This window comes from Silurus aristotelis (genome assembly GCF_946808225.1).
Source record: "Silurus aristotelis genome assembly, chromosome: 25".
In the NCBI taxonomy this organism is placed as follows: Eukaryota; Metazoa; Chordata; class Actinopteri; order Siluriformes; family Siluridae; genus Silurus; species Silurus aristotelis.
The window spans coordinates 3,616,259-3,897,135 of NC_139598.1; the positions used below are offsets into that span (position 1 = coordinate 3,616,259).

General features: G+C 40.2%; 4 protein-coding genes across 11 annotated transcripts; 1 reads left to right on the plus strand and 3 right to left on the minus strand.

Moving 5' to 3' along the window:
- Positions 1–43,764: 43,764 nt before the first annotated feature.
- Positions 43,765–56,137, plus strand: csrnp1b (cysteine-serine-rich nuclear protein 1b). 4 transcript variants are annotated; one of them, XR_014531612.1, is made up of 6 exons: positions 43,810–43,943; positions 49,120–49,320; positions 51,085–51,344; positions 51,426–51,722; positions 52,719–54,784; positions 54,825–56,137. XR_014531612.1 is itself a non-coding variant. In XM_083530175.1 (5 exons), exons 2-5 carry the CDS (start codon positions 49,137–49,139, stop codon positions 53,694–53,696), a joined length of 1,719 nt encoding a protein of 572 aa, XP_083386301.1. In that variant the 5' UTR covers positions 43,765–43,943; positions 49,120–49,136; the 3' UTR covers positions 53,697–56,137. The 4 variants fall into 4 exon arrangements, 2 of the variants coding, with proteins under 2 accessions (XP_083386301.1, XP_083386300.1); XR_014531613.1 differs by having other exon boundaries at positions 52,719–54,781; XM_083530175.1 differs by having other exon boundaries at positions 43,765–43,943; positions 52,719–56,137.
- Positions 56,138–61,315: 5,178 nt separating this feature from the next.
- On the minus strand, positions 61,316–101,559 carry slco5a1 (solute carrier organic anion transporter family member 5A1). Its single transcript, XM_083530162.1, has 10 exons — positions 101,420–101,559; positions 99,525–100,928; positions 76,956–77,088; positions 76,653–76,867; positions 74,203–74,367; positions 71,132–71,330; positions 67,006–67,165; positions 64,473–64,714; positions 64,001–64,065; positions 61,316–61,930 (listed from the first exon to the last, which is right to left on the minus strand). The coding sequence occupies exons 2-10, from the start codon at positions 100,471–100,473 to the stop codon at positions 61,497–61,499; spliced, it is 2,562 nt and encodes an 853-aa protein (XP_083386288.1). The 5' UTR covers positions 100,474–100,928; positions 101,420–101,559; the 3' UTR covers positions 61,316–61,496.
- A 4,498-nt stretch (positions 101,560–106,057) lies between these two features.
- sulf1 (sulfatase 1) lies at positions 106,058–197,791 on the minus strand (the record flags this gene model as incomplete). Of its 5 annotated transcripts, none has more annotated exons than XM_083530156.1 (19): positions 197,744–197,767; positions 150,056–150,457; positions 135,022–135,253; positions 133,408–133,647; positions 131,635–131,786; positions 129,217–129,386; positions 126,239–126,389; positions 125,491–125,666; positions 125,269–125,397; positions 124,995–125,051; positions 123,725–123,860; positions 120,166–120,376; positions 118,929–119,187; positions 117,735–117,831; positions 117,079–117,173; positions 115,014–115,186; positions 114,764–114,906; positions 111,884–112,007; positions 106,058–107,805 (listed from the first exon to the last, which is right to left on the minus strand). In XM_083530156.1, the coding sequence occupies exons 3-19, from the start codon at positions 135,191–135,193 to the stop codon at positions 107,030–107,032; spliced, it is 3,261 nt and encodes a 1,086-aa protein (XP_083386282.1). In that variant the 5' UTR covers positions 135,194–135,253; positions 150,056–150,457; positions 197,744–197,767. The 5 variants fall into 5 exon arrangements, with proteins under 5 accessions (XP_083386282.1, XP_083386284.1, XP_083386283.1 ...); XM_083530158.1 differs by lacking the exon at positions 197,744–197,767 and adding an exon at positions 109,820–109,853 and having other exon boundaries at positions 150,056–150,476; XM_083530157.1 differs by lacking the exon at positions 150,056–150,457 and having other exon boundaries at positions 197,744–197,791.
- An 8,824-nt stretch (positions 197,792–206,615) lies between these two features.
- On the minus strand, positions 206,616–280,576 carry cUnh8orf34 (chromosome Un C8orf34 homolog). The gene is made up of 15 exons (XM_083530173.1): positions 280,104–280,576; positions 266,989–267,136; positions 266,739–266,873; positions 262,909–263,037; positions 262,800–262,828; positions 261,373–261,536; positions 252,320–252,486; positions 237,210–237,345; positions 232,101–232,186; positions 231,688–231,764; positions 221,534–221,663; positions 213,723–214,159; positions 211,857–211,953; positions 208,262–208,309; positions 206,616–207,610 (listed from the first exon to the last, which is right to left on the minus strand). Exons 1-15 carry the CDS (start codon positions 280,170–280,172, stop codon positions 207,603–207,605), a joined length of 1,860 nt encoding a protein of 619 aa, XP_083386299.1. The 5' UTR covers positions 280,173–280,576; the 3' UTR covers positions 206,616–207,602.
- Positions 280,577–280,877: the final 301 nt, after the last annotated feature.

The following is a 280,877-nucleotide window of genomic DNA, read 5'->3' on the forward strand; positions in this document are numbered from 1 at the left end:
CAAGTTTTTTGCCTTATGTTCGCTTAGATGTGCAAAGACACCTTCGCTTTGTAAGACATGTCACTTGTGTCATGTTTAAAGATCATTCGCTTCGTCTTGCTCTTTCTAACACTTTCTTGAGCTTGGAAGTGGTAGCTCAGTGGTTAAGATGTTGGACTTCTGATTGGTAGGTCAGGAGTTCAAATACACCCACCACTCAGGGGCCAAGCACCAACAAGCATAGATCTTCAACACAGCCCCTTAACCCTCACCTGCTAAGTTGTATAAAATGGACTCAGTTGCTCTGGATTGGGGGTGTCCTCGACTAAGGGTTTACATAGTCGTATCTGATTTGTCAAGTCCTGCCTATACTCAATTAATAGTTTGATAGTGTGTGTTTGTGTGTGCTGGTCAGGAGAGTCTGTAGGGCGTATAGGGCGAGGGCGAGCACGCTCCAAATACATGTGGATACACTAAAAAACGTCCTTTTGGCTTCTCCCATCAGGGGTCGCCACAGCGGATCCTCCGCATGTTTGATTTGGCACATGTTTTTATGCTGGATGCCCTTCCTAACGCAACCCTCACCAATTTATCCATGCTTGGGACCGGCACTGAAAGTGGCTGGGATTGGTTCCCTGACCGGGGATCGAACCCGGGCTGTAGCGGTGAGAGCACCGCATCCTAACCACTAGACCACCAGGGAACCTTAACACATGTTGATACACTAAAAAACATTACAAAATGTATTTACAGAATTCAATTAAAATTGAAAATACCTTTACAGAACCTCACAGACATTGTTAAATATTTAAATCCCTCCCACCAAGATGCTCCCATGTCGGTCACAGGTCATGGAAATTAAAGCTTCTTTCTCTTTACATTTTTTACAACATTGTCATATAATAAGCTGTACATTTACTAAATGGGAGAAAAACTGTAGTTCTATGTAAAATCAGACATTGAGCACCCCCAAATAACCAAAAATGGCACGATTTCTCTTTTCATAACATCTCAGCGAAGATTCGACTGTGAGATTGGTAGTTAAATCAGGTTACTCCGATCGAAAGCGTTGAATCTCCGACTATTTGACTATTTCACCGCTACTCTGGATAAGAACGTCTGCCCAATTCCATCCATTTTTCGATGGAATATGCTAATTAGCTCATTTTCATTAATCGTCTCTTTTTTCATGCAAATCGCCGAAACGATTGTGTTTTGTCGCCACGCTAATACGAGTCGGATCCTCTGAGATTATTCCACCATTAATTGCCGTAAAGAGGGCGTTTTAAAACCTGATGAATTTTCTTAATTGTTTCCTCAGGCTTCAATACAGGTAGACGTATAATCATTTCCCTTTTCTTTATTTAGGTTGATTTAACGCCTCCCAGTTGCACTAATTTGGAGTGAGGACAATAAGGATTTTTGGATTGATTTGCTTGAATCATTGATTGACCCCCAAAAGCCAGAAAGGTAGTCGTTTCCTGAAGATCTCTGTCTCTTGGTCTCTGTCTCAAATAGCAGTTTATAAACATCTTTATTAAGGATTAAAAAGCCCGTATTTCATTCCCCATACACGATACGTCCTTGCACCGTCAGCCGAACGTCTCTGGCTTTGGATAACGCGATGAAAAATCTCCTTCGTGTGCAAGTCCTGAACCTCGTAGATTTATGACCCAATTCCCCCGTGTGCTGATCAGATGACTGAAAGGGCTCTTAAACATACTCTATCGATCAGAACCATAGCGAAGTCATACCGCTGTAAATTACTCAGAATTGATGGCCGGAATGGCAGGGACCGCTGTCGGTCTCGTCTCTGCTTTCCGCATGGACGACTGTATCCATGCCGGAGGGAAGCGGGAGAGGTCACAGTGTAACACTTCTGCTCCTATGCTGCTCCCAGCACCCTACTGACCCCCAAGGGCACCGACATGCCCAGTGCTCACCCTGGTGCCGAGCCAAATCTCCAACTCCATCTGCCACAACACTGAATCTGTCTAAAAAAAACACCTCTGTGGCAGAAGCGGATCAAGAAAATTATTTATGGGGTGGCAAGGAGGTGGCATGAGAATTCTGAGGGGTGGCAACACTAAAGCAAGCATCCTTATGGATTCAACGAATGATATACATATTCCGTGTATACACTGGGGTGCAGATTTTTATTTTGGTCTATTAAAATTACTGATAAAAAGATGACTGACTTTACCTGAACCTGTTATATGGATTGTAAAGACAAATTAAATGAGATGGTATGGTGTATTTAACTTCTGGAGGTTTTTTGTGCTACACCAACCTGTAGAGAGTTTAAGTCTATTGCCAAGTTAAATTTATTAAGCATGACAAACAATAAAGATTATTTATAGATACAAAGCCTCAATAATAAATGTAAAGAACACGCACATACACATCTGTATTACCCAAATGAGTTCTAACTGATGTAGAAATTCTTTTAATTTTTTTAATTCAATTTAATCAATTTATTTTTTGCTTACTTAATCGATTGTTAAATATAATCAATATAATAAAAGTGTGTACAATTGTAAACTGTCGTTCACAAATGTTAAAAATAATAAACTAAATAAAATAATAATAATCTAAAATTACAAGCAATTTTACATTTTGCATTTCTTCTTTCCAACTGTACCAAAATTGGAGTAGGTACCGATTCGTCAATTTTGTGTACCGTTACACCCCTATTGTCATATGATGTCATTTGTCAAAAGTTTGGACAATCCTGAAGACACAAGCTACTGAATAACATACTTTTGAAAATATTTAGAGTTGCCATTAACACACATGAATATATCATCAAAATTTGCTATAATAATATATAATATAATGAAATGTTTATTTCTAAAAATGCTTTGATTCATTAAAAGAGCTGGATGGAGTTATTTGTTCGTAATCAGTGATCAGGCGGGTTGCATTGAATGTGTTTGATTTACTAATACGAAGCAATCCGATTAAAATTCTATTCATATTTTTATTTGTGTATTGCTTTTAACAATAAACATTTAATTGTTATAGAATTCTTCCATTATTTTACGAGTGTGGGTTTTGTTTTTTATGTCATCAATTTGAAGCGCCGCTGCTGTTAATCGGTCGATGAAACTGATTAAATTTATATTTTATACATTGGAATACCAGTGCTGGGGTGGCAGATGGGGTGGTAATGCTTTTTCTTAGGGTGGCATTTGCCAGTCCGTGCCACCCCATGCCGCCCCGGTAGGCCCACCCTGCTCTGTGGCAGTTTGTGGTCTGGCGTATGATTTGGCATGAACTCGTAAATAACTGTGTAGTTACTGTATATGTTGCCACTTCTAAAGGTTTAATGGCAGTGACTCAGAGGTTTGGAGTTCAAATCCCAAATAGAAAACATGGCTTAAATCGAATTTGGTGGAGCTACTAACTGCCCTCTTGCGTATACACGAGTTCACAAACACCCACGATCAGTTACGACAGGGGAGAGATTAATGTCATCCCTCCCACCCGGTTACACTGTCCCAGACTCTCAAGCACAGATGGCTATGGCTTGGTCAGGATTTGAACTCCTGATATTAGTGTGAGTACTTGTACCAATTACAACCCTGTGGTATTTTTTCTTTTTTTCGATTAAACAATGCCTCATTTTCCAGCTCTTCATCATTAGACATGTATTAAACACAAATTATTGCAGTTTCATTATTTCTTTAAGTAATATAAACTCTAGGCATCAGGATTCAAGATTCAGGAGTTATTGTCATTGTCGTCCATCACATTTCACAGCCAAAGGTGTCATAGAGAAAGCGGTACCACTTTGGACTCGACACCTTGGTGTTGCAAAGTTCAATCAAATTTTGACTTCTATAATCCTTGTGACTCACTAACAGCGATGGACATTAAGGAGGTAAATGTAATTCGTTATGATATCAAGTGGAAGTGTGATATCCGAAAATGGCTTGAACTGTACAAGTCCTTAGCTGCATACAGTATAAAGTGTCACAACTCCTTTGTTTCAATCCAGATTTAAGTAATGCACAGAAATAGAATGTTCATACAATCAATTGATACTTATCTGGTGTCTGGAATCTAAATATGTTGAATTTCATAATTAAATATAAATAAGTGTAAATACATTATGTGGACAAAAGTTTGCGCAAATCTGAGCCATTTGTATTTGCTTCTTAAACATCTCATTCCACACCTGTTGCACTAGATTATGGAGTGTGCTTGTAGAAATTTGTGAGATTCATTTAGACACAAGGGTGTTAGTAAAGTCAGTTACTAATGTAGGTGAGGTGAGAAGGCCTGTGGTGCAGTCAGTGTTCACATTCATCCCAAAGGTGTTCAAAAGGGTTGATCTTCTACTCCAAACATGTATAACAAATCTTTACGAAGCTGGCTTTGTTCACAGTACTAGTTCGAGTGAATGGAATGACGCATCCAAAGACATACATTCCAAGACGTCCTATACAAATTTGTGACTCCTACTGTGGGAAAGAACCACATATGGATAGAAAAGGCAGGTGTCCCAAAACCTTTGTCTATATAATGTGCCAAGGCATGTAGAGGTGAAAAAAACTGCATTATGGCCAGTCCTGTCTGTAGATCTCCTGTTAAATTGAAATGTAAAATACATTAATAAATGATAAAAATCACATTGTTATGTTTCTTTTATCCATACAAGAAAGGTTGGTTTAAAAAAAATTATTATACCATAAATAATCTTTTTTAATCAAATCATTGTGAACTGTAAAGTTTCATGATTTTCTGTATAAGCTTTTAATTCAGTATCATCTGAGAAGCTTTAACAGATCTGATCCAGTCCTGTATTTACTCAAATCCAAAACAAAGCCTTTTGTGTAGAAATCAAATGAAAGAAAAAGAGACCATGAGCAGATGTTAGCTGTAATATAACAGCAGCAACTGATAGAATCTGATACACCGTTAGTAAATATATAAAAAGGTAATGGAGGGTTACGTTGCCCACTCGGGAGCAGCGATGCGGTACGCGACTCGACAAAGAGCACTAATCCTGCATTCGCATTGTGTCAGAAGCTCCACAATGCCCACCAGGGAGTCCCTGGTGATTGTTCATTAGCAAACTCGGTGGGTGTTAGCATTCGCAAAAGCTCTTCAAGATCTCCAACACCCATTTAGCTGGGAAAAGCAAAATGGGCTGATTCATATTCATGAGAGATTTAATCAAAACAACATCTCACTGACCCGGGTAACACTGTCAGAAAAAAAAAAAAGAAAAAACGATGTGTTTAGTGTCAGTGTGCAGGAATGCATCGTGCTTTTATATATTTGCAGTTTTGATATGCATTTGAGAGTCGAATTACACATCACGGCTGAGCGGAGACCAACCCTGAGCCATTTAAAGTGTGTGTGTGTGTGTGTGTGTGTGTGTGTGTACATCTCACAGAAGTCCCACAGAGCCTCTATATATAGGCCTGCAATGATAGCTAGCTGTAGGAGATAAGGAAAAAGAATTAATAAAGTACAGAGGGACGATATCGCTGCCAGCTCGCTATGGATAAACATTTTTATGAACTCTTAGATTCAGCTTGCTAGAAGGCATTATTTACAATTCATTGTGTATATTTCAACATCTGGAGTACACTGGAATTATGGGCTAGGTAGTAAAAAATCTCCATGTTTCCCCATTAGAATGTTCCAGGTTCAGCTGTGGTCAGGATGAAACAGCTCACAAAGGGAAAGCACAAATGGAGTTGCCCCCCCATGGTTTCTGTGTGTGTGGTCGTTGGCGCGTATGCATGTGTGCGTGCCGTTTTCAGATAGACGGTTTTGGGACTTTTGGGTCGAGGCTGGTTGTGTAAGCCAAATTCCTGAGAGATGGCCTGAGCTGCATTGTAGCTGCCGAGCTCTGACTCAACATTCAGGTGAAACTGGGACATGAGGCTCCGCTCTGATCGCGGGGAGGAAACTGTGAAGCAGGTCCAATTGTGCACGGACGCAGCACGAATACCACGTGCGAACCAAGTTCATGCAAGGTTACGTCCTACTGAAAGATATGGTGCAAGGCTTAACTCAGACCGTGAGTCAGCTTGCAGCGGGGTGCCAAATGTTTTGCCTCCCCACCAGAAATATTTTTTGTTTCACATTACACGGAGGAATTGTTTTTAAGCAAGTGCTCTTTCTGCCAGCTGTGTTCTTGGTTAATTATTTGAGAGCACTGCGAATGCCAGTGACCCTGTTTGCTTTACAGACCTTATTGGTTCTGCATGGTTAAGAAACCTGCTCTGTCCGGATTGAGCATTCGTAAGAGCGGGTTAAAGGTTGAGGATTGCACAAGAGTTTGACAAGATCGCTCCGTCCGTAGCTACTGGAGGACTTGCGACGCAAATGCCGCCCCTGAGCCTATCGCATTTCAATCCTCTTCCTTGTACCTCTGGCTTGGACATGTTTTTCTTTGCAAAAGGTCATGACCCCTTACAAATCCTGTGCAGTCACAAATCATGTCACAAGGACTGTCCTAAAGACTGTCCTTCTGAAGGCCCCCATATCTTTGGGCATCCACTAACAGTCCGGTGAGAATTTCCTTACAAATCGGTCAGTCAGCACCGAGAGTCTCGTGTTACACTGTTTCTCATACTTTTTTTTTACGGAAAATATTCCACAGCTTTAACACCCACATCATGTGAAAAAATTTGCAATTTCTCACATTGTCGCTGTGGCTGGCACACCATTTCAGCTTTCTTCTAGTAATGTACTTAGCGATCTTTCCCAGATGTGAAAGTGCATGAGAAGCGCTACAACTTATGCCATGTCAGCTGCGTTATAAACGCACCAAAAGGAATTTTTCCATGACACACCTGACCATCTTTTTGGCAGACACTTTTACTACTCCTACAGTGTGCTTGTTATAATATGGTTGTAGTAGTCAGATGTTTACTGAGGAACGATCCTTCTTTATTGTACCAGCAAACAACCTTCCCACATGGTCAGTGCTGAAGATTTTTCTGGGAAACTTGTTTGCTAGTCATCTAGCAACTATGTCCAAAAACTAAATATTTGGGTGTGTAGTGTGGTATGTGGTCCTTACCATCTGCATTAGCACACTTTTTTGTTGGTCGAATGAAATGTGGAGTAACTTAAGTGCACGGTTCGACTGCAATGGTTATGGCGATATGTTTTTATATGAAATCTTTATAATAAATCCGTATACATTAATTCATTGATCTATATCCTGGTCAGTGAATAAAGAGCAAATCCCAGATAATCTAGGCGTCCATTGTTGCACTCGTCGCAATTAACCGCGCATAAACCTCATGAGGGAAATCTGAGAATCTGCAGGAAGTCGGCGAGAACATGTGAAACTCACACAGACAGTAACCTGAGCTCAGGATCGAAATTTGGAGCTGTGACGTAGCAATGCAACGTTCTGCATCACCATGCTGCTTTTACATATTTTTTTAGTGCGGTAGGATGTGGTTTTGGACCGATCAAAACAAACCGATCCTTCTACAGTTTTCACACCATCTGTGTAGTTGCTGAGCTCAGGCTTCTCACGTAAAAGTGTAGCTAGATAAATAGACAAACTGAAATTGATAAATGACACGTTATTTGGTTTTGCTCTCCTTAATAACGTAGATTTCTTGTTTCTGTACACTTTCTTTCCTTCTCTCTGACAAGCGCTCATAAGTGCAAGGCCCTTAAAAAGTATAATTCAAAAAATGGAATATTTGTGTGTTCTCGAACACTTTCATATTTCTATATATATCCTATGGACAGAGAGATTCGATTCTTTCTCGATATATTTAGTGAGAAGGCCTGGAGTGCAGTCAGAATTCCAATTCATCTCAAAGGTGTTTAGTAGGGTTGAGGTCAGAGCTCTATAGCAGGAGATCTTTCACTCCAACCCATGTAATATATCAGTAATATCTCCATGGAGCTGGCTTTATGTACAGGGGCTTGTCATGGTCATTTAAATGAAAATTAAATGCTACTGCATCCAGAATCATAAAATTGTGGGCTTAAACTTTGTGGTAATAGTTTGGGGAACAACCACATATGGTTGCAAAAGTCAGGTGTCCCAATACTTTTGTCTATATAGTGTAGTATATAGGAAATAGTTATCGTATATACATTAAAATTGAAGTGAAACAACTTTCTATTAGCTCAAAATTGTAATAACAATCTGTGAAATACTATTAAAACTCTAAATATCAATGTAGGCAAATATGCAGACAAAAAAATTATTTTGTCTAAGAATTTGTAAACAAAACTTTTTATTTATTTATTTATTTATTTATTTATTTATTTATTTTCTTTTTTTTGTTTTTTTTTTTTTTGCAAAAAAATGGCTTTGGATATTTTGCAAATAAAAGCAATCATGTCATACATAGTTTGACTGACTGACCAGATGCACTGATTAATTAAAAAAATAATTGCCAAGCCATTTTAAAGTACATATTAATTTTTTTCAAAAATATTAACTCTAAGATCTTCTAGATAAAGGCACACAAAGTGAACACTATTTTTAGTGCATGTAAGCACACAGCACCTTGTAAAACACTACCTATCTTGTAAATCTGTTACTCTAGGGTTTTTGAACTAGTCAAACTTCTTTGGAATGGTTTCATGCTGTAGCAAGCCATGTAGGTTTGTCCATCTGCATTTTTTATTTTTTATTTTTGGTATTTGTCCCTCACTCTGATGTAACTTATAAACTGCCTTAATCACTGATCACTCCAAACGTCCTGCTGAGCGACGCTCCTCCCTGCCCCACTCTCCCCTACGGCTTCAGAAGCTGCTTAATCATTTTAATATGAAAGCTGTTAAGTGCCTCTAATAATTATTTTGATGAAACCGAGGGCATTTAAAGAGACTTCCACCCGAGCAGCTTTTCACCCATTCTTTTCATCATCCTTTCATCACTTTTGATCTTTTGCTCATTCCCCTTCGCGCTTGCTCTCTGCTTCCGTCTGTTATCAATCTCGTCTTATTTTGAATCTGTCCCTGTCTGTCTCTGCTTTCCAGATACATTTTAGTCTCTTAAATGAAACCTTTCCTGGTGGTTAAAAAAAACTGTATTATTCCTGTACTATCAAGTAGTCCACAGGTTGAGACTAAACTATAAATGGATCAGGACACAAATAACAAGTTACATGAGTGGGAGGTTTTTAGTTTCATGAAGGAAAGTGTGGGTGGTCAGAAAGATCATCAGATCTTGTTTAGTATGAATAAATATTTCAACTGAAAACTTCAGCTCAGAATTTCTGACATCTGACAAAGAAAAAACTAAAAAATCTGAAGTCTCCTAATCCTAATCCTACTCCTAACTCCTAATCCTACTTGTAGTGACAGGCCATGTATTTTACACCTAGGCCCTTAGCGGTGCCTTTATACGTCTTCCCACCTCATTTCTGTATAATCCTGATGGTTTCTATAGCAGTGGTGTCATAATGAAGGCAAATTGTGTGTTCATAAAAAAGCTTGAGATCTGTTTTTGTTAAACTTTTCTCACAATGTCCATCTTTTCTTGAATTTTCCATTTTTGTAAATGGCCTTGTAAGTGTATCTGCGACCAAATCAATTTCTTGTTCTCGGTCAGACAATGCGGAATTAAAAAACACAGCTATTAAATCCACACAGATAAATTTAACCTTGTGCAATTTTCTACAGATGCCTAGTGCACTCTCTAACCATCCAAACAAGGGACGTAAGAATGCAGACGTTATTGTACGCCTGCTAGATGGCCCCAGTGCCATCAACTCACAATCTGATTGGTTAAAGGAACATCTTCAGGCTACGTGCAAATTATGCTAAAGGATCCCGCAGTTATGATTTTGAAGGTCTAAAGGCAGATAGAAAGTCCAGATAGAAAGTCCAATGGAAACAGACAATACTTGAAGCAGTGCACCTGAGAGAAGTGAAGAAACGCATCCTATGAAATGAAGAGAATCGATTATTGGGAATAATTTACTATGTATTCATAAGGAAAATAAATAGATCTACTTATTAACTGTACTATAGATTCTAAATATTTATTATATTTTATATTTGTTTTTTTATTATGCATTATGTAGTTCTTGTAATATATTAGTAACTATATGAATAAATTATTCTTATTCTTAAATTCAAAGATTTAAATGTTTCTAGATAAATATTAAGCAATATTTATTATTTTATACAAAAGCATGTAAAGTATTTTACTTATTAGAAATACTTTTTTTTTATAATTTAATCATCCTCTTCTTCTTCTTCTTCTTCTTCTTCTTCTTCTTCTTCTTCTTCTTCTTCTTCTTCTTCTTCTTTTTAGTAGCAACAACAACTTACTGGTTTATTTCTAGATAAATAGATAGACAGATATAAGAACAAATATATGACTATTGTAAATAATTGAATACATATTTATGGAAAAAACATTATATATAATATAATATAATATAATATAATATAATATAATATAATATAATATAATATAATATAATATAATATAATATAATATAATAGGGTTAGGGTTAAGGGCATAAAAGTATTCTCTACAGTGAATCCATATACAGAACTACAGTAAACACACATTATTTTGCAGCATTATGCAGACAGTGTCATTGTTGGAAGCATCATGACAGATTGTCGTGAAATCATTTCTACACCCGATGTGTTGCCAAAGACTTTATAACACAGATTAGTATTTACAGAGTCACCATAAAAAAGCTTATCAATCTGCCTGATTTCCAAACCGTCAGCTGCCAAAAGAAATTCAGCTAATATGAATGGGGAGGGGAAAATGAGGTCAGCGTCATTGTGACACACTTTCAACAAACACTCACTCGTATAGTTGGCAGTAGGAATGTAGGCCAGGTTAAGTGGCTAACTAGAGACGACAGAAGTGTAGGAACAACTGCTGGCGAAATGCAGGTTAATATCACATGACACAACCCGGTCAGTTCACCAGACGCGGATCAAAAACCTAGGAGCTTCTTATCCATAGAGATTGACAGGACAGCAGAAACCGCAGGTGAGAGACTGTGAAATTGATGTTGTGATGTTGTGCTATTTGGTCGATGTTGTTTTTCCACCTCTGTATATCTTGTCAGTTACGCGCCATCCTGATGGATCACCCGTGGCTAGATGATACAGGAGATACCAAGAATAGAGCACAACGCTCTGAACATGATGCATCCCCAGTCTGCTCAGGAAAGGTCACTTTTTTTTTCCTAATTTTGGACTGGCACATCTCGCAGTGTTATCTAGTAGCTTATTAAAATGTTCCTTCGCTTTCATTTGTGATGTCGCCACATCTCTGGCATAGCTTGAAAAGGCAGGCTGCCCTTTTCTGACTCCCGCTGAAATAATTACATTTTACGAGCGCCACAGTGGCCACTTTGAAGTCATACATACTTACATACATACATACTTACATACATACACGTAATGACTTTTCAGCTTGGTTTAGTGTAGTACCAGATTTTTCCACCAGTTTACATGATTTAGCATTTTTTTTCTTTTTGAGAGCACGTTCAGGAACATATCCATGTTGAAAGCTAAATCATTTAGATCTTATACACATTTTTGGTCATATTTATTAGTATATTAAATACAAACAATACAGCATTAATGTCAAACTGTTTGCTCTGGGTGTGATGATTCATAAATGCATTTACATTTACATTTGTGGCATTTCGCACATGCCTTTATGCAGAGCGACGTACAAAAGTGCTTTGAGTCTCTAGCAACGAATAAATCTACACTGGTACGCTAGATTACAACTTAAGATAAATTATACTAAGATAAATGCAGGATGCTAAATTAGTAGCAGTTCAGGATGCTAAGGATGCTAAACTAGTAGCAATTAGCTTTACTTAAGTGTTAGATATACAGTATATGACAGAAATGTAGAATTGGGTGTTCAAAAAGCACATACAAATCTAATGTAAGTGTAAAATCTTTCTATATAGTGTATTAAAAAAATAATAAATCAGACAATAAGAGCTCAACAGATGTTCTTACTAGGAATGCTATTTTAAAAGAGCAGTTGCTAAAGCGTTTCTTTAAAGGTGCTAGCTGGAACCCTGTTTGATTGATCAGCAAGGGAAAGCCGGTCGATTCTTTGCCCCCCGGATCTTTCCGACTCACTTGTGTGTCTGAGGAGCTGCTCAACACAGCACTTCAACGAACCCTGAAACTCCAGCAAGTGCAAATGAGTCACTGTTTACTTATTTATCTCCCTTCCAGTGCACGTAACCTTGATACTGAGTGGGCCTTCGCCAGGAGCCTAGCCTCGTGTGTTATTTATAACCGTCGTCTCATCATTTATTAAAAAGTCAGTCAGTGGGCCAGGCGCAGGCGCAGACACTGCTGCGTTTCATCCTCCCCCGTGCCAAGCAGGGCTCCCCTTCGCCCGGGGAGGCATGCGCCGAGGGGAGGGTGGTGTCGAGGAGTGCCAGCGAGTGCCAGGCTTCAAAAAGAACCTCCCCAGAAAACAGTAGAGCCTGGTGGAGGCACTCGGCAGACCTGCCGCATCTCCCGTTCATAAGCTTTTTGTTTTCCTTTTAGGACACGTTCACAGATTTGGACTTGTAGAAGAAATAAAAAAAAACAGGTCTAAAAACTGAATCAATAAAACCAGATTCAAAATAAGCATTTGTGTTGAACAAGCGGTTTTTCCTGCCAAAATACATTATCTCCATAAGCAGTTTTAACGCATACATCATGCTTGCTTGGGTTTCTTCTCGAGTTCGCCGAGACTTTCCCAGGACACCTGCGAGTACAATAGCGTCCCGAGACAAGCCAGTCAAAAGGCAGACCTATACATAACCCCTCTCAGGAATGTCACGGAGCTGTGTGACAGCGACGCAGCAGTCAAGAGGACCACCCAGTCTCAGCACAGCCACTCTGACTGCACACTCTGTCTCTTCCAAGCGAAGACCTGCGGTGGGAAGGCAGTCACAGAGAGGCATGATAAATCACACACAATACTCCGATAGAGTTCACACAAGAGCTGTTTACTACACCAAAGGGACAGCTGGGGCCTCTCGGTGTGCACTTTCTTCTACACCTCATTTCTTTCCTACTTTGTTTAGAGTCCGTGGTATCTGACGAGACAACATGCGGGGCAGCATTCGTGTATTTATAGACCGTGTGGAGACATTCCTCTCGATTTTTTTTCCAGAGTTTGTTGCATAAGCAGTAGAGCAAGATTGTGTCATTTCTAAACATTGGACTTTGCTCTTTTTCTTGCTTGGAACCTTCTGAACTGAACACAGGGATTTTTTTTGAGGGTATGTTATTTAACAGAGATATAGAACTCTTATCAAATAAAAATAAAATCATGCACTTAATGAATAATCTAAATCAGACCACTGTATGGATTTTAACTTAATGTACAATAGATTCGGATTTTTTGTTTGTTTTCATTTAAAAACACTTGATCCGACAGCTTGCTTTTGTCGATGTGTTTGATTTGGGGTTTTCATAACAGTCAAACCCGAATAGATTTTTGTGTACATAAAGCTGTAACTTGGTCAAATCAGGATTTATGACATTAGACATTCTCTCACCCGTAATTAGACCATGTCTAGTTTTGTAGTGTAGTTTCATCTGTACGTCACTTTACACAAAAGTGCTCCCAAAATTGGACAGACAGACAAGACAGACAAAGGGGGATTTTTTTTTTCCCATAACAGCAGCCATGACAGTAAGGCTTCTATGAACAAACTCAATCGATTCAATTATTGTTTCTATATCAACAGCTTTTATACTGTATACATACACTCCAAATGAACAGATTGAAATTGTGTGTATGGAAGATGTCTGTATGGAAGGAGTCTCCAGTGTCAGTGACATGACAAGCTGCCGAACCAGTGCATACAGCGTGTGTTAACTATTGAGGACAGGAATAAATTTGGTCACGGTGAAACGCTAAAAAAGTACACCATGTTGTTATTCTCCAGCTATTATTGGTTCTTTCCCTTACTTGAACTAGAAGACCTAAACATATTCCAACATAATTATGTTCCTGTGCACAAAACCAGCTCCATGAAGATATGCTTTACATGCGTTCGAGTGGAAGATCTCCTGTTATAGAGCTCTGATCTCAACCCTAATGAACACTTTTTGGGATTAAATGAAATGCTGACTGAACCCCAGGCCTCGTTCCACACCCTATTGTGTATAATAGAAATAGAAAATTGTAATTGTTGCCAATTTGCTGCCGTATATGAGGAAATTAAATGCTGCAGGATATGCATTTATAGGGAAATAATCAACAGTAATTATTGCTTTATTTCATTGTGCTTTATTGTAAAAAAAAAAAAAAAATCACACACATATATATATATATATATATATATATATATATATATATATATATATATATATATATATATATATATATATATATATATATATATATATATACATAAGTACTTACATAATCCTGTATTTATATTACCGTTTGTTTATATATTACCGAGTTGCCATGAAGACCTTATGCAGGTGTCATATACTTCTATGACACCACGGCTGAGTAAAATGTTAGTGAAACACTTGCTATCTCAAAGAACCGCATGTCATTTAACAGGACGTGTGTAGGTTAATATCTGCTGAGAGGCAGAACATAGGCTTCGTGCCTCGTCTGCTGTAAGAGGATAAATCTGCACCATAGCTTTGATCAGGCAAATCGCAGAGCATCACAAGAGCCAGAACGTGAGGTGCGATTTTTCTTTCTTAAAAAAAAAAATGAGGTTTTTGCATATTAAAGATTCAAGGCTCCAGCACCAAGAGTGTGTGACTTTCTGTACATGTGAAACCTGAGCGTTCATATTTGTTTTTAAAGTGCTTTTTATCATTACCATAGAGTGAAGGTCAAACTATTTGAATACACATCGATGTTCGCTTGCATCAGACAATATCACAGAACTGAGTGCAGATTTGCATATTAGGAAACAGTGGAGTTTTTTTTTTACATGTACTTTCCATGAGCTGAATTTCTTCCCTCTTTTCTCACGAGCTGTCGCATTGTGTTGTGGGATTCATTGTGTTCGTATGTTCTATGTGTGTTCTCTTTGTGTGAGTGAAGTACGAGGCACTGTAAAGCATCCGATCGGCTCGAAAGGATGCAGTAAATCTCGCTGGAACGGTGGAATAATGGAGCAAATGAGTTATTTTACTCTCTGTACTTTGGACTAAAGGATTTGGCAGGAGAAAAAAAATCCAACCCCTAGCACCCCCATCCTCCCCTCACTACCTCCCTCCTTTTTTTTTCGAGTTCAGAGTGTGTGACACAATGCCAGGAGGCTCTGCCAGAGGAAAGAACTCTTAGTAAGATGACAGGTTTTCTCCTCGTTCCGCGTCTATGATATACGACGGCGATAATCCCCTCCTTCGGTCTCTGGGCTTGTGTGGCTGCAGCTGTTAGTGAATAAGCTTATCTCAGCTCGGACCTGGCTAGGTGTCACATCAATGTAAAGCACGAGTAGTGAGAAAGCACAACCTTGGCTGAACCGATGGATTCTGTCTCCTCGTGACTGACGCAGGGGGTTGGCCTCTGACTGAGCTGGTCGCGTAGTAGCAGGAGGGGAGGAGGGAGAAAAAACAAGACAGATTTCTTCTCCCCCCTACTCCATTCAAGGAATTCTTTGAAGTTTCCAAAAAAAAGCATGTGAGCGTTCCTGGGGTAGCCCCACCCTGCAAACGTTCTGATCTTTACTATGCTCACATTTTCCGTTCTTGAGTGTTTGCTGTGTTTTGCTGTTCACGTGCGGATATAAACACCTCTGACTGTAAAATTCCTCAACCAGAAGTATCCAACAAGTGGCCATCTAGCAAAAAATCTTCTAGCAAAAAACCCTTGATTGGTTATGAATTCAAGCACTGTAAATGGCTTAAAGGAAACATTCACACGTAGGATTCATTTACAAAACAGTTCATGTCATTTGCATAGCAGCTCTTATCAAGAGGCATGTCAATCCATAAGAAGTGATAGTGGTGAGAACAAAAAAAACAACTCCCAGGGGAAAAATTATTGAGAGGAACCATGGGCTTTTTGCTAATTACAATATACAGTGATGTATAGGAAGCAGTTTTTTTTTTTGGAAAGTTATCTAAATCTTCACAAGGGTGATGACATCTACAAAAGTGTGTGTGTGTGTGTGTGTGTGTGTGTGTGTGTGTGTGTGTGGGCAGGGCCTTCATGTCCTGGAAGCATCAGGGTCTCGACTACACAGAAATCGAATTAGAGTCCCTGATGTCTGCGCATTTCCTCTCTGGATCTGTCTACATGGTGAAGAGAAGATTTCTACACAAATAATCAAGTCAGTGTGGTTAATACAGAAAAATAACAAGAGATTGGAGGCAGATTGAGGTTAAATCCCATTTCCCTTTTTTTTTTTTTTAGATAAGTGAGAAGGGACTTTTTGGAGGATGCTTGGGAACTTTCTGTACATCTGTGAGACCATGTATAGAAGTCTGAGGGTTTTCAACAAAGGGTTTTCCCTGGGTTTTATTAGAAATACAAAGAAATCCATGGCGATTCATTTCTATTGGTAAAGCGCTATCAACAATGCACATTGTCTCAAAGCAGTTGTACAGAGATGAAGTCGTGATAAAAGAGTGTATAAGTTTGTTCCTTGTAAATTTGTCCTAAATGAGCGATCCAGTTGCGACTGTGGCGAAAAAACAACCCCCTGAGATGGCATGAGGAAGAAACCTTGAGAGGATCCAGACTCATAAGGGAACTCATCCTCATCCCTAACATCGAATGTACATTCACTACAGTTCCATCATTGTTTAGGTGTGAAATGATGGGCGATTGAATGAAACCTGTAGTCCTGAGCTACTGTAGTAGACTGTTGACCCTAACTACAGTTCAAATCCATCCTCAAAGATCATGTGTTGCTCTCATAGATCCCCAGGCCATTGATGCGAAACCATCCTCAGCTGCACAGAGTTGCCTCCAATTCGGAGAGAACAACATCCAGACGTAGGGCACCGGGATGAACGAAGCAGATCTGATTAGAGGAAAAGGACAGAAACACTGGTCGTGGAACAACCTCAACATAGTTAAGCTGTAATAAATGGACATTTGGTGCAACCCAGATGAGGATGGGTTTCACCTTGAGTCTGGTTCCTCTCAAGGTTTCTTCCGTATGCCATCTCAGGGAGTTTTTCCTTCACCACAGTCGCCACAGACTCAATCATTAGGGACAAACTTACACTTATAAAGAACATCTTATGCCTCTATTTTCACCACATTATCTGTGTAACGCTGCTTTGAGACAATCTTCATTGTTAAAAGCGCAATATAAATAAAAATGAATTGAATTGAAATTGAATGTTTAATTCCTATAACAGAAAGTAAAAGCTAATAATTCAATCCTGAGGGGAAAACAATGTTAGACAATATTCTGAAGTTAACATCCCATTGTGACAGGTGGGTTTAACTCCAGCACGGATCACAGTGTTTAAAGTAATACGTCTATCTCGAACACTGTCATTGGCGAAATCGATTAAATAAGGCCAAGCCATGAACCCTCTGTTCATTTCGTCCGTGAGGTGACTGTAATCATACACGTTCGGTGATCATTTGAGCAGTAATTAGAGAGCTCTGACAGCTTCTCCTGACAGATGCGGCTGGTTTCAGGAGAGAATTGGAGGTGTGCGAGTGTGTCACTCCTGTAGCAGCGGGGGTCTGGACGGGGCTCCACCATTACTGTCAGTGCTCCCTAAGCAGAGCACAGTGAAAAGAACACACCTACACAGCACCTTAATCACACTGATGCAACCCGGCGCTATGGCGCCATTGTTCTCTCCCCGAACACGAGCATTATATTGAGCTTATTGTATCAAGAGATTAAAAATACACGCAGGTGGATTCGGGTGAACGCGTCGATTCAGGGCTGACTGAGGCGAAAAATGAATGCAAATCCAAAAGCTGGGGGAGAGAAATTTAAAAAAAAATAAATAAATAAAAATGATTTCTAGCAAAGTGTTTTAGTTGCATCAGGTTGCGTTTTGCTATTAGGACGAGTTAATTGTGTTGGTGAGTTAGCAGAGACAAAGAGATTTACTCTATGTGGGTGGGAGTGACACTGTGTAGTTTTTTTTCTTTTTAATTTGTTTATTATCCTTTTTTTTAAAAAAATAAAAAAAATAAAAACAAATTGCACTAAAATAGTATGCAAAATTGAGCTCGTCAATTAAAAGAGCGTGCCCACTCATCAAAATGTGCTAAATATGTCATGCTAATCACCAGTCTGTGAATACACATTCCCCCCTGCTTTTCTCTCTCTCTCTCTCTCTCTCTCTCTCTCTCTCTCTCTCTCTCTCTCTCTCTCCCTCTCCCTCTCTCTGGTTCCTCTGTGCTTTCTCTCCAGGATGACTGACAGTCTGTGTCACGCTTTCTTTTCACTTCTTAAGTCTGAAGAATGTCTCCACTCAGAGTCATTTCCATAACTCATCTCATAAAACCTTCCTGCACATTTTCCAAGCTTTTGAAATCCTTCAGCCAAGCAAAGGATGTTCGGCATACAGGCATGTCAGGTGTTAGGTACTTCCTTAGACTTAACAGGCTTCCTTTCGAAAACAAAAGGCAGCACCGTTAGCTGGGAATGTGTACGTTGAATGGAATACACACCCTCTCAGACTTTTACTCGGCTCTGGTTTAATCAAATGCAAGGCAGCATTCCTTTGTTTCAAACAGTCAAATTCTGATTGGAGCCTCTCGGCTCCATCTTGCTATTGGACGATGGAAGACCAATAGCACACCGCAGCCCGTCTTGGTTGCTACATCTCTTTGCACAGATTTGAAAGACTTCGTTGTTCTGTGATAATGTTCATGAATTAACCTTGTCCTCTTTGTGCTAGTGGTGAGGAGAGAAATAAAGGGCTTGAGATGTTGGACATGGGTGGTCTGGACTGGCCTGTTCTTGTCATTTGCATAGGTTACAGACAGAGCTGTACAAATCACACCCCCTTTTCCCCTAATCATCTCTTGAAGCTTATGAGCCTGCCTGTTGCACTGCTATTCCTGAGGCTCTGCGGATATATATATATAAACCTGGACCAGACCTATTTAACATAGGGTTATACAAGTCTGGAACCCGACTGATCTACATATAACAAAGTACTGTCCATGAGTCATGTGGCTCGAGCTCAGGACATAATAGGATGTTACATGAGTCTGGAGTCTCGTTGACCTACATGAGGAAACATTGTTAAAGCAGTGCCACGATCGAGTGTGAGTGTGAGCCGTGTGTCCTTAGTCCTCTGGCCTCACTCTCCAATTTGCAGCACATTTCTTCATTTTGGAGCTCGTATTACTGACCGCTCCCTCTCGGTGGAATTAGGAGAAGGTTATTCCATGTTTCTGTTTCCAACCTGCCAGCTGTGTATCTGGGCAACTTGTGGATTGTTTCCCAGCAACCTAAATTTACCAAGGGTTACTGGCCTTAAGAAGAAGAAGCCCTGGAAAAAAAAAGCTAGCAAAACTTGTGTAAACTATTTTTTTTTTGCTCTTGTTTGTTTGCTTATTTTTTACAGCTTTATTGATGTATTATTTGTCCTATAAAAAAAAAAAAAACGGCAAAAAGATGACTAACCAAGAATCAAATTTATTTGAATTCGTATTACAAGATGGAATATTTTTGCCCAGCCTGTAGGTGTCAAAGGCATCCCCGGGGCACAGTGTTTCCCCTTTGCTCCTTTGGCACCGTGCCCACCAAATTGTCTCTGGCGGAGAGAGTAGTTAAAGGAGAGAGCCCCCTTCGTTTTGTTAACACAGAGAGAGTTGAACTGGATGACACTCTCGCAGGCGCTCCATGGTTTTAACGCAGCACTTCAGTTGCCTGGGGATGGACAGATAATGGCTTGTTTAGGTTCCTGTTTGTTTCTGAGGCAATTACCAGCCTGTCGTCTTCCTCGTAGCCCCTGATGAGCTCAGGCACCGATGACACAGGTTCGGATTTGTCCATTTGATTAAAATTTGATGGGTCTATAAGGCCTCAGTATAGTTTTTACAGTGTATGTGTGGGTCCTCTTGTATGAGAGTACATTCTCTCGCTCCCTCGATAAGATCTCGGATTTGTCGACAGGGGTGGCGATAGCATCTAAAATGGCAATGGATTTTCGAAAATGAGGGCTGAATGATGGCTTAACTAGCTAGAACGCCTCTTCAGACAAGCAAAAAAAAAAAACCCTGCCAAGAACTTTCTGGTGAAATTCAAGTTGATAATAGGCGAGATAAAACTCCTTGGAAAAAGACTGAGATGTTGCTGATGAAGATGAAGAATCGCTGAGCATTACTTTATCCCTTTATTTCTTACTCAGGTTTTTACGTTTAAGGAGGAAATATTTATAGCAGGGGATCTAATTGAGCTTGACGGATAGACTTCCTTTAGATGTTCCTAGTTCCCCATTGAAAGCTTCTCAGGGTGGGATTGATTTACAACTTCCTCTTCCTTGCAAATAACTGCAAACCAGGTAGAGGCTTCTCTCTCTCTCTCTCTCTCTCTCTCTTTCTATTTCTCTCTCTCTCTTTCTCTCTCTCTATCGCTCTCTCCCCATCCCTGCTCCCAAGAGAGGCTTTAGTTACATACCTTCTGCAGTTGGACCATCTGTGTAGCACTTCTGAAGTTTGTTAAACTAAAGTTTAAAAATTGAACGCATATTTTGTGCGTTATAATGAATATATGTCGGCTTGGCATTGGAAAACAATCATAAAGAACCAAGTGTAGATCCTTCATCAGCTGTTAACTTCAGATAAATGTCATTGTAAAGCAAAGTTTCTCACCTGATACCCAAACAGAGATGTCCTGGTCTTGTGTATTTGTAAATTACATCACAAAGTCCACAGGAAAATAGTCCTAGAGAAGCGTTTAAAGGTTAACATGAGCATGATGTTCCTGTATTGTGTGACACTGTAACTAAGGTTTCGCGGAAATCCAGAAAGTGACTCTCGAGGGGGCACCTGGTTTCTACAAGGTTTTGAGTAGACAATGTTTTAAATGAACACACACAAAGACTTTGGCCAGAAGGAGATGTTCTACATCTTGCTAAACAAGTAACATCTAGTCCCACCCTCCCCGTCCCCCCTCCTTCCTCCCTTCTCTGTTAACGTTTCAGAGCGCAGAGCAAAAGGGTGGCCCACGCTTTGTTCCTCAGTTCCTTTTAACACCTGATAAGATCTCTGGTTTAAAACCTTGTTTGATGGAGTGCTCAGAGCTCTTTTTGTGTTTTCGAAGAATTGCTGTCGTGCTTCCTCATTTACAGCTCCATTACGCTTCTACATTCTCAGCCAATCGAACAGATTTTTCAGTGCAGTCGTTTCATGCAAGATCATCCACTAAAGTTTAGTTTCAACTGAAGTTTCCTTTTTATTTTATTGTTCAACATGCTTTTAATTGTTTTTTTTCCCTGAATAATCTACACAGCTTTGCACAGTCCTATGCTACTGTAATGGTTTACTCCTAAAATATACAGGAAATAATTACTAGTGTTTTGTTGAATGTGAGGATATGACAGGGAGCAGCTTGAGTAGTGCAAGACGATAGTGAGAGGTCATTTATATTCAAATATAGATAGTGATAAAAGGTGGGTGGGTTTTTGAATAAGCTAATGTTTGGAAGAAGGAGAGAAAGCTACATTCGTGGTGAAGACGAAACTTGTATTATCCAGTTAATGCCAAAAAAATCCCCCCGAACTTGGGGTAGTCTTCTTAACTACCAGTTCCTTTTGTTTACTGTACAGAGTGCTGTTAAATCAACATGGCTGCTCATAATGTGAACAATGCACTTGGCAAAATGTACAACTCTGACTGTATTAATCTGTGATTTGAAAAGATCATCAGCAACATTAGGATCTATCAATAACTCTAGCAGGCTAGCTTTCTTTGCTAAGCTACTTGCAATTGACCGCTAGTTTTGGTTAGCTAGATGCTAGTTTCAGTCTGTATTGTTGCACGGTCGAATGTTTAAAGTACACTACATCAGAACAGAACCAGCTTTTAAGTGAAGCTTGCGAATAAGTTTTGAGCGTCGTTTTGCTCCGCCACCTAGTTTTAAATAAGATGTTTCAGTAATGAATTCTTCCCCTCTTGTCATCTTGTTGCAATTTTGCTAGTAAATATCCTCCATATTATCCACCAACTGTCATGGGCATGCAAGTGGGATTTAGAAGTGAGAGAAAACATATTTAAACACATTTCAGGTGCAGATCAAGTGCAGACTCGGGGCTGTATGTATTTCCGTGGTGAGAAACCCCACTACTTACTGAATTACTCACAGTACACCAAAGACCAGAGTCAAAGGCGTATTTCATATCCTCAATTTTGCGCCGTCTAAAACCGCTCTGTCTAATGTCCAAATGAGAGCCACACGCTCGAATTCAAAGTCCCTGATCAAAGCTCAGGGGAAAGATCAAAGTCCGACTTATACCTCATCTGACAGGAGAGCATAACTGTTTTAAATTGCCCTATGCTCTTGAGGAACCCGATATGAGACCCCGAGTCGAGCTTAAGTAACCCCCTTTCTAGCCTGGTTGCAGCTTTGTCCTGAGCCTCGGCACCTTTGGCCAGTGTTGCTGGAAAAGGCACTGTGTTTCTTCTGCATGTTTAATGAGCCGTGCCACCAAGAGCTTTCCTTTTAAATCATTTAGCTTGACACTCTGGATGATGTTCCTTATCTTGATGTGTGTTTCCTCTTGTGAAACATACCAGGGAATTTTTTTTGTTTATTTATTTTGCTGTCTTTATAAACCTTATATTTGAATTCTTTTAGAAAACGTTTTTATTACACACTCAGACAGACTTAACCTAGCAGGGAGATGATAGTTCAGTGGTGAAGATGTTGCATTGCTGATTAGAAGGTCATGAGTTCAAATACCAGCACCACCTTCAACTCCTCCGTTGTATAAACGAGGTAATTGTAAGTTGCTCTGAATAAGAACCGTAAATGTGTGTGTTTAGCTATAATTCCAGCACATTTCAATATTGTGTAGCATGCGTTTGATGGTTCTAATTAGATTATCATTTCAAAATGCCCTTTTTTTGGGCTTCTGTAGGCAAAATACTACTCAAGATCTCAGTGGTTAAGGCTCTGCGTTACTGAACGGAAGGTCAGGTATTCAAGCCCTGTTATCGCCAAGCTGCCATTCTTGGGGCCCTTGAGCAAGGCCCTTGACCCTCTGTGCTCCAGGGGGCACTGTCTCATGGCTGACCCTACGCTCTGACCCCAGCTTTCCTAACATCACAGGTATATGTATAGAAAGGATTTTACTGTGCTGTATAGTACAACACTGGCGGATGAATTAATAGATTTTAAAGACAGTATTACTTTCTTGTTATCGATATTCATCTTGTATTCAGCTTCGATTAGTATAAACACCACCGCTTTTTATTTCACTGTTTGCACAGTACAAAAAGAAAAACCATGAGTTGTAGAACGCTGTTTGACATTCAAGCAAGCAACAGAAACGAGTGATAATGATTGATGATGCTTTAATCATGCATTACTCAGGTAGAGTAACTGACAGTTCAGTTTAGATAGGTGCACTGTGCAGGTAAACTTGATTATCAGCATCAAGTCAGAAATTATGAGCTTAAAAAGCTGTGTTAATTGTTTTATGTCTCTGACAAACACCCATTACATTAAGTTTGTATTGCAGGTTTGTCTTCTCAGACTATCTGGGGCGGTGCTTTAACAATAAGCATGGCTTATATGGTTTTTCTTCTCTGTCTAATGGAAATAGGCTTAGCGCAGCAAAAAACGACATTGTAGGGAACATCGGTCATCTCACCAAAACACACGGCGATCCTTTGTTGCTTTACCAGGTAATGGTATTGCACGGGAAACAGACACAACAGACACTTAAACAGGATATTAATAATTCAAGGTTCTGGCTGTGTAGTGAAAAAGTACTATAATGGTAGTATTATACGGTACCATACTCAAGTGTATCAATGTATTTGTTTCTGGAACGGTCATACTTGTTTTTTAATCCTAATTACTTTCAGTTGTCCAAGATTGTCTTCTCCCCTCACTGCAGGATGCAATAGAAGTCTTACCGGGATTTATATCAAGGCTTGGGAATGTACAGTGCGAGGCACGAGGTGCATGCTGAGCAAATCTGCTATTAAATACTACACAGCCTTATTAGTTTGCCGATAATGAATCGAAGTAATCTTACTCAGACACATGTGTCCAACTCCAGCTGTTTCGGGCCCCTCTGTATTGTATAAGTGGTGGATTGGGGGCTGCATTGGGAAAGCTTTGGAAGTGCTCCTGCACCGCAGAGCTCCTTTATCCTCATCAGTGTTGTGTAAAGAAAGGGAGGTTAATCCCATGAGGCTCACAAATCCTTGTCAGGGGCCGGGTCTCTCCAGAGCACAGGGTACTGCATCTCAGGGGTTGACGCCAAGTACAGGCTTGGCAGAGCGCCATGCCTGCTCTGATTGCAGGTGAGGACGAAGGTTCACTGAAAACAAAGCAAGGGTTTGTCTCGAGCACATGGTGTCCTTGTGACGACATGACAATAAATATATATATATATATATATATATATATATATATATATATATATATATATATATATATATATATATATATAATATCACTTACTGCCCCCTACCCGAGAGCACTTTTCGAGTAGATAAAGTGTGCATTATAGACATAAATATTTAGACTTCATTGACAAGAGGACATTAAACTGGCTTTGTTTAATGGTTTGTAGTGAAATCAGTCCAAAGCCACTTTTTCACTGCCTTCAGGCTGGCTCCGATCATTAAGCAGCTCTATTCCTAAATTGCAGCCTGGGAAGGAAGTGTTATTTTAGGTGATCTCTTTACCTCCGCGGTCATTTTTTAAATAAACAAAGGGTGTCTAACGGGGGACTCGGCGAACATGTCTCACTCCAGAAATATTCCACACGGTCATGTGCTGTGACTACTGATGCAGCATGCAGTCTGAAATACAACACAACACCGCACAACTGCGCCGCTTCTTATCGTTGTGGCTGCGGTTGTACAGTAGCGTGGGGACAGTGCACCTCTTGGTGAAAGCAATGAAATGGAGAACTGAGGTCTTCAAACCCCAAACAGGTCAAGTGAGCCTACACCCTGACACACGATCTGTTTCAACTCTCGCACTCTGGAACAGATGATGAAATCATACACTCTTTCAGCAGTGTCTTTTTTGTGTGTGTGTTAATCTGATGACAAAGCAGTTTTTCAGCCACTTGCAGTTTTCACACTTGTCTTTTGTGTCAAAAAGCTTTTTTTTGATTTATGAGTTATTTTCCTGCCAGAAGTAATTTTGTGTAAATGCATTGAGGTCATCATTATATATATATTGTAACGTTTTGTAAGGAGTGGATGGCTGAAGGGACAACGGAGGCGAGGTAGTCGAAGTAAATGCAATTCCTTACTGTACTTAATTTGCTTTTTTGCGTATCTGTACTTTACTGAAGTATGTCTATTTGGGGAGACTTTTACTTTAACTTCACTACATTTCAAAGTCAAATCTCTTAATTTCTAGTCGTTCCTTTTTATTTATGAGTGAATAAAACTGATTAAAATTGACTTAACCGGTCAATCCTCCAATCAGTGTAGAGCGTACGCTCTGTTTTAAACTTGTTTTGATTGGCGCTTGGCAGAATCTACTTGGCAACATACATTTCATCATCAGTTCAACAGCAAGCAGAACATTTGGAGAGGAATTAATGATAAAAGAAACTCCTCACTCGAACCCGCCACAACAACTCAACCCAACTGGCCTTATTTGCATGATTTTGTTTTTAAAAGTAGGTTCTAATTTAATCATTGTATTAGATATCAATCAGTTTTTGAGTCATTAATATCATTCTTTTAATAGATTAATGTGCCAAGAGTAACATTAGAGTCTTTTCACATAAACAGAGTTGATTAAGTCATGTGACAAAAATGATAATAGGAACATTTAGACATAAATCATAGTAATTTCAATACTTACGTTTATTTGAAGGTTTATTTTGTACTTCTGCTCAAGTGAAAGTTTAAAGGAAGCACTTTTACTTTTATTGAAATAATATTTTACCAAGTGTATCTCTCCTTTAACTCAAGTACATTGTTTGTGTACTTGGTCCACGACTGGTCCATGCTAGTGTCGCACGATTATATATACACGATACCGAGACACTATTTCACTGACAACAGCATTTAGTGTATGATTTCTTTAAATTTTATGCAAAATAAAACTAATTTACTCAAAAGACCAAATAGCATGTGTAGTCCTGCGATTCCTAAGTTCCCATTTACAACATTATTTCTTACCAGCAGTAACTTCCTGTTAATGCATTAATGTAGAAAAATCATAGAATTTCTAAGTTGATATGAATTTTTTTTTATACTTTCATGATACAAATAACCCCTTTCATTGTATAGAGTCATTAGAGCAAGAAAAATAAACTTTGGAAGGTTTGTACAACTCAAACACGAATGTATTTTGAGCAAATGCAATGTACATTCATGCAAATTATACACATTTTTTTCTACTACCATTTCTAATCTGAAACCGAACAACAAAAAAAAAAACTGCACAGGAAATTGCAGCTCCATAATTGACAACAATATTGCTACAGGTCCATGCTAGCAATAACTTGCTAGCATGAACAAAATGTAATGATGTAAAGTGACGTAAAGGCCGAACTGAGCCTGGAAAATTGCTGCATTGCACCAAACATTGTGTATTTTGACAAGAAATGAATGTGGTAGTCCATTAGGTAGTTCTTTTATAGCAGCTATAAATACACGCCCGCCAAACTAAGCCTCGTGTGTATTGCTTTACCCCTGTCGGTGTTATTTCACTACTCCTGAATATCACTTCTCCTGCAATAGATATTTTATCTCATCATCCTGCTTCATTTACATATCGCCACGTCGCACCTGCCTCGATATTCAAACGACTCATAAATCTTCAGCTGGTGTAAACGTTTGGCAGAAGCCACTCACATGGCTGAAGGAAATGAAACCACCTTCAGGATCCTGGAAACATTACGGTCTGATTATTAGCATTTGTTTGATCAATCCAGAACGGGGTAATCAGATAGGAAATTTGCCTAGTGCAGTTTTTTTGTTGTGAGGATTTTTTCAGTGCAGTGCTCCTAAAATCTTACGAATGCAGGGAGTTTGCAGGAAGATGCTGCAGTTTGAGAAATAGATGCTTTTAATCTGCCAATGTTATCTGTCTGCCCTGAGAATGCACATCTGTTTCAGCGGGTGGTTTCCAAAAACAGACTTATTGCATTGGCAGTTATTAGTAGACACACACACACACACACACACACACACACACACACACACACACACACACACACACACACAGAGCAATGCCTGCTGACCACACTTAAGCCTAAATTAGCACATCTCATATCCACTGTGAGGGAGAAAAACAGCTTAATCTTTTCCTTTTTTATCTCTTCATCTCTGGCTGCAGTTCTGTTGTATTTTCAACTGATTTCTCGTGTATTTGTAACAGCCATTTTGAAAATCAAGGTTCATGAAAAAGACAAATGCAGAATTGTTTGTTTCAGCATTGTTTTTAAAAGTAAGTAAACAGTTACAGTTTCCCAACTGGGGGTTTGTGGTTGTTTTACAGGTATTTCATCAGTGGGGTTAAATTATATTTGATATATTAAATCACATTTAAAATATAAAAAATTATATTTTAATGTGTGCTATATGGCCAAAGATTTGTTCTCAAAAATAAGCTTCACTCTTATAGGTTTTAAAGTGTGTTTGTGGAGATTTGTGTGAGAGTTAGATATTGATGAAGGTGAGGTCGAGAGGCCTGGGGTGCAGTCAGCATTCCATTTCATCCCAAAGATGTTTAATAGCAAGAGTTCTACTCCAACCCATGTAAAGCATATCTTTATAGAGCTGGCTTTGTGCACAGGGGCATCGTCATGCTGAAACAGGTTTGGGTCTCCTAGTTCAAGTAAATGAAAAAAGAACGATACATGGCTGGAATAAAGCAGGTGTCCCAATACTTTTGTTCACACAGTGCCTTGTTTATTGTATCTTTACTGCAATTAAAAAAAAGAAGAAACAGTCCTAAGCGATCGGAGGCATTTAGGCTAAGTGGAATCTCATGTAAATGTGAGTGAGTGCACTTTTCTGGTGTCTCAGAAGGACAGATGGACTTTCTGGTCAATGCTGGATCTCAGCCAGCGTAGCACTAATTGATAGGGGCTAATTAAAATAATGAAAATACGGCTTCAGCATTCGGAGAGGGGTCGAGTGTGAATAATTCATCACCTGCTGCATTTCCAAACTGAACATTCTTGTCCAAGGAAGCTCAGCGCTCAGCGTAATCTCGTAATCCCGATGATGAAATCGCATATTTTGCTGCAACGAGACGAACGCTCTTGTGCGCTGAAAGAGAAACGCTAACTGTAAACATGTTGATGAAGCCTTGTAACCTTGGTGTGTGTGTGTGTGTGTGTGTGTGTGTGTGTGTGTGTGTGTGTGTGTGTGTGTGTGTGTGTGTGTGTTTCATGAAAGAGTCCAGGCTGTTGGCTGCTGGATTGGAATAGGAATGGAGGAAAACAGAGTCAGAAGAAAAGGACACTAATCTAACCCTAATCCTCACAGCATCTGTCAGTGATGCATTAATCAGATGAAAAGGAAACGTGTTATTTGCTTACAGCCCACTTCAGATGCAGCTCATGGGATTTCTGTGTGCGAGAGTAAAAACAGTTTATTTTAATACCAGTCAAGTGCTTTATGTCTCGGTTTTGTGTCTTAACATATCGTGTGGTTAATATGCGTAAAATGCATTGTATGGACAAGAATATTTGGATGCCTGACTTTTTTCCAGGCGTATGTTCCACAAAACTTTTAGCCACACAATTATAGCCACACAATTGAAGATATGCATTCCGTAGCTTGGAGTGGAAGATCTCCTGCTATAGAGCTCTGACCTCGAGCCTATTGAACACCTTTGGGATGAATGTGAACGCTGACTACACCCCAGGCCTCCTCACCTCACCCCATCAGTGCCTCACTTTACTAACACTCTTGTATCTAAAAGAATCTCACACAAATCTCCACAAAATCTATTGGCACGAAGGTGTATTACAACAGCACATTGGCCCCTCAACGGGTAGGTTTCAAAAAGCACATAGGAATCTCTGGTGTCCGCAAACTTTTGACCATACGTTGTAGCACGTGCGTCTCTCATAATAATATGCGAGCTAACAATAATAACAGATATTTTCATGCCCTCGATGTGCTAAACTTTACACACTGGAGTACCTACTGTAAAACTGAAGCACCAGGCACTGAGTGGCTTTTAACTCGATCACATTGGAAATAAACGCGCACCTCTCAGGTGTCGAGATCAATCGACACGCTCTGTTTCCGCACTTCCAGCGCAATACGGCGTGTCCCGACGAGGCTCTCGCAAGATCGCCATTAGAATGGAATCCAGGCGCTCATGATTAAACAACTCCCATTCATCCAGCACTTATTTACTCAGGCAGTCGAACCAGGTGATAATCTTTATCACCAAAGCTTCATTACTTTAGTTTTCAAGATGTAAAAACGAGCGTTCTCGTTACATCCCTCTGTATTTTTATGAGTGTCGTTAGGTTTATCTGCGGCCCATTTCAGATGGATTACAATCGCTCGTGTTGGTGAGTCGCTGAAATGATTAACACTCTTCCAGCAGTTGATTAATCACCACTGATGGACTGGGAGCTTTCTCTGACAACACACTGACAGGACAATACATTTCACTCGCATTCATTCATCACACCACACACAGGCCACCCCATGCACACACACACACACACACACACACACACACACACACACACACACACACACACACACACACACACACACACACACACACACACTTACATATCTTCACTGAACTTAAACTACTACAAAAGCCTGAAACTGTGTATAAATGCACTGTTGCAGTTTTAGTCTGTGAGAACTTGCACCCTGTGGTTTCGTGTCATGGTTGAGCGGTGAACATCTCTCCAGGGGGGGTTAGGGTTAGCTGCAAACAACATATACTTTTACAGCTTTGTCAATTGAGGGAGAATAACGAAATAGAAAAAATAATGTATGATTTATTTGGAAACTCAAATATCTTCTATTGTTTCAGTCAATTAAATCACACAATCAACCAAAGAGAGGATAGATGGATGGATAGATAGATAGATAGATAGATAGATAGATAGATAGATAGATAGATAGATAGATAGATAGATAGATAGATAGATAGATAGATAGATAGATAGATAGATAGATAGATAGATAGATAGATCTCGTGATCATTGTTATTGTATTAAATAAACTGTAAGGGTTTTATGTAAATCTTTATGTAGATCTTGCAATATATTTATGTAAAAATATCCTTATTATTATTTTATCCAAATATCTAAATATTGTTAAGTAAATGTTTAGTAATATTTATAATTTTATATAAATTATGAAAAGTGTTTTACTTTTTACTTTTTATTTATTTATTTATTTATTTATTAAATCAGGATTTTCTTCTTTGTCCTATTCGTTTTCTTCTTCTTCTGTTTTATTTTTTTTCTTATGCCAGTTACAGAGCAACACAAACACCTGCTAATATTCAGATAAATGTGTTGACAGCGGAGCGAAACGTCGAGTATAATTAATGGAACACACACACTTTTAGGCTGTGATGGACTCGAGTATGTTACAGCCCGCAAGTAATAATAAGTGCTCTGTGCAAGCTATAGTAGCCTTTGTATTTTTAATATATATATTTTAAAATGTATTTTTAAATAAAATATCAAAAAACTTCACATTTCAAGTGTATTTAAATAAACATAAAAATACAGCAGCTACACCGTGCATCAAAATAAACTACTGTATATTTGTATTTTAAATGTACTAAATATAATTTTACAAAGAATCATTAAATTTCTTTGCAAACACTCCATCAATATGCCTGTATGATCTGTTTTGATCTGTTTGATCTGCACCGACTGATTAAGTAAACAATGTTTGATAGCAACAGCTTTCCTCCGGTTGAGTTACGCAATAAATCTGATGCAACCAGATAACAGATCAAATATTCACATACATTCCCCTGTGATCTCCCAGATGAAGATTAGTTTTAAAGTAACTAACAGTTTGATGTTGAACAGTTTGTGAATGAATCATAATTGTATACTAATTTAGTTACTTGGTGTTTGGTAACGAAGGGACACTTCACATCAGCAACACTGAGTCAATGACAAACAAGTCATTCATAAGAAGACGACTTATGACACTCGCATTCATAGCATAGTTTTTAACTGATTAATCGTTAATCATTAATATAATAATATATTATGTGTCAGACAGTCGCTCATGCAGTGGGATGCAAAATCAGGATCCTGCTAAACAGCTACTTCAATTAGGGTCCAATAATCGGCAATCATATAATTATTTTTTAAGTATTGGACACATTTACGGCATTCGGCAGACACCTTTATCCAGAGGAACCTACAACTGAGCAGGGGAGGGTTAAGGGCCTTCCACAAGGGCCCAGCAGTGGCAGTGGGCTTGTGGATTTCTGATTTAAAGTCCAAAGCCTTAACTACTGAGCTACCACCTTCCCTTCACCTTCAAATTATTTGAATATATAATATAACACATTTGTTTGTGTTACCTCGATCACCTTTCTGGATTCATCAACCATTTTTACGAAATACATGTATCATAAATATCAAGATAAAATTTTTTTTTTAATCTTGATCACTAGATCTTTGCATCTAAATGTCCATACAGTGTTGATCAGGTGGCATCCGGGAGCCACAGTAACGGGAGCCTCTTGACTTTTTATAGAAAATGACCTAAGAGGTGTCCTCTTGTGTAGACAGTCTGTCTGTACACATGCACTCTGACTCAAGGCAGCTGATGGAAATAGAATGGCTGTAGGGATTTCTCAAGCAGATGACCTGGAAAACATCACTCTGTTCGCTCACAGTGTGTGTGTGTGTGGTTGTGTGTGTGTGTGTGTGTGTATGTGCATCCTCTACACAGCCACTAATAGTGATATAAATCTTACTTATTATCTGTCTATATCCTGTAAAATATCTACCTCAGAGTGGCTGAGCTCTTGAGTCACCCAAGCTTCTGTCGAAGACCGTAGTCGTGATTATTATATAGCTATTGATTAAGCAGTTACGGAAAATGTCAACAGACAACGTGACGCACGTCAACTGTTTTACCATCATTACGAAATCCAGATTATACAATCAACAACCAGTCGATTAGGTACACCTGTAATCCTGCTCTTATCATGTAACAGCGGAGCAATGCATGAAATCGTGTAGATACAAGCCACAAGCTTCAGCTAAAGGCCTGGTAGTTGTAGAAATAACATGCAAAATATGTAGAATATGATGGTAAATAATTGTTTACACCGTGGCTTCAGAAAACTTATAAATACCTGCCACATGTAGTTAGAGCACAGTGAAATTCTTTCTTTACATATTCCACCTATGTTAGAAAGCTGGAGTCAGAGTGATGACACAGCACCCCTGGAGCACTGAGGGTGTAGGGCCTTGCTCAGGGGCCCCAAATGTGGCAGATTGGCGATACCGGGGCATGATCCCCCGACTTTTTGATCAGTAACCCAGGATGAAAATACTAAATCTAAACAATTTAAATGCAAGTAATTTAAAGAGAAAGCAGATTTTAAATCAAAAGTAGCATTTCTGCTATAAAGCCTTTAACTTTTTGCCCAGATATGAACAAGCTTCATCAGCTTCTGTATTCGTGTACTACATTTGGTAATAGTTTGAATCCACTAAATAGAGGACCTCCCCCCAGGAACGTGACGTTGTTTTATGACGTTTGTTCACGTTTGTATCTGTGATTAAGAATGCATTACACTATATTTACAAAAATATTGAGAAACCTGACCTTTTCAGCCATATGTAGTTTTTTCGACAAAATGTTACCACTGTTGGAGGCACACATTTGTACAGGACGTCTTTGGATGCTCTAGCATAAAGTTTTCCTTTCACTTGATCTAGAAGACCCAAAACCTGTTACAGCATGACAATGCCCCTGTGCACAAAGCCAGCTCTATGAAGATCTGCTTTAAATAGGTTAAAGTGGAAAATCTCCTGCTATTAAGCTCTGCCCTTAACCATAATGAAAACGTCTTAGGGATAAATTAGAACGATGCCTGCACCCCAGACCTCCTCACCTCATCTACATCAGCACCTGGCCTTATTAGCACTCTTGTGGCTAAATGAATCTCACACAATGCGCACCAAGAATCTTCCAAGAATAATGAAGTTTATTCTAACAGCAAATGGGAACTAAATGTGGAATCAGATGCTCATAAACCAATGGTCAGGTGTCTCCAAACATTTTTCCTCCAAATAATGTATGAAGGAGGACATGCATTGTATCAGAAGTGTGATCTGTAGCTACTTTATTCAGGACTGGCAGCTCCTGGAAACTTTCTGCTCTTTTATGTCTCTTCCGAATGAACAGTATTTACAGTAAGTCTGACTTTTATTGCATTCATGGCATACTTTTGCACCACACTTGACTTGGCCTCACGTTATGTAAATAAATAGTTGTGCGAGTGAGTGTAGGTTTTGTGTGTGTGTGTGTGTGTGTGTGTGTGTGTGTGTGTGTGAGGGATTGGTGTCAGAATTTGATGTGTAAGAGAACACTGTGTATGTTTCCTGCATGCAGAGGCACCGGTGTGGGCAGAGAGAGAGAGAGAGAGAGAGAGAGAGACCTGCTGCGGTGATTAATGGCGCTCCTGTGGGAGATGCAGGCAGGCGCCGAACACAATCACAGCCCCAGACTCTGTCCTTCACACGGGAAAGAGACGAGGCCCACTCCCTCCTCTCCCCTCTACTCCCCTCCCCACTAAACACCCAGCCCAGCCACTTCCTCTGCTGAGACTCCCCTCATATTGTTCGCCAGGAAGGGAGCGACAGAGGGAAGTGGGGGCAGAAAGAAAAGCGACTGAAGCGAGCCCAAGTGAAAAAGAAAAGTGTCAGCAGAGTAACGGCATGTGTATGCGGAGGCTGGCAGGAAAGCAGGCAGCGTGAGGATCTGTGGCTCCTTTCCTCGGTGCCTCGTTTTTTGTGTCCCTAAACAAGGTTTTCAAACAGGTTTGAACCTGGCTGCCCTCTCAATGGGGCCTTTGTGGGAACGGATGTGTGGACATTGGTCTTTGGCAAATAGGGCAACTCGGTCCCTTTCTCAGGCTCTTGGAGCAACAACAGTTTGTACGGTGGCAGAAAAGATGGCAGGGTATTGTTAGTATCAAACACTAGTATCGAACACTCTGAACAGATTTATACAGGATATGAACAAAGGTTAGGGGACCCCTGATCATATGTGCTTTTTGATCTCATTCCACATTTAGATCCCAATTGGATGCGGTTTCTATAGATTGTAAAGTTGCTTCTGAAGATTTGTGTTCATTTAGCCACAAGGGGTTTAGTAAAGTCAGGTACTGATGTAGGTGAGGTGATGAGGCCTGAGGTCCAGTCAGCATTCCATTTCATCCCAATAGTGTTCAATAGGGTTGATTTTCCATTCCAACAGGGGTATTGTCATGTGTGTCGTTGTCAAATTCATGTTAGTGCATACAATTTGAACTCACCAACTTTGGATGCAAAGTCCAATGCATTAACCACTAAGCTACCACCTGGTGAGGTGAGGAGGCCTGGGCAGCACACAGCATTCCAATTTAGCCAAATGTTTTAACAGGTCATGATTTCTTTGCCCAGGTTGGCAGTTGGGATTCAAACTCATGACTTTCTGATCACAGGGCCAATGTCTTAACCACTGAGCTACCACTTCCTACATGGATTTGCACGACACACGCTCCATATAGCCTGTTAGTGTGGAGATTAAAGGTTCATTTATCAACTCCAGATTCAGCATTCAGTTTTAGATTTTTTTGACAATCGGAGGTTTTCCTCCAGAGGAAAGTCTTAAAGACAAAGTTTCAAAATTTAAGAAGAAAAGTGTAGTAATAAGTCTTTAAGTAAAACAGGAAGTAAAGTGTATCACAGATGTTCAACAGTTTGAAATAAAATTTTTGTTTAGAAATAATCAACTTCTGAGTGGTAACAGAGGCTCAGCTTTGCACATGACACCACCCGGGCGTCATCTTTTTTTCCTAACATTTCTGCAGGAAATTTGTCATTCCAAGACATTTTTTTTTTGCTGTGCAAAGTGCTAATTCTCACTTCCTTCCAAAACAGGTGGGGGCTCTGGTGACTCTGGGGACCAGATTATGTACCAAAGTCCATCTTGAGAAAGAATGTTGCTTTTGTTGGGCAATTCAACTGTAAGATATTCGGGAACGCTGCTTGCTTCCATACTTTTTGTCTATTAGAGTGTGTGAGAGATAGAGAGAGTGAGCGAGAGGCAAAACCTTTTACCACAATGTGCCCTTTAATTTACCAATTTCCTAGCTGTGTAAATGTTATAATAAAATCAGATCATTATCGACAATCAATTGCCCTCCTGGGAGCGTCTCTCCTGTGTCCTGCGCTGGAGTGTGTCTTTACTCATGCCAGTGTGAATGACCAGGCGTGGGGGTCCATGTGTGGCAAGCACCTCTTTTGCGGGCTCTTTGGACGCCTCCCCAGCAGGCCTTTTGTTAACTCTAAATGACTGTGGATCCATTTAGTTAACCCAGGGCTGCCCGGGGGCAGATTTCATTATCTGCCCTCTCTCAGGGGCTGTAATTGGGAAACACTGTTGTTGCTCGGCACCTGCAGTTGGCCTGCATCTTTGTAGCCTTGGAAACAGCAGCATGCTGAGCATTGGGTTCCTTTTTCCTAACCCTTCTCTCTGTCTCACACACACACACACACACACACACACACACACACACACACACACACACACACACACACACACACACAGTATCCATACCCTTTGGTTCAGCACTCACAATGTTTCAATGCAATAAAGCAGCAGGTTATCACCTGGTAGTCTGAACTGAGCACAGTTCCTCACAATGCTGTTTCATTCAGCTGTTGATTTTATTTATTTTTTCCAGATAGCCTTGTACTACTGTAAAGGTCTGAGCATGTGTACAGCTGTTAGTTTCTTTCTTTTATCTGCAATATCTTACACCGTGTGGTTTCAAGTCCGATTTCTCTAGGGATCGTTTCTTTCAAAACAGCGTTAAACAAGACACAAGCATTTGTGTCACAGCATTGCTGGCACAGACGCTGCTAAACAATTGTCTCAGTCAATATTGTGAAACAGTAGCAAGCCCCAAATTTTACATTTGAGACAAAAGAACCCTAAATAACTCCCTGGGGGAGTGGTGGCTCCAGTGGTTAAGGCGCTGGATTACTGATCGGAAGGTCGGGGGTTCAAGCCCCGGTATTGCCAAGCTGCCACTCTTGGGCCCTTGAGCAAGGCCCTTAACCCTCTGTGTGCTTCAGGGGCGCTGTATCATGGCTGACCCTGCGCTCTGACCCCAGCTTCCAAGCAAGCTGGGATATGCGAAGAAAACATTTCACTGTGCTGTAATGTATATGTGACAAATAAAGGCTATTCTATTCTGGCTATTCCATTATTATTATTATTATTAAAAGTAGCATACAAGTAACATTACCAGAGGGTCAGGAGGGACACGGCTATTATTAACGATCATAGACATTGCTGGTAATATAAGTGTCTATTTAAGGTAATAGGCAGCCTTTGCAAGAATGTCAACCATGAAACCAGGAAGTGGCTTTGGTTTGACGGGAAACTGTGTTCAGTTTCCCTTTCTCGGAGACTGTGACGAGTGTAAATTTTCGAGCGCTGCTTCGCTGGAAAGTGATCAGGAAATTTAGCTGGAAAAAAACAGAGTAGGGACACTGAAATTCATAAGAAAGTGAAATACTCATGTATGCCTCTCTAACGCTCCTGTAAACTTCATTCACAGGGTTTTAAAACAGGGACAGATAACAGGAATATGGTAAATGCTGTTTAATGTGCAATGCAATAACTTAAGAACTGAAAACATCCAGGGGGCGGAGCTAGATCCAACTTTCTCCGTCTAAGCTCAAACCCTCACCCTAACACCTAGCCCTTAATTCTGAGGTACACAATGCTGAACATCAAACACATGAAACATAGTTATCCCCCATGAAACACATTCCACAACCTAGACTTGGTTTGACTCCACCCAGGTGGGAGGAGCTAAACCAAGTCTGTCTCCACCCCCCTGGACATTTTTGTTCTGCACTTTAAAAAATGGCAATAGAATAATAGGAATTTGGCACTTATTTTTGTCAGTATTCAGGCATTTGACTAGTTCCCTCCTTAAGGGTGAAATTATGCAAACTGTTTTTTTTTTTTGTCCAGGCAGCAAACTGCGGATTTGACTTAATAGTGAATAGATTAAATATTTTCTACTTTCTGTGATCAGTCTGAAACAACATGTCTAAGAGTTTATGTGCCGGTTCGTGGCCTTGTCCCGTGGCTTCGTCGGTCCGAGAGCTCACGTATTGCTCGTCTCGCAGGTGCGCGTGCAGTTGTTATCACGTGTTAAACGGCTTCTCTGAGCTACACAAAAAGGCGAGGAGGAGACTCGGCGAACACGTGTACAGCATGTAAACACTGCCGAGAGGAAGTGGTGCAGTCGCGCACAGATGAACTGATGTACACTCGGCAGACTTGTGACTTTTCCTGCCAAGATGAGCTCTCAGGGAACATGAAAAAAAAAAAAACACTACACACACACACACACACACACACATACCGGGTGTAACTACATAATTACAAGCTACAAGTGAGAATATAGAGGTGTGTGCTTCCATTTGGTCTGCTGTACACTAATGCTAGACTGATACAGGATCACTATTATAGACCTTTTATGAATCCTATTTGAAAAGCTGAAGAAAAAATTCGCAGCATATAGAGTTTGTAGGAATGCCATAGAAAATGTCGAGCTCTGAGCTAATAGCCGAGAGAGAAAGAGAGAGAGAGAGAGAGGTTGAGTATTAAGTATATCGTATGAAGATTAGGGACACCATTAAGATATAGAGGTGTAGACGACGGTAAAAAGTGTAGGACGTATGGTCGTCCTCTTGCCACTGGTCATTACCCTGCTTTTATTCAAATCGTAAAATAAGAACACCTCTGACTTCTTTTCCCCAAGAAGTATCCTTTTGATTCCTTTTCACCATATGAAGTCATACCTCAAACTCTCTGTGAGCCTTTCATAACATGACAGTCTTAATCCCTGGCAATCTATAAATCAGCCTCGCGAACGTCGAGCGAAAAAATTCCTCAGAGATAGACTCATGAATGCATTAGTCAGACAGGCTCACCATGTTGCCAAGTAAACAAAGCAACTCGAGTCATTTTTTTTTCACCCCCCTTCACCACCCCGCTGCTAAAGACATGTGCAGAGACTCTGCAAAGGGGAGAAAACACACATGTACACTCTGGTCAACCTACGAATAATGAGCATTTGTTGGAGCTGAAACAGTCTATAAGATTCGCTGAGCGTCTCGACATGCCACAAAGGTAAACAACAAAATAAAGTGATCAAGAGAACCGAAATGCTGCGCTAACGTCCGATCCACCGTCTTATCCGTGATCAGTTACACGTCTTGATTTAATAAATTTTTTTTTGTTGTTGTTCTTTTATAAATTCGATAAACGGCTTCCATTTCTTTTAATAGTGCCCAAGGCGGAAAAAGTTTAAAGGACGGAAAAACAAATAGTGCTTTGTTTCTAAACCCCCGATGACAGAGTTCCGGAGGGGGGAAAAAAAAGGCCTCACATTTCTTTTGCTCTTCTTCAAAGGAAAAAAAAAAAAAAAAAGGAGAACCTCTCCTTTAATGGGCATCTGATGATGTCATATCATTGGCTGAATTCTTCTGTCTCTGAGTAGAGCAGAGTGGCTGTGCTGTAATTGGTTGACGGCGGGCTGGAGGAGGAGGAGGACGAGGAGGAGTGGAGGAGGAGGGCGACACTGTTCTCCGAGCCGCTTGTGCGTTAACCCTGACTGAGCTCTTCTTTCTATTTCTCCTTAACTGAAACTAAATGCATGACAGTTTGAGGGGGAAAATTGGAGGAGGGTTTTTTTCCATCTCGCTACTGTTTATTTCGACATGAAATACATCAAATATATCCAGCTGCTTGATTTGCTGGTTCAAAAGCAAGGATTTTCTTTTACATTGAAAAAAAAAAAGCTCTGGATTTTTTTTTATCAGCATTTAAGGATTTTTTAATAGACTTTGTTGATACTAAGAAGACATAAAGCTGCGTGTGTGTGTGTGTTATGTGTGTGTGTGTGTGTGTGTCATGTGTCAGTAACTGACCCTCCCACTCAATAGCTGTCCAGAGTTGCACTCTCAGCACTAGTTGCAGTTACAGGTGACCAGCTGTCCGGCTTTGTTTTCTCGCTCAGGGACAGCTGGTGCCATCAATCTGTTGCCAGAACTTCACCGTGACCACCTCACATGTGTTAACCCTCCTCCCTGCTGCCAACACTGCAAATCAAGCCTCTCTCGGCTGTGCTGTTCGCTTCAGGAAAACTTCAGACCATTGTTTTCCTTTTACTGCCCCGAACCCTGTCATTCCTGAACCCTGTCATTACGGCCTAACAATATACCAGTGTTCCTGCACTACGCTGATGCACAACGCTTCAGCTAGGCCTCCAAATGCTACGCTTCGCGACTCATTTACAGAGGCGCTTATTACAGGCTACGAAGCCGGCTGGCGTGAATAAATTCGGACGCTGGCGAGGTGCTGTACACAACACGTGCAGCGGTGGCTTCACCCCCCCACCCCTTCCTTGCAGATGGTAAGCATTGAGAGCCATTATTGTGCTCGTTGTGGGGCGTCGTCCACAGCAAAGGCTCTGGCACACTTTTAAAGACAGAGTGCCTAATATATGCAGGACCGATTCAGTCGCTGTAAGTAAAGGATCCCCCTCCCCCTCGACTGGAACTTCTTTATTGAAAGAGAAGGCAAATATTTGTGAGTCTCAGAGTTTTGCTGGAACTTTTCTGCCCTTTTTTTCTACTGCTTTCTGCATGTTGAAAAAAAAGGTTATTTTCTCAAGTCTAGCATTCAAAAGAAAAGAAATGAACTAACGTTCCTTGTGCATATCATATCAGTGCACTGATAATAATGATCTTTTATTTCTTTTTTTTGCAGCTGTATAGTTGCTCGGAAATGAAACGCAGTGTGTGTCCAGTTGTGGCTTTCAACCATGATTCAACTCATTAGCCAATTATTTGCTCCGATGTGTACGGTGTGTTCGGAGCTCCTTAGTATTTTAGATGACGTGCACCAAGAACATGTTTGCTCACTATTAAAATGCAAATCGGTTAAGATTTTGCAAATGTCCAGGTGAACCCGTTTCCACACACACACACACACACACACACACACTGAGCCTGGTGCTGTGCTGTTGTTGTCCTTCACAAACTATTCTGTAAATATTACCACTTTGGAACAAAACCTTCCGAACCGTGGAAGTCAGTACAAAGCAGCGCTGAGTGAAAGTCGGCGTATCACCTACGGGCAGAGCTGCAACCAGCACAAAAAGTTCATTTTAATTCATTCATGTAAATGAAGCAAACCTGTTCGACTGGAATGAAGTTAAAGACCTAACAAACACTTTAGAACTTTACTCAGAAGCTCATTGGAAAGAAAAGGAGGCTGTGGCATAGGGACAAGTTTCTTGTGTTTTTTTTGCATACAGTATAATTAAAGGTTCATATAAGTCGGTTTAAACATGGCCCTATTTCCTAGGTTTGAAGCTTTGCATAACTCACCTTTACGCCCATAACTAATGCATTACAATGAGATGCCATTTTTTAGGTTGCCACAACATATTTTTCAATTCTGACTGGGTCACAAGATGTTTCTGCAACAGATCTGACAGCACATGAATATTCAATTGCTTGTTCTGATGTTTTTTTCCATAGAAAAATTGCATCTTCCAACGACTTAATCTGGGACAAATTCCAACAGATTTTTTAAGTGGTAATGCCCATGGAAGAAGTCTCCAGTGTCACTGGAGTAGTGAGAAACCTGCTGTTATAAAAACATGATCTGCTTTGCTGTGCTTTACTCCATATAGATAAACTCTATAGACAACAGCATAATTTGTTTTGTATGTGATCCCATTTCACATTTGCTGTTATAATAACCTCCATATTGTAGGAAGATGTTTCACTAAATATAAACCGAGTGTGTTTGTGGAGATTTTTCAGCCACAAGGAAAGTTGGGTACTGATGTAGGTGAGGTGAGGAAGCCTGGGTTTTAGTCAGCGTTCCAAATCCTCCCAAAGGTGTTCAATAAGGTTTCTAAAGATCTTTCATTCCAATCCACGTAGCTTTGTTCACAGGTGCATTGCTGGAACAGGTCTGGGTCTGCTAGTTGAAGTGAAGGGAAATTCAATGCTACCGCATCCAAAGACAACTGTGTACCTCCAACTTTGTGCTACGAGCCACATATGAATGGAAAAGTCCGGTGTCTGAATACCTTGGTGATTATAGTGTACATAAACTCCCTAAAGCAGAGGATACTGTGTGTACCGGAGAGACTGTGTGTGTTTGTGTGTGATATTTAGAACTGTGTGACACATTGCTATGTCTGGTCCTGCAGACAAGCATCAATAATTCCTAAAAGCACAGAGGAGACAGTGAGTTAATCACAGACAGATGGACTGTCTCCCTGCTCAGACGCTGGGGCTGTCTACAGTTTTACCACAGAAACAAATAAAGGGCACGATACGAAGGCGTCATAGAGAGTAAACGTCAACATTGTCGCTTAATGAAATCATGCAATAACAGCGAGAGGTTTCTCTGATAACATTTCGAGCATCCAGACGATGACTCGTGCTGGAATGAGCGCTCGAGTGTGAGCAGATTGTTTACTGTGTTATAATGTTCTCACTAGGACATGAGGACCTAACTCCACTCAATTAGCAATGCGCGATTAGCATGCTGTGTACACAGTGGTAGTTTGTCCAAAGCCCCACCCCAAGCTCCAGCTGAACTCTACACCTGTGTTGACATTGGCAGGAAGTGCTGCTTCATTCAGCGCCACAGAACACAAAAGCTTGGAGCCTCTTTTTCCTCCAGAGGCCCTTTTTTATTGCACTGCTGGAATTCGGGGTCATACAGATGTGGCTTGTGAATAAGGTGGTTACGCAGCTTCACAGTGGTGAATTTGCTCACGTTCGGACCGTGTTCTTGCGTGTGCTGCTCGGATTTAGCCGAGCCTTTACGGGTGTGCATTCTACACTTTCCTGCAGATCACCAGCGCACTGGCAGTGCAGCAGAGGCGGTTTCTCGGCAGGAGGAAGCAGGAGGCGTCATTTCTGCTCAGTAAGGAGGAATTCTCCCTCGTGCCCTGAAGAGATGTTAATGGCACTAAATGCGTCAAATACGCCACTTGTGCTTTGTTCCAGTCCGCACCCATGTAGTTCTCATTTTAACTGAAATGAAAGTAATGTAAAGTAATGGGAGCTGAGTATCTCTACAAACAGATACTATTAGAGATTAGATGCTAAACACTAAACAGGAGGACGACCTACATACACATCATGAATATAAGCAGGCCATATTTTAGTGGCCTTCAAAATGTATTATCTACCTGCTTATTTAAAGTGATGGGATTCATGCTGAGGTCAACTTACGAAGTCCGAAATCGGTATTGAGACAAATAAGCAAAAAGCACATTCCTAGTCAGAATTAGCAAATGCACTGGAAGTTGTGGCTCAATTGTCGGACTTCTAATCGGAACGTTAAATACCAGCTGCCATTCCTGGGCCCTTGGGCAAGGCCCTTATCCACCTACTCAGTTGTAATTCAGATATATAATTATAATTGAGATCATTGTAAGTTGTTCATGATAAGGTCTAGGTAAATGTGTTTAGAGTTGTAGCACTTCCTCCTGTAGTCTGGATTTTATAACTACACTTACAGCATCTGGTAGACACCCTCATCCAGAGCGAACATTCAGATCATTCATACATCTGAGCAGATATGGGGTTATGCTCAGGAGCTCAGGAGCACAGGAACCCAGGAGTGGCATCTTGGTGTGGCAGGGATTTGAGCTCACAAACTTTAGATCCAAAGTCCAACGTCTAATCAACACCCCCCCACCCACCCACCCACCCACACACACACACACACACACACACACACACACACACACACACACACACACACAGAGTTTTACACTCTATGTTCTCCTGATCAGCTTTGACTTCTATGTTATTCCCACTCTAACACTTATCTCGAATGCCAAGGTTCTAGTTCCTTCACTGCTTTTCCACTTTCCCAGTAATCAAACACTTTTCAGAGCAAAAACAAGACGATCATCTTGAGGAGCTTCATCTCTGGTTAAATATTTTGGTACGATCGACGATGTCATTTTGTTCGTGACTCATGATTTCTTCTGAGGCTGAGTCATAAACCGGGAAAGCACAGCCTGGACGTTTCCACAAACACACAACAGCTTCTATATAAAAACATCTCCATTAGATAAGGCTTGAGATATGGAGATACACCAGTGGCAGTGAACGAGTCTCCTCAAAGTGAGCATTAAAAATCCACGAAGGATCTTAAACACGGTTAGTTAGGAGGGGAGTGTTTAGGGTTTTACAGCACTTCCTGTGTTTTGGTTGCTTCTCATTAGGTTTAGATGATTGTAAGTAGTGATGTTATGTGAGGACATCTCGCCGGGAAAGCAGGAAGCAGCGTGGGCAGGTCTCTCTCTCTCGCTCGCTCGCTCTCTCGTGTGTGTGTGTGTGTGTGTGTGTGTGTCACCGCCTGCGTCAGACGCCAGGAGGGAGTTTTCCACTGACGAAAAAGGCTGCGCTAGTGAGCGGTCCGCCTCAGACAAGGCAAAACCGCTTCAGCTGCTACAGCAGAAAGACACAAAAGCCCAGCCTGGGTGCGCTCGCTCTCGCCTGGATTACTTCTCCCTGTTCCGGCATTTCTTTTTGGATTTTTACTAATGGTGATCGGATACTCAATCGCTCAACCGGTAAGCAAAACGTGTAATTGTGTCTGGTTTTATTATTTTTTATTATTATTATAATTATTTCCTCCTCCTTATTGTAAAGCTCTCGCGCTTGGATTGTCGGGAGGGGGGGTCTGCTCGCCAATCTCAGGCTTCTGATCTGAATAGTTTCTGAATGTTCCTCCTCTCGTCAGGGAAACATCTACTGAGGTCATCGATTTGGGTTCGAATTTCCGTTTACAGAATTGGATCGCTTTCATGGCGGAAAAAGAAAAGAAAACCTGCGGTCATGTTGTTAAATAATCTTTGATCTTTTTTTTTTTTTTTTTTTTTTTAATTGATTGATTGATTGATTGATTGATTGATTCATTACTCCGGATCGGAATGGCGCCGCTGTCGTCATAAAGACGCACCGAGCTCATTGTGATGTCATAATATTTTAAAGGAAGCCACGGCAGATGTTTCGACGCGCCGCCGGAGTTTCCATTCGAGTCGAATAGATTGACTTTTGAACGTTTTGAGGAGGAAGATCAGTTGCTCGCGCGCTTCTAGATGTTCTCCAGGTGCGGTTTTTGATAACGACTTGGTGTTAATTGTCATTAGCGTTAAACCAGAGGAACTCTGCTGGTGTTGGAGGGGCAGAGGGGCGGCGTGTTGGAAATAAGACGCTGCGGCGTGATTCCTTTTCAGTGGATTCACGTTGGATTGATCTGCAGAAATGGCTTTTAATAATGAAGCGGGAGGAAAAAAATTAATAAATGTAATGATTCTGTAAACGAGGGTGAAATGTAGCAAAGGAAATGTGCTCAAAAGCCGTGTTTGATATGATGGGGGTTAATTTGGTTGGTTACTTGTTCCATTGTGCGGGTTGTGAATTCCTGTTGAACTCCTGGTGAAATGCTGTGATGCTGCCGGTCTCTAGCGCGACCTCACTCGGGCTGTTTGAGGGAATCATGTTTCCACTGATGAGAAGTAAGTCTTTTGTTTAGCTTCTGTGCCTGGAGCGAAATCATTTTTCTTTCACCCAGAATGCATATTGTTTCATTTTCCTGCTTTTGAAAGAAAAAAGAAAAAATCAGGATGCAAAAATAGGATCTGTGTAATCAGGAGATCTAATGGATATGTTTGCTCGGTGATCTACAGGGATCGGAGAGAGCACTTCTGGTTCTTCTCGTGTTTCTACGTGCGATCGTAGTCTTGCGAGAACCTGGAGCGCTCCGCTTTTGTCTCTCGGTGAGAGCCGCTGTACAAATCGATGTACTTCCTTAGACAAGTTGTTCTCCCACACTTCTCCCGAGACAGAGACAGAGGGGGGTTGGGAAGACTCTTGTCTCCAAAGTGGTTGTAACCCAGGGGTCCCATCTGTTTTGTCAGTTTCAAGTCCTGGTTTGTGATGTACTGGATAGAAAGTGTCCCAGACTGCAGTTGACCCATGAGTCCTCTCCCTCCCTCCCTCTCTCCCTTCCTTCCTTTCCCCAAACTGACCCACTCCTTCCCTGGGAGGTTTTTAGGAGTACGCTGGAAAGACGCTGCTTGTCCTTTATTAGCCTATTTAAAGCGAACGAGTCCGGGGATCATAACCGGGGATCATAACCGTCCCTGCACTTTTTCCGAGCTTTGCATTTCAGATATCAATGCAAATTGTTCTGTGAGCAATCAAGATTAGGCGGTTTAATGCTCCCCAGGTAGAATCCGATTCTCCTTGCGCTCTCCTGCATCGAACGGTTCGTTTTATCCGGGTGTGTAAAATTTCGTACTTGCAACGACTCGTAAGAAGGTGGCGAACTCTTAATTAGCTCCGGTTAATTGAGCCGGGGTCTTCGGTAGCCCTGTTCTCAGCATTCCTGACGTGGTGCATGTCATGTTTCTTAATTGGGCCCCTAATTGACGTGAGCGGGGAAAAGTTAAAAACGTCTGCGCGGACTTCTGTGACCATGCGTCTGAGGAATGTTTCAGAGCCTCGTGAGGTCGATCGCAGGTTATCATCACGAGGACGGATTTTTGTCCTAGGCGTAGTCTCTCTCTCTCTCGCTCTCTGTAGTGAGATCGCCGGTACATCTGGGTTCGATAGCAGCGCAATGCTCTGTAAAATGCATCACCCTGCCAGAAAAGAATTCCTGTGGCTGGAGCCATCACTTTATTTATTTGTTTAACGTCCTCCTTCCCCTCCATGTCCCTCCTTCTCACATGAGTGTACAGGCTACTATTTGGAATGGCTGTGTGTACTGTGTATGGGTTGTACCACAGGAACAGAATGTCTCTGGCACAGCTGAGCGTTCGGTGTTCTGCCTGACTGAAAGCACTCCTCCGACGGCACGGGCCAGCAGGTGGAGTGCTTCCCCTTTTGGGTCAAGATGCAAAAAAAACCAGTGGCTGCATGTGTTTCGTGGGCTGCATTTCCACTAACTTTCACACCTGTGACTAAGTATGTCAATATCGGCGTTGTTTGCGGTGCATCAACATGCCCCAAGATCCTCGCTGAACTACAAGTGCAGGTGTTTGCAGTGTTGCGCATGTTTTGTTGGCACGTGTGCAGCGCCGTGTCGCGTTATCTTTCGTGGATGTGCTGCACTGCAACCTGGCGGGGCAAAGTCAATTCTCCAGCACCTGGTGTGTGGAAGCGTGTGAGGCAATCGAGAGACGTGTTGTTCCGCTGCTCAGTTCTGAACTCTGGCAGCAGGTGAGAATGTCACTTTCAAACCCTTTACTTTATAGAAACTAGTATTATGAACTACAGACGATTAAAAAAAAAAACGAATAAGGTTCCACTCATGGAACCGTGGACCATATCAGAAAAATGTTATTAGCACTCAGTGCTGAATATGGTAGTAGATCTGGTTTCTCTGTATATGCGAGAGAACGGCGTGGGGAATTCCTTGTGGGGGCACTGCCGTTCTCACCCTAACCGCCCAGTTAATGCTACGACGCCGCCGCGTAATGAATAGTCCGGCAGAAAAGGATGCACGGTCCACTCCATCTCGCCCGGCCGATCTCATCCCTTTGGATGGGCAGATTGATGGTTCACGACTCTTTATGGATGCTGTTCACCTCTGCTGGTGGGGAGCCCGGTGTCAGTCCGTCGGTCCTTTATAAAGCATCATATCTGTTTTTAAAGGATAAGCGTTTGGCAGAGGAGAAGATTGACTTCTGCTCAAATGTCAATCTGGATGATTTCCAAGGATTGTGCATGCCTTCGGGGTATGTGCGCATACACACGCTCCCCCCTCGACCGGAACGCTCTCGTCTTCATTGTTTCTGCCTGTTAAACAAGATTAACAAATCAGGCTGTCAGGTAGGCAGCAGTCGAGACAATGATGACCCACTTCTGACACCGGGGTCCAGAGCTTTCTTTCTCTTTTACTATCTCTGTAAACCCCCCCACCCCACCCCACCCCCCTCCTGTCCTGATCCTTCTGTCCGCAGCTCTTAATTAAAGCTTCTCTGCTGTGCCTCATGGGGCCTTTTTCAAGGCTTTGTTTTCTGCCAGACGCACAGGAGATTTCAGGAAGGTGTAAGGTGATCTTGTGTGTCCTTGCAGCTATGTGTATCTGAGGTATGTTCACAGGGGCTAGATAAGCAACAGATGCTGTGTCCAGGTGCTCCAACACTTACTAAATACGGACAATTAGAAAACCATAATGGGTTCTAATGCTTTTTTTTTTTTTTTTTTCCCCCCCTGCAAGCGCAAAACAGTTTGCTTATTGTTCTCTTTCTATATGCGAGCTCGAAGGGGTTTCAGTGCAGACGCTTGGATGCAGGCTCATGGGCTTGCTGAGACAAAGTATTACTTGTCCTGCTGCAAGATGAGACATGTCAGGGTTACTCTAGGGCTCGGATATACTTGGCTGTGTTTCGCATGCAAATCGTAATTTTTTTTTTTTTTTAGACCCAGTCAGTGATAAGTCTCGATCGCCAGGACAAACCAGCTTCATTAGAACGCTTATGCCCTTATTGTGCAACCGCTCACACAGTAGGGCAAACGTCACCGCCTCGATGGACTCGCTGTAGACGTTACTGTTTACCCAGCACATCCTTGCGTAACAGGGAACGAGTCGCCATTTGCATCGGAAGGTTCCCCTATGGAGAGACACGGGCACACCTGATTTTAGTATTGCGTGCTGTATTTTGGCGCCAGACGCCGTTTTACGCCGGAGTGTGCGTGCCCTCGATGTCCCACACTTGTGCAATGTCAGCACTTTCAGTCCAGGGTGTAATTAAAGCCGTGGCTGTTTTCTGAAATGCAAAGACCCGTCCAAGATCCTGGGTTTTCATTCATTTGCATGCCGTGGACTATACATTCAAACACTCCCAGAACTTGGACAAGACATTAAGTGAACAATAAACTTGCCTTTAGCGACGATCTGGTTGGAAGTGATGATTAAGTATTATTCAGATTTTTTCCAGACTTGTATAACGACCCAGACAGTGCTCTAGACTTGTATCATCTGACTGTCACTTCTCAGAAGTGGGCCTGTTGGTGGGAACTGAACTTGTTGTAACTTTCTGCTCGAGAGAAGTAAAAAAAAATTTAAAATAAAACCTTGCCCAAAGGTATATTTGTACTTTCCTGTCTCCCTCAAGCAGAGAGTAACAACCCACAGTAGGGCTTGAGGAGGTGCATTAACTGACAAGGAATATCTTCAGGGCAGAATCGCTGTACGAGGCGAGGGGCACCAGGGGCAGAAAAAGCGCGTGAGTCGCTGCATTCCTCCTACTTAAACGCCGGAGGCATAGACCAGCTTTTTCTCTTCTATGCAAAGAATTGATTGTCTTCATCACGGCACATGCAGTCTCTCCGCGGGAGCAGTGGGAAAGAAGGACATTCGAGGGCTACATAATAAACATGCCTACTTGCTTGTGTGTGCGCCTGCGTGAAATCCGTGGACTTCTGTGTTCTGCTGATCAATGTGTTTGCTCGACTGATTGAATTTTGGAAAGCGGGTGACAGCTCTGATAATTGTTGACTCGTGCCAAAAGGACTTGATTGATCGCTTCCTGGACTCCTCACGGCTCAGGGTTTATAGTTCAGTCAGCTGGTTATGGAAAAGGCCAAGCAGTTCGCGTATTGGAACCAAAGGACGCGAGACGATGTGCGAAATCCAACAGGAAGACGGAGGAGAGAACTCTTCGTTATTGAGGAAACAGTGCAGCCTTATGTTTAATGTTAATCGTGAGGGTAATAAATCTTTATGTCCTGCAGATCAGCACTTTAGAGCCATGAGTGGGCTTCTCAAGAGGAAGTTCGAGGAGGTGGAGGAGGACCCGTGCTACTCTTCGTCCTCTCCCTCGTCTCTCTCCTCGTCTGCCTACTCCGGCTGGGATTCGGATGGCGAGAGCTGCTACTCGGACACCCTGGACTCGACGCCCAGTAACCCGAGCTCGCCGGCAACGTTGCTCAGCAGTGAGTGTGACTTCCTGTTTATTCCTTTACACCATTCGGTATCCCGGGTACCATTTATCTCATTCATACAAGTGAGCAGTTGATTTAGGGATTTGCTCAGGGGCCCAGAAGGTGGTGGTAGGATTTGAAGTCCAACATCTCAACCACTGAGCTTCCACTTATGCTTCCACCATAATCTCTCTGCTTTAAAAAAAAAAACCCAGTGCAGTAGTGAGGGTCCTCTGGGAACATATTTAGGAACAGCTTTCCCTTTTTTTAGCCAGGAGAAGCCGCTGCACGTTGACAAGGTCACCTTTCTGAGCAACAAAAAAAATTTGTTTAAGGAATGTGCACCACCGTGCATGCTGCATGTTCCTCTGCCGCGGTGATGGAGATTGCACGAGCACTGAGGTGAAGGAAGCAGGGTAAACAGTTGTGAGATTCCCAGGATGGTAGGGCAAAGTGCCAGTGAGTGGGCAAGATGCCAAGAGAGACGGTGTGTGTGTGTGTGTGTGTGTGTGTGTGTGTGTGTGTGTGTGTGTGTGTGTGTGTGTGTGTGTGTGTGTGTGTGTGTGTGTGTGTGTGTGTGTGTGTGTACCTGCCATACCCTCAGTGCAGGTGCTAAAGGGGAGCTGAGGAAGGTGGAGAAATGAACATGCGTTGATTCAGCTCTAGAAACTGCTCTAGATCAAGTGAAGCCCCCAACAGAAACAAACCCTCCACAATGCACCTTTCACTTGTGCACAATCACGAATGCACGAAGTCTGGTGTGAACCGTTTTTAGACTTCGGAGGTCGGATTTTTCCCCCCCCAAATACGCAAACACATTTATCCGATCGCCCAGGCGTATGTACATAGCAGGATTCCCAGCAGGCTGCGTGTTTTAATGGAGACCATCTGTGGAAAATATAATGTTGATCCCTGCTACACACTTCTATGCAAGATAATTGTTGCATCCTCTTGAGAAGAAAGGGGGGCGTGTCAGAATCAGAGATGCAGAGAAAATTTGTAAAGTCAAGTTCCCACGTTTGTTTTTATCTGCGGTTTAGTCAGAAACCGTCTTTTGAATAAGTCTCATTCCAGTGCCTTTACCGCAAGAGGAACATTTGGCTAGTGATACTCTGAACTAACAACTGAGTAGGCTTCAGACAGCTGTGTGTGTGTGTGTGTGTGTGTGTGTGTGTGTGTGTGTGTGTGTGTGTGTGTGTGTGTGTGTGTGTGTGTGTGTGTGTGTGTGTGTGTGTGTGTGTGTGTGTGTGTGTGTGGAATGGCTGTGCAGCTCCAGTCTCTGCTCCATCTGGTGAGAAGTGTTGCTCTGACGGTCCTCCTTGGCGCAGAAAGCCTCGAATTTCCAACACGTTTATTTGCTGCATAATGCGACTGACAGCTTCGTTTCCCTTCCACCGGTCACTGCCAAAGGGAAATTCCTGAGTTGCCGATAAGAACAAGCAATGCATCCAACCAGAGGAGGGCTTGGTATTAATATATGTTCATATCTTCAATTCCCTGATAATATTTTCAAAAAATTAAACGATTTCCATTTCGGATGTATGCAGTGTATTACATCTGTTGTAGTGTTTGCATTGTCTGCCATCTTGTGGCAGATGATCGATAGTGCAATCCTGATGTTTCAACCCAATCCAAGTCGTCCCATTAGACCCGTCAATCTTCCTGAGGGGTTCCTAAGAAAAGCACTTTGGCATCATCGTGTTGTTTAAAATTTTCCCTTTGTTCTTTTTTTGCAGCCAACCTCTTAAAAACCTCTTTTTTTCTTCTTTCCTGTAGCCACCTCCATTCTCAAAAAGTCCAAAAGACCACGGCGAGGCAATGTGCAGTTTGATCAGGTGACGGTCTTCTTCTTCCCACGGTGTCAGGGTTTCACCAGCGTCCCTAGCAGAGGCGGATGCACGCTGGGCATGTTGCAGAGGCACAGCGCGCAGCGCCGCTACACGTTGGCCGAGTTTGCCGTGGAACAGCGCCACCTGCGGCACGAAAAGATCAAGAACAGGATGAAAGAAGAAAAACTGGAGGCTTTGAAACAGAAGGTGTGTAAAAAGTATTTTCTTAATGCATAAATTATAAGCAACAGGACATCTTTTAACTTTCCACTTCCCTTTTGCTAACAGCTGACGAAAAATGGTACCCAGGAATCCGAAGAAGCAGAACAACTAACCGTGGATGATATCCCAGAGGACGAGATCGATCTCAGCAGCGTGAACCTTGACAGTGGGTCGTTTCTGCACCCTTACCCGTCCAAGAGGCGGCATATCATCCTGAAAGCGGCCGGTGTGAAGAAGATCGACAAGGAGGAGAAGAGGCAGCTGCATGAGCTGCGCATGTCACGGGAGGACTGCGGCTGCGACTGCCAGGGCTTCTGTGAGCCTGAAACCTGCAGCTGCAGTTTGGCTGGCATCAAGTGTCAGGTGGGGACCGTATGTACATTAGCTTTGGTCAGAGTTTCTCAATCCAGTCAACAAAAATCTACACCTTACTACAGGTCGACCGATTTTACCGAAAGCTGGGTTGGATCATAGTTGCCGATAACCGATTAATCAACCGATAGTTCTTCATAAGGATACTGGATTTAAAAAAAAACTTTTATTGACCTTTTATTACAAAAAAGTGCTGAATCATGAAAATGTGCTAAGTGAAATAAATGTATTCAATAAAAAATATAAAAAAAAAAAATAGATGTATTCAAGCTAAACTAAAAATTAACACTCAATAAATAAATAAAAATTACATCGAAAATAAATAGCACATGGTGTCAGTGATTCACCTCTGGAGGCCGCTCTTGTACTGTATAACGCAACCCGGAAAAACTATCGGTATATATTTTTGCAGATAGTTCTGGCAATCGACCATCAGTGCCTAAGCAAAACCGAAGAATCGACCTTTACATTATAATCCTGCTTTTATATACTAATTAATCAATTGATTGTAATTATCACTGTGTAGAAGTGATTATAAACAGGGTTTCTGCCGGGCTATAAAAAGTCATAAATTCGCTGTTCTAGGTCTTAACTAAGACTCGTTTAAAATAATTTTTCATGGTTTTTTTTTGTTTTTTCTTTTGATAGTCCAAATATAATTCGCTGTATTACAAATACAAATCAGACCAACATGCTTTCTGTTATTGGAACGAATCTCTCTCGGATTCTATTGTAACACAGATGTAAAGCGAATAAAACATTTTTTTTTTAATCTATAGCGAAGTGCAAGTTTAGTTATACTTGGCTTGAAGAAAAAAAAAAAAAGAATTTGAGGCTTGGTTAAGGCCAGTTGCTAACGATGTATTTGTGTTTTTGATGTTGTGCTGCAGGTCTTAAATTTCATTCTTAAAGGTCTTAAAAAGTCTTACATTTGATCTGCAGAAACCCTGAAAGTATTTTCTTTATTTTTTCCCCCCTCTCTCACAGATGGACCACTCGTCCTTTCCTTGTGGCTGCACCAAGGATGGCTGCGGGAACACGGAGGGCCGCATCGAGTTTAACCCCAACCGCGTTCAGACCCACTACATTCACACCATCATGAAGCTGGAGCTGGAAAAGCGTCTGGAGGAGCATGCTTCGGAAAACGAGGCCACTTCGGAAGAGCTGTCCGAAATGAACTCCGGAGCACCAGAGGGCAGGAACGAGCCGAACAGCTCGAGCTTTCATTTCAACTCCGAATTAGCAGCTGCCGGAGAAAACAGCTGTAGCAGTGATATGACTGACTCTTCTTGTTGTTCGGGTCAGAGCGAGGACTCGGAAGCAGCTGACGCACCTCCGAGCGAGCAGTCGTCTCTGGACATGAACGAGAACGGACTTGCGCAAATCCTGAGCTTCAGCGACACGGAGAACGACGAATGCTCCCTGCAATGCAGAGACGCCAACTACACCCGGCAGCAGAGAAGGACCGAGCCGTCCTCGGTAGGGTACGGCATCTTCAGTAGCGTGGAAAACGCGGACGCCGACGATAACCCTTCCACGCCACAAGCAGACTCTATAGACAGAGCAACGGCGGGCGTGTCCGAGCTCCTGGACGAAAACGCGAATCAGGACGACGCGCTCTTTCACAGCGGCTCCATTCCCAACACGCCGTCTCCTACAATTGATAACTACATGGACCTCAGCCTCTCGTCGGAGTCTGACCTGGAGTTCTTTGATGGCTTTCCCTGTCTAGGGCCCAGCTCGCTGTACAACTCTCTCAAGGAGTATGAGCATTTGGACAACTTTTTTCAGTTTCAGCTGCCCGCCCACTCGAGCTTTCCGCAAGTCAACGACCAAGGCACCGGGCTCTTGGAGTCGCTCATTGGTTTGTCGGAATCCGTACCAGAACCACCTGCTACTTTCACAGACAATCAGATGCTGGAAGAAGCCATGAAGTTGTCCGTGATGGAGTACGTGAAAGTCTGAACTGGGAGGACTTCATGTTAAACACTATGACACAATTGTAAATAAATACAGCTTTAATGTAATTTTGTAATTTATGGCAGGCTATTAAGGCTATCGACATTTGCGTTAGTTGCCTTGAAAATGTTAGCAGTCTTACTATTATTATTGTTATTATTATTATTATTATTATTATTATTATCAACATGGCAGCTACTATTTCGGTTTAAAGTCTCTGGCTGCCTGTTTGAGAATATTTGTACAGGAAGGTTGAGCTGAATTCGTCACCCACATTGGTGTTACTAATATTTACTATTGATAAGATTATTTATATGAACTTTACACAGGGCACAGATGGGAGTCTTTAAAAAAAGAAAAAAAAAATTGCTGATTATGCACCTCAGGGACTTTTTCTAGCTTTCGGAAGCAATGTATCGTGACCATACATGGCTGTGATGGACCCTATTTGGCTCTTCTGAGAATTTCCACCAGAACTCGAAAAACAGCATTCGAAAAACCCCCTTTTTCGGGTTTATATATTTTTTTCCGTCTACGTTTGTACGGTCTGTACGTAATCACAAAGCTAGAGGAAGACTCCTTTTGTTCCACAAAACGGCTCGTTTGGGATCTATAACGGTACACGCATCACCCCAAAGGCTCCTCGATTTAGCACTTTACCTGTGAAAATCTCGAACGGAAAACTCAAATTGGGGGCGGACGTGGGGGGGCTGGCGTGTCGGGTTCGACTCCTTTCGCATTCGCTAAAAAGGCGCCACAGAGTTTTTTTTTTTTTTTTTTTTTTTTTTTTTTTCCTCGTCCCGGGACGTTCGGACGTCGAAAGCACAAATTTAGTGTTTTGTGTTATTTTATTTTTTTTTAACACGTCACGAATATTTCAGTTTCAGAAACGCAAAAACACAGAAATTTCATACTCCTTGTGGAGAATCATTGCATAACTGTGATATCTATTTACCATTACTACTTCTTACTCTATTTATTCCTTAGGATTTGAGTTTATTTATTTATCTCCGAACAACAACTGAATATCTGAGCCACTCTGAGCTCCGGAAACGTGAAACATGCAGCTTTTTTTTTTTTTTTTTTTTTTTGTGGTTGCATTTTTTTTTTTTTTTTTTTTTTTTTTTTTAATAGGGGGCGCTGTTTTTTTTTTCCACGACCCTCCAATAGTATGGAGCAAATTTTAGTTAAATTATTTCACGGTTCATTTCAGTAGTATACTAATTTATTTAATAGTGGCGCAATAATAAAAGAGCGGTGTTTGAAAGTTTACTCCATGTGCCTGTAAATCTAAGGAGCCATCGTTGCTGGTCTGTTGTAAAAAGTGTGTTCAAAAACAAAAAGACACAAAACCTACCTATTTCCTAAGATCAGAATTGCATTATTGCCCATGATGTTGCCTATGATATAGAGAATTACACTAAAATTTTATAATCGATGTAGATTTGAAAGAATTCTAATCTCTATCATTGACAAACTATTTTATTAAAAGGAAAAAAAAAAAAGCCAATTTTCATCAAATATGGAAACGTTTGTAATATATTAATATAGCTACACATATAATTCTAAACTTTATTCTGGCCAGAAGTGAAAGATAATTTCTTTTGTGATGCTTATTATTATTATTATAATTTTTTTTTCTTTTTCATTTGAACCGAGCCTGATTTTAAGCTCAATTCCATTGTCCGAGAATGTTTCCGGCAGAAATGATTAACCGCGTTAAAAAAAAAAAAAAAAAAACGTGGATGTAAATGATTAATTCAGAAAAATCGTTTGGATAAATTCTGCATATATTATGCAAAACAAAACAAAAAAAGTATCATCATATGCAAGAAAAAGAGCAGAGTAAAAAATGCCCGTGAACGTAAAATGAAGGTGGTACTGCTGGTAACGTCCTCGACGGAGGAACCTGTAGACATGATGTACATACTCCATCTCCCACACTTCTTTTCTACAGCCTGTGTCGACGTACTAAAGCTATCGCATGTGAGATTTATCCACAGTCGGTATATGATTTGCGAATGAAAAACTAAAAAGAACCGAAACAAACCTGCACAATCAGAAACGTAGTTGCTTTTTTTGCCTTCATGTGCTGTTGTTGAAACACAACGTTCATCTCGGATCTTCAGAGAGCACTGCTTTTTCTCGAGTACGCCTTATTTCCTTGTAAAGATGCATCACTCCTAATGAAGAAATGGAAAATGATGGGTATTTATTAGGCATAATTATTGTATGTTTCGATCAATACTTTCAAAAGTGTTTCTTAATTTCATTGTCATTTATGTTGTACATATTTTTCAGCTTCAATGGTACTACAGAGCGAACTGAGCTGCTTTTTTTTTTTTTATTATAATATTTTCACGCTCAACAGGTAAAAGCTGTTCGTTTCAGTCGTCGTTTGACAGTAGTTTGTCATTTCAAAATAAAAATTCAGCTTTTTTCTTACATTCATCTTTGTCTGAGTTTCTTCCTACTACTTTCCAGCACAAAACACACACACACACACAAACACCACATGCACAAAGTTGAAGGCACACAATTGTATATGATGTCTGTGGAAAAAGGTAGCATTAAATGTACAAAAAAACCCCAATCTTGTGGCCAGGGGTTCACAAACTTTTGTCCATATAATGTACTTATCCCATAAGAGTAAACGAGAGAGGCTTTGTTTAATCCTAAATAGATCACTACTCCCTGTTTAGGTGCACTATATAGTGTTTAAATGAACTGATTTCTAAGGCAGGTGTTGAGCACTTTCTATTGAGAACACAGAATTTAGGTTTGTCGTCATAGCAATAAAATACGGATCAGTTACAAGATTTCAGCACAATAACAATTATAGTTAATGAACTAATGAACTCGATTGGTTAGAAGGTGTAGATTCCATTAGATAAATACAGTGGGGAGAATAATTATTTAATCCCCTGCTGAGTGTGTAAATTTACCCTCTTACACAGAAATGAAGTCTAGAATTATTATGGTAGATTTATTTTTAACACAAAAAGAGAACGAATATGTATATATATATATATATTAAAAAATAAAAAATCCAATCATTATAAATAAATTTGTATTTGATCGAGTGAAATAAGTATTTGATCCCCTACCAAAAAGCAAGAATTCTGACGCCCACACCCCCAAATTAGTCCTGTGCTCCTAATATCCGCCTGTGTATAAAACACACCCATCACAGAATCAAGCTTCCATTCTCTCTGTGTAAAAATAAACCTAGCATAAAAATTAAAGACTGTTCATTTCTTTGTTATGGTGTAAATTTATTAAATCAGCAGGGGTTTATTAACAACTTGAATTATTATTAGCAACTTGGAAAGTATCTCCGGCAATTAATATCAATGCGCCCGATCTTTATCGTTTTTACTGTATCTTTTCTATAATGTCAGTCAGTCACAGGGACTAGTTTTTCGGTTTTTATTGAACTGTTATAAAAGGAGTCTCCAGTATCAGCACTTTCTAATAGTTAAAGAGCTCTGATGAAAGTGTTAACAGGATTTCTTATGGGGGTAAAAAAAAATATACAAAAACTAGCTAAAATCACTCATCATAATGGTGTTGATCTAAAACTAATAAAACACTTCAGGATGTGTGGAAAATGTTCAAATTCATGTCCCACCACATCACAGCCCACTCCCCTGCTGCTGGCTGTTTTAACAGCACACCCCCAAGCGCATCATTCCACACACGAACCGCTCCTTTCACTCCGAGACACAAAACAGACACAATTATTAATCTCTCCGTCTTTTAATGACAATTATCAAGTATTCAAGGTATCTGTAAACAAAAGTGTTATCACGTATTTACTTCTGTTCCTGAGGAATGCAGAGCAAGAGCGTGACCTTTCCAATACAGCTTTGTCCTTTTATTGTAATAAATACATGTCAGTAATATGTTGCTAAGAAAAGCAAAAAAACTCAAAATAAAAACCCACCCAACCAATTCCCCCCCCACCACTAAAATATCTACCTGAAGTAACCCACATGAGCGAAATTACAAACATCTCGTGCCTTGGTGAAGCATGTCGACTGCACTGAGGGACAAGTTTGGGGGTAAAGATGACCCTCGAACCTGCTCCGCCTGCTTAACACCCCAAAGTTAAACCATTTCAGAAAAACAAGCAAACAAAAGCACAGAACGAGACACTGATTTCAGGTTGTGTTGCATCACAGAGATGAACATTAGTGCCAGTTTGAGAACAGGTTTACTGTGGCATAGAAATCTCCAGTTCATTTATCACAGCAGGCAGAAGAAAAGTGCAAGCAACATGACCCCATACACCACATGCCTTTATATCGTACAGTCACTCCAGCCTTCCTCATTAAAGCAGAGAAAATATCAGACGTTCACATCTGCAATAATAATAATAAATGTCTAAGGGCCTTTTGGTGATGGAGGTTAATCAATCCAGTGAAAATGTGTATAATTATATATATATATATATATATATATATATACACACACACACACACACACACACACACACACACACACACACACACACACACACACACACACACATATAGAGGAGCATCTCAATAATTTAGAATGTTATGAAAAAGTTTATTAATTTTAGTAATTCAATATAAAAAGTCAAACTAATATATTATATAGATTCATCACACAGACTAATATATTTCAAGTGTTTATTTCTTTTAATTTTGATTATTTTGACAGCTAATAAAACCCCAGAATTCAGTACCTCAGCAAATGAGTATATTGTGAAAAAGTTTAATATTGGAGACTCGCGGCGTCACACACTAATCAGGTCATTAATTCCAAACACCTGCAAAGCTTCCCTGAGCCTTTAAATGGTGTCTCAGTCTGGTTCAGACTCCACAATCATGAGGGAAGACTGTTGACTTGACAGTTGTCCAGTAGACGGTCGTTGAACCAAAAAGGACTGGACTGTTGTTTAGTGGGCCAAAGTCGTCTTTTCAGATGAAAGAAAATGTTGCATTTTATTTGGAAATCAAGGTCCCAGAGTCTGGAAGAAGAGAAGCACAGAATCGGAGTCGATGAGATCCAGTGTAAAGTTTGCACAGTCAGTGGTGGTTTGGGGAGTCGTGTCATCTGCTGGTGTTGGTCCACTGTGTTTTATCAGGTCTAAGGTCGGCACAGCCGTCTACCTGGAGGTTTTAAAACACTGCTTCTTCAACCTTCTGCTGACCAGCTTTATAGAGATGCTGATTTCAATTTTCAGCAGGACTTGGCACCTGCCCACACTGCCAAAAGTACTAATACTTGGTTTAGGGATAATGGTATCCATGTGCTTGATTGATTAGCCAGCAAACTCACCAGACCTGAACCTCATGGAGAATCTATAGGGTATTGTAAAGAGGAAGATATGAGACACCAGACCCAAGAACGTAGATGAGCTGAAGGCCGCTATCAGAGCAACCTGGGCATAACATGTCAGCAGCCTCACAGATTGATCGCCTCCATGCCACTGCAGTAACGCATGCCAAGGGGCTGACAGAGTATCTGTACATAATCATACTTTTCAGTAGTCCAACATTTGTGTTAAAAATCTTACTTTTTTATTGGTCTTTATATTAAACATTTCTGAGATACTGAATTTTGGGTTTTCATTAGCTGTAAGCCATAATCATCCAAATGAAAAGAAATAAACACATAGCAGTGTGTGTGATGAATCTATATAATATACGAGTTCCAGTTTTTGTGTTGAATTACTGAAATAAACTACTTTATTGAGATGCACCTGTACTGTATATAACACTATACAAACAAATATATTGGGACACCTGACTTCTCCAGCCATATGTGGTTCTTCCACACAATTAAAATATCTTTGGATGCATTAGCTTGAAATTTTTCCTTCAGTTGAACTAGGAGACCCCAAACCTGTCCCAGCATGACCATGCCAATCACCTACACCAGCACCTGACTTTACAAACACCCTTGTAAAACCTCTATGTTCAAAAAGCACATACCTACTATCTTATGGTCAGGTTTTCTTAAGGGCTTTATCTATATAGTGTCTAGTGTACACACACACACAATGCAAAAACAATATGTGTTATATATAATAACAATGTCACATAACTTACAGAATTTAACATTTCTTATGTTTTTTTTTTTTTTTTTTTTTTTTTTTAATTTGTCTACATTTTTTAAATAAAATAAAAAAAAATAATCCATTCACTAGCAGTATATCCTCTTTACACTTCACAGTGCAGACCATGAGTTCACTCAAAGTTTTTTTATTTGTTATTCTGCTTTCCCACACACTGGATCTGAGGAGACGGGAGTCTGTAACTGTCCTTCAATCTTCATACATGATTCTTGAACCAGTGCACAAATTTTTTTTTGTTCCATTTTAAATCCAATGTGCTGCATCTCAAACCCCGAACCAACAAAACAGCGATTGCGTCCGTTTCCACAAATAGCGCATGGGGTTACAAACGAACTATACCTGAAAACACTGAGTGTTAATACTTGTTTAGATTAAATCACTTATTTCCACAGCTTTCTTTTGGCTTTTTTTGATATTTGACTATAATAAGAAATAACTGCCATTCCATAATCTGAAGACTGAACACCAGGTGAACATTCAAGGACAGGTCTTAGTGATGCAATTTTACAAATGGTCTCTCAAGATTATATTTAAACCATGGTTTCATAAAAATGCAATATAACTGGCCAAAATTCAATGTCATCAATTCTTAGCATAGTAAAACATGTACTTGTATAAGTAGTTTTTTTTTTAATTCCATGGATGAAATTTTGATTCCTACTCGGACAGGTTTTCATTTCCAGCATGCTGTGCTGAATCCTAAACTACACGGTAAAAAAAAACGATGCAGCATCAGAGGATAGAGGTTTCTAATTCTTCATAGGCATTTCTTGTAATACCTGTTGGCTTGTTATACAGATTAGCATATTGCGTGAGAATGGCGAATATTCGTTAACGTGTTGCTAGATGCCGTGACGTCTTTCTGAGGAAAGTTCGGCGTGTGCTGCCGATGGTTTTAGTAACACTATTGCTGAAGCAGACGGATTTCCGTCGGCGATCGGAGGAGGAGGAGCGTGAGAGCAATAGCCAGGCCTGCTGGGATTGAACCATGCGCCGCCAGATCAGATATTAAACCGCTGTAAACACAAACGGATCCGTGCGGACCAGAGGTCTCGAGCGGCGCATCTCGCCGGTCATTGTTATTATGTAATGACTTCTACTTATAATAGGGATGATGAGTTCTGCCATGATGTAGTTCCTCTGATCCACATTGTACAGAACTTGAAACAGTGCTGAACCCTGAGAGGGCCACATTGCTGGAAAGTTCCAGAAAACTCTAGCAACCCAGACAGCTGCTCTTTTCTCCGGAAGTAAATGTCAAAGTAAGACAGCAGGAGAGAGAGAAATGAATGGGGGCTGAATTCGTAGATACGAGACACAAAGTGATACACGGAGGGGCGTTACAGCAGAGCTTGCATAGAACAGATTCCCAGTTGTGCTTGTGGTGAAGTTTTGATAGTCATTTTAATATCTAAGACATGATACTGAACAGGCTTGACCCAAATCCCTCCCGACCCAAACCCCGAAAAAAAAACCTACTTAGCACCATGTGATGTCTATACAATGCACACGTTATCAAGTACTTCAATATTTTTTTATTATTATTATATATATTTTTAAAGGTATGCGCTGATGAGAACCTTAAAAACAGCTGTGATACTCAGCAGGGCACGAGCTGAACTTTGGGGGGAAAAAAAAATAAACAAAGGTTTTGCGTCCAAATCGAGGAAGGCACGTGGAGAAGATGGAGTTAGGCCTCAGACGTGGGCGTGGACCTCCTGTACTGGACGCACCGGGGGCGTTATTGCTTTGAGCGTGTTTCCCGGGCAACTTTGGCTGCTGTGACCGTGATGAAGCGGCGTCGGATCGAGCGTGAACGCCGGGCACGAGCGAGTGCGTGCGTGGCACTTTCGCGTGCCCGCCTGACACACGAGCTCGCTGACTGTGCCGAGAGAAGGCAGGCTCGGGCGCCGGTGTTCTAGCCGGTCCTCCTTGCACTTGATGGAGTACCAGGTGAGGAAGATGAAGACGAAGCCGACGAACTTGAGGCTCGCCGCCAGGCCAAAGTAGACGAAGCGAAACGAGGTGACGTCGTACTCCCAGCACGAGCCGTGCACTCCGCAGTCCTGCTGCCACAGCATGCACGTGGTGTCAATCACAGCGCCGAAGTAGATGGGCGTCGGTATGTAGGCTGCACACGAGGGAGAGAAATTAATACAGTCAATTAACCAGAATGTTCTTTGTAAAGACATGAATCTCCACAGGTCAGTATACTTCCATTATTGGATTTCTAAAATCCAGTGGTGGGCCGTCCATTTAACACCTAGGCCTACCTACACCAATCCACCTCTTAATACCATCATTATGACACCATCTGATTGGACAGAAACTACAAATACACTCGGCTGTGCTGAGAAACGTTAATGAAATTAAGATCATAGGCTTTGGGGAATAATTGAATACATATTCTTGGACATGAATATATTAAAACGTCAGTCAGTGATTCTGAGTTTAGGCCAGCAGAGAAAGCCTTGCTGGTCCACGATGGACTGCCATTACTAAAATCCTGTTTTAGTCAATAATGTTTGTGGAGCCTGGCATAATGCATATCACCAAATCTTTCTGTAACTGTATGTACAACCACTAGAGGTCGCCATTGCCCTGGCTGTACAGTAACAAGCCTAGGTTTTTTTTTTTATCAAACTCCTAAAACAAAATAATGAAACTAATAAAAACTTAAATCTACAATTTTTTAAAAAAAAATTTCCCTCACCCACCAGAATTAATCAATCAATTTGCTGATTATGTGCAAGTATGTTTCTATAGCCCTCTCGAACCACAAGCTTGGAGCTTTTACGAATAATGAATATACCAAAAAACACTGCTGCTAAAGAGAAACCATTAAATCATTTGTGCACAAACATCTGAAAAGTCAAGGAAGTTGGAAATCAATTAGACACAGATATTTGAAATAAATGACTGATTCCACCCAAATTATTTTCTTTTGTGTTCCTTGACTGATACTTGGTTGTGAATTCTATATTTGTTTTAATTAGTCCTTTTTATTGTACAACACTTTATAACAGCTCATTAGAAAAGGTGCTATATAAATTAACATTTGATTGAAATGCTCATTTATACTCAGTGGATTGTGTGTAATGTGCAAAATTTGCTGATTAGTGCTGACAGCTTTATGTCCTGGCAGCACATTTTTAGAAGCAAACTAACAAACAGTTTCTTATACATACCACCTGTGGCTCTGGGTTACTAAGTGGAATTGCTAATCGTGGGTTCAAGTCTTTGTTGGGCCCTTGAGAAAGGCTCTTAACCCCCTTTCGGCTCTTGGGTTGCTGTATTATGACGCTTCGCTCTGACCCCAGTTTTCTAACAAGCTGGGATATGCAAAGAAAATTATTTCACTGTGCTGTAGTGTATACGGGACAAGTAAAAGCCTGTTCTTCTATATAGTGCCTTTGCTGATCATAGACCTGAATGCAATCACACACACACACACACACACACACACACACACACACACACACACTAAAACCTCAGATTGCAAGTAACGCAGTTTACGAGTGCTTTGTAGTACGAGCAAAAAAATCCGATATACGAGCATCGAGCGAGACGTTTCTGATTAAAGTTTAGAAAAAAGGAGAGACTAGTGAATAAAAAAAAAAAAGTGAAAGCAGCAATTCGGGTGAAAGTTTTCCCAAAATCATAATGGAAGGAGACTCTACTTCGAAAAATTAACCCTCCTCCTCCACACCTCATCTCAGCCTCAGTCTCGATCAGCCTCGAGTCTTCTCAAAGGTACAGCAAAGATCATGTTTATTTATTTTAGATTTAGTTAACATCAAATGAAAAACCTCGATAAACGGACGTGGTTCTGTGGAAGAACCACAATGTATGGCTGGAAAAATCAGGTGTCCTTTTTTTTTATAAAGCATATATGATTCAAAATTTAACCTTAAACACCGAAAAGATTTTCTCTTTTAAATTTGTAAAATGTAGAGGGAAGTGAGGACAATATGCAAAGTGGAAACCGAACTGAAATTCTTGCCTGATTTCAGCATTATTTTTAAACCTCCATCTTGTTTCAGGTCTTCAACATATTTCAGTAACTGCAGCTGTTTGAAACGCACAAGACATTTGCGTTTCCTTCTGCCGACCAGAATGGAAACGAGATCACGGATCAGACCTGCCAGCGATTTTTGCATTAACAGAAAAACAGAAGCTGTGATGAGCATCTGGTACTTACCGAGTGTTCTCAGCAACACAAACTGCATTCCTAAAGCGAACGGCCTCTCCTGCTCTTCTACTGACCTACAAACACAATGAGATATGGAGGAATTACGTTACCGCACGGAAACCTATCCGTATTACTGAGTGTTGGATTCAAATCTTCTCTGCTATTTTCTCTTCTCATCATGCTGATGCAGAAGAACACTGATAATGGAGATGACCTACTGAGCAGAGTCACATTTTTAGAATCCAGGAGTCGGAAAAAGTTTAACGTTGATCAGTACTGATATCTATATCTAAACGTTTATCTTTACCAAAATAGTGTAGCATTAAAATGTAGCATTCTCAAAGAAAATTCTGATATTTAATTTAGAACATGATTGAAAATGATGCATGATTCTATGTAGAATGTGTGTGTTACACAGGTTTTACATATGGACCCATAGAGATTAGCAGGAGGTGAAAAGCATCGGACGTTTCCACCGTACCTGAGAGTGACGATGATGGCCGAGGGCTGCGCACAAGCAGTGATGAGTGTGACAATAAAGAGGAAGATGAGGAAGGGGATGAGTGTGTTGCAGGTGCGGTCGCACTTCCCAGACACGGCAAAACCATTCTCATTCAAGTAGGTCTTCACGATGACCAGTTGGAGCTGACTGCCTTGGCCACCGGCTGGAGGAGTGATGACTTGCCTGCTCTGCACACATGCACAGTCTGTGTAGTTTCTGGTCTGGGGAGGGGGAGGGGGAGGGGGAGAGAGAGAGAGAGAGAGAGAGAGAGAGAGAGAGAGAGAGAGAGAGAGAGAGAGAGAGAGAGAGAGAGAGAGAGAGAGAGAGAAATTTTTTAATTTTAAAACAAACATAACGTAGGGTCAGAGATTCGCCTCTAGAGGCCGCCCTTGTACTGTATACAGTACTGTATTTTAACAAATAGCCGATTCACCAATCAACTATCGGTGCCGTTTAATCAGCGAAATCAATGAATTGGTCGACCGCTAATATAAAATGCTAGAAAAATATAGATTCCTTGTAACAACAGGAATCTCAAAAACAAATAGGTGTAGTCTATATTTATTATCCTAGCAGAATGGGATATCTGGTGTTCAATCCATGCAACTGCATCACTATTGATTATTATTATTCTATGAATAAATAATTAATAGAATGCTGATCTTGCAAATCTTCCACCAGGCAATGACATTCCTTTAGTGCTTGGGCCCCTGACATTAATTAAAAGATTATATACAATTATCTCATCAATTATGAAATCATTGACATCAAGACACTCGCGATTACTGCTACCACATAAAATGGTGCCACATGAGATGGCTTTGGACTGAAGATTGCCAAACCGTTTTGCTCTCATGTCTCTATCAGTGAGCTGTTGATAAAGACTTCATGATGAAACACAGAATGATTGAAAAGGAATGGTTTTTCATTAGAGTCTGCTTCCTCTCAAGGTTTCTTGCTCAGGGAGATTATACATGCCACTGTCACCTCAATCTCTCGCTCATTTATTTTCTCAATCTATTTCTTTTTGTAACGCTGCTTCGTCTGATGTTAAAACCGCTACACGAATGATCAGTAATGCGACTGGCTTTACAAGGACAAGAGTTAGAAATTGATCTAGTTTAAATAACAGCATTCGTGTTTTTTTGTTTTTTTTTTATGTAGTACATTTGTTAAGCCTCACAGACCTGATAAACTTAAACTGGCATTCAGTTCATTGCCTTGCAGGTCTCAATCGAAATGATAAAAAGCTCCTTTTACAGCCTAAATCTTAAAAGCTGCTTTCTGAGTGCAAGGTATGTCTAAGATTTCCCTCAAAAGACTGCAAGGGTCAATGCTATACAGCCTCAGGCAAAGGAATTGTTCTACGAGTAAGAAAAACAGCCTCCCACTTGCCCCAGGAAATCAGCAACAATGGCATTTGCATTCATATGTATGCCGATGTATTCTTTGCTGCTTGGGGTCAGAGCTGAGGGTCACCAATGATACAGCCCCCTGGAGCAGAAAGGTTAAGGTTGTTTCTTAATAGGAGTAATAGTGGCAGGTTGGTGGTGCTGGGGCTTGAATCCCTGACCTTCTGATCAGGAATGTAAAACCTTAAATTTATACTTATCTCAGTCATTACTGTCTCTTTATTTATTTTATTTTAGGAGGTTTGACATTGTTAGGTATGTAATTAGAAAACAAGACATTGTATATCTTCTCAAACGTATTAGTTCAGAACGAAAACTCATTTTAATGTTACACTACAACTCTTAGTGTTTCTTATCTTCACTTTTCTTTTTGCAACTTTCCATAGCGTCTCAAGTGGCAGCATGAGGAATTACATAAGACACAACAGACATTTTGCCTCAGAAAAACGGGACTTCAGTGTAAAAAAAAACAAAGAAAATATCATTAAGCTATGAGAATGTAGAGACCAATATATAGTGGAGATAAAAATTTTCAGCTGAAAAGCTGAAAACGTTGAATTAAGAAAAAGGCCACCCCAGAGTCAAACCCAACTGAAAACACACTACAGTCACCGAACTGTTGAGTCTGAAGAAAAGTGGCGCAAGATCACACCAGAGAAGTGTGAAAGACTAGTGATGTCATGTGCCCATATAAGTCATTCAAACCAAGCGCCTGTAGATTCCCTACTAACTTTTGACTGCTACAACTTTTATTTGTAATCAATCTTAGTGCTACAATCTTTTCTGTTTGCTAATCTGGATCACTGTTCTCCACAAAATAAAAGTTTTTTGTTAAAGTGCCTTGGCTAGTTTGTAAAAACACTGTTCTACTAGCATAGTCTAGCCACAACACAAATTCCTTTGACTTTTGATTAATAAAGATTACATTATTTCTGAAAAAAATCAAGTATTAAAAAATTGTTTGCTAATTTTTATCTCCACTGTATAGTTTAGCATTTACACTCACCCTCACATTACCTGCTGTCAACACTCTAACAACCGTACCTTGGCTTATATAAAATAGAAACATACAACATTTTTGAGTATCGTAATGCCCTCACCCCCGTGCTGTCATTGCCAAATGCGGTGCAGCCTGCCAGGCAGGGGTTAAAGTAGGTGATGCCGTCAGAGCCGCAGACAGGCGCATACTCGTTCATCTTACATCCACAGTTTACATTGCAGCTGCCCGTCAGGTTTCTGTGGGTCAGCGTCAGAGTCGGCCTAGAGAGTGAATAAAGAGAAAGACAGAGAGACTAAGAGTCAGTAGGGATGGCAGGCAATTTCAAACAGAGCTACCTGCCCCTCCAGCTGACTTTGCGTTACATCAAGAGCAGATCCCGAGATTAAACCCAGCACAACATGAAGTGAAGGGTGGCAGAAAGAAATAAAAGAAATGCTCCACACTGTTGTCATTAATGTAAAGAAAGAAGTTCAACCATGCAGTTTTCCAACAAAACTGATTCCACTTAAGCCAATTTGTTATAAATATTAAACAAAACCACAAGATAAATAGGTGTTTTACTGGTCACCAGTGCTGTTAGGAAGCTGGGGTCAGAGCGCCATGATAAAGCACCCCTGGAGCACAGAGTGTTACGGGTCTTGCCCAAGGGTTTATGAGTGGCAGATTGACGATATTGCATCTGGAACCACTGAGCTACAGTACCAGTTTCCTGTCATACCATTTATTTATTTATATTTACCTTTCATTTAGTGGAACATCCAAGTAACAAGTAAATTCCTGTGTTTACATGCATTAGGACGAAGAAAAAAAAAAAAAAAAAAAAGAGTATTAGTTGTCACATATGAGGTGGCATCGAAAAGTTTTGAGACTAGTTTTGTAACACGCCAACAGATAGCAACACAAAGTTGCACGCACAGTCACAGGAAGCACCCACCTTTATAAGTCAGTGTGCCAAAAGACAGGATTCTGTGTGCACTTTTTATACTGGTCATGTGTAGCATCCAATATACAATATTTCTGTAAGGCCAAGTCATCGTACATTAGTATTTGACTTTACTAACACCCTGGTGTCTGAATAAGCACCGATCTCCACAAGCACACACTAAAAATCTAGTGGAACTTGAATCTGGATCTTCCCAGAAGCGCGGAAGTTCTTAAAACAGCAGATGTGGAATGGGATGCTTAAAAAGCACATACGACTTCAGAACTTCGCATGCTAATGCAAAGAGCCATAATATCAGACTAAGCGCGAAGCTATTTTGGATCGTGCCCTGACGAGACTGCTGTAATTATCCACCTCAGATTACACAGCACACTGATGCCACCAGATGCTTCATTACATAAGTACACAAGCAAATGAACGACAGATCGCCGTGAACGCGTGTTCTAGGCAAAGCACAATGACTCAGAGTTACAGAACAGCCTTTAATGTTTACCCTTTGACCTTTAGGTCACGAGGTGGACATTGTTTTATAGTGTGGGACGCTCTGGTTGTTAAGTGTCATCTGTAAAGTGCCGGTTCACTGTTGACATTCCACAGCTGCTTCCCTCACTCAGTTTTTTTCTCATGGTAGGGCCTCACAGTTTCATGTTATGTCTTCCGCAAACACACACACACACACACACACACACACACACACACACACACACACACACACACACACACACACAAACACAGCTACAAGTCAGACTGGCGCCTCTCTCAGCTTTGTGTAGAATTTCCGATTTGATAGTCTGTTCCTTTTTTGGAACAGTGGACGCTATTGAATTCTTTTTGCAAGAAAATGTTAAGCTGCTGATTGCATGTACAGAACGCTCCGGTACACACAGTCCTCTCGTCCTACATGAACCCATCTGTACTCTGTAAAACTGATTTAACCTGTGATAAAAAAAAAAAAAAAAAGAAGAAAATGCAAAGTAGCATACTCTCATTTGGCTTTCTGAACTGAAAAAAAGAAAGAAAAGCCAAACGAAGAACGAGATGCCACGCACCTGCATCCTGTACGTTTAAAACTGCGACCGTTTCAGCAGCGTGCGCTCAGTAACCTCAGAGCATTCTGCATGTCCTTGGTGCATTGCCGCTGACTCGAATATCCAGGCTTTATAACGTTTTAGGAGGTTTATAGGTGAAATAAAAAGAAGATTTAATCCCGGCCTGTCATTTCGCTGAGAAGATGTGAAAGAAGCCGGTGAATTGGAGGACATAAAAAAGGACAATAACGTGTCCCTTAGTGAAAATAAGCCTGTCTCAAGCATTGAAGCCCAACACAATGCTGACAGGGCTTTCTGTAACTCTTGACATTTTCCTTGAGCTTGATGTCATCCTGTTTAACGTATTACTTTCACACAAGGCTTTTTCGAATGTACGACAATCTACAATCGTCTCCATAGAACACGATAAATAAACAGTAAAATAAATTATTATGATTATAAAGAATAGAGAAACTATCGGCTATTAGCAAAAATCCATACCGATAGTTTTTCCGGCTTCCGGTCCGCTGTCGTAATAATAGTGACCTCTAGAGGCAAATCACTGACACCACGTGCTGTTTGTTTTTACACGTGGACTGCGTGCTTTACAGAAATAGCTATATTATTTATATCATATATAATTCATTCATTATATATTTATTCATTATTATATTCACATTTACTTTTGTTATTTTGTGATAAAGTTCAGTACTATTTTACATGGATTTTTTATATATTTTTTAATCCAGTATCCTTTTAAAAAAAACTATAATTTGGTTATTTATTATCGGCAAGTACGATCCAACCTAGCTATCGGTTGACCTCTAATTAGGAATTGTTTCAATGCTGCCCTGGCTTCCTGTTAAACAGTGTATTAAACTTAAAATCCTAATTTTTTGTGTACAAGGCAATACATAACCAGGCTCCTTCTTATTTATTGGACCTACATATACTATTTCTCTCTCTAAGATCATTGTCCACATTCTCCTTCGTTCTTCCTTGTATACGTTTGGAATCTATGGGATCTCGAGCTTTTAGCTACACTGCTCCTTAATCGTGGAATGTACTTTCTCGTGATCTTCGTGACAGTAATTTTTTTTCTACTTTAAAATCTGATCTGAAAATGCATGTTTTTAAATCTGCATATCACTGATGCTGTATACATACGTCTTATTGGTTGTATAGTGTTCAGTTATTTGAAACGGTTGTTAATTGTTTTGAGTTTTAACGGTATGCAAGGTGTCCTTGACTGTCACGTAAGACGGCCATTAAGAAATTGTATCGTGAATACTATTATTATACACGTGAAGACAGATCAATTTGAAAAAAATAAGTAAAATCGTATTTGTTTTCAATAAACGTCTTCCGTCTGCACTGTCCAGTAAAAAAAAAAAAAAAAAAAAAAAGGATAAATTAAAATAAGTTTTTTCCACTGCAAAATGTACTGAGACAACAGAGATATTCCAAAACAATAACGTCTTTTTTTGTTACGTGATGCAGTCATGTGACCCATTCTTATGTTTTTTAACACATGCAGTAGAGGGAATTGTATTGTTCTGTATTAAGCAATCAGGGGCATCATGGGAAATTTTATTTGCCTCTGTTTCTGTTGGTAGCTACTATGTGATGTGAGCAACAATCTCTGTTTGCTAAGTTTAAGTGCAATTTATGACAAATAAATAGTCTCTTATTTTGTGATTAACTTTTAGGGATATATTAATGGATATAAAATGTATGTTTTTCATCGATTTGTTTTGATGAAGCTGCCTTGTGGAAGGGGTCCACGGTTTATTGCCCTATACAAACAAAATTACCGAAAAGTGTATGCAAGCATGGGCATTACAAAATGAGCATAAGATGCCATGAGTGCAGAGACTGCAGATCTCCTTCACTTAGCCCTTCATGTGCTCCTTCTATCTTACAAAAAAAGCTTACATGAACCAGACTGCTTTGCTCTGACTACAATCATCAATAGCGTATATTAATCGTAAATAAATCTAATCTTTTCATGTGATTATTTAATTAATACAACATATGCTACACTTACACCAGCAATATTATATGGCACAGCATCATGTGCAGGTTTCTTTCTTTGTTTTTCTTTTCTTTATTCTTTTTTCCATCCAAAAAGACCAAGCTTAGTGCAGTTCAGAAAGCGTGTGAATACGCTAGTTTGAATCTTTTTTTATTATACATGCACATGAGCACAGTTTTGTCACCATCACTACTGATGTTTTCTCAGTCATTCGTCTTACCCGGTGGTATACGGGATGTTGATGCCCCCCAGATTGATGCTCTCACAACCCACGATGAAGAGCGTGGAAAAGCACAGCAGCGACACTCCGCTGCAGATCATCGCCAGCTTGGCCGACTCACGAGCTCCGAGCTTCAGTTTCTTGATGATGTAGCCACCCAGAACGATGCCCACACCAGCACTAGGTACTATAATCACTCCTGAAACAGAACACAGATTTAATATTTATATTAAAAAAAAAAAAAAAAAAAAAAAAGACTTTTCTTTACAATTTAGCAGCATGTCTGAGGGAAATGTTCATTCAACGGTTCCAAGTGAAACATTAAAAGGAATTTATTATGAAAGTCAAAGCTGACTGCTGACACTGTGAGGTCACTGTGCAGATCTGCACGTCTGCCTCCCGGCCTGCCCTACGCCAGAGCTCATCATCTGCAAAACGTACGACGCGTGGCAGAGGGAGAGCGGCGCAACAGCTGTGCCACACTGGATTATCGTTTCCATCTCCCGCTTTCTCACACGCACAGGCGAACTCAAAAACAGATGAGTTACATCATCAGTCTGCTGATCTGAAGAACACACTTGCTTCTGTTGGGATTGCACACTCAGTCGGGCTTCGGCAGGCGACAAAAACACGCACACACACACACACACACACTCACTGTAAATATGTGCACTGAGGAGACAACTTAGACCCTTTCCACTCCCTTCTGGCTAAAATTAAACACAAGTGTGTCAAATGCAACTCTGGGTGATGAGACAGAGAGCGAGACAGAGAGGGAGAGGGTGGAAAGATTTTAAACAAAGAAACTCTTCAGGCCAGAGTGTTATGTGAAACTCCACATGGTTGTCAGTGCAGCTGACGCAAGAGCTCAGATCACGTTAAACAATCGCTTTCGGTCTTTTTTTTCAAAATATAGGCTGAAAACTAAAGAGGTAATAATAATAATAATAATATAGGAGTTTATATAATGTAATAAAGGAAGCTAAACATGCTTTATTTGCTGTTTGGGGGGGAAAATACTTTACAGTTTATTTACACTACCAAATTGTGCAAAGACACAACATCAGAGTAAGGCTGACTACAGGATTTAGCTCAATTGTCATTCCTTTAATAATCTGCTCATTAGGCAGAGAAACCCTACCGAGACAAGTGCGCTTATACAATACATCTGTTCTGAAATACAATGATTTTTTTCAAAAAAAAAATTAAAAAACCAAAAACAACAGGATATGCTGAAAGATGTGTTCTTTTATATACTGCCAAATAACAAGGATGGAAGATATTTCATTAAAAGGAACATTCGTTATGATTAGCACTTAGTACGTATTCCCCATAATGGTAAAGTGGGTGTGTTTGACTATACACACTTTCGATTTCCCTGCACGAATTCACACTTTTGGACTTAAATCACTAAATTTGGATACACCATCATAATGTATAAATCGGTTTAGGAACATAAATCCAGAGATTTGTTTCTTAAACCTCTGCAATTTAATTATTCATCCTTAATAATAACCTTCAAGAAATTTTTTTTTTAATTTGAGGCATTTCTACTCTATTGGGATTTCATGTAACATCAGATAACATTTTGAAAGTTAATGAGAAGAATAATCTTCAGTAATCCATTCCCAGACTAACAAGACTGCTATCTGAGAAGGCATCCCCCAGGTTAAATATATATCATCTCTAATCAAGACACCATAGTCATGGTAACCAAACCATTTATTTTCACTTCTCTGTAAAACCTACCAATGCACAGACAAGCGGTATGTTAATGAACAGGATGCTGGCACCATTATACATGTTCATTCTTGTTTTCCCTTCCACAGGAACAGCATATGGTCTTTAATTCAATATCTGCAGGAAACGGCTCGCTGTGTGGATCACACAAATCCCAACTGCTATATTTAAACCAACCATTTTAATATATTTAAATATTAATTATGATCAATAAAATCAACCAATCAATCAATGGAATAAATCAACCAATCAAGCAGTCAGTCAACTCACAATGACAACACAATGTCAACTCAGCAAAAAATACCATCCATCACTCTTTAGCCCATGATATCTATAGAGAGTAGCGCAGTGGCGCTTTAGTCTTTTATTCCGTGAGAAAGTTGCTGTTTTTTGGGTCAACAGTGAAGCTATAGATCTTTATAAAATGTCTTTACTTCCTTACTGTGGTAGAGCAATGTCTGTTTGTGATGTCTCACAAACGAATGAGAAATTATTTCACCTGTACATTCAATGTTTTGCATGATAGTAACCACATTTGCACATAAGTAGTGCAATGCCATAATTGGCAGATTTTTTTTAAACACATGCGAAGCATTATCACATCATCACGCACCAGGGCCAACCTATATAACAGCATAAATCCAGTGTTAAAAACTGAGAATATTTATTCCCATTAAACAGTGCAGAACTAATACAGAAGCCTGAAAAATGTTTACACAAAGACAATTCTATACAGTTCTAAGTTTGACCTTGGTATTGGATCTCATACAGCGCTCACTGTGGAGACCCCAAGAGGTAGAATTAATCTCTGACCTCTCCACTGCTACCTGGCCCTTCACCAGGTCTGAAAGAGAAAGCATCTGTGCTGCTTCGTTAAGTCGTAGCCATATGTCAGGGCCAGATACACATTCTGAGAGATTGACTTAACCCCTTTCTGTAGCAAGCTCTTTAGATAATGAGATAGAAAGTAAAATGATCAGAGCAAGCATTTTAAAATGCATTCAGGCCATTCTGGGAGGAAGCAAATAAAAGTTGGCTAGGGTTCAGGCCAGGAGTTTGGCTCGGGATTTTACGCAGTAACGACACCACAATTCACTTTTTACTTATAATGACTCTGTTTTGCCTGTGCAGGCTCGAGTGGAAAGAGCTATAAAAGGAAACTCATCACACCATTCATGCATCTGATCACTATTATCTGATGTGTAAATTAGCATGCTGTGGCAGGATCGGAGTTGTGACTCACGTGAGGACTGTGATGGAAGGATGTGGAAAAGTGGTGAGAACTGAAATTGAAAGTGATATTTGAGTGATAACGTCGGCGGATCGAGTACCTGTATAGATGCTGGCGTTGGAAGCAGGAATCCCGAACTGCGATTCAATGAATTTGGGGATGAAGGTGATGAAAGCGGTGACAATGGCGCTCTCGGCCGTGTAGGAGAGACTCACAAAGAGGAAGGTCATGTTGCTTAGGATCTTCACAGCCGCCTTTGGGAGCTCTGCGAGAGAAACACAAGCGTCAGGGATTCTGCTGAGGCTCGTTATTCGACCCAACAGAGCCGCATCCGTTCCTTCAGTTCCCTCGTGTCCTCTTGCACTTGCATTTCATCTTTTTGGTCTTTTAGTATTTCCACCGAATCGCACGGGCAAGCTGGGCTAAAGCAGACTAAGAAACCGGATTTTACACAGAGACGTCTACCAAAATGGTCTAAATGCCGCTAAGTAATCGATTGAAAGTTTTACCTGTGCGTAACCGCAACCAATTTAACCTTGGACAAGACAAAGTGTGTCAATAAAACAATAGAAAGTCACCAATTAGAAAATGTTTGGTATATCGTGTGCTTGCAGGAGCTATCAATCATGAGGGAAGCCCATATTTACGTTTTATGTATGAAATAAATACAATGCAGTTATGGGAAATAATCAAGAGCAAGTGATATAATGGGTTACCACACTGTAACTGATTATTTTTTAATAACAGCACGTCCATTCCGAACACTTTTTCTTCTTAACTAATAAACAACATCCGTTAAAAGATCAGTTAATAAAGCTTCCACAAAACAAGTCAGTTCTTGTAAAAATGAAAAAAGTGAGGGGGGAAAAAACCCCACCAATAAACTGCAGAGGATGTGGATTAATGTGGATAATAAACAAGAGAACTTAATTATATCAACCAAACAAGTCAGTGTACGAGTTGCTACTACAAAAATTAGATTGTATTAATAATAGTTAATGTCGTGTAATGTACAAGCATATCCATGTAAACCTGTGAATAAAGATGCAACTTGTAAGTACACACTTTTTAAAACAATGTATTTTCTAAGTTTTCGTCCCGAAATGTAATCTGATGAAAAAAATCACTTTAATGAAATCAATACCATTTTTTGCATTAGAGATTTTTTGAATTCACATAAAACACAGCAGCTCATCATGAAGACATGAGCAGTAAGAGGATGCACAGGATCTGCTCATGCCAACAGCCCATTTACTGCAGTGGTTAATCTCATGATTTAGGATCTGCCATATAAATGACTCCAATCATAACACGGAGCAGAAACTCTATATATTTTTATGTGAGAAATGCTGGGGAAAAATAGAAGCCCATAGCATGTGTCAAATATTTAATAATAATACAGAGCCATTATCTGATTGCCACTTTAATAAACAGCTAATGGACATGCTGTGAGTTAAAAAATAAAAAAAAACAATAAATGTATTTATTATGCCATGTTTTATTGAGTTTCTGTTGAAGCCTGAGGTGTTGTTCAACTCGATAACACTTGTTCATCGACATGGTCACACAGCGATAACACGTTCTAGGATTATAATAAACCTCCTCATCAGCAGCCCAACTGCTTCATTGCTCTTCATACCTTTAGGAGCAGATCATTGTGGTCGATGAGCTCGCTTGGCAATTAGCAGGTTTCGTGCCCTCCGGTTACCATGGTAATTTGAAGGATTTTTCATTTGTTCCTGAATTCTGACTCACAGAACGCACTGCCTCTCTAAACGCTTTACCTTGTAATTAATACATTTAAACCCTGCATATAAGTAGCATATCGAAGGAATTAGCTCTCGAGTTGTGCACATGCAAGTCAAAGGCCGTGAAGGGAGGTTTAACTGAACATGCTAACAGGGAACCTGAGGCTTTTCTGCCGCAGTAATGCTACATGGAACTAATAATGCTAATACAAGTAGTTTATACTGAGGCACAGCCGACTACAGGATAAGAAACGTGTCTTGTGCAGCACAAACTACATTTAAATGCCTGCAAAAGAAAAGAACACAAGTTTGCACCAGTTTTCAGAAAAGGGCCTTCATGCTGCTTTAGCGCCCACAAAACCGGTGGGTTACATAATGAATGCTTATATCTTTTACCTCAGCTCATCAATTAATGTCCTTTCCTTGGGGCCTGTTTCAAAGCAGCTGTGCCATCAGAAATAAAAAAAAATCGCTAACATATAAGCGGAGAACAGATCCGTGTTCTTTGGCGATCCGAAGGCGTCCTCCCGGGAGCTCATTTAAAGGAAACACGGGTGGCCTTCTTGACTCACAGAGAACACGCCTGCTATTTATCTGAGAATCTCCCTACGATAACTTCCTTCATTTAGAAGAAGCCTCGGCATAACTGGACTGTTTATACATACATACATACATATATACACACATATATACACACACACACACACACACCGCTCTAGATTTCTGATGTCAACCCATGGAATCTTCTGCACTTAAAAGTAGAGATGAACCTCATTGGCTTGTCCTCCTAACAAAGACTGACCTTTAATGTCCTTCCCGAAGCCCATAGAAGAGGTCACTGTTTGACCTTTGCTGTTGGATTTCTCCTTCATGACATCATCCTCGCTGGTTGCATCTTCGTCGGTCCCGAGCTTTTTCTTCTTCTTTTTCTGGCGAGGGGGTAGCTTCTTGGGGAAGGTGAACATGGGGAAAATTACCAGCAGCATGGCGATGGCGCATAGCAAAAAACCGCTCCACCTGACGAGAAAAGAGCTCTGAATGTAATCGTCTTTATATTTGCCCTTTATTTTTACTTGCAAAGACGTACAATTAGGAAAACTCTTACCAGTTGCCTACGAAGCGAGGGTCACTCTGGTCAATACTGACTAAGGTTTTGGGATCCACATAAAAGCCAATGAGGACTCCTCCTAGGAGATACCCGGCTGCAGGGCCCAGAGCACCCATCACATACATGATAGCTGTAAACACATACACATACAATTACCATTCAACATTCACGTCTAATACCAACCATTATATCCACCAAATAAAGGGTTTCAATGTTTTTTCCAAATTTGGTTATAAACCAAGTTACTCATTCACTTCCTCTCATGCATTATTTGGCAAATAATGCATGATAAAATAAACACAAAAACTCTTTTAGCTCTAAATTAAAAAAAATATATATTTTTTTAAAAACAAATAATTAAGCACTGTCCTTCCAAATGACATTATGTTTTTAACTGGAATAAAACAAGGCTGGTTTTAAAGGAAGCAAGGTCACTTTGTTGTCAATCTATTGTTGTGTGCACATGACTTTTATTACGCATTGTAAGTAAGTACAGCTATAATGCAATGTGACTAGTGGAGCAGGACTTTACAGCTGCAGATAATCTAAAAGCTGGGTGCATGCAAGCAAGAAGAAAGCAGCAAACTCTCAGTACAGTATGTTCATTAGTTATAACAACTCTGATGGAGGAGTCCAAATCTGGCACATACAGATTTCTCTGTGTCCAATCATTTCACCATTACCTCTTGCCTTCCAGGTCTTTTTCTAGTCTTCCTAAAGTGCATTTATCCAAGGTCTCATTTACAATAAGCACGTTTTAGTTTTTATTGGTGATTCTGTAATGGACAGTCTTTTTTTCCCCCCTCCAGGTTTTCTTCCACGTTTTTTTCCAGACTGTTTCAGCAAACCACTGAAACCTCTGGCTTGTTCATTATCTTCTGTAAACCCTTCTGTACAAATGTAATTAAATATCAAAGTGCATAACACTAAGCTCACTTCTCGAGTACTAATTACGCTGCATTGTGGAAAGTCTGCGAGCTGAAATGTCAATAATAGTCACCTCTGGCAATTCTTTTAAGCCATAAAAATCAGTTATGCAACATTGACTCACTTACAGCCAATGGGTCAGTGCTGAGTCCGTTCAGTTAAAAGGTATTTAGTGGCCCAGCACGAAAATGCAATTCAGTCTGAAATGAATGTGTCCATCATAAATAAAAAAAAAAAGGCAGTAGCCTGTGCGCCATCCATCACTGTTCTCAAAGGTGAAAAAAATAAATAAATAATAAAATATATATAAACAACATACTGGGCTTAAACCCATTACTTCCTATTATGCTACATTAAGATAATTTATTGGAAAACCATTTTTAACATTAGCAACAACCGATTCTCTTCATTACGTCTCTATATTGTGTTTTGTCAGTTGCATGAACAGATGTGGCACTGACTCAATTAACCTTTAATTGGGAAGAGAAAAGGATTTTTCCATAATATGCTGATATCATTTTAACGCCATGAAGCTCAACAAATATATGCTAAATAGGCAAAAGTCCCTAATGTAAAATATATGCTGATATTAAAAGTCCCCACATATTGACATTATGTGAATATGTTGAGCTTTTAAAGCTCTGACTGCATGTTATATTACATGGCATTTGATGCAATCCTCAGACTTAAATTAAATGCAGAGGCACTGAAAACTGGTATTTTGGTTATTTAAAAAAAAAAAAACTAAATATATTTGTTAGAATGTGGACACGCAATCGTTTTTTTTAAATTAGTTCATGTGCTGTAATGCGTCTAATATAAGTACAGATTTTCACCTCTACGGATTACATGTGGTTCGTACCGACATCAGTCTTACTCACAAAGAAGGATCTCTCTGGCATTCTCAAAGCTCACTGAGGTGAGCTGCATAAGATTAGCCTATTTTTTCACATTAACATATTTCCATTATGAGACTGTTCTGTTTGCACAGTGTTCACAGACCTGATCATCTCAGCTCCTCAAACATTCCATTTAAAATATTAATGCATTAGGTAAAAGATATCAAATACATTTTTATTTTAAATACTGTTAAAAAAAGTATATTCACTGGATCCCATGAACACTGGGAGTTTAGTGACGTTGAAGTGTTCACTGTGCTGGCCATAAAGCAATTCTCTTAGACCCAAGACAATGTGCGACGGCTGAAATCTCATTGGATAGAAACTCAAACAAAAAAACTCACACTTGATTCCGATCACGTTTTTATGCTTCACGGTGCCAGCACCAAACGGATCTTGCTAGATTCTCGCAGTTCTACCTTTTCAGCTAAAAAACAATCTCTACACATACACATTTTCAACAAAGGCAAATTAATCTTTGGGAAAATGTTAAATTAAAAGATTAATTTGCAAATTAATCTTTGGGAAAATGTTACGACTCACTCACACACTCACACACTCACACACACACACTGGGGGGAGTGGTGGCTCCAGTGGTTAAGGCGCTGGATTACTGATCGGAAGGTCGGGGGTTCAAGCCCCGGTATTGCCAAGCTGCCACTCTTGGGCCCTTGAGCAAGGCCCTTAACCCTCTGTGTGCTCCAGGGGCGCCGTATCATGGCCAACCCTGCGCTCTGACCCCAGCTTCCAAGCAAGCTGGGATATGCATGAAACAACATTTCACTGTGCTGTAATGTATATGTGACAAATAAAGGCTATTCTATTCTGGCTATTCCATTACACTGTTCACAGTGCGTATGCAATAAGCAATGCCTAAATATGTGGTGTGTAAGCAGTGTGCTACTGATCCACTGCTTCCGAGAGCCACAGATTTTCCTACGGGTCGTACATAACGTTATATTTCTCAACAAATTATTATATTCTAATTAATTGTACTATATAATTATATTACCTCAAAAAAAAGCATCATCTATTGTGCAGCCTTCTTGCTCCCAGAACACCAGATGGTCATAGGATTATCATTTTCTGCAAATGATCAGCCCCATCTGACTTACAATTTCAGTTATTTTAAGGGGGGGGTTACTGCATTTTCATGACAATCCGTTTTCATTTCAACCATGAACTGTGCGCCATCAATTTAATTCAATGCGTTCAGCACAGCAAAAATAAACTCAACAAACATTAAAACCATACAAATATTCGCCACTTCACTAATGATTGAATGAATGCTTCCTTTCAGTCCTGTACTAAAGATAATCTAGCAGATGTACAATATTTAATTAAAAAGGGAGGGCAAAATGACGTATCATGATATCTTCTGCTTGAAACATTCTTTCTGAACTGAGACATTCAGTGGCATTCAATTTGCAGATAGACGTGATCACTCAATGGATCACTCTGTCTATTGGTCAGCACACTTCTTGGCAACAAAAAAAAAAGAAATAAATCAGAAGTCTTGACCAGAGCACACAGGTAGAACTCCCTACAATAGGAAAATCCACTGTGTATCTTTGTGTTGCTTTGTGTCATATACTGGCTCCGTTTCATAACATCATGCTTGATAAAATGCCCTCACCCTCCGATTGTACTATTGTACTTCTAAGTTCAAAAAAAGTGAAATGCTGACTCTGTGAAATTTTGATGAAAGAGGCTTAAAACATTGCATTGTGCTGCAGGTTCAGGAGTCGGGATCATCACACACACCGAAGTTTTTTTCAATTCACTCCAGGCCGATTATGATCAAAAACAAGGGTCATGCACAGCTTTAACCGCATGGAAGCCTAAATGGCAGCTTATTAAAAAGGTGGAATCATTAAAAAAAGGAAGTGAATGTGCTGTATATTTTTTTAAAAGAGCAGCCTAGAAAAACGTAAATCCTTTTATCCATCTAAAACAGGGAGTCTAAGATATCAGACAGACTGAGTAGCTCTGCTAATGATCATGACACCACAACCAAAAGAACTGCAAGTGAAAGCACACCATATCGAGATCTTGATTTAAAATCCAGTAGATTACTGCAATTATACATGCAATATACCAGCACTGACTCGTTTCATTATTGCTCCAATGGTAACCGAATTTACTGCGATAAAGAACAGATAATGAGTATTAGTAACGGTAAAGTGGTTGTCTTTTTTTTTCCCCAATTAACATCAATTATACTCATTTGAACACTGGATATGTAAAAATGACCGAGTGGGCAAAAACACCACAGTCATCTGTATGAACATTTAATCTCCATAACTAACTCTACAGATGAAGACAGTGGCGGCTTTTTTTTTTATTAAAAGACAGGAGGTGGAGCTGGAGGAAGCTGAGCTAAAGATGTTGAGGTTTTCGTTGGGAGTGACGACGATGGACAGGATTAGAAATGAGATTATTAGAGGGACGGTGCATGTAGGACGTTTTGGGGACAAAATGAGGGAGACACGATTGAGATGGTTAGGACATGTGCAGAGGAGGGACATGGGGTACATCGGTAGAAGAATGCTGAGGATGGAGCTGCCAGAAAGGAGGAAAAGAGGACGGTCAAGGAGGAGGTTTATGGATGTGCTGAGAGAAGACATGCAGGAGGTTGGTTTGAAAGAGGCAGATGTAGTATGGAGATGGATGATCCGTTGTGGCGACCACTAACAGAAGCAGTCGAAAGAAGAAGAACTGTATGTATGTATGTATGTATGTAAATACAATTTGGGAAGCCTCTTTGACCCTAATACAAATGTGTTGAATTCTAAAACCTGACTGTAGTTCTGTTTGAAATTCAAACAATATCAAAATATTAGGTTAATACAATGTTGGTTTTACAGTAACTGCTTGTTTACAGTGACTTGAATTGTGGACCAACAAAATACTGCATGTTCAGTAATAAGCAATAAAAAAAAATCTATTTAACATTAGAAAAAAATGTACAGAAAAGTTTTAGTTGCTTCTGGAGGTCTTTGCAACAGTCAGTAAGCCATTCCCGCACCTTGTGTAATTCCTTACATAAGGTGCCACCTTGCTTCATCCCGACAAATCCATTCTCTATGATAAAACAATGAAAGGGTCATACAGCTGAAGGTTCTTCAAAGTTTCCTGCTGTTTGGCCACGCTCCAGAGCATGGGCTAACGTACACACGCCCTGAGGAAGGGCGACAGAGGCGATGAAGTGAGAAATATGCTGGCTATGCAACACTGGATCGTCATAATCAACCACCATCCACACTAGGGCTCATGCTGTGAATCCTAAATGAGCATCTTTCCAAGCCTTTTACACAAAAGACCTTTTCATCAGACACAGGGACATGTGAAATTAATGGACGAAGGTTGGGGCATTGCAAAGGCATCTGCTTTATTACAGCAGGAATTAATGGAACCTGCAATGCAAGTTACACGCATGAGAAAAAAGATTATTCCACAGAGGGTTCAATAACGAAGCAGAGGGAGAGTAGAAGATTAATTTAATAGCATGAAATCTACAGGACGATGAAACCACAGGCTTCTACAAGATCACATAATGTCAACACACCCTTGAATTATATAATAATTAGTTAAACAATATTTAACGTTTATTGTGAACAAATCTAATTATTGTTTCATTGGCAAGGAAGCTGTCTTACAAGCAAAACCTTTGGACAGCTTTAACTTTAAAGATGATTTTGTCCAATCTGGATTAGAATTACAAGCACAGCTTTCTATTAAGGTTCCTGGAACTCTGGAGAAATTCTCCTCTAAGGTTGGAAATGGAAAGCTGACAGGTAGTGGTCAACAAATATAATCCTGAGGTAGTGCAAGTACCGGGGTTTACAGTTTGACCCTCGAGTTACTACCTACGCAATGTTTCCATGTTTCCTCGGGGTTCTTAGAATTCCTTCCACCTCCCAAAAAAAAAAAAAAATGCATGTAGCTAAACTTTATAGTCTATAAAAAATTGCCTCTTGGTGCAAATGAGAATATGAATGCATTGTCCCTTATGATGAAGTATCCCATTAAAGCTGTACTACTTCCGCCTCAACCAACATAATGATCAGGATCCTGTTCAGGATAAAGTGTGTTTGCATTTCATAAAAAAATGTATTTGTCCAATTTCTTGAACACAGGTGCAAGTTTTTCAGCCTGGATGTCTCATGCAATGAGAACACAAAATCATGATTTTGCTGCTTGGATACATGATTAATAGTTAAGGGTACATTATTTTCCCAATGACACCATGAGAGGATGGCGAATGGCGCATACTGTGGTCAGCCAGGCATCCAAAGAAGACAGTGAAAGACATAGTAATGATGAAAAACTGATTCATTGCTTTTATATATAAAACCAATAAATCAGTTTTTCATCATTACTATGTCTTTCACTGTCCTGCGACACGAATATGAAATCTGATTGTTTAAAGAAACAGACCCATTGCTAATACAGACTAAGGTAAAAAGGCCAGCAGGACAGACTTTGAAGGCTTTTTTGCAGATTAGATCGACATGGCAGCACACAGAGGCTGAAATCTGATTGGACAAAAAGAAAATAAACATCTAACATCCACATACACTTACTGGAAGCAATGCAGCCAAGAGAAACGCTACGAAATTAATATATTTATATATAAATAAAACAGTCTGCCTAGACACTCAAGAGTCCCCGGTTCTAGAGATAATTAATTCCTCTGAAGGACTTGACATGTACCAATAATAAAAGAAAATTCCTTTGGTGTCCTTGGAGACAACAACATCTACCTTATGGTGTGTTTATTTCAGGGCATCTTTCTTTCAGCTGAAAGTTACATAACCCTTCCCCAGGCTCTGAAAACACAAAGCATCTAGAATAAATGACGCAGAAAACCAGTGGAGAAGTTTCAAAAAGCTATAATGTAACTTTTGTGAAAAAGAGAAGTGCAGTTTTACGATTAAACACACTCCATTCTACAGCTACACATGCTGCACATGTAAACAAAGGTACTATTCAGCTATGAAGGTATGTTAGAGCAATTTGGAACATCTGTTTGCCGAGCAATTCAACTATGTGCCCTTCATGAGGGTCAGGGGGGCTGTAAAACAGGGAACAACTGTATTGTCCTGTCAATTTGCTGACACAGCAGTTTCTTCTTTCTACCTTATATCTTTCCCACAGCATCGCCTGATGCGGCATTCCCCATGAAACTGCCAGTCACATGCTTCTAGTCCAATCTGATCGGAGTTTCAAGACCTCTTCAAACTTTTACCACAAAGTCATAGGCATACAATTGTACAAGACGTCTTTGAATGCCGTCACATGAAATGTTTCCTTCACTTGAACTAGTCCCTGTGCACAAAGCCAGCTCCATGAAGATATGCATTACATGGGTTGAAGTGAAAGATATTGCTTGCTATAGAGCTCTGACCTCAAAATTACTGAAGACCTTTGGGATGAACGTGAAAGCTTACTGCACCCCAGACCTCCTCATCTCACCTACATCAGTACCTGACATTAATATGCCCTTGTAGATGAAAACACAAATCTCCACAAGCCCACTGCAACATCTGGTGAAACATCTTTCTAGAAGAGTAAAGTGTATTATACCAGCAAACTGGAACTAAATGTCGAATGAGACGTTCCACACTTAGTCCACATTAAAGGCAAAGAAAAGTACATATGATAGTCAGGGATGCACAAACCTTTGTCCATTTAGTGTATTTAGTTCACACACTAGCTGATTCATTACAGAGCAAAATACAAATACTCCAACTGGGTAGACGTGAAAACAGCCAAGAATCTGAAAAATCATTTTTATATTTTCTACACATTAAAACCACATGTGGTTTCAACAGGCAGTAAAATTAGCATGGTAGCCAGAACAGAGCCTTGGGGAACTTCATAGACAAACATGAGAAATCCTTCCTAAAACCAAATTCATCACTCAGGAGTCATATGAGACTAATAGGTTCTCACATTAGTAAGCCTCACCTGAGGCACATAGAAACCTCAGATTTCAGAAAGGACTTCGTTTCCTTTAAGCAGGTGTGACTTTGAAGCTAACAAGTTGCACAGTGGGCGCCAGGGCCTCCCAGTCCAAAGAGCTGCAGTGATCCATTAGACAAAGGCAGCAGACTGGCTGACACAGGAGGCAGACAAAGAGCGAGAGAAAGAGAAGTCATCGACTGATTCACACGGTTAACTCAACAGACTTAACTACAGCAAAAGAGCGTCAGATGGAACGCATGCCAGACAAAAGCACATGTCGGATTACTACTATAATTTCTACAATAGTTTTTAAGCCTGAAACATTCCAGATAACTGATCCCTGGTCCATGTAATAATGTCAGTGGTGCAGTCTACATCGGGTGTTTAAGCGAGCCATGCATCACTCTGCAAGCTGTGGTCAATTAACTTCCTGTTTTAATTTGGGATAAAGAGTTATCATGGTCATTTATAAAGGAGCACCATCTATAGCTCACCTTTGAGGTGTGAGTGCTTGCAACAAGATCAGTGGATTTGGAATCAAGGGCTTGAGAAAAACAATAATCTTTGTGAACTGTGTATCTTGGTATCAGACAGAATTACATAAATTTTTCTACCATAAATTCATGTAATTTTATTTAAAAGCAACTGCGAACAAAACAAGTTTTCCTCCCAAAACAAGGAAAACACGCTGGGTGCTTGCAAGTCCAGGAGGCTAACAGGAGACACAATTCAGCAGTACGGTCATCTGCGAGACTGGTTAAAATAAAAAAAAGGTAAAAACCAAAATAACCAATCGAGGAAATATAGCAAACTCCCCCCAAAATGTCTTTATTCACAGCTCATGCATAATACATGAACATGGCTTAAAGCAGCTCGATTTAGTTTTATGATTGCAGGCAGTTCAGACAAAAATGCCCTAACTATTAAGTCTTTGTTTTGCTTGCCATCTCATTAAACTATGTCCTCTCTTGGCCCTACTGGCTTAATGACCCCATTGGAATGCTTTTACATTGTGATATATGCTTTCAAGCTGACCAACAATTTAGCCGACACAGCTGCTTGTGGACCAGCCAGAGAAAGGGTCTTAAGCGTTTTTTTTCTGCAGATGTGGTGTAACACTTGTTCTTTCAGACAAATATCAGTCCAGAGAGTTCACAAAATTTGTTAAAGGGTGAAAGCTGGTTTTAAAAGGATGAGAACAGTCCGGAAAACAGATCCCTAGACCGATTGAAAACATTAACTGGGGTTCACTTGACCCAAACACTGGTCTGCAGGCTCTTCGCTCTGAGAGACTGATATGTTCAGTCAACTTGCCACATTGATTCCAGTGATGTACGAAATTGCATGATTTGATGTGAAGTCCTCAATGTGAAGGCAATTATGAATCACTGAATCTGTTTACTTAACAGTATGTCTGCTTGCTATCTATTCACACTGATTTCTACACTCTTGATGAAGAGTTCCCTACAATCCATTCTTTTGTTACTTCATCTGAACAGCTTCCAGATCACAAAATGTGCCTGTATAGTATGCCATACCAATCGTACTGTAGCATCCGTTTTCAAACTGCAATCTATCAGTCAAATTAGCAAACCAGAATGTTATATAAAGTCGGTTATATAATCTCAAGCAAATATTTTGTTTTTATTAATTTAGTAGTCAAAGCCTCCGATAGTTGCCTACAGCATTCTTTGGCGAAACAGGAAAACCCTCAACCTCATGAAACTACTCCCGATTCAAATAGACTGCAGTGGCTGTATGCCAAAAAGTGCATTAATTGCAAGAGTAAAATGCAAACTTATTTAAAACACTACAGCTGCTGCTGAGACAGAATTAAATTATAAGTGGTTGTGTTAAAAGGCAGGGAACATTTCAGTAGTTTGACAGACACCTCGAAAGCATCATAAATAACAATCATTAAGCCGTTATATATTTTGCTATATACTAAAAAAGAAAAAAATTCTCCTGACTCCTGATGCCTCAAGACTGCTTTAACCTTCTAATTAAAATGATTATAAAAAATTTTTTTTGGATCTACATGATCCCTTGGCAAATAAAATCCTGAATTCAGCCTTAAACTGATCCACACCCACAGTCCAATTCCCAGTTTCATCATGCTGAGACGGTGCTATACCTGCTCTACAGGGGTTCTCTTAATGTAATGCTGACTCCATTCACTTTTTCTGCTGATCCCAATGCCAACGCACAGCATTCCATCCAACGCTGACAGCATCATCTGGTGTACATCTGAAAAAGCTACGTGCTGACGTAAAGCCCTTCTCAGGACCGAACATGAAGAATGAGTCAGCAATCACCGGTGAACACCTACAGAACATTGCAGAACACGGGAGTTGTAGTTTGAAAATGAGCAGGTAAGCAATTCTTGCCACGGCTTGTTTTTTTTCTGAATTAATATTGTTTCTTTTTGAGGCTCCTTGAATGCTCAAACTCATAGCAGACACCAGAGCACAACCCATAACCGTATCTTTGGTTACTTCAGTGTCATGTAGGATTCTATCATGTCTCTAACAGTGATGCTTTTCACTGATCAAGCCAATACTGAAAAGGAACTATAAAAACAGAAACATAATATAAAAGTGATGGCACATGTAACGTCAGAAATAAAACATTAAAATTGAAATTTGGAATGAAATATACATATGAATATTATGCAAGCCATCTACAAACCTTTCAAAAATGTATTTAAAATTTTTATATATATTTATTTTTATTTTATTTTATTTTTTTATTTTCAATATAAAATATATATTCAATATTTTCACTGTTCAAGCAATAAGCAGTAAAGCCATATGCTATTAATATCAGTGACCTGATAATACATGAAGCTGATTCTTATTTTTGTAAAAGTTTATCCAACTTGAGTTCATTAAAATTCACTTACATTCCCTCCTTTTCATTTCAATTTACATTTTTTTAAATAAATAAAAAAAAATTTGTATTTGTAACATTATTTTATATTAGAAATTATATTATAATAGAAGATTTGCATCAGTTGCTTCTCATATATGGCATGACCTGCCAAATCTAAACCCGCTTGGGTCTGTGTGCCATGGTTTGAGCGTCTTTGTTCTAAAAGCATTAAACAGTAACTAATTTAGTAACTAGTGATTGGGTCAGAGACAGGATATTATCACAGTGGCTCTTCCAGCTTTCATCTGTCATGTTGCCATTTAAGATGCTGACCTTATTGTGGTCAAAAGATGAACCTTCACATGTAAACCAGCCTTCAGAGCTGGCCAGAGCATTTATGATTCATTTATCCATTTCTAAATTGTGCATTGTGTTACACTTTGTATTTTGCTTTATAAGTCACCTAACAGGACAAAAAAGCCAAATCAGGCATTGTGTGGTACCACAATAAGGTCAGTTTATTAACTTGCAGCATGATGGATAAACTGACAGGGCCACTGTGGCATTAGCAATCTGCAGCTAGTTGCCTTTTGGGTCCACTTGAACAGAATCAAGCATAGTTCATTTTAAAAGCCGACATGCGAAAACACCCTGAGGTCATTTGTTTGTGGGGAAAAATGCTGAGTCATATGGAGATCACTGAAATGGACAGAGTATAAAAACGTCCTTAGAGAAATTGAGACCGAAGAAAGATGCTATTGATTTCTGAGATTTTCCACAGAAAGCATATTCTGAAAGCAATTTCTCTTCAATGGAAAGGATTCTTGGACTATATACAACTTTTGTAGCAAAAGCCTGGTTTTTTTTTTCGCCTCCACTTCCACATGAGATCCTGCTTGACCAAGCATTACAGAACCTACACTGTCTTCCTGCTAATCCAGAGGAGTCAAGTCAAGTCAAGTTTATTTCTATAGCGCTTTTCACAACAGACATTGCCTCAAAGCAGCTTTACAGAAATCAACAGTGAAGGTGAACGGTGTGCATTTATCCCTGATGAGCAGCCATGGCGACTGTGGCAAGGAAAAACTCCCTTAGATGTTATGAGGAAAAACCTTGAGAGGAACCAGACTCAAAAGGGGAACCCATCCTCATTTGGGTGACATCAAGAGTTTGATTATAAATCTTTCAACAATACAGAACAGAGTGAGAACCAACATGAGCACTGGAGTATAAGATTATGACTAAATGTTCTTTCAACAGTCTTTGGTATAAAAGTAGGAGCTACTGAGCTCAACATTTGTGATCATCACAGATCCAGCATCAGCTTCTCCATGCCAGAGCCTTTAAACACTCCAGGAGGTCCAATGTCAAACTCCACACATGCAGTGGGATCCAATTGGCACTGGTACGTCTCTAGATGGTTCAGGATGTTTGCGAGTTTGGCATCTACTTCTTTAAAGTCCATAATCTTAATGAGGTGGGACGTTATTGAGTGTATTGAGGGTGTGTGTGGGTGCTGAGCACTGCAAGGTCACACGATTTCTTTTTACAACCCTTAATCCCTAGATAGAGCAAAACCTTCTGACCTACAAGCCCGAAGTGCTCATCTCCAAGACTCATGGATTAAAAATAATGATTTGCTGTTTATGGATATACACTGGATATGAGGGGGAAAAAAAAATCTCCTAACAGAAAATACCATAAGGTTTTCACAGGTTTTTCATCTGTTTAAGTGGAGCTCCAGTATACTGCTGCTAAGTGCGTTAATACGAGCCTGCGATTTGCCTTGCAAACGAGAAAAACACATTCTGACTAATCAGATTTGAGAGATTGACAGCGCTGTGGTTAATAAAAAAAATATGTTAAGCTAACGCATTTCATTGGTCAAAGCACAGGTTTGCCCTTAGGAACTCATTAACTTGTGATAAACACGGAAAAACAGGCTATGCTAATGAAGTCCGTTGTGTTACTGTTGTGCTATTTTTCACCACCTTAACAATCAGGCTATAATGTTCCATTCTGAATGCAAACCTAGCAAAGAAGGAAAAACCAAGTAATAGAATTTGAAGCACCTTCTAAAAACGGTATGACCGAGTCTCTGATGGTGAAATTCCCAGCTGTGACCACAATTAGCTAGTTTATTCGCACATACTGGGCCTGCATACTTTGCTAATGTTAGTTATTGGCAAAGCATTTGCCGAATAAGAATACCTAGACAGGTTTTGCAAATGTGCAATTAAACCTTTCACTGAAAATATAGCAATTTTAGTCAAGGTTCAAATACAACCAATAACAAAGGCAGGTTCATCCATCAGGCTAATTCAGAAATGAGCTATATTTTGACAGACTTGATTACTGTGGAAAAAAAATCAGTGGCAAGGCAGAGTAAGATTAAAATACTGAAATACATTTGTGGCTGTGGAATATTTTGTGAACTTGTTTACTAGCAGTTAGCTAGCAAAGCTTATTGAACCAAAAACTGGCCACCTGACTAACAACTATAGGTCAGGAAGAAAAGTGTTCACATATTTTCAAAATTAAATTCCACTCTCTAGATTTTTGGTCAGATTAGTGAACCAATGATTTGTTTGAACGCTGGTTTTCAACAACAGCTTTATTTATTAAGATGGGTGGACAGAGAAATTTGTTCTCCGTTTTAAGTTCAAAACAGAAGGTTCCATCTGTTCAGCGTATATGGCAGTAATACCAAATGGAGCTGTTTTGAACTTAAAACGGAGAACAAATTTCTCTAACCCTTTCTCTTACCCTAACCAAATCTTGCCTTATGACCCTCTGATAATCTACATTATACATTAGTGTTGGAATTCCATCGCAAAGCACTGAAACTAATCCCTTTGCATTCCTTCATGGTCACTCGCTCCCTCCAGTGCCCCAGGCAGCAAGATGTTCTCGCAAACTAATCTTATTCACAGGGATAATCTCAGTCACCTGACTAAAGAAAAATAAAGACATTTAAATTACACAATAGATGCAACAGAGCCACGATGAAGTGAACGTGAATTGCAACTGGAAGCTGTTTGTTAGAGACTTAATCCTTAGTTATCAGCTCTTTTTTTCCTTGCCACAGTCGCCACGGCTGCTCATCAGGGACAAATGCACACCATTCACCTTAACTGTTGATTTGTGTAAAGCTGCTTTGAGACAAAGTCTGTTGTGAAAAGCGCTATACAAATAAACTTGACTTGACTCGACTTGACTTGACTCTTAAAACCATTTTGTCACATGCCGGCTGGATGTGGAGAAAAATGACAGAACAAAAAGGACAGCTGCTTCCTTTTCACTAAAACCAAAAACGCGGAGAATTGCCGTAACTCAGCAGAAGCTGTCAATATTTTTTTACTTGTCAAAGCTGTAACAAAAAAACAGTTAGTAGTAAAGCTGAATCAGGAAAAATGTGTTGTACAAGGCAGTAAATACACCATGAAGAGTGATCACATAACATTCGCTTTCCGTTTTCTGAACCACATCTTAGAATAAAGAAATGCTTCAATTTCCAGTGCTGTAAATGCAATAGCTACATGCATTCTAGCTAATAAGTACACTATTAGCTAAATCAAATAACTAGTGCCTAAATCGATCATATCTGACTTTACTAATCTTTTAATATTTTGCAATAAATAATATATAAATAAAAGTTTTTTAAGTTTTAAGTTCATGCTATGCTTAGACGCTGCTCTTAAGACATTTAGTCATTATTTTGGCATTTTCTAATGTTAGATTTGCCTTTTATAGAGTTTTGTAGGTTTTTACCAATTTTTAATTAGTTGCTCTTAGGCTTATTGGCAATCATCAGCAAATATATGTTTATTTATATAAATTCCATTTGCATAAAATAAAAGTAATTAAATAAAAAAAGTAAAACGTGCATTTCATTCTTGCAAGCGTGCCTCATTCAAGCGAAGGTTTTTCCTCGCTTCTAAAAGCTACACATTTTCATTTTCTAAGGTCAGCATGTGATCACATGCACAACACTGCTCGGGCTACGCAACATTGTTACATTTTTGCTTCTTCTCAATAATGTTGTGTAAATTATAGTTCTATAAAGTCGAAGCAAGTCTTTCTAGATAAGGGGGTCTGCCAATAACAATAAATGTGACACTGTTTGACAGTTGTATTAACAACTGATATAGAGCAAAAAAAATAAAAAATCAGCTGCTATATCTCATTCTATGCATACAATATCGCATTTACGCAGTCCTTTTTCTGAAAAATTTTACATACATGGTCCTGTTGGGTGCAAAATTTTTACATCTTCAATGGTTTTTCACTGAAAGAATCGACACTACCTCTCTGTAACTACACTACACACGGCACAACTGATGCACAGGCCCACTATTGCGTCGAACACGTTTTACCACTGTACTTATGAATTATACATACCACAAATTCTCTTCACAAACACTATACGGACAAATGTTTGTGGACACCTGATTGTTTGCTCTTTTTGAACGTCTTATTTCACATTTACTTTTCTACTAGTTCTTGGCCCTGTATTATATATTTTTTTTCTGTTTCTGTGACTGTTGTTTTATGTTGTTGTATGTAGCACCTGGGTTCTGGAGGAACATTGTTTCATTTCACTATGTACTGCATCAGCTATATATGGTTGAAATGACAATAAAAGCTTCTTGACTTGACTTCACTCCCCATTTGCTTTTATAATAACTTTCACTCTTCTGGGAAGATGTTCCACTAGATTTTGGAGTGTGTGTGGATATTTGAGCTCATTCACCCACAAGGATGTTAGTAAAGTCAAGTTCTGATGTAGGGTGAGGAGGCCTGGAGTGCAGTCAATCCAACCTATGTAAACCATACCTTCATCAAGCTGGCTTTGTGCACAGGGGTATTGTCATATGCGTCATTGTCATTGGAACATTAAATGCTATTGCATCCAAAGACATCCTATACAGATGTGTGCCTCCAGAAGCACATATGGCTGATAACAGCAGGTGTCCCAATACTTTTGTCCGTGTAGTGCAAGTCTTAAACCTGTAATCCAGCTTCATACAGATAATCTGAACAGAAATCTTAATCTATAAATAACTTGGAGAGCTGCTATATGTACATTTGTTTCCTTTTTCGTATACTGCGAGTTGTGTGTGCATTTTTAATGTCTCTCCCTGGTACTCTTGTGTTTTTGTGGCTGTTATGATTTCAAATCTCCCTTTGGGGATTAATACAGTACTCTATTGTATACCTGCTTCTTAAGTTTACTTAAATGAGGCCCAACATTATGTAAATAGTCATATAACAATGTATTCTTGTCACTTGCCCAGTAATGAATCAACTACTTCATAAAACTTTCTATTAATTATGTTATTATCATTTGTATTACTGCATCATTTCAGCAAATGCAAGCGTTTTCTATTCAGGTCATCAGAAGCCTGTTGCCTGTTGGATCTGGACATCGAGCAAATTATCCGCATGGCATATCAGGAATCTGTCCTATATATAATATTACAGATACAGTACTGCATTATCCATCTGCTTTACTCTTCCTGATATATCAGGAACAGTCTGGGTGACAACCGAATGCTCCGCATGCCTTCGCCATGATCACGAACTCAGGATAAGTGACAGACGAGCCCTATGCCAGGACTGGTGCAATCTTTCTAAACGTGCCATATGTACACACTGGGTGAATCATATTTATCTTAACACATGCTGCAAGGTTTCAGTGGCTGACGAATAGCAATAGCAAGGCCTGGGAGATGGATTTTTTTCCCATACAGTTATATAAATTAGCTTTTTAATGGTGAATGGGGACAAAACAACTCCCAAACTGGGAATGAACACATTTATACAAAATAATATCTAAATAAAAAAAAAATATCACCTTTTTTTTTGGTCACGTTTGTCAAAAGAAAAAGAAATCAAGCTGGAACAATGCACACACAATGCAAAGTGTACATGCCAAAGCACTTGTCTGGCTGTCAGGACTGGAAACTGGAAAGCAGGATTTTGTCTAATTAAAGCACAAACATTTATCGAAGGAATTCCAGCAGTGCAGTTGACAGTGCAATGTCAAGATTTCACAGAAACTTTTCACATCTCTTCCCAATAGTTGTCAGCTTGGCCACTGGTGTGCAGCATGAGCTGTTTTTCGAGCTCCTTGTACACCTTTTACATTCAGAGCTCTTTCACAGCATGCACTCAATTAAAGAGAGCCAATGCTGCTATTAAAGTAGACCCTTTTAGTGACTTTTTGAAAAATGTTTATAGCCACAAATCAAGCAAAATGTTAAGCAGACACTGGCAATTGTTCTGAGCTTGATATGGCTCTCAAAATCAGATCACAGCTGCTGTTATATGAGCTAAGAGAACTGTAATGACTAACTTGAGTGACTCTTGACAACAACAATCACTGTTTTGAACGGCTCCTAATGACTGACTGACGGTCAGCATTGCTCTGAAAAACCCAAAGACCAATCGCTGATCATCATTGTTCCTAAAGACCAATCACCAGTCACTATTGTTCACAATGACCAGTTCAATACGACTGTTTTGCAATCCTGTTAAAAATTACCCATGCCAAAATATATAAACAGTAAATCTATGGTGACATGACCAAAGATGACTTTATAAAACAATATTGTATTGTTTTGTATTCTAATTAAACTTCTATTTGTATTCTTTCATATTCTATTCTGAAAGTCTTTTAAAATGGTGAGAAATATCAATGAATATGTCTAGGAATGAATAAATAAAAAGTGAAATAAATAAAAAATGCAGAGTTGAGTCTTCTTTCGATTCATGGTTATAGGTTATCCACTATATCAACAACTTTAAGCTCTTCCCAAATATTCCACTTTGAGATGTGACTTGTGTCTTGGTAGTGGTACAGGGCAGGAATTCTTGCCTACAGCAAAAGAGGACTCTGAGTGATTTAATAGCAACTCTAGCACGAAGAACGAGAATTAAATTCCAAAAACCACAAAATACTGAACAGAAACCCGACGCAGCCGAGGGCAAGGCCTCATCTCAGGTGTGTTTACTTTTCCACCTTCGAAAAAACTAACCAGTGATTTCATAACAAGCGAGCACTCTTCTCTCGCCAGCTCCAAATGATGTCATTCACTCAGGTTTTTCTGCTTGCCTCCCATCATCCCACCCTGTCATACAAGAACCAGAGTCTATGATGAACAATGCTTGTCTTTCAGTCTGTAATAAACGGAGCCATGGAAGGTCCAAAAAATGTCACTAGACACAAACCCGACCTTTCTATGATAAAGGTAGCGATTGTTCTTAAGCAGTATTTTTAATTTCATTTATTTATTTTTGGATAGATACGTTTTCTTTCAGACAGAAAAAACTATTACGGGTCTAAGATTTGGTGAACTAAAAAGCACAGTTTGTTCAAGTCGGTGGCATGTTTGCTTGGATGAAGATCCTGACCAATCTTTCAAGTGTTCTCTGTTTTGCAGTGTACCAAACCAAGATGGGCTCATCAGGACGTTTTGCTAATCAAATTACTTCCATCAGCATCTTTAAATTAGCCGAGGCATTTACAAAACCCTGGTGCTCTCCTAATATTCTCCACTCAGTCGCAGAACCATCGTTTTTAAAAAGGATGTCGAAAACCTAAAGAAGAGCGAATCGATCAATTTTGATGGCCTGCAGCGATCCTGTGTTGGAGCTGAATTGCTGAATAAGCTCTAGCAATTTGCTCAAATTGACATGCATTAGCCATAATACTTTCGGACAGGCAGTAATGAGGATTAATGTCGTAACACGTGTTCAGGTCTCGTTTTGAACACGACCTGACGTGACTGTCGGGACAAATTCGGCCTCTGGGACACCACTTAGGTGTAACAATCCTTTTGCATTGTTGGAAAGATTTCGTTCGTGACCATATTTTTTTTTCTTTAAATATCCTGATTAGAACACGAGAAAAAGTCCATTACGTATAATTAGAATGAACGATATTTCTAATGATAAATTGACATTTCTAAGAGACATGGAGAGAGTTCACGTCAAATGGTTCGGCCTGTAAATCCTGTCTGACATTTACTGTCCGGTCAGAGCACAGCAAGGACGCTGCAGCGTGCTTAAACAGGGAGGAGGGAGAGGGTGGGGGGTGTTGCAAGAGGCATAAAGAGCCCTACAGCCATTGAGTGCTGACTAATGTGTGTAACTGTAGCCTGGTTCAGTTGTGGGATATAAAAAGACAGCGGAAGCCCACGGCACTGGAACAGTGGCACCTAGAACATGACTGAGGAGCGGCAGATGCACTGGCAGCTCTGGAAATGCGATCGCCACGAGGGACTGGAAGAATCCGGCATATAAACATTAAAACAAACTCAGGAGCAGCCAGATGTGTCCCAAACAGTGTCTATGTGTCTGCGGAAGTGTGAATAGGACACAAAGCTCTTTCGAAAACATTATGAAATTGCTGGGAGGAAGTGTAGGATAGGAACAATAGGAAATAAAAACAATACAGAGGGTACAACAGGGACTTAGAGTTGGCAGAAGTCTACCTTAAGCCTCTAACAGAAAACACACACACAGCAGACATCCAGCAGCTGGTACTTTTCTAAATTTAAATAGATGCAGCATGTTCTCTCAGTGTATTTACTGAACAGCCTGCTACTGTGTATTCTTAAGCACTTTAAAGCTCCGGCTACATTATCTATTCATATAATCCACAAATCCCTCCATCCATCCATTTACCAAAATTATCCAGCCATATTAGGCTCCACCTACCCATATCACCCAAAGCCACAAAATGCATTAAACTATCTGAATTCCATTAATATATCCACCTTTACATCCATCCACATCATCCATGCATCCAAAAGGTCTGTGCGCACTGTCCTTCAATCCATCCATAACCAGCCATTTATCATAATCATCTAGTTTTCCATCATTCATCATCAAACACCAACATTCTGAACAAGTGATCTATTACTCAAGCATTCATTTATATTACAGTCATCCATACATATTATCCTCCGTCTAGCCAAAGCGGCAAAACCCACAAACTCTATCCTCCTGTCTACATAATTTAAAAAGTTGCTTGATACTTGTCACGTGTACATTAGAGCACGGTAAAATTATGTCCTCCTCCTCCGATGTTAGGACGCTGGAGTCAGAGCACAGGGTCAGCCATTACACAGCAGCCCTGGAGCACAGTGGGTTAAGGGCCTTCCTCAGGGGCCACAAGAGTGGCAGCGGCACCGTGGCTTAAACGCCTCACCTTTTAGCCATCCGTCTATCCATCTTTAACAGCTATATTTTGCTCATCGCTGGCATATTATCTACATCTTCATCCAGGTATTCATGCATCCATTCATCTATCTAACCCAGGGACATTATTTTCTATCTCCACCATCATTACATCTTAAATTCACCTGTCTATCACCACCCATTTACAACATTTATGTAGAACATCCAATTCTTCCACACATCGAAGGTTTCAATCCACCAATCCATCCATCTTATTTTTCCATACATCCTCTCTATATCACTATCAAATATCCATTACTCAACAAATACACTAGAGAGCTTGCACTCTTATAATGAACTTCCCTTCACTGCCTTCTTCTCAAACCACTGACCACAAAACAAAAAACACCCCGAACACCTCATTACTGGAAAGAACACAACACGGGAAAGCTTCACATCTCAACCCTGAGGTCAAGAGTATCCACAATGCACCGCTGATTCACTTCTCAGTGCCGTGCTTCAGGAACGAGCAATCACAAAGCCAAGTGGAGTGCATCCTTCATCCTCGCTGTTAAATCAGCCACCTGACCGCTTACTCTCAGAGGGCATGACTGATACAAGTCAGCTAAAGTAGTCTTGATTGGACTATCAGTAGGATCATCGGGGAAGAAATGATTCGATGTGTAAATTGGTCAGAGTAAACAGTGTGTGTGTGGAATACAGTTACACAAAAGAGATGAGATTCACTGCAGTATGTTTGGGGTTTTTCCTTTTAAAAAAAAAAAAAAAAAAAAAAAAAAAAGCAAAAACAATAATAATCCCATGAACAGTAACAGTAAACAGAGAAGGCTGTGGATCATGGGCAAGAGGGAAAGCGAGTAAGTAAAGCAAGTGTGTGTGTGCATGCGAGTTAAAAATATTAATTGAAATAAACAACAGCAGCTGCAAACAGAACTCATTGTGTGTGTGTGTGTGTGTGTGTGTGTGTGTGTGTGTGTGTGTAGCCCAGGCACGAACATTGGGACTAATCAAACGGTCTCTCTGGAGGCCCCACACACGCACGCATGCATGCATACACTCCTAGCATGGATATTCACTCCCTGTTTTTCTTCCCCTCAGGTCTTCAAGAAACGAAAACAGAGTTTGAATTAATAGGTCGAGTGGACAAATCACAAATCACGTTTTCTACATCTACACACAAAAGGGTTCCCTTTTCTTCTGAAGGAAATGTAAGAGGGGGAAAAAACAAGAAAACACAAAACAGTGGATCTTTATCCTTTGTATTATAAAGGATTATAAATGTAGATGAAAACTAAATTAATTGTAAAAAAAAAAAAAAAAGATCTAAAATCGTTTAGCTGAAAATAAAGTTACCTCAAGCATAAAAAATGGCCTTGAAATGTTTGGAAATTTTACACAATCTGACGGCTGGAGGACAAAATTTTAATAAATAAACATACAAATGAATAAAAAAAATTATTTCTGATACACGCCAAAAAAACTGATTAATCTTCACAAGCTGTAACTTTTCCTCATTTATAGTTAGAACTCATTCTCCTCAGCAATTCACTGGTTTTAATGCATTCAAATTTCAATAGCTTATGAAGGGACTCAGATCGTGGATGTTTCACATCAGCACAGACATCATATCATCAGGGTCCCCACGTGCATCGATGAGACCATTGAAGACTAGGAACAGTCCACATGAGCTGCTTTTCTGGAGATGCTCTGACCCAGTCGTCCAGCCGTCACAATTTGGCCTGTCAAACTCACTCAAATCCTTAATTTGCCCATTTTTTCTGTTTCTAACACGTCAACTTTGAGGACACAATGTTCACTTGCTGCCTAATAAATCCCACCTACTAACAGGTGCCATAAATCAGTGTTATTTACTTCACCGTTCACACTGTTATAATGTCAATCTTATGCTTATACAGTATGGTACTGTAATTTGCTATTTTGCTCAATTATGTACTGTAATTTGGGTAGAGTGGGCCATGTCTCCATTATTTTTAAGTTACGATCGGGTCAACGGAAAGCATCTCCATTGTAAGTCGGGGACTCCCGTTATTTAGGAATTACCTATTTAGGAAAAAACATTATTATTAAATAATTAATTGGGTTTTTTTCCCCCCTCTTACATAGTGTATATGTGTATGTAGTGATGATCTACTAAAACTCAGAATCACACAGCTGAGTACTGGATCTGATCTACCACACTGCCACAGTGTCATTTACAAACTATGCTGACATCTGAAAGGTCACATCGAACCAAAGGGCCTGTCAAATCATTCAGCATTTATCTTGTCAACGTGTATCCAACATTTCTTTTCCAAGAACACACTGAAAATTCAATGGTCTACTTTTTCTTTTTTATGCAGTCAGAAGCAATGAGTCATCCATGCTGATGGTAACCTGCCTTCAGTTGCTTCAGCATTCTCCTACAAAAACACTCCAATCAAGCCCAGAGCACCTCGAAGGCGTTTCTGCTGTGACCTTGGTGCCTGCGAGAGTACTGATTCCTGCTGATCAAACAAGCATCATTAACGGCTTGCTGGTCATTCTGTCACCTTGGGCAAATCTGCAGACCATGTCCGTCAAGAAAGAAATGGTGCATTGCAGCTAAACAAACATTGATAATCAAGTATTTGCATTCGTTTTTTTTTTTTTGTACAGTGATACACCCATGCAGAGAACAGCAAAACCATCTTACCAAGGTACAGTGAGGCATTCTCCTTCTTCACGTTGTCATCCAGGTAGGTCGGGCCAAGAGTGTAGATCGGCGTGGAACCCATTCCCACCAGAATCTGGGCGCAGATGAAAAGTGCTACGTAGACGGAATGTCCTTTGCCCTCCTGGTCCCGCGGGCACGACGCAACACCCAAACCTTCTCTGCTGCCGTTACCGTTTAAGCAGAGGCCCTCGTTTCCGGTGGACGAGTTCACTTCCTGGATCTGGTATGGTGGCGAGATGAAGTGCGGAAGGGAGAACAAAGCTGCCCCTACGGCTATGAAGACCCCACCGACTGCCAACCATCGCGGTCTTTGCCCCCGACCCCCGAAGTAGCTTATAAAGACCACGACAAGCAAGCTTCCGATATCGAAGCAGCTCACCAGCAGTCCTGACTCCGAGCTCCTCAGGCTGTATCGCTTCTCAATGGTGGTGATCACACTGCTCAGGTAACCTGACACCATCAGCGACTGGATGAACGTCAGGTAGCACATACAGAACAGAAAACACCTCGAGTCAGCCAGAATCACCCTGACATACTTCCTCACAGGGAATCCCAATATCCTTGCTAAAGAGAAGCCTACTTTTTTGCTCCCAGCCCTGCTGCCATCGGGTCTCGTACAGCCGCTTAGACCTACCATGCTAGACATGCTGGAGGGCGAGAAGTCGGTTTGGCTCGGAGAGTCCAGCTGGCTAGACTCACTTTTTCCCTGAAGCCCACTAAATACTAATTGATCTGTATGGATTGATGTTAACGTAGACGGAAGCTTCGGTTCAAAAGCCTTGTCAGCCACTGTACCACCTCCGTTGAGGACTGGTAAACTTTTCGATTTGTAGTAACTCCCCGAGTCGCCATATTGGCCTTGGAAATCGGTGGCTTCCAGAGACTCGGACACGTCACTCCCGGTCTCATCATTATCGGATGATGTCATTTTTAAAAGGAACGAACAGATGGAAAAAAATCAAAGAGGTAAATCAGGATGGGAAGCCTAGAACATGTGAACAAAGCATCGATCTACAGCTTTAACAGCACAAACTGCTCAGAATCCACGAATCTTCATGCATGATCTACATGCACAAGCAAACCTCGTGTCCCTACAAGACAAACGTGGACACGATTTAAACTAATCGCCTCAGTCATTTCTAAAGTCAAGTCCAGGCAATGTTTGTTTTGGTTTTTTTTCCTCTAGTGAATTGTTTGGCTACTAATCACATACAGTATATATTTTTTCAATCATCAAGGGTTTGAAAGGGTTCCTGGAGACATTTTATAAAAAAAAAAAACAAAAAAAAAAAACTAAACAAAAAAAACGCTCCTCTTCATCAGGCCAGCTGACACCACATCCAGAGTCTCTCCAGCACGCCGGGCTTGTGTTTGTGGTGTTTCCTAAAAATCAACACAAGGAGAAAAATAAACCATGGAATTCACAAGAACTCGTTGTTGATTAACAGACAACACAAAAACAAACAAAGTGAGGAAGAAAACAGAGCTTTGGGAAGCTCCTCGGATCAACACAGAGGTCTAACAAAAGGTAGTCCGAGGAGACAAAGAAAAAGAGTCGAGCATAGAGGAGAAACCAGCGGCTCCTTCGGAACGCAACTGATGTAACCAAAAACGGATAAATGGCAACACTTTGCGTGCACGCGCATACATGTAGCGGACAAAACACCGGGGGGACACGAAGCGCAAAAAAGGTCCAAGTCACGACTTTGGGGGACACAAATGAAGCCGAGAACTACAGCGGGGACAAGCGGACAGAATGAAAGAGAAGAGAGGAGAGGAGGGGAGGGGAATAAAAGAAAAGAAACAATAAATAAATAAAGCGAGAAGAGAAGGAGAAGTGGAGGAGAAGGTAGCGGAGGTGCAGAGGTACTCACTCGGAGGTAGATCTTGTCCTCGACGCGACCACTCACTCGGCTACTCAATGTGATTGCGGATTGAAGAGGCGGTCAACATGAGGAACTCTGGGAGATGTAGTGTTTCAGGAAGAAGAAGAGGGAGGAGAAAAAAAACCCACGCACCCAAAGCATCCAAGCCGATCAAATCCTGACCAGATCCACAAAAGCATCAGGATTCTACAGAAAAACATGAAATGATTAATAAAGGTCCAGGAACCTGTACATAGGAATACATAGGAATATAAATAGCTGGGGGGGTGTACATACACAATAACCTGGACCAGACTAAAAACACTGAACAACATCTAAACATCTGGACTCTCTGACTACAGTGTCTGAAAGGAGGATGCTGTCCAAAGTACATTCCATCTTGGAAAACTCCTCCCATCGACTTAAAAAAAACACTGTCTAAGAAGTGCGTTCTGTAGGGGTGTAACGATACACAAAATTCACCGGTCGGTACATTCCTCGGTTTTTAGGTCACGGTTCGGTTCGATTTCGGTACGTTTTGGGGGAAGAAATGCAAAATCTGAAATTGCTTGTCGTTTTGTATGAATGCACTTTATTATTATTATTATTATTATTATTATTATTATTATTATTATTATTAACATTTGTGATCATCGACTTTTAAAGAGTTTACATTTTTAAAACAATTTGAAATAAAATGCCTGCTTGGTTAAATAATATATAAAATAATATTGTATAAAAATAAAATAGAATAAATCAAACAAATGCAATTACACGAATCGATTAAATTGGCATTAATTACATTGATTAATACGAATAAATAAATGGAGAATATTGTAATAGTAAAAATGAAATAGTTTACATTTGTTAGACCCTATTTGTGTAATACGTGTGTGTGTATGTGTGTGTGTGTGTGTCTGTATTACATTTAATATATAACTTTCTAAAGATATGTTCTACTTAACTTTTCTACTTATTTCAGCAAACTTTAACAAACCTTTTCATTCCTTCCATCCTTCTTTCGTTCACTCCCTCGATATGGGGAAGTGCCAAGATTTTCTACTTTTAAGAGAAATTCTTGAAGCTGGACATAAAACGTTTAATAATCAATAGCGTTAGCTGCTAACTAGGAGGCGCTATAGCTAGCGCTTTGGATTCTTTTGCATTTTCACAAAACAATTCTTATTTTCCGTCCGGAGTGAGTGGCCACAGTGACACTACACTAACTCTAGTTTCTTATACCTCTGGCATTGTTGTGTATGTTTTAAAGTTTAGTTATAATTTTTTTAAAAGTTCGAGGCGGAGACTAAACAAGAAGGTACGAATACGTGTGCCGTTACACCCCTAAAGATCAGTGACGATCTCATACAGATATAGATGATATAGATCTAATTATAGATATGAACAGTGTTGGATTTGTGTCAGTGCTCTAGGGGGAAGCCCCCTAGACCCTCCTCACACATCCCCCAACCCTTAGAGTTCAAATTCTTTTTTAAACAAATTATTATTTTTGTGTACATTTCAAACCAGTTGAATGAAAATTAGGGCAAATAATGGACAGAATCACTTTGTTGTAGTGACATCACAATCATTTAAATGCATCTAGTTTAAATGAAAACCAGGGGACCCCCATCCCCCCAAGATCATGTTTTTGAGCTTTATGGAATGGTCCCTTAATGCTTATGGGAGGTCCGGGAAACCCCCTCAGCTCCCCCTTAATTCGAACACTGGTTATGGATGTTTATGCCACACTTATATAATGTTTATGTCCTGGCCATTTTCAGTGCAATAATAGTTACATGTGCAGTATCTTTTATATCTATTATTGCAGTCTGACTTTTCCTGCCATTTGTTTTATTCCTGCTACAGTAAATTTTTTAATAGGGTTAGAAATTCATTAATTGTACAGCATTTACACATAATATATAACCTGACTGTGTATATTTTTATTTTACATTTCTTATATATCATTTTTAGTTTTTTTCCTGTGAGCAACTGCAACAATTTCCCTGCAGGATCAATAAATGATTCAGAGTCAAATGCTGGAAATCTTTTCTTCACATTTTTTCTTCTCCATCATCTTCCTCTTTTTTTTTTGAAGGTGCATTCAACAAACTTTGGGATACAATGCATGGAAAAACAGGGTCCATTCCTCACATTGTATTGTCAACCTTATACACTAAAGCGTCATGTATTTTTATATTGATAAGCACATACACAGTATTTAGAGTTCTAAGCACCTGAAATGGCAAAAATCTATTTTCAGTTTCATCTTTTTCTTAATGATCTTCTTCTCCTTCATATTAAATCTTCATGTTCTTCTTCTCAAAAGTATATGAAACAATTTTTATTTATTCATTCATTTCTAAGAAACAATGATCATTTTTATATGGTCAAATAAAGAGTCTGTTACAATCTGGAACAATCCGAACCAATCCGTTGGCATGTGGTGGGTGAATTCATAATTCTGTACGATGAACGTTCCTTTGTTTTTTCCTGCCTGGATTAATCCTGAAGCCCTACCTATGCATTTCTCAACTGTAAACACTCGCTGAAGCTGAGGATGTTTTCCCCTGAACAGCGTAAAGATCCATGAGGTTACTAATAGCTATAATAACTACATCGTTAACACCAATTATTAATTAAAGAGAAAAAAAGGGGGTGGGGTGGGACTTTACCAGTTATAAAGGAACCAGGGCCCATTCTAAAATATATGTGCTTGCAAATCTTATTCGATCAGTGGCCCAGTCTATGTTCTTTATTCATGCTGGCTGTTTTCCCTAATGAAATGTAGCTGTTTTTTTTCCTTTCTGCTTGCTTCAGGTCTTTTCTTCTCACTCGGGTTCAGATCAGGTAACCGACTTGGCCACTCACCCACTATAGATTAAACAGCCTCTAGTTGGCGCTGATGAATCGCAGTTTAACTGCGTAATCGTTTTATTTCAATTACAATGTACTGGAGGAAATAGCTGAGTGCATTGTGGCTTAACGACTTTGATATTACGCTACGTACGCCAATCAGACTGCTTTCGCTAACATCACCTGAACTTTTCAAATCAGGAGATTAGCACAGGATAGAGTCAGCATTTAAATTTTAAGTAAAGATGATCAGGAGATAGCTATTTACCAGCTATTTCCTGTTCTTACCATACAGAAAAATTGAAATAAAAATAAATAAATAAAGTCAGGTACTGATGTAGGTGAGGAGGCCTGGGGGTGCAGTCAGCATTCTAATTTATCCCAAAAAGTGTTCAAAAGGTTTAAGATGAAGATCTTCTACTTCAACCAATATTAATCATATCTTCATGGATCTGGCATGGAGTCAGGTGTCCCAATACTTTCACATCCATATAGTGTACGTTTGAATAATTTTCTCAATGTGACCCAACAGTGACATCTGGTGGCACAATCACGTACCAGGTCATATTTAGGGACACTTTTTTTTGTGGTCTTTCAGGAAACCTTATAACTCCAGAATGCTTGTTAGATTAAATAAAATTAGATAAGATTCAATTAGATTAGATCAGATCACCACGATCAATCAATTCATTATTTGCAGTTTCCTGTTCATTGTGCACACGGTCCTGCTTATGCATAGCTTCATACTTTATAGCCTTGTTCCTGTTGCTCATCATCTCTTCTTTGCATATACAAGAACAATAAAATGTGCATAAAAGCTGCTATAATACGGAAATGAAATAAAACAAAATGATCACAACTCGTTTTCGGCTGGAGGGCACACTAGAGGGCACTTTCTCTCATTTTCTTGCATGTGGGAGAGTCAATAAGGCACTTCAATTCATTCTCTCTAAATAAATGGCACCCATTAGGCAGTCATCACACGTCCTAATTGACTGTAAAAAGCACCCGAGATGACACTGTATTATTTACTATACTGGCAGCTTCATGCCACCATTTTTCCCACCATGGGGACATTAAGAAAAATATATTCTGCAATTAAAATGATAAGAAAAAGGATTTGTAAGGAAATTAATTCTTTTTTTCCGAGGGAGATGAAACCGGTAAGTATTAAAAATAGGGCTGTCTAAAGGAACAAATTCATTTTAACAGCACGGGATTAATATAGAACGAATAATGCTGCGCACATTTTCAGTTTGACCCGTGGCCTAACCTGTAGGTGGAGAAATGCAGATGAAGACATAGACAGTAAAACAGAAATGGAGAAAGAAAAAGTCTTCTGAACAGAAAAGTCATACAAAACTACAGAACCTGGAATTTCTATGTTTCTTTCCCCATGTGTCTAACAGACATGAACAAGTTTTTTTGAAACGCATCTATGACCTTTGAAACATGTCCAGTCTTCATGCTCCATGTTGAGTTTGGTTTCACTAATAATAAACATACATTTGCATAAAGTTTGATATTTGTCCATGCACATGTTTGATTAGAGGATTAAAACCTTTTAGAGCAGATACAAATGGTCATGTATGGTCTGTAAATCTCAAACTCAACATGATGTGCATCTTTAAAGAATCCCAACGAAAGGTGTTGGGGCTTAACAAATAAACTTGTACCACAGTACATAGTCTTGGATTTGAAGGTGCTGAAAATCATTCATCCCTAATGTTAAAACCACATCAATAGAAAGCTACAATTTAAGGAGATATAAAAAAAAAAAAAATGATATCAGGTTTGACAAAGGTTTATTTCGTAACAGCTTCTTGGCTTTCCAGAAGCCAGAATTGTTTCAACGCCTCAGAAGGATTAAAAAAACCCCAAAAAAACAGCATTTTATGCACTTTCATAAAACCAGTCCAGAAATCACTATATTTTAACTTCAGCCATGAAATCAAAAATATTTTCAGTTTCCCAGCAGAAAGTCTTGTGAACGTTCTCGTGCGCGCGCGAATGCATTATATGTAAACCAAATACATCTTGCGAAATGAACCTAAACATCCCCCGTGAACTGGTTCCACCGTTTAATCTCTCGAAGACGAGAAAAATGTGCTCGAGCAGGTGTCATGCTGCAAACCCACATGCTGTGCAATTCAACAGAAAACAGACACCAAATTGCGTAAAAAAAGAAAAAAGAAAGGGAGACTGAAGTATGGGCTGTAAATTAATTATAAAAGATTGTTTAGGACGTTTTTTTGAAGGTATAACTGTAGATTTTTAGGTTGTTCTGTGCTCTCAGGTTAAAGCCTGGTGTCTGTGTAGTGTTAAGATGGTCAGTGTTTGAGAAAGTGCATTAAACCTTTCACTCTTTCCACCGTGTGAATTATTTCTGTGTGGTTCTTTTTTAATGTCCGAGTGCAATGGTTTCACCAACAGAACCTTTACAAAAATACATTACAGCTCTGTGTTGTTGGTGTTTTTCCACTTGAAATATACATGAACTCAGCATTTCTGCTGCATTAAGGCTTCTGATCTCTAAATATATATATATATATATATATATATATAGGCATATTTTACAAAACATTTAACACTGTTTTCTAATAAATCAATGCACCGATTAAAAAAAAGAATAAAACAATAAAATTGTGTTTTATGATACAATATTTAGCCCGAACTCTGCGCTCCTGCACTTAGTGTCTTTGAGCAAGAATGGCTTTAGGTCACGTTTATCCCTCAGGCCGATGTGCTAGAAATAAAAAGTTATAGACCACTGCCTTCTGAGTCTTGAGATTTTTGAGGTTCTTGGGCATTAAAAGTATGCAAATTATGGAGTGAAGCTGGGGATGGATCAGTGTTCTCTGCTTGAAATGGAAGCCTGGCTGGTAGGTAGATCTGGGCCTCGAAAATGTCCTCGTCCTCCTCGGTTGTTTTAAGAGGTCCTCCGTTTTCTCCTCGCGCTCTACCGAGTTCTCGGACCGTCTCCAGGGCGGCGCTTGTGAACAGAAAATCGTGGCGTGTTTCGAGCTCGGTAAAACCGTTCCCGCTGAAGATCAAGTCGTCACGGTCCGGCTCGTTCTTCGCGCTCCAAGGTCGAAGGTCTTCCTGAAGGTTTGAGGCATGGGCTGGAGGTTTCGTGGGCAGTCTTTCCGGGAGATCGTTGGCTGATTTAGGGGTCCACTGAGGACTCAAAGGGGTTGTGGGGGTCGGTTTTTGAGGTCCTGAAGTGAGCACCAAGTGCCACTCTGTTGGCTCAGCGACTCCTGTGCCACTGGCTTCCTCTACACCCCCCGCCCCAGACCCCAGATCTGCCCATGGCTCCAGCTTCTCAGTTTGGTTCTTTAAATCGCTCAGCAGTGCAAACATTCTATCTACATCCTTCGCAAAGTTAGCCCAGTCTTCCAGGCTGGGACTGTAGTCGTGTCTGTACTCAAACAGACTCTCGTTCACGCTGTACAGTTGTGCCAGTCCTTGCCAGTTGGCGTCCTCAGTAAAGTTGGGCAGATTAAGGTCGACGCCTGTCCCATGCAGGCTGCGTGCTGGAGGGAGGGAATAAGAACAGAGCGACATGGTCAGCCAAGTCTTCGGAGCACAGAAAAGAAAGGTTTGGATGGTGTGTAAAACATGCAGCCATGCATGACTTTGGAAAATGATAATGGAGCAGATAAATTAGTGCAAAACAACAACATTTCGCACAAAAGCCTCTACCAACTAAAGCAATAAGCACTGAAGGAACTGAAAGATAACAAACAGGCTGACAGATAACCAGAAATCCTCGATGGCATGAACACAGATTGATAAAAAAAGATCCCTACAAAAACACACACACACACCCAAAATGCCTTTTTTTTTGGAGCTTGAAAAGAAGAGTGCAGGAAACCTGGAATGAATGAAAAAGGCAAAAAACAAACAAAAAAAACCCCCCACAAAAAAAAAAGAAAGAAAATGGAAACCTGAAAATCAGTGTATTAGGAAAAGGTGAAATGTCTTGACGGAGCAAGCAATCCCAAAGCAGATTAAACAGATACTCTGGACTACCATGTACGAGCAGGAAAGCCCTGAACTGTATCTGGGTTGTTGTGGATAAACAGGATGGGAGGAGGATGAAGAAAGTGTTTGAGACTCTGAGACTTATAGGGATGAAAAGCTTGGCCGCTTTCGGTGTTGCTGTTATCTGGTAAGCAGGTAAAGCCAAAAAAAAAAAAAAAAAAGAAAAAAGGTGGCCGGGTCAAGAGGTGAAAAGTGGCAGGGAAAAAAAAAGTGAAAAAGAACAGAGAGAGAGAGAGAGAGAGAGAGAGAGAGAGAGAGAGAGAGAGAGAGAGAGAGAGAGAGAGAGAGAGAGAGAGAGAGAGAGAGAGAGAGAGAGAGAGAGAGAGAGAGAGAGAGAGAGAGAGAGAGAGAGAGAGAGAGAGAGAGAGAGAGAGAGAGAGAGAGAGAGAGAGAGAGAGAGAGAGAGAGAGAGAGAGAGAGAGAGAGAGAGAGAGAGAGAGAGGACAAAAATAGAAATACAGAATGTGTAAAGGAAATGCTGGATTCAATGTCCGTTTCAGATATTTTAGGTAGCATCATATTTAACAGATGTTATCACATATTTGTTTACTTTTGAACAATTATCATTAAGGAATAAAAGTACATTTCAAAAGCAATGAATGAACTACTGAATATACACTATATGCACAAAAGTATTGGGACCCCTGACCTTTCCAGCAAAATGTGTTTTTTCACCAATCTGTTACCACAAATGCTTGAACTAGGAGACCAGAACCTGTTCCATCATTACAATGCTACTGTGCACAGCTCAATGAAGACATTCTATACATCATTTGGAGGGGAAGATCTTCTGCTATCGAGCTCTCAAACTTACTAAACACCTCCTCACATTATCTACATCAGTACCTGATCTTACTAACACCCTTGTGGCTGAATGAATCTCACAAATCTACACACACACACACACACACACACACACACACACACACACACACACACACACACACACACACACACACACACACACACACACACACACACGAAAATCTAGTGGAAGAGATGAGAAGAGTGGAGCTTATTATAAGAGCAAATGGGGATAAATGTGGAATGGGATGTTAAAAAAAAACACATGAATCTTATGGTCCACAAACTTTGTCCTATGTATATTTATATGATTTCCAATATAATTTATATCTTACAAACTCAATATACCGTGTCCCCAAGAATCCAAAAAGGTTCTAATTTAGTGTCATTTATTCACCCACTTAAGATATATAAAGATAAATCGGCAGTGGTTAAATTCTCGACTGAGCTTCAATCATTCTTGGTTACGAAATCTTACAAATGAGTTTCCGAAAACTAAACTCAAATGTAAAAACACATTAAAGGTTAAGTTCACTAAAATATTTTCTGTTGGAATTACCTGCTCGAATAAATGTCAATAGCATACACCCAAGCATGCACACACATGTTTAGCTTGAATGCGTCCTAGTGGATTAGTGGAAATGAGCTGGCCCATGCAGTTATATCGGAACACGGCATGGATAAATAAAAGGTGGATACCTGTGTGGATCATAGCTTCCTCCATCTTTACTCCCTGATCAGGAAAAGAAGAGCATTCGAATGTTAATGTGTCAATCGTGGATCGGGGGAGAGAGAGAGAGAGAAATAGAATATAGACATAGACATTGTAGTCCTGCATGCACAGCATTGGACCCTTACAGAGGAAAAAAAAAAAATCCCTGGTAGATAAGACAGTGAGAAGAATCAAGAGTCAGAACTGGGGGGAAATGTCAGGGCAAATGTCAGTATACATTTATGACACCGAATACACAAACAGGTTACACAATTTCCCCACTAAATGGGCTAATTTAGATTGAAAATAGGCTAATTTAGATTGGGAAGCGTCATTGCATAACCTTGTTAAGATAAGTAATCTTGTTTTTAGACTCATTTCACGCTGAAACTTATTTCCTGACATTTGTCTTATAGTTTCAATGTGGACTACATATTAGACTACATTTCAGATAGGTGGAGACACATCCCCTAATTTCCCTGTGCTAAACCACCATCATTTTCACTTTATACCACAGCACAGTTGAGTTTGCGACTCTGATTGGGTGCGCATTTAGCCTTTAATGCGTTTTTGATTCTAGCAAAAGTCTCCACAATTGGAAGAAAATGTAGCTATTTCGAAAAGAATGGAATTTGTCATTGATTTCAAATGAATGGAAGAAGCATCCGGTGTCAGAACTTAGTAAAAGTCTTTAAAAGTAAAGAATTTGTCGACCGATTCATTGGTTTTGCGATTATTTGGCACCGATAGCTTTTCCGGGTTGCTGGAGCGGCTAAAAATGTCCGCTGTTGTGATACAGCACCCTCTAGAGGTGAATTTGTTAAAATATATTATGGATGTAAATGTTTTATTTTTTTGGAATGTTACTTTTTGTCTTATTTTTCTCAATAATTATTAATATAATTAACATTCATATTTATTTCATGATTTAGTGCTGTATTTTGTGATAAAGTTTAGTTCTATTTTACATGGAATGTCATGGGATTTTTTTTTTCTATTCAATAACCTTTTTAATCGGTTGACTAATTGGTTATCGGCAAGTACAATCCAGCCTAGCTATCGGCAAAATCCGCAATCGGTCGACCTTTATGGAAAACTAAATGTTTTGTTTTGTTTACTTTAATAGAGAGAATATGAGGGTCATTTGAAGCTACTAGTTAAAGCTGCAATAACATAAGTGATAACAGGATCTACCATGTTTTTTTTTTAAATATATATATATATATAAAACCATTAATGAACAAAATTATCATGTTTTCATTAATATAAAATATGTACATTTATTTTCCTACAACAGCACCATCAAGTGTTTTATTCTGAATGTAACATAAAAAAGGCACAAATCAATACGTATTTTATACACAAAGTTCGTTTTTATGAAAGATCTTTGTGTCTTAGATATTGCCTCTACTCCAAGATAGTGGTTTGTAACATTTACATCAATCCCATACCATCCGATTGGTTAAACCTGAACCAAGTCCAGTGTATTTGGAGATAAATGACTCAACTGCTGAGTTGTGATGAAGAATGGGTTATATACAATAGCGACAGCCATAAGAATAGGAAAAAGCTTTAAAACATATAGACGCTTATAAATATATCTCTCACTCCAATTCCACTCTTAGAATAAATACAGTACAAGTTGCAATCTAAATAAATCTTTATACACAATTCCTTTTAATCTTATGAAAGAACATTATGATTTCACTCCTGGTATGACCGCTGGAAAGAAAGACAAATGTAAAACATGGCTCATCAGTGCTCCGCTTCCTGAAGGAATAAAAAGGAATGATTATAAAAGAATGTTTACAGATGAGAAAAAGAACATGGTGTCAGAACAACATACAGATAATACTGTTGTCAGGTTGTCATGCGTCATGCAATGGACAGAAATGATGCACAACAGAAAACATGGTGGAGCATTAAAAAGAGCATTTCATCAATTTTTTGTTTTTTTAAACAAAGATCCTTGTGGCGGTCTGATTCTGATGATCTGAAAGCAAAAAAAAAAAAAAAAAAAAAAAAAAAAAAAAAAAAAAAAAGACCCGTACCTGTGTCTGTGCTTTTGGATCTGGGGTTGCACTGCTTGTGTCCCCGGCAGCTTCTCAACTCCATCAGATGCAGATGGAGCTGGTTTAGGACGTCTCGATCCACAGTGTAAACCGCATTGCTCAACTGCAAACGTGCAATCATCCTCAGGTTATAATCAAAACCTATGCATTTTTTTTCTTTTTTATTGCATGTAGTGGGTATACGGTTGTGGACATAGTGCTAACAGGGGTAGACTACATGGTGCATTGATTATTCGTTATTAATGCACTATTACTATTATTATTATTAATCACTTGCCCTTTGAATACGTCAATTTTGTTTTGAGTTTTAAAAAAAAAATATTAACAAAAGTTATACAGGTTAGATGTAGATGCGCACCGATGAAACCCCTCGTCACTTGAATCGTGAGTCGAGACATGACCTACCCAAGAGTCTTAAAAGTGGTGTTCAGTATGGGGAAGTAAAGTGTTAAAAATGTAACAAATTACAGAACATAATTTGGCAAAATGGAGCAATTGACTATACGATATATATACAGTGGGTACGGAAAGTATTCAGACCCCCTTAAATTTTTCACTCTTTTTTATTTTGCAGCCATTTGCTAAAATCATTTAAGTTCATTTCTTTTCCTCATGAATGTACACATAGCACCCTATATTGACAGAAAAACACAGAATTGTTGACACTGTTGCAGATTTATTAAAAAAGAAAAACTGAAATATCACATGGTCCTAAGTATTCAGACCCTTTGCTCAGTATTTAGTAGAAGCCCCCTTTTGATCTAATACAGCCATGAGTCTTTTTGGGAAGGCTGCAACAAGTTTTTCACACCTGGATTCAGGGATCCTCTGCCATTCCTCCTTGCAGATCCTCTCCAGTTCTGTCAGGTTGGACGGTAAACGTTGGTGGACAGCTATTTTTAGGTCTCTCCAGAGATGCTCAATTGGGTTTAAGTCAGGGCTCTGGCTGGGCCATTCAAGAACAGTCACGGAGTTGTTGTGAAGCCACTCCATCGTTATTTTAGCTGTGTGCTTAGGGTCATTGTCTTGTTGGAAGGTAAACCTTCAGCCCAGTCTGAGGTCCAGAGCACTCTGGAGAAGGTTTTCGTCCAGGATATCCCTGTGCTTGGCCGCATTCATCTTTCCCTTGATTGCAACCAGTCGTCCTGTCCCTGCAGCTGAAAAACACCCCCACAGCATGATGCTGCCACCACCATGCTTCATTGTTGAGACTATACTGGACAGGTGATGAGCAGTGCCTGGTTTTCTCCACACATACCGCTTAGAATTAAGGCCAAAAAGTTCTATCTTGGTCTCATCAGACCAGAGAATCTTATTTCTCACCATCTTGGAGAACTCCATGCGGGTTTTCATGTGTCCTGCACTGAGGAGAGGCTTCCGTCGGGCCACTCTGCTATAAAGCCCCACTGGTGAAGGGCTGCAGTGATGGTTGACTTTCTACAACTTTCTTCCATCTCCCGACTGCATCTCTGGAGCTCAGCCACAGTGATCTTTGGGTTCTTCTTTACCTCTCTCACCAAGGCTCTTCTCCCCCGATAGCTCAGTTTGGCCGGTCGGCCAGCTCTAGGAAGGGTTCTGGTCGTCCCAAACATCTTCCATTTGAGGATTATGGAGGCCACTGTGCTCTTAGGAACCTTAAGTGCAGCAAAAAATTTTTTGGAACCTTGGCCAGATCTGTGCCTTGCCACAATTCTGTCTCTGAGCTCTTCAGGCAGTTCCTTTGACCTTAATGATTCTCATTTGCTCTGACATGCATTGTGATCTGTAAGGTCTTATATAAACAGGTGTGTGGCTTTCCCAATCAAGTCCAATCAGTATAATCAAAAATTTCTGGACTCAAATGAAGGTGTAGAACCATCTCAAGGATGATCAGAAGAAATGGAGAGCACCTGAGTTAAATATTTGAGTGTCACAGCAAAGGGTCTGAATACTTAGGACCATGTGATATTTCAGTTTTTCTTTTTTAATAAATCTGCAAAAAGGTCAACAATTCTGTGTTTTTCTGTCAGTATGGGGTGCTATGTGTACATTCATGAGGAAAAGAAATGAACTTAAATGATTTTAGCAAATGGCTGCAATATAACAAAAAGTGAAAAATTTAAGGGGGTCTGAATACTTTCCGTACCCACTGTATATGCATGTGGCAGCGAGAGCATAGACGACCGCTAGTTTGCGATCGGAGAGCTAGTCGAACTATCGTAACTCAAGGACCATCAGTTCTTGTATCTTCTCTTTCATATGACAGAAAGCATGTGTAAAGATTTAAAGATGGGAAAACAACAAACTAGGAGGTGAGTGCTATAACATCTGCCCTCGTTTTGCATACAGTAGGTCACAGGTGCCAGTGATTGGCTATCGTGACTGTGATTGACAGGAGAGAGAATATAAATCCCACCCACTCCAAGAGACCCACAGCCAATTTTGGCTTCTTGGCTCTTGAACACTAATTGGATTGAATGGATTGGAACTTATGATCTCTGGACACCAGGGTAAAAGCGATGCTGTTCCATTGCACAGCAATGCTTACAACTGTTGAAGTAGGATTCAAGCTCCGCCCACTTCATAACGCAATATCTGTGCCTGAACAGTTTCCGGATATACAGATTTGTCAGTTCGTGCACCATTATTACATTGAAACAAAGCAAGCAAAATACACACTATATTAAAAATATCAGTACTTTCAAGGGGAAAAAAATTCTCATCTTCTCTAATTAGAAAGTTATTCCAGAGAATTTTTTTCAGATTATTAATGACGCATGGTATTTTCTTAATTACATGATAAAATGCTTTATTTCTAACATGTAAAGTATTTAATTAGAGCATTATTATTTACGAGTTAGTTTTATTAGTAAAACTAACCTGGTAAGGGTCACTGTTTAGATCGAAGTACTCCAGAAATCCAGTCGCAAACTCGCAGAAGAGCGTGTTGTGGGTTTCGTTTATGGTCCTCAGACACCAGTATGTGTTGTTGTTGGAGCTGGTGCAGGCACAGAATCCTCCCACTGTACAAACACATCCAAATTGTATTAAGCAGACACTTAGATATTCAGAAATGTGCTAGTGTTGGAGTGCTGTGGTTTTTAAAATTATTAGGGCATTATTTTCATACAGTTCCAGAAGGGGGCAGTCTGCCAGTGGTCATTGTTGTGGGTGAAGCAGGTGAGACCAGGAAAGCTGCAGTCATCTCCCTTCTTCTGCCTCTTCCTCTCTTTCCTCTCTTTCTTCCTTCGCCGAATCTCGTTATAGAGCTGAGTTTTGCTGTCCACCTCCAGCACGGTTTCTCTGCACGACACACACGACATCTAGATTTTTATCTTCGTAAATGTCTCGCTCATATAGTTTTTCTTTTACAACATAAAGAACATTATCCCTATTCCTACCCATCACCTTCCTGAGGCAATAGAACGGCGTATTGTGTACTTTTGTGTTAAACTTTTGCGAACACGCAATTTCTGAACGTCACATTCCACATTTACTTCACACGGAAACTAAAACAAAAACATTTTAATTAGCATTAAACAGCGTTACATTTAAAATTAAGAGCTGTTAAAAAGTCTTAAATCCGCTGCTCTACGTCTTAAATAATTTTAAACAGGTCTTAATTCTCCCTTGTAAATGTAACACTGCGTTTAATGCTAATTGAAATGATTTTGTTTGTTACTTTCCGTTTGTTAGTTCAAATATAATTTGCTGTATTACGACTAAAAATGGGACCAAAGTGCAGCAGCCAATCAGCTTTCTGTTTTTGGCGCGATTCTCTCTCGGATTATACCACCGATGTAAAAAATTTTTTTTTCCCTGCTATAGCAAAGTGCAACTTTAGAGATACTTCGCTTGGAAAAAAATAATTTAGGACGTGGTTAAGGCCAATTGCCAACAATTTATTTGTGTTTTTAATGTTGTGATATATAAATTTCATTCTTAATAATCTCTGAAAGCTCTTAAAAAAAAAGCCTTAAATTCGCTGTTCCACGTCTTAAATAATTTTAAAGGCCTTAAATCTCGATTTATAAACTGTTGACTTTTCTTGACTTTTTAAGGCCCTGCAGAAACTCTAAATAAAGGTCTGGGGGAGTAGAAAAGTTTTTCACATGGTGCTAGAATATCGCTACTATTTATATAAAACTTCTACAATGCAGACCATTAATTTATGGGCATGTGCAACAGTGAGGTCTTAAATTACATGCACAGTTAACTACGATTAACAGCATGGGTTCGTCATCCTTTACCAGGATTCACACCACATCCAACAACGTGTTTACTCATAACACAACACACCTGATTTAGTGCTACATGGATGGAGCCAGGATTGTGGCTGATAAACAAATGTCCAGAAGGACACTGCAAAATCTAGTGGAACATCTTCCCAGAAGAGTGGAAGGAATTATAAGAGCAAATCGGGACTAAATGTGAAATGCGATGCTCAAAAAGCACATGCGGTACTTATGGTCAGGTGTCCACAAACTTTTGGCAGGTTAATGTGTGTCAGCTAGCAGTGTAATTTAAACTAACCTATCTTAAATTAGCCAAATCAATACCTAATAATATTTGCTAGCCAGCTCACAACAGCCAAGATCTCTACAGAAGTTACAGCCAGTCATTGTGCAATTTCTTTTCTTTACATCTGCTCAAACTGGGGCTTCGATGGAGCAACAAAGTGGCTTCAACTGGCCGTCAGTCTGCGTATTGGCATCAGCAATTATTACTACTGGACAAGCCTTGAAAAGCTGAATGAAAAGTCAAATCTGAGAAGAACAAGCTAAACGATTGAGCTGCCTGATGCAGGTTTCTGTGCTTCAACAATTATTATTACACTTGAAAGCCAATGAAGTGCCCTGCCTGCTGCTCTTGGATCTTGCAGCTTGAAAAATGATGCGTTAACATCAGTCAGAGATGGAAAGTGCACCCGAGAGGATTGGAGGCGGCGTGACGGCCGATCACTCAACGAACGGCAATGAATCGGCCGTCGTGGCAAATAGTGACTTAACCGCTCAGAGGAAACAACCCATAGCGGTACGGAGCGGAAGGGAAATTCTTAAAGGCACCGTGTCACGGTATTCCTAACTCTCCATCAGCACCCGTCTCGTTCGCTCGCTCCGAGTTCCAGTTAGCGCTCGACAGGGACTTGTGCATGGAGAGTGACTGATTATTGACGTTGGCTTGGAGGGACAAACCTTTTCTTTCCGCAGTCGCACTCGCCCGGCTTTCGGCTCTTCAGGTGCCCGCGGACCTCTCGCAACTTTTTCATCTTATCCTGGAGCAACTCGATCTGAGATACATATATAAACATCACGATTACCGCAGAAACAACAGTGAAGGTACATGGTATTTTTGCAATTTGTTTTGAACCAGAGAATCCTTATACTTCTATGAATTCTCAAATCAGACCCTGGGGCCTTATGTCCAAATTCCACCTTCAGGAGCTGGCCATTAATGCCTATATATTTTTGCACCAATTAATTTTCCAACTCTGCACAAACGATAGCGATTATCGGCAGAAATTCATACCGATAGTTTTTCCGGGTTGCTTTAAACGCTACGAGAGCGACCTCTAGAGGCGAATCACGTGCTGTTTGCTAAATGTCTTGTAGCACATGTTCTTGATTCAGCATTTGTTTTGTGAAGTTCAGTACTATTTTACATGGAGTTTTAGGTTGTGTTTTTTTTTTTTTTTTTTTTTTTTTCATACGCACCCATTTTAAAAACTATGGGTTGATTAATTGGTTATTGGTAAGTACCTAGCTATTGGTAAAATCCACTATCGGTTGACCTTTAGTACAGATCTGCTGGACATTTGGACCTTAAAATTCCCATGAGCATAATCGCTTACCTCCTGGTCGACAAAACTCTTGTGATCCTTCCAGGCCTTGGAAGACTGGTAGATCTCTCGTTCACAGCGTACGGTGTCATTCAGCAGGATGTAGCACCTGTCACAAGGCGGTCAGGCGATTAGCGAGAAACTCTATACGTAGACTAACATACAGCAGGTACAATTTGCCCGCCAGCATGTCATACAATAGAAGCACACACACACACACACGATGCCCTGAGAGCCACAGATTACAGTCAGAGATGTTCAAGTAACTGCAGCCCTCAGGCAAAGGCTTCCCCCCCCCCCATAATTTCTCCTTAATTATGTTCTCTGATTTCTTCTCACCAACTAAATCTCATCTAAATGACGCGTGTGTGAAACTTTATAGAAGCTGCATTTTAAAGACGCACTGAGGAGAACTGCAAAGCACGCAAATTCTTCCTGTGTGTTTTTCTGCGAGTTTGTCACACAAAACTCCATCGAATGCATTTACAATATATATATATATATATATCTCCTCAATATCTGAGTATAACAAGATTTACTGTATTATTGAAATAGAGTAAATAAGCCAATATGAGAACAGCTTTGTGAAGACTTTTTTATGTAATGAATGGACATTTGGTGCTACCCAGATGAGGATGTGTTTCCTTTTTGAGTCATATGGGTTCTTCCTCATACCGTCTCAGGGAGATTTTGCCCGCCACAGTCGCCAGTTGCTCGCTCATTAGGGATAAATGTATACGGAAGAAACTTATAGGCGCTAAACTTCATGAACGCTTTATCTCTGTAAATCTGCTTTGGGACAATGTTAAAAGCGCTCAACAAATCAAGCTGAATTGAAATTTTCTCATCACAGGATGTTAAATTGCTGGTTCAGAGTGAAGACGTTGTTTAAGATTTAAGTTGATTTTAAGAATGCAGGTATCATAATTACGCAAATATCTTGGAAATACATGCAAATGAATCACTTTTTTTTTTTTATTACAATAAACCAAATGCAGGTTTTATTAAACAGCTTTCAACAAGCCTGTAACCTGGTTCTCATTTCATAGCTGGAGTTTTATTAACAGACCGTTTTGCTTGTTTTAAGTATGTAGATCTGGAAAGATGCGAATAGAGTAATAGGAGACGTTAGTAATATTTTTTACTTGACTAAAAATAAATCTAATTAAAACTATGTTAAAAAGGCATACAGGGTTTTCTTCTTACTTGTGCGTGACTTTGAGTGAATTGGGATAGCCGACAGCGTTAGTATCGTCGGCCAGCATCTCCTCTGAAGCGTCGTCTGACTCCAGGTTAAAGTCGGGTTCGATGGAGGATTCGGGTTCGTAATGCCGCTTGTTGATTGGCCGAGGTTCTGCAGCCAGCTTGTCGTCGCCGTCCTGCAGGTCCACGGCGTAAATCTCGCCCTCGAACTCCACCGAAAGTGAACGTGCGTGCCGGGTGTGGACGAAGCGTGGCCTGTAACCTGGTGCATCAATAAGACGTAAAAAAGGGTACGTTTTATTGTACTAGGAATTTAGTGGGAATGATGAATAAAATATCATGTCACATTTTGGATTTAATAAACTTGAACAGAATCAAGAAAAATAAAAAAGATGTAGTTTATATTAATATTTAACAAAGCAAATCCACCTCATGCGAAGACAAATCTGTTTTTTATTCAACTCAGAAATATCAGAATCACATCACATTCGCTTAACAATGCAATTTCAATAAAAAACAACAGGTTCATTAAACAGTGTTTTGTTGTACATTCTGCTATTATTCGTTAACTGCAATCATTTAGACTGGGTTAGATTCCAGGCTAACGTTGGAATTATTTGGTCATTGGCCAGTAGATGGCTCCAAAACATCGCATTTCAAACTGCTGTACATACACCTAATAGACAAAAGTAATAAGACACCTGACTTTTCCAACCATATGTGTTTCTTCCCCAAACTGTTACCACAAAGCTGGAGGCACCCAATTATACAGGATGTCTTCAGATGCATAAGCATGGAATGTTCCCTTCATTTGAGCTATGAGACCCCGAACCTGTTCCAGCACGAATGTGCACAAAGCCAGCTTCGTGACGATATGCATTACAGGGGTTCGAGTGAAAGATCTCCTGCTATACAGCTCTGACCCCGACCCTATTCAAGACCTCTAGGATGAACCGTAATGCTGACTGCACCTCAGGCTTCCACACCTCACCTACATCAGTACCTGATGTTACTAATACCCTTGCGGCTGAATAAACACGAATCTCCATAAACGCACTGCGAAATTTAATGGTAAATCTTCCCAGAAGAATGAAGGTTAATTATAAGAGAAAATGGGGTTTAAATTTGGAAAAGCACATACGAATCTTATAGTCCTACAGCTGTATAGTAAAATTCAAGCTCCTAATTGAATAAATAGCATAATTAATGTGGTCTAAATGTTGTATTATGTTGTACTTACGCGGTCTGCTGCTCTGCGAGAGGTGTCTGTGCGCTCGGCGTTCACTCTTTGCCGGTTTATACGCTCGGTCTTCACAGTGGCACTCTTTCCCCCGGCCGCTGTAGGAGCGCAGTCTCAGGCTGCGTGTCCTCTTCCTGGACGTGGTCTTCAGGATTCCCTTACACTTCTGCAGGCGCCACTTCCCAGTCACATCCACTATGCAGTGCCATTTCTGTTCAAACACAACAGCAATGCAGTCGGTACATGAAGGCAGGAAGTCACCACCAGACTACTGCTGAAACACAAGCCCAATTTAAACCTCTGAACATGAACTCTAAACTAATCTGATACCAATCTGCCTTTAAAGGCACTAAGGAGAGCAAGTAAGCATGATGTACATAAATACAAGACAAGAAGAGTTTGGGGAGAAAAAAAAAGAAGAAAAAAAAAAAGAGGCAAACATTATAAATTAATTTCTATTCTTCCTAGTTTGTAGATGGTTGGAATTTTCTATTAATATCATTTAAGTAAAGAAAAATCTAAAATACGCTCCTTTTGGGTTACGGGGTTTCGGAAAACTGTACGATTCTTTTTCATATCTCTTTGTAGATATGAAGGATGCAGTACCACTCTATAGGGATTTAAGATTAGCATGAGATTAGATGAGAAACTGTGTGTTATGCCCCCTTTAAATGAGTGCATTAATATGAACCTTTGAGTTTCACCTCCTGTTATGAAATAACAAATGAATCAGGATCTCAGACAAATCAGATTCAATGAACAAAATCTGATATTACGGCTACATAACAAAAGTCACCCCTGGCGTTAACCAATCATTTCTTTGAACGCAATGGCCTCTTTAATGAGCGTTAAAGGTGCGTGTCACGAGCCGAGGTTAATGTTCTCTTTTTTGGGGGGGTTCAAAAAAAGTAATCTGGATAACGTGCAAAAGCGTGGGGCCCCTCGCTTTAAATCTTCCCATAAAGAAAAGACCAGAGGCTAATGTGCTCCTAATCTCAAATTTGGTGGTGTCAGTTGGTGAACACACACACACCCACGCACACACACTCGGATTCTCTCACAGTTCACGTTTGCTCCCAGCTGTGGGAAACCATGTTCAAACAAAAGGCACGGCCGCGCTCAGATTTCCTGCTCATGTGATCAGATGGACAGACAGAAACAGTGGCTCAGGGATTTCTCTCTGTATGGCAGTAAACCTGCTGAATAAAAATCCTTGCTTCTTACACCCCCACACACCTTGACTATGCAGGCTTTATTTATGCGTTCGCTCGGATTTGCACGCACACATTCACGCGATCTGGTTTCAAGCAGGAGTTAGATAAACAGTCCTGCGTGTCGGACCGAGCAAAGATCTCGCAGACTCTCTCGCAGAGTCTCCAGGATGACAGAGAAATGCAAATTTGCACAAACTAACCAGGCATCCAAATCACACCAACTGAAAGAAACTCTCACACCATACACAAGCACACCAGAAGAAGCTTACACAAACAAGCTCGCTCTTTAAAAAAAAAAAAAAAATCATGCTCAAGTGCACGCGCACACACACACAGCCCTCATTGACTTCACCACAGGAAGTGGAAGAGGACAGCAGTCATCAGGTGAAGTCTTGAATTACTGCTGCTGCTTTTTAGCGAGCTTTTAGCTCTGACTCGGGTCACATTCCTAGCAAACTCCGAGACGAGGAGCAGCAGAAAAGCTGTCTTCAATCTCACACTCGATCTCAGGGCCGGAGGTTTTGTCTACCTGCTTCACTCAGACCATAACCATGGAAAAAGAAAATACCACAACATTTTGAGGAACACATTTTTGTACCAAACCGTTTTGGTAATTCTTTTTACATGTGGAACAAAGTTTCAATCTAAGTTCCCTCACAAACATTAAGTGGTGGACTGTAGGTTTTAGTTTAGTTTAGTAATTGAAAAATTGAAAAAGCATAACCAATGCTAAGGGTATAAAAAAGAAACTAGAGTTGGCGCAGTGTCACTGGATTCTCACCCCGCACCGGAAATACGGTTTGTAGCGCGTCGAAATACGGTTTGTAATGCGTTGTAAAGCTCAGATTTGGTTACTTCCGTTTTTTCCGGCAATATGGATTCATTTGCGTTTTATGTCCATCTTTAGGAATTTCTCATAAAAGGAGAAAATCCTGACGATTCTGCATATCGAGGGGGTGAACGAATGAAGGATGGAAAGTTTGCTGAAATAAGTTGAACAGTTAAGCAGAACATATCTTTGGAAATGTAAGTATTGAATGTAAAAAGAACCCCCCCCCCCACACACACACACACACACACACACACACACACACACACACACACATCTATATTACCCAAATGGGGTCTAACAAATGACTGCCAATTTAATCAATTACTCAATTGAATCAATGTAACAAAATGTATTAAATACATTAATTTGCTTTTTTCTATTTAATTTTTTTACAACATCATTTTAAATATTATTTAACCAAGCAGGCATTTTATTTTGTAATGTTGTCAAAGTGTAAACTGTTGATGTTCACAAGTGTGAAAAAAAAACTGCGTTAATAAGAAGAACGTCAAGCAATTTTTATATTTTGCATTTATTCCCTTTAACTGTACCGAAACGTGACTTAAAAACCGAGATACGTACCGAACCGTACATTTTGTCCACCATTAAACCATTTTATATATATATATATATATATATATATATATATATATATATATATATATATATATATATATATATATATATATAGATATAGAGAGAGAGAGAGAGAGAGAGAGAGAGCGCAAAAGAGAGAGAGAGAGAGAGCGAAAGAGAGAGAGAGAGCGAAAGAGAGAGAGAGAGAGAGAGAGAGAGAGCGAAAGAGAGAGAGAGAGAGAGAGAGAGAGAGAGAGAGCGAAAGAGAGAGAGAGAGAGAGAGAGAGAGCGAAAGAGAGAGAGAGAGAGAGAGAGAGAGAGAGAGAGAGAGAGAGCGAGAGCGAAAGAGAGAGGAGAGAGAGAGAGAGAGAGAGAGAAGAGAGAGAGAGAGAGAGAGAGAGAGAGAGAGATTCCCAGGTACTTTTCCACGTATTCTTAACTGGAACACCTACACCTGCCAGTGTGTGTGCGTGCGTGTGTGTGTGAACCAGAACCTCTTTGGAGAAAATTTTGTCTTTAATCAAATTCCCAGACTGGGTGTAAGAGGGAACACATAGCTGAGCTATAAAAGCATATCTGGTTTGCATTAACAACGGCTCTGGAAATCCAGGCTTGTGTTTAATGGCTACCTGAAATTGTTACAATTTGTATTGTTTCGGCTGCAATTTGCCACCATGCTACTGAGGGGTTAGCGGAGCAGGCGTGCTGCCTGCTGCTTAATAGGCCACTGATGAAAGGGGAACTACGAGGGAATTAGTTTTCTCTTTCTAACCACACCGATTTCTAATTATACTTTAACGGCTGTAAAACGGCAGCTTGGGTTTCAATACAGTGGCGGGTCGAGTGACAGGAACACACTTTGTTACCTTTTAAATGGATGTAATGCTACTGTTTTGATGGACTGCAAATGAAAAAGCAAAAAACCAAAATGCATTACCTGTCCTGGCTGTTCACACGGCGTCTGAAACTCGGCTTGCTGGCACGCCTCCTTGACCTTCTTGTACTTGGGCAGGCTGTTGGTCTGCCCCGTGCTCACGCTGCTCGTGGTCTCTTCTTTCTTGCGCAAGATTTTGCTGGAACGACAGGAAGGACTTTGTGAACTCGGCTGCAGGCTTGATCTGGCCACTACGCTGAGGTTTTGGGCACCAGAAAAGCCTGGTCACAGTGCCCGGGTCAGTCTCGGTTAATCGTGCCAAGTCAAGCTCTCTCTCCTCTCGATGTTAGGCCCAACCATATAGCCTTTCCTCCAAATTCAGATCCCGAAAAAAAAAACCCTCTGGTCTCTTGACACTAAATAAATCTGTCTCTCAGCACTTAGGTGCTGCATTTACTCCTGGCCCGATCGTGCTCCAGGTCATTTTACATAGCGACGCAAAAACCAAAACAAAAATAAAACCAAACAATAAACCGACCATCTGGCCAGAGACCGCAAGCTGTAAACTGAGCTCAGGCGGATCGGACCGGCGTTTCGTTACGTCGGATTAAATAAAGTGGTTAAAATACTAATCCCACGATTCAATAACCTGACTACTGTCATGGGCAGCTTGCAAAAAAGCACAACACCCTGATTTTACGCACAGCGGCCATTTAGTCACGAGAGCCAGTCGCCTCTGATCGGCGGCACGCTCTGTTGTTGCTCCGCGAGCCGCAAGCGGACAAAGATGAACCGCGGGGGATCGAGAGTTTCTCGCCATGCGCTTGTTATGCATGCATTGAGTTTCACATTCGCAGCGCCGGGTCCGCTCACCGCGCAATAAATACCAAGTAATAAAATGAACCGGAGCACATTCTTATGCCCTGCAAATAGTAGCATGAAGGCCGGACTGACAGCTGAGAGAGTTGCCTTGGGGTGAGAAGAAACTCCAGGGTGCATCTACTGTGTTTCTCATTCTTCCCACAGGAACCTTGAGAAACATATGAGGCATCTAAGGCTATCGAATGAGAACCTTTCATCCCACAGGTAACGGGATACACTTCCTGCCTAAGGGAATTGTGGGTTTGGGTGACGGAGTTACTGTAAAGCGTCTGTCAAATGTAGCAAACAGATTTTATCTCTGGAAGTGCCATTACCAAACTCCAACAAATCCCATTCCCAATATTCCATCAAATACATGCAAGTATGAAATCAATAACTTTAGCTGCAGGATTCTCCCCATATGACAATGCATAAATAATAGAGAACAGAAATGGATAAGAAGTTTCCTTACCCTCTCTCCACAAGGAATGTGTCTCTCCAGACCTTAGGTTTGCGGTTGAGTTTAAATCTGTAAGAAAGCAGGGGGGGATCCAAACAGTTTGATCAAATTCATATGGAGAACTTGTGTGGAAACGATGCCATACACATCCTCCCTCCTAAACATTTTTCTTAAAACTGAACATATTGCTGAAAGTATTCGCATAATCGATTTAACATAAGCGACTGGGCGTGACCCACAAGCGGCACACCGATGCAGAAGCTTCGACGCTTTATACAACACATACCTATTGTTCGTTTTTTCCTGCTCCAGAAGCTTCATGATTGACTTGCCGTCCATATCGGAAGGAGTATCCAGACCTGCGATGTCCAGGATCGTAGGCGCCAGATCGATGTTTAAAACAAGTTGATTATTTCTGCAGAAAACCCGGAACGAGATGTTAAAAAAAAAACGCTGTACCTATACTGCAGATTTCATGTGGTCCAAAATTTGATCAAATTCACTATACCTGGTTCCAGGTTCCACATTTGGCCCTCTTACAAAGAACGGGACTCTAATATCAAAGTCATATGGCATGGACTTCCCCTTGACCAGGCCAAACTGTCCAATGTGGTAACCATGGTCTGCCGTGTAGATGATGTAGGTGTTGTCCAGCTCTCCTGTGTCCACTAGTGTGTTGTAAATCTGAAGATAAAGACAGTTTTTGTTTTTGTGTGTCTGCCAAACAGATTTACATTCACACGCGTTACGGTAATTGCGTAGTTTTTTTTGTGTACTTCTACTTTATAAAATCAGTAATTTTAAGTTTTGTTCAAAGAATTGTACATAACTACATTTTCAAAATCATATCCGCTACTGAGTTTATTATATATTAACCGTCTGAATTCTGCAATTGCGATTCTTCTCATTATCATAAATGACATTATAACAGGTGAGTTTTTTATTATTATTATTATTTATTTATTTATTTTTTATAAAACTTGCATTCGACTCGTTATGGACTGTAGTGTTTTTTTATTTTATTTCTAGTTTGAGATTTATATTAAAATCCCCCCCTTCCCCAACTGTAAAAAAAAAAAAAATAATATAAATCATTTTAAATAATTTTTAAATACATTTTCAGACCAGAAACGTGTACATAAGTAAACTATCATTGTTGTAACGGTACTTTTACTTCAGTAGAACATTTTATAACTCTTTCCACCTCTGCTGCCAAGCATTTTCGTTAATACACATTAAAAATGCTTAAGAATGACCTTTTCCACAGAGTCGTCGACGGACATCAGGGTCTGCAGCCGTTTCCTCTGAAGGAAGTTGGTGAACTCCATGTGGATGGGCTTCATGGGGCCTGTGTACTGCATGATCCAGTGCTTGTCCATGTTAGGAGCGTAGTTGTAACTTGGCGTTCTGAAAAAGCGTGGAATATATAAACGTTTTAAAATGCAGCGTTTCACAGGTGAACACTGCCCGTGAGTGTGGTGGGTAAATTGTAGACATCACTAATGCATCACCGGTTTGCTCATAAAAATTGATTCATTCTCCCTGCGTTTTTTTTTTTTTTTTTCTGGGATCGATCTCTGCTCCAAGTTGAGCGGAGAGTTGGCTGTCTCGGAAAGGAGAAATTGTTTGAGGGTTGGCATGTGCTTAAGAAAATTAACAGCCCTGCAGGCTCAGGCACTGAAAGTAAGGTTTGTGAACAGTTTCAAGTCCAAGTGGGGAAAATAAATGTGGGCAAACAAGTGGGGGAGCAAAAACATTTTAATAAAAAAAAGAAAAAAGAAATGGGATTCAACAAATCACAGGGTTGTTTGTGTGGTCAGGTTTAGCAGCTCCACCATGGAGGACCTTGATGACCTTTGGTTTATAGGATACTGTACAAGAAACGTTTCTATCTAAATAGCCTTTGGGAGTCTGTTTAAGCAGTAAAGGACCCTTAACTAATCAAAGAACATTTTTGATCCACTTAAATGATACATTTGTCACAAGGCCTGTGGTGGTGGACAGTAACACAGTAAATGTAATTTGCTACTGTGCTTAAGCAGCTTTTTTTCACGTATCTGTACTTAATCTCCATTTGGGGAGACTTTTACTTTAACTGCACTACATTTTAGTCAAATACTTCTAACTCAACGATGTTTTGCGAAATCAGTCGTTCCGTTTTATTTGAGCGGATAAAATTTGTCAATTGCGCACCATGCCAACAATCAGGGTCGAGCACGTGCTCCGTTTTGAACTTGTTTTGGCGCTTGGTTTTATCTAATTAGCATTGACGTGCAGTTCAGCGTCATTTCAACAGCAAGCAGAACATTTTAAGAGGAAGAAACGATGGAAGAAACTCCTGACTCGAACTCGTCGCAACACTTTTTTCTAAATCGCGATTTTTTTCTAAATAGTTACAAAATAAGGTTTTGGGCTCATAATAATTTTAATCTATTAATAGATCGGTGTGCTAAGAGTGACAGTCTATTCACAGAAACTAAGTTGCAAAGTGTCTTGTGATAAAAACGATAACAGGAACATTATAGCTGTACTTTGGATACTTAAGTACTTTTAAAGGCAACTACTTTTGTACTTCTTCTCAAGTGAAAGTTTAAAAAGAGCACTTTTACCATAGTAATACAGTAAACTGAGTGTATCTCTACTTTTACGCAAGAACATGGTTTATGCACTTTGTCCAACACTGAAGGCCTGTTAGGTGACACCTTACATATGTAAACGAACAGCAAACCCACTTAATGAAAGGTCGAGTGTTTAGTCTCACATATATAGGAAGAATGCTGCAAGCATGCTGAGGGTTATTGTAGGGAGGTGGTAGCTTAGCGATTAAGACACCAGACTCTGCACCACCAAGATGCCACGGTTGGGCCCTTGAGCAAGGCCCTTAACCCTCAACTGCTCAGCTGAAAGTTTCTCTGGATGAGGGCGTCTGACGGACGCCATAAATGTTAAAGTGCACGACACGATTCATTCAAAAACTATTTTGCTAATGAGATCAACAAGCCCTTGTATTTGCTTTCCAGCTAGACCCGGGCCACGAGGCATTTCAGATTAGGTAGTGTTTTGGTTACCAAGCCAGTGAAATATGCACATGCTTGCAAGCTTTTCGGCCGTATCTGGCGCAAGGAGAGCAGCAGCTTTGCTTGGCACGCTTCTTTCCATTCCGAACTCTTGATGAACGAATTTATAATACGATAATTTATATTCTGCACCGAAATAGCGGCAGACGCTTGTCATGTCGAGTTGACTCGTTGTGGATTTGAGCGGTCGAATGGCAGCACATTTGTTCTTCTTAAGTGTTTCACTTTGCCTGCCATCTGCCTCCTCGATCCGTTGGCACAATTCTCAGCAACACAAAAATATGCCAGTCACAGCAAACCTAGGGGCCTCCCTTCATCCATTCCTGATCATGAGCTCATGCTAAAAATATATTAACATAACCCCACGAAAGAGCACTTGGGAAAGAAACAATGCATTCCACACACCCCAGAAGGCACATGGTGAATGGATGGACTGATTGATGTGCCCAGGGTCAGGCAGTCCTGCCAGAGTTGAAGGTGAAATAGTAGGGTAAACAAACAGTGCAAACAATGGTAAATAGACGATCCTGTCCTTATAGGGTCAGGAGAAGTGTTTGGATTCTTGCATCTATGACTAAGCAGGCCTGCTTCCATGACTCTAGATGCAAGAAAAAGATCTCAGACAAAAAAAAAAAAAAAAAAAAAGTATATCGGTTCTGATGATAGAGCCGCAAGCCGATTTCAGGCTTGGCACTAGAGCGGCGCGATATAAAATATCTTCTCTGCTCGTCCTGCACCCGAGTGCCAAAAGTATGCATGCGTTATAAATCAGTACGAGTTCATAGTGGTAAAGTTATTTGCTAGTTCAGCATTTCACTTCTAGTCGTCCATTTTATTTCAACGGCTCCTTTTAAATAAAATGAGCGATATAACACGCATAAAAAAAAACTTTCATAATTTTTTATCTCCAAATCATCGATTTTTAAATGAGAATAAGACCCATTCAGCTTATTTTACTGTTCCCCATAAACACTGGCTTTTGTCTTGGACATAATCTGCTACCATAAAAATGTTCGAAACATTAAAAATACCTAGACTCAACAAAACCTTTGCCAGGAAGACTGCTTATTTCAGGAGACAGGACACGCATTTAGAAGACAGGACACAGGGTTCAGTGGTGTTCAGTAACAGGTCGTCCCACAACGCTTTGGACTTACATGTGCTGCGAGGCGTTGGGGAAGAACTCGGCGAACTGGGGCGCCGAATCCTCTGGACCGTGGGGTGCCGCGTGACTGATCACCATCATAACCGGCCGATGCGGGTACATGCGCTTGGACATGCGGAAGAAGTTGACGCTATCGTTGGTGATCAGATCGGTGAAGTAGTCCTGGGAGGAGCGAAAGACATACACATTAGAAAGTGGACATTATTCAGGGAGCAAGTTGTAACTGTTACGACTAGGGTTTGCAGATTCACTTAATCTTTTAAGACTGGAAACTTTCCATGGGAATTATTGGGAATTTACAAGAGTGCAGATTGGCCTATAACAGGGAACTTAAATGCAGTTGGGGAAAAAAAACATCTTGCAGGATAATTTGGTTAAAACAACCAGATTTGATGCCATTGTGTTGAATTTCTACCTGCACACTTAATACTGGGTTATTGAGGCCACGCCCCCTACAGAACAATAATTTCTTGGATCCTGCACACAAAATAATGTCACAAAAATATCCATCTTGGCGAGTGTTCACGTAAATTACATAAATATTACACAAATTTGCGTTTAAAACATCCTTGTGCAACAAAATTATACTAACAATTAAGTCGAAAACTGTATTTAAAAAAAAATAAAATCTATTAGTTTGCATGCATGTCAGCTTATGATCAAACAAAATGTAAATATGTTGGTATATGGTACAGTTTATATAAATTTCCCCAAATTTCGAATTAGTTCCCTTAAATTCACGTAAACTAGTATCAATTTTCACAAGTTTTTAATATTTCCAAAATTCCCATAGAAAGTTGACAAAGTTTCCGCCCCTTTCCACCCTAATTACGACTGCTTAAAAAAGTAAATAAATAAACATGAAGTCGAATTTCTGAATGAATGAACCGCATTGCTTCGAATGGTAACAAGACCTGGTAGCTTCAAGCCAAGTGTGTTGGCTCAGGGGGGACACACAGTGTGATGCTGGAGCACATAATTGAACATGACACCGCTGTTAACACCAACAGTCGGTGGTGTGAGGTGGGGGTCGAGGCTTCCTGCTAGCATGGTCTTTTCACCACAGTGAGGTCTTTTTCTCCTAGTGTTTAGGCTAAAATTGGAATGTCTATGAGGTCTTTAAAGGTTGAGGAGACCCCAGTGTGCTTTTGCTAAGGTTTAGACCTTGTACTCCAGCCACATGGGCCCTTGCTAGCACAAACAACTGCTGGTCTGGGAGTTACCTAAACGCCTGTTAAACGCCTTTCCTGACTTCACCACAGAAATGTGTTAAAAAATAATAATTTGTATAGTTTTTCGGCTCAGCTGCAGCATCCCCGTGGGCAAGGATTTACAGCAACTGATTTACACAAACGATTTGCACTAAGAGTTATGTTTTGATGACATCTTTGTGACTTCTGACTCACTTTTGGATTTCTTTGATGAATTAGACTTGAGTAATGCATCTCTGGACAGGATGCGAACCAGACATAAATATCGCGTGGTTCGTCTACGGAGCGTGTGAACACTAGGTCTAACTCATTAATCTCAGAAAGCATGCCAGCAATTTACTGGATTTGAGTTTGTCAAGCAAATTAGCCTTATCTGACAGGAAAAGGTTCACTCAAAAAATTTGTTTCGACAAATTGTGGTTGACGTGGTTTGTCCAAAGGTCACTTTTAAAGCAAGTCTGTTCAATAAATAAAAAAAAAAGCAGAGATATGCGATATCCCAGCTGCCCCTGTGAAGTACGGACATCTACGCTGATACAAATTCCCTGGAACCTCTAAACCAACTAAATGTTCTCCAGAGCTCCAGAACCTCCGGCTTCAGCCACCTTGCAGCTTAGCACCTTGGTCTAACTAAACAAGCGAGTCGTTGCCATCTGAGCAGCAGGCCAAACATGTATTTATCCATCAGACATGCTTATAAAGCTGAAACCAAGAAACCTCAGCTTAAATTCCACACAGGGAAAACTGTAGTTTGGAAAACATTGGTAAATAATGGGTTTGGGGAGATCTGTTCCTGACAGCTTGCTCTGAAAACATTCCTCAAGTCAACTCCTTATGTGCTTCGCTATCATCCAAATGGTGACATTATTGTGTATGATTCGGAAAACAAAAAAAAAACAGTAAATCTGTGCCCCCGGGCCATTTCCACGCCGAGATTATGCCAGAGAACGTTTGATCACATGAGACGGTGTCGCACAAACCAGGAGACGCCGCAACAGCTCAAAACATTCCCTTTAATTTAATCAGATTCCAAGGGGGTTTAGATCAACCTGGGATTGCGAGCAAATGAAACCCTGCAATTAGCCCCAGAACAGACCATACAATTGGGCATGAAGTAAAAACAAACGGGGGTGATGGGATTACGAATCCATGCAACGTGACTGCGACGTAGCCGCGAACTGAAACCGTCGAGAACATACCTTGGCGTAGTCCGCGCCGTGCTTCTCCTTGTAGCCGTTCCGACAGACCGTGTAATTATAGAAGCGGGAATTTTTGATGAGCCCCACCCACTCGCGCCACCCAGGAGGAATGTAGCTGCCGTTGTACTCGTTGAGGTACTTCCCGAAGAAAGCTGCGAGGAAAAACCAGAAGGCGCATGCCGTCAAACACCAAAACTATCATTACTGTGCAAGCTTTTGCTACTTACTAGATTAAACGTTTCAGCCGTCTTCCTACAGGTTCAACAGAAACAGTGGTTATGGAGAGCTCCCATTTCACAACGCGTCCGTTTGAATGCGATCCAATATAAATGATGAGTTATTTATTTATTTATTTATTTTAAAGTGTGCTTACATTGTCCATCAGTCTTCAGCTCATTGCTCATCTCCCAAAAGCTGGGCAAGCAGCCAGCCAGCGTGGAGACTTAATTGCAGTCTAGCATTCATCATTATTAGATTTAAACGTTGCATTTCACTCGTAGTGTGGTTTCACTTAGAGACGGGTCACTGGGTGCATGGCCAAGGTTTTCCTTTTGCACACAAGGTACGAGGTGTATGTGAAATGTGTCTTTTGGGATGAATGCTAACCAACACGTCACTGGGATTTAATCTTTTCAAACAAAACGCTTTTTTTTTCACCCTGAAACAAGGCTTCGGCTTTAGAAACAAATTGATGATATACATTTATCTTTGATAACCAGCTTTTGATTCCTCTTCATACCTTCATATTAACTACCCAATGATTCTCTGAAATAAACCGGCGAACATTTTTTTTATAAGAAACAGCTATAAACAGTCGCACCCGTAAGACTTTCTTCTCTACTAGATATGTTACAAAATGCTGAAACTGGAGACTCCTTCCATACACGTCACGTTAACATTCGACAGAAAGTTACACCTTTGGAATAACGCATCATAACACATTTAAATATATAACAAACTGCCTGTGAATGTGCTGTTGCTATAGAAACGGTAATGTGTTCATATAAACCAATGATCCAAACTGTGGTCAGAGATGATGTTTTATTAATTATTAGGGGTGTAACGGTACACGTATTCGTACCCAACCATTTCTGTACAGGGCTTTTGGTTGGATTTGTAGCGCGCCTAAATATGATTTGTAGTGCGTTGTTTTGCATATGCGTGAAATCGCTACCATTTCCGGCCATAGCCAAAGCTGGCGATATCAATTCTTTTGCGTTTTATGTCCAGCCTGAAGAATTTCCATTAAAACGAGAAAATCCTGACAATTCCGCATATCGAGCGAGTGAATGAATGAAGGATGGAAGGAATGAAGACATTTGTTAAAGTCTGCTGAAATAAGTAGAGCAGTTAAGTAAATCATATCTTTAGAACATTTTTATATTAAGTGTAAAAAGCACACACACACACACACACACACACACACTGTATTACCCAAATGGGGTTTAACAAATGTTAACTATTTAACTTAATTGTATTTAATGGGCACAAATGTAATCGATTACTCAATTTAATCAATAAAATAAAAAAAAAATTATAAATTTATTTAATTTTATTTGTATGTATATATAACTGTATTGAAGTTGGACCGAACCGTGACTTAAAAAGCGTGTACCGAAACGTGAATTTTGTATACCGTTGCACCCTTAGTAATTGTATACAAATGCATTACAAAAACTATGCACATTGTTGTTCACATTATGGCAGAGATTCTCTAGGTATTTCGTGGTCAGAATTTTCGAAATTGAAGCGTATGAAGGGGATTTTTCGTACCTGTCCTGTAGCCCGTGTTGTTGAGGTAGACAGCAAAAGAGCGAGGCTCGTGCTGGGCCTGCCATGACGGCGAAGAGCAGTTCTCATTGTTGGTGTACGTGTTGTGGTTGTGAACGTACTTTCCTGTCAGCATGGAGGAACGAGACGGGCAGCACATGGGCGTCGTCACGAAGGCATTTGTGAACGCTGTGCCGCCTTCCTCCATGATTCGCCGGGTTTTGTTCATCACCTGCAACGAGCCTGGAAGAAGACGATGAAGAAGCAGTTCTTATTGTCTGGCCATGTGATCAGGTTCTTACACAAGCGCGTTTCCAGTTGGAAGGTTGAAAATACCTGGAAGGGGTCACGTCGAGAGCGAGCTTTGCTAAGTGCTATATTGTCAAAATGACAAATGATCAGTTCCCAGATCATCTCTGACACACTGTAGATGTGTTGGCACAAACCAGAGTACAGCTCGACTGCTGAGTCACACTCGGTAAACACACTCCGATGCGTTTTTTCCGGGCTGACTCAGGTTAGTAATGAAGAACTCAAAGAAACACGAGTGTGTTTAGCTGGTAAAGGACAAAGCGGTAAAACATAGCTCTCTATAATTGTATTTTAGATTAATCTTCCGACTTTGAGTCATAACTGTGGAGTTTCATGGCTCGGGATCAGTACGCTTTTGCCAATTTTCAGTGAAACTGTTTATCTTCTCGCTAAACTCGACACTTTGTGTGAAATCTCAGTTTACATGCACACAAACTGAATGAATTAGCTTGGAAGTAGTATAAGCATTGCCGTGGCAAAAAGGAGCACTTCCCAAGTGAAGCAGGTAAATCAAAAGCAGTTCAACTTCGGGGATTTTAACAAGATTTCAAGATAAACTCCAACTTTCATCAATGAACCGCCTCACGAACATCAGGTTTTCCTAAATGCCCATTGTTCAACCTGTAACCCCCAAAATTCTTCACAAAATCTTTAAAAAATCATTAAGATTTCTGTTGTGCTTTTTGAACATCCCAATCCACATTCCCGAGTCCACGTTTTCTGTTACAATCCCCTATAAATCCAATAGATTTTGCATTGTGCTTGTGAGGATGTGTGTTCATTCAGCTACAAGGTCTTTAGTAAAGTCTGGTGCTAATGTAGGTGAGGTGAGGAGGCCTGGGGTGCAGTCAGCATTCCAATTCATCCCAAAGGTGTTCAATAGGGTTGGAGCTCTATAGAAGGAGATCTTCCACTCCAACCCATGTAAAACATATTTCATAGAGTTGGGCTTTGTGCACAGGGGCATCATCAGGTTTGGGTCTCGTTGGACAAGTAAATGGAAAATTCAATGTTGGAGAACCCAAAGACATTTGTCCCATTTGACCCAAATACAATTGTGGGTCTCCAAGTTTGTGGTAACAGTCAGAATATATTATATGGAGTGGAAGATCTCCTGCCGATTACTCGGTTAATCGATGGAGCGATCGGCAGAACACTCGTTTACTTAAATAATCGATAGCTGCATCCCCACATTATACACAGATCAACAGGGGATCACTTCATTTACTGTAAAGAAATCTGTCCCTTTCAACTGCAAAAAAAACGTTTTTTGCTCTTCAAAATTTCTAGAGGAAATGCGCTCACCCAGCTCTACGTCTTGGTCGTCGGTCATGATGAGGATGATGTTGGGGCGTATGTTGCGTCGGTCGCGCTGCACTCGGCCCCGCAGGCTCTGACTCCGTGTGGTGGAGGCCGAGCAGGACATCGGAGCAGCCAGGGCAAAGGCCAACAGCCATGCCAGGCACGCAGGCTTCATGATGAAAAACAGAGACGGGATGACACTGTTGCAGCAATCTGGATCTTTTTACAAGCAAACCTAAAAGAAAAAAAAAAAAGAAGAAGAAACGGCGTGTCATAACATATGTGCATTTAATGTGTATAAAAACTTGTGGAAAATTGTGGTCTAAGGCAAATGGTACTTTGGCTGAGAGAAATGGAATAAGCCTTAAAGGCTGAGACCGAAAAATCCCTAAATGACTGTTCCAGATATGTGGCTAAATATTTAAACGCGCTCACACCTGATAAATCATTTACAGAGGCTCTTAAACTTAATGTCATCTCGTTATAGTCGGGATCCGCGAACCAAAAGCAGCAGCGATTTTACAGGAACATCTGTCGCATCGAATTCACCGCTTCAAGTTTTCAGCATAAGATCATGATAAATGGGTTCCACGATGCGTTTGCGAGTATTAGCTGCGACATCATCTTTCATCGAGACGATCCGACTCCAAACTACTGGCTGTTAGCGGGTACACAAGTCAAAACTTGATATAATCTTTTAAATCCTACCTGCAAAAAGTCCTTATCCTGCTCTCACCAATTTTCTGCCCTTGCACACACGCAACGAAAAACCGGAGAGACCTGAGGGCAGCACGCTGGCTTCCTGTGCGTGTTGACGAACGAGTATTCTCTCTGAGCTTCTCTCTTTCTTTCTTTCTTTCTCGCCCCGTCTGCCCCACTGAGATCCATTCACAGAAGCTTTCCCACTGGCCGGGGACGGCGGCATGAAGCCAATCAGGATTTACCGCGGAGGTGTCAATCATGATCTGGGTGTGATGACCCCTGCAGGATGGCTGGTGGGGAATGAGGCTCCCAGGAGAGCGGAGGAGAGGGTTGACACGGAGGCGGAGGTTCCGCTACATTAACCTCTCTACTGTTGGTGGGTGGACGTGTGTGTGTGTGTGTGTGTGTGTGTGTGTGTGTGTGTGTAGGCAGGGGGGGTAACGCTATGCATCACTGAAGATGAAAAACGCAGTCCCGTCAGCCACATTTCACGGCGCTGGATGTTTTTAGCGCCTTGGGAAACGGTGTTACACATGCGTCAGGATATGCTTTCAAACTAACTGGAAAGCTTTGAATCCATTCTAACCTAATTAGACCAAGATGAGACAAAAGAGTGCACATGACTGATGCTTACGCTTGACCATGAAATTTCATTCATTACTGCGCGGATCTCCAGGGGTGCTAGTGCGCTCGAAGGCTGATCACTGTCTGGAATCAATGAGCTGAAACAAATAGGACAGAAACAAATGTGCACCTGAGCCTTCACGGTCACTGTACACAAATCTTTCCAATGAAGAACACTTTCCTAGGAGTCGGTCGGTATGAGCGAGTCTTTAATATGATTCAGAATAGCGAGTCGTTTTAAAGAGTGATTCGTTCATTTTCTACAGGATACGTTTGAGCAAAGCATCTCAAAATTTCCGGAGGTTACGTGCAGAAATACAATTGAGTAATTTAGTCTCTTGTTCTTTCATCATGTGAATCGCATATATGCTGTGCAGTGCGTCACACGGGAAAATGACTCTAAAAGATTCGTTCATTTTGATGAATGATCCAATCTTTACATATGGTCATTAAGAAATAGGAAAAGTGTGCAAGAGATCTCTTTTTTGTTACTTAACAAATCAAGGATTGCATTTGACACAAAAAAAAAAAGCAGTCACGTAGAATTAAACCGCGCTTGAGTAGTGAATCACGGCTGCTGAAAAGACAGCGAGGGTTTGTGACAGGCAGCGTGAGGGCCAACAAGCCAAGTCCTCTCGCAGCAGTGCTGTGCAAACACTGGAGATATTTGGACAAACCCCTGGTGGACGGGTAGCAGGGTTCAGACAGTGGATTTGACACACATGCCTACATCTAGGGCAATTTGTTCTGTCCAGCACATTTGACTTGAACTTTACTGAAATCCAGGGCTGAGAAAACAGTGCTGAAGCGATGATATGGGGAAGAATTTTGGAGAGAAAAGATAAAGGAAAATGCACCCAGAATTCCTGGGATTCCATTTTTTATTTACAGCGTTTGGCAGACGCCCTTATCCAGAGACTAATTCTGAACACGTGCGTTACCACATCTGTGATTTCATCACGGACAGAAAGTTAGAACAAAGCGCAAACGTGAAATTTAGCATGAAACTGGGCAAAACTGCTACAGAGATGTTTGACGGCTCGTCACGAGCTCTTCTTCAAGATCGGAAAAATATCACTGGAAGTGGACGAGAGATCGGGAAGACATTCGACGAGCTTAGCCTCCGAAAATGTCGAAACCGTTCGGCAACTTGTGCATGATGATGGTCGGAGAACAACCCACACGATCTCACTTCCGCACCCAACCTACTCGCTAGATTTGGCTCCTGCGGAACTGTCAGAATTCACAGACCAACTTTCATTTAAAAGTACTTCACTGAAGTATTACTATTTCAGGAGACTTGAACTTTACTACATTTCAAAGTCAGATATTTACATTTTGACTCAACTACATTTAGCGAAATCAGTCGTTCCTTTATTTATGAGATTAAAAACCTCAACTAGTCAAAAATGCGGCAAGCCACCAATCAGGGTCAAGAGCATGCTCGGTTTTTAACTTGTATTGCTCGCCAAAATGTTTGCAAGCACAACATTTAGGAATAAATGATGAAAGAAACTCCTGACTCAAACTCGCCACAACACCCGTGACCTCAATTCCGCGATTTTTAATCATGATAATTTGAATTGATATCAAATCAGTGCTTAAGTACATTAAAGCAAATTCTTTTGTACTTTAACTCAAGTGAAAGTTTCAATAATATTTTTCAGAGTGGATCTTTACATTAACTCAAGTACATTGTGTACTTCGTCCACTCTTAACATTGCTTTTCAAAAAAAAACTAAGAAATCATCTTAGTACAACTACACTGAAAACGTCAAGTGCAACGTGTTGCCAAATGTGTTTTATGTTCAACCTATGATTTAGCACCTACATAACCTCCTGCCAATTTGCAGAAATACCACACCAGTACTCTGCAATCCGCTCATAAATTAAAGCGGAGAACTGCAATTTTAGAAAATGCTTTGCAAAAAGAAATAGCACTTCTATTTTCAGCTTCGGAAGGTCAGGAATTACGGCTTGGCTTTTAATTACCCCATTACTCAAAAATAGCCTGGTGATAGTCCGAGGCTCCTCATAGGCATGTACCGATACGAGTCCCGTGCTTATCCTGACACTTAAGAAAAGTGCTTTGGCCAGCCGCGGAAGCGTTCGGGAGAGTGCAGGCGCCCGTGAGCAGAAAGAAACAAAGTAGCAGACCACTGCCGCTGGCCTTTCACCGTTCCAGCCTGGCCAAAATAGCTCAGGCTTGGCATGCTGCTATTTTAACGTTCATGTTTATTGATGAAACCTCCTGCTGAAAAACTGGCAGCCTGCACTGGCTCACGAGAAACTGTTGTGCAAGCGGTCGTGCTGCAGTATAAGGTACAAGTGCAACCGGTTGCCAGAGCTTTAAAGTAGACCAACAAACAAGTGTTATTTTGTTCTCAGACAAGCCGCTGCTCCAGGAGAGCGTCTACACAGATTGGTGGATGTTTGAGACGAAGCCGGGCGGCTGTGCTTGCCTGGGGAGAGGGTTTAGGGAGTAGACACGCACTCCAAAGGCTGTAATAAATATATGGCAGTCAGGAATCTGTTGGACTGTGCTGTTCTGAACAATGGACACAAATGCAAAATGGACGAGTACATTGAGGAGTCTCAATCAAGTGCAGTTTCCGAGTATATTTAAGACATTTACAAACAAACTGATTAGTACTATTCATTTAAAACAACCACAACAAGACTTCAGACAGTCTTGCAAAGTATGGAATCTGCTTCATGGGCTTTTTTTCTTCTAGACCACAGCTGAGCAGCAAAAAGAGCTGCAGTTATTGTTTTCAAGGGATTAGATCAAATGACCCAGTAAATTCACCTCTTCTGTATTAATCAGAGCAAAGCTCAGGGAAAAATATTGGGGATAAAGAGAAGGGGGGAAAATAGCCTTGAAGGTTCAAAGGAGGAAAACAAAAAGGCCACTATGTCAGCTTTCAGCCTGATGCACAGCTGCCAAAAAGAGCCCCCGGTCAAAATGGGGGTAATTTTCAGATTAATGGAAAGACAGCCCAAGAGTCCTTCACCGCTGTCCACAATCTTTACTTCCATCATTAGGCAAAACCCCCTTCCTTTTTTTTGCCGTCCTTCTTTGTATAAACAATGGTAGACCGAGTAATGAAGGCTTCTGCTTAGCAATGCAGCTGTGTTTTTGGACATGCAGATTTACGAGACAATAGCAAAGAGTGTCTTGGCAGGCGCAGCCTGAAATGATGATGCAGCTACAATGTAGGCAAACCAGTCCAACCCACAGTCCCCTGGGTCTCAAGTATGTAATGCATAGCTGGGTTCACTGAGTAATACAACTGAGGATGAGAATACAAGGAGTGTCCTGATGGGGAACACACTTTTTTTTCCCAAGGAGGACTATTATTTTTGGCTTACCCAAAAAATAAAAGGGCAAAATGACAAATCTGAGGTGGTGCTCCCTCAACACCATAAAACCGACTTCAAGAATCAGTTGAGATAAATTGCATTTGAGGGAGGGAAAAAAAAAAAATAATAATATTTTCTTGCCCCAGACAGACCCCACCTTGCCTTCCGAAATGATGAATGCCTCATAATTGTGCCTTCTAAGAAAGTTCTGGGGCTGGAGCTTATAAACTTGAGCTAGAAAATGTCCAATAGAAGTTTGAAAGGACGAAACAAGTGAGACAATATGTCAATATATTCCTGGGGTATCCAAAATTCGTTAGCTTCTGAAAAATCTACGCGTTTAAGTAAAAAAAGCAAATCCTCAATCATCACGGAATGGGCCTGAAAACAACCCGCTCACTATGTTCATAATCCGAGCCACATTCGTTCACACTGGCGTGGTTTCTTGCGCACCTTTAAGAATAAACAGGGTCTCGCAATGCAACGAAACTGGAATGATTCAGATATAATGGGATTACCCTGAAAGTACATGTAAATGTAAAAGCTCCGAGTTCCCCTATTTACCGTAAGGAAAATCCCTCTTTCACCACCTACTTAGTGTAGTTGTACAACAGGCCCTTTTATTCCCTTTGGCTTGCACCAACACACTGATCCAACCAATTCAGAATCTGGGGTTTTACTTCATCCATCAAAATCCTTTTGTGCAACACGTTTCCTTTTTTTGTGCACTGGCGGTCCATGGCAAAACTAGCTAACTAGCATCAGGATCACTTGCAGAATCAGCACCAAACCACATCTTTTCATCCTGCCACGTCCAAGCAACTCGCACTTCCCACACATTTGGATGTAGCCGTCCACCAGCTAACATCAAAATCACCTTTTATTACCTTTTGACAAAGTCTGGATTTTAGATAGAAAGGAGCTTGAACTCATCGTCATAGTTCATTGAGAAGTTCATGAAGCTCGAAGAAGAGAACACCAATCCCGAGAAACAGCAAGGTCAAGAACTTTGGAACCGTCAAGATAACGTCAATGGCGGGCAGCCCGAAAGACGGCAATTCATAAACTGCCAAGAAAACAGCAGTTCTACCATCAAACTTGCTTAGTAACTATGCATTTTGCATCCCATTTTAAAACAAGAACAGGTAGAAAAGAATGTCAAAGCAAGTGAACTGAAAAATACAAGCAAGTGAAAGTGCTGACTCGGTCTTCTGGGGAATGAAGGTGTATATAAAAGCGAGTGTGTGTTTAGAGGAGTATAAAGGGCTGCATGCATGCATGCATCTGTATGCTGATTATTCCCACCAGAGCGGCGGTGGCCGCCGAGCCGCAGAACAGGAGTACGGCTAGAGATGTGTTTCGCAAAACATTTTCGCGATGGGCCAAGATGTGGTGGCGAATGTGCACACTGAGCAGCGCAGTGTGTGAAATCCCACTGTGCCGAGCAGGCCTGTGGCCAGAACCCACCGCAAGCACACAGAGCCTCAGTCAACGAGTGCTCTGTCCACACACTCGGCCCTGGGTCGCTATGGCGGTTCTGAAAAACGCGAACGAGAAAACAATGTTAAAGCCATTAAAAACTGTAGAGTAAGGGCAAGAAATCAGTCCAAATTTAGGATGGTTCTGTGACCACTCTACTGTGCAAACACAATCTAAACCAGCAAAGAAAAAGGCCTATAAACCACACTAGCCTTGAAAGGTTCCAATCTAGATACCTGACGTATAGACTGTTGAAATGTACCAGTTTTCTAAAGCAGAGCTCTGTGAGCGTTCTTTTTTTTTTTTTTTGCTGGTGGGCTTAAGCGCTGATTGCGTGGTGAGAGGAGGAATGTGCCACCCCCACTGAAGTGGTTTTACTTTGTTCTTGATTTGCTAGGTCATTTGACTTAATCACTATGGAGAGAATGCCATACACACACAGACAGCAGACACACTGGCTTTCACTAATGACATACCACACACCTCTGCAGAGAGAGCCCCAGTCAGTCATTTTCCACATGCTGGAAAGATAGAACACCAGCATTTTCTCTAACTTGCATAAGGTAAGTGAACCTTTTTTTTTTCTTTTTCTTTTTTTTTTTTTTAAACTAAATAAAGGCCAGAATGCCAAGCTTAGAGTAACCTTAATAATATATGATCTGTAGCACTTGGGTGTAGAAATCTTGATATCTAGAGAGCAAATTCTCAACTTGCTGTGACTTCTGACCCAGCTGCTTGGAGCATTAATCAAATTCCAGGAAAAACTCTTTTCTTAAAGTCGTTTGCATTATATTTAAGCTTGAAGGGCTGATCTAGACAACACGTCCAAAAATCATAGAAAACTGACTATATTTAGCTTAAAACTGTTAGCGTTTACTGGTTCCGCTGAGCAGCGTGGGGGCCTAGAGAACAACAAGCTTAGATTTTACTACAGTCAGCAATTTGAACACACTGATATTCGGTTTAGAGGAATGGCACGGAGTAATATTCGAAAGGAATCAATGAGAACGGGCCTAAAACTAATCCCTGATTGAAACAGTAGACTGTCCTGGCAGGGGCCCTTTCATTAATTATAAAATGCTAGTAAATATGTGATTAAATTAATCCAACTCTGAGACTTCAAAGCGTTGCTTACTATGGCACCAGGTGGTCTGCTGGGAATGGAGTGTGTGTCTAGAGGAATTTGCTAAGAGGAAAATTATTAAAAAAACACACAAAAAGCTCCTCCGGTTTCAAGGCTTAGAATGAGACGCGCTGCTGATAATGTTGGACATTTTAAAAGTCCAGTAATCACATCAAGGCACCTGGAACCTACCAAATTATTAAAATTACAAACTTCATCTCAGGAATGATTTGAATTGATAAAGTACTAGTAAAGGATCGGTGCAACGCACCAAATAACAGCACAGCATTCGTTCACATTCAACTTGAGGAGCACCAGGGGATAAATGTGTCTCTCCATGATCTATGCAGCAGAAACTAACACCTGGTAACCATGTGACAGTACAGGAGCCACGAGTCACAGAGCGCTTACACACTCTTAAACCCAGGCAAAACCCCATGCTAATCCTCACGATAAGCCTTGTCGTCTATGCTAGTCTTCATGTCTGAGAGCCCAGGCTGGGAAGAGAAGGAAAATGTGACCTTGGAGAGTTTGATGCGATTCCATAATTCATTATTAACCACAGAAAAGAGGTCCCGATTGCCAGAATTTCCACAAGCTGACACAGAGCAGCACAGCAACGGTTCCACACTGGTACAAGATTTGTGGTACTTTTCAGCTTGTTTTTTTTTTTTTTGCATTGCACATTAGATGGTCAAAATTATCTAGACACCTTATAATCACAACCATTTGTGGATCTTTTCCAAACTGTTGCCACAGCGCTGGAAGCAAATTTTTTCTACAATGCGTGTATGCTTTATTATTACGATTTCTCTTCATGGAAACTAAAAGGCCTGCACTTGTCCCAGTATAACGATGTCATATTGCACAAAAAAAGCTCCAAGAAGACATGGTTTATCAAATTTGAAGCCCTTTCGGGTTTAACTGGAACACAGGCCACACCTCGAGCCTGACAATCGGTAAATAACCTGCTCTCAGGTTTCGAATGGGCACAAATCCCAGCAGCTGGAAACACTGGAAAATCTATGGAAATTCTGCCCAGAAGAGAAGAGGGTGTTGGAGCAGGAAAGAAGCGATGGATGCCCATGGCTTTGGAAAGATATTCTACTTAAAGCATGGGTCCTCGACCGGGGAGCCGTGACCTCTAGGGGGTCCTCTGTGGTACTGCAGGGGGTCCGCTTAGTAATGTTTAAGAATGTAATGTTCTAGAAAAAAATAAACGATTAATGATTAATGCATCAGGTGTTGCGATAGCATTGATACCGGGGGCATTATAGCGTCATGTGATCGCGTGTTAATCATCTGGATGGACATAAAGCATTTAGGTGAGTAGATGAAAATGTATACTTGCATCGTAAATGCAAACAATGTTACACATCAAATACAAACTAGGTCTTCAAAGTGATTAACACCCTCAAGGAGGTCTTAGAGTCCAGGCCACCTGTAAAGCAGTGTACCGGGTTGAGCAGAATTACCAGCCTTCTCCTGCATTTCTCAGCGACTTACCCATCTGTATAATATGCACTTTAACAGGTTGCCAGGTAGGATTAAAACAAAGAAAAAAAAGAATAGTTAAAGTCTGGCAACCATCTTGTAAAAGCTACTGGATGTTCCTCTTGGGTTTTTTCTTTTCAAGCTCAAATTGCTCCTGCTCAAGCAAAGCTTTCTGAGCTCTCCTTGCTCTCTTTCAGGCAGGAGGTCGAGTTGTGCCATGTTTAAATGGATTCCAGGATGCTGGTTCTTTTATAAGCACTAAGTTAATAAAAAAAAAAAGCATAAGAAAAACAGATCCTGAAAGAATAAAGCAGGGAAAATCAATGAAACCAGCAGAGGGTCTTGGTCAAAAGATTTAAGGCCTTTGATCAAAAGCGTATGACAAATTACAGAATAACAGGCAGAGTAGAAATCATTTATGGGGCAGTTTGGGTGGATAAAAAGTTATAATAATAAATACACAGTTTTCTTGTCCCGAATATTTTCCCCTCGAAAGAGATTTTACCCGACAAACGGTTCCAACTCGGTGCGCGACAGATAAATCATTGAGGAAAATATAGACAGTTGAGCATAAACATGACATTTCGGTCCAGATGTCGATGTAAAGTAACATCTAATCTCATCAAATATTCCACCACTACTTTAGTTTCCTTGCGCAGCTCTGAAAGTTACCCGCTACCGCTGGCGAATGAAGACTTTTTACACATTGTGGTGTCTTTTTTTGGGGTCAAAAGCGTCCAACGAGACTTTGACGTGCCGCAAAGATGATGATATCAAACAGCAGTTTCCACCCGCGTAATTGTTCTTCATAAATAAACCATGACTGTCTGGGCTTTCAGTTGAAGGTTGGAGTTTGAGCTGAAGCAACTTTGCCACTTCAATAATCCTTATATTTCATAATGGTTCAAGTAACATGGGAAAAACTTAAAAAAAAATATATATATATAAAAGGCACAATACTTTAGGTAGAACTAAAAATCTAGTCATTTACATCTCCAGAACTTTGTCGTGCCTCACAGGCTCATTACTCACGCCCGTAGCTGGGCACGACGACTCCGCCGAGGAGGTTTACACACATAATGACCCGTGCAGACCCATTAATGATTAATGAACATGCCTCCCAGGCCACTTGTTCAGGAATTGCAAGGCTGTGTTAACACATCACGCTTGTCTAAGCGGTTAACGTTATCGAGACTTTGGGAGCTTTTTGACTCGATTGAATGATTGCGGAGAAGTTTGGAATAATAACGCCAAAACCGCATGTTTATGAAAGGAAAACGGACTACGAGTGCTACTGTAATGAGGTTGGCGTAATTGAATTGGGCTTAAAACGGCAAATATATACAAGACAGACACCAGGTCTGACCACTGGAGACTGCCAGCAAGTCTTCGGCGAAAAACGTATAATAGAACGTGGTTAAAAACAGAGAAACCCGCTATAATTTTGCTGCCTGTAGTCCCTGTACTTTACTCTGTTTATTGACCTAACTTCATTACGCTTAGAACTACGATTTAAACTTTCCACCTGGTTCCACTTTTAAACCGTGGTGATTTCATCCGACGACAAATTACATAAAGTCTGTGTGTCATAAACGAGAAGCTATACCTTCCTTTAAAGAGAGTGTCCCAGCGCTAAAGTGGTCTCCGATGCAGTGAAACGCATTAGTGGCGTTTTTTGGAGCGGAACCATCAGCCCACTTTTTCCATACATGTTGACTTAACACATTACGGCTCAACAGCATTGAAAAGTGAAAAACACCCACACGCACACTACTACCACCCTACAAAATTCTCTGGGGCATTGCGGAGCTTTCAGGAATTCCACTCAGCGCCCCGGGTGAGGAGGGGTGAAAAGTCTGTCAGCAGCCTCCAGCCGTGGAGCTTCTGCATAACACTGCACTCCCAGAATGTAGAACGTGTGCAGACAGGAGTCGTGGGAAATTGTGAGAGAAAGACCTGGACTGGGAGAACCGCCGTCCCAGAGCTCATCTGTCACAAGTCCGAGCTACTATTACCATTACTACTACTGATATGCGTGACGGCAGAGATGGTGGTCGTTAAAATGAGTATGATTTTCGACCTGTTTCTGTATCCTCACGTGTACAAACAAAGACCTAGAAAGTGGGGGAAAAAAAGAAAAATAAAGAGAGCGAGTCAAAAAGAGAAAAAAGGGAACGACGGGGCGAGAAAGACTGAGACGGAGCCTATAATTTGCGCCTTCGAGTTTGGCCCTTCTTTCCACCACAAGCAGTATGAACTTGCGAGGCTTTTCCTCGACGTTTGCAATAGCACCATTTGTAATTCTATTAGCTCGCCGCGTCTACAAAAAGGCTTTCTGGCACCTGCGTTCCGAAGCTCCTCTCCAACTCCTGGGTGAGGTGTATGATCTGTTCAATCATATGATTTATTCGAAAGGGCCACGCAGCCTAACGTCCGTGCACATTTATTGTTTCGGTGCCAGAAGAGCAAACATGAGATGTGGAAAGCCAAGTCTGCTAAGCATGCCATGCATAAATACCGCCGATCCCAAAACTTGGCTGAAAACTCGGCTCTCGGCTCAGTTTCCCTGCGGCAGTTCGTTTAACTATCAAAAGGAAACCTTCATGGGTGCCCCCCCTCGTACTTTTGCTCAGTCTGGGTGCGAAATGGTGTTCACTCAAGGGAGCTTGAACTAACATCTCGCTAACTAAGCTAACCAGGTAAATAAATTAGGCTAGGTGAAGCTCAGTCGAGGTGCTGATTGGATGCAATTGTAACAAAACGAAAAAACTATGTACATTTTTTTGTCCATCTCTATTCCGTACTGTCTAAAAGTTGAAATAAAATAATTTGATGCTCTCAGAGATTACCGATGAAAAGCAAGTTACGGTTTAAAATGTGTACCGCCACCTAGTGTATGGAGTCAGTCAGTCAAGAAGTGGGCACAAATGCATGCTTGAACTTTGTTTATTCACTTGCAAGAATCTTTAAAACCAGTCTTGGGGTTTTAAGTTGCATGTCCAATGTAGACGTGTACAACAGGATTGATCAAACAGAATTCTGGTCCGAAGCACCAGACCCCTCTCGCCTTTATGTGTGAAGTACAACAGGGGGAGAGAAAAAAGGACCCCAAGCCGTGTTTTAATAGAAAAGCTCAGAGTTTGCCTATCCTTCCCCCCACCTCAAATCGTTCTCCATTATCTTCTATTAAGAGGAGCGCGGGATGAAAGCGCCAGCTCCCCGGCTGGGTTACCTTTTGAATGGCCCTTGTTCCGATCCGTCCTGACGGCCACTTAATTGCATGTGGAGCTCTTTTTTTTCTCTTTTTAAATCTAAACCAGATTGTCGGATTAATGTGCGACGGAGGTGAGGCGGTCGGGAAGAACATGCTCACCGCTGAAGTTCTACTCGCACTTCCACCTAGAATCTGTGCATCCCATTGGCTGCTGCAGATCACTTTCCCCTTAAACCTTCAAATTGATTTCCTGGACAAAATCTGTTTATTCGGACATCGTTTCCTAGTTCCTTCCGTTCCAAAAACTTTCAACGAATGAACATCATGGTCCATGAAATAACAACCCCCCAGTTTAGTAAGAATTAATGACATACAAAAAAAAAAAAAAAAAGCTGTGTGCTTACAATTACAGTTCACGGTCCTCCTCTTCAAACCGTGGCTTCCTGCGGGATGCTGTTATTAAGTGCAGAGATAAACAGCCACTCGAGAGAGCAGCGTGATTTCCTCTGTCAGATCAGCGCCCGCTCCCTGCCTCATCAACGTCCTCACAAAACAAAAAAAAAACGTCAAACGATCAAAGCAGGAAGTTTTTTTTAACTAGGTTCGGGATGCCTGAGGGACCTTTTTCCATAAGGTTTTATAGAGATTCTCTAAACAAAAGAGGTGCACGAATCAAATATGATCCAACATTTAAAACCCAAAAACTTGACGAGTCGTCGAGTTACTTACAGGCTTCACCAGTCGGTTTGGTTGTACATAGAAGGAAAGATGGGGGGGTGGGGGTGTAATTGGCCATTGCTAAAGAATCCTGTGTGGCTATTTTTTTGTGCTAAAGGAAATAAAAATATCTTGTTTTATAGCTTGACCGTGTCAAGAAAAATTTAAAAAGCAAGCAAAAATATTTCTTAATTTGATTCAAACTAAACCAATGCCTCAAATTCTTTCAAGAGTTGAGTGAGGGACAAAACAAATAACCTTGAAGGGGTCGATAGATTTTTCCCCACGTTCTTAAAAGTGCGCTGTTCTTGATTTGGCTAAACGAAATCTCAAAAATGTAATAAATTGAAGACGCCACTTTAGTGTCGCATTCTGTCACATGGACAGTTTTGAGCAAATCCTATCAGGGGCTATTGAGCAAAAAAATAAATAAAGCTTTTAAATAATTTCCATGTTTAACACAAACACACGCAATGGGGGGAAAAACTGTTACGAGCCCTAAAGAAAGACTACACGGAATCTGGTAAAGTGACAATTTGCATTAAAATAAAGCACTAAATAAGATTCAGCTGAACTCCATCGCACTCAGGTCTGTAGTAAGAGTCACTTCGAATCAACCAGTCACCTAGAGGAGCTCTTAAGGGTAACCTTGGATAAATAAAACGGCAGCTCCGAGTGGCAGACAGTGACAGCGGCGCAGATGTTCAGCATCTGGCACGAGGGGATTGGGTTTGACGGAACACTTTTGCGGCACTACTTATGCGCAGTGGAGCGGTGGGCAAACAGCCGCCTTGCCTTCCCCAGGAGAATAAAAAAAAAGGAGGTGGGAATACGACACAAAGGCTTGAGTTCATGAATAAAAAAAGAACTAGCGAGAGAAGAAAAAAATGCGTGCTCACAATATAAAGGTTTTGCTTGTGAGCCGACTATCGGAACGCAGGATGCACGCTTGCACCTTATACACGTCCGATCCCGATCCGAACTTTCGTGCACAGCAAAAAAGGCTGCAGGACTAATATTTGCGTTGGCGCAGCCTTCCTAGGAATCACATATGATCTGCAACAGCTGCATGCACTGTTTAAGGATCAGTGCGGAAAAAAAAAAAAAAAAAACACGGTGGTGGTATCTTGTATCTCAGGGATTACGGTATCGAAGACGCAGCTCAAATAAACGAGATTTGATGACGCACGGATTGCTAATGGACATCTATCAAGGGGACCTGATGGGTGTGTGTGTGTGTGTGTGTGTGGGGGGGGGTGCATTATGGAGTGATCTGAACAGCTGGCACGGATTATGATTTATTTTATATCATCTGGCTGAGCACAGATAAAAAAGTAAAGATTCAAAAGAAAGAAATAAACCACATTCATGTCTTGCTCTGGTTATCATTTTTACTCAATGGCATCAGCAAATGTGGTAAATAGCAGTAATTCAGATGAGAGCCTTAAAAAAAATTTAACATTTGAACAAAATATGAGGCAAATTTCTGGTCATAAATAAACAAAAACAAACAAAAAAAAAAATCTGACTCTAGTCGTTTTTAGGTAACAGCCATAAACTTAGCAGCTACTAAATTCACATCCTCTTGCCGTGCCACGCTGATCATTAGTAATGAATTGACTCATGCTGAACTCGCTGACCTTAAGCTTGTGGTTTTGTCAGCTGCATTTAGCGCTCAGAGTTTACGTATGACAGAAAGACACATGCACGCCTGATTATGACTCCATAAACTTGAAGTCGTCCACCGGTGATTTACGCTTTTATGCCTTTATTCCGGGCACCTGCCTGTTTTCATTACGCTCCTACACATGGCCCACGGCGACACGCATAAATAGCGCTCGCCGCCGCGTACCCTTGCTTCATGCTCGACTCTCTCACTCTCTCTGTGACTCAATGGAGCTAAATAACTGAAGCGAGTCACGAATTCCTTATGCTGTCCCCCCTCCTCCTTTCTCAAGTGCATGTCTCCGCTTTGACAGTCAGTCCGGAAGCTTCTTCACATTCTTTTTTTTTGTTGTTGTTTTTTTAAAGACGACGATTTGGAAATGACTGATGTGCAGGATTCGTTCTGTCCCGACCATTTGGAATTTGGTTAAGTAGTGCTGAAGTTGGAGAACTGATCTAAGACATAATTTTATTTAACAATTCTTTTTCAATTAAAGCGTTATATGGAAATCTGGCAGGATTGATAGATTTTTTTATTTTTTTTTTAAACAAAAAAAAACAAACAGCCAACCAACAAAAAGACAAAAATCCAAGACATAACATCAGCTGTTAATCAAGAAAAGGAGAAACAAAATAAAACAAGAGAGCCCAAGTACCTGACATGCAAGAGCGGAAGAAAGTCTCGTTCGCCGTCCTCACTTTGCTCTCGCTCACTCTCTCTCTCTGTCTGAAGCTGCGCTGCTGTAAGTGGGGACCACACAGCTCCTGGAGGACAACCTTCCTCCTCTAATCCTTTCTTCGATGTGATGACACACACCAAACCCTAACCATCTGTTGAAACACGTCCTCCGGCTCACACCGCTCGAGCCGCATCGAGACAAACCAGCGGGTCCAATCAGAGAGGTCGCTGGGTGGCTCTTCCCAGGCTGTAGGCAGGGACAAGGACACAAGGCAGAGGGGGGGCGAGAAAAAAAAAAAGAGGGGTAGGGTGTTGGGGTGGGATGTGGTGGGGTTGGGTGTATGGAAGAGAGATGTCTGCAAACTCTGGCCACCGTAACCTGAGAATTACAGAGAGACAGAGAAAAAGAAGGAGAGAGGAAAAGAGAGAGGGGGTGGGTTGATGGGTGGAGGGTAAAAGTGTGTGAGTATGCAAGAAAGAGAGTGAGGGAAGGCAAAAGGGAGGGAGAGGTGGAGAGGTGTGTATAAGGGGAGGGTAGGGGAGGAGGGGGGCCTTCGGACCAAGTATGACCAACTATACACTCCAAACTGAAAATCTGGACTTCTATGTTCTTAAACACACACTGAAATACAGAGCAAACACAGGAATCAAGGTGCAAGTAGGAGCCAGGACACTAAAATAGTCTCTGGAACTCTGGAACCACTCACACCTAGGTGTGATAAATCTTTACCACAGGCAACATTCCTGGCTTTCACAATCCATCAGCGTGAAAACACCAAACAGTAAGGACTTGCTGGAAAAATCAATTCTAGTCTTTTTGACTATAGAATGCAAATTGCTTGCTAAACGCATACAAATTCGGGTTAATCTTTGCTGTTTGCAAATCAAAACTAAACTTCCTGCTGCAAGAAACTTGCTATTAAATGCTTTTCAGCTGCACAGACATTCCATCCATTAGATTTGATGATGTCATGTCAGTATCGCAATAAACTCAGTCATGAGGAGTTTTTCTGAGGTAACTAACATACTGTTACTCAGTAACAAGTTGATCGGAAAGTTATAATACACTTCGCTCCCAAATACTTGTTTAAACGCAAAAGATTAGAAGAGGAAAAAAAAAGGCATGATAGATTTTCATGATCAATTTTAATTTTAAGGTTCTTTGATTTGTCCCATAGGGAAAACCCTTAAAGACTCTATGTAATGTGCCACATCAGAGGCTTTCCCTTTCACAGTGCTTTAATGACTCTATTTACCCATCAATCATGACAAGAACCCACAAGAACCCTTGTTAGACAGTGCAGAACTCTGAGAAAAAGCAGCAGTTTCTATAATGGATTATGGTTTATTCGTGTCCATGTTAACATGCAACATTAGCAACCAGGTACTCCTTCTAATCTCGTGTAAAAGCTGTGATTTGGAAGCTTTGAAACCTCAAAGGCCGTACGTGGCTCCAATCCGCTTTCCAGCGCGGACTCGACATCCGAGTAAGTTCATCAGGAGTGAGGAAACGCAAACAAAGGCTGCTAAGTGACCTATTAGCATTCTGTAAAGCCGCATTCACACCTGTTGCCCTGGTATTAGTTTCAGTCTGGTAGGACCCCTGTGACACACACACACACACACACACACTAATCAATCTTCACAGACCACAATCCTTTCAGTGGGCAAAACCAAACATAATCATTTGTAAAGGAAGCTGAAGCTCTTTTAGTGCTCCTTTTGTCTGCTAATTTTAGTGACTAGTTGCGCATTTCATCCTCCACTAATATGTTCAATCTGGCTTATTCTGCATTGATTAAGAGCTAGGCAGGCTGGGAGCCACCAGATGGCAAAACATGACTTAGAACATCATTCAACCTCTTGCTAACGGTTTAAAAGCTTGAGACGTGGGTCTGATGCCCCTGAACACATTTTCCTTCCATGTAATCGAACAGAGTTTCATCTAGGAGACATGACGCAGAAGACAAATGCATCCATCATGTGTTCTAGGTAAGCATGTCTAAACTAATTCTCGTACGCCTGTGCAGGATATTAAAGCCATTTTCATTTGGACATGTGAACCTCCCTGCTCTTAGTTTAGCTAAAAGAGGAAGCAAAGAGCCCATATTGGGTTAAGCAAATTTACAAAGGGTAATCCCTTGATACACCCCAGTCCTTCTCAAACTCCCACTTGACTACCTTAAACCTCAAACAAGCCACCAAACCCTCCCCACACACACACACCAAGGGACCCTAAACTTTTTTGTGAAAGGACAGAGGCCAACAGCTCAGTGGCCTTCATTCAGGATGGCAGGGATAATAGTGACCACCTCACATGCAGCAGTTTCATCCGTGGACGAATTCTTCACCATGCTTTTCGCAGTATTTAAAACTCTGCTATGGAATGCAAACTACTTACTGGAATCTTGATGAGAACCAAAGACTAAGTCAAGCCTGGGAACTCGATGCAATAAGAGGCTGAATGCTGCTGCTATAGAGAGTCTTTCAAATGCAGAGAAAGCCTAGTAAAACAGAAGGGTGGACACTTTGAACTCATCCCGTCTATGGACAGCCTAAAGTCCCTGCAGGAGGTCATTGAAGAGAGACACACACACAAGGCTGAGGTATAGAGTGAACAATCCCGGCAAGAGTTAACCCTGCAAGAGACTCTCCTCCTCGACTGAGGGTTGCAGGTGCAGCAAGGACCTTGAGAGGGTTGTTCGGTTCATTACTCTCATTCATTATGCTTGAATGAGATCTGGAGGGTGTCACTGCGGAGACAGTGCAAGGGACAGAACATAAATGGTTGAAAATTGGGACTCCATTGTGTCCCCCTGCCCAACCCAGACACACTAGGAGCAAGGTTACAGGTCTTCCCAATAGTGGTCCTTTCGCAGTCCGGGAATTTACTTATTAGATTAATAGTGTAAACCGCAAGGTTACATCTGAAAGCCAGATGTCGAACGCCATAAATTGCATCCTGTTTGATCTCGTACCGGATAAATCCTCCAGCACACCGATTTAGCTACAGACAATATGGATGCGACGGTTAAGCTTACACGCCACATTAGCGCTTAGCTAGCCTATATGAAATATAAATAGGAATATCCTGCTGGGTTCCCATCTTAGGATCGGAGGTCATGGGGGCTTCTTTTCAACTCCCCCGCCCCGACACAAACAGCTGAAACTGTGGGGGTGGACTGAAGGTTACGTATAGGGTTTACGGTGCGTTGCGTCTCAGCCCTGAAACGCTTCTATGCAGCATGACAGCTGAAAACACAGACGCTAGCAAAAGCTGCCTGCTTATAACTGGAAACTAACATGTGATGAATTAAAAAATATCTACAGACTTGCAGATGTCGAGATGCAAAGACTCATGATTCCGATCCAACATTAACTTACGGGAGGGGAGGTCGTGATGTTCCGATCGTTACATTCTTCTGATTAATCCCATCAAAGAACTACACACAAGCCATCAAGTCGTATGAAGATCAATAGAGTCACTTCCCACAAACATGAAAACTAATTGAACAGGCGATGGATGTGAAAGAATGCGTCAAGTTCTATCAACATTACAGCTGAAATCTAATCATCTTTGGGGGATATGGGATATATTCCCGATGACAAGTCAGACAAGAAACATCCTGTATGGCAAAGAATCAATTACTTGCCGTATGAATTATACATTCTTAGCTGCATTCTTCCTTTTTGAATAACTGTGTTGGTTCCAGCAGTCCCTGATGTTAAAACTGAAAACAAAAAGTAGTCATTTCCTGTGAATCGGCAATATGCCCTGTATGGCCTTCACTTATCACTGATGTTCATCAGGTTGGTTATAAGGGCCTTTCAATTACAAGAACACCACTGCAATCTCAATCTTTACCTTAGACAAAACCTTTTTTTTTTTTGCTGAAGGGGAAGGGGGCAATTGTCTGGACGTAAAGATGAAGAAGGTTGAATGCCCAAAATGGGGAGTTCAAGTTGTTGTCACCACCCACATGAGCACCTTGCATGCATTAAGAAGCCAAAAACAATGAACGATGGCATGCAGAAAGGCTTACTATCCAGGAGTCCAAAAGGGTAGAAAGTTCCATGTTGCCTGATAAACAAACCATGTACAAACCGAGTAAATAAAATCTAGCAGTTCTAGAGTTTATTTGAGAGAGATCCTGTTCGTGCAGAGAGACACATGTGGCATTTAATGGGAAGTTCAAAAGTCTGAACCTGATCTCTGGATGCACGTTCGGTGCTCAATTAAATAACAGACAGAGGGAGACAACTTGAGGCTTTCTGCAAGAGGAAAAAGACTAGATGACTCACAGAGAAAGACGGGGCATAAGAGGTCAAACAATCCTCAACTTTTACAGGAGTAATACTTTATTTTGAATATATATATATATATATATATATATATATATATATATATATATATATATATATATATATATATATATATATATTTTTTTTTTTAAAACAACCATGTTTCCTTCTCCCCCATGAATTCCTTTCTTACCTCCATTTTCATTCCACTTTTTTCCAACCCCCAAACTAACATTTTTGCAAGTGCTAATGTGAAGCCTGAGGCAACGTTCTTGCTTTAAGGCTTTAAAAACGTTTGTAACCTGTATGACAAGCGATTGAGTTTTGCATGCCTCCACCTGAGACGAATCCGATTCGAACCTCAAAGTGGAAAAACATGGCTGCAGAGTTTTAAGCAGTTTTGTGGTTAAGGATGACCCAGAAGAGTAAAGGGGGTCCCTTTGATCATTGTGAAAGACTACTTTCTGACTGGAGTGCAATAAAAATAAATCGAGAAAATAGGGGCACTTTTGAAAAAAACGCTGTGCCTTAATAGGGTACTGGCATTAGGAGAGGAAGCACTCGCTCGAAAGAAACTAAACCACGACGGCGGCACAAAGTCATTTGGGTATTTTGTGGCTGAAAGACAGCAAGAGTAAAGATCAAGGAACTCAGGGCCAAATTGCCCATGATGTTAAAAGCTCTCTCTTGCTCTGCTGTAACCGTAAACCTTTGTGTTCGAGGTTAAGGGGTTGCTTGGGACTGGTCGGCACAATCTCGAGAGTAAGTCTTACTCGTTCTCCCTCACACACACACACACACACACACACACACACACACACACACACACACACACACACACACACACACACACACCCCTAAAAGCATGTCTAATTTCAAACGTGTCAAACATACTAAGCAAACATTCTAGGAGAATGCAATACATTGCAATAGTTTGCAGTTTTTCCATTATTGTGTATATATACGATTTGCTCATTAACCCATTATAACATGACTTGAGCCTTACAGGATCAGAAAACCACTAGATGTAAAGCAAGCTGGTCAATGTATTCACGTTTGGATTAACCAGTGGACCATTAAAGCTTGCTCGTGTGCACTATAAGAATGCGTTTATCTGCTCCCCCTTTTTTTTCTTATAAATGAATTTTTTTTTTTCCCCGGTTTCCGGCCACACCTGCTGGGTCACCATATTAACCCCTCAGACCATTGAAAGGCCCTCCATTTTCTCCTGGAGGAACAATGCGGTGTGGCCGGAAGCACACTTCTAATCCTCTCAGACCCTCGAATGAACGGCAAGAACAAGGCAGAAAGGCTAAATCCCGAAGCACAGAGGCCCTCTTGGCTCGACGACATCCCAAATGCCTGGATGAATATAATCCTTTAAAGCATGCCGACATCAGGCCAGCGAGGCCGCAGATTCAGTTCTGGTGTATAGTGTTGAAGCGTAATCTAGATACAAAAAAGAGGGGCGCTGTAGGTCAAGGAAAAATTAAAGTGGATCACCAAGATGATCCAAACATGGATTGAAGAGATAAAACATCTGTGATGTACAAAAAAACCCTACATATTGAAAAGGGCATGAGAAGGTCAGAGCAAAAGTGGCAGCCATTAATACTGCTCAAGTTGTGGCGTTTCTCGTGCAGTAAAAGGATTCGAATGAGAACGTGGCCTGGTGCACCCTGCCAGTTGAAATAAAAGTTTGATTAAAGCGAATGCGCAGTAAACTCGCAGACACACGCGGCCCTTCTGCACGCAAACACTTCAGTTTTGAAGCGGAACCCGGGAGGAGAAGAGGCCTGATTGGCTGCGGCTTATTTTAAATGGGTAATTTTGGGCTTCTCCAGCAGTGAAAGCAGCATGAAGCTAGCAAGTCGTGATTGGCGCGAGGGGTGGGAAATGCTTTAATCTGGCACCCGCGCTCTCCTTCTCTCTTCAAGGAAATAATTATCATCAAGCAACTGACTAAACAACAATGGCAGGAGTACTCCGTCTTTATCGGCTCCACCAGTTATTAATAGCGTTTATAAGCACACCCTTTCGCCGAAGGAAGCATGGAAATGCAGATACTCAGACTAGGTAAAGAGAGCCGAGTGGTCCCCGTTCATCCCTCCTTCCTGAATGCTCGCACCTGGAGCTGTTTATGAAGAGAGCAGTAGGGGAAAAAAAAGGGCATTATGGCCCCGGTGTTACAAGAGATCGAGTCTGGACCACTCGCACACTTGTGGATATGAACGACGGCAGCTGCTGTGCTGCAGTTAAGGACTCTAGTGTGAGTACTTTTACTTACAGACAAAAGCAATCCGATTAGAACGACAGAGTCAGAGTGATGCACACCATTTTTCCTTTAATCCCTTTTAACCCTTTGTGGTTTGAAAGAAGCCCAAAATTTTTTTGGACAGTACAAACCTGTGTATTGAGTAGTGATGCACGATTAACTGTATCGCAATCGTGATGCGAGCTCGTGCGATTATATAATTGCAAACATTGCGATTTTATGAAATAAATAAGCGCATGTGTGGACGCATACTATCTAAGAAATTTGAGAACAGTTTGCAGACTTTCCGACCCGCTAACAAAAAAAAATAAATTTACCAGTTAAGGCAGTGCACATGTGGCGTCTGTGGTCACGTGACTTTCCGGTGTGCAGCGCGGAGACCAGGTGAAGATGGACGCCGAGCAGACCGACACTAAACTGGTAGCCAAAAAAGTTACCTCTGTTATATGGCGATGGATGACTCTGCCCTCCCACCACAATGCTCCACTTCCACACCATACAAATCATTAACAATCTTTTTTTTTTAAAGGGACTCCTTCACATAGCTGAAAAATAAAATCTGTTTTACGTCTGTCTTACAATCCGAGACATTTGCGTCAAAAACCGAAAGCTGATTGCTGTTGGTCTCATTTATAGTCGTAATACAGCGAATTATATTTGGACGAGAAAAAGAAAGTATTACAACACCAAAGAAAAAAACTATCAAAAGTGCTGCATGAGCATGTTATCGAGCGTTACCAGTAGAATTACATGGACATGAAAATTTAAACCGCTTAAAAATATTGAAGATCTAGAACAGCAAATGTAAGTCTTTAAACCTAAAATGTAGATTAAAATTTTTTTTAAGACATTTTATAACTGCAGAAACCCTGGTAAATGATTAATTAGCCAAAATAAACAGCAAAAACGTCAGAGCTACCGTGTTGATTTTAGACTGTTAAAAAATAATGGTCATTTAATCTTCTTCAAATCATGATCAGTTCAAAAACAATTAAAAATAATCAACACGGTCCCACGATTGTAACTTTCTCAACGACAAAAACTTTGTGTAGCACATTATTTCCAGAGCTATGCACAGAAAGGACCATTACCTTACCGCTGTATATTTAGCCAAAAAAAAAATAATCTTTTTATTTGTAAAATCACCCACACAAGCCCCTGACTGAGTCTCAAATATAAACCTGGCACCAAAAACCAGGGATGTCAGAAATGGAGTAATAAAAATTCAACACCTTCTGACCAGTCGAAAAAACAGAACTGTGGTATTTCATGGATTACGTCATTTAGATTTGAATCTTTACGACTACATTAGACGTCAGATATCAGACATGGGAGGTATTTTAAGGCAGAAAAAGGTGTCTAGAAATAGACTTCCGAGATGCCCAGCTGATCTCTCAGATCACATTTTATTGCGGAATGCCAATAGAGCTGTAGAGCAGTCATGGTCGAGAAGGCTGAGAAAGATCACACAGTTCTCCCAACAGGTGCAAATTCCAGCAATACCACCATGCTCGGGATCTGAAGGGTGCCCCGGGGGGGCACAATGGGCACTTTTAATTTGTGACTGGTAGAACGTAGTTTTGTCCATAAAATACATTGGAACGCTTCTTTTTTAAAATGTATTCATTTTTATTTATTTTTTAATCACCCCTATTCTTAACTCAATAGTTTAGGAGAAAGAAGCCACGACCTTTCTGTACGGGATATTGTTTTTGGGCGAGTAGTTAACCCGGCATATCCTGTAAAGACAGAGGAACTACTTTTCTGACACCTTCATGCTAACTGGGCTTTCGAATAAACAAAGGTAGTAAACAATGGCAGAAAAGGAGAAAAGAGGATGGCCTGACAAAGCTTTAAAGAGCAATAGAAAGAAAGTCCTGTATGGAAAGAGACCTTGGGATCCTATACTGCCATCAACCCCTATTACCCCCCCCCCCCCCCCGCCTTTGTCCAGCCTGCTATGCTCCATACAAGGATCTAAGAAATATGCTGCATTCAGGATGTGTGTTTCTCTTTTCTGGCTCCATTGGAACAACCATAATGCTTTATTTATTCATTTTTTACACAGAAGTCAGAAGCTGCATCAGCAATCCACATTATAGCAAGTTAAGGTGTCCTGTTCCACATCCAGCAACGTGGAAAAGAGGGGAAACAAACAAAAGAATCCTGCTGATGTTTCGCCAAAGAAGAGATTTGCTAGTAGATCTCCAGGGAGAAGTCTAAGCCCACACAGCCTGAATCACTGGAACAAAACTCTATTAATCCAATTAGTCCATATTCTTGTGTCTCGTGCATATCTGTTGTATTCTTCTGTCAAAAGAGAAAGGAGCAAGAATGTTCAAAGTGGGAAAAAAAAATTGAGCGATTTCTATGTACCTTTCAGATGGTTTAGTGAATAAAATGCAAACAGAGTGGCCTGCTTTAGATCTTAGTAAACAAGGCTGAGCCCCTCCGTTCCACTCCGTAACCCTCCGGGCTGGCAACGAGCTCCGGCTCTTGTCAAGCTCCAATCTTTTGTAGTGCTCCCTGACATTCAGCCAAACTTCTTTTTCAAGATGTACTTGCATATGTATGAGCAGAGGGTTAGATACCCTCTCCCCACTGCGCTGCACCGAAAGCACTCAGTTCCAGCATCGGGTACATTTTACTGGGCTAATTAACAAGCGTTTCCAATGAATACCACATTCTCTTTCGAGCAAAGATCAAGCCGCCTCGCGTAAATGCTCGGCACGGAATGGAAGCACAAATTGCAGTTAGCAAATACGGAAGATAGTCGAATAAATGGCTGTTGTTGTACTGGCCCCATGTTTCCAAGCCATTTCGATTCCTAATTCGTTGCAGTGGTGGACACAAAGGGAATTAACGTCTGTTCCTTTCTTCTACAAGCCCGGTTCTCTTTACTGTATATCAATGAGTATCATTCAGCTGGTGCGATCTTTACCAACCATCTCCCGTAGTCTTTGAGGAGGCGCAGATCAGATTGGACATGTTACGACAAGGTGCCTAAGGGCATCTAGAGACAGATCTACAAATCTGCATTACTGACTGAGGTCTGGGTCGACTCAGGCTATGACACAAATCTTTGTCCTGTTTTGCTGTACTAAACACTCATGAGCAAGTCCACGGGGTATACAGAAACCCAGGAATTCTGAGCATCCACCCAATTGTGGCTTATCTTGAGCATTAGGCGATTATGAATAGCACAGGCACCAAAATTGTTCAGACATGCAGGCTCGTGGCAATTAAGTCATTAGAAAAAAGTGGACCATTGATGAGGCTACAGCTTTACAGCTTTATATGTTGGTGATAAGTAGATATCACCAAGCGCCAATCAAAACAATATTTAAAATGTATTGAAATAAAAGTAAAAAGTCTTATCAAATGGAAATACTTCAGTAACCTACAGATACGTGAAAAAGCTGCTTAAGTCTAATAATTGTCTAAAACTTCCATTTACATTATTATTATTGTTCACCACTGGAAACTACATCTGATGAAGGTTCAAGTGCAGGCTGCATCATTTGTCAGATTTTCCAGCCCTTTATAAACAAAAGTGTTTGTGCCATCTTTGCTTATTGCATCGGGGAAAGAGAAGATTTATGAGAGTCATGTTTTAGGCCTGATTAATCCTGGAATACTGCACCAATGAATCATTCGTATCTCATATCCTGTTTGTTAACGACTAGAGATGGCAGAATTCTCTCCACTATATACATGACTTCATGGACCAGAGCATTTCCATAAGGCACAGGAACTGCAGATGGAAAGCGACTCCATCCTGTTAAACATCTTTCTGTATTATTTTTCATCCTTGCAATTAAAAAGAAAATACAAACATCGCATTCTGACAAAATTCCAGACACGATAAATCCCGAAGCTAGCAAAAACACAAGGGAGGCCTTCTTTGTTTCCACCGGCAAACCGTTAAAGCAATTTTACCGTAATACTTAAGAAAACGCTAAAGCCTGGATAAACTGTTTGACACTAATGCACAAAAGTTTCCTAATGCTGCTGCTGAACCTTTGTTGAGGGTTCAGCTAAATCTAGAAAACTTGCTTAGTTTACAGAAGATTAATGAGATCTATACTGGAGACAGAGCTGAAATTATAAACTCTGCGAGAGACAGACATTGGTGAATTGTCTTACCGATACCTTTGACATTCTTGAAGAAATATGAGAGAATAGGAGAGTCACAACAGGACAAAGAATGACACTTTCCCCCAAAATAATTTATTTAAACATCCAGTTTTCAACAAATGGGCTTGAGTGTCTATTTTTCTTACCTAATTCTTTTTTCTATACCCCTTATACCTTTGTCTGGTTTGCATCAGCTGGTTGCTCGACTGTCGTTTTGCCAAATGTTTTCCAAAACCTCCCCTGCCATGCCACACTTTCTGGACCCGTCTGGTTTCAAATCCTTCCAGCTGAATAGATCTCGCTAAAACCCTTGCATCGTGAAGGGGAATAACCTCGGCGTGCCACTACGAAAACCAGCTCCATTAGTAAGACGCGGAATCAAAGCGGGGAAAAAGACGTTTGAGGCAGAGCATGGAGCTGCGAGACCACCCAGCTAATACGTTGGGTTCTCCAATCTTTGCTAGCCACTCTCTTTTGGAGCGAAAGCGTGCATATCCTCAGAGGAGCCATTCCTCTCCCACCACTAAAACCAAAAGCAAGGCCAGCTGGCCACATATCACCACACTGCCAAGTCCATACAGCAACAGCAGGAGGACAGGTTCAACACACTTCTCTCATTTCTTGCCTCCTACAGCAGTAGCAATGTGGTGAAATAAATCCTCTTGTATTCGAAGGACTGACAGTCCCGTCAGCATGCACTAGCAAGACCACAGACCTGCATCTTCCCTACTACGAGTGTCTGCTTTTTACTGAATGTTTGCTGTGGTCCGACTGGACGAGGTCCTTACTAATGTTCAGATCGCCATTTATGCAGATTTATGCCAAAGCATAAATGAAGCTTGTGAGCAGGGACACACTTCCACCAATGCACTTGAAATCATTTTATAACACGCATGGAATTCGAACGCTTGCACCGCCGCACCCAAGCCGAGCTGGTTGACTCAATCCTGCTAGACATGAAACTTCGCCGAGCAGAACATCTGGACAACAGCTTAATGATCATTAATAGGGCTATAAATAGAATCACATGCCGTCTTGCGAGTATGCAGATAGTTAAGCTGTGTGTTTACTCGCATTGTGGTGGCAGCACTTTGGATTCCTACTTAAAGTGCTGTGGTTAGTCGCACTCCACATAATGGGACAACCCTATTGCCCCAGTGCATCACAGGACCTGTGGGAAGTGCCACCGACCCCTTACCTTACGTTCAGGGGTCACAGTATAGTAACTCCAGGATTAGCCAAGTGATTAAAGCCTCAGCTGTCCATACAGCCGGCTCAAGCTCCCACTTCGGTCAAGAGTAGTATCGGAATGTCAAAATCTATTTGTTTTGATTCACTGCTCCAGAAATGTATTTAAATATGTCTAGAATTAGTTTGGCATTAATAATATAATGGGTGTTCTTTGAAACCACTCAATTTCCTTTCCCAACCTCTGCAATCTGCTTTCTCCTGCTTGACCAAATGAGATGCATGATGGCTAGAACGGGGTTTCTGCAGGTTTCACAAAGTCAAATTTAAGACTTTTTAGGACAATTTAAACGCCGTTAAGATTGAAATTCAAGACCTGTACCATGACCTCAAAAACACACAAAACTACGTTGTAAGCACCTGGCCTTAACCGAGCCCTCGTGTTTTCCAAGCCAAGTTTCGAATAACGAAAACACCACCGAAACAAACAAACAAAAAAAAAAATTCTAAAGTGCTGCTAGAGCATTTCAATGAGTGTTAGAGGCAGCGTTTCATGGACATCTCAAATTTAAGATCTGGTTAAAATGATTTAAAACCTAGAACAGATTATTTAAGACTTGTTAAGGCCTAAAACTTTGGTTTTTCCTTACTTTAAGACCTCCCAGAATCCCTGTAGAAAGAGATCAGACGTACCCTGTTTGCATGAGAATGGAAAGTGATACAGTTTGAGAGAAAAATGCTTTATTTCACTGAAAACATGTTCAGAATTCATTCTGCATTGCATAGCTACTTGACTTGGAGAACAACAAGCACCAGGTGTGCCCAAAGGCCACAAATATAATAAGAAGCAAATGGTAAATATTAGAAGAGAAAGTCCTCCTAGCAATTGACTGAAAGAAAGGGGTTTTAGTGTCTTGCAAACATGCATCCCACTCCACCCCCATGCAGTAGGGCTACTAGCAAGATCAGTAGTTAAATAAACTGCAAACATGTTAAGGTTTATGGAAAGACTGATTACAAAGAATAAAGCTGCTACATAGCATATTGAGAAAGAAACATTTCCTCCCCACCAGTGTTCCCGTCAAGGGTCTAAAATGCGTTCATTTGTTTTCATAACGTCCTGTGTCTACTTTGGGAATGAAACTTGACAAGCTGTTTAGAGCAGAATTGATTTGCCACGTCAAGGTCAGCAAGATTTTTATAACCGAGGCACGGATATAAATCCTAACGTCGCAAAAACACGAGATCTTCGAGAGCCTTGGACCGCGTCGACACCAAAACGCGGGGCCTATGGAGAAAATCGGCACATACCAGTCATAATTTGCAAGTTTGGTCCGGCCAATTTTTGTCTGTGGGAGTGGGGGGGTGTGTAGCTTAGAGTCGTGTGAAAATAACAGGGAGCTCAGTAGTGGAGCAGGTGCCTGTGTTTTAGTAAGCTAAAAAACAATATCCTTCAGAATAAAGCCCTGAGCCAAGAAAAGCAGCGAAGGCTAAGAAATATCTTGGCCTGTATTCTGTAAAGGTTAAACCAAAGTAGCGTTTAACAGGACACATCACTACTCTACTTCTTTTGCATTGAGAACCTTCTATCCAATATAATGCAACGAGTATATATTTTTATCTGCTCCAGCACAGATCTATTCTGTTGTACAACCCGTGTTATAAATAGCATCTTAAATACAGGATTTGAACTTGCATTTTAATACAAATCTCAGCAAAACCTCAGGAAAGCGTAGTGTCATGGCCAGAAAGGAAGGCAAAGCCTCTCAGGCAGCATGTCAGAAATGCCCCTTAGGTCCATGTGATTGATGCTTTACTGCATTTCATTGACCTGAAAAACGTTAAAAACGCCTAGACTAATCTAAACAGATGGGTTTCAAGACATGATTTAAAAGTGGTCAGACAGTCACTTTCTCCTCTAGATTGTGAAAAAGAATTCCAAAGATGAGGAGCAGCTAAATGCCCAAGACCCCATAGTGACTAAACGAACAGAAGGTACAAGAGGGGAAACAGATGAAGATCTGAGAGTAGGCTTTGGGATGTAAACATGAAGCAAATCAGAGCGATACCAAGCTTTAAAAGTGAGAAGTAGAATCTTGTATTTAACAGGAGGCCAGTGCAGATAATGGAGAAGAGGAGGAAGTTCTGGTACTTGGTTTGTGAAATAAAAACAGAAGAGTTACAGTTACAATGTTGTGGAATTGGACGTGAAGGAAGTACGCAGACGGAGTAATCTTGTTCACGTGTTTCAAAAGACAAAGTACTATCAAGGATGACACACGGACACTTAACCTGAAATCGATCAATAACCATCTAGATTTATCAAGAGGGTATAAAAATTTGACACGTGATGAATCGTGAAAACTCTCACTAGAACCATTAAAAATTTCTATCGGATTAAGCAAAATTGGAAGAGATTGAAAAAAATGCTTGTTTAAATAGGCACCACCTTGTTAACACAGCTCCTACTTACCTTAGTGAACCTGACCAAGTAAATCTGACCTCGAGGCATGAGCAGCACTTGTGATTTACAATAAGCAAACAGAGCAAAAAAAAAAAAAAAAAAAACCCTACAGCAAAGCTGACTTGAGGCAAAGACTAACCTTCTATAAGCCTGGGACTGTTTTCTCTGGAATGTTTGTTTTGGGCTTCTATGTGGAGTTGTGAATGGGCCCTTACACTCAAAAGTAGCCTGACAATGCAAAGATAAGCTTTACATTTAAGACCTTAACATCACAGACTGAAAACGGTATATAGACCTTAGTATCAGTGTAAAGAAAACAAATCTGACTGCATTACTGATACTCACACTGATAAAGCGACGTCACGAGGAAGTTTCTTTTTTTAAGCACTTGCCTCTATTACAAAAGGTGACGAGCTCATCAGCGGATGACGTATGGTGTTTGAACATCACCTTTCATTCCTACCTTAGAAAGGTCTCATTCCTCAAGCATGTGTGTGGTGCTTGTTGCTAATGGTTGGCGAGGACCATCTTTATCATTAGCTCGCCCAGGATACCTCTTGTTAGCCGTTTAGTCACTGCAGTGCTAAAGATTATACACAACTGACCTCCTGCTGACCTGAAGAGTTAAATCTTCAGTCCACCAAAACAAAAGATGTATAGGGAGGAACGTATAAATAAAAACAAACTATCCGATTGGATTTATACTGGATTTACACTTATCTGAGTGTAAGTAAAAGATCAGACGCTTGCCTCCTGCATTCGTTTGGTATATTGACTTTACATTTAAAAAATAATCATCAGTGGCAGAAATGAGTTCCTTGTATCATCCCCCAACCAAGTCCCACCCATAATTTTTGGCAAATGCAAACATTTTTAGCAGACATTCCTATACACAGTGCTCGTCTGCTCCATCTCTGCAGTGCAGAAGGACTAAAACAGAAGTTTAGAATGGATTTGGAAGAGAAAAAAAAGCACTCGTCTCGACTACACTAGACACCAGGGAAAGACTGTCCAAACAGGTCATAGAGCAGCCGAAGGTCCTACGTCCTCAAGTGCAAAGTCTCCGAACTACTTTGTTAACAACCAGTTTGTAAACTTTTAACTTAATTTAACAGGAATGAACAGAAATAAACTGGGAATTTACTAGTGCAGGTTAACCGATAACACGCAAATTAAATGTAGTTAAAAAAATGTGATTAAAACGACCAGATTGTGTTCAATTTCAGTTAAATTTCTTCTCTGCATATACATCACTCACCTGCACAGAACACACTTACTGCAGGGTTACTGAGGCCACGCCCCCTACACGCACTGTGCCTCCCTCCATAACATCACACACATCATTTCTTGAATGCTGCACACAAAGAAACACCAAAAAAGGTCCATCTTGGTGACTGTTCAATTACATAAAATATTACATCAATTCATGTTTAAAACTTCCTTGTGCTGTGTGTGAGCTGCTGTGCAACAAAATGATACTAACAATTAAATCAAGGTCAAAAAATATTATTAATTTTTTCAATCTGTATTAGTTTGCATGCATGTCAGCTTATGACCAAACAAAATGATTTTTGCATATGATACAGTTTATATACATTTTCTCAAATATCCAATTAATTCCCACATATTCCTATCAAATTCCCCATAAATTCCTGATAAGTTTTCAGCTTCAAATATTTCCAAAATTCCCCCCAAAATCTGGAACTTTACCTGAAATGTTCACCCCTTTTGCAACCCTACATTTTAAGATCATGAATCTTTCTAGCTTCTACCTTAAAAAAAAAGAAAAATTGGTGTATTCAATTGTTTTTAATTTTGATGCTCTTGACCATTAAAGGGTTAAAAAGGTTCCCACAAAGAAGTTTGATCGAAACTAATGATCTCAACAGAAGTGACAAAATGATATATGCTGCAAGTAGCTGCATGAATATCAAAACTTTGCCCTAGAGTATTGCACAGAGAAAAGATATGCCAAACGGTGACAAAAACGCTCAACCACCACCACTAATAATACAGATCAATCTCAGGATATGACAAGGCAATTCCCGTTTCAACACATGGTGCGGATACGCCAGTGCTTTCCCAGTTGGCAGCCCCAGTATGCATTCTTCAGGGCAGAGCAAATGTGGTACTGATTGATTATATCTCGGAGTGTGGCCTTACCCAGTGCTCTCCACAAAACCAGAACCAGACCTTTCTTGAAGTGTGACTGTTTGAAACCATTTGCTGTAAAACGAAAAAAGTCGATGAACCTCCAGGCATTGGAAAATAAGCGAGCACACGTGGAACTCCTTACCATAGCTTCACTGGAGCCTAGGATAAATACGAATTGGGGAGTGGCATCATAATGAAGACGGGCTACAGAGCACCAAGTTAAATTGACCATATCTTAGGCTTCAATAATTTCTGTTTATGGAAGGGGAAGGGAAAAAAAAAAGTGCTCTGTGCTCTCACGGTCCTGAAACTTCTTAGCGTTTCAGTCTTACTATATGAAGCCTATTTATTTCCTCATGCTGATTTATTAGCAGTGATGATTGCAATAAATCACATTGTAATAGCTTCTCATTTGTTAAATCAGACTGTCTGTGGTGTGGAGCTTCGTAAACTGTTTATCCTGAGGCCGAGACCTCAAATTACGTAAAAATATGAACATTTATAAAAATGTCATGCCGTCATACGGGTACGTATAGACTTTCAGAGATGTTCTGTTCATGCTATTCAGGACTCTACGTATTTAAATGCAAGCCAAGCTATTGGGAGCATGCTGGCTTTCCATTCCTGGTATATACACTGATCAGGCATAACATTAGGACCACCTGTCTGATATGTTGGTCTCCCTTTTGCTGCAAACACAGTTCTGACCTATTGAGCAGTAACAGTATTAACATACTAGAGTAATCTGAATTACAGGAGCTTGTCTGTTGGATCAGATCACACGGTTCAGCCTTTGCTCCTCATGTGCCTCTCTGAGCCTCAGCAGCCCGTGACCCCGTCGCCGGTTCACCACTGTTCCTTCCTTGGACCACTTTTAATAGATGCTGACTAATGCAGACCAGGAACATCCCACCAGAGCTGCAGTTTTAGAGATGCTCTGACCCAGTCGTCTAGACGTCACAATTTGTCAAACTCGCTCAAATCTAGCACGTCAGCTTTAAGGATAAAATGTTTTTGTGTAAAAGTTATCACCTCATAATACACTACTTTCCGAGTAAAACAAGACGATGTGCAAATCTGGAAAGATTTTACCTTCTTGGCGTCTAAATGATTCTCTATTGCAGGTCAGGACTGTAAGAAGCTGACATGTAATTTACCCCGAGCATCAAAGCGCTTCACTTCAGAATCTGCTCTGATCTGTCAACCAGAAAAATACCCAAAGACAACATGAAAGGACATTTTGAGCTGCAGGGGTCGGTGCTATAATGTCGCTGTTTTTATTCTTTGGACTCGCAGCAAAGGATTCTTTCATACCTGTAGGAAAATTGGTTCTTATTAAGAAACTATTGGGACCGTTTGATGAGAAATGACCACCTGCACAGGGTGAGGAAAAGAGGCAGGAATAATAATGCATGATGGGCCATGCTGTTTAAAAAAAATATATATATATAATTCATAGGACATGGGAAGAACTTGGAAGTGGAGTTTTTCCAATGAAAGGATCAGGAAGTGTTTTACGAGGAGGTATCAAAATGTTTCAAAACGAGCCCCATTTAAAAGAAAGTACTTTATCTACTTTTACACACAATCACCTTAAAAATAGCCCCTGCACAGCAATACAGTGCTCCCAGCCTTCCTGCCACATGTCTTGGAACTCTTTTTTTTTTTTTTTCCAAAGTGTGTCAAGCATCTTCTGCAATTCCTGCTGGATCTCTGCAACGGTGTCAAAAACGGCGACCTTTGTGCAGGATCTTCTTATTCGGGAAAAGGGCAATGTCTGGAAGAGTTGAATCTGACGAGTAGGTAGGGTGCAGAAGTGAGATCGTGTGGATTGTTCTCCGACGATCATCATGCACAAGTTGCCGGATGGTTTCTACATTTTCGGGGATTGAGTTTGTTAAAGGTTTTCCTGATCTCCTGTCATCTTCCAGTGATGTTCTTCCGATCTTGAAGCGTGTGGCGACTCGTCGCAGTATCGCCGTGTGTGTTGAACGTATGCCGACAATTCAAATTGTTGTTTAGTAATGAACACCACTACGTTAAAATGGTTTCTGGTTGAAGTGTAGGAGGAGAAAGCTCAGAAAGACCCTGCATTTCACTTCATATTCATTAAAAATGCTTTATATCCAGAATGTTAACACGTGGGATGGCATCCAAGTCACACCGTTTTGGTTAGGCAGCAAAGGGCTTCCAGCTGAAACCGTTTCCACTTACCGCATTACTGATGTACAGCATGAACCGATCCAGGATGCTGAAGGACTACATGAACTCTTAGTGTGAAAATGAACACCTCTGCTGGAGAACCGTCTCCTCCGTGCCAGAGGAAAAGTCCCCCCAAAAAAACCCACCACAAGGCCAGAAGGTAGAAGTTGACTAATATCTGATGACTGATCTTACGCAGACATTCCGTAAACCTGAAATCCCATGTATCTGGCCTGCCACATGACCAATGGAAATTCAGTAACATTCCCCCCCCTATTTGTATAGACACAACCTGTCTTGGTTGTACCAAGAAGTTAAGGATAAATGAATCAGATACTTCATAAATGCTGAAATAGTACTCTGCTTTGTCTCAGTCACCGTTAAGGTTGGACCATTAACACAATGCGGTCCTATGACGTGTTTCGAACATTAAGTGCATTTATCCTGGAGGAAAAAAAAGGGGGGGGGGGGGGGCTGTGATTTCTGGAGTTTCCCAGCAATCTCATGTTACCTGGCTGTGCTAAGCCTGACCTAAGAAAGCTCTGGCCATCTGGGCCATCTGGGCCCAGAGAATAGATCTTCAAGCATCTTCCATTAAGATAAAATTTGAGTGATGCTAAAAGTAGCACAAATAATTGCAAATTATAATTGCTATTATAAAAAAATATAGCCACTAGCTAGCGTACACAACAAGCTCCCTTAGGGTATTGAGCTGTAATGTTGTTAACAGGATAGGTACATCTTCTGAATAAATGAATCCTCAGCATCATCATGGCAGAGGTTTCATTTATAAAGTCATGTCTGTATGTTCGACAGCGGAACATGTTTAGATCGACTTTAAGGAGATCCAGGGGCTGGGCAGTGCTTCTAATGAGGGGAATACAGGGAAGTGAGGGCACGGAGAATCCCGAGACAAACAGCATTAGCGTAGATCAGCTTAGTATAATTAACATATTTGGAAATGTTTATCAGATTTGCCAGTATTTTGTCAGAAATGAGCTTGAAATATTTATGGAAATATTCCAGACATTTTCCAAAAAACAAAAACAAACCTATATTGTCATATTTAATTCCAGATTTTTATTGAATTGTACCAAATTATAGGATTAGGAATATCGTGTCTGAATTGGCCTCATCATATCCCCCCGAAAAAAAAAAATTCAGCTCATCTAAGCCAAAAACCTTTCTGATCGTCAGTGCTGCTGTTTTAGTAAAGGAATCTGATCTCTTTAGCAAATCCGCTGATCAGAATATTGACTCTGCTAGTTACACGACTATTAAATAATCATTTAAAGAAATATTCCGGATACATTTGAAAACGGTGTTTGTCTAAAAACGCTCTGCGTCCACACTTTCGGTTTCAATCGTTTGCCAAAATTTGTTCATCCACACTGAAACGTCTAAAAAAAACGCGTACCGCGCATGCGCAAAGTGTGCATCATTTCCCACTGCTGTTTATTTACTTTGTGGCTCTTTGAAATGTCGACTAAAAATGTGTCATTTTCGTGCACCTCAGTTTTCACGTACACGGAGACGTGTGAACAGCGTTTTCACATTGTTCCACTTTGAAGAGCGTTTTCGAAAAAAGCTCCGTTTTCGTTGAAAGAACAGTGTGGACGGAAGGCCAAAATGGAGGGAAAAATGAGTGTGGACATGGCCTAAGATAAATGAAAATAAAATCATTAGCAAGTCAGACACATTTAGTTGGAAATCCAAACACGGGACAATTCTCTTTTTTTTCTTGGTAAATAACCTAGCCACGTTGGACATAACCACATGAAAGACGTTAGCCGGAGCGTATTCATTAATTGGTGAAAGAAAACCTGTCAGACGGAGAAGTTGAGATGTTAGGGCAGCACAATTATGCCTTAGATAGTCTCCCTCGAGACCATTATTCCTTTTCGTGTCATTTCTTGAAATACTCAGGGTAATGGAGTCACTATCAAAGTAGCTCACCCACCCATTACGGGCCTCCGCAAGGCAAACACATCGGCTGTAGCTGCCCCGGGAACCTATACCGCATTTGTGTCGAAAGGCAGTAAGCGGATTTCTGTTACACAAAACGCATTCGATGAGTTTAATGACAGTTTGGAGCTCATGCACTTTGCTCGGCAACAGAAAGAGAGCCTGACATACCAAACGCCATTTATAGGCAACCCGGATCATTAATCAAACACTTTCAGCAAAGGGATCCTTCGAGCGTATCGTCGGAACCACATCGCTGCGGCCACAGAGGACCACATTGTTCGACTTATGACATCATGTGATAGCAATTATACTTGATGTGCGAGGCGGCGACCACAAATTTGCTGCATAACTGCGATGTGTTCTTGATCTCCATATACACGTATGTCAAGTTTTTTATTTTTTTTTTTTTTTTTAAATCCGCTGCAAGTAACTTTGATATTTTCCCCTCCATATAAACCATGCAATGCTTTACATAAACAGCTGCATGGATATTAAGATGAGAAAAGACCAATGTCTGAAGAAATAAGCTTAAGAGAGAAGAAAAATTGCATGAAATATGCGTTTTGTGTGTTACCTGCCCCAATGGCCTCTGTTAACAGCTGTTCTAGTCCCCATTTTTTTTACCACTAGTTGAAATAAAATATAATCTTAATAATAAGTAGCAGCTCAAAAGGCAGCTAAGCTTGCCAATGATTATGCAAAACCGAGAATGGAAATCCACAGCTATTAAACATTACATTTGTCCAAATCATTCATTAGAATTTTTTATTTATTTATATATTTGTGAAGGAGGAACTTATTTAAATGAGCACATTTATATATGGTATATAACTACGGATGAGCAGACACTGAATTTATGAACATTTTCACTGCTCAGGCAATGATCATGGTAAAGTTTAATTAGACTGGTATGTCTATGGAGTGGCACCACTACTTCGGAATGGTTTTCCATAACGGCAAATCTTTTCCCTTTGTAATTTAAAATAAAATCTGTTGTTTGGTCTGTCCAAATTTCAGGATTCATGCCAAATCCGTTTGACATTACTAGCAACTTACTAATTAAATACGCAACGGTATTTACCAATGAAGCAAAGAAATTCGCTTTTCAACACACAATCTGAAGGTCAAATATACATCAGAACTCTAAGATCTTGTGGAAAGTTCTGGGCTCTAAATAGAGAGAATCTTTGAAGGATTTCCTTGAGAGAAAAACAAATTAAAAACTTTTTGCTGTTTAGCCATTAGGCCCAAGCAGGGTGCTATTCGGGGATCCCCTTTTCAGCACCTTAGTGGTCAACAGAGTTGTCAAATGATCATGGGGGAAAGAAAACTAGAGTATGTCGACTTCAAATTTGCAGTTGATAAGTTGCAGATCGTGAAGCAGGTGATGCCAAGCGTTAAAGCACATCCCTGCTGTGCAAAACAGTAAATCTGCTTACTTTTGAGAAAACCGAGATGTAAAAAAAATAAAAAGGTGGCACAAAGAGATAAGTGCTCTATGAATCGATCATCCAAACACGTGAGATCAATTAACAGATACAAAAAAATGTGCGATATGGTTATCGAGCTTGGACCGCATGCGGCGATCCCACCATGGTGGCCTACAGCGTATTAGAACACGCTCGGGAAAACGGAATTTCTATTTGGGTCCTGCAGAAAAAAAATGATGTTCGCTTTCACAGACCTGCCTCGGTGGACCAGGCGCTTACACAGGCAGGTCCTTTTCCTGCCAATCGAAGATCATCACTTTGCGCTCGAGAACATCTGCTCACCTCGCAGACGTTGTATCGCAACGGAAAATCTGAAGAGCAGGAATTTTTTTCTGGCATGAAACGATTTCACTTTTCAAACAAACTAACAGTAATAAAGTAGGTGTGAGTTTTATTAGGCAGGTTCAGAAACCTTACCATTGTTCCTCCTTAAAATTCCCAGTAGAACTCAGAACGCACATGCACGAGTTTTATGGTGCCTAAGCATTTCTCAAAAGTCACACAGTTCATCCTCAACTCAAATGCAACTCGAACTCAAATGTGATTGACAAATGAGAAATGGCATCATTCCTCCCACACAGAGAGCACGGCCTTGCCGATTTTCCCTTTACAATCCCCTAGATCGCTTTGGCAAAAGCCGAATCTAACTTGTATGATGGAAGTTTTCCAAAATCAATATCAATTAACATCAGCAGCTTAATGGTGACTGACCTCCGAAATGCATCGATGGTTGCATTTTGAGTCACATTCAAGAAGAACCAACATTTGTTGCCCATTGACTGGAAGGAATAGTGCTTGTGTAGGAACACTGACAGTCATTTCTGACCCAAGAGTCATTTATTTTGGAGGATATTCTGGAGAATTGGCCAGAAAATCAACTTGTCAAAAGCTCTTTCTGAACCTTTAAACAAACTAACTGAAAAAACAATTGATAATTGAAAGGGAGCTCTTATCCTGTTGCCCTCAGAATGCTTGAATAAAAGACCAGGACAGTGGAATCGTTTAAGAAAAGATGGTTTAAGGCTTATGTTTTTGCCCAATAAACAGCTCATGCCAGCCCTCGAGACGCAAATACGGCTCCACACTGCTTTATGTTGGACAGCATGCTGCTTGTCTGTTCTTTTTGTCTTTCTGCTGACATAGAAAAAAAAAAACCTAAAATCTCTAATGTCTTTCTTGCTGGGTCTTAAAACAGAGGAGGGAATGCTTATTAAATCTGTCGAAAGGAACGCTACAGAACTCAAGGACACTATGCAACGGGCGTAGCGGTACACAAAATTCACAGTTCGGTATGCACCTCGGCTTTTAAGTCAAAATTCGGTTTCATTTCAGTAGATTTAAGGGGAAAAAATGCACAACAAAATCACTTGCCTTTTTTTTAATTAATGCAGCTTATTATTATTAACATGTGAACAACAATTTAAATTTTTTTAAATATTTTTCAATTAAATGCCTGTTCGATTAAATAATATATACATTTATATTTCAATATTCCACTCAAATAAATAATATAAAAATAAAATCAAATAAATCAATCAAATGTAATAGTATTTTATTGATTAAATTGAGAAATTTATCAAATCTGCAGAAGTTAAATTGATTAAAATTAAATAAATGGAAAAATGGCAATTGTTAGACCCCATTTGGGTAATACAGATGTGCATTTCATAGTTAATTTTCTAAAGATCTGTTCTACTTATTTCTGCATACTTTAACAACTTTATTCACATTCATTCACTCCCTCGATTTGCAGAATTGTCAGGATTTTCTTTTTTTAAAAGAGAAATTCGCCAACGCTAAAGAATCTGTAGTGTTGGCAGCGCTAAGTTTTTGCGCATGTGCAAAACAAAATCCGAGTTACACAATGGTCTACGAATCGTATTTCCAGTACGGCGTAAGTAGCCACAGTGACTCTGCGCTAACTCTAGTTTCTAGTAGAAAAAAACAAAAACAAAAACACAGTGACACTACGCTCAAAGTGCGAAGCAGAGACTAAACAAACTTGCGGTCCGCCACTCGATGCAGCACTGAGGGAACTTGTTTGTTTGAACTATGTAAAAAGGATTGCAATCGGTACACACGTTCACCAAACCGGAAACCCTGTACCAAAACGGTTCGGTACAAATGTGTACCGTTACACCCCCAACTTTATACCTATACTAGAATTTGTAATAGATGCATAGGTGGCACTGAAATCTATAGATTTAACTGCGTGTTTCTGGTTTCTGGTCCTTCCATTGCTCCTGCACTAAATCTGTTGGATTTAAGAAAGTATTTGGACGGATCACAGCACACCCAACTGCTTTACGCATTAAACCACCTCGTAATCACATCCGCGTGTGCGTTCGGTTTACGACGTACAGTAAATAAACCATCCTCTTCTTAGGAATGCCAGTAACATGCCAGGCTTTTAAGCACTGGGAATGTGCACATAATCAAAATACTGGAATAAAGATATATGGAAATGTGGAAAGAGAGGTTCCGAGGCAGTCGACCAGGTCACCTGTTATTGCCATCATGAAAGTATCCACAGGAGGGCAAGGTTTTCAGAGGCTAGTGGAAAAATCAGAGCGCTAGTGACCATCTGAAAAGGCAGTTCGCTCCCTCATTTGACGTCGGGATTTACAATCTCTCTGATCATACCTCTGCTGCTCAGTACACACTACTTGGAACATCTGGATTATCTGATACAGAAAGAAAGAAACAACTCATGCATCCAGGAGTGAACTCTTCCCCACCCCTAAATTACAACTTTTATTATTAAGCCTTTATTATTTCCCATATGATATGACTTAAGGTAGCTCTCGGCTACTTGAAGATGCTACGGCAAATGCGTTGATCTGCTGGAGAATGATCTCAACAGGACTACTTTATGTGGTGTAAGAATCAGTGTTCTGTAGCGGACATCCGTTAATGCTACCCAAGAAAGTGATAGGCATTCACATAAGGAGGGGGGCGGTCCCTAATTCCAGATGGATATCTGATTAGAAATGATAAAGAACTCATCAAATGCATTTTCCACTCTAACAAGTTCATTATGCCCCTAAAGAGTTTTTTCGACTTGCTACTCTGGAAATCCCTACAAGTGTATGTTGAAAGCCCTTTGTTTTTGGATTCAAAACAGCGTATTTCAATTACAAAGTAAAAAGAACACTTACAATTCCAAAGTGTGGTGCCTTAATGTGTTTTTTTTTTCCAGGTGATAGACAAATTTATTTCTCCAACTGAATTATCCAGTAGAATCTCAGGAAGAGCATTTACACATTTCACCTCAAAGCAATTCACCTATCAGACTTTCGCTCATGTAATAGAAGAGGAACAAAACCAAACTGAGGCAGGGAATGTAATTCCTGGCAAGGAATGTAAAGCTCTGGGTTACTGATCGGAAGGTCGAGGGTTCAAGCCGCTGTATCACCAAGTTGCCACTTTTGGGGCCCTTGAGCAAGGCCCTTAACCGTCTGTGCTCCAGTGGGGCTGTAACCACAGCTTCACAAAATTGCTAGGATACGTGAAGAAATAATTTCCCAGTGAGATCAATAAATTATTCTAAACAAAAAACAAACAATAAAAGTAGTTTAATGATTAAAATTACCATTACAGTTTTGAAAGAAAGAAAGAAAGAAAGAAAGAAAGAAAGAAAGAAAGAAAGAAAGAAAGAAAGAAAGAAAGAAAGAAAGAAAATTAAAGGCAGAATAAACAATAGAGAAAGACTGAAAAAAATGAAACAAAAAAAAGAGACAGGTGGATGCAGAGAGACAGAAGGAAGGAAGGAAGGAAGGAAGGAAGGAAGGAAGGAAGGCTAAAAGTCAAACACAAAGAAAGAAACAATTTATGAAGGCTGCAGACAAAAAAAAGAGAGGAAAGTTGAAAGGCTCAAAAGGAGAGAGAAATGTACAGAGAGACAAAGAGGAAAATAAGCTAAGAGAAGAAACGATGAAAAGAAGGAAGGAAAGAGTGGGATGAAAAATGGTCAGAAACAGGAACACAAATGAAAAACTGAAAAAAGAAAAGATGTATGCATAGCCCGGAAAAAAAGAAAGAAGAAACACCTGAAGTACAATAAGCATTTACAGAAAAGTCAAATATGTAACATCTATAGTTTTCTACCCCCCCTTTATAGTTCTGTAGAAAACCACAAAAACGTGGCTTGATCTGAAACTGTACACCATTTGTTCCATGATGGCTTATTTTTCTCTGAGGAACCTCAGAGCAGGTAAAGGAAATTTCACGACATGACAAGTGTAGCCACGTCCTACCCTTCTCTGATGGAGCCTGCAATTACACCGGAGTGTTGATCGATATATTTAGTGAACGAGTTCTTCTTACTACTTCCTCGCAAATCATAAATCGATCTCGAATCAGGGCTCTCTGGAGGGGAAAACAAAGTCTGACCTGACTTCATTTCACACTCATGAGCAGCTATTCTGTCTGTAAAAATAAACCATGAGCTCACCAGCGGCGGTGGCGGCGTTCAGGTGTCTGCTCTCTGCGTCACTCTCCAGATGTCAGCTCCCGTCACAGAGGCTGCATTAATCTTTCCCGAGACACACAGTGTTTTAGCCCCCAGCATCTCCGTGTCTGCCTGCTGTGACGCCCTGAAGCGAAGTGCCATAAACACCCCCCCCCCCCCTTTTCCGAGGTCTGCTGATATGAACGCTTGGTCCTGGGACTATATTTTGTTTAGGAAGTGAGTCATAAATTAGAGGAGCACTGAGCAGACGGGGAGAACTTGGACAGAGAGGGTTCTGTGGCTGGGCTTCATGATACGAACAGTAGACAAGCCGAAGGTATGCAAGACGGCCTGGTAATGGGGGGCACGGCAAAAAATAATAAATAAATAAATAAATCATGTTAGCATCGTTTCATTAATTATGCCTCATGGGAAAATCTGCTGACCAACAAGTTGGTCTATTCAGTACTGTTTCTTTGAATACATTTAAAATATTACAGGTAATAACGAGGATTTTGGTCAAAGCCAATACCAAAGTTTCTGCTGGTTTTACAAAACAAATTAAAGACTTTTTAAGATCTTTTTAAAATTGAAATTTAAGATTTGTATCATGACATCAAAAGCGCACAGACAGAACTACGTTGTTGGCAACTGGCCTTAACAGAGTTCTAAATTAAAAAATGTTTTCATGCCAAGTATCGCTAAACTTGCACTTAGCTAAACAAATAAAATCCAAATAAACAAATAAAAAGTTTTTATGTCTGTGGTACAGAAAGCTGATTGGCTGTTGCATGTTTGTCTCGTTTGTTGCCTTAATTTGGCGAATTATATTTTGACTAGCGAAAGAAAATTACAACAGAAACCAAAACAAGAACATTCCAAAGTGCTGCGGGAGCATTTCAATGGTCGTTAGAGGTAGCGTTACCTGGACATAAAGTACGACCTGTTTAAAATGAGTTAAGACCTAAGACCAGTGAACTGAAGACTTTTTAAGGCCTACAATTTGGATTTTTACTTTTAGACCCTACGGAAACCCTGCAATTTTAGACCCCACTTACAGAAAAGCTTCACCTTATCGATGGCATGTTGTTCTTAGTTGAATAAAAACAGCTTAATCAGCAGCCTTGGATTATACGGAGTGTCCTTCATAGAAGCGCCTGTGAACTGTTGCTATAAAAATAACGCATTACAAAAAAAATGCAATTTAACAGCTGGAGCAGCTGTCAAATCAGAAATCAGTTTATCGATTACTTTTATTCAGAAAATATTAACCGTAATCCTGTTGATTATGGGATTTACGAGTGCGTTTCCTTAAAAAAGGGATTCAATCTTACATACACTTGATGGACAAAAATTATTGGGAAATCAGATTTTTCCAGCCATGTGTGTTTCTTTCCCAAATTGTTAGCACATTAGATGAAATACAATTGTACAGGGTGTCTTTAGACACGATAGCACGACATCTGAGTGGCCTGGGCTTAAAAGTGGAATAGGATGGAAAAAAACACATACAAAAGTCCATATAGTGCACATAGTAGTTTATGAAGCAAATTTATGTTCTAGAAAAAAAAGAAATAGCAATCAATTAGCAAACTGACTGGAATATTTATTATTTAAAAAAAATATCCTGTTCACCTGTAGTATCTTGCTTTTAAGAAATAAAAACCTTACTAAGTTTGGAAAAGCAAAACTCTGGGGGGTAAAAAAAAAATACACAAATAAAGCAGAATTTATGTCAGTGCAAGCATACCGTAGAGTGCAGTTAAGACAGACGGAAAAAATCAGTAAGTGGAACCATACTTAGAAACATCCACTCCCCTGGTAGTTCCTGAACAGATCTTTTTTTTGTTTTGTTTGTTTGAAAGCTTTGCAGGACTGTTAAAAGGGAAAGTGGAAAGGCTGGGAATGAGATTTCCTCCGCTCAGGTCTGGAAGGAAGCTCCCACAGTGTAATAACAGCCCGTGCCATGCGGGACACACACAGGAGCGACAAAAGTCTGTTCGGACCCGGCATTTTTTATTCATATACATATACACACATATATATATATATATATATATATATATATATATATATATATATATATATATATATATATATATATATATATATATATACATATACACACACACACACACACACATATATATATATATATATACACACATATATATACACACACACACATACACACATACACAGTACAGACCAAAAGTTTGGACACACCTTCTCATTCATTCAGTTTTCTTTATTTTCATGACTATGTAAATTGTAGAGTCACACTGAAGGCATCAAGGGCTATTTGACCAAGAAGGAGAGTGATGGGGTGCTGCGCCAGATGACCTGGCCTCCACAGTCACCGGACCTGAACCCAATCGAGATGGTTTAGGGGTGAGCTGGACCGCAGAGTGAAGGCAAAAGGGCCAACAAGTGCCAAGCATCTCTCGGGGAACTCCTTCAAGACTGTTGGAAGACCATTTCAGGTGACTACCTCTTGAAGCTCATCAAGAGAATGCAAAGCAGTAATCAAAGCAAAAGGTGGCTACTTTGAAGAACCTAGAATATGACATATTTCAGTTGTTTCACACTTTTTTATGTATATAATTCCATATATAATTCCACATGTGTTAATTCATAGTTTTGATGCCTTCAGTGTGAATCTACAATTTTCATAGTCATGAAAATGAAGAAAACTCTTTGAATGAGAAGGTGTGTCCAAACTTTTGGTCTGTACTGTATATATAATAAATAAAATAAAAACCCAGACATATTGATATAGTGGACAGAAGGAACATCGCTGTCCCGTCTGGTTTGAGAGGAAACACGATCTATGTGGAGATGAAGATATAGTATTTAAAGGAAAAGGAATCGAAGGTACGCCCTTCTCAGATGTAATCTATCAGCCAGGTCATGCTCGTGCGCACCGGAGCTTCGAGTACTAATCCTCACTTGCTTTCAGCAAGTTCAGCAAGCAAATTAGTGTAGCAGATTTAACTACTGGCATTTTGGAAATGGGAAGAAATGGAGATTCCAGAAAAAAACCTCAGGAACTCAAGACGAGCATGATGTAACAAGGTCTGGACTGACCTGTGAACAAGATGATACTCAACTTTTCTGAGGACAGTGATCATTTTGGTTTGTACAAGATGGCCACCATATAATGTTACATGCCAAGTTTTCTTTTATAGATAACTTAGTTGGAAACCCATGTTAGCCAAAGAACTGAATGGATGGATCAGCCTGGTTGCTCCAGTACTACAAGTAAATTGAATTTCCCAAGAAAGAATGAAGCAGATTCCCTTCATCGGAGATGCAGGTAAGCATCAGGATCAGATTAGTGCGTGGCTACGTTCGCCGCATTCCTTTGTCTGTTGGATGCTATCAAACATGAGGGTTTGTTTAGAGAAGGTGCATGGGTGCGTGTTTGAAAGCATCCTCTGAGACGGCATCATGATGGCATCAGGGAGATAAATGTGCTGTAGTTAGCGGACTCACAACAGCCACTCCATTGTTGAAACATTCCAACTGTAACTGCGATGACCTCAGTTTGCTGTCGGAGATGAAATCGAGATTCTGTGATTGAAAGTCAATCATTTTAAACATTCAGATTTCAATTACAAACAGCAATAATGCTCCTGTCCTGGTTAAGGAGAAGGATTTTCTCATTCAGTGACCCTACAGTATATTGGGATGAGTGGTAGATAAAATAACCCAAATCCCACCGAGCAGCTCAAGGCGGCATTAGCTGTTTGTTCAGTGCTGGAACGTCGACGCGTTTTACGGCTCCCAGCAGCCCGTTGATCCTGACTGAACTCCTCCATTAGCAACCCACGTTTCTTCTGAGTTTTGTTGTGTCGTGGCAATTTCACGGGAAGACACACTCGGCCAAGCAGGTTCTTTGGATAAAGGATGATCGAAGAGTTAGGGGTTTCGAAAAATGCTGGATGACGACTTGCAGAGCATTAACAAGAGCGGTGGTACTGTATAAAGTTTGGAAACTTCATCGCAAACACTTCCAAGCACTTCAGCCAAACTCCCCTTAAACGTTTTAAGCATTTTCCAATTGCGAGGTGTCCGACACACCTGCCACACGACGACGTTAACGGCTGCGACGATCGGCGAAGCGAGTGCCAACAGGCTAATAAACGTTGTTAGCATATGTTTCAAAAGGGGGACATGTATGAGAGGGGAAATGAGAGCTGGCGAGCTTGACAATCACACCTTATCCAGCGCTTCTGGCACCACAGCGCCAGGCTTTTATAGACATCGGAAAAGGCATTCTGGTGAGAAATTACTCTTTTTCCTTGACATGGACTGGCCCGCTCGACCTACAGCCCTCAGATATTTAGATTCTCGGAACAGAGAAAAAACTGGACTCAATTTAAACCAACACCTAAAGTACCAGGCTGAAAACCAGGTCTGGCAGCACAAACCTTCCTCCAACTTCTTTCTGGCAATCTTCAGAAAAGAAACACTTAAAAAATAATAATAATAATTAAAAAAAATTTCCTGGGTGCTGCAGCTGTTAAAAAGGAAAAAAAAACCATCACATCCGATGCTTTCCCGTTTTAAGTAATAACGAAAAGGCTTTTTATTAACACAAATATGCATGTTATTAGAAGTGGGTGAGATGCAAAAGTTTGAGCACCTTTGGTCACTTTGCATTGCACTTCTCATTGCGTTCTCATTTGTTTAGATTGGCGCTTTGTGGTATCTACTAATCACCAACAAACAGTTCAGCATCAGAAAGTTTTAGGCTCATGATCATTTTAATAGATATCAGTGTATGACTTCCATTTATCCATTTATAGATTGTGTGCAAAGGGTAACCGAGTCTTTTCACATAAACTGAGTTAATTAAGCAAAGAGTCTTGTGACAAAAATGATAATAGGAACATTATAGCCAAAATAAATCATAGTATTTTAAATGCTTTAATACATTTGAAGGCAAATACTTTTGAATGAAGTAATATTTTACCTTGTGTATTTCTACTTTAACTCAATTACATGATTCAAAAAGCACATCTAAATCTTTTGGTCAGGTCTCAGTCAACTTTCATATATATAGTGTATTTTTTCTCTAGTGTATTTATAGTTCTGATTTAGAAATCAGCACTAAAATCCACCAGAGGAAAAGGTTTCATAACACTTCCTTAAGCAGTAAGCACAGGGTGGACGCAGCAAATTACGATTAGCGAGAAGTCTAATGTTTGGATTATCGGAATAAATGTTTATCGCGTGCTAAGTCAAACGTGGTAATTAAATATATAAGCGTCTCGGACTTAACCCGTACAAACCGGTCCGTTCGTTTTTAAAAGCCGCCGCGATCTCAAAGGAGTGCAGAAAGCGTCACAATGACTTTTCAGTCCACACTCGAATGGGGAGTTTACGCAGGCACTCCCGGCGGACCTGTATCACGTAGCGACATTTTCTCGAGGGACCGACTTGTACCAGCTGCTCGTGGCAACTGGAGTTTATTGGCTCTTAAATTTAGACCTTTAAAATTCAAGGCTGCGAAGTGAAGAAAGCTGAACGACGAGGTAAATCACATTGATGGCTGTCATAAGCCTTGAGTTCTTGGTGAAAATTGGCGCTCCAGACTTCCAAGTGCACACTGTTTTCTGCCGGATCGACATGAGACATGCGTCACGGAAAAGTGATTTCTGTATGCCGAAAGACAGACCTGATGCTTACAAAGACGGACTCTATTCGCCGTCAAACTAAAAACATTTTTCAAAAGGGAATGTTAGCACAAAGACCAAGAACAGTGTGTGTGTGTGTGTTGGGTGGGGAGTGAAACCCCGTTTCCTGTGAAGAAGTAGAAAGACTACTGGTAATTAAGTCATTCAGCTGAACAGGGGGTGGCTTAATAACAGGCGTCTCATGCATATCTGAAACAAAAAGAAAAAAAAAACCTGGCCCTCTTTCATTTGTGCCCAGCACTCGTAACAAGTTAGCATTAGCATTTTACAACCTCTGACTGGATAGGTGATATAGCAGCCAGGTAAGAAAAAGAGAGGAAGTGAAGAGACGGCAATTGCCTGAAGGGTCTAAATCAATGGCTGTAAATAGATTTGACCAGGAAACACCTTTTTACACGCAGGCTTTAATAACTAGATAATTAAACGCTCTCAAATGTACTTTATTCAAGGAAAAAACAAAAACAAGAAGAAACACCATGCTTACTAGGGTTGCAAATTTCCAGGAATTTTCAAGACTGGAAACTTTCCATGGGAATTAACGGAAATTGATGGGAATTGCAGGTGAGCCTATAACAGGGAACTTTAACGTAGTTGGACACACCCCATACATGTACTATGCATTCCTCCATAACCTGATGCAGAACATTTCTCCAATCGTGCAACAAAAATGTCCATCTTGGCGAGTGTTCAAATAAATTACATAAATATTACAGAAATTTACTGGCCAAAAGTTTGGGCACATTAATATTTGTAATATTTTGGGAATAAGTCTCTTATGCCTGCATTTATTTAACCAAAAATACAGAACAGTAAAATTGTGAAATATATATTAAGAAATATCTATAATTGTTTTACCTACAATTAAATCAGTCAAAAATAAAATCTAAAAAAAAATTCAATAGTTTGCATGTATGTCAGATTATGACCAAATAATGTTTATATTTGTTTGTACATGTATAATTGCGATGCGTTTTTTATTATTTCCTTTAAATTCCCGGTAAGTTTACAACTTGGAAAATTCCCAAATTCCTTAGATGAAGTTCCTATGAAAAGCTTCTGGAAATTTACTGGAAAATGTCCGCCCCTTTGCAACCCTAATGCTTACTTGGAGTGCCTGCCAAGTACATAGAGTTAATATTGATTAGTAGGAAGATCAGACCAGCTCTTTACACTGACGAATCAGGAAGTGCAATGAAAAGATAATAAAACGAGATAACATTTGTCTTAACACATGCCCTTCAAACTTACACCTCACCTAACATACTGCATGCAATAAAGGAATAAAAACCTGAACCTAAATGTATAATTATGCAGTAAAATGCATGAAGATCAAAAGAGAGCGAAAATAAAAAATAAAGTACAGGTAGAAAAAAAGCCGTAGTATTCTGGAAAATAAAATAAATTGACTTTTTCCAAGAGAACAGCGAATCTAACCAAAACTGCATTTTGGATTAAATCCCCAGATTCACTTTGCCAATACCTGCATTAGCATAAAGTGTCAGTATTTACTATTGTGTCAATCGAAGCCGACGGAGAGGGTGAGAAGGAGGAGAAAATGGATATAAAACTATATATGCAAGATTCATATGTGCATTTTGAACAGCCCATTCCACATTTAGTCCCCATTTGTTGTTATAATAACCTCCCCATTTTTCTGGGAAGATGTTCCTCTAGATTTTAGAGTGCGCTTGTGGAGATTTGTGCTCATTCAGCCACAAGGGTGTTAGTAATATCAGCTACTGATCCAATTCATTACAAACGGTTCAGTCCAGTTAAACTCAGAGCTCTACGGCAGGCCTTTTAAGATCTTCTACTCCAACCCATGTTAACAATATGTTCATGGAGCTGGAACATTGTCACGCTGGAACACTGCAGGGTCTAACGAAGGGAAAATGTAATGCTAAAGCATCAGAAGACATCCCACAATTCTGTGCTTCAGCTTTGTGGTTAAAAAAACACATATGACTGGAAAAATCAGACGTCCCAATACTTTTGTCCATAACGTGTATTTGAACACAGACAGCTAGTCATTGATGAGGTCAGCACACAGAGGCGTTTTCCTCTGTCTCAGGCTCTGTGCCTTTTAAAACATTAGCTGTGACTCGTCCTGCCATAACCCCCGAGACCAGAAATCCGAATCTTGTGAAGTCATTGCTGAAAACTGAGGCGTCCATGTAAACAATAGACATGAGAACAGATGACTAAGGGCTTTACTTCGGAAGACGTCGTGGAACTATTCAACCGAGTGCTGCCATATAGGGAACCATTTCAGCCTTAACATCCCTCTGCCCTCTTGGCTGAACTCCCCTAATGTTATTTATTTATTTTTTTATTAACCCTCATACTGATCCTTTCCACACTCTGCCTTGTCTTCTTCATGATCTCCATAGAAGGGACTTGGATGAATTAAAAGTGCTTGGAGCAGCGCGTGCTATCTTCTGCCTCCGGATTCCATGCTGTTAGATAGCGAACAGCCAGACCTGGCCGGCTGTGTTCATTCCACACCCGCCTGCATCCTGTTCTCACACACAGTTGCTGCTCTGCCATGATTCACAATGCAATTTCCACTCATTTGGAGAGGAAACTAACCAGTCTGGTCTTGCTCTGACCATCTTTACCCACCACCTGGCACAAGATATCTTTAGCTGAAATGCAAACAGCAGCCTGGCCTTCCTTCTGTGGGTTTTGTTGTTTTTTTTAACCTCAATTTCTCCTAGAAAATGGTTTGATCAGAATTAGGGTTCAGGATATTTTTAAGACTAAAAAATTTTATATGGAAATGCCACAGGAATTAATGGGAACAAACTGGGAATTTACAAAATTGCAGGATAGCCTATAACAGGGAACTTAAATGTAGTCTGGAAAAAAAAAAAAAAAAAAATTTGAATATATAATTTTTCAATTTCTAACACCTGGACGTACTGCAGGGCCACTGAGGCCACACCCCCTACATGCACTGTGCCTCCCTAAATAACAATTTATTCAATCCTGCACTCAAAAAATTACATAAACATTGCATACGTTTATTTGTTTGTATATGCTACAGTTTATAGAAATTTCCACAACTTTTTTTAATTCATTCACATCAATTCCTGAGATTCCAACTTGGAATATTTCCAAAATATCCCAGATGTTCTAATCTCGATAAAGTGGAGATCACGAGAAAACAAGAAAGAAAGAAATATAATGCATGGCCTCTTACAACTTCCGTAGAGTCTTCCTGATTTTGTATATTTAGTTTTGTGACTGCTGCTTAGTCAATGCCAGTCTGAATTTCACCAATAGCATGAGGGCATAGGATGACACCAAATCCAAGAGTTGGCTACAAATATGGTAGTGGTGATGAAGAAAAAAAAACAAACAAATGTGATGTCCAAAAAAGCAAAAGGTTAAAATAAAAAAATTCTGTAAACTGGTGATAAACATATTCTTATTACCTCACTGAAGGAGGTTTTGGCTTGTTTGATGACATTAGCAGAATATAAAGGACCACAAGTTTGGTATGTGCTTTTTGAACATCCTCTTCCACATTTCGTCCCCATCTGCTGTCAAAATAATCTTTCTCTGGGAAATTTTTGGAGTGTAGGTGAGGTGAGGAGGTCTGGGGTGCAGTCGGCTTTCATATTAGTCTTGAAGGTTTGCATAGAGCTGAGCTCAGAACTTCTACTTTAAACCGTATCGTAATGGATCTATTTTTGTGCACTAGGGTATTGTCATGGTGGAACAGATTTGGGTTTCCTTGTTCAAGTGAAGGGAAAATGTCATGCTCCGCATCCAGACATTCTGTATGATTGTGGCTGACAGTTTGTTGAAGAACCACATAAGGTTGGAAAAGTCAAATGTTCCAATACTTTTGTCAAAACTACATCTGGGCAAATCAAAACCAAAGTTGCTAAAGGATCTCAAGGATGTCAGGGCACAAGGAGGAGGACACTCCAGATTGGACATGGCACAACCACAGACACACTCAATGGCAACAAAGATTTGGAAATGCCAGTTAGACTACAATGTATGTCTTTGGACTGGGTGAGAAAAGCCCTTAAGCACAACTACACAGGACTGGGGCAGGCTTCATTCCTGAAGCTCTAGAGGCAAATCGCAGAAACCTGTAAGCCACCAAAAATTCAGACGGCTGAATGAGCATTATGCTAGTCTCTACTATGTGCTGTATTTCCTGGTAAACACCAACTCAAAGCACTCCTTACAGATGCTGATGGATTCACTTTACTTCCTTGCTATAAAAAGGCATGCCGGTGAACATGTTTTATGCAAGACTTTCAGCGTTGAATTAAAATAGCCGGTCATTGTTCACCCTTCGCTCCATGAAGAGCGGGCATGTCTATCTGGCTCGCTCCCATCTCTGAATCGCGCAACCACGTCGACATCCACATTACATTTCATTTCCGATGAGGAAATCTGAAGACCACAGGACTGCGCCGGTTCGCAGCAGAGACTTTTGTAAAATCTTACCAAGCAGATCAATAAGAAAAAGGCAGGGTGTTTGCTCTGGCGCGCTGCCCAGGTGAGCTCATTTTAATGGCCACAATTAGAGCCGGGGGACATTCACAGTGCCATCAATAGACCTCCATCTGTGTCGTTCAGGCTGTGTGTTTCCCTCTGTCAAATAAAATTCTGCTCGACTCGAGGGGCTTCCACCTCTCTTCAAACACGCTCAGAAAGAGACACGGAGAAGTCAGACCGACCCGTCTGTCTACTGCCGCCCTCATCCATCCTCCGCTTTGAAACGCGAGCAAACAATCCACGCTCGGTGCCTAGCAACGCACAACAAGGAGCAGTAATGAATTCAGAACCAACACTGTCTCCAGAACGTTCAAACAACTGACTGGTGGAACAGATCGTGCGAACGGCGAACCTGCCCTCGAGACGCCGCTAAGAGTTTATGTAAGCCGAAATAGCACAAACTGTCAATCACGGAAAGCGTGTTCACATATGGCACATGGTAGCTATTTAGTTCATAAGCTATAGGGTAGGGGTCAAGCGAATATAATGGGGTGTGTGTGGGGGGGTGAATTTCTATTTCATAGACCAAGAGGTGGAGTGGTGATTTGATTAGCTAGCGGGATTTCAGTGTTTACAGTCACACAGATGAACTAACGCACGCATTACTGTTGGGACGTATCGTGTTTCCATGGTGGGGGGGAACAAACAATGACTAAGAATTAGTTTGTTGTATTTCAACTTTTTTGAAAGCTTTCGTTTGGTATGTAGACATGTTCAAACATAATGCACATTACATTCACAGCATTTGGCAGACACTTGTCCAGAGTGACTTACAATGATTTGAGCAAATGAGGGGTAAGGGCCCTTGATCAAGGGACCTTGAGCCCAGCAGGGGCCAGTTGGCAGTGATGGTCTTAACCACATCTTACCCACTGAGTTACCATGTAGAAGGTGGCTTAGTGGTTAAACCATGTAGAAGGCAGCTTAGTGGTTAAATGCATTATACTTTGAAATCACTGAGTTCAAATCCCAGGGACATCAAGCTGCCACTTCTGGACCCCTGTGCAGGGCCCTAGGGCAAGGCCCTTAACTTTATATTTGCTCAGTTGTATGAGAAAAAATTTAAGTTGCTCTGGATAGGGGTGTCTGGCTAATGCCATAAATGTTAGCAGCTATCTGACTATTTGTCAGGGACACAAAGATGATGCGCTATATTAAAAGTTGCATAACAGCCGTTTAGATGTTTTCAGGCACCGAGAGAGCAGAGTACTGAGATGCAAACTGCAGCTAGCTAATGAAGTTAAGACTTGTCGCCAACTAAGTTAACAATTTAAGGTACACTGTATGAGCAAAAGTAATAGGACACTGAACCTTACCCAAGGGCCTCCTCAGCTCACCCACATCACTATGGCTGAATGAATACAGTTCTCCCTAAGCACGCTCCGAAATCTAATGGAACACCTTTCTTTACATCCATATAGTGCATTTGTATGTAAATGATCTTGATGCCTCCACAAACAACCAAATGTTTTTTTTTCTTTCTTTTCAACCTAAGAGCAGTGATCACAATGCTGCTAATACACAAACAACATACACCGATCACTCATGACATTATAACATTATTAGCGGTGAAGTGAAGAACACTGATTATCTCTTTATCATGACTCCTGTTAGTGGGTGGGAATTATTATTCCGCAAGTCAACATTTTGTCCTCAAAGTTGACGTGTTAGAAGCAGGAAAAATGGGCAAGTGAGTTTGACAATTTGATGCATGTGAGGAGCAAAAGCTGACCCGTGTGGGCGAGCTCCTGTAGTTCAAATTGCTGAAGCAGTTAATGATGTTGATGCTCGACAGGTCAGGACTGATTTGGCAGTAAAAAGGGGATCAACACAAGATTAGGAAGGTGGTCATAATGTTATGCCTAGTCGGTGTATGTACGTTGTGTTTGTTTATCTACACCTAGATTTTTGGACAAATTTAACAGGTTACACACAATGTAGTAATGCTTTGGAAACTTGTATAAAAATGCTTATAATTGATTTAAAACTGAATTTATATGCAATAAGGCAACCTTTTTAGTCTAGTCAAGAATTTTCAATTCAAGGCAGGATGATTGGGGGGGGGTTGGTTGGGGGGAACAGTCCAGCAAGGTCCCAACATAGAGGTGAATACATGCTTGTGCTCTTCGGGTCAAACGTGTCAACTCGAAAGCATCATTCATCCGCCCCCAGCAGACAAACAGACCAGAAAGGACCTGCAGTGTAAAGCGATGGGAAAGTTCAACTTCCCAATTGAGCAGCTCTGCTTGGATGGATCGGGCAAATATTGCTTTTGTGTGGCCATCATCCGACCTCACAGACAGACCATTATGGGAAGCCTGGTCCGTGCTGAAGCGGCTGATGCAGCTGTCCTGTGTTTACTTTGCCCTCCTTTTAGCTCTGAGTATCAATTAGCTTCGGCATCGGGGAGAGAGAGAGGGAGATCGTGAAAGAGAGCACAATCAGGGACGGCCTCTGCTCAAATTAATGCCTTCTAATGCCAAATGTGAGAATTAAACACATCGCTTAAGCGCTATAAAGGAAATGGCTCTCAGATGTGCACCGGCGTCAAACAGCGGAAATTTGCAAACTTAAAAACTTCTCAAATTTCCAAGAGCGGCGGCCCGCTGGTCCTCATTATGTCGAGAAATAACGAGCGGCACGTTAACGGGAGCTGTAAAAATCCTAACAGTGACAGTAAGAGGAAAACGTCAGGAGCTGGAAGTGACCGTACCGTATTTGTCACATTTGACTGTTCGGGTCGACGTCGTAAACGTCGGCTTTCCGAGGACGCGCCGCACTTACCGGCACCAGGACTAATAGCTGATGCCTTTTTTCCCCCCGTAAGACTCGGACACGGCGTTCCTAATAGTGGGAAAATTTCAAGCGGCGTGTCGTCAAGTGTATGAGCGAAACCTGAGAGCACTGAAGTGGACCGAGTTATATCATCTGTGCCCTCTTGTGGAGAACTGGCACAAAGAACGCTGCTCCATACACCAATACTGCGTGATCTGAAAGATGATTGGGGAAATTTTCTCAGGAAGTCATCGCAGGCCATAAATATTGGACATTTTTCTTTTAAAACAGTCTCTGCAATTATATTAATTATTGACTTATAATTATTTTATAAAAAATAAACAAAAATGATAAAAATGCATTCTTCTCTTATCTTTGTGGAATATGTATTAAATGACAATACTTAAATGAATTAAACTAAAAATTTAATAACATACATTCATTTCCCAGAGCAGAAATTCTAGCTTTCTTTAGAAAATCTCGACCCTGAACACTCGAATACATTTTTTTTAGTTTTCATTTCTTGCCGCTTTGTGAAGTCCATTATTTGACGCACTATACACAGAAAGAATTTGGCATAGATTGCTTTGTTTCGTGTAATTACTACATAGCGGAAAAATATGTAATACGTTTCACAACATGCTGCCATTCATTGGGAGTTATTTGATTTGAAGCTGATCAATCAGGGTTACGAGTGCATACAAACGTCTTCTGAACGAACACGGATTTCCCTGAATACCGCGTTTCCTGCCCGAGTGTGATAAGCGAACAAGTTACTACGCCTCCTTTTTCACTACTTCAGCTTTCATTAGAAAACACTGGACACTAAATATGTCTTTGGCCGTGTGCTTTTATTTGTGGTGAGAGAAAACTTGTGCGAATTTCAGGTCCTTTTGGCTGAACCGTTTCCTTGAGTTCAGAGACCAGACCTTTTGTTATTTCTCATGTGCATGAACGAATGATGCAACATCACACAGCTGGACAAAGGGAGAAAATTTTTTTATATATATATATATATAAAAAAAACAAAAAAAGCCAAGTGCTAAAGTCATGGCTGCTATTTGAAGTAAGAGAGCAACTGTTCAATCGATTTTACATATTCCACCAGTTATATTGGAAGAGAAAGGGGTTTGGCGAAGACCCCGAGAAACACGAAACCAGGACTAGTCATCAAGCTTCAAACTTTCTGAACGGTTTATTGTTCGCATATTGTGCTGAATTACTCTGGAAGTGAACTCTGTACAGCTTCTTTTTTTTTTTTTTTTAAAAGAGACAAACGCAGGGCCAGAAAAAAGGACCACAAAGTGTAATTCTTTCCATATCAGGGTCAAGATGGTTTCAAAATTAATAAAAACACAAATCTGGCAGTTAAACAAGACTTATAAAACACAACAATAAATCAGCGATTTGTTTAAATATTATATTTAATGAGACATGGAGAGTAAATGGCCACGTGTGTGATCACTTTAGCAATAAAACAAATGGGTGGATTACGGCAATCCAGAGAGGAGGAAGCGTTTTTATCTCAGGATCAGCATGTTGTCTTCCACCCGTGTTCATAACAGCAACAGTACTGTCCGACTACCAAACACGTCCAAATGACTCCATGTCCTCACTTGTCTCACGCATTAGATCATACAAGACTTACTCGCAAACCAAAGCTCCTAAAACCTCCAAGAGCTTTGGGATTCCTCATAAATCCTCCCCTCAACCTACACCTGCACCCTTCAAAATTCCAGTTGGACTCGACGGGCTGCTTGGCCTCCTTCACAAGGCTAATTGCGAGTTCAACCTTGACGAGTCCGGCTTGTGAAAGCAAACTTACACCCGTGTATAATTTCTCTGCTGCTACACGTCTCCGGTCATTTCTTGGTCTGCTTCTGAAAGAGACCCTGGGCTACTTTTGGACATCATTGTCATTCCTTCAAACCCTCCACCACAAGGCTCAAATGACTGGATGAGGTCAAACAACAAGCAAACACCGGTGTCCTAGTAATCCACATCCAAATAAATCAAAGTGGGGAACAAAACACTCGTCTGGGGAACTCTGGCCGAGGGGAGTCCTTTCAGACAGCTGTTTTTGACATTTCTATTGCGAGGAAATGAAAAGCCGGAAAGCCTGCGTGCAGCCAAGCGCTTTTTATGATGCGTTTTGACGATAGTTACGAATTTTCTTCACTTCGTTTTTTTTTTTTTATATTTGTCACGCTTTTAGAGATGGACACATGCACAGAGGATCATGTATATTTCCCTAGGCGGAATAAAACAAAACAAAAACGAGCTCCACATTGTGGCGCAGGGAAACGGGAGATTTTGGAACTAGGAGTCGGCGACCCTGGTGGGAATCGATGATTGTTTGGAACTGGTGCGAGCTCGTTTAGAACCCCTTGCCATTAGTTATAATGGAGCGGTGAGTAACAAGCGTTTGCTGTAAAAATCCTTTATAAAAATGGTGGTAGCGCGAGTGCTGCACAAAGGGAATTTCGGCTTCATTACCGGTTAGGACCTCATGATCGCGTCCCGTCTGCAACGTGGGTGCATCATTTCGAGGAAACAGCTCGACACAGCTATGAGTGTTGTTGACCGAAACAGTGAGAGCACCTCACAATGGCGTCTCAAACAGCCTTGATATGTGTTTGTGTTCGATAGGTGTTTGACTTGCCCAGGTGAGAGCTGGGCTACCTGACTGCCTAAGGGAAGAAACTGTTCAGAAGTCTAGCAGACGACAGAAGTTGAAGCCATGACTTTGTGGATGACGCCAGTTTGTACGCGGTCTGTTACATTAGATCCCTCCTCATAACAGATGCTAGACAATCAAAAGTCCATATTAGATTTGATCCAGCTTTGACACACACCCAAGCAGAGTCTGACAGAAAATCGAGGGGGTGCAGATATCTCAGTGCACAAGTGTATGCTGTCCTGTGTTGTATACTCTCTTGCAAGTTAGGGTTTAGATTTGATCAGGTCCAGCTTTACCCCTTTAAACATTTGGTACAGGTTTTTGGAGACTTGGATGAGCTAAATAAGCTTTTTCCATGAAATATTACACAAAAAAGGAAAGTCGCCAGATATTTCAATTCACTTTCTCATAACAGATAAGCAAATGGCTGCCAAAAGAGATTAAGTGCACTGTTCTTTGTCCTTCCAGTAGCGAGTACGGAAACAGCTGGGATACGTCTAGTGTGGACCGTCTGTAGTCATGAAGCAGCGTTTCTGCAATGTGTCCGGTGTGTATTCAGAGGAAGAGTCGAGTTAAAACAGTACATTGAGTGAGTGTGTTGAAAGGATGTGCAGTATTGTGAATAGGACTCAGGGGATGAGCACAGGATAGTCCTTACGAATGCGGCTACATAATCCAGATGAAATTATCCACTAAATCAAGGGTGAGATGCAGATCTTCAGAACATCTATACCAGACAACCCCTAACAACCACTGATGATTGTGTGCTGAAGCTCTAAGCTTGTCAAAAAACCAAAATCCAACTCTGTGCCATTTCTGAAGACTTATTTGTTAAAACTGGGTGAAAGATCAAGAAAAAGGTGTTTCAGAATGGGAAGCAATCCAGAGTCCTTCTTAGCGTCATGACACCCAGGCTTTGGAAAAGGCAGAGCTTGTTGCATGGCACCAATTAATCCGAACGCTCTTGTTTCCTGACCACCCTGTTCCACTCCCTTTACTCTGGAGCAATCATTCACACACAAAACACACACACATATCTGGCCTGGATCGAGAGGCCGTGCCAGGCGCTGCAGGTGCGGGACCAGCTGAAAACATTTTTCGAGCCTCCAACTAAAAATTAATTGCCGGTTACACAATTAAATGGTCATGCGCAGCATGGTAATCGGCTTCATGAATCACAGAGCTTGATTTATATCAAAAAGCGAAAGGATTTGAAGGATCGCCTCACTCCCTGAGGGAGGATAAAAGGAGGAAGCTTTTAGAGTCACGCCCGGCATCGGTGGCCGTGTTAGCGTGTCCAGCCCTGACTAATGGGGCCTGAGAGAACAACATTCGTTGATATCAGGAATTGAGGTCGGAACTCTGGAGGCGATCGGGAAAATTGAAATTTCCAGGATTGACTTGCTGTCAGCGTTTCATGTTTCACCGGTGACCTAAGACAATTAGAATGATGCATTCGCTGAGCCGCATAATGAAAAAGGTGCACCGTGGGTTTTTTTGCTGTGGAAATCCAAATTCAGACAAGGATGGAAACTTTTTTATTTCCCTCAACCTGACCATATCGTTGGCAGTTTAACAGCCACTGTGAAAAATCTCTTTCAAAAAGTTTTTTTTTTTTCTTTTTTTTGCCCATCATGCTTCATAGCCCATCTAACCCAACTTAAGATCAGCAGCCCAAGGCATTGACAGAGTAAAGGATTTTAAACCTAATAAGCATTTACTCGCTATTTAATAGTGCACATTTGACCCGCGCTGGCTCTGAGGAAGATTTGGACATAGATGGACAAACGCTCATTGTGAGATCAAAAGCGGAAATCTGAGATTTATAGTTCGGCATGACACCCAAATTTACTCAGCAGACATTTCAGTCAATGCTACCATGTTTATTAAACCATGGAAAAAATATCACTGAATAAATTAAACACACAATACAATTCATACAACCTCTATTATCTACTTGTCTCAGCAATCCTGTAGAGCACCTTTAGAGCACCTTTACACTGTTCTGCTATTGCCCCCCCCCCACCCCACAGGGAGAAAGACAGGCAAAAACAATGATACAGAGAGTAATGGAGGCAGAGACAGAAAAAAGTACAAAGGGAGAGGCAGAAAGAGAGATAGACAAAAAGACAGTGTGAGTGCTAGACAGAAAGAGAGAGCGAGAGCGAGAGAGCGCGTGCAAGGGGGCAGACAGACAGAGATAGAAAGTATAAAACAAGGATGAAGAGTTTAAAAATTAGCGTGCAAGAGAGAGAGAGAGAGAGAGAGAGAGAGAGAGAGAGAGAGAGAGAGAGAGAGAGAGAGAGAGAGAGAGAGAGATTCCTTGGCCTGTGACACTGTGCAAAGAGAAAGAACTCCTCAGGGATGTTATTGCACGCATTTTGACCTTTCCTTTCTCTGGAAAAAAGGTTTGGCTTCAAATTCACTTTTCCTGAAATAAACAGTCCAAGTGTGGTCTGATCCTGAGCAGGATCACACACTCAAACCCACAGGCAGAGCGATCGCTCACACTCAGGTGATGAACTTTTCCAAAACACTTCCTTGTGAAAGTGAAATGACTGGCAATCGCGACGCAGCAGCGCTGAAAACGTCTCCACACACTGTTCCGACTAATGGCTTTATCTGAGGAACTCTTAAACAAACGGCCCCAAGTGCACGGCTCCCAGGTGCCTTATTTACACCAGTCATCCTGCTCGACTTGTTTGGTTCTCTTTGAATGATTTGCAGCCTTCACAATCAGTTTCTCAAGAGAACCCAGAAAACCGCCCAGAGCCGTTACCAGTGAGCTTGCTGTACCATCAAACACACAGTGACTAAGCCATTCTGGTAAATCGCTCGCGAGGGGTCATGCAGCACTGTCTGGGGAAACTTTATGCATAATGTGTTTAAAAAGGTTTCTCAGTACATCAACAGAAAGAAGGAAAAAACGATCCTTCTTTCCAAGTAGAGCAGAACGCAGAGCTCAGTATGGAGGAAAAGCGAACGCTCCCCCGTCTTCTGAACCTCAGCCATATCCCCCTTTGAGAGGGTTTCACAGCAGTTCCGGTCTGCGATTCAAATCACTCGTACAAAATCATAACACAAAAAATAAATAAATAAATCAAAACAAAAAAAAAACACTCGGAAACATGTCGTCATACTTCACGAGCTGTAAACTTGAACGTGCAAACCTCATGGCCTAATACGTTACAGACACTACCCAAATTGATCAAATATATTATAGCATATAGGCATGTCATGTATGTATATGTGGGGGTACATTATACATTATACATACACACATATATACATTATATATAGATATACACACACACACACACACACACACACACACATATATACATACACAAACATACATATATATACACACACACACATACATGTAGAGTCAACCCCCAATCAACCCCCCCTGTTCACCACCCAATAATTTGCAATTCTGAACTCAAGGCTCGGAAAAGTCACAATTGAACCCCAACAGCAAGTTGGGGATTTTTGTCTTAGAATGTAACCCCCGCGAGTTCCGGGGGACCACTGTACACACACAGACACACACACACACACACACACACACACACACACACACACACTAGGGCTCTAACGATTCCTAAAATAACTTACAAATTGATTTGCCTCAATGCTTCGCTTAACTAAACACAGAGCCTTGTGTTTCCAACGGACCATTATTACAGACGCACCGCACGCTAAACTCTGGATCGTGCTGGACAGGTAACACACGCTGCAGAATGAAAAATGAAGGAACGAAGAGAAAACAGCGAGGGGGAGAGGAGAAGATTCTCGTCAACAAAAACGTCAGAAAGTTTCCAAAGTTTGGGATCATTTCAAACTAAAACAAAGAAAACAGCTCACAGTGCGGTTACCATAAAAAAAAAAAATGATGTATCATTTTTTACATTTTTGTATTTTGTTTCAATATGGCAGGTAAATGCACTAAATTAGTTTAGATTTCACAGATATTCATGTGCAATTTCAGCAAAAAAAAAATTTTTTGTATAAAAAGGAAACAAATGACATGAATTGTTCCTTTTAAAATATCCGTCGTATTTTCTCTTGTATATTTAGTATTGATCATTAATAAAGAAAAGGTACTTGTCAAAGTATAAATACGGTCATTTGTTTATAATTGAACAAATTACAGTACATACTCAGCAAAACAGAGCATTTTACAGCACCTTACTGTATAAACTATACAGGATACGTGTGTGTGGCGTCGGACGTGTGGACGAGCGCCGGGTTGCAGATGAAAGGTGGAGCAAAACACTGCCATGTTTGTCTGAAGCTTAAAAATATTTGTAAAAATTTTTCATCTCACTCAATCGTCATCGTAACGTTGAAAAATCCTAAATCGAACCACGATAACGTGGGGATAATCTGTGCATATACTGTTTATCAACACATACATTGATTTAATGTAAAAGGAAGAAATAATAAGAACTATGATGTGGGTGGGATTTTTTTAAATACATTTTTTAATAGAGAAATAAAACATTTAATATTGAATATGTGGCAGGATGACGGCGATTCCATGCAAACTGCAGACTATCATTTGTTTGGATTTGTCTTTGTAATGTAGCTTTGATTCACCAGTGTGTTTATTTATGAATATATTGGAGTGTCATACAAACAAACAAACAAACAAAACTATTGATTTTAAACCTGGGATTGTAAGACAAAGTAGAATCCCACTGTAATGTCCTTTTTTTTTCATCGATTCATCACTCATCCTCAAAAAACAAACAAACAAACAAACAAACATGAGCCCCAATTAGAAAGGATTTGAAAGGTGACTGTTCTTTGAGAAATTAGAAGATAAATTGTTCTCTCTCTCTCTCTCTCTCTCTCTCTCTCTCTCTCTCTCTCTTTCTCTCTCATTAATCAGCACTGTAAAGTACCACTGACCAGTGCTCCTGTGTCTTTCTTCTCTTCACATCTGCCCAATTCATCCTGATGACCTCTAGATTGAGTTCTCTTCCACTGAAGACGACTCTGTGCAGCTGAGGATGTTTCCACATGAACTTCCTAAAGATCCTGGAACTTACTCAACAGTTTAAGAACTATGAGAAAGGATTTGGGCTTTAATTGATATCGAGGGTCTACTACAAAGGCAGCAGTTGAAGATGAGAGTGGGTTCCTTGTTCAAGTCTGGTTTCTCTCAAGGTTTCTTCCTTGTTGCCTCTCAGGAAACTTTTCCTTGCCACTGTGACCACTGGTTTGCTCAATAGGGATATAGGCACTAACATAAATTCATATTTTATAACCTTTTAAGTCCACTGTTAAAATCTGTATAAAATAAAACAGAATAAATGAATTTAATAGACTGAACGTGTTCCATCACTCACCTGCTTCAACACCTGAATGAGAGCTGAGCTTCGGGGGGGGGGGGGGTTTAGATAAATATTAATATTAATAAATATTATTATTTTATTAAAAACGACTTTACTGTAGTTTGTTTTTGCTTTTCTTTTCTCTCTCCTGTCTCCTGGGGAAATATGAAATCTTTAAAGAGAGAGAGATTTATTTTTCGAGACGTTTATTAACACTAATTGCGACCCATAGACTCCGAACATCCGGGTAGGCATGACAATGTGGCGCGCGCCCGCGCGGTCACGCTTTTTTAAAAATCGCGCGCGAGGCTGTAACAATGCTCACGAGCGCCCTCTCAGGCGCCACAATAAACTCCGTGCTATTACTCCACAATAAACCCTCTGCTGTTTTGGAAGGTCTGGGATTCGAGCGCTAGTATTGCCACGCTGCTCTTAACCCTCTGTGCTCTAGGGGCGCTGTATCATGAGGTGCCCATATATCCTTCCTTCCTTCCTTCCTTCCTTCCTTCCTTCCTTCCTATCTATCTATCTATCTATCTATCTATCTATCTATCTATCTATCTATCTATCTATCTATCTATCTATCCATCCATCCATCCATCCATCCATCCATCCATCCATCCAGCCAGCCAGCCAGCCAGCCAGCCAGCCAGTTTGGTTTATATCAACCTATATTTCATTCATATATCTGTTTGTCCAACCGCATCATCCATCAGCAACAATTCATGCATCCATCCACACTATCCATCCACCCATTTATCTGTCCACCCGGCTGTTAACATCATCGTTCTATCCATTAAAAAGAATCTATCTATACTGTATAACACTATTTGCTTGAATACATACTTTGCAATTTACTATGCATTGACTGTATATGAAAAAACATCACGGTACCTGCAGATGACTGAATGAATAAATAACCCTTCCCACATGTGGACCACCATTGAACAGATATGATACAAAAAAATAATAATCCTCCCATGTGCAGGATAATATTTTCAATATTTTTATTTTTTCAGTACTTTTACAATTGAACAAAGTGAACATAATGCCTCCAGAAAGAACACGGCTGTGTTTTTAACTCAAGCGTCCATATAAACATCCTGTTTTGACTTCATAGGGCCGTAGACGAAGTCACTTAGTAATTAGTTCAACATGATCTCAAATCGTGGGATATATGCATGATGAACGATCCAATTTAATTTAAGAGTATTAAGGCTGACTTATGGACCCCACAGCAGTACAACGCTGCAGGGGGCCTACGGGACCAAATTACACGAATGCACACAAAAATCCTAAAGCATGTTTGCTCAGTTTATAACCTCGGGAGATGTGCATAGTGTGACTGGATGATGTGCCTAGTGGGCCTGGCTGATCAGAGATTCAGCAGACTTCAGTTTCATTAAAAACGAAGGAAGTAAACATGACAGATGCTTTTTTTCTTTCCCAGTAGAATAGTTATGTCCAAAACCACAGCCTACTTTACTAAACAGCATGTCAAAGCAGATTGGTGTGTATCTGGACAAATACAAGACATCAGAAGTTCTGCAGCGGTGTCTGGATTCAGTATGTTTCAGAATTCAAAAATCTACCTTTTTTTTATTTGTGGCATTATGCCTTCCAAAAGTCTTTTTATGGAGATAAAAATACAAATGAATAGAATTTAACTTTCAGCATTGCAATTCCTCCCAGAGTTGTTAAATATGGATAGGGCTGAGATCAGAGCTCTATAGCAGGCCACTCATGATGGAACTGGATTTGTGCACAGGGGTATTGTCATGCTAGAACTAATTTGGGTCATTTTGGGGAAAATGTCATACTACTGCATTCAAAGGTATAATTGTGTGCAAACTTTTTGGTATCAGTTTTGGAAAAATCATACTTTTATCCATAGAATCTATCTATCTATCTATCTATCTATCTATCTATCTATCTATCTATCTATCTATCTATCTATCTATCTATCTATCTATCTATCTATCTATCTATCTATCTATCTATCTGTCTCTCTGTCTGTCTGTCTGTCTGTCTGTCTGTCTGTCAATCATTAAATATTAACCTCATTAGTTTGTTTGATTGCTTATTTATTTATTTACTATTAACTATAAAGCCTGCCAATAACTTATATGATTAAATATGAACCCTACTTTTTATCAACCGAACCCTGGCCACGGCTTCTAAAGAATCAATGATTTACTGGAATAAACTTATCACTGAGAAAACTGACTGACTGCTCGCCAGCATGAAAACTAAATCTTCCCATTCGTGTGACTTTTTGTTGCGTCCTGCGGGACCCCGATGTCTAATGTTTCTAGTCAGTTCTCCAGTAAGCTTTCTTAAATACAATAATAGACATAGAACAAATATTGGACAGTGGAACAAAAATCTGAAAGGCAGAATCAAGAGTCCTTAGTGATTATAAACAATTATTAAAATAAATAGAGCCTCATCCGATTCGCGCCATCGCCATTTGAAGATTGGATCATTATTTGAAGCCGGTTTATTCGGTACTAAGAAGCGTGAGCACCGTGATCCATTAAGACTTTAAATTCAGGTAGGTATGACACTTTGAACCCGAGCTGATCGACTGTACAGTGACATCGCATCAGGAGCTGACTTTTCAAAAACTAAAGAAAAATGAAAAGTTTGTAGATAAAAACAGCAATTGCAGCAAGGTGGCCATGACCAAGGAATAAGAAGAAGAAGATGAGCTGGTCCAGATAATTTTCATATTTTCTTTCTTGGTTTTTTGTGTTGATCATAATTAATATGCACATTTAAGTAAACATATAAAATAACTAATTAAAGGTTTTGTAGAACTAAAATGGTCAGAGATAAATTTTTTTAAAGTTCATTTTATATCCTGAAAGGTGGAGGAAACGAGGCGGAGGGTTCTCCAATATTAATTTTACCTAGGGCCTCCAAATGTCTAGAACTGACCCTGTATCCTGTAGATTCCAATCTCCAAACTTTTAAGAAACTAAGAACCCTTTAATATACAAAGAAACCATTGAAGAAGATCATAGTGGGCACAAAATAAGAGTTAAGCTAATCAAGGATTCCCAGCTGGTTCCTGCGCTTCAATTGTTGACAAACTTCTGATGATCCACACGTTGTTTTCGGATGTTTATTCTTGCTGTGGGTTGAACTCAGGATCAAACCTTGATGTCTATTCAGGCATTCACATTATCCAAACCACAAACGCATCTGTGGCCCTCCAAGGCCAAATCCATCATTTACTTCTGCCAGGCTTGTTGGGGAAATGGAAACGGTTTCAGAAATGCAATGAAATTATTCCAAATTTTTTTTCAGAGGCCAGACTTTGGTTTCCGATTCATATGGCATGGTTTAAAACTTGCCATGTGCTCGGAATTTGGCTACATTCTCCACCATAGTTTCATCAAGCAGGTGAAATCAATATTTTCCCATACCATCATAAGAGCTCGTTTTGACCCGAAGACCTTGGCTTTTACGGTGCATAGACTGAATTGATGCAGCACATGGATGCAGAGCAGTGCCAAGATGTTATGTGTATGCCTTCAAAGCAGAACTCTTACATTTATAAGTGCGTTATTTCAGGATTATTTCGAAGAAGTTTAGCAATAAATGCAAGTTAGTTGAGTGCAAAAATGGTGGTCGGGGTCTCGCCCTGTTCTTGGGTGGTCCATGGTCTTTGAATAGAAATCCATTGACATTGGAGCATTTGGACATTGAATAATTAGCATAAACACTAGCTAAGTCAGTAGTAGAAGCCCTTTACTTTTGTTTAGTTTTTTCACCTAATACTTTGGTCTTCAGCAAGATGAATAGGTTGAAAGGCTGACAGGAACCTTAGCAAGCTATTAGCACTAAACTTGTTTGTAAGGTTATTGGTAAGGTAAGAGTTATTGTAGTGTGCTTGCTAATCCAGCTAATCCAGCTACAATAATACAGTTGTTATTCAACCTAATGCTTTCTGACAATCTTTAACGAAAAATGACTCCTCCACCAACGTCTTCCTTTTTCTGTAAAAGTGCCTTGTATGTTTCCAAATTAGGATCAAAATCAATTGTTATTGGCAGGTGGGAACAGAGGTGTAAAGAGTACCTGAAATTGAGTAAAAGTATAGATCCCTTACTGCAAAACGTACTCCATTACAAGTTAATACTCACCAATTTTAATATGAATTGAGTAGAGTATCTGATTTGAACAGTACTTGAGTATTGATATCGAACGTAGGCTCAAAGATGCACCAATCTTCAACCACGAGGCACGTGTTAGTGAAAAGCCAAAAACAGTAGATTTGTGAGGTTTTATTTATTACAATACAAAATAAAATTGTACACCTCAACACAACCAACGATCAACACAACAACCTCTTCAACATGCCAGAATGAAACAAACAAGTCAGTTAAAAAAAATAAAAAAGACAAAGTACTAAAGCAATCTTTCAAAAAGGTATTATTCAATTAACAAATAAAATCTAAGTATTATGTCAAAAAAGTACAAATCATTAGTATTCAATGAACTAATCAAATGAAAGTAAATTATTTTAGATAAAGCCAAACCAAAAATTCAGAGCTGACTGTGATTTGATGCCCCTCTCAGTGTCAAAGCTGGTTCTCAATTTGCTTGGAATTTATTTGAGGTCTTTTTGGACTGAAAATGAGTCCAGAAAGAATAAAAAGTCACTCACGGGCAGCAGATGTTGGTCAAGGAGTGTTGAGCCTTAATGACATCTTCAGAGGTGCAAAATGTAATTGGTAACAGTCATTGTCATGAACATATAGAGGAGTAAAAAGTACATATTTTGTGTAGAGAGACAAAGTTGGTTATATCTTTAATACTCAGTAAAAATGAAAGTAGAAAGTAGCCAAAAGTGTGTTAAGTACAGTAACAAAGTACATTTACTTAAATACTTTACACCACAGTCTGATACAGACACAGGACGCACATAGATTCTTGCTTTTGTACTTCTATACACTTGTACTTCAACTTTGTCGAACATCGTGCAGGTTTTACCGACTACATAAAGTCCCAGATATTGTCCATTTGTGCTTGCAATCAAATCCAAATGAATATACTTGATTCAGAAAAAAGCAATAAAAGTATTACCATCCATGGTGATGAACTGAAAATAACATCTCTCCGGTTTGGAAACAAAAAGCCAAGCCGTAAATCGGTGACTTGTTAGAATGGCACACGTGCAAACAGTTACGACTAATAACGTAGATCCAGAGCGAGGTAAGTTCTCCCTAACCACATCCCTCATTCCTAACACCAGTCTAAACATTATAAGGGAAATACCTGAATGAGATGGTACACATCCCTCAGTTATTAAAAAATTGCAATTTCTTTCACAGGAGACTGATGACTGTTGAATCCCAGCCGTTCTTCATAACTATGTTTTTTGGAAAAATAGCAGACATGCTGAGGCTTCTTGAAACCCACATCCTGCTCAAAATCGATGTTAGGAGGTTTGAAGAGGGCCAGTATGGTAGGATGCTGGCACCGGCCTGCTGATCTCACGCTCCTGTCTGAATAAATGGGTCTGAGATGAAAAAGATGTGAGAAGCTGCTGATTGTTGGTCGGTCATAAGGTTATTTGCGCACACACCCACACATAAAACACACACACTCACGGACCTATGCTGATATTTATGAGGAATTGCAATGGAAATGGGAGGCGATGGAGCCTGGAGAGATTAGTTCCTGGGAGAGGTTTAGACGTGAGTTTCAATATTAGTTTGAATAAATCTTATCGTGTAGAAAGGAAGGCGTATCCTGCTGATCCTCGTTTGTTTAAGGCCCTGCTGACCTTTCGGGAAAAAGCCGAGATCATTACGACTGGAAGAAGTTGAGGCATGAAACAAGATCCGCTGAAATCTCAATAGCGTCAGCTCTGAAAACAACATCTGTCAGGCTGATGGAGAAATCGCGGGGTTTAACTGACTCTAACGAGAAGTAAAACTTCCAGAGTATACAGCGAATGTCACACGAATGTGCGATTCTTGTAAAATATGTCAGTGGTGCTGGAGCCTGGGTTAAAGACCAAGTGTGACTTGGACCCGGTTCAGATGCAAACAAATCTTTTCCACTGAAATTGCTGCCCGGAAACAAAATAGCCGGACTCTCGCGTCTCTCTCGAGGGCGAACGCTTTTTTTTTTTAACAAATTTACAGCCTACTTAGGAACAAAACCTGGTTCAGAGGTGAAGCCCGGTCAAGATTCGTGCTTTTTTTCCATCACTAGGAGGTCCTGTTAATAATTCGGAGATGTCCAATGTATTTTTATTCAACGTGGCTTTTGCTCAAAATGCTGAACAAAGTGAACGAGTTTTATTTTCCATCGATGTTCTGACTTCACCGTTGTCATGCCAACAACCAGCAGTGTTCATAGTGATGTCACTGTTATAGCTGTTTTTATTGAAATATGGCTCACCAAAGCTAATGACCACAAATCAAGAAGACAATCTACTGCCTGAGAAATATATATAGAACTGTAATTCAGAAATTTGAATGGATTCCACTTTAAGCCCATTACATCAACGGTTAAACTATCACCTAATGGTTTCCATTACCTCCATTAATGTTTGTATATATCATCATATCATTATTACCAAACCATAAAAACTATTGTAGAAACTGGCCAGAATCTGGATGCTCAATATTTCCCACTGGTGTCCAGTAGATCCTATTCCAGTTCTATTAGTCCTTTAAGGTATCCACAAGACATAACATGTCACCAATAGAAATGACCCACAAAGACCATTACAGTTTCCATTAAAATCAATTAAACTTTTATTGCACTTGGCAGACGCCCTTATCCAGAGCAACTTAAATTTTATCTCATTTTATACAACTGAGCAGCTATGGGGCTTTGCTTAAGGGCCCTGGAGTGGCAGCTTGGTACAGCTGGGATTTACTCTTCCGACCTTCAGATTCAAGTCTAAAGCATTAACCACTAAGCTACAATCTCCCAATAACCATTACAACTTCAATAATGCAGTCAGAATTGGATAGTACATTTCCATTTATGGAAACTGGAATTATTCATATGGGCAAAGATCTTCCAAGCATTTGAGGGTTGAGGGCCTTGCTCAGAGGCCTGGCAGTGGTATGGCTGTGGACCTTCTGATCAATGGTCCAACACCACCTCCATCATGACAATATTTAGAGCAAGAAATTGCGATGTTTAAAACCTGCATATTCTATTTATTTTTTATCACTGTTTACACCATCATAAAATTACATTATGCTGCCAAAAATGTGTAAACTCCTGACTTTCACACCTATATGAGCATGGTGGATATTCCAATTCCAAAACCATGGACATCCAGTCCATTTTAAAACTCCTAAATCCCCCTTTTTGAAGCTATAATAACCTTTTCTCGGAAGACTGGGATTCCCCAAACCGTTGCCACAAAGTTAGAAGTGTATGATTGTGAAAAAAAAACTCTTTGTATGCTCTAGTACTAACATTAACCTTTACTGGAACTAAGCAGCCCACACCCCGAAAAACAGCCCAGGACTATTATCCCTCCTCCACCAAACTTCACTCTTGGCAACGCATTCTGGTAGGTAGTGTTCTCCTGGGATCTGCCAAACCCTGATTCCTTCACTAGACGGCCAGATAGTAATTCATCACTTCAGAAAATGACTCCACAAATCCAGATTTCCGACAGCCTGCTTCTTACCAGCTGCAGCTTCGCATGGTGATCTTCGGGCTTTTGTTGCAGCTGCTCAGCCATCAAAACCCATTTCAGGTTTCTGTGCATGACGCACTGCTCTTGCGTTGATGTTGCTTCCAGAGGCAGGTTTAAAGTCTGTAGGGAGTGAAGCAACTGAAGATTTCTAAAAGTGGCATCTTACGTATTTTTCAGTGGTGGGCGGTCAGGGCCAGCAAAGCCTTCTCTGCTGGCCTAAACACTATCAGAAGCACTGACCTACATTTACAAACTAAATTCTAATATTTGTTCCATGAAATTTTATTAATTTATTCCCAACAGTTGATTCTCTCCATTTCGTAGCGTTTCTCTTGGCTGCACTGCTTCCAGAACATGTATGTGGATGTAAAATTTTTTGTCCAATCAGATTTCAGCGTCTATGTGCTGCCATGTCAATCTAATCTGCCCAGGGCCTTCAAAGTCTGTACTGCTGGCCTTTTTACCGTAGTCTCCTTAAGAAAAAGGTTTGTTTCTTTAACCAATCAGATTTCAAATTCGCGTCACAGGGCAGCTAGCTGTCCCAGAATAGCGTCAGCATTTTTTTATCCCTTGATTGGTTGGTCAGAGGGAAACTGTTACAGCCAAGTTCGACTGGCAAAACACATGTGTAGCTCTGCACACATTAATACATCTGAGGTGGACTTTTTTAACACCCACAATGGCTGACAAAGATAGAGCTTGTCTCAGCCTGGGAAAGGGTTTTTTCTCCACTTCCAGACCAGTGAATACGAGCGGTACCACTGGATTACAGCCTCTGAGGAGCAGTGCAAATGATAAGTCTGCATCTCTGGTGAGTAGGTTGTATTTTATTTACATTTTAATGTTTTTGTCATGTTATTAGACAAATATTGGTTCTGAACTGCTCCAGATGATGTAGGTGCACATTATTGCGTTTTTGTATTGTATTGATGGTTTCTATAATTGCGAATTGATAGTGGTGGTATTAAGAGGTGCATTAAGTCAAGTAAGTCCCCACTGAAGGCCCAGGTACCAAATGCATGGCCCACCACTGGTATTTTTTAATACGCTGACACTGTTTATCTATAGAAATTATAGTCACCTGACAGCAACTACGTTCAGCTGAATCCCCTGAGGTGGGGTGTCCACGTATTTGTACACCTTATACAGTGTTTGTAGCCATATACAGTATTTCTATAAAAACAGATACAGGACAAGACAAGGAACGGTATAAATCATTTTAATTTGCATCATACAAGGGGTAGCAGGCTATATAGTGCATCGTCGGTACAAAATAATAAAGAAATCTCGTTCCACATCATTCGTTGTAGGAAGTAAAAGAGTGCTTGCTGTGTTGTTCGTGAAGGGCAGTGATACAGGTGAGAAAGCCTCTTTTACACTGTATGATTCCGTCACGTGTATTCCAGAAGAAAAGAAAATATTGCACTTTCTGTCACTAGCAATAGAGATACCTGGATTTAAAGGAAACGCCTAGGTTCTGTGTATGCCTTCGAAAGTGAGATTGAGGTAATAAGGATGATTTTGCCATCTTTTGTACACTTTAAAACAGCTAATAATGGACCTTTTGCTGTCCAGTGAGCTTTTGGTCAAGTCACCTGACGTTCAGACACTGTCTAGTGGCACTGCAGGTTTTTTTGGATGGAGTGACACCAAATCTGCTGCGCTGAGCCGAATCTTTTGGCATGACGTGCGATTTTTAAAAATAAAATCAACCTAATAGTCATACAGTGTAAAACAGGCTTAAGGGTGCTCCTTTACATTTACACATCCATCCAACGCTGAACAAGGTTTGAGTTACCTTTGCGGTTATCAAAAATATGTTTTTTTTCTCTATCCGCTGGCACATACGGTCGTACACATGACTTCAACGCAAGGCCAATGTGTCGAGAAACCGTCCCCCGTAATTCAAACGAGAAGCATGCTAAAAAGGCAAACAAAACAGCTCAAACAGATACATGGCATTCTTATCGACATACTACATTCTCTAATTTTCAAGTATTTGTACTTTAGCATACAGATGTGCCAGGTTCTAAGAAATATTAACCTCTGTGTAAAAAAAAGTACACAATCCATTTATTTTTTTTTTTGTAGGAAGTATAACAAAATAAGTCTCTCTGGCTTATTCACAATGTTCAAAATGCCCGTTTAGATTGCATACGTAGGATTGGGTCTCGGTCTGAAGTTGTCACGTTATATGCCTGTAAAAAAAAAAAAAAAAGATTAGTTGTTTAGAGACGGGTTTTCGTTTAAATCCAACCACTATTACGAATAATGGCTGCGGTAATGACCACAAACAGACCTATTAATATTAGAACATGCCAAAGACAAACATGAAAGTGGAAAAACCAACTGCTGTATGAATTGCCATCCAGTTGGATCTTTTATGGTGTGTGTGTTTGTGCGTGGATCTTGATGAAGTCGCAAAGAGAAACCCCTGTATAATCCCTCCCTCTCCTCTTAAGAACAACGACCGCAGACGGAGTGGCCAGACGTTTCTCTCACCCCTTTGCCTCTGGAGCTGCCTGAGTCATTGGAAATGGGCATCAGACATGCTCTTTCCTCACCAGCAGCCTGTGGACTCTTGCAGCCGCTCTATATCTTCTAATAAAGATGTGGTAATAATAGGCAGCTATACAAACGCGGGTGAGGGCATCTGACTCAGTCGTGATTAATTTGGAGGGAAAGACTAAGCAGCATGAGATATGTCTGGGATGAGATCACTGACAGAGAGTGAGGGAATAGAAAAATTCTCATACTGGGCTTGTCAGGTTTGTTTGGACCCTTCTGGGGTTGCCTCTTTATTCTTTCCTTCTCAGCTTGGCAACCTTGCAAACATTAAGCAGGCTTACCTGAGAACACTGATCGTTTATTGGCATCTCTCATTCCTCCAGGGTTACCTACAAACAAGCAGAGAAAAGGGAAAAGATTTAATAGGGAACACTGAAGAATGATGTTTTTTGGCAGATGGATTAATGGATAAAGGGGTGGATGGATATTTGCATAAGGAAAAAAGGGAAAATTGGGCAAACACTCTGGAATAAATAATGTATTGATTTGTAGATCCAGGCAGGAGGCTAAATGTGCAGATGATAAGGATGTTAAAACATTATTCAGTGCAAATATGGATGGATGGCTTGCAGACTAGAAGCACAGAAGGATGGATGGATTGAAAGCCAAATGGAAATGTAGACTGATGGAAGGTTATAGATAGATGTAAAAAACGACTTTAGTGATTGATGCCAGTAGGGAAGGATGATGTGGATAACTTAGATAAATGGAAGAATAAATAAATAGATAGATGGATGGATGGCAAGATAAGAAGGCAGATGAATAGCTACAAATAAATGTAAGAATTTACTTTACAGTATGATGCAATGTTAACAGCTTGTGACTAGATAAATAGATGGATAAATGGTGTAAATTGATAGATTAATGAATTAAGGGATGGATGAATGGATGGATGGATGGATGGATGGATGGATGGATGGATGGCAGGATGGATGGATGGATGAAATGCTTTTAAAGGTAGATGCTTTTTAATAGATGGATGATCAGATAAATGGGTGGATGGATAGTGTGGATGGATGCATGAATTTTTGCTGATGGATGATGCGGTTGGACAAACAGATATAATATGAATGAAAGATGGTTTGACAATATAAACTCAGCATGAATGAATGGAAATAATTACAGCATGCATCAGTGGATAAATGAGATAATGGGTGACTGGCTGGATGGATGAATGAATGAGCAGATGGATGGATGGATGGATGGATGGATGGATATATAGCTGGCAAGATGGAAAGGCAGATAAACAGTTCTGAATAAATGTAGGATATCATTTTACAGAATTATGCAATGTGGATAGTTGGGTGATCAGATAGATAGATAGATAGATAGATAGATAGATAGATAGATAGATAGATAGATAGATAGATAGATAGATAGATAGATAGATAGATAGATAGATAGATAGATAGATAGATAGATAGATAGATAGATAGATAGATGGGTGGGTGGATTGGTGGGTGGATCGGTGGGTGGATCGGTGGATGGATAGAGTATGCATGAATTGCATGAATTGCTGGTGATGGATGATGTGACCGACTATGAATGAAAGATGGGTTAACGAGTATTAACTGAACATGAATGAATGGAAATACCTACAGCATGCATGGGGTATTAATGTATTAATAGACAGATGATGCAAGATGGACAGTATGACGTACGGTGATGGTAGATAGTAGATAGATGGGTGGTTGAATCACTGACTGGATGGATGTTTGGATAGACAGATAGATATAAGTGGATAGATGAAAGATAAAGATAAAAAAATAGATAAAGTGGGTGAATGGATAATTGGATGGAAGGACAGGTGGACAAATGGTTGAGTTAAATATAAATATCCTGTACTAAGATACCAGGGGGTCTAGATTTGTATCACACCCTGTCTGCACTCCACTATGCTAATGACCAAGCTATCCTTAGAGACATGTAACCAATATTTGCTTTGCGGTTGATGTTTTAGTGTTAGGCGTGTTTTATGCACACTTTAGCCCACAGCAGGTTGCTCATCAGGCGAACGTTCGGAATGAGGTCGAACGCGTGAACCACAATAAAGGACGGCGTAAGACCAAAGGCCGTCTTTCATCTCTCAGGGTTAGTGGTTAGCCCATTCTGGAAGTCTCTGGAATAACAGGAAATGGTTATAAGCACTGCCCTCTCTCTTTCGCTGCTCGCACCATAGGCTTGGAAAAGGCTCAGAAACAACCACTGGCATGGAAGTGCAGACAGGAAAGGAGGGGAGAGCGAACCCCCTGCTGATCGGCTCAATGAGCACGTCTTTCAGCGTGCCAGGCAGCACATGGACATGTCTGGTGGTTGGCACTGCAGAGTGGATTTGTGGCTCATGACTCGCCTTCTTTTTAATAAATCCGCTGCGTTATTTACTCTTATTGTATAGGAACTCTTATTGTATATTACTCTGTATGCCTGTGGGATTTGCTTTGGCAAAGAGAAATCCGTCGTTCCTCTGAATCAGCTCTCGTATACAGTTACATTTTGATTTAATTGCAAGACTTTAGTTGTTCCTGCTATGTGATTTCTATAAAAAAAATTGGCCCAAGCTTTGTCCTGATATGGACGGCTCTGTATAAGCTGTTTACTGGATGTTAATCGGAGAGCATTTCTGCGTTCCAGAGAACAAGCACATCAAAAATGCTTAGGCCAAAATGCTGATCTTTCCAATTAAATGAAGTCATCTGCTATAGCAAATATCGCACAACATATGATACGTTGAAAACAATACGTGTAACGATTAACACGCACTCGGCTGTCCACGCACGAGCACACTTACGTAATGTACAGGCTCCGAGCTCGAAGGCGCCGTTTCTGGGCCAGGCCTTTGATTTAAAGCAACATTAATATCATTAAAAGACTAACGGCTCCTGGAGGACTTACTGCGCAGCCTGTGCCATGCTAGTGGACTAAAAATGAGATCAGCCGTATTTATTAATGACGCTGAGGTACAGTTTGTGCAGGAGAACCGGTCTCTTTTTCTGACTCTGGTGCACGCTTAAGTCTTTTGGCATTTCCTTTGAAAACGAAACCCGACGCTATAATCCGCTAGACAATATGAACACAATCGAAGAGTCTGCAGCATTTCAGCCTCCAAGCCAAACAAGGTGCAGCCAGGTACTGATACTGAGAGAGGGAGGCTTTAAAAGGCTTTGGCACGCCGAAGGAACTAACAGGCAGTCATACCTCGGCTCCACGCAGACAGTGTCGATTACTATCCAAGAATGTCGCACGGACATATATCGCTCTTAAATTACGTGCGTGCCAATCATAAAAGGTATTGTGATGAATATAAAAAAACAACATTAGGTGTATGTAATTAGAAATCAGATCTTTCTCATATTCTGTGTAAGAAAATCTCAGGAAAAACAACGAGAGCTATTCTGTATTTAAACCCACATCTATCAATATTAATTTAACTCCCATTACTACACCTTTAATACCTGCTATAACACTGTCAACTTTTATGCGCTTTTTGAACATCCCATTCCACATTTACTCCCCATTTGCTGTTATAATAACCTGGATTTTGGAGTGTGTGTGTGGTGATCTGTACTTATTCAGCCACAAGAGTGTTATTAAAGTCAGGTACTGATGTAGGTGAAGTGAGGAGGTCTGGGGTGCAATCAGTTTTCAGTTAATCCCAAAGGTATTCAATAGGGTTGATGTCAGAGCTCTATTGCAGGAGATCTTCCACTCCAACACACACACAGAGAGAGAGAGAGAGAGAGAGAGAGAGAGAGAGAGAGAGAGAGAGAGAGAGAGAGAGAGAGAGAGAGAGAGAGAGAGAGAGAGTACAGCAGCTCCAGTAAGTGCTCAGTAAAGGTTGGTGTAAATGTTAACAGGGGAAAGCTTCATTATACTTACACTTGTCTTGCTCTGGACGGTCCATACACTCGCCCTCAGTTTCACTGGGGATGAGCCAAGGCTGTCTGACGGCCTGCAGCTGCCGGTAAAACTCATCCTACACACACACACACACACACACACACACACACACACACACACACACACACACACACACACACACACACAAACAATTACACCGGAGTAAAAATTTGTTAAAAAGGTTTGCCAGCTTCGCCAAAATATAATAAAACCATATTAAATTTGTAATGCTTTTAGTGGTTATAATGGGAATTGTATTGGGCCCTGTGGGTCTCTACTGTTAACTTGGTGCCTTCTATTGATGGCAGGTTACACTATTTGAAAATATCATATTGTAATATTAGTGCTTTAGAAAAACTTTGAGTAAATCAATCATTGTATAAAACCCTAAAAATCATCAGCAGTCCAGTGACTACCATGTCGAATGGCGTATTAGCGTACGGAAAGAGTCCGATCTTCACGTTACGCCTAGATCTTCGTCTCGGCCGATCTCGAAGCGTAAAGCGAGACAGCTGGCACGCGCGTGCAAGTCAGACGCATTGCTTCAACAGATGTTTTTATTTTCCCTTCGAGTTAAAGTGCACCTCGGAGTCGAGTCCTCAGGGCCACCGACTAATAAATAAATTGCCCTGCATTCCCTTCTGTGCACTTTCATGCTTTCTCGTCTTTCAGTGTTGAAAGGTAATGGTGGTCCATGGCCTACCAGGCAGAGGATGCAGTCATGGATTTTTGCTACATTTCAGGTCTAAATTACCTACAGGAAGGCAAAAAAAAGAAAACCAGAAAGACAAATTGTCCTCTGTTCTCCTGTGTTGCTTGAACATCAGATCTGCGAGGCAGACTGTTTCCACTTCACCAGCACGCCAGGTGGCTCGAATCAAAGAGCCTTCGGTGACCTGATGTTTCTTATAACATCACTAAAGCACTAAGTGTAGGATCAGTTAAGGGGTAACGGTAAAAACTGTGAGTCCCCAGGAGTGACAAATACAGGGCCTTATAAAGGGCTTTAGTTCCTTTGTGACAAAGTCTATGAAAGTATACTAAAAAATCAACCACAGGAGGATGAGAAAACCAGTCCATATATGTATCGGGTCTCAAATATGTGTCAGATTTTACTGGTAGCTCAGGTTTACGAGCTTTACATGCTTCACAGATCCTTTACAAGCCTGTGAGAAGCCTGTGACAGAAGCTCTACCCTTAACAGTGACCCAGATATGTTCCAGAAATCCTGGAACTTCTGGTTGAGATGAATTTAATCAGTGTTTGTGAGATTTGTATTAAAAAAACTCATGGCCAAATTGAAGATGAACTGGGGACTACATCAGTGAGTCTCGGTCTATGTAAATTTACACAAAAGTAGGTAGTATATGAGCATGTTTCTGTCCTAAATATCTTGTGTAAATACTTAAAAACATATAAATCCCTATGTTCTTGTTTATTTGCACAATTTCATAGATTTAGATAATTACACTTGTTCCTAATGAACCAGAGCACATAGTTAGCTGGCTAGTTCGCTAAGTCAGCTAGCTTGTATTACTGAATACTGTAGATAGAGTAGCAAATATTTCTAGCTTAGCGTGGCCAACCTGTATTTTTTGTGTCACAAAATGAATATTAGATAAATGTATGCTGAAATGTTGGTGAATGTGTGTGTGTGCGAGAGAAAGAGAGAGAGAGAGAGAGAGAGAGAGAGAGAGAGAGAGAGAGAGAGAGAGAGAGAGAGAGAGAACGAGAGAAAGCACCCAAAGTCAAAGATCCCCAACAGCTTTCCACTTTACACAACAAAATTTTTCCTTCATGTTTTTGCTCTTATTGGCTCTCGAGGTCACGTGTCCCAGAGCTCACCTCTGACAGTGTGCTGCGCAGACTAAAGCTGTCTGTGCTGCTGAGACCTGGCGGGGTCAAAAGAGGTCGCGTTATTTGCCCAGTCGGGGTAACCGGTCTGCTTCTTGAGCGCCTGTATATACGATCTGGGTTTCCGTGGCTAGTATTAGGTATAGAACGCATCATGAGACTGTTAGGGGTCAGGGGCCTGCTTGGCGTCTGCGGCCTGCTCGGAGTCTGGGCTCGGCTGCAGGGGTTGCTGGGAGATTTAGTTCGGCTGATGATGAGAGGCAGCATGGGAGTCTTGCTAGGAGAGTTGGGTTTGGATCTGAAGCCTGGCACTGGTGGCGCATTGGCACTGTGGGGGTTCATGGGCAGGAGCAAGCTGCTGTGGGGGCTGATGGGGCTCCTGCTGAGCTTGCCTTGTTCAGCCAGCTTGGCCAAGTCCTTCTCCACCTCTGGAAGGAATAAAAATGAATTAGCTCTATAATGGAATAAATATACACAGCTTTGTTCCACATCTTCTTTAAACCCTTGAATTGCGTTAGGAGAAAATAAACAATCCATAAAATAAACTGTTGGTGGGTCCGGGTTCCCCAGATGTTCTTTCTTTCTCATGGTAATTATACCACAGTGCCATCAAATTTACAAATCTTTAGCAATTACCTGTAAAAAAAAGGTGTTGCCTGAATTTCTTTTTATCATTAAAATGCATTAGCTTTTTATAGAAACAACTAATTCACTGATAAATACTTTATAAGGACAAACATTTGTGGACATCTGACCATAAGATTTGTGTTTGCTTTTAAAACAACCAATTAGCACATTTAGTCCCCATCAGCTGTCATAGTAACCTCCACTCCTCTGGTAAGATGTTCCACTGGAGATTTGTGCTTGTTCAAACACAAGAGCATTAGTAAAGTCGGGTACTTTAGCTGTAGGTGAGGTGAGGAGGCCTGGGGTGGATTCAGTATTATGATTCATTCCAAAGGTTTTCTATAGGGATGTGTTTAGATCTCTAAAGCAGGCCACTCTAGATCTTCCACTCTTACCCATGTAAAGCATATCTTAATAGAGCTGGCTTCATGCACAGGGGCATTGTTGGAACAGATTTGGATCTCCTAGTTCAAGTGAAGGGAAAATGTAATTGTACCCCATCCAAAGACATTCTGCACAATTGTGGCCCTCCAACTTTGTGGTAACAGTTTGGGGAAGAACCACATATGAAAAGTCAGGTCTAAATACTTTTGTCCATATAGTGTTTAAACGAACTGTAGAGAAATATATAAACTGAAAAGTAGAGGTGAATGTGAATATTTAACTTCTAAATATATATATATTTAGAAGTAAAATATGCTCCTATTCCAAATCCACAGGCATAACAAGAACTTTAAGTGCTGTGCGTATTGCTTTTTACGGCTATTCATTTAAGAGAGATCACCAGGGGGTTGACCGAATGTTGTTAAATACTGAACTGTACATGAAGGTTAATCTGCCAGATCACAACCGTAGTCCTGCTGGGAACATCTGAGACAGCCTGTTTTTGTGATTTATACCTCCTTACACACCTGAATCAGCTTGTTGAGAGCTTGATAATGATCCACTGAGTCGAAACAGGTGCGTACGAGTAGGATAAGCCCCCTAAAAAATCACCCGTGCTGTGTTTTAAAAATGTGTCTGAAGATCAGTTATCCATTTACATTGGGTTCAATGAACAAAAAAAAAGCGGTCAAAATAGTAGTAAACATCTGATATATGGGACTGATGGATTTAAAAATGAATGAATGAATGAACACAATGATGTGTGAAATGTTAAACGTTTTTGTAATAACAGCACAATTTTTCCCAAAATGTAAATGTTTTTGTACTAAACCCATACTTTTTTTATCCACTTTGAGCTACTGTTACTGATAAATAAATAGATAAATGAGGCATGTCATGTTACCAAAATGCAAAGACATGTATTACAAGCATTACAAAGCACACTGACACTAAAGACTCCTCCGAAAGATGTTAATAAACACGACAAATGAACGTCCAAGATATGTAAACGTGAACACCGCAAAAGTCAGCCGGTGCGCTTCTTGAATCACACATGCTGTTGACTAATCCGTCACATATTTAGTCAGCAATGCGAGAGCGTCGCTTCCTGCTGTTTGCCCCGGAGTGTTTTTAATAGGAGTATTTACTAGCTGTGTAAATTGTGGGAGAGGCTGCTTCCTCTGACAGAGTTCAAAACCCACAGAGCCACAGCTCCTCTGAAATATCCTGGTTGGCTTCAGTAGGTGTTCCCATGTTGTTGTTTTTGCTCTGTCTTTCTCCTCCCAGTTTTTTAAAGAGAACATCTGGGCATCGCTACGCTTTGAGATGATTACCACTACTTTTTTTTTTTTTTTTTGGGAGGGGCCGGTATCTGCGTATTTTGGAAAAAAACGTCAATTCCACCCATGGCCAAGAACGATCATATTCATAACATGATTATGAGATTACAAGTGTTCCACATGTCATCCACACACAGAGTCAGACTTCTATCACAGGAAACACAGCTTTAAAAAAATTAAGAAAAAAGAAAGAAAAATAAAGACCTAAATGATTCCAGGCTCATCTGTTTTGTGGATGTTTCCTGGTTTCTCATCAATTTGGCTTCATGTGTTTGTCAGACCTCAATGTGTTATTTGTATTATTTGTTCCTACTAAGTTGTTTTTGTAAACTTCGTGAAAGAATGATGGAATGTTGTGACATTAATGCACGTTTATATCTTATCTGCAGTATGTAAGGACTTTTGGACACGGCATACTGAAAATAATCAACAACAAGACAAACCCATCCTATAATAGATAAAAGCCTGAATGCTCAATGACCTCTGCTCTAAAAACTTATTTACTGACACTGAAGTCTCCTTCCTCATATATTAAAGAAGCATAATTATGATTTTCCAGCCAGAAAAGAGACCAAAACTTAATACAGAAAGAATACATAACTTACATTATTTCTTTTTTCTGTATTATCTGATTCTGAACTATGTTTTATTTTGGAAAACTACCGGATTCTCTCCGCCACATCTGTCTATTACTCACTTTTGAAGCATGTCAAGATGTTCGGTCACATGTCTTACCTCCATCCGCTACCTTCTTAAAGGGGCTGCTCCGGCCCGTAACACATTATCCATTACCGCTACATTCAAACCCCCAAGCGAGCAAAATAAACAAAAAACAACACAGTGGATTCACGTTTTTTATTATTACATTTAGAAAACACACTCTAAATGCCAGTGAAAATATTGTCTGACATTAAATCGGTCCGTGGCGCAAGAAAGGTTGGGGACCACTGATTTAGATGGTTTTGCCAGCACTATGAATGCTATATGAATGAAAGTATTGGGAACCCTGACTTTTCCAGACATTTGTGGTTCATCTTCAAATTGTATCCCATAGTTTTAGGCAGTAACATCACATTTGATGGCTGTAAAACGCCATGTTTACATGTTTACCGCTGTGTAGCGTCATGACATGACAAAGTGTTTCCACAGACAATGATTTCTGGAGTTGTTAATAAACCCATGTGGTGATTTCCATTACAGAATCATGACTGTTTTAAATGCCGCCTGAGGGCCCGAAGATCACGGCCAATCCATTATTGATTTTCACCCTTTTCCCTTGTGCACGGAGATTTCGCCAGATTCTTTGAAACTTTTGACGATATTATGTACTGTGAATGATGTTCATGATGATATTCAACTATTTAGCGATTTTATACTGATGAACATTATTCTGAAAATGTTCCACAAATTGTAGACAAAAGAATAAAGCAATACCTCGAACACAGTTAAAAAATAAAACTTGTACCGTACATACTGTATTACTAACTTTAAGCCTCATAGGCTGTAGAGTAAACTTTATCGGCTTTACATCGCTAGACAAGCTCATTTTCGGATTAGCGAGGTCAGATATCGCTGTGAAGTAGTAAAGGAGTTGCTAGTATATAGCGCCAGGGAACGAGTGGCTGTGTTTAGATATGTCACATGATCTTGTTTATGCTGTAAAAGTGGAAAAACCGCAGCTACACACTCAAAGACGTAAACAGGATATGACTTTGCCACACGCTCCGGTGGGAACAGTCAGGATTAAATCTGGATTTAGAAAGCAAGGGAAGTCCTACATCTTTCACTGCGGCTGAGAATCTGTTCTTATATGGAGATGTGACTACTTTTTTCGGTTAACTTTTCATTATTTATCAAACCTATCGATAATTCTCAAAAGCTAACAGTTTCGCTTGCTTACCACATTTTAGTACATTCTACAGACAAAGGTTGGTGGATACCTGACCATTAGATGTGTATTTGCTTTTTGAACATCCCAGTCCACATTTAGTCGCCATTTGCTCCACTTTTCTGGGACGATGTTCCACTAGATTTTAGCGTGTGCTAGTTAGAAAAGTAGGTAAAGGGTGAGGAGGCCTGGGGTGCAATTCATCACAAAGGTGTTCAGTAGGTTTGTGGCTCTATAGCAGGAGATCCTCTACTCCAACCTATGTAAACCATATCTTCATGGAGCTGGATTTGTGCACTGTCATTGTCATGCTAGCTCAAGTAAAGGAAAAATTGAATGCTAGCATATCCAAAGACACCCTATACAACTGTGTGCCTCGAATATTGCTGGTAGTCTTTACTGGAGTATATTTTATATATATTTTACAATGGCATGTTGGGGTAGTACCATAAAGACATCTTGAAATCGATTCTGACTGCTACAGGCAGCAATGTTTCTCCTTGTCGGAAGGACAGAGAACATCATGTACTTCAGAAAAGGTGATAATATGCATGTTGATATTCTCATTTTCAAAACTGAGGTCATTGTCAAATGTAATTTCTGTGATTAATAGCCTTCATGGTTCCCACACATTTTCCTTTTCAAAATTCCATGCTTTTCCAGACTCAAATATGAAAACTTCCCTAAAGATTTTCTAGACCATATTTAACATTTAAAATAATGATTTTAAATTACAACTATAAAATGCGTTAAGTTACAATCTCTGAAGTATGTGAAAATGAGAATCTCTGAGAAAAAAAGGTGACACGAGCTCCATACACACCAAAAGTTTCAGCAGTGAGATAGAGCCTAGTAAGAGATCTCCTATCGCCTGGTACATAGTGAAATCTTAACAAAGACACAGCAGTGGTCAGATATAGCAACCACTAGGTCCTTGAGCAAGGCACCTTAAGCCTGCTTTGCTGTTACATGAGATAAATGTACAAAGTAAATACGGTGCATTTTACATTTACATTCGCGGAATTTGCCAGACGTGTCAATCATATGATAAAAAAGACGTCATTAATCTGGAAGTTTCCAGGATCTAGCAAAGTATATTGATTTGTATAAGACGTGTAAGACCTTCCACTTTTTTGCCACATATTTTAGCAACCAAACATCAATAAATTTCACTTCTGTTCATCAATTGTAAATATTTGAAAAAGTGTGTGCTGGTCCTGAAATTTCACAAACTCAAGCATAAGCAAGTTAATAGATATTAATTACGATTAAGTAACAAGTTCTGGATTCCTGGAGATCGGATTTCTTTGAACTCTCGGTTATTACGTGGTGCTTAGAGCGAAGTATTAGTTTTATTATTTGAAAAAAAAAAAAGATTTGGCACCCCATAGTTATTAATGATTGTGTTCGTAATTAATATAACCGCATCCGATTCCAAGATTCCAGTCCCAGGCCGAGCACATCCAGATGTTAATAAAATCTGATTCGGATCTTGGACTTGTCTCCCTAACGTCTATCAGGTTGCTCATTCTTATTCTCTGTACGTGGATCGAGTTTACTGAGATGATTTTTTTTTTTTTTAGAGAAAGAGAGAAAAGAAAAAGATTCCCATCATGCTGGCTGGCTGGAATAATTGTTTATGTCTGTGTACTGTGTGGCGTGTGGCTTAAATCAGATCCGATCTCCGGCTCGATCAGGGCTGCTTAAACGAGAGAGGATGACTCTGAAAAGAAATAACGAAATAACGTAATGCTCGCGACAAGCCCTGATCGAACGTTTTATGAAGAGTCTTTGATCAGGAAAAGAACGGATTGTCTCACATAATAATACAAGTATGAAACTCATTCCCCAACAGGAAGATGAGATGGGAAACTAAGTCATGTGGAAGCCACATCATTAGAGAAAGACGGAGATGTTTAGAGTCACTGGGAATAACCGGATAACATTATAATGATAATTATATAGCTAAAATGTAGATTCACTGCCTTATTATTAAATGAAAATAAAAATACTAGCAGGGAAGATTTAGCTGCCTTCAGAATCGAAAGCGCTAGCTCTCAACATGGAAAGCATTACCAGCTAATAAAAGCACGAAAGTGGTGAATTTAGCTAAATTCACTTCCTAGTGGGGAAATCTGTGTTTAGATGGAACTCAGCATGGAATTATAACTAAAGAAATCTACGGATATCATTCTGGGACTGTAGGGAATTCTGTTCACAAACACATACACTATATTGGCAAAAGTATTGGGTCACCTGCCTTTGACTGCTGTATGTGGTTCTCAACAGGAGGCACTCAATTGTACAGGATGTCTTAACATGTAGAATACAATTTTGCATTCACTTGAACTCGTAAACCCAAACCTGTTCCAACATGGCCGTGCCCCTGTGCACAAAGTGAGCTCCTTGAAGATCTGGTTTAAATGCTTTGGAGAGAAAGATCTTGAGTGGCCTGCTATAGAGCTCTGATCTCATCCCTACTGAACACCTTTGGAACCAATTGGAACGCTGACTGCACCCCAGGTCTGCTCACCTACATCAGTACCTGCCTTTTATAAAAGCCGTGTGGCTAATGAACACAAATATCCATAAGCACACTCCAAAATCTAGTGGAATATCTTCCCAGAAGAATGAAGGAAATTATAAGAGCAAATTGGGACTAAATGTGGAATGCCATTGGGTCATGACCAGGTGACCCAATACTTTTGGCAATACAGTGTATATACAAATATATAATATACAGTAGTATGTTATAAATAGACCAGTTTGTGGACACCTGACTATGAAATTTGTATGTGCTATCGGAAAATCCCATTCGACCTTTAGTCCGTATATATATGCTGTTCAAATAACCCATGGTGTAGGTGAATACAGTAGGGCAGCAGATATCGATGAGAGGAAAGAGGCGGAGTCAAGGCCCGAAAGACGCAGACAGGAGCGAAATATAAACATCTAAACAGCTCTATTTAAACCCTGTCACTCTTTATTCTAATATACAGGAAGTACCACCTCTTAGGGAGATTCTATACAGCTTTAGTAATTGTGCCCCTTATAATGTCAAACATGCAAGATTTGCAAGTAATTTAGGTGTGTTACAAACAGAACATACAGCTGCAATTTTTCTGACTCAAGTGTTCTCACAGGGTTCTACACCCTTCCCAAGATCCGAAATTTATGTCCTGTACAACAGCTAAAAACCGGGCCGCCATAAACAAACAAATGCTTAACACATGTCAGATGGCTAAGAACTCAAACGCAGTGCGCTGTGCTTTTGAAAATTTCTCGCACGTCTTGATCTCACCCAGACCTCCAAGAGAATCGAGATCAAACCTCGTGCATGCACGCACACACACGCACACACGCACACACACACACACACACACACACACACACACAATGCATGAGTGAATTTAACGTCTGTCATACTATAACTGTCGGGAAATTAATCAAAGATGGCTGGAATAATCTGAGGGTTTTGTTTCCCCACCATATTCTCTGATGTTGGAAAACAGAAATGCTGCTGTTTGATGTTTGATGTGTGTGTGTGTGTGTTTAATACTAACCAGCGAGGTGCTTGCCCATGTTCTCCAGTTCTTTAGAAAAGAGAAGCTCCTCGAGCTGTAGAGCACGCCTCTGGGCCTGTGGGCTCGGGCCTCGCACCGGCTTCATGTCCGTCGCCCATGCGGGATAACGCTGTCTCACACACACACACACACACACACACACACACACACACACACACACACACACACACACACACACACACACACAGGCATGAGAGAAGGAGAAAGAAAGTAAGCAATAGGTCACAGAGTGAATCTGCTGTCATAAAGCGACTATCATTTTTGACAGCAGATGAAAGTGCTCATGGGTAATCAATGAATCATGAAGGGCAGAACGGCATTGGCACTGACAGAAACACAGAGACACAATTGTTGCGCGATACTTTTCAAAAGTGCACATTTTTACGCGATAATTTAAAAGTGACCAATAATTTGTGACCAATGTTTTCTATGTAGATTGATTTTTTTACTCACTAAACCGTTTCTTGAGCGCGATCTCTCAGCACCACTGCTCTACGTGAATATGACGTATCACAACACACTACGGAGACCGAGGCGTGTACTGAGAGTCACGTACAATACAGATTAACATGGCAGAGGTAGAGCTGCATCTTCCTGGAGACTTTATCTTTTTTTCATGGTTAGAGGTCAAAAGGCACTGAAGTAAATGTATGATTTGCTGTCTGTCTTGCATCACATCATATTGCTTGTCCTATCATCTTTTCCCCAGCATTGGAACGTTTACATTTTCCTTTCGTCATGGTCTCCTCAAAGACAACCAGACAAACCACGCACAAAAAAAGAAACACCTCTGAGCTCACGCGGCCTGCTTTAGGAAAATGTACGGCCCGTCTCTGACTGTCGTTTATCTAAACATGTGGGGGGAAAAAAAAAGCGGCTTCTCTCGAGCGCCCTGGCATCTCCTCATACACAAGAGTCTTCATCTTCTATAACTACAAATGAGTTTGAAAAACTGTCTACACAACTCATTTAGTGACTTATGACTTGACATATTTGAAGCCATGCATGACAATGTTAATGTTTGTGGAGATTTTAATCCCTGACATTTTTTTTTATCTTTCTCTCTCTCTTTCTGTTTCTGCTCCAGTGTTTTCTTTTGTGGTTTTCTGGCCCATATATTAGCGGTATCTTGAGATGCTCGTCCAACCTCGATGAGGACGTTTTTTCAGTGACATCATGATCTGGAAAAGGAACGCGGCAGCCTCTGCATAAATTACGATTGTGGCTTTCGGAAGGCAACCGTCGTTATCGATCGTGATGCGTGCGTGCAACGCAAACCGCCATGAGTCAAGCGTCTTTGATACGTGCAAGGGAAAACTTTCGCTCGGCTGGAGATGGCCTGAGTTGTTCATAGGGAAAACGTGAAACCGGCGTTTCCATTTATCCGCACGTTTATTAGCTCGAGCTGGTGTCAAGGAGGACTGAAACGAGGTTCTTCCACTAGGAGACGCTTCTGTCTGAGTGGGAGGTCTGATTTCTAGAAAAATTCAATCCATGTGCGTGCATTTCTATGCATTTTTGTGTATGACATATATGTGCGTGTAAAGGTGAAAAGAGTAAGTGCAAGTAAAGTCACTTGTCTAAAAAGCTACTCAAGTAAAAGTGAAAAGTCGCTCATTTTAAATCGCAGGGAGGTCCTTTTTTTTAACAGCGGGGGTGGGGTCCCGTTATAAAGTCATTTATGATGAAGAGAGAAATCGCAAATGCAGGTTCTGAATTCACACAGTGAGCGCGCGCATTGAACAACTTTCGATTCGACGCCATTTCACTTTCAGGTCGGGTCTGCATCACTGGCATCTGTCTTGTCCGTCTTTATCTTTCTTTCTTGTGAGTTTAGCACGTTCGCTCTCCGCCCATCAATCGATTTTCATTTATTTTATTTTTGTTACTCAGTAACGGATATAATTTAAAATGTAGTACAAAAATTGCAGTGAAAGTGCACAAAAACTACTCAATTACAGTAATGCAGATAAGTCTAATTTGTTACTTTCCACCTCTGTCTGTGTGTGTGTGTGTGTGTGTGTGTGTGTGTGTGTGTGTGTGTGTGTGTGTGTGTGTGTGTGTGTGTGTGTGTGTGGTAAGTAGCAGGGGCTAGCGGTGGGAGCGAAACCAGTTATGGTGAGCCTCAGTCAACTACAGGCCAAAAGGCCAGTTTGTGAACCTTAAAAACCCCACACAGTTTTGGCTATAAGGGCCCCTGAGTGTGGCCACAGTCACAGGAAACAATTTACAACACGACTACTGAAAGCCAGAGCTTTAAACAGCCTGCTGTAGAACGCTGCAAAAGCCACCAGGACTTACTATTACTTACTATTTCAGTATTTTTTTGGCTACTTTCTATCAAAGATATAAACAACTTTTACTCTATATACAATATAATATACATAATACCTCAGTACTTGTCAGGATGTGGTGTTATAAACATAATACACATTATACATGTAGGTTCACATGCGCTATCGGTCATACACACTATCCATGATACCACAAAAACACCAAAGTGCAAGCACACACACACACACACACACACACACACACAAACACCACATGCTATCTATTATATGTGCATATAAAAGATTTTTTAGACTAAAACATGTTCAGCATGAAAAGCAGGAATTGTGACTTTACACCGTTCCCAGTGAGGAGATGAAGAGAATCTGTGATGGAGAGGGAAAGAAATAGAGAGGCGAAAGAGAGAGGGAATCCCAGTTAGGCTCCACCAGCAACCACACGGCCACACTGCCACAGCTGTGGTTCTTTTCAAACCAGTTCAGAGCAGGATTTGTAGTCTGGGTGCAGGATACGAGCTGGAGGGATGACGTTTTAGACGAGGAGGAGAGATGGATTTAAAAAGTACTTCATGATGATTTTTTTTGCTGTTTTTTTTGCGGTGGTTTTGCTTTTCGAGTTTCCCAGCCATGCAATAGAAAGCTGTCTCTGATTTATTGCTATATAATGAATACTGCACCGTGTTTGATCATGAGGTTTCTATTCGATACAGCGAAATGCTGCGATGATTTCATTCGTTAGGAACGTTTCTTGCTAATTTTGTGCTACTGATTGGCGTAAGAGTGTGTCTCTACCCCTTACACCCATTAGCCTGCCTGGCAAATTAAAAAAAAATCTAAAATAATAATAATAATTTAAAAAAATAATAATAATAATTTAATTTAATTTAAATAAAAAATAAAAGAGTATAACAGTTATTAATTAAATATAATTAGTTGTGAAATCAAGAGACAATATAGTAGTTACTGATGAAATTACATACGATGTGGAAAAACATAGAAATTCAGTCAGATTAGAGATAATCCAGAGAAAAAAACAAATACGTCTACGGCCATATTTGACATTTTGGAACACTGACTGGAAAACTGTTGGAAAAATTGCGATAACTCCGTGAGACAAAATGAGAATGAAACCTTTTGAACGGATGTTAAACTAAATGTTTTAAAAAAAGCTTCTGTGATGATGTGAATCCTGGGATGAGCAAGGACAGTGTGATTATGAATTCAATAGGAGGGCATAAGTACAAATCAGCAGGATCCAGGTGATATTAACCCCTAAAGCAGGGGTGGGATTTGGACATAAGCTATTTATTAAGTGCAAATCTTTAGGATGTTTATGCTGAATGATTCACAGCAATAAAAAAGTGCAGAAAGCTCCAAGCAAAAGTTTAGAAAGACAGATCAGGCAGATGCATAGGGCGGAACCTGAACCGCATCCCGGAATTACATGTTTGGATGTTCATACATAAACTTGTCTATGGATTTGTCCATGTTTACTCTGTTACTCAGGTTTACAGACCCGTCTTTCTGTGTTGTTTATCCGGCAAGTACAAGTAAACACACTGCAACATTTCACCTCTGGTTCCTCAGCATTACGGAGAACCATTCCAAAATCACGTTTTATAATGCACCCGAAATTTGATTTAAACGCCCGACACGTCTTTCAAGCCTTCAACCTTCACAAAGCACTCATTAACAGATGCAAATGTGTTTCCACCGCTCTGTCTCATTTCGTCTCGACGCAATTAGATTAAAAATGCTTCAGGACTGCATTCGCGATGCATCACGCATTTAAATTTCTCCAACAAAGCGCTCCGGGAGGAAATTAAGTCGAACACATGGACTGATTAAATCCGGTCGACTTGGCTTTCATGAGCGTGTGGTTAATAGAAACTCTTGGGCACTGGGCCGAATCAGAACTGCCGAGAGCATCGAGGATATTGAAAATAATACGATTGCTATCTGATGTACCTGCTTCATGCTAATCCAAGAATTCCAACATACAAAAGAATTAGAGATAAGAGAAACAAAACAGAATGCTCTAAAAACATGCATTCAGTGGAAAATGATTCAATGTCAATGGTTATGATAAAGTTTCAGTGGCATTGGGATAACATTTAGACTCCAAAGTTGACTGTTTTTTTATTGTTCTGCACGAACTCAGAAACCTGATGTGGTAGTGTGCTTAAATTTAAGCTCTATTTCTCTCTCATATTATTAAGTATAAGTTTATTAAGCATTATTTCTAACAAAACCATTGCTGATATTAGTCAGTGTTGGACAGTAACAAAGTAAATGTAATTCATTACTGTAATTAAGTACAGGTAGAAGTACAAGGTGAGGGACTTGAGATTGAGATGGTTTGGACATGTGCAGAGGAGGGACATGGGGTATAGATATAGGTGTACAGATGTAGGAGAATGCTGAGGATGGAGCTGCCAGGAAGGAGGAAAAGAGGAAGACCAAGGAGAAGGTTTATGGATGTAGAGAGGGAAGACATGCAGGTAGTTGGTTTGAAGAAGAAGAATCAAGTAGCTTTCTCGTGTATCTGTACTTTACTAAAGTATTTCCATTTGGAGAGACTTTTACTTCACCACATTATAAAGTCAAATATAAAGTTTGAAATTCTATGCTCTATAGAACCCCGAAAAATATTCCCTTTCAGAATTATTATAAAGAACTCTGTTAGAATGTTAGTATCACGAACCAATCAACCAAAACTCATGGATCATGTGTGTTATTACTAATCTATGCTATAAACTATAATCACCTGCCAAATGAGATTTTCAAGAAAGGATGTTTGAAAATTCAAGAAACTGTGCAGGAAATGATGAAATATCCAAAACGCTGTCTGCATGATTAACAGTGGGTAAAGGTTAAATCCTTATGGGGCAGAAAGAAAGCTAGTGAAATGCTTGCTCGGCATCTGGCGGAATCATCTGGCACCAAAGTCAACACATTGAATCTGAGCAGAAATGTTGAAGAGATGGTCTCGTACTGCTTGTAAAACGGGTGCACTGTAGCTATGGAACCTTTTTTCTACAAGAAGGCAAAACGGAAGAGTAGTAGGGGATTATTAACAAATTACAGTACATCATTTAGCCAATAACTGATAAAAAGAAGAGAGACAAGAGTTAAAATTGGGCTATGAAAATTTAAACCGTGCAAACCTATAAATATTTTTACAATTTTGTTGTATTGCTATCGTAAGATAAGTAGTAAGAACGTAAAATTGTAAGTCGAACCGTCGTAACTCAGGGACCACCTGTATACACACACACACACACACACACACACATATACATATGTGTGTGTGTGTGTGTGTGTGTGTATACAGGTGGTCCCTGAGTTACGACCGTTCGACTTACAATTTATATATATATATATATATATATATATATATATATATATATATATATATATATATATATATATATATATATATATATATACACACACACACACACACACACACACACACACACACACACACACACATCAGTGCAAATTCATTTTAAAATTGCACAAATTTTATTAATGTGCGTTTAATGTATCGTGCATTTCTGGTCGACATTTTTTTTTATAATATAAAAATAGATTTGAAAAAGGCAAAATTAAAACACTTCAACGCAACTCCAGCAAAAAAAAATTTTTATCACTAAACATCAACTAAATTTTTTTACTGATGCACCAAGTCTCAGCACCAAAATCCGCCATGATGCACACATCCGGCAATTAAAACCGTCCGTGTGGAAACATAGCTAAAGTTCCACTTGGTGTCCTGATGATTTACGCAATTTAAAACACCATAATTAATTTAAACCATTTACAAGAGTATTTTTACGAGCCACGCTGTCATCTAAAAAAATTTAAACAGGCTCGTCTGTTCAAGCAACTGGCTCAGTGCAAAGAAAGAGAAGTTATGGGAACTTTTGGTATTTCTATGTTCTTTTCCACGTGACTAATAGACATGAACTAGTTCGTTGGAAAACATCAATGCTCTTTAAAACATGTCTAGTCTTCATGCACCATGTTTTTACTAATAATATACAAATATTTGCATAAAGCATCCATATTTGGCCATGCTCTTGTTGATTAGAGTATTAAAATCTACAAAATATATGAAAATATATGAAAAATATACATTTGAGCTATATTTAGAACAGTTTAAAATGTGAGATTGAGTTGCATATTGAGTTGAGTTGCATTGAGTTTAATATTTTAATCGATTGACAGCCCAAATATATATATATATATATTCTATAATATTTATTTTATTATACTAATTAAATTAAATTAGGTTTAAGGGCCTTCCTCAAGGGCCCAAAAGTGTCAGCTTGGTAATGCAAAAAAGAATCGATCTTCTAACCTAGCCCCAAAGTCTTGACACCTTGACACCCATCATGCTGATAACCACTGCAGCAGCAATCATGGGTCTGGCCAGATGTTTTTTCGATTGAAGCATGCTTTCAGATGACACTTGGATGGATTAGATGGATACAATGGATCATTAGATATTGCTCAAACATGTATTGTCCATGCTAGCCTGAAAGCAAAACTGGAACGTACCAAATATGAAGAAACACTGGAATTCATGTAATTAGTTCAAGTTGTCAGTAATTTGTAATATAAATACAGTTCCTTTCAGATTCCACTGTGCATGACACCAAACATAAGCCCATCATGACATTTGACATAAACCTACACAATCATGTACCAAGGCTTGTTCCAAGTGGAGTCAGCTGACACACAGAGACTGTTTTCATAAATTCTCTGCCAAGCAACAGATTGCTGCTGACATAAGGTTGTGTTATAACACTTTCCGTGCTGGTTTATGTTCCAATGTCATGACAACAACATGACTTTTTTAATGCCTTCTATTCAAAATTTCCATTTCCGTGGCACAGTATTGTTATGTTTTTTTTTTTTCTTCTCAAGCAACTTAACATTTTTCATAGATACTGTCATGTGTTTGTTTTACCAACCGGTCCAACACTTTCACACAATTATTCTTTTCCTCCAGACGCTTGGAATTAACGACACATTTCGATTCATACTGACGTAGTTAGTGGAGCAGGAGGGCCGAAAAAGCTCAAAAACACATTTTTTAAACAATCGATTTCCACCACGCAGACTGTTTCCCTTAAAAGCGAATTAGTGGCTGTATTTATAGACGGAGCTTGCTGAATCACACGAGCACATTTTGTTCCTCAATCCCATTTGTTTTCTGGGTCCAGAAAGTAATTTGCATTTTGTTTTGCTGTTTGTTTTCCATTTTCGCAAATGTAAAAAGGATGTCCTTTATTATATGTGTTATTTATAGACGATGTACGTGTGAGGGTCGTGTTAACGAGGGATTGTGGTTGCCTGTGGGCATGCTTTTTTTGTGTGGTCATGGATAAATCAGGATCAGGGTTCGTGGTAAGGTTAAACTTGCACTATAGGGATAAAAGTATTGGGACATCTGACTTTTTTAGTCATATGTGGTTCTTCTGTTCACTTGAACTGAGAGACACAAACCTGTTCCAGCATGACGATGCCCCAGTGCACAAAACCAGCTCCATGAAGATATGCTTAACATGGGTTAGAGTGGAAGATCTGCTGCTGTAGCGCTCTGATCTTATTGAACATCTTTGGGATGAATGTGAACATTGACTGCACTTCAGGCATCTTCACCTCACCTACATCAATACCTGATTACCTGAAAAAGCACTAATGGTGTCCACAAATATCTGTCCATCCTAGTGTAATCGAGTGGAAGAAACAAGAGCTGGATGATGATAATTACTTTGTCTATAAACAGCAGTCAGTTAAATCATTTCTCTTTTTTTATGCCTAAGCAAAGAGGTGAAGAGTCTCAAAAGTGCAGAGAAATTCTATATATTTAATGTTCTTACAGGATTAAACCAAATGACCAGCGAGGCTAAATGACACCGCCTCATTAAGAAGAGGAGTATTATGTAACATAGCAGGTCCCTCAGGGTTGTGAAGGTGCAAGGACAATACTTTTGATACTGCCGAGGTGGAAAGCAAGATGAAGCAGTTCTGGTGTACATAAATAATCCAGCCCATAAGGTGCACTTCGGGTTACACTGCCGCCTTCACAGCGTTCAGATAAAACGAGCTATTCTCACTTTATTGTGATTTCACCCAAGGCTCGGGAGAGTTAATTGGCCCAATCGCGTCGTGCTTCTGGGGCTGGAATTCCATAAAAATCACTCAAAGCCCTGCTCAGAGGACGTCCTTGAGTTTGATCATAATAAGGCGATTATTACGCCTAATGGCCAGCTCAAGCAAACTAACGAGGGGGGGTTCGAAGCTCCTCCCCCCGCCTGTTAAACGAAGGGTCCTGGATGGATGTTCCCTCAAATTTATGTACGATATTAAACCAGGTTCTATTTGCTCGGCCAGATCTCGGAGTTGTAGTGAAATGAAAAGTGCTGAGATACACAAAATCGCACACTCTTATGCACACACAGAGCACAGCAGTTGACTTTGGATTACAGGCTGATCCAAATCCAACAACTTCGAGCGTTCCTCTGAGGGCTCTCTATTAAATAAAACTGATCATCAGCGCTGTTAGGTACGCCTGTGAAAACCCAGCAAGACAGAATCTCGACACACTCATACACACCGCCAACTATTGTTGTCCCAAGACGTGACTCGGGCGAAAAGCATTGCGCTTTGTTTTCCACGGCGTTCGCGCCGGTGACAGGAGAAAGCCTTCAGGACCGGTTGAGCTAATAAGCTATTAAAAAGACAAATTGCATTTGCCTTTCAAAGCAGTGCCCTAAATAAGCAATTATACACACAACAACCACATCAGGCCTTAAAAAGTATCGGTAGGTGAGCCGAGATGTTCACAGTTGCCTTTTGCATATGGAAAAGTTTACCCTCATTGCTCTGGCAATGCACAACCTGCAGACACCAAGGCCTCCTTTCTCTCTCTTCTTAATTTGAAAAAAAACCCACAAGTAAAAAGAGACTGTCTTTGTATGCATATGAAAGGAGATCTGTGTATGTGTGGGGCTCTGTACAGTGTTAAGCCTGGCTTCATGGCATTATTTACTCGATGACACGCTCTTTAAGGGGATGCCAGTTGTCTGGGTGGAGCAGGCGGAACGAGTGCGGTAGCACAAGACTAGAGGAGAAGAGACGATATGATTCGAGACGAGGCCTCGCGCTCGCGACGCTGCCAGCATGTCTGGAGCCCTCTTCCATCTGCTCGGCACACCGCATGGGCAAAAAAGCTGTTAAAAAGACTTTCCAGCACAAGGCGGCTATAATTACAGCACCGCCTCGCCTCGGTGTCGCTGCTGATAGAAAAATAAGCACTTTATGATGAGGGGAGAGAGTGGCGTGTGTTGAGCAAGGTATCCGTAGCAACAAAGGCCAGCCAATTAAGCAGCCGCAAGGTCTCGCCTTTCTCTGAGGAGAGATCAAGAGCGTCGAGCCCACATGTTGTTCGACTGAATGGGGACTGCTCCGTGACTTCACGACCTCTGTGTCAACTCTATAATGAAATGTACATGTAATTGTAACCCCCCCTTAAATTATTCTTAAGACTCCTGTCTAGACTACAGTTTAAACCCCCATACCAGCTCTGTGATCCTCTGGCTTTTAGATCCCCAAACGCTCCTGCGATCGAGCTACGTTATCCTTCACAGTGACACGTGACAGGTTTTAAGAAAAAAACACACGAATGGCTTTGTAGTACAGAGTAATTAAGTGGTTTGATCTGTCTCTGTGACAACAACAAAAAAATGAAGGGATCGGAGGAGGAGACGTTAACGAGGGCAGAAAAGCGATACGTAGGCGATTTCTTTCTCGGTCAGGATCGCTTACCGGAGCAGACACTTGAGAAGCGCTGAGAAGTTCCAGCTCGGCGGCAGTCGGAGGCTCTGTCACTCCAGGCAATGGACCTGTTCCAGAAAACACACATTGAACACGCCTTTACCACCCACACTCAACGTAGAAACATAGTCATACAGACCCCTGTGCTCAGGTGGAGGTACTCCAGTCCTGCCAGTCAAGCGGTGTTCCAAATCAAGCACTAATGCAAGAAAGCAACAGGGTGTCGTAGTGTTAGTATAGAACAAAAAACCTTGATATGCTGCTAGATCAAGTTGAGCCACCCTTTAAGGCTTGAATATCCTTTCAGAAAAAATGATGTCAAATGATAAGTGGCTATCCGATTGCAGAAAAACGATCCTGCATTCCTTTTCTAATATGATCTAAAAACACAATCTCTCACTCACATGTCACTTCAGGCACAGCCTGCTCGGGAACATGCGGCGTTGGTTCCTCCTCAGAGCCGGCCGGAGCGAGACTATCCCCCTGAAGCCTAAAAAAAACACCACAAATAAAAAGATTCGATTTCACACCACTGCTCGTGATAACTGTACTAATAATATAATGTTCACACACGAAAGCAAGACTCGAGGCGAATGTTCGGTCCACCCAAAGTCCCATCAGCTGGAAGAGAGCAGGAAGACACAGTGTCTACCTTCATTAAAAAGGTGTCAAGACAACTCAGGTAAGTAGTTTGTCTTATCAGCCTTCGGAGTGATGGGGGGAAAAAAGCAAGTAACCTATAAGTATGTTCGGAGAGGTGATACCTATCAACAAATCACTGCTTGTCATTCGGAACAGCTTCGCACCCCTATCGTTCGCCTTCTCCTATCTAAAAGAGATAATAAGCTTGTCTAGAGAGGACATCCGTGATGCCTGACTGCAAAATTCTGTCTAAGCAAGAAGGCTAATTACAACCTGACAAATGTGCACACTATACAAAGAAAAGTTTGTGGACACCTTACCATAACATTTGTTCGTGCTTTTTGAACATCCCATTCCACATTTACCTCCCATTATAATAATCTTCTGGGAAAATATTCCACTAGATTTTGGAGTGTGCTTTGTGTTCATTCAGCCAGAAGGGTGTTTGTAAAGTCTGGTACTGATGAAGGTAAGGTGATGAGGCCTGGGGTGCAGTCAGCATTCCAATTCAGAGCTCTTTAGCAGGAGAATGTTGACTAGAAACCCATGAAAAGCATATCTTCATGGAGCTGGCTTTGTGCTCAGGGGCATTGTCATGTTTGAACAGGTTTGGGTCTCCTAGTTCAAGTGAAGGAAATATTTCATGCTATTACATCCGAAGACATTCTATACAATTGTGTCTCTCCAGCTTTGTTCTAATAGTTTGTGGAAGAACTACATTTGGCTGTAAATGTCATCCAAAGGTGTCCAGATACCTATATATATAGTTCGTGATTTACCTTACCATGAACCTTGACCTTGATTCATGTCTTACATGTGTATATATAACACCAATAATAAAGAACATCCTTTTTACATTTGTATGTGTTTTTACATTTGTAAAGGTGTTCAGAAGGGTTGAATTCAAAGCTCTATAGCAGGAGACCTTCCACTCCAACCCATGTAATCCATATCTTCATGGACCTGGCTTTTTTCAAGCTTGAATGAAGGGAAAATGTAATGTCACCGCATCACCGAGACAATTGTGTGCCTTCATATTTGTGGTAACAGTTTGGGGAAGAACCACAAAAATCAGGTGTCCCACTACTCTTGTATGAAATGCAATTTTTTTTAAGCTAAAGTAGACATTGCATTGTCAAATAAAACCAAAGTTTGAAGTGAACTATCATTACTACAACTCCTGTTCATCATCTTAATGATAGTATTATTATATTAATATATATACAGTGGAACCCGGTTATGTCGATGTCCTAGGGGGTCGCCAAAAAGCATCGAGGTAACCGATGATCGAGATAAACGAAAATCAACATGGCGGCAGTATATTAACATGCTTGAAATTTCTTGATGTACATGATGTGCGTTAATAAATGAGAATGTGCATGCACGTGTTTTTGAAGGGTTTTTTTACACAACAGCGTTGCCGCGATTTGTTTGATGAAGTCATGCTATAAAAATACATACAGTACATGTTTATCTGTCAGGAATCCACCTGCCACGCCCCCTTCGGCCCCCTTCAGCGTGTCAGGTGCTTTCTCGGCCGCTTTCTCTGAAGCTTCAATCGCGCACATATGGTGCTCGTTTATCATCATCACCAGCTCTATTTAAACTTCCACACTCTCACTGTCCGTTATTGTTGGTAAATGTTGGCTCACGGTGGTCGTTGTTATCACTCATGCGTATCCCGGTACGTGTCTTCCCACCGGCACTCTCTCAACAGCTGCTCTTTTCTTTCCAAAGCCGCGCCGCGCCCCTACTAACACTACAAACACTAGCACTAACTAACAGCAGAGATTCACCAGTATACAATACAACACCTGTAGCAGCTGTAAGGTTTGATTTTTCCGCCACTTCCGCGAGTTCTTCTGCGGCTGCACCGAGATAACCGACGTTAAATGGCAAATCCCCCCCCCCCTCTGTGCTTGAGATATCAGGGTTATCGACATAACCGATAAAAAATGCTTAGAAAAAGCGAGAATTTGGCGGTTCCACTTCAAAAACGTCGACGTAATAGGGTTGTCGAGGTAACCGAGGGCGAGAAAACCGGGTTCCACTGTATTTAATGTATTGTTCATTTTAAAATAGAAAAAAATTCACCTTCCAGCTCCTTCCCCTGCTTTAGTCCTCATTTTCTTTCTGAGGTGCACCGTTTTAGTTTCAATTTATGGCGTTGTAACAAAGTGAAAAATTCCGCCAGCAGACTCGGTTTTCATAAAAAACAACTATAAATGTAAGTAAAACGTTTTGGTACGTGATAAATGATGAAATAAAAACAGTTCTAATAGAGCCTACTGTATTCACAGCAGCATGTGGAGCTCCAGTTAAGTCACTTGAGGTGTCCGTGTGGGAGACGATGACAAAATATGAACTATAAATCACAGAATTCATGTCCTGCAGCGACTGGGGATTTGGCAAATCTTTTACCCCACACCTGCCAAAGTATTAGGATCTATTAGATCATGTGTAGTAGATCTTAGAATTTAGTAGCAGAATAGAACTCCTGCTTGAAGAAAGTCAACAAAGTGGTAACCCCGACTCAGGTTACTATTTAAATTATCAGTAACTAGAAACCTATAAAAGCAGGACCACCAGGGATCAAAGCAGTGAAGAACACTGGAGTTGCTCTGGACAATGTCAGCTGTAATTTGACATTGTCCTTTCCTAAGGGATTTTTAAAAAATGGGCCTTGGTGTGTGTGTGTGTGTGTGTGTGTGTGTGTGTGTGTGTGTGTGTGTGTGTGTGTGTGTGTGTGTGTGTGTGTGTGTAAGAAGAAGAATTATGAGGAATGTTGCTTACATCCAAGCAGCAAGCACTCACATGTCCCAAAACTGAAAGAGAGCAAGCGAGTGTTTTTTTGTAAATGTGAATAATAATAAGATAAAAAGCAAAAAAAAAATTTTTACATAGAAAAAGCATTGTTGAAATGTCAAATTTCAACAATATATATTGTTATTATATTGTATTATTGTATTGTTGTATTGTATTGTATTGTTATTATATTATATATATTGTATATATATTTCAAATTATTTATATATATATATATATATATATGACAAATCACAGAATTATATAATCAAGAGCTTTTTCAGATTATTTACATCTATCACATTATTATTTCTCTGGGACTTATATGGCAGACGTGTGGCATTAACCGAATGACTAAACACCTAAACGCTTGCGATTTCGCATTCATGCTTCACGTGAAATCTCACGTGATAACGTCTGCAATTTTGCGTTTAACTTCCAGTCGCTGCTGCAGGGCCCGTTGTACATGTGTGCAACAGATTAAACGGTCATGCACGATGAGCATAAAGAAGCAGGCAAAGCCCAAACACAAGAGGACAAAAGCACGAGCGCGTCAGCCCTCTACTCCGACTGATACAGCTTTATCGAGGCCCGGGATCGGAAGTAAACGGCTGAGCCGTGACATTGAGGAATTGTTGTGTAAAAGCAAACAGGAAGTGCACGGAGGAGAACGCAGATGATAAAGTAGTCTATCAGGACTAGAGCAGATAGCAGATAGAGAATGGAAGAGTCGGAAAATGTTTGGTCTGGAGATAAAAAGTAGAATGGACATCATTATCTAGAAATTTTAGACAATTTTACACCTACCACTGCATGCACAATGGCTGGTATTTGCTCATATACCTTTGTAGAAGCCCTACAAGGCTTTTGTGGCTACAAGGAAGCAACAAACTGCATTTAAACTTTCCACCAAATTTCCGAAATTTCCAGTACCATTTATTTTGTCATATGCCTATTTATCATCAAGCACATGCACAATACAACACAGAGCTAAAAAAAAAAAAAAAAAAACACAAGTAGTTAGCAATGATTAAAATTTTTCCAGTAAAGCAGCTCAGCCACTACTACACATCAGCTTCTATAGACATACACTAACTCTTCCTTCTATTACTCATAGTTGAATAGCTTGTCTTATTTGTGTTTATGGGTTTGCTTCGGATCGCTTTGTTTCGAACCATTAATACGAACCGTGAGTTTTGCAAAATTGTAAATAAAATTTCTCATTGAATATGAACTTTGATTCAGGGAAAAATGGATTTCCATGCACAAATTGCTACTGAAAATGATTTACAGTATGATAGACCTAATGTTAAGCAAATTGGAACTATAATGACCTTTAAATCATTACTAGCGTACCAATTCCGCCTACAAACTTCAAAATGGCCACCGTTAACGTATAACACTTAATATTTAGCATTAGCTTGGTAAAGCTTTTGTACAATATTGTAGAAAACAGTATCATGCAGGGAATTAAACAATATCACAAATTTTGATTTGCGATATTAACTTGCACACATGACTAGTTTCTTTTCGGCTTCTCCCGTTAGGGGTCGCCACAGCGGATCCTCCGCACGTTTGATTTGGCACATGTTTTACGCTGGATGCCCTTCCTAACGCAACCCTCCCCAATTTATCCGGGCTTGGGACCGGCACTAAGAGTGGCTGGGGATGGTTCCCTGACCGGGAATCGAACCCGGGTCGCAGCGGTGGGAGCGCTGCATCTTAACCACTAGACCACCAGGGGACTTGCACGCATGACTGATCAGAAAAAAAAAAAGTAAATACCCTCCTGGCAAAGGTAATGGAAAGGTGTATGTTTAGGACACACTTATGTACTCCATACACGACCGTCGCATGTGGCTACATTTGGTAAGTGGGTTTTCTAGTGGCGAGCTGAGTGGTGTGTGTGTGTGTGTGTGTGTGTGTGTGTGTGTGTACATTGTGGCTGACTTGCTAAACAGAAGCTGAGAAAGTAACTGTGAGAAAACACCCACACATACACACACACACATACAAACACACCAGGAGAGACGGCACCAGTGGTTGCTCTGAGGGTAAATATTTACCTGGCACACCTTGAGCAGATGTTGAGGGTGACTTTGGCCTGCGGTTCGGGGCAGTATGAGCTGCGCCCTTGGCTGAACTTACTACCAGAAGACACCAGGCCAGTGACCCCCTCCATCCTCAGGTCATCCAGGTCCTCTAAAGAGAGACACAGAGTACCAATGTAAGACACAGACACAGTGACGGCTTTAGCGCCGCGGAAATCGACGGAGTGCAACGCAGGCTGAGGTGGAAAGGAAAAAGCGGTCAATCTCAGCAGAGAAATTGGCAATGATGTATGTAGAAAGGAGTGTGGCTGAATGTCTTGGTGTGTGTATTTTGAATTGGTATGTTTTTCTCACGACTATAGCTTTAATATCTCGATTGAATAGGGAGAGTTTAAACATGTGTCTGGTAGAAGAGTGCAATAGACCAGAGATGATATATGTGTTTGCGCTATATGGATGAAAAAGACATTAAACGGATCACACACACACACACACACACACACACACACACACACACACACACACACACACACACACACACACACTTTATATTACAGTAGTGTACTTGTGTATATTCTAACTTTTTGAGATACTATTTCTAGCCAACAAAAAACAAACTTCCTGTCACCTAGCAACATCATATTTCTAATCTCTATACCAGCAAAACAGGAAAACTAGTTGTTAGGTGGCTAGTTGCCAACTAGCTTCAAATTCAACTTGTAACTGGTTATTAGGTGGCTATCTTGTCAACTAGCTTCACCTACAACTTGTTAACTCGTTGTTCGGTGTCTAGATTGCCAACTACTGTAGCTTCACTTTCAGCTTGCTATCTGCCAGTACTTAGATAGCTTTCTAATTCTTCAAATCGACCTAGCTAACTAGCTGTTAGTTTAAGTTACGCTAGTTTTTACTTCAGCTTGCTAATCTGAGCTTGCTTTTATTCGTTTACCACTTCATCATTGTAAGCATCCTAACCAACTCCATCACAGTGTGTGGAGAACAGAAAGCCCACAAAGGCCCAACACATCATTGGCTTCCAACTACCTGCCACTGATCACCCTCATCACTGCAGGTGTCAACTTCATCAGAGGCTGTTACACCGTGTTTAACCTCATCCATCCAGAAAGAGATACAGAAACATTCACACCAGAACCAGCAGGGTTTTTTCAACATCCATCAACCTACTAAACTCCACACTACACCACTAGGACACTGATGGCTCATAAATGCTTCACCGATTTTACTGCCAGTATTCTAACCTGTACATTCTGCATAATTTCAGTATAATTATAATTGTATATGATTGTAAAACTCACAGCAAACCTTTGATTATATTCTACATATCTGTACATCTTGCACTATTATACATTTTGTATATATTTAGATATCTATAGTTTACTTGCTCACCTGCTTCTGTGCATTTTTTCCACTGCTCAGAGCCTTTATATTTATTTGCTCTACATATATTTACATATATACATTGCATGCTGTACATTAGTTCATATATTCTATTAGATATACTTGATCAACAATCTTCTGCACATTTTTTCATTGTCCAGAGCCTTTATATTTATTTGTTGTACATATATTTATCTGCACAATGCTGCTGTTTGCACTTCTAGTCGATGTTAAACTGTAGTTCATTGCTGTGAAGAACAAACTTCTAGCTATCTAGCTGATTTGTAATTTCTTCTTGCTAACTAGCTGTTATTTTGAATGCTAGTTAAAGCTAGTTTCTGCTGGTTGGTTTCTGCTGGTTGGTTTTTCAGTCAGAAAAGCTTTGAAAAGCTAAAAATGTTCCTTAGCATAGAAGCATTTTTAGCTTTTAATAGCTTTTCTGACTGAAAAATTCTATCCTTTACTCTCCTTCCTATACATACAAGCTAGAGAAACAAACGAATGAAACGTATGATGATGCGTAGATATGATTTGAAGCAGATACCAAATCGATTTGGTCACCAAGAAAAAATCTAGCTCAATGTAATAACGCAATAATTTTACACACTATATGGCAATTAATTTGCCATAAATTTTCTGTGATCCGGCTGGACTTCGATAAAGAGCGCTCCGTCTTCCCAGTCGAGGCGGGACGTGTTTTCATAGTGTGTCACTGTCATCTGTTCTGCAAACTGTCAACAGGTGCTGAGGGGTGCTGAGTTTACAGAGCAAAGCTTTGGCAGCGATCTCTCTATTACAGACACACACACACACACACACACACACACACACACACACACACACACACACACACACACACACACACACATATATAAACACACACCCTGGAACAGGACAGAAGGACTTTCTCTGTTTTTCTTCTGTGTCCAGCTGCTCTCATGTAGAGCCTCGATCTCACATGTCCACATGGGCTGTGATGGACCTCGGGTGAATGATTACATAGAGCCAAATGTGGGGTTTCTGCTCTCAGTTAGGGTGGCCGTATGAAGAAGAAAAAAAAAAAAACACAGCGAGGACAAGGAAGAAGCTGTTTCTTGTAATAAGAGGAAGTTCAACTCATCATAAGAATATTTTAAATATCTGTGTTCGTTTGATGTATGACGAAAGTGGGGGAAAAGATGACAGATGTGTGTTGTGTGAGAAAGTTTTTTTATTGCTAGTCATCTACCACTAAACACAAACACACACCCAGTACACACAACTACAGGGACTTTTTTTCCCCATTGTGGTGTTTCAGTATAAACGAAAGCATTGAGGTCATGCTGTGTTTTATATATATATATGCTGATTCGGAATCTCACTGCGTCCGATCGGCACACAGTGTCGGACTCGTGAATTTTCCCACGGGATAGACGGAGACTGTGTGTGGGGACGTGGATGAGACGGGCTTTAAAGACTCCTGGCTCGTGAAACACCAGCAAGTGTGGTGATATTAGATGTCTCATTTATCATAACGGGCCTAGTCCTAGTGCCAGAGACAACATACACATTCACACACACATACACACACACACACATGAAAATCGAGAACTCTACACCAGTGACCTTTGTGGGAAAAATCTCTCTCACTCACTCTGTCTCTTCTGGATCAAAGGGACATTACATACAGTCAGCACTCTATTGTTTTTTTTCTCTTTCACTCCCAAGAGCAAATAGTAATAACTATGGACTCTATTACAAAATCATGTTTTTATGAAGAAAACATCATCTCTAACGTTTTTCCAGCTTGAGCTTGATATTGTTTTGATTAATTCTACAATCTACTCATCTTCTGTTAAAAATGCTAAGTCTATTAAATCATCTTCTGCTTTGAGATATTGGGTATATGAGAATCTTTTGAAAGGGACTGGATTATTTTCTAAATAACATCACATCCAGGCAGAACTAATTGCTCTTTTGCCACTGATTTTTCAAAATCTTTTCATACATGAAAGAATGACACTTTCGTGTAAAACATAAGAACAATGATTCTCTCTTTATCATGGCACCTGTTAGTGGGTGGGATTTATTAGGCAGCAGGTCAACATTTTGTTCTCAAACTTGACGTGTTCGAGGCAAGCGTAAGTAGTTTGACCAGACTAAATTGTGATGGCTAGACGACTGGGTCATTGCATCTTCAAAACTGCAGCTCTTGTGGGATATTCTGGTCTGCAGTGCTCAGTGATCTATTAAAAGTGCTCCAAGGAAGGAACAGTGGTGACCTGGTGACAGGGTCACCAGGTCACCAGGTGACAGGGTCATGGGCGGCCGAGGCTCATTGATGCACGTGGGGAGCAAAGGCTGATCCGTGTGGTCCGATCCAACAGACGAGCTCCTGCAGCTCAAACTGCTGAGGAAGTTCATGCTGTTTATGCTCGACAGGTCAGGACCGTTTTGGGAGCAAAAGGGGGACCAACAAAATATTAGACAGGTGGTCATAATATTATGCCTGGTTGGTGGCCATGAAGTTATGCCTGATCAGTGTACATTTACATTACATTTAAGGCATTTGGCAGATGCCCTTATCCAGAGCAGCTAAACAGTTGAAAGTTAAGGGCTTGCTAAAGGACCCTTGGTAGCTTGGTGGTGCTGGGATTTTAACCTGTGACATTCCGATCCAGAATCCAATGCCAACTGAGCTAACATCTCTATTGACAGACATCGAACCAATGACCAATGACAAGATAGGATGAAGATGTTACATGAATTAAAACGCAAGCATGTGACAAACAACGAAATTGGAACGACACCTCCAACGATATACACCATTTGTAAATCTAATAGAGTGAGAATCTCTGAGGGACAAGACCACATTTTTTTTACAGCTTTACCTCTGGCTGTGTCGGCACTGGAGACTCTTTTTTTCTTTAAATTAATTCTGGACAATTAACAGTATCTGCTCCATGACCTACTGTTGGAACAATGGAGCTTCTTTAGAAAAAGATTCATAAGAGCCAGCCTTAGGACTAGCTTGTTGAGCCATATCGGAACTTGAGAAGCATTCTCTTTTCAAACTCATACACCTAAGTGCAGTCAGCATTCCGATTCATCCCAAAGGTGTTCAATAGGGTTGAGGTCAGAGATCCATAGCAAGCCACTAAAAAATCTTCTACGCCAACACAAGTAAAGCATCTTTATGGAGGATATCTTGTCACCCAAATGAGGATGGGTTCCCCTTTTGAGTCTGGTTCCTCTAAAGGTTTCTTCCTCATAACATCTAAGGGAGTTTTTCCTTGCCACTGTCGCCACGGGATAAATGCACACCATTCACCTTGACTGTTGATTTCTGTAAAGCTGCTTTGAGACAATGTCTGTTGTGAAAAGCGCTATAGAAATAAACTTGACTTGGAACAGGTTTAAGTCTTCTAGTTTAAGTGAAGGGAAAATGTAACGCTATGGCATCCAAAGACGTCCTATACAATTGTGGCCATCCAGTTTGGAAAAAAAACACATTTGGATAAAAATGTCAGGTATTTCAGTACTTTTGTACACTAACAGCAGTACTGCATCAGCTTGTCTTTGGAAAAACAGATCCTGCACTGAGGTCAGACGAATTCTGAGTCATTCCTCTTGCAGAACAAGAGGAATGCCAGTAAAATGTTTTGTTCCTTTCAAACAACCCAAAGTGGCTCAATAATATTCCCTTCTGGTGACTGTGCAGGCCATTTGGGTCATGTTGATCAGTCCCCTCTGTCCCACTCGAATATGAAAATACCTTCAGGTTACAATGTTTGAACCATCAGGTGCGCCCCAATGGTAGTCCTTGGCAGTCCATCTAGTAAAATTAGTTCAGAATAGCATAACATTGTAGCCCAAACTTTCACTAGGGTTTTCTGTACTGTCCACATTCTATACGAGACATTAATTGGTAAAAAATGAAATAAAATTGTAGTTGTCCAGGTAACACACTATCAGTCATCAAAAACAAACAAAAACAAAAAACTGTGTTTGGGAGAAACGGATACACTGTGATGGATAAACACGATATACATGTTGTCAGATTGAATATCAGGACGCTTGTGAATATGGGCCTGAATGATATCCAAATATGGGCCTAAATGATATCTCATCTGGCTTGCTTTCTACTCCGCTAAGAAGAGAAAGGGTCTGTTTGTTTACCTGCATTCTCCTTATCTCGGCTTTATTTCCAGCACATTCCTGAGGACAGAAAAACTGCTACCTGCAAAACAACTATGGCGTGATAAGCGAGCATGGTGCTATCCTAGTGTTAGGAACAGTGTGTGTGTGGTGTGTCTGTGTGTGTGTGTGTGTGTGTGTTAATGTGAGTGTGGGGTATGTTGCCATTGGATGTTTTTGCGCAAAACACGCACAGTAGAGCTTTCCAAACCGGGATGGAAACTATTCAAGCCATGCTGCACTGACAAAGCCCAGAGTGACGCGGATGAATCCGGTCTGTAACGTCTCCCACACAATTCCGAAATTTTTCCTTTCAGACAGAAGGGCGGAAATAGCGAAAGAGGCTCGAGTCGAGCATCACCGAGCACGCACACATATATACAAACTGATAAAACTGAGCTGAATGTTCAAATGGACGTCTGAGGAACTGAACGAATGATGAACAACCCCATATTGATTGGTTAAGCGGTGTGACGGGAACACGGCGTGCTTCTGATCTCCATCAGGGATCTGTAATCCTCCCAAACATTGACCTTGGCTTAGTAGACGACACTCAGACCTGACGCTTTCTTTCTCTCTCTCTCTCTCTCTCTCTCTCTCTCTCTCTCTCTCTCTCACTCGACATTTGGATTTCATTAATCTGACAGGAAAAAAAAACCTTACAGCTCCGCGGTTAGCCCTCATACACGCTACTTTGATGTCAAGTGGGAAAAGTCTGCATTTTGTTTGGCTTTCTAATAAAAACAATATTTCTATAATTAGGCCTCAGATTTCAAGACGCAAGGCTCTCCCTGAAAAAGCGTGTGTCTTTTGCTCCAAAGCCTCACGCCTGTACCATGTGGAGGGCAATAAAAAGTGAAAAAAGACACAAAAAAAAGAAAGAGAGAAAGAATGATTAAGCTCAGATGCTTCGAGATCAGACGGACATGAAAAAAAAGACGGGAGCGACAGAACTCGACGCGAGCTAGACGTCTTTGCGGCACGGGCGGTTAATGCGCTTCAATCGGGAGACGCAATCAAAAGGCTAGACGAGAACGATCGGGATATTCTACACCATGTGGCGTTAATGTACGATATACAACGCGAAAAGAAACACGTGTGCGTCTTGTCATCTTTCATTTCTATTTTATTATTGTTGATTGTTTTTAAAGAAATTTTCTACTTATATGGTGATCATTTGAACCCAGTTTTCATTCTGTGGAAACAGATTCATTTATTTCTACTTTGCAAGTCATGGATATATTCTGTGTTGTTTTTTCGGTGGTTGCGTGTGTCCTGCCTGAGCTGGATGGATGGGTTCAACAGACCCTGTCAAAAAGTTATACAGACCCTGTCTAAAGTACAGAAACACCTTTTATGGTTTCTCAGACACATGCTTGGTTACATTAGATTTTACATCAAAATTATGGCATTTAGCAGATATATTTATCCAGAGGGACTTACATTTAAGTCAGTCATAAAACTGAGCAGCTAGGGGGTCAAGGGCCTTGTTCGGGGGCCCAGGACTGGCAGCATTGTGTGGCTGGGATTTAAATTTGAATCTAAAGTCCATTGTCTTAACCACTAAGCTACCACCTCCCCCATGTTCCTTTTTTACACGCAACAAACTGAGTAAAAGGCAAAAACCTCACAAGAATTGGGCAGAAGGTTCTGTGGACACATTAGTCTAAAATGGACATAACAGAAGAACTGTAAGACAGAGAACAGGAGAGAAGATGTTAGCAGACTGCCTCAACCCCACAAACATGGAGGTGCAATAGTTTGGGGTTGTTTTGAAGCAGGGAAGATTCGTGACTTATTTCGGGTGAAAGGAACCAACAACCAACTACCATTCCATACTTTAAAACCATGCAATTTCATCTGGACTGCAAATTGGAGAGTTATCTATCACAGAATGTCCTGCCCAGGAACTGCACCTAAATCCTATTAAAATGCTCTGGGATGAAATGAATTGCAGAAAGAAATCTTCAATTAGTAAAGAAAACCTTTGGTGAGTTTTAAAAGAGGCCTGGAAAAGTATTTCAGCTAAATGTTTGGAGAAATGAACTGTCCGGCTGCTGAGTGCAAAGTAAAGCTATAATTTTTCCTTAGGCAGGATTTTACAATGGAAATAAAGTGGAACATCTGCACATTTATATATTTGTTCGGTCAGAGTAAATCTTTGTACAGTTAAATGACCCTAGTTTGTTGCATAGAAAACACATGTATGTGTCTCTCAAAAACCATAAAAGACTTGGTGTTTCCTACCTTTTGCCATGCAATGTCTTAAAGGGGTCTCTGGGTGTTCTGCTCGGGGAATAAAGGCGTAATAGTGGTAGTTTTCTCGCGCAGTGTCCGACAGGTGCAGCCGGAATTTGGATGTTATCAACCGAATGTCAGATGGAGAAGGAAATCTGCTGAGCTCGGCCACCTACATCTCTCCGGCTATCTCGCTTTTCTCTCTTCTCTCGTTCTCTTACAGGTATAATATTGCCATCTTGTGGATGTCGTACTGCTAAACCCGACACATGATCACATAGACACCAAAACGAACAGCAACAACATACTGCAACACTGGAGAGATTTATTAAGGCGGAAATTCCTTCTTCGTGACATCAATCCGACACCGTCGCCACTTTAGTTTAATAAATGTGTCGTGCGTTTCCCCGATTACACAATACCTGCCTGCTCATGCCAATAACCTGTATGCCAAAAAAACCCTCCTTTCATTTCTTTGGCAATTACATCATTTCACATTTCAGCCTCTAATACACGGGCGGTGACTTTATGGCGTAACGCTCTGTAATTACCGTCACGCAAACGTCTATTCTCAAAGGACTAAGTAAGCTCTTGGCGCTGTGGAGTAAAATTTGTCACAGGAAACAAATGGACTAATAAATACAACCAGAAAAAGTGTTTTGGTTTGATTTTTTTGACAGCAATGTTGTCAAATATGGCGAATCCACCCTGAACCGGAATGTAAATTTGTTGGAAATCTAGAACATGGACTATCTAGAAAACACAAAAGACAAAGGAACAACCCAGTTAGGAAGTGTAGACAATGAATTCTCTCTCAAAGCTCTTATGGTTTTAGAGTAAATGCATGTTGAGGCTGTGTCCACATAAACTTTCTGATTTTCTGAAAATTGTTTGTCCATGACAGAACCTAAAAAAAACCCATCTGAAAATCTTCAGATGCAGAGAAATGGGATGCAAAAAGCACATACTAATATTATGGTCAGGTGTCCACAAACTTTTGTGTATGATATAAAATGTGTAAAGGTTTATTTATATATAAAATAAAATCCTATGCAGTCCTCCCGCATGAAGTAGCACTCAATAAATGGGTTTATGAGTCACAGCTATAACCAAAAATGTGTTATTGTATAAGATGGCTCCAGAAAGTTCTCTGCCATTGTTAATAGCACATATCTGAATTTTACAACTCAGTGTTAAACAGAGGCACCATTCAGGGGCTTTTTCCCACACACTCGACACATACTGAACAGTATATACTCTACACACACACACACACACACACACACACACACACACACACACACACACACACACACCTCAGCCTCCAGTTTTCTGCTTGTCTTTATCGCATTCATCTTTGTGTCGTTTCACGATGCGGTGTATATCATGAGTCGATTTGCACTGCGAGTTTGTGAGTTTTTGTTTCTTTTGTTTGAGTGTGAAATCTGATTTTGAACACGGGTGTAAAGAAATGGATTTTTGGCTTTTGGCAAGCTGTCGAATAACACGATTAACTACTTCCTGGTTCAGGTTTTATACAGGCACACACGAAGTAATGTATTTTATGTGCACCACAATATTAAAAATAACAATAACAAAACGATACCAAAAATAGAGTCAATTCAATAAAAGTTTGCATTAAAGCTGAAAACTTTTATTGAGTTGACTCTATTTTTGGTTTATTTTATATATATTTTTTCCTCACGTATCCACACATATAATTTCATCGGAGAAATGTAAAAATGAAAATTAGCCAGAACTAGCTTGGTGAGAAATTCAAGGAAAAGTCTCAAATGAAATGACAAAATTTAGTAAAGTAAAATTAATTAAAATAAAATAAAAAACTTAAAATAAAATAAAAAATATTGTTCTCTTTTTTTTTTTATCAGGTTTACCGACTGTTACTGACTATTCTAAAGTATTAACAAAGGAGACTTTTTCCATAAATGTCACATACTGTAGGTAACACATTATCAACAACTAAACATTTGATATAATTTTATATTTCTGTATTAATGTCATTTGTAAAATGTCCCTGTGAACACGCTGTTACCATTGAAACATGAACTATTACAACCAGAGCATTATTATAAACCTAAAAACTATTGTCTTTCCTGTAACTTTCTGCAAAAGCTCATTAATCAACATGCTCGGAGCAGTCAGATCTGAGAAGGAACTGTGGTGTAAAACAATCCTACCATGACGGCACCCACAGGATAGAGACCTGGGTACACACTCAGTTATTCAGCCTTATATAAACACTCCCAAGACCCCCAGGTTGACAGATTCCCAGTCTGGCATCCCAAGCTCGGTCCTGACTGCATCCCTGAGCTTTGCGACAGCTGCAAAGAAAACAGCGAATCATTTAAGACATTCAGTGATATCTGCCTGGGTGGTCTTACTGCGCAGAGCTAAATTACCCAAAGACTAAAGCGGTATCTGTTTCATTCCTAATGCTGGCTATCAGCAGTGGTGGGGGGTCAGGGCCAGCAAAGCCTTCTCTGCTGGTGTTAAACACTATCAGAAGCACTTACCCTACATTTACAACCTACATTCCAATATTTGTTCCATAAAATTTTATAAATTTATTCCCAACAGTTGATTCTCTTCATTTCGTAGCGTTTGGCTGCACTGCTTCCAGTACGCGTATGTGGATGTTAGATTTTTGGTCCAATTAGATTTCAGCCTCTATGTGCTGCCATGTCAATCTAATGTGCCCAGGTCCTTCAAAGTCTGTACTGCTGGCCTTTTATCAAAGTCTCCTTAAGAAAAAGCTCTGTTTCTTTAACCAATCAGATTTCAAAAATAGCGTCAGCATTTTTCCGTCCTCTGATTGGCTGGTGAATAATGTGTGGCAACTGTGTTAGTCTGATTAAAGGAGGTGTGGTCTCTGTGTTAGTTCCAGTGATGGAAGTGTGGCCACTGTGTTAGTCAAATTAAAGAAGGAGTGGCTACTGGGTTAGTTTATGTGAAAAAGGTGTGGCCCCTGTGTAATATCTAGTAATAAGGGTGTGCCTTTTTTTGTCTCAGTAAAGTGGGTGGTGGAGCATGTCTTAGTAAAGATGGCTTTGCTTTTTCATTTGTCTAAATTTGAAGGAGGTGTGGCCTCTGTGTTAGTCTCGGTGAAGGAGGTGTAGTCTCTGTTTAAATCCCTGTGAAGGAGGTGTGGTCTCTGTTTAAATCCCAGTGAAGGAGGTGTGGTCTCTGTGTAAATCCCAGTGAAGGAGGTGTGGTCTCTGTGTAATGCCCAGCGAAGGAGGTGTGGTCTCTGTGTAAATCCCAGAGAAAGAGGTGTGGCCTCAGTGTTAGTCTCAGTGAAGAAAGTGTGGCTATTGTGGTCATCTAACGGGTCTAACCCCATTGTGCTGTAATTAAATCAGAGCGTCTGGCAGGGCAAGGCCGCAGGCATCGTCTGGAATAAAATGATTAATGCAGCATCGTTTCACTGTAACGTAATCCATCTAACTTTCCCTGTCACAGTTCATTACTCATCTAGTCTAAGAGAAAAGAGCAAAAAAAAGAAGAGGGCTGTTCTGTCGTGCTCCGAGATTAGCGTAATACGTCTCACTTTGGTGAAGTTCATTTGTACTGAGCATTTAGCACAGCGCTACAAAGTGCTACACACCATTACACTACGGCATTCAGAGAGAGAAGAGCACTGCATAAATAAGCAAAAATAAAACAAGAGGAGATACTGAAAAGAATATGAGTATTATAATAAGAGTATTAGAAAGAAAAACGTGAATAAAAACGAACAGACAAGAGAACAAAAATGAGAAGAGGAGAAAAGCAAAGAGAAGTGAAGACGATAAATGGAGAAAAGGAAAACGCTAAAATAAAAAATTCGAGGAGACGAATATAGACAAAAGAAAGCAGGAGAGAGAAAAAGAGAGAGTAAGAAGACAAAGAAGAGATGAGGGAAGTGAGTCAATGACATCTCCATTTCACAGAGTCTTTATCAGACATCTGAACTCATTAATCATTCCAGTACTCTGTGTGTGTGTGTGTGTGTGTGTGTGTGTGTGTGTGTGTGTGTGTGTGTGTGTGTGTGTGTGTGCGCGTGTGTGTGTGTGTGTGTGTGTGCGCGTGCGTGCGTGTGTGTGTGTGTGTGTGTGTGTGTGTGTGTGTGTGTGTGTGTGTGTGTGTGTGTGAAAAGTCAGGTAAGATTCCCATTCACCAGTTTTTCCACTAGAGGGCAGACCAAGCATATAAATACACATTTTATACACACTTTTTCATATTCATAATTGTACCAGCCTCTGTGAAGTGCTCCCTTGATTCAGGATTAATCCTGATTATGACCTTAATTCTATTAGATTTTTACCATAATAAAAATTATACTGTATTTATACCACAATTATACATTTTTCTTCTATAATTAGTGTTATTATTCAGTTGATGTCTACTGTGTTAGTCTTATACAGTTTATTTTACCTGACATATCAAATCCAATGGCTTTTGGATTTGATCTTCAACAACCAAAGTGGATGTGAGCACATGTGCACATAAATTGTTCGTACAATCGTTCGCTTGTTTACAAAAGAAATCCAAGAGTGTGTATAAACACCGATCAGGCATAACTGTATGACCACCTGCTAATATTGTGTGGGCCTCCCTTTTGCTGCCAAAACAGTTCTGACCCATTGAACATTAACAGCATCTGTTGAATCGGACCACACGGGCCAGCCTTCGCTCCCCACATGCCACCCATAAACCTTTTGCCAGTTCACTACTCTTCCTTAGACACTGAGCACTGCAGACCGGGAAAAGCCCACAAGAGCTGCAGTTTTGGAGGTGCTCTGACCCAGTCGTCTAGCCAAGAATAAGCTATTGATCACACAGGAAAATTATTTCTTTGCTTATCCAGCAATGTTAGGAAGCTGGAGTCAGAGCACAGGGTCAGCCATGATACAGTGCCCTGAAGGGCCTTGCTTAAGGGTCAAAACGTGGCAGCTTGCTGATATCGAAGGCTTGCACCTCTGATCATTAACTCAGAGCCTTAACCACTAAGCAATACACTGTGTAACTCATGTATTGTAAACACAAACTTGATCAGTCATATTAATCATCAGCCAAAAGTCAGACTTTTCCAGCCATATGTGGTTCTTCCCCAAACTGTTACCACAAACCTGAAGCACACAGTAATATAGAATGTTTTGGATTGTGGTAGCATGGAATTTTCCCTTTACTTGAACACTGAGGCCCAAAACTGTTCCAGCATGACAGTGTATCTGTTCACAAAGCCGGCTCCATGAAGATTTGGGTTACATTGATTAGAGTGGAAGATCTCCTGCTGCAAAGCTCTGACCTCAACCCTATTAAACACATTTGGGATGAATGCTGACTGCACCCCAGGCCTCCTCACCTCACCTCAATTTACTAACACCCTTGTGAATGAATGAGCGCAAAACTCCACCAGCACACTCCAAAATCTATTGGAACCTCATCCCACCAGTTTGCTAAATCCGAAAATTAGGAGCACTTTTATATTATCCAAATAGATTACTAGAACTTCAATATAAATAAATCATGAACACCATGAAGGCCAGATGTTAAGATCAAGATTAATATGCAAGTCATTCAGGGTGTATTTTTCCCCAGTTCTGTTCTGTTCTTTTCTTTGTAGAAAAAAAAAACAGACTGAAGTCTGATTCGCTACAGAGGCATCGCGAAAAATCGCCTGAGTATTCCTTTAACGTAACCTTTTCTAAATGAATACTTCAATAAAGCCTCCCTGTCCTTCTCTCTGTTACTCTCTCTCTGTTACTTTCTCTTTATCCATCTAACCATCTCTCTCTCTCTCTCTCTCTCTCTCTCTCTCTCTCTCTCTCTCTCTCTCTCTCTCTCTCTCTCTCTCTCTCTTTCTCTCTCTGCTTCCCTCAGTGACCTGATTGCTTCAACTTGACAGAAAGTTCGATATGAGTGATGAGGCTGGATCACAGAGAATCGGGAAAATTCCTTCTACGAGGCTTGTCTTCTATTTAACAAAAACAACACACCGGTTCTAATGACCACTACAAATCCCCCACCCTCTAACACACACACACACACACACACACACACACACACACACACACACACACACACACACACACACACACACACACACACACACACACACACACCTATTACTCTTACTCTTAGTCAGGATGTGATCGTGTTCGGGACAAGCAGCAAACGCTCCAGCAGTATGTTGGCAGTGAAAGCGGGACTGAGAGAGTGTGTGTGTGTGTGTGTGTGTGTGTGTGTGTAATTGGACTCAAGACACAGCCTTCAGAGGATTACACTGTGAGATAGGGGCTGCAAGACTTTAATGAAAACCTGTAGAGAAGTCTTGTCCATTTTTTTAAAAAAAGGTAAAAGCTCTGAGCAGACTCGCTCTGATAGAACAGATTGTAACCAAAATCCGATCGATTCGCTACAGCGTAATTAGCCGTCTCGTTCACCTGTCAATCACAGCAATCCTGACCAATCTTGTGAGCACTTCTATGTGCACAAAGCCAGCTTCATGAAGATACATGGGTTGAAGTGGAAGATCTCCTGCTATAGAGCTCTGCCATTTAAGCCTAGCGAACACTTTTGGGATGAATGTGAACACTGACTGCACCCCAGATCTCCTCACCTTCACCTCCATCAGCACCTGACTTTACTAACAGCCTTGTGACTGAATGAATCTCACACAAATCTCCAAAAATATTTCATTTATCACTCACTCATTCTACAGATTTACACACGTACACACATTTACACAGATACACAAACATATATACATATTCATACACCGATACACACATACACTTTCACACAGAGAGAAACATATATACACATTCAGACACATATACACACATACACTTACACACACACACACACACACACACACACACACACACACACACACACACACAGTAAATATTATTGTTAATTTACTGGCCCTACTGGACTTGTATTCTTTCCATTATTGTAATCTTTCCAAGACACACAATGACACCCCCGACACACACACAATCCCCACAAACAAATAAGCATATGCTGATTTTGCGACACATCACAAACTTGGTCTTCTGTTTAGTTGTTGTATTTCATGATCACTTGTTGTGTGTTTTTTTCTACCACTTTTGTGTTTTTAACAAACAAACAAATAAATAATATTCAAGACATTTTTGATGTTTTCATAAATCTGAAGTTTGAAATTGCACAAATCTTGTGTCATATGTGTGTGTGTGTGTGTGTGTGTGTGTGTGTGTGTGTGTGTGTGTGTGTGTGTGTGTTCTCTTCAGCTCAGAATCAGAATCAAGTTGATGCAGTTATGTTACCCAAAAGTTCCATTGCATCGTCCTCGTCCTCCATCTCGTCCTCGGTGAGGGATGGAGCCGAGCTGGCCATGGACTCGAACGAATCCTGAGACAACATGGCCGCCAGGAGCTTCTTTCGGTGCTGCTGCTGCTGCTTCAGCCCTCTCGTCTTCACCTCCATCTTCAGACTGGACACAAAAGAATATATAGAACAAAAGAAAAGTTAGTGCACCTTTAGGTTTTAGTCTCTCTCTCTCTCTCTCTCTCTCTCTCTCTCTCTCTCTCTCTCTTTCTCTCTCTCTCTCTCTCTTACACACACACACACACACACACACACACACACACACACACACACACACACACACACACACACAAACAGACATACACAAAAATGCGCACAGACACACACACATGCACACTCACACACAGACATACACAGAAACACACAGAAACACACACAAACATACACAAACTAACACACAGACACATACGCACAAAGATGGACATCCACATAAATACACACACTTACACATATATCCACACAAACACACACAAACAGACAAAAACACAAACATACATATACACAAGCACACAGACATACACATATACACACAGACACACTCAGATGGACATCCATACACACACACACACACACACACACACACACACACACACACACACACACACACACACACACACACACACACACACACACACACAAACAGTTTTGGGTCTCTTGGTTCAAGTAAAGTGAAAATTGTGTGCCTTCAACTTTTTTGGTATCAGTCTGGAGAAGAAGCAGGGAAAGTCAGATGTCCCAATACTTTTGTCAATAAAGTGTAATTGAACACAGCATGTTTTCAAGTCACCTAAATTAACTTAATGTAAGCCTAACTAATGAGACCCCTGGAGAAGCACAATCTGTTTACTCCTTCTTTTGATATTTCCTTTTTCAAAGGGGAATTGTACATGCACTGTAGTGAAAACTCGACAAAAATCTTGAATTACTTGTCATTAAGGTTTTATTTACCACTTTAAATTAATAATACAATAGTTTTTTAAACATTTTTGTGTCATTTATTAGTACCATCTCTGTTTTGAAACGAACAGATTTTTGTGAGTTGCTCTTAGTCCGGTTCCAAATGAAAAGTCGCGAACTATCGAGGTCGCGAATGTCAAGGTCACGAGTATCGGGGTTCCACTGTATTCATATTTTTCCATTTTGGCCAAAAAAAAAATTTTTATTTCAATCCAATCTACAATAATCTACTAATTTAAAAACAGATTTTTCTGGATTATGACTTTTACACGTTTTATATGTTTGTCTGGGTTTGAGGCACATTGCTTTAGTACTTTGTCCTTTTTTGTGACTGACTTGTTTGGTCTTTGTTTCATTCTGGTATGTTGAAGATGCTGTTGATCTTCGGTTAATGTTATTCTTTGTTGATCTTTGGTTAATGCAGTGTTTAAGGTGTACAATTTAGTTCAAGTCAAGTAGCTTTTATTGTCATTTCAACCATATTTAGCTGACACAGCACACAGTGAAAAAAAGTTTCTTCTTTAAGGACTTAAAAGTAAGTAAAAGTGATCAATTATCATGATGAGACATTCTTACTTTTGTATAGCACCTGATTCGACCTGCTAACTAGCACGGTAGCTATGCTAAATTTATTTGAAGCTATCCAACAATGGCATATGTGCCTGCTGAATTGATTTGTATTTTAGGAAATAAAACTCACAAACAAACTGTTTTTGGCTTTTTCCTAACATGTGTCTTGGTAATGTTTACATAACATTTTTACTCAAGTCATATTGAAATTGGTGACTTTAAAAATGGAGTAAGTTTTAATTGCAGTAAAGTGTCTATACTTTTACTCAAGTATGATTTTTCATGTGATCTTTTTTAATTTTCATAGATTATTGCATATAAACAAACAGAACATACGTGTCTCAGAAATAATAAATGACTGTTTCTAAACCTCCAAGAGGAACAGGCACATTGCTAGTATGCATACTTAAAATTATAGCACGCACACTTAAATGTCTAGTATACATGATTTTATAGTATGGACACTTAAAATTGCAGTATGAACACAAATTACTTTAACTTCACTACATTTCAAAGTCAAATATCTCACTTACTACTTAACTACAATTTGCAAAATCATTCGTTCCTTTTTATTTATGAGCAGAGAAAAACTTAACTGTAACTTAACTAACAACCACGCAGCTAGAAACCAAACGGTGTAGAGCATGCGCTCTGTTTTAACCTTGTTTTGATTGGAGATTGGCTTATCTACATATCGCCAACATACAATTCAACACCAAGCAGAACATTTTGAGAGGAATAAATGATGGGAAAAACTCCTGACTCGAACTCGCCACAACACCTGTGGCCTTATTTGCGAGGTTTTGGGCTCATGATAAGTTGAATAGATATCAGTGGTTGATTTATTAATATCAGTCTATTAATAGATTGGTGTGTTAAGAGTAACATTAGCGACATTTCACATAAACTAAGTTGATTAAGAGTCTTGTAACTAAAATAACAATAGGAACATTATAGCTATAATAAAGTATAGTACTTTGGATACTTATATGCAATTGAATGAAAATATGTTTGTACTTTTACTCAGGTGAAAGTTTAAAGGAAGCACTTTTACTTTTACTGGAGTCATATTTTAGCTAGTGTATCACTACTTTAATTAAGTACATGGTTTGTGTACTTCGTCCACCACTGAGTGTAAGTTCAAGCAGATCATTTTTGTTCTATAGGTTCCGTTTGGTTTTTTAGTTTTCCCCAGCTATGGCTGTACTTCCTTCAAATAGCTTTCTCCTCAGATCTTCTGTTTTGCTGCATCAGCAGAGCAGACAGTGTGGTCCCAGTGCTCATAAACAGTCACATAAACACACCCACACCTCTTATAACGGCTTCTGTTTGTTGAGAAAAAGTAATTCTATAAAGACAGGATTATGGACGGTTGTTGTGCCAGTTTTCAAGGGCAGAAAGGTCGCATTCTGAATGGAAAAATCCCTCGCATGTACAGATTAAAAAAAGAAATGCAATAGATTCAATATTTTAACAATTTGTGGTGATTTTCACACAGAATTTGGGAAATTTGTCAGCTGATTTTGTTATTACTTTTTCTTATAGATATGTTTTACTAGGGATTTAATGATACAGGCGTTATAATTCAACTGAATTTGATTCACAATTGAATTTCTCCTCACAAACAATGCAATAAAACTATATGTATAAATCTTAATCTTATCATTTTAGAACTTAAAATGATATGCACCACAGAAACAATGTATCTTAAAAATTTATGAATACATTTATAAATTCTCCTATTAAATGTAAAAAGCTCTAATTTGCTGAAAATTACTTACTGAAGCATAATAAGGTGTCATTTTAAGCAAAAAATAGAGCTCCAAAGATGGCTAAAGTGGCCGAAGTCTGCAGTATTTTTGGGAACTGTGGATTACAGTTGTGCAGGTTTGGTCCAAGCTCTTTCGAACTTAATCTTTAATTTTTTTATTGCCACAATACGAATCACAAAAATCTACCTTTTTTTTAATCACCATGCAATGTATCCAAAAAATCCAGCATCACTCCCTTGGACTTTAAAAAAATAATCTAATGTAAGCGGTCCATAAACAGTTCATATTTATACACCTCCACTGTGAAATGACCTGCATGTGCATTTTGGAGATTATTAATACAAAAAAACTAACAAAATTCACAGTTACGAAAAACTGATACCAGCAGTCGTAATAAAAACTGAAACTGGCAATACAAGCAAACATTTTTCCATCTGGAGGTCGGCAGAGGGCACGTCCGCTGTTCATGGTCTTGATCTGTTTATTATTTTTGGGTTAACACTCTGAAAGGAAAAATGAATTATATATATATTTATATATATTGGCCAGGAGGATGGAAAATGTGACGCAACCTTTTGCAAGCATGCATAAAAATCACAGAAATTATTGGCAGTTGCAGGAGAGTCTGGTATTCTTCATCAATAAACAAGGCCAAGACCCAGCACAGAAAAAGGGCAAGTTGACTGACGGGAGCAGAGATGGAAAGTAATGAAGTACAAATACTTTGTTACTTTACTTAAGTAAATTTTTCTTGTACTTTACTGTATTTTTATCGGCATGATTATCATTATCGGCAAAACCCTAGAAAATATCTATTTATATATAGATTACTATGATGTGAATCGTACACGTCCATGATGCGTATCATCACATTTATGCTTATTAGGCTTAGAGCTACAGCACTTGCGCGGCCTTTCCTGCACGCCAAAAGCAGAAAGTTTGAAAGTTTAAAATGTTTGAAAGCTACATTAAATCTTAATGGTGTGAATGTAGCACTTCTGTTACACCAACTCCTACTGGACACGGACAGAACTGCACAGAGGCACTAAGGCCTCAGTAGCGAAGACTCTCGGCTCCAGTTTTCTTGTGAAAGCTGTCAGTAATCAGCTTTCACTATTATAAAGTGCAGAGACGAATAGCTGTGCTTTCTGAATGTACAGATGAGTCACAGAAGATTGTAGGTTAAATTCGATACATTCTTTAAAAAAAAAAGAAGTGCCAGAGAATATTGCGAGAGAAATGGGTCGTGTTGTGCATACATGAGAACGGAGGAGGTCTCAGTGGGCGTTCTCCTACAGGAATACCTCACTCTCTGGTACACACTGTACGCCGCATGGGAGCTACGACCCTGGAATACACTCCGGCTGATTTAATGCACCGGCACATATCCAGGCCAGGGCGGAGAACAGAGTACAGAATGAAAAATGACAGTCACGCGTGCAGGACCGAGGCTGAGTAGAATACTAATGCTTAGGGTTTATTGGCCTGAAACCAAATGAGGATAGAGCCGAGCTGGCATCCATCCTGGCCTTACAGAAGGCAGTGAAATTTTAAACATACAAACGTTTTAAAATCTTTTTGCCGATGGATAAAGCTTTTGCAAAACGTTGATCTAGATTCTGTAGTATGATTCTAAAGCTTCAGGGGCAATCTTCCAGTGTCCAAGTTTCCTTCACCTCTGTCTCTTTTTCCCCTCTCTCTCCCCCTCTCTCTCTGTGGCCCCCCTCCATTTATTTTCTATTTATATATTTTAATTTGTCAATCTTTCATTCTCTTTCTATCCTTCTCCGTCTGCATGCCTTTCTCACATTTTGTGTCTTTCTCTCATACACTATAATTCACTTATTCTCTATATATAAGTCTCTTTTCCTTTCTATACCTTCTCCCTCTCCCTTCTCATTTTGTCTATTATGTCAATCTTTCTCTACAGCCACTCTCTCTCTCTCTCTCTCTTATTCACACTATCATTCACTTATTATCTCACTTTTCCTCTCTCTACCTCATTCTGTATATCATTCTCTTTCTCGACTCCTCCCTCCTTCTTACAGGATCACTCTTTCCATCTTTCTGCTCTTTCTCTATTTCTATCATTCATGTTCTCTCTCCCTCACACTCTCCATGTCTTCTCTGCGTTCTTTAGGCCCCGGAAAAAAGGCGTGTTCTCTGTCCTTGTCATTTCCATCTTTGTTTCTACTAAAGAATTGATCCGCGTCCTTTACCCTACCGCATAAGCTGATCATTTGAAAGGGGTTCGTGTGTTTTCTGTAATTGTTTGATTAAAAAATAAAAAAAAACATTGTAACATGATATTGTGAAATTTTTGTGTGAAGAAAGTGAAAAAACTTTGGTGTTCAGGTATGACCCTGAGACGAAGCAACAAGAGCCCATCATCTCCACAAGCAAAAAAAAAAGGCGAGGCAGGTCCGCAGCTTGACCGAACGCAAACTCTTGGTCTCCTTTTTGACATTCTGGCATTGTGCATCGAGAATTCGTCCACAGGTGCGAGACCGTCAATAATGAGTTCGGCGAAAGCGACTGGATCTGTGGTGCGCTAACCTCAAAATGTTATACCCCACCTCGTATTAGCAGATATGCAATACTTTTATTATATAAAAAGTGACCAATCATTTGTAACCAATGTTTTCTATGTAGATTAATTGCCCCTCGCTAAACGGTTTCTCACGTGAATACGACGTATCACAACACTACGGAGACCGAGGCGTGTCCTGAGAGTCACATAAAATACAGATTAACATGGCAGAGGTAGAGCTGCGTCTTCCTGGAGACAGAACAGAAAAAGACATGGGTTCATTTCAATCTTTTTTCTTTTGCTTTTTTTTGCACTATAAAGGCTTGCTTGTGAAAGGTCCATGTGTTAGAAGTCAGAAGGCACTTCAGTAAATTTATGATTTGCTATTCGTCTGAACCAAAGAATATGCGAACTTTGTGTACAATATTGAATTGCAATTGTTTTCTTTTTGTAACAGTCTTTCTCAGAACTTTACACTTCAATGTGTAGTAATATAAGTTGTCTTTGGCTTTATGTGTGTTACAGGAAAAACATGATAACTTTCACTGAATGGTGGTTGGGATCTGAATAAGATTAATTTATAGAAAAAATGTGAATGGGAATAAATATAAGAATTGAAAGAACACAACAAACTTTGTCCATCTTCAATTATCCAATACTGAATAGTAAATATTTATTTTATGCTTCAGTGCATCAGATAATCTCTATGTGAGAGATAAACTCTGGTGTGTGTGTCAAAAAAAAAAAAAACATTGGTCTGAACGAACGAGACAAATTAGAATGACAAGACTGTGAGGAATGGATGTGTACAGAGCAGAGGACAGCTTCAGTGATCAAAGAGCGATAAGAGATGCTCATTAGTGCTGCAGTCTCGGCCCTTAAACTCCGCTTCGCTGCTTTGTTTGCATGCTTAATGGCCTTTGGACAGCAAACTCTTCAGGTGACTACAGGATTAATTAGCAAGGCTCGATTCCACACACACACACACACACACACACACACACACACACACACACACACACATATGCAACCATATTGTTCAGATATCGATTGAGCACCACTGCTTTACATCTCATAAAGTCAAAAATATCTCGGGCTGGAAGGCAAAAGTGGGTCGATTAAGAGGTAGAAGTGCCTAAGTGAGCATGCCGACATGTGGGAAGGGGCAACGGAGCGCCAAGAAAAAACAGCATCAAAAGACACTGCCAAGGGAGTGAAGGAGAAGAAAATAAATCGAAGTGTTCCTGGAGCTGGTGTGATTGAGAGCAGGAATCAGTCCAGTGTGGATTTCATCATCCCCGTAATCTGCTTCTGGAAAACGTCCCCCCTGCACACTTCTGCGTGTTCCTAATTTCCCAGCAGCCCGACGCTCTTGCACAAAGCCTCAGGCTCCTGTCAGCTTCACTCCGGTGCTGATGGAAGAGAAAGGCATCATGTGTGGCTAATAAAGTGAGACGAAAATGTGCTCCATTAGTCCGGGCTGCACGGTACAGGTACCAGTTTCTCGCTTGCCGAACAGATTACCAAACAGGTGTTTGGAAAGCGAGGCTTGCTGAGATGCCACTATTTCAGTTATTAAGTGTATGGACACACACTGATGTAGTGTGGGAGTCTAGTAGTGATACTTTCCATAACCCGTGGCTAAATTGTTTGATGGATAAATGTAATACATTCTAGATGTTCTAGCTAAAAAGATTTTGAAACTAGAATTCTTCTGGACCTTAGTTAGTTCACTGGGTCTTACTGCATATGATTTAGCAATGCTATTTGCTTTTTCATAATGATGTATTATTTAGTACCCATCCTTATTTAGAAATGTTTTAAACAAATTAAAAATAATGTCTTTTGGCACTGTTTCTTTTTTTCCATTAATGCTACACAGAGAAGGAGGTGTGGCTTCTGTGATAGCTTCAGTGATGCAGGTGTGGCCTCTGTAGTAGTATCAGTGAAGGAGGTGTGGCCTCTGTAGTAGTATCAGTGAAGGGGGTGTGGCCTTTGTGGTACTCTCAGTAAAAAAGGTTTGGTCAATGTGGAAGTCTCAGTGAAGGAGGTGTGTCATTGGAAGTAAGGCAAAGAAACTGAGAGAGAGGTCTCACCTGCATTGGGATCTGGTGTAGTGGTAGATCAGTAGTTAAGGCTCTGGGCTACTGCCTGGAAAGTCTGGGGTTCCAGCCCCAGTATCGCCAAGCTGCCACTCTTAACCCTCTGTGCTTCAGGGGCACTGTATCATGATTGACCCTGTGCCTGACCCCAGCTTACTACATCAAAGAATTTTACTGTGCTGTAAAACACACAGTAAAAAGACTCTCTCTTTGGTGATTGGCACAGGGGTCTCACTTCCTTTTCTGAGACTACATTGGAGGCCACACCTCCCTCACTGAGACTAACACAGAGGCCACACATCCTTTATTGAGACCACCACAAAGGCCACACAGACTTTACCTGAGACTACTATATAGGTCATACCTCCAACACTGCAACTGACACAGAGGTCATACTGTATCTCATTAGCTGAGACTCAAGGCAACAAACAATAGCAAACAATTTTTTTTTTAAATATTTTAGAACATTTCTATACAATAAACAGTACTAATTACTAAAGTGCTAAACTAACTAATTCTAAAATGCAGTTCACTCTTCTGTCAAAAAGCGCAATATCTCACAATTTTACTCGAATAGGCAGCGCCTGCATTCTGCTAATCTGACGTTTAAAGCAGTGCAGTGTTGGATTAGCACACGCTGTTGCCTCCTTTCTGTTTAATGAAGTGTTACCACAGCGTCTTGGGAATTACAGCTGCCTGCAGTATCGACTCCCAACTCCATGATAATGAGCGCAAACACTAACCGAACGAGGGTGCGTCTGTTTGCCTGGCTCGGCACATGATTTATGATTTAATATCTGATCCACTCTAATTAGTCGCGTTCTCAGAGGAGGCCACTGCCCTTACAAACAAACACCCCTAATTTAAATCACCAAGGAAACATTTGGAGGAGTCCATGAGGTTCGCCATGATGTTCTTAATGCTGCAGCTGTGATTTATAAGGACGCATTGCATTTGCTTGGGCTTTTAAGAAGGTACAGTACTTGTGTAGGGTGGTTCCCTTAGTTTTACATTTTCAGCAACTAAGACAAGCAGCATACTGTACATATAAACAGCCTAACCTTCCTGCAGGACTTGTGTCTCGGCTGCTCCATCCCTCGTTCTTTGCCCTAGGGACGGGTGGCTGGAGCATCTCAGCAGCCAATGGGTCAGCGTCGTCCTCGTCTTTGCCCAGCCACTCACCAACCACACGGGGCCGCAACACAGAGTTATAAAGCTGCGGGTCCTGACAAAGCACCCCCAACACACACACACACACACACACACACACACACACACACACACAACTTTGAATAATTTAAATTAGCTACATTTTAAACGGTCCCAAATTACAGCATCAAACTATTACCAGAATGCATGCTAGTTGTTATCGCTGCCCCTAAACACATTTCAATAAAGCCTGCGGAAATCCGGATTTATTTAACTTCTAACTGCTCCTCGTATTCCATTAGCAGGATAGCAATGGGAAAGATTTGCCCTCAACAGCTGACAAAATAACAAAATAAACACTTTAAAGGCCAAACTGTAAGGGTTGGGCATGTGGCCCAGTTGGCCCTGTGCTGACAAAGACGTTTGTGTGTGTGTGTGTGTGTGTGTGTGTGTGTGTGTGTGTGTGTGTGTGTGTGTGTGTGTGTGTGTGTGTCTTACATTCAGCAAGATGCAGCAGATTTTAAACCACTTACATTTATTCTCCTAATAACTGCTTATTTTAAATAAATTTTTCTTTTTCTTTCGGCTGCTCCCATTAGGGGTCGCCACGAAGGATCATTCATCTTCATACCCCCCTGTCCTCTAAATCTGCCTCTTTCAAATGAACCACCTGCATGTCTTCCCTCACCACATTCATCAACCTCCTCCCTGGCTTTCCTCTTTTCCACTTGCCTGGTGGCTCCATCCTCAGCATTATTTTACAGATATGTCCCTCCTCTGCACATGTCTAAAACATCTCGCCTGTCTCACCTTGTCTCCAAAAATAAAAAACTAATTTCTAATCTTGTCCATTATTCCTATCCATCCATCATTCCTATCCATCCATCCATCCATCCATCCATCCATCCATCCATCCATCCATCCATAAGTATGAGGTTATAAATGTGTGTTAGTCCCTATTTACCCTTATAATAACCCTCACTCTTCTGGGGAGATTTTGCACAAGATTTTGTGAAGATTTGTGCTCATTCAGACACAGGGGCGTTAGTAAAGGTACTGATGTACGTAGGTAAGGTGAGGAGGCCTGAGATGCATTCAGCATTATAATTCTTCCCAAAAGTATTCAATAGGGTTGGCGCTCTATAGCAGGAGATCCACTCCAACCCATGTAAAGCAGATCTTCATGGAGCTGGCTTTGTGCACAGTGAAATTGTCATGCTAGAACAGGTTTGGGTCTCCTAGATCAAGTGTGCTACCGCAATCCTATTCAATTTTGGGCCTTCAACTTTCTGGTAAAAGTTTGAGGAAGAACTGAAAAATTCAATACAAAATGAATTACCTGATCAAGATCATCAGATAAGGCAATACCTGTAAACAAAAAGATAGAATTTATCCAGTAATATTCACATTCCCTGTACAATCTACAATCTGAACTCCACATAACTGACTTCGGGACAGGTTCTCCAGTGCTTTGCCCAACTTCTTGCTCTCCCGCAGGATATGGTTGAGCTCATCGAAGTCTCGGCTCTCAGGTTTGGTCCTCCAGTCCCATGAGGGACACTCTATGGAACGAGGCACTGCAGAAAGAACCGATAGAGCTGAGAGCTTGTATCTTTTAAATAACACAAATATGGTACATATTACACCATATTATTATTCAGACATTATTTTACGAGTTCAAAATGTGAAGTAAGGAAGGTTAGATTTAGAGTTCAGAGAATGTAAGAGAGAAAAAGTGCTGCGTCTGCATGCAGGCTGTTCTTTATTATCCTGACAGCAGAGCAAAGGTTCAGTAGAGCCCACTCTAGAGAGCGCAAGACAGCAGTAATCCACTGGTAATATCAAAACACCTAGTAATCTATAAACTACTGATAATCTGTACATTATGGGTAATTCAGACAGCACAAACAATGTATAAATACTAATAATCTGTAACCCACTGATAATCTGTACTCTACTGATAATATAAACTCCACTAGTCATTTAGACGCCACTCAATAGTGGACGAAGAATAAAGGTTTGTCCTCAAATGTACTTAAGTATCCAAAATACTATGAGTTATTATGGCTATATTTTTCCTATTATAATTTTTAAGAGTCTTTGCCTAATCATCTTATTTTATGTGAAAAGAGTCTAATGTTACTCTTAGTACATCAATCTATTGTCAAACACTGATTGATATCTATTACAATGATGATGAGCCCAAAACTTTCTTTTTAACTAATAATAAATCTAAAAAAGGCCACGGGTGTTGTGGCAAGTTTGAGTTCGGAGTTTCCTTCATCATTTATTCCACTGATACTCAAAACACCACTGATTACTGTATCAGTACCCTACTGGTAATCTAAAAAGATAATCTTTTGGAAGCCACTGATAATCTAGAAGTCATTTATAATATGTAAATTGATGGCAATCTAGAAACCACTGATAATCTGTACACTGCAAATAATTAGAAAACAGGAGATAATTTGAAAACAAGCAATAATCTGTAAACAATTATTAATCTGTAAACTGCTGGTAACCACTGAACGCAAACTAAAAAGCATTACCAATCTTTTAATAGATCTGAAAAACGCTAATAATTTCAAAACACAGAAACCCAGTTAACAACTAATATTCTAGAAACAATGGCTACGTGAACAACAATGTATTATGTATAAACAATGTATAAGCAAACAACCAAAATTATCCAGATTATCAGCGCTACAGTGAAAATCTGGAAGTTTCTGATAATCTGGAAACTACAGATTATCTAGAAGTAATGGCTACGAGAGCAACTATGTATCACAAGTCAGAAATCCTACACTAACAACTCATAATCTGGAAACCACACATAATTTGGAAACAACTCAAATTTTAGAGTCCATTAATAGTCTGTAAACCACTTGGAACTGTTAATCATCTGGGACTGGGACTAGGAACTGTTAATAATCTGGGAACAGGTCATAATCTGGAAAGAGTGACAGGGTGACATCATATAATCTAGAAACCACTGATAATATAGAAACGGTTCATTTTAAGAAATACAGAAAGTGTGAAAATAATTGATAATCTGGAACCAAAAAAACTTAATAAGCAAACGATTTTTCCATTTGTTGTATCTCAAAAAGTGTCCATTAGAGTTAACATACATATAATCCAGACATGTAAGATCACTCAGGTAGAACCAAGAAATTAGCAGGATGGATAACAGTTATTTGTATACTAATAGCTCATTTTAGTTAGCGATATTGTAATAAATGCAAATTAAAGTTAAAAACCTAAATTAAAAAACTCCTCAGAAGCTGTAATTTATACCTTGCTAACAGTTCCGACATTTTTCACATCATCTGCAAGCGAATATTGTGGTGCCTCAGCAAACATTCAGCTGTACCTGAGGTTTTATTATCTCTAGTATTGGAGTTAAGTTTGACTTAACTCGAACTTGTTCCGATTGAGCAGAATGCGAAAAACACTGCAGCTGTAATGCGTGCTGCGCTTTAGGACAAGGCCTGTCTGAGGGCAATCAAAAATTTAACATAGGGCATCTGTCATAAGCCATAAACCAGATCCATGAGGATGCTTTCGAGTAAAAAAAACATGAGATGAATAATTCATGATGCACAGAAAAGCATGTCAGGCGAAAATGGGCTATCTTTATTTTCGCAGAGGTCCCCTGAGGTTCACTGAAGCTCTATGATTTCAGAACTACTTTCTTGGCCAGGTGCTTTCGCTGGCGTAGACACAGAATATAAACGTTGCAACATGCCTTCTTCCACCTGCCAAATGCTGCTAAACGACTTCAAGAGAAACAATCCTGATGCAATGACGAACCTGTTGTCAAGGATTACTGTCAAGCTAATTTTCTTCAGAATTTGTGAAAACACAATGCTAATGTCCCTCAGAATCTCCAAAGTGAGATCCTCGCGAGATTCTCATTCTCTTAAACTCTAACGTTTGTCATGAGGCTAAGGTTGGATTGCTTCAAACAGGACATCTCCTAATGCTAATTTCCCTCAGGATTAATAAAGGTTTGCATAATGCTAGAATTTCTTCAGTTTTGAACTAATGTTAATGTAGCACACAATATTTCAGGTTAACGTTGATACAATGCTGATGTCTCTCAAAATCTTCAAGGCTCTCCAAATCCTCAATGCTCATTTTCCTCACAGTTGTTAATAGATATTAGATTAGATTCATTCTATTGTGTCTTCATTAATTTTATGGTTTATAGCATTGCTAATGCACCACAGACTCTCTAAGGCCTCGTGGGGTGCTTAAGGTTTGCCAGAGTTTATCAAAATGGAAGGAAAATGGAAGGAAAATGTAACTTCTTGTGAGTTGAGGTATCTTAAGCGTCTAATGCTAATTTAACAAAATTTAGAAAATGGTTAGCATGATTTAATCTCCTCGGGATAATGTGATGCTAGTTTTCCTTAGTTGGTGTAATCTATTTAAAAGTGTAACAGAATATTAAGATTATGGTCAATTTTTTGAGAAATTCTAAGGGGAAATTAGCATTACACTAAGTCTAAGAGTGTGTGATAAATGTTGTATCACTAGCATTGTATTAAATAGCATTGTGTTAAATATATTTAATATTTTACATTAGATACTAGAATCTATATCTACATTAGATATTAGAATCTCCCAGGCTTAGTGTGATGCTAATTTCTGTCAGAATTGTAGCGCAATGTGAAGGTTTCCTTGCTACGTTTGTAGTTTAATGTGAAAGGAAATGAAAGGAAAGTGCAATTCCTTGTGATACAAGGAATCTGAAGTGCCTATGCAGCAACATCGTTTGAAAAACCAACATGGCGTTGAATGATCGTTTCAAACGAGCTCCAGTCGCCCGAAAGATGCCAATTAAAGCCACCAGAGTCGACCAATTACTTTGCTAGAAACCTGACACAGTGAACTATTAAGACTGTATTCAGATAAAATGGGGAAGCTGAAGCAGAAGTGGAACTGGACGTCTGAGAGATAAACAAGACACAAGCAAAAGAATCTCTAATTGACTGAGACACACAGCAACTCGGAGGCAGAGTGAAGAACCTCAGCGTGTCCACAACTGCTCCTTCGTCAGAAATAGAAACTATGGCAGTGCGTTCAATTATTTATTATCCTTCGCTCAATATGGCAGCTAGGGTATGGAACTCGAAGCGCTCAGAAGTGCTGTAAGTCTCTGAGTAGCCTAGTTTTCCACTTATGTAGGACAAACACGCTTTATGTTAATCCTAACCTTTTACTGAACACACGAGTGGATCTCAGATGATTACACTGTAAAAAAGCTGCTTACGTGACTTTGACTCTGAAGAAGGAGGAGAAATGTTGGACACTGCTAAGTCACTCTTGGACTTCTTGGGCTTTTTGGGGTGAATCTGCCACGCTCGGTCGTAACTCCTGAAATCACGATGACGATGACTCTTGTTTTCTGTCGACATGAAAATGAGACAGAGAGATTCTTTTCTGGAAAGAATTGATTGGTATGTGTGAAAGAAAAAAGAACAGAAAGTGACAGGTAGGTGGATCAATATTGCACCTCGCACCTGAACAGTCGCTCTCGGCCCACAGAGCTGCTGATCCAGACAGTGTCCGGTGAAGCCGGCCGGGGCTTTCCTGTTTGGTTTGTAAATGTCCGATGAGGAAGGAAATCGGGTGGTCTGGGGTCTCGGTTATCAGTTTGGTCATCATTTCCTAAAAAAAGTATGACAAAAAGGTTTAGGCTAAAAAAAAATCTAAATTGTAAATCAAGAATTATTATTTATTTACCTGTCATAGTCATGTTTTTTTCTTATCAAACATTTTGAAAGGAACGAACACTAGTTATGAATTTTTACTAGAAAAAATATTATTATAAATATTAGACAATTGCAATAATATTTTCTAATATATAATAATATTTAATATTTTTTTCTGTAAAAAAGAATTCCTGAATATTACAATATATTTTATATATTGTAAAATATGATCATATATATAACAAACAATGTTTCCAGTAGAAAGAAATATTGTATATTATTATACTTTATATTACAATTATAAAGCACAAATTATTATAAAATATAACTGTATAATAATTTATTATATGTAATAATCTACAGCATATATTATAGTATTATATAAATATATAATATTATAATAATTTATATTATTAGTATAATGATATTATAATCAGTAGGAGAATGCTGAGGATGGAGCCCCCAGGAAGGAGAAAACGAGGAAGACCAAGGAGGAGGTTTATGGATGTGGTGAGGGAAGACGTGCAGGTAGTTGGTTTGAAAGAGGTAGATGTAGAGGACAGGGGGGGTATGGGGACGGATGATCCACTGTGGCGACCCCTAATGGGAGAAGAAGATATTTACCACATTTCAATTTGTTCCCATTTATTGCATAAAAAAGTTCGTAGACAAGTGAGAAAGCTCAGCACTCGTACCATCCTTTTGCTAACTTTAGCTATTCTCAGCTTCAACCATTATTGATGTAACAAAAATGAAGCTACTTTGTGATAAACTTCCAAGAACCAAGTAAGAAAAGGCCTTTTTAACCCTATGTGCAGAAACTCAGCAAAATTCCCATTTCTGGTTTAATTGTAGTTTGGTTCGGTTTGTACACTGTACATAAACCAAGATACCCAAGAGCAAAAAAAGTAATCAGAATTATGTGTAGAATAGAAAACATAATGTACACACATCCATTAAAAGTTGCTTTACTGTTAGAGGTAAGAAAAGACCGAAGGATTTGAGTTCCCTAAACCTGAGAATCAAGATGACCATGCTATGACAATTTCAGACTGCATATTAAAGTGTGATTTACAGTTTTTCGCCTGCTGGAGGCAAAAAATGTACGAGGGTTCAAGATACCATTAATGTTAGGGAGTTCAGAGAAAACTGAGAGAAGTTTGATTATCTCATTATGGCACTCTTAAAGGGGTGGGATTTGTCAAGCAGAACAGTCCGCTTATGAAATAGATGTGTTGTAAGCAGGAAAAATGGGCAAGGACTTACACAATACATGATTTTAATGTTATGGCTGAATTTTCAATGCACTTTCATCTGGATTTTATTAAAGGAAAGACCACAAAGAAAACCTTAATCGAAAAGCCTCTGTTGCTGAGCTCAAGTACACACTGCACAATTAATCACTTGAAGATGTAAACACAGTGATTTCAGCCCCTCCGAGCTGCTTTGGGTAATTACACTAACCAGGCATCAAAAATCAAGGGCTGTAATTTGTGGATTTTTGCAGGAAGTGCACTGAGCGCTCAGGATTCTCAGGTGTCTAACGGGAAAACAACAACAACGTAGCATTGATGACATTTGGCGAATTTCTGGTTGAGCCCCGTATCTCACGTCATCAACGGGTAGGTACAGTACAGTACAGATTTACTGTAAAACAGATGTTTAAAGGACACGACTGAACAAATAAAAAAGCCCAGTGTGGTTCTTTGAGAAGTCAAGCATATGTGACTTTACATCACCATCCAAACACAAGATCAAGGCTAACATGGGTTTCTCCGGCTTACGGTGACAGACCGTGTGAAGGCTGATACAGCGAAGAGCTCACGCTCCGTCTCAAACAAATAGATGAGCTGAAGGCCTGCCAAGTCCAGCCGAGCTTTCAAGGATATCGACTCTGCAAGACTGCAGCTTCCAAGGACTCTCGGTCTTGCAGGAAAACGTTATCTGCAGTTAGCAAGGACAGACGGGCCGTTCTTAAAGCCAGATACGCTTACACGTATTTATTTAACAGCCACTTTTATCTACAACGACTTCCAAGCCGGATATACAGTCAAAGCACCGAGCTGATAAAAGAAGTAATAGTGACACACACACACACACACACACACACACACACACACACACACACACACACACACACACACACAGCCAGGACACTATCCCAGGATGGCATTTAACAGTTTAAACAAGAATTGCAGAAATGACTTTGTCATCCTTCTTTTCAATCCCATTTGGATTCTTGCTGCACTGTGATTTCACTTCCTTCATCTTCATCCATTGACAGGGTCATGGTAGATCCGGAGTCTATCCCAGAAACCCCAGGGCACAAGACCGCAATGTAAGCTTATTGTGATGGCGGTCCTTTACAGGACATCATGCACACATTTAGGGTTGCGACATTCCGGGAATTTTCAAGACTGGAAATTTTCCTTTGAAATGAACAGGAATTAACCAGATATAAACCAGATTTTATGCAATTTCAGTTGAATTTCTACCTGCACATTCATCAGTCACATGCACACAGCACACATACTTGCATGGTTACTGAGGCCACGCCCCCTACAGTTCCAATAATTTGTGCATGTGTGTGTGTGTGTGTGTGTGTGTGTGTGTGTATGTGTATAACTGCACAGTGTACATAGGAGTCAGAAGACCAGAAGACTCATGAGATGAACTACTCAATTCTGTTTCCTGTGTAACGCACACCATAACGTCTATTAGAGTCACATGACAAAAAGAACGAATGACTCGGACAAGAGTCTGTTTTACCGTACATAACCTACAGAACAGAGATTTTGCGATGCTTTGCTCATGCGTGTCCAGTAGAAAATAAACAAATCTTTTTTAAATTGACTCGTTCTTCTGAGTCACATTAAAGACTCGTTCAAAATGACCGAATCATTCATTAATGACCCATCACAAACCCTTCTATGATGTGTCACCCCTGCCCTAGTAGATGAGTGTTTACTGAGAAAGAGAGGAAGAGAGTCTCAGGGAGAAACCTTTGGTAACTTTGCAGAAGCCTGTAGGTCATTTATAAGTTAATTAAAGCTTAAATCATGTCGTCATGAATTTCATTCGAAAGACAAAAAAGGTGAAGAGAGTCAACATCTGATAATCTCTCTCTCTCTCTCTCTCTCTCTCTCTCTCTCTCTCTCTCTCTCTCTCTCCCTCTTTCACACTCTCTTCTTTTTTATTTTAGGGAGCCTCAGGCTGTGTATGTAGCTCCAGTTTGGTAATTAGTCCAATCCCTGCAGGGACTCTCTTGTTTGCTAACGTCTGTGTTTGCCCTGTGATTACGCCTCATGTTTAACTCTAGGATCTCATGACGTTTTCCAAACTGTATTCTTCTTCTGTTTTCTCCCTATTTTCCATTGAATGACTCTGTGTTTCTACCCACCTGTGAGGGTTATCATGTACTTCCTTTAAAGACATTTTTTATGTACTACAAAATCAGAAAAAGCAAGTATTACACATTCTATACTGTATATGTAGGTAGAGTTTCCTGGCTTAGCACTGAAATACTACCGAATCAACTCAAGCGTGTTCTTCGCACCCAAGCGAGCAGGATAATTACGCTCTCTTGGACTTTTTAATTTGGAGGTTCTGAGGAGTTCCTCCCAGCGAGCGCGTTCGAGCCAAGGGATTTGAGCCTCGCCGTAGTGCACTTGAAGTGCGGTTTCAATTTCCCATCGTTGTCAGTTTCAATTACGAAAGCGGAATGCAACAATTCTCCAAGCAAGTGGATTTTTATTGACATTCCATGCGCTGGTGTAGCGTTCAATTTGTCACTTGTAAGGCTCCGAGAACGGCTCCTATGACAGAAACAATAAAATATTCGACTCAATTAAAAACACTGTTAAAATTCTAGCTTTAGAAGGAAAATTACTTATAATTAAATTCTGTTCTGATTCTAGTGTAGTTCAAAAGGACAAGGAGATATAAATCATCTCAAATTAGTTGTTTTTAATTGAAGGAACACCTTTTCGAATTAATGTGGAATGAAAGAAAAATTACTATGAGTGCCGACTTGAGTCCAATGTGAGTTATGCCCTTTTGCAACAAAATAATATAATGTAATTTATAATATAAATGTGGATTCAGAATTCAGACAGTGGGTGCACGCACTAAACAGCTTTCCACAGAATTCCTCTTTCAGGTGGGCCTGCATCACTGGCGTCTGTCTGTCTCCATATTTCTTTCTTTCTTTCTTTCTTTCTTTCTTTCTTTCTTTCTTTCTTTCTTTCTTTCTTTCTTTCTTTCTTTCTTTCTTTCTTTCTTTCTTTCTTTCTTTCTTTTTTTCTTGTGCGTTTAGAGCGTTTGTTCAGCGCTCATCAATTAATCAGTGCAGTAGTTTTTGGGGTGTGATTTATTTTTATTTATTTTTAATTTTTACTCTAACACATATGATCTAAAAATGTAGTTAAGTACAATACCTAACAAAAAAACACACTTAAGTTAAAGTGAAATTACAGATTTTAAAAACTACTTTAAAATGTAGAAGTACAAAAAAACCCTACTCAATTACAGTAACGTGAGGAAATCTAATTTGTTACTTTCCAAAGTAACTAATGTACTAACGTGAATAAGGTAAACTAACTTTATTAAATGACTTATACTGTTCACATGTATTCAGCAAAGTTTCAAGTCTTAAGTTTTGTTCGTCATATGTACAGATGTCAGTGAGTTTGTACACTGAAATTCTTAAGTGAGGCTACAGGAAAACTACAGCAAATTTTAAAATATATATTCTATATTTTAAATGAATTATATGCATATTTACATATATAGAATGTTGGCATAAGTTATTTTTGTAAAGATTTGGAAGATGGAGGATATCAAATAAAATAAACTTCCCTGTTTCTAACTTTCAACTCAAACAGCAAAAGTAAACGAGCAAATGTTTCCTTCTTACCAATTTCCTGAAAATTAGTTTCTTTTTAAGCGAATTTAAAGCTTAATCATTTACTATTTTAAACTTGGCTTATTTTTTTGCCCAGGAGTGTAGTTTATTTATATTTTGGGAAATAGAACCAAGTAAATTGGTTTAAATATATAGGAACAAATACAAGAATAAGAGTGTGAGGCAAGATATATACAGTATATATATATTTTTTTTTAAAAATGACTTTTTTGTTTGGTTATGAACTGGAGTGAACTGAGGAACTGTCAGATTCATACAATATGCTGACAAAGCTGACATTTCCAGCCTCTGGTATTTTATCCAGTGTGTTTTGTTGTTATCAAAGGCTTAGTGATAGGATTTATGTTTAATTCAGTGAAAGGTTACTGACCTGAAAATCAATATTTTAAATAGTAGCTATTTATAAAAGAATTTATCCAGCTGTCAGTTGCGAGTAGTCAACAAATAAAAACTTATAAAAAACAAATAAAGAAAATTTGACAACATACTGTACATACAGTATATGCAAACACTATACAGACACAAGTGTATATATGTATATATATTTTTTTTATTTTTATTATTTTTTTTATATTTGAAATGGATTTTTCCATTTCCATCAGGATGTTTTACCTTCAGCTCAAGGTAAACCCTATTTTCCTTAGATATCTCAACAAATACTTTCCTGATCTAATATACTTTTGTGTCCTCCAAGGCTGATTCATGAAAAACCTACACTGCAATAAAGAGGCCTGTTTCTCTTTTCTTCATCAGCTGAAATCAGCACCAGCCATCAGCCCATGTTGTGCCTTACATTAATACCAGTTCCATTCTGTGGATACTTCCATTCTAACTGTTCGCTAACTGCAGCTCTTTGTTTCACTCACATACCACAGACACACAGACACACACACACACAGACACACACACACACACACACACACACACACACACACACACACACACACACACACACACATGCAATGATTAATCACGCACGTCTCCTGAGTATGTAGTGGGCTTTTAGCCACTTACAATGAACGCTGTCTCATTGACTCGTATAAATTATTTTGCAAGAAGCCAATCAATAGAGTTTGACTACCACTTAAAAAAACAACCTCTGCCCTGATCTTTCCGTTTCTTTCTTTCTTTCTTTTTTACATTTTATTCATTTGGCAGAGTCTAGCTAATGTGTTCAAGGCCAAATTAAAAACTGAAATATCACAGTGATATTGAGTCAATGAGAGTTGTGTATGCAGTGGATTAACAATGTTACTACACATACTACACTGCCAAAAGTATGTGGACACCAGACCATCTCACCTGCACAGAGGCTTTCTGCAAAGTCTTACCGTGCATTTGGAAGCACACGGTTGTCTAGAATGTCCAGAGAAACCCGAATCTGTTCCAGAATGATGATGGCCAGTGCACAAAGTAAACTCCATGAAGACAATGTTCTGCACATGACCTCAACCCTCTGAATACAGACTGTGCAGTAGACCTTCTTACCCAAACTCAGTGACAGATTTTATTAATGCTCTTGTAGCAGAATTAACACAAATCCTCACAACCACACTTTAAATTTTTGCAAAAAGAGTAGAGCTTATTATAAGAGCAAATTGGAAAATACACATGGGCATGGTGGACAGGTGTCTACAAAGTTATGGCCAGATAATACACCAACTAGGACCATCAATCAGGCATAACATTATGACCACCTAATATTGAGTTGGTCCCCCTTTTGCTGCAAAAACAGTCCTGACCCATCAAGCATTAACAACAGTAACTTCTTAAGCAATCTGAGCTACAGGAGCTCGTCTGTTTGACCAGACCAGACGGACCAGACTTCGCTCCCAACATACATCAATGAGCCTCGGCCGTCCATGACCCTGTCCCTGGTTCACCACTGTTCCTTTCTTGGGCCAGTTTTGATAAAAACTGACCACTGCAGACCAGAAACATCCCATAAGAGCTGCAGTTTTGGAGATGCTCTGACCTAGTCGTCTAGACATCACAATTTGTCATATTCGCTCATATCCTTACGCTTGCTTATTTTTCCTGATTCTAACACGTCAACACTGAGGACAAAATGTTCACTTGCTGCCTAATATATCCCACTCACTCACAACAGGTGCCATGATGAAGAGATAATCAGTTTTATTTATTTACCGATCATAATGTTACAATGACATAATGGTATGTCTGGTCGGTGTATTTATATCCTTAGGAGGGTCTTGAGAGCCCTCTACTTTCTCTCTCTCTCTTTCTCTCTCTCTCTCCCTCTCTCTCTCTCTCTCTCTCTCTCTCTCTTTCTCTCTCTCTCTCTCTCTCTCTCTCTTTCTTCTTTTCGGATCTGCCTGATTCATCCCTACCTCTGGATAGAGTTCTCTTTAATTGGAGACACTCTGTGCAACTCGGGATGGTTCCACATCAACAGCCTAAAGATCCATGAAGTTACTGAGCAACTAGGAATGAAACATAACAGTAATCCAATAGTGGATTGTTAAGAAATAATGATTGACAAAGTACCAGATAACAGGAACTAACTAGTTTCACAGATGTTCGACAGCATTATGTATAAAGTGCTGACACTGACAGCTCCCTCTATAAATAACAAGAACTGAAAACCCTCTGTGTCAATTGAATTAGCTGAGAAAATTAACATAACAGAACCAAATTAGAATAAATGGAGTGAAGAAATACGCATGAAGATCATTCAGTTGTTTAGTTCATTTACATTTAAGCATTTTCTGGTCTGCAATGGACAGTATCTATCAAAAGTGTTTCATGGAAGGAACAGTGGGGAACCAGCGACAGGACGGCAGAGGCTCATTGATGCAGGACTGTTTTGTGATCAAAAAGGCGGACCACAACAAAATATTAGGCAGGTGATCATAAAATAAGATAAGATATACCTTTATCCGTCCCACAGTGGGGAAATTTCTCTGTTACAGCATAAGGTGTCACAAGGTGTCCTCAGTGTTTCGGACAAAGGAATTGACACTTTTCAGTTTCTTGGTCAACTGAAAAAATGGATTTTTTTGAGTGAGAGAAAGATATGAGAATGAGATGCTAATAAAGGAAAATCTTTGCTAAAATGATTGTCTAAAGAAACTAACTTGCTTTACAATCATTCCATTATACACTATAAAAGGTAATGCACATTTACTTCTGAGTTTTAATGACTGCCATTTTCCATCCAAATTTACATAACACTATTTATCAGTGGCATGATCAGGTTCTATGAACATCAGCTGTAGGATAATAATACAACACTTTGCTCAGGACTTAAATTATATGAATGTGTTGGAAGAAATTCGCCAAACATAGTGCTATAAAGATGTAAGAGACCAGTCTGTTTTTTTTTTTATAACAGTTGGTAAATTAAATGTGCCATTTATGATGAACTGTAAATTATTAAACCTGCATCTGGACTAATGAACCCCCTAGAAACCCGGTAACGCCAGGCGAGCACTGCATGAAGCGAATCCTTTTTTTTTCTTCTATCGCCTGGCCTGAAATTACTGCTTCTGCAGATACTTCCGTCAAGGTCAAGATTGTAACAATGCAGCCTAATTACAGATAAGATAAAGTTTGGATATCTAGCCTGCTCTTTTTTTTTTCTTTGACACTTGAGATTTTTATTATATGACATACATTCAGCATGAACAAATCATTACTGGATTGAATATACCGAATTCAACAATCCCTTTTTCTTTATATTCTTCTGTGAGGCTGAACAATGCTTAGCGAGAGAGAGAGGGAGTGAGACCCATCCCAACTTATTTTCTCTGTAATGACCTTTCATGCAGAAAATAACAGGCTCTCAGATAAATCGCACAGATTTGTCAATCAAGGCCGAGATTACAGTACCGCATAATTATACGATCTGAAGTAATTGTTACCAGTCATGTTCAGTCAAATGCACTAGAATTTCAAACTATTTTTGATGTACGTACAGTACAGTATGTAAAATAATGGCTTTATAAATTAAAAACATTTACACCTAATACATACTGTCGCTAATTACCTCCTGAATCTCTATAGTCAATCCCTCTTTAGCAAATTCATCAATGGAATCGGAATCAGCATTGTGCTTTAAATGCATGATCTAATATTTAAAATATTTCTGCAAGGTAGAAACAATGCAAATAGACTATTAGTGTTCCAGTTCTTTGGCTCAATCAGTTTAACGGCAGTGCATTCCCTCCCAATGAAACTCAATGGCCCAAGGACACACCCATGAGGATCTCACCCCTGTGTCAATTGTTTATCCATACAAAAAGTTTAGTTCATTTATGAAAGTATTTCATCACTGTACACTTTTAAGGCTATAGGCTGTATTTTTGTACTTTTGTACGTCGCTCTGGATAAGGGCGTCTGGCCGTAAATGTAATGTAATGCTTCAATGGTTAAAGAGGCACCTAAACTTATTCTTCAGAGTAAGTAGTATAGTATAGAGTAAACCATTTGCTATCGTTGCCTAGACTACAGGCCATACCCCATGACAATCATACACGAATAAGAAGATAAACATGTAGTCAGGTAAAATACAGTGTATTGATGCACAAATGGCCCTAAATCTTTACTCTTCCCTTTACTGTGCTTCCTCTTCTCTTTTAATGTTTAATAATGTTATTGTTAAATATTTGCTGTAGTTTGCTGTTGTTTGCCTGTAGCCTCACTTCATAGCAAATGGCCACAACCATATTCTGTGAAGAGGGTGCAATAACTTATATCGACAATATCCAAGCTGCAAAGAGCAGACCTAGGTAATAATAGTTGTAATAAAAAAGAGAAATGTTGTGTCTCTCTTTAACAGTACTTCATATTTCACAGTGCCACAATCACTGCATGATAACAGTCTATCCATATAACTTTTAAATTCCCAATACATAATTTTTAAGATCAGCAGCTCAGTCCGTATAGCCCTCGGCATCCTTCTCACCGAGCAGGCATCAGTTGGCTTTGATGAACGATCTGATGTAATCGCAGAGAAAATGCTCCACGTCGTGCAGAGATTTCCAAAGTGCAAATCCGACTGCATATTACATGCATATCTAAATTTACAATGAAAACTAATCAACATCAGGGTGTCTGAAACCAGCATGTCCTAAAGTGTTTAATTCATCTTATACCATGGCAGTTCACCAACAATTACAAACTTTTACTTCTAAAAGATGGATGACAATTTTTGGTCCATTTATTGCTACATGTATTGTTTTCTTAAATCCTGGAGACAATATCCTTATATTATTACTTTCATACTACCTGTCTCTGTATTTCTGGGGAAAATGCTCAGTGAAATCAACTCTGTAGCGCCCCCTGAAGCCTCACTTAATCCTGAAACAGAGCTCCAAAGTTGGTTAAAATGGCCAACTTCTGTGACTGTTTCTCTGGCTTATTATTTTTTTACTCAGCTGATATAACAATATTTGAATTAATTAATTTTATGAGAAAATGTACTTTTATTAGATTTTTTTTAGGAAAGGTTTATATTGAACAGCTATTACCACCACAGGCATTATAGCATTGCATTATAGGCCACACCAAAATATTCTACTGGTTTCTACAATTGGACTTTTTAAATCTAAAAAATGGATAATAAATTTTTATTCAAACAAATAAACAATTTGCAACCTGTATTGTTTTCATGCAATGATGTTATGAATGACAAGGTCTATCCGTAAAAAGAATGAATGAACACAGAATCACAGTGGATCTGGAGCCTTTCCCAAATACACTAGGAAGTCTTATTCAACAGTCCATTGAGGAACATTATACACTGGCATTTACACATATTCAGCACAGCCAATCCATCTACAGGAATGTGTTTGTATAGTTGGAGAAAACCATGAAATTGCAAACATGCTAATACACAAGAAGAAGAAGTTTGCATTGTCATTGCTTTATCAGGGGCTTCTTGGTAGCACCTCACAAAAGTGAAAAATTAAAGTGAATTTTTGATTCAAAGATTTCATACACAACATTAAATATTACTATAAATGAAATGAAAATGCGTAAATCTAATAAAACATTTATTATATTGCTGATACTGGAAAACCACCAGTTATTGGTGGGAATCATAATTCTGCTTCATCACAAGATGCTATTTTATTTCTTTCATATTTTAGGAAATTTACGTTTCCAGGAACAGGTTTTCTTGTCTGTAGTAACTCCTAATAATACATAAGAAACAGATGTTGCTATTCGAAGGACAGTTCCAGCTGAAAACCATTGGCTTGCTCTATTCAAACGGTCTCTGCCGCTGTCCATGGTGCTACATTGTGGCCATGACCATGGTTCTGCTTTCAGCCTCACTGCTCTTTCATATTCCATCCATGTGTATCGAGTCTCTCCTCCGGCAGAGCTTATACATAAGCACTTTGTCTAACGTAGACACTGTTGAGACTCTGCCAGATGTGCAGAGTAGGCGAAAGTAGAGCCAAGGCAGCACAGTAAAGTGAAGAAGTAAATTCTGCTGAGGTTTTTGTAATGTCTGGAGTTATTCATCATCACAGGAGCCATCGCAAGATTACAATAACTCCAACTGCCAAAACATTTTACTACATTTTACAGTCACTGCACGATATTAGTTACTTTAAATGAAAAATTTTTTTTTTACATTATTAATTGTTTTTAAATCACTAATTAGTATTGAATTGTATATTATATGATTGAACAAAAGAATTGGGACACCTGACTTTTCCAGCCAAATGGAGCTCTTCCCAAAACTGCTCCCAAAGAGTTTGAGGCATGCAATTATATAGGACGTTGTTGTATACAGTAGCATTACATTTTCCCTTCACTTATATATAGGAGAAACAAACCTTTTCCAGCATGACAATGGCCCTGTGCACAAAGCCAGCTCCATGAAGATATGGTTTACATATGGGTTGGAGTGGAAGATCTCCTGCTATAGCGCTCTGACCTCAGTCCTACTGACCACTTCTGGGATGAATTGAAATACTGAGTGCACTCCAAGGCCTCCTCACCCTACCCACATCAGTACCTTACTAAAGCCTAGTGGAACAGAAGTTCCTAGAAGATTGGCGGTTATTATAAGAGCAAATGGAAGACTAAATGTGGAATGAGATGTACAAAAAAAGCAAATAGCAATCTTACACCGAGGTGTCCACAAACTTTTACCCATATAGTGTTATCATAATATTTCTTTTAGATTTCCTATTTATATAATTTATGATTGTAAATTCTTCACTGAATTCAACTATTTTTATTACTTAATTATTCCATGTGTAAGTCACATGATTTATTTTTTCACATACAGGTTTATTATGTATTCAGTTTATTACCACAACTTACAATTATTTGTATTACAAGTTTTTTCATGCATGTCACATACATTTTATTTTAAAAATATATAATTTTTATTGTATATAATTTTTACCTGTGATTTTCTACCCATGATTTTCAGACAGTGTGCTCAAATTCACACATGTACTGCATGTGCGTTTAGCTTCGAAACTGCAATTCTATTACATGATTTTTTAATGTTTTCTTTTCCAAATTTTTTAATTCCATTCAAACATGCAGGTAAACAGGGAACGGCATAGTCAAATGCATCCCTCCATGTTTTCCTACATGTGAACCCATATTTGTCATATAATAAAAAATTGCCTTATTCCACATGAGACATATGATCTCTAAAAAACTGTGACAATTGACTTCAATTTTATTCAATTTTATAGGTATAGCACTTTTTACAATGGACATTGTCCCAAAGCAGCTTTACAGAAAAAATATATAATAATTTATATGTTAGTGCCTAAAGTTTATTCCTAAAAAGCGAGCCAATGGTGACACTGGTAGGGAAAAACTCCCTGAGATGATGGTATAGGGAACCAGAGTCCAAAGAGAAGCCCATCCTCATCATTTGGTAATAAAGAAAGAAATATTGCTCACTTTTTTAAGAAGCCTGCACATGCAACCCAGCTGAACCTGTAGATGTGGGGGTTTTCTTTTTCTTTTCTTTTTTCTTTTTGGATATTAAATTGCTCACCTCAAACAGGGGTCCGATTTTATTCCTCTCCAGGTAAGACTGGATCCGGGATTGTTGCTGAGACGCCATGGAGAAGACTCTCTACATCACACCGCATTTACAGGACATTCACACAAGGCAAGTCGGAGAAGGCGTGCAGCAGGACCTGACCAGCGCGCGCATCCTCTACAGCGCAATGAAATGTGCTTTCGGTTCAAAAGAAAGAAATAAAAACAAATTATATTTACAAAAATAAATAAACAAGGCTGCGGCAGAGAATTTGTGCTCAAGCTGCAGGTCCTGGATTTTTTTGTTTTGTTTGTTTGTTCTTTTTCTTTTGTGCAGAAACACAGAGGAAAGTGTGAGGACTGGGTGTGTAGGACACCGGACACCGGACACCGGAGACCGGACACCGCGCGCCTCCCCGCAGAACACCACCGCGTTCCCAGCGAGCCGCAGCGCACGCGACTTTTACCTACACCGAACCGCTTCTCGGGACTGACTCGACTCTGATTGGTGGAAACCAACAGCCTATAATAAACGACAGGAGGCGGGGCGTCCCGCGTAATGAGGTATAATAGTGAATAGGGACCAATGTGTGCGATGATACATGTATATATATATATATATATATATATATATATATATATATATATATACACACACACACACACACACACACACACACACACACACACACACACAGACCACACACTTTCCTATGTGTTTCTACACAAAAGAAAAACCAGGACCTGCAGCTTCAGCACAAATTCTTTGCCGCAGCCTGATTTATTT

Excerpts from the sequence above, each read along its gene's own strand:
- slco5a1 (XM_083530162.1), bottom strand. The coding sequence starts at position 100,473 with ATGACATCATCCGATAATGATGAGACCGGGAGTGACGTGTCCGAGTCT. Across the intron at positions 71,331-74,202 it reads CAACGCCAGCATCTATACAG|GAGTGATTATAGTACCTAGT; the intron begins GTACTCGATCCG and ends GTTCTGTTTCAG. Across the intron at positions 61,931-64,000 it reads TGTGTTGCTGAGAACACTCG|CCTACATACCGACGCCCATC; the intron begins GTAAGTACCAGA and ends CCTCGTGTGCAG.
- cUnh8orf34 (XM_083530173.1), bottom strand. The coding sequence starts at position 280,172 with ATGGCGTCTCAGCAACAATCCCGGATCCAGTCTTACCTGGAGAGGAAT. Across the intron at positions 266,874-266,988 it reads GGCCGAGAGCGACTGTTCAG|AAAACAAGAGTCATCGTCAT; the intron begins GTGCGAGGTGCA and ends TCATGTCGACAG. Across the intron at positions 263,038-266,738 it reads TTCTTCAGAGTCAAAGTCAC|TGCCTCGTTCCATAGAGTGT; the intron begins GTAAGCAGCTTT and ends TTCTTTCTGCAG.
- csrnp1b (XM_083530175.1), top strand. The coding sequence starts at position 49,137 with ATGAGTGGGCTTCTCAAGAGGAAGTTCGAGGAGGTGGAGGAGGACCCG. Across the intron at positions 49,321-51,084 it reads GCCGGCAACGTTGCTCAGCA|CCACCTCCATTCTCAAAAAG; the intron begins GTGAGTGTGACT and ends TCTTTCCTGTAG. Across the intron at positions 51,345-51,425 it reads TGGAGGCTTTGAAACAGAAG|CTGACGAAAAATGGTACCCA; the intron begins GTGTGTAAAAAG and ends TTTTGCTAACAG.